The sequence below is a fragment of the Mesoplodon mirus genome (assembly GCF_964341445.2).
Source record: "Mesoplodon mirus genome assembly, chromosome: 15".
Taxonomy (NCBI): domain Eukaryota; kingdom Metazoa; phylum Chordata; class Mammalia; order Artiodactyla; family Ziphiidae; genus Mesoplodon; species Mesoplodon mirus.
Genome location: NC_138991.1, coordinates 56,983,676 through 57,209,241, shown reverse-complemented (window position 1 = coordinate 57,209,241; position 225,566 = coordinate 56,983,676). Strand labels below are relative to the sequence as shown.

Below are 225,566 nucleotides of genomic sequence, written 5' to 3'. Positions count from 1 at the left end.
CCTACAAGACCTGAACGAACAGTTTGGAAAATTGGCCACCAGGTGGCGGTAATGCCCCTTCTCCACCTTTCTGAAATTGAAAATAAACCTGCTTTTTGTCATGTTTGGTGTTGAAACCAATCGATTGTCACAAAACTACCAAACAACATATTTGAAATATGGTGCCAGCGTAGCGAGACTTTGGCTAATATTTAGGTACAGCACAGTCCTTTCTTCCCAGACCTCCACATTGATTCTCAGTTGATTTTGTGTCTTGAGTCAAAATTTTTAATTGGAATTGCTTCTCTAAACTTAGAGTCAGAAGCTCTTCCTTGACCGTGTTCTCCACTCCAGAACTTCAGTTCCATTTAGAAACAAAAGCCCTTGCAGGTGGATTTTATCATCCTCACTTCATTTCATCAAATTGGAATTGATGTAGATTAGAGGCAGTTAGTTTAAGCTGAAAATCCAATGCAAGTCAAAAAAGACTCAGATCTCAATGAGACTCTGGAAGCAACTTACCCTTAGTTGTCTGTGATGAAAATGTAAAGCTTTTCTGAGGGACTGGATTGAAAGTGGCAAAATGTATAGCATAGAAACGACTCACATTACCGCCTCATCTCTGCTCCTCCCCTCTCCCCATGACAAGTCAAAACAGGACAAAGCTTTCCAGAACTCTGCAGCAGCACGCGGACATAGATTAAGAGAGAGCCTGGGACTTCCCTGGTGGCGCAGTGGTTAAGAATCCACCTGCCAATTCAGGGGACGTGGGTTTGAGCCCTGGTCCGGGAAGATCCCACATGCTGCGAAGCAACTAAGCCCATGTGCCACAACTACTGAGCCTGCAATCTAGAGCCCGTGAGGCACAACTACTGAAGCCCACGCGCCTAGAGCTCGTGCTCCGCAACAAGCGAAGCCACCGCAATGAGAAGCCCGCACACCGCAACGAGGAGTAGCCCCTGCTCGCCGCAACTAGAGAAAGCCTGTGCACAGCAACGAAGACCCAATGCAGCCAAAAATAATTTAAAAAGAAAAGAAGGCAAAATATTAGCATCTGTTTAAAAGAGAGAGAGAGAGAGAGAGAGAACCTTAGTTCCCAGAGTTGTCTAGTGGACCAGAATTTCAGCAGCAGAGGGGTTTATGGCAGGGGCCTGGGATAGCCCACAGAATTGTGTTGTAGGCTAGAGAAGGCTCAGAAAGGGGCACAGAGAATAATCAAAGGGACAGGAGCTAATGGAGAGAAAAAGATGCAGCTGCTTGAGGGCTGGGTTTTCCACCCTCACAAGCCTAGGAGAGAAATGTTGATTGACTTGACTTGGGTCACATGCCACCAGACACCCTGATGGATCGACCTGCCCACCCACTGGGAGGGAGAGATGATTCCAAAAGGAATTTGGGGTGTTGCTACCAAAGCAAGGGGAACTGCATGTTAGATGACCAGAAAGAAAGCAATCCGTGTCAACATGATTCACAGGTATTTTGAAAACCCGTAGACCATGAAGTGAGATTTCCTTTCTTTTTAAAATTTATCATTTTTGATTGGACTGCAGGTCACTGCATTTCCAAACCACCTCTGAGGTCTGTTTATCCTGCTGAGACAAAGAAGAGAACCAGCAGAGAAGAAAGGAAGTTCAGGTTGGATGGGCCACGACCACCTCTTAATTTGGGCTCCCAGCTGTGATCCACCAAAAACGCTTGGTTCAAATACCTGGAGAGCTCGATAAGGTGGCCGATTCCAGGGTCCCACCCCTTGAGGGTCCCACTCCACAAGTCTGGGGTGTGACCCAGGAATCTGTAGTCTCAACATGCTCCCCAGGGAATTCCAAGGCAGCAAGTCCTTGGACTAGACTTTAAGAATCAACCCCCTACCCCACCCCTTCCCTACCAGCAAATTATAAAGACTCTTTCACGTACAAGGAGACAGAAATTTAGGCTGAATTTGAAATCAGTTGAGCTGCTGGCAAAATCTGGCAAATCACACATTTTGCTCACTGGCTCTCTGCCTCCTTTGCCAGAAAACAAGCCAAGCAAGACGTAGGCTGGAACTGGAGGCTGAGTCATCCATCCTTTAAATAAGCACTCTGGTTACTGAGTCAGCTCAGCCAGGGGCAGGGAGGCTGCAAGCCACACCTTGCTAACAAGCGGAGGCAATTCTCTGAGGCTGGCTGTCTGCAGTTCACATTGAAGGCTCCAGATCCCGGCTTGGAACTCCTAGCAGCCCGTCTCTCCCATTAATCCCTTGGGAAAGCCTTCCGCTCCAGCAGCTGCTCCACACGTTGGGTCCACATTTTCCGCCTCTTCCTGGAAGAGCCTGGAGGCTCCTCATCCAGGAAGCCCTTCTGATTCAGTCCCCCTGTTTTCAGCCTCTGCCCACCCTGGAGCCTTCAGCACTTCCCTGAACCACCCGTTTGAGCCTGTCTTTTTTTTTTTTTTTAAGTTGTGGTAAAAAAATTTATTTTTTTCATAACATAACATGAGATTACCCTCTTAACAAAGTTTAAGTTTATGGAACTATACCGTTACTTATAAGGACTATGTTGCATAGCCTCTCTAGAACTTTCCCCTCTTGCAGACTGAAACGCTGTACCCATTGAACAGCAACTCCCCATCCCCCCTCCCCAAGCCCCTGGCAACCATCCTTCAACTTTCTGTTCGTATGAATTTGACCACTTTAAATACCTCATGTAAGCAGTATCAGATGATGTGGAGAAAGAAATGACAGATGAGTGGAGAAAGAAAACATGATATGCACATAGGATGGGATATTATTCAGGCACGAAGAAGAAGGAGATCCTGTCACACGCTACAATGTGGAGGAACCTGGAGCACATTATACTCAGTGAGATAAGCCAGACCTGGGAGGTCAGATTCTGCCTGAGCCTGAGCGTCGTTCACCTGAGTTATAAGGCAGCACATTAGAATCACCTGGAGACCCTCAACAATCTCCACACCTGGCTGCTCCCCAGACCAAGGAGATGGCAACCTCTGCAGGATCCAGCCTTCAGAAGCCTCCCAAGTGATTCCAGCATGTGGCAAGGTTGCGAACCCAAGATTTGGAGTCAGAAAATCTAATTTTAACCCTCAAGTCTGCCGCTTACTTGGTAGTTGGGCTTGGCCCAGTGACTTGATGATAATAAAAGATGAATAGCCCTCACTGAGTGCTGGGTGTAGGCCCCCTGCTGTTGCTGTCACAGCTGTTCCCATTCTACAGGCAGCAGAGGCCCAGAGAAATCAAGCAGCTTGCCTGAGGTCATACAGCAGGAAAATGCTGAGACCTGGTTTGAAGGCAGGCAACCAGCTCACCGGGAAGAGTTAGCCCTGGCGTGCAGGTCTCATTGGTCCTAGTGAGATATTTCCAGACATCACACCTTATTCTGAGAACGTCTGGGGACCTTTCAGGGTCCTTTTTCTCAGGAAAAAAGACCATCCACCCCAGGAGACAGAGGGTGACAAAGAGGGAAAGCGGGCTTCAGGAAAATGCAAACCTAAGCACAACTAAGAGGACAGAGGCATGGCGGCCACCTTGTTACACCCCGTTCCCCATCACCAACTCAGCGTCAGACTAGGGATGTGGATGCTTTCCTGGCCAGGCTCTCCTCTCCAGCAGCATTCATCTCTGGACAAGGCAGCAGCACGTCATGGCAATTTAACTTCCCCTTCTGGCAAAAGAGAAAAAAAAGAAAAAAGAAAGCTGTTATTTAAGGGAACCCTGTGCCAAGGTCAAGCAAGTCAAGTCACACCTCTCTTTCCTCACATGTGTCCAAGTCCCCCGTGAAATTACACTGTTGTCTTTCTACAAACACAGAGAGGCAAGTCTTTCCTGGTTCCTCCGGTCTCTAGTTTGTTCTAGTTGATGACAAATATTGAGCTAATATGCAGTTTAAGCTTTGCGACCAGGAACATGCTGTGCTGTTCAGAGACGGGCCAGGGGCCACGGTGGGGGGGGGGCTGTCACTGGCTTCTCCGTTTCCTCTCCCAGTGGCATGACCTGCTGTGGACCCTGGTGGCCTCCTCATGGTTGCCAATCACTGTATTTCCTGGTATATAAAGCCCTACAAGTGGAGGTTCCCAGCTGGGGGCCATTTTGCCTCCCCTCCCCAGGGGACACCTGGCAATGTCTGGAGACATTTGGGGTTGTCACACTCGAGGGGTGTAGTTGGCATCTAGTGGGTGGAGGCCAGGCTGCTGCTAAACATCCTACAGTGCACAGGAGGGGCCCCCACAGCTGAAAACTATCTGCCCCCCCAATGTCGATTGTGGCAGTGTTGAGAAACCCTGACAGATAATATGAAGCTCTTTCAAGGAAAAATTTTGAGAAAAAACGTTCACAAGTACTTTTCATGATACAATTATTCAAAATGGCTTCAAAGTGGTTTTGCACTTAAAATACATTCTTCTTCTCATGCAAGAATCGTAAATTCTACACTGACATCCAGCTGCAAACTGTAAATCCCTCTCAATGTAATATTCTACTAGCTGAAAACAAGAGTACAAATTCTAAAACTGAGCTGAAAATTAATAAATTGAGCTCAATGAAAATAGCTACATAGCCATGTCTGGTAGTAATAGATTAAACTGTAAAGCAGTGAGGAATAACTCACATTAGCTTTTATCAGCTGTCTTGTATTTAGCTGAATTGTATGTGAAAGAAAAAAATCTTTGCTACGGTGCTTATTGCTCTGTTGTGTTGCCAGGCACCACCACTAGGAGGTGGTAGTATTACCTTCTATTTCACTCCCTGGCCACTTGGCCTTTCGATGCCCATAAAGCAAATGCATTGGAAGCAGGATAATTTTTGGACACATATGTTTTGGAGGGAGGAGTAGAGATTCATATTCATGTCTATACATAATATACTTCTTGTTCCAGTGTTTACCTCCAAATGTAAAATGAAAACCCATCTGTACATAGGTCTGATCCCTTAAAATGATGGTTTGCAAACTTTTGTGATCATCAGAATAAACTGAAAGGCTTATAAAATTCAGATTCTGGGTCATGCCCTTAGAGATTTAACAGGTTTAAAATCTGCACTTTCACAAGTATTCCATCTGTGCCCTAAATGGTTCAACTGTTTCACACACACATGTACACACACACAGTATTCTCTATTGCATGGCCCTAATTGGAAGCCTGCAGTAATAGATTACATTAATGGCCCCAATCTGCTCCCACCCTCACCTCCCATCCCCATCCTTGTGTTCCTCTCACTGAAGGAGGGAGTTGATTTCCCCTCCTGTGAACCTGGGTAAGATTTGTAAACTGCTTGGCCAGTAGAAGGCAGAGAAGTAATGGTATCTTAATTGCAAGCCTAGCACTTAAGAGGCCTTATGTTTCCACTTGCTTTCCTGCATCTCTGCCATCACATGAGACTATACCTGAGTCAGTCTGATACAGGACAGGAGACATACGAACAAGGTTGAGTTGCTTCAGCCAAGGGCATTATCAGCCAACACCCAGACCTGTGAGCACATCCAGCCAAGGTCAGCAGGGCTGCCCATCCAAACTCCAGCTGATCCCAAACACATGAACAATGAACACTGATTGTTGTATGCCACCATGCGTTGTGGCTATTTGTTACCCAGCAGTAGCTAACTCACCAGCTGCTGTCTTGCAAGCATCCACTGTCGATCAAAGGAGGTGACTTTGGAGGATCCGAGAGACCAAAGGGAAAGGCTTTGCCACCTTGCTCTACTTAACTGTTCTTCCCATCACTTTCCCACCAATAAACTGGGCACACCAGTGTCTGCCCTATTTGGTGAGTGGTCATGAGAATCAAATTAAATGATACAATTCACATGAAGGTGCTTTGTAAACTGGAGTTCTGGGTATCTCTGGAAGCACAATGTTCCCTACATGGTGCCAGGTCCTGTATGTGCATTACCTTATTTAATCCTTACAGCCGTGTATCCTAACTGGCCCTGCTGCCCAGTCCTTCCTGCCCTCAGCCATCCTGATACAGGTCTTAGCTTAAATGTCGTTTCATCAATGAGTCCGTCCCACATGGCCTATGTTGCTCTCTTTACATGACAGTATTTCCTTCACAGATTATATCCCAATTTGTAATTTTATTTATCTTTTTTCTTGCCTATCGTCTGCTCCTCTCCCCACTATAATGTAAGCTCTGTGAGCGCATGGGACTCTTCTGTCTGATACATCTTTGTGTCTCTGGTGCCTAGCCCAATGTGTGGCACATAGTAGGTGCTCAACAAACATTGGATGAAGGGGAGACCAATGGAGTAAGCATTACCCTGGTTTTGCAGACTAGGACACGAGGTTTAAAGAGTCTAAGTAGCTTACTCAAGCCTCCTGGCTCCTAATTGCAGAGTCGGATTGGAACTGTGGTTTACACTGCCCCCCAGGGAGGGTTTGGTTGGTCACAGAAGTCCTGGGTCACGGCCTTGGGTAGGGGCAAGAAAAGCAGCGATCAGAACAGAAAAAGGCAAATGAAAGCTCCTGCCCCCTGGGCGATGAGTCAGAAACCTCAGCTTCTTAAAGCCAGGCAGGCTCTGTAATTAGCGCGATCCAGACACCTGGCAGAGACGCAGCTCCCGCCGGCCATCTGTGTGGGGTTACACAATGCACCTGATCCAGCCCCTTCCACCTGGGTCCCTGCAAGCCCAGAAGCTCAAGTGGGAATTGTGCTCAGAACGGGGTGAGAGGATGGGGCATGATGGGCTTTCTTGGAAGCTGGAAGCATCTGATGATACACCCAGGTGTGGCTAAACCAAAGTATATATTTCTAATCTCCTGTTGGATTGGGATGCCCTACAAGGTCAGCTTGAGAGAGGAAACCCAGTTCAGAGAGAGGAGACTCAGGAAATCTGACAAGGGAAGAACGAAGCACACATGTGAATTCCCTTGCACCAGTGAGGACATCAGCATTCACGCTTTCCTGTATTACATATATCCTCCGCCAATGCACCCATATAAGAAAGAAAGATTGGCCAGGGTTGTGGTAGGTGGAATCACGGCCCCCCGAGATGTCCATATTCTCATCCCCAGAAGCTGTGATGTGTTACTCTACATGGCAAAAGGACTTTGAAGATGTGATTAAGTTAAGAATCTTGAGATGGGAAGATTATCCTGGATCATCAGGGTGAGCCCAGTGTAATCGCAGGGCCCTTCTAAGAGGGAGGCGGGAAGTCAGAGAGAAGATGCTTTGAAGATGGAAGGAGGGACCATATGCCAAGGAAGTAGGTGGAAAAGGCACATACTCCCAAAGGAAAGAAATGAATTCTTCTCCTGGAGCCTGTAGAAGGAACCAGCCCTGCCAACAGCCAGTGAAACTAATTTGAGACTTCCAACCTGAAGAAATGTGAGATAATAAATTCACATTGTTTTAAGCCACTGAGTTTGTGGTCATCTCTTAAAGCAGCATCAGGAAACTATGACAAGGTTAAAAGTAAACTGCAGGGCAAATACTCCCTGGGGTACCCAACTGATTCACGTGGTACCTGAAGTCATATCACGTAAGAGGAATATTAGCCATAAAAAGGAATTAAATTGGGTCATTTGTAGAGATGTGGATGGACCTAGAGTCTGTCATACAGAGTGAAGTAAGCCAGCAAGAGAAAAACAAATATTGCATATTAACGCATATATGTGGAATCTAGAAAAATGGTACAGATGAACCTATTTGCAGGGCAGGAATAGAGACATAGATGTAGAGAACGGACATGTGGACATGGTGGGGAAGGGGAGGGTGGGACGAATTGGGAGAGTAGGCTTGACATTTATACACTACCATGTGTAAAACAGATAGCTAGTGGGAACCGGCTATAAAGCATAGGAAGCTCAGCTCGGTGCTCTGTGACAACCTAGATGGGTGGGATGGAGGGGGGCGAGGGAGGGAGGTCCAAGAGGGAGGGGATATAGGTATACATAGAGCTGATTCACTTCATTGTACAGCAGAAACTAACACAACATTGTAAAGCAATTATACTTCAATTAAAAAATAAATGGGGAAGTTATTGTCTTCTCCGTTCTCTGACTAGCTTTCTGATTAGGTCAAGTATGTATGGTCCTGATCATTTTTAACACCTACACATCTGCTACTAACCTCCTTTCTTAATTAAGAAAGAGCAGTACTCAGGCTCAAAAAATCCTGCAAACAACCATTTACAATATGCATTTAATAACATTCTTGAATGTCTTTAATCGTATCTCTTTTTTTTTTTTTTTTTTTTTTTTGCGGTACGCGGGCCTCTCACTGTTGTGGCCTCTCCCGTTGCGGAGCACAGGCTCTGGACGCGCAGGCTCAGTGGCCATGGCTCACGGGCCCAGCCGCTCCACAGCATGTGGGATCTTCCCAGACCGGGGCACGAACCCGTGTCCCCTGCATCAGCAGGCGGACTCTCAACCACTGCGCCACCAGGGAAGCCCAATCGTATCTCATTTTTAAACTGGGTCACTAATGACAACGGATGCTAATCTCCAACTTACTCTAGAAATCTGAAATTTCAAAAAATCATAAATTTAGTTTTTCTTCTGAATAAATGTATTTATATAAGAAGAGTTGATTTAAGGAAAAATGTTCAGTGAATAATAGTGTAGTATGTACATACATATGAGCAAAGAGCATGTGGATGGGATATGGATCAATAAAGTTTGGGAAGCACTAGCTTGGCTGTGGGTCAATAGGGAACTGGGCTTCTGATGGGATTTAGCAAGCATTGGCCTTTCTGTTTGCCCAGTATCTGAGTTTCCTTCCTTCGTTTGGGGCATTCCCTTCCTTCTGAGTCTCGGTGGGCTGCAGAACTTACCTCCCACTGTAGAAACTGAAGATGCTTGCTAATCATTTCCCAGCCTCCCTTGCAGTAAAGCTATGGTCACGTGACCCAGCCTTCACCAATCAGATGCACCATGCCCGGCTCCGACTCTAAAGAAGTAGGGGCAGCACAGGTCCTTTCCATAAGATCAAGTTCTTGGTGCAAGAACTTGGTGTCATGTTGTGGTGACAGCAGTGGTTTCCTCAGCAAACTGTGCTCTGTGGGGGGGGATGGCTGCCTGATTTCCTTTTAATGAATTCCTTTTCTATTTAAATCGACCGGTCGCTGTTGCTTGCAACTAAGAACCCTGATTTATACAGAATGTGGGTGCTACAAGCAACAGACACAGGTGGCGGAGCAGAGGGCAACTGTGACCTGCTTCCCATGCTGGGAAGCAGCGGCCCTGACATTGCTATTGCAAAACACTTGGTTTACACCAAGGTTTGGCAAACTTTCTGTAAAGGGCCAGCTAGTAAATGTTTCATGCTTAGGTCATATGGTCTCTTCTGCCGCTACTCAGCTCTGCCTTTGCAAGCAGCCTTGAACAATATGTAAATCAGTGGTTGTGGCTGTGTGCGTGCCAATAAAACTTTGTTTACAAAATCAGGTGGTGGGCTGGATTTGGCCCTTGGGCCATGGTTAACTCTGGTTTAAACTGTCACCTGTTTTACACCAACCATGTACCCACGGATGTTGTAAGCATCAGAAAAACTTGTAGAAACTCATCAGGATGTTGCCACGTTCAGCTTCTTAGAGCCTTGAGTAAGTTCCTACAAGAAAAAAAGTCAATCTTGGGTCAAAGATGGTCCATTTAACAACAAAAATGGAAGAAAACATGGCTTTATTGAGACTCTTTCTGCCTGAGGCCTGCAATCTAAATTGGTGGAGAATCCAATGATTTGGAGATTTGCAGGGATAAGCAAATTCTGAAGCAGGGGCTGATAAACTTTATTTGTAAAGGGCCAGACAGTAAATATTTTAACTGTTACAGGCCACATAAGGTCTTTGTTGCATATTCTTCTTTGCATTTTTAAAAATAACTCTTAAAGAATGAAAAAACATTCTTGGCTTGAGGGCCATAAAAAAGGCAGGGCTTTGGCTAGCAAGCCAGGAGTTTGCTAAGCCCTGCTCTAGACTAAGGGTCCATGGTGTGGAGGCAAAAAGCTTAGCAAAGACATATGGGATGACAGGAAAAGATATGCCAGATCCTCAAGCATTCTTCACCAGACAAAGGACCAGCTTGGGGACAGAGCTTGAAGAGACAGAGTCATAAGACGGGGAGGCAGACAGAGAAAACAGACTTGTGGTTACCAAGGGAGAGGGGTGGACTGGGAGTTTGGGATTAGCAGATGCAAATAGTATATATAGGATGGATAAACAACACGGTCCTACCATGTAGCACATGGAACTATATGCAGTACTCCGTGATAAATCATAATGGAAAAGAATATGAAAAGGAATGTATATATATGTATAACTAAATCACTTTGCTGTACAGCAGGGATTAACACAACATTGTAAATCAACTATACTTCAATAAAATAAATTAAAAAAAAAAAAAGACTGGGAGGCAGGAATTCTCAGGCTCAAAGATGAGGTCCACCTCATTCATATAAGACTGTAAAGCAAAACCACCCTAATACACTGCTACTGGATTCCTGACTGTCAAAAGTCGTGTGATAATAAATGTTTGTTGTTTTAACAAAAATAAAGTCCAGATAAGAGCTCTGGCTGGTTTGGCCTTCCATGGCTAAAGGAACCGAGAAACTCCTGTGACTAGCCAACCCTGAGGTACTTCTGAGACCCTAGGCTTCATGCCCACAGGAAGGAGGGAAGGGCCTCCTCCCCACTGCCCATCTTAGATATAACCCTGGAGGACTGCGGACTAGAGAGATCATCCCTCTGAGCGGAAACAAGGGCCCTGCATTGACCAACCCCTGATCTTACTCCCCACCAGGGAAGGGAGTTCTTGGTATTGGTAACCAGCACAAAATGTGGGCCACTGGGCATTGATGGTCATTCTGCTAATCCGTTTTCCAAAGGGGAACATTTATGGTAGGAATCCTGTTCCTTTTCCTCCATTCTATACTGGGTGCCTTTGGGAGTATATAAAACTTTTACTCATAGGTTGCTGGGCCATGAGGAGACACACTGGGCCTGATGAGAGGATATTAACACATCACCAAGTGACCCTAGAGTGGTTGTGACTTCAGGGTGTGTACCTCCCAGGAAGGGGTTGGTTCATTTCATGAATGTATAAGAATTTTTAAACTTCTTATAAAGTCGTGCATGGATCTAGACAGCAAAGGGATGGACTTGAGCAGATAATTTGGTTGCCCAGCTCACAGTCAATCCCCTCTTTTCTTTCCTAATAGTGTGGTTCATAAGTCTATCCCTCACTGAAGGAATCTGACCCCCAGCTCGGAGGTCAATGCTAAGCGTGGTAATTTAATTACCTCTGCCAGTGACTGGTTTAAGTGTGAAAACTGGAATCCTCAAGCCAGTGACACCAGGGAGAGTTTGCTAAAGGGCTTCTGGGAAATCTCTTCTTGTTCCTAAAAAAAGACCTAGAAAAAAGACAGTTCCTTCTTACCTGATTAAACCAGGGGATGGATGGCAACATTTTCTACTAGCCAGAGAGTACTGAAGGCTTTTCAGGCCATGTGAATTGGGTGGTCACTCTGCCACTATAGCGTGAAGGCATCCATACACAGTATCTAAACAAACAGGCGTGCCTGTGTGCCAACACCTTCTTGATGGACACTGACATTTCAATTGCATATAATTTTCATGTGTCACCAACTACTATTCTTCTTGTCAATTTTTGTGGGGGGGAAGTTGGGACTAAAATAGTCTAGATCAGAGCAGGGACTAAGTTTATCACGATGTACCTGACACCTAGCCCAGTGCTTAGGCCATCATTTATACACAAATATTTGGTGAATAAATATTTACAAAATACTTGTGATGAACTGACCCCTTTATCATTATAAATGTTTATGTACCCAACATCGGAGCACCTATATAAAGCCAATATTAATAGATGTGAAGGGAGAAATTAGCAATACAGTAATAGTAGGGGACTTCTATACCCCACTTTCAACAATGGATAGATCATCTAGACAGAAAATCAATATGGAAACATTGGATTTGAGCTACACTTTAGAGCAAATGGACCTGGTAGAACATTCCATCCCACAGCAGCAGAATACACTTTCTTCTCGAGTGTACATGGAACATTCTCCTGGATAAACCATATGTTACGCCACAAATATTTGGTGAATGAATGATAGGTTAATTTCCTGACTGGAAGAAATATAAAATTGAGTGCTCTGGGGTGAGCACTATCCACTTGCCACATGGAAAAAAAAACAGAAAATCTAGAAACACGAAGAATATGGACAGCAACCCCTGTGTGGAGACAAGGAAATGTGGGTTCCCGAGATAGAGAGCTTTTACTACTTTGGGCATTCCTTAGGTTAAAATGAAAGCTCTCTCTCTCCGGTTGAATTTTCCTTCCTTCCTTCCTTCCTTCCTTCCTTCTTTTCTTCCTTCCTTCCCTCCTTCCTTCCTCCCTCCCTCCCTCCCTCCCTCCCTTCCTCTCTCTCGCTTTTTTTTTTCTGGAGAGTGTGCTATTACAATAGTCTTATTTTCATCATCACCAAACTCTTTAAAGCAAAAGTCTTATACATACAAACTGAAGACCAGGACCGGCTACATAACTTGCGGAGACCATCACAAAATGAAAATGGGGGCTGTTTGTTCAAAGATCATGAAGAATATTAAGACACTTCTAGCAGATCATTAACCAAGCACGGGGCCCTTCAAGGTGTTGGCTCCTGGGCCACTGCCAGGCATTCGTCCAGGAAGCTGGCCCATGAAAGCAGCAGAGGGAGTGGGACATTGTCCTATGACCAACTGTCAGATATCCCTGGCTCACTGTAAAAGCCACATGTTATGACCTTGATGAGAACTCAAATGACCCCTTGCCACTCCAGACAGCAGCTTCTTCCTCTAGACACTGGCACCGCTGGGAACATTAGAGTCTGTTGCTCCGGGCAATTTGGTTTTAAACTTTATTTTTCAATGTACAGTTTCAGATTATACAAAACATAGAAAATGGGCTACTTTAAAGGCACATTAAGTAGAAAGTATCTAACTACCCTAAAATCACATTTGTCCCCCGACCAAGATTCAAACTTAACCTCTACGCCTTTCCCTAGCATCTCCCCATCACCACTGCCCCCCAATATACAAAACTATCCAACTTGCTGTATTGTAAGTAACCTTTCAACTATTAGCAAGTTTAGTAATTCCCACCCAGGCAGATTTTAAATGACGCTACAGCTTCTATTCAAGCTACCGTGTTTAGTGTGCTTACGTATGGGCTTGGGGGTCTAGGTTTCTTCATCACCAGTGAATATGGAGCATCCTATGACTTCAGCCTGATTACGGATGCGCACAGGCACACAACCCATAGCAGAGAGTGTGTGGCAGGGCGGGGGGATGTCTCCAATTTCCCTGTATTCGGGTACGAGCGACATTCATGCACAGCAACAAATCAAGCATTCTCCAAACTCATTTGAACAGAGACCCGAAGTAATTTTAATGCAAGTAACAAAAATGAGTTAGTCTGTCTCCATCCATAGCCCCTCAATGAACGAATTACAGTACTTTATAAAAATGTCCTAAAATATGCAAACTATAGTTCCCTCAAATGCAGCTGTTAGCAGTAATACATTTGGTCCTAATATTCACTTCTTGGATGGCTTAGCTACTTGTCTTTGTTGTTGTCTGTGAATAACTGATCACAAGCACCAAGTGAGGGCTGAACCTACTGACGGGTAAGAAGGCTGGGTATTTTCTCGCTCATGCCATCCCCTCTTTCCCACCTCCCCAGGGCACGTCACACCACAGGGGGAAAGGCAGCACTCCTGTTTCGCAAAAAGCCCCGGCATCACAGATGGATGCGGGCACTGAATGCTAAACGGTAGTGGAGACCAGCCAGGAAAATCCATGGGTCATTTCAGATACCCACTCCTGAAGTTTTTGGGGGATGGAAATTCATGCATTGCTTGGGGATAAGGCTTTCCAGATTTCTGGTTCCAAGGGGTTTTGTTTGTTTCCATTGTGACTACCAGGGAATTATAGAAAAGCCACCTGAGCAGAAAGCTTGGGGCACTTAGACCCACCTTCCTCCACGAGGTATATATAGCATCCTGCCAACTCCAGGGGTGTGACCCGCACTCCTACCCAAAACAAGACTAATGACAGTTTTCCATTGAGGCAAGAAGTGACCATTTGTCCTGCCTCTGGCCCCGCGTCCCCCTGTACTGTGCTGGTGGCCTCTCTGTGGGAGGGGCCCTGTCTCAGGCAAGATGTCTGGATTTGCTTGCCCCTGTGTTTTCAGAGCCTTGCACAGTGCTTGGAACACAGTAAGCATTTACTATTCTGTTGAAGCCGAATGAATGAATGAGTGAATGGGCAGATGGGGAGAAAACCCAATCCTGCACTAAAGAGGCGTCCACGGTGGCCCGAAACGACTCAACAGGCATTTCCCCAGCTCCACTGGAACTGCACTGAGGGCAAACCATTGCCCCACGTAGCAGAAGGTCATTTACATGGTGCCAGTGCTGACATGCGCCGACGGGTCCCAGGCGCACCTCCCAGCAGCAGGCTCACGACACACAAGGGAAAAGACAGTGAGGTGCAAAGAGCTTCTCCCGTAGGCACTTCCCGAGGTCCCCACGTTGCCACACACCTCACAGCACTGAGGACCAGCTCCCCAGAGCCCTATCCCTCAGTACAGTCTCTGAATCCCTGGCAGCACTTACCCAGACCCTAGCAGGCAGCATCCCCCGAGAGATGCTGTACCTACTGTACCCACTTGTACCCACTGAAGTTTGAGAACCACGGCAATCTGGGACCCTCCCAGGGCTTCGTTCGCTGTCAGGACCCTGGGCCCCTCCAGGGAAGGAAGTGTTCTCCGGGTGTAACACACACAGCACCCCCCATCAGTGCCACCTTGCTCGGGCTGAGTGGCGTGATATTTAGGCTGATCTAAATCCTAAATGCTTTTAACAGGTAGGCATAGGGCAGGTTCCCTCCTGCCCACCTCACGGGCCTCCCTTCTGAATCCTTGGTTGTGTTCTCTGCAGCCTTCACTGCTCTTTGTAATTCATTTTCCTAATTGGTTTTTAATCTGTCTCCTCTGCTAGACAATGAGCCCCACAAGGAGAGAGACTGTCTCAACATGGTTTCCCCTGTGCCTGGCATAAGCATCCCATCATTTATGTTGACGGATGAACGAAGGAATGGTGAATGGTCCTCTGAGGCTCCAGAAATGGGGGTTAGTAGAGGCCAGGCAGTGTTGAAGGCAGGCCAGGAAGAGAAGGAAAAGGCCTTCTGAATTCGGGTAGGGAGGAGACTGCACCCCCATCCCCGGGTGTCTGGCTATCGGGATCAAGGCCTGGGACTGGAGTTTGGGTGGTCCAGATGTGAGCAGCTGTGCAAGAGACAGTGAAGAATGAATAGCTGATGGAGGCCAAGGTTTGGGCCTCCAGTAGCGTCTAGACCCATCTCCCCATCTCGACGTGATGAGATCTTTGTTTGTGAGGCAGCTCTGCTCACCTGGCCCTGGGACCGTGGTCCTCAATCTTAAGGCACCTGAGCATCACCAAGGAGCTTGTTAGAAATGCAGGTTCCCCAGCCCCACACCTGAAGACTCTGATTCTGTAGGTCTAGGGAGGGACCCTGATAGCCTGCATTTTACTAGGGGTCACATGTTGAGATTAGGGTGAGCCTAAATCTGAAACCCAGGTTAAAGCTCACCTTCCCTCAGGCAAGCAGGTGACTTTGTCAGCAAATCTGGGTGGCACTTTCTGGACCCAGCCCATTACAGGAGGGTCGGGGCTCTGGTCTGGATGTAGACAGAACACCAGGGGCTATACCTGTTTCTCATGTGGAACTTGGCTAAACATCTGAGGAGGTTTCCTCCCTTACCTGGACCCCCCTCACTCCACCTTCTACCACTAACACAGAGAGATTCAGGAAGAAGAGCTGAGGTGAGGGAGGCTCAGCATAGCCCAAACCTAGGGGAAGATGTTCCCCGAGACCTGGCTTTCTTGGCCTCTTGTCACATCACATTACACCCCCATGGTTAAGAAAGATCCTGCTGAACACTTTGGGATTTGAGCATTGCTGGATTTTTGGCTTTGTTGTGTTGAGTCTTTCGGGTGGGCAGGAGTTCTGAATTCCAGCCTTCATAGTCTATTCTCTGATCTCAAGAATGCAAAAATTCTTCTCTTCTTTTGGCTTTTAAAGGAAACAATGTGTTTGCTAGAAAAACCACAAAAAAAATTGATTATATACAAAAAGGTTATCTGAACGTGGATTCTGTACTGCAGCGAAAGCGACCCAGCTCCTGGGCTCTATTTGCGCTTCCTCAGTATCAGGTACATGAGGCCGCTGATGAAGGTGAAAGCAAATGCCACCCAGGCCAGGATGAAGGAGTAGCCGTAGCTGCCATCCGAGGTCAGGGCGTACAGTCTTGAGTTGTTCCTGTGAATGTCTTCGCGCCGGTCTGTATAAATGGAAGCTGCAATCATGACACACAGGCCTGTCGGAAGAAAGCCAGGGTCCAAATAAATCACAGACCACAGCATGCACCAGGGACCTGAGGGGACTTTGGTCAGAGCTGAAGACAAACTTCAGTTTTTGTTATTAGTACGTATTTATTTTAGTCTCTTGGAAAGATTACAACTAGTATTTTGTAGCAGAATATTGCTGCCTACCCGGTAGCCATTTTGCTTCCCATTCTTGCTAGCTGAACTCAATGTTGTTTGGGCAGCCAGCTACCCAGCCCAAAGGGTCATAATTGGTCCAAGCCATCAGTCAGCCAGGCAGGAGGTAGTCTGCTTTGCAGGCCACGTACGGTCTCTGTTGCAACTACTCAACTTTGCTGTCGCAGCATGAAAGCAGCTATGGATGATACATAAATGAGTAGGCGGGGCTGTGTTCCAATAACATTTTATTTGCAAAAACAGGCAGTGGGCCAGATTTGGCCCATGGGCCATAGTCTGCCAACCCCTCTTGGCAATCCTGTTCCTGTTTACTTGCTATAGTTTATGGTTCCATGTGTCCCAGTTGTGTCCACAGAAAATCCTTCAGTGAAAAATATAATACCCTGAAAAGAGGGAGATGTGGGAGGAGAAAGCATTTTTTTTGTTGCTGTATTTTCCCTTGCTTACTGTTTTAGAAACTGTTAGGCCAGGATGAATGTCTGGAGCTGCAGCAACATTTTGGGGGCCATGAGGTCATCACTGACACTCTGAAGATGACGGCATGGAAGGATGGAAGGAGTGGGGCTTCTTGATGATGCTGCTGAGCTGCCAAACCAACTCTGACACCTTCCGCCTTTAAACGATTTGTTATATAAAAAAAGTAAAGGTTTTTGTGGCCGAAGTCATCGTTAATTGGATTTTTCTCTTACTTGCAGCCAAAAGCATCCTCACTGAATCACCAACACTCACAGATATTAGTGGTAGGATGAGGTTAAGTACCCAGATTTTCCTTGGGGGACCTATTCTCTCCTCTGTACCAAGACAGCAACTCCTACTTACCCTAGAGATCCCAGCTCAGGCTTCATGTATTCAGGACACCTTTCTTGACCCCCTAACTGAATCTGAAGTCTGAAGTATAAAACATCCCACCATGGCACAGCTGCCAACCTCTCCTTTCCAAGTCCTCACCTGCCACACTCCTCCCGGCTTCTACTCATGATTGGCTGGGAAGAGAGTTTACTCCAGAAGTCCATCGTTTTACTTACATGACATGAGCTGGATGATGGAGGTTAAAACAAATCTCTCTCCCTGCTTGAGGCGGAAGAGCTGGAGCACGAAGATCAGAAAGGCAATGCAGCAGAGAACGGTGGACAGGATCATGGTGACCTGGACCGCCTGCACCGTGGAGAATTCTGTGGGGAAAGGGCAAGAGCTCATGACTGAGGACCACAGACCGCCCGGGCCCCTGGGGTGCACAGTGACAGCTCCAGAGCAGGGATGATGGGAAGCAAAAGGACACCAGGCTTTCATCTGCACAGAATGAGCACAAGGGCAGCCAAGGAGTCTTCCTGACACCCCCTCCCTCCAGTGTCCATTTGTGTAATTGACCAGATGATCTCCAACATCCTTATCTGGAAAATGGAGCAAGAACCACCCACTCTGCAGTCTTCCTGGTTTGGGTATTGCCCCCAAGTGCCTGGCTCATGGTCAAGTTTTTTATTTAAAGTACAAATCCTCAGGTTCCAACCTGGCAGATTCTGGATCAAGAGGCTGGAATGGGATGGGTTGTGTCAGGACTGGGGGTCTGCACCGTATAAAGACCTCCAAAGGGATTCTTGGAGATACAGGGCTCACGGGGCTGAGGGACCTTCTGGAAGTGTTCTGTGGACACAAAATACCCTCTAAGAGAGTGAGCCTTGTGATTGCTATTTAGGAAAAGGGAAAGTGAGGGTTTTTTCATATTAGCCTTAGTGAGTGGAGCATGAGAGCTTGGGGCTCAGCACTGGGAATTTTCAGGGAAGAAAGGAGCTGGTCTTGGGTGGAGGGCACTGAGTGTGGGAAGGACACAGGTGAGGCTATGAAGGGGTCAAGTGCAGGGACTGGAGCCACCTGTGTGGGTCTCAGTTTCCTCACCTGTAAAATGGGGATAGTAATAGCTCCCACCTCATCAGTGGGGGAACATGGAATGAACTCAACTATGTAAGGATTTCAGGCGGTGCTAGCAAAAAGGGAGTCCTGTGTAAGGGCTGGATGTTATCACCAGGATGCAGCTAAGACAGGTGAGGGAACAGTGCCCAAAGCTGCAGAGGAAAACCTAAGGACAAATCCTCTTTTTTTTTTTCAATTTTACCTGAAACTGACTGGAGGGAAGCATGATTTGTAAGTACTTAATCCAACATTTACAGCAATGGATCCTGGTCCATTGGATCTCTCAGAGAGCATCTAGCCCCCTCCCCATTCCCTACGGTGAGAACAGAAGCCAGACGCACCCCCCACCCCCACACATACACACCATATGATTTCATATGAAGCCCAAGAGCAGGAGAGAGAAAACCATGGCGACAGAAGTCAGAAACCCTGCTCCTTGGGGCAGGAGGTGGTGGGAAGTGAGTGGAAAAGGGCTCGAGGAAACTTTCTGAGGTGATGGGAATGTTCTCTGTCTTACTTTGGATGATAGTTACATGGGTGTATATATAATTGTCAAAACTTTGAACTGAGCCCTTAAGAAGTGTGCATTTCCTTGTTTGTAAATTATAGCTCCATTAAAAATAAAAATCCTGCAGGCTACCCTGAGGTAAAATAAATCAGAATCTCTGGTGTTGGGATCAGACAAGAAGGGGGGCAGGGCACGTAAAGTCCCCCAGGGAATTCCAACTTGGGGCCAAGGTTGTGACCCTCTGGCTTAGAGAAGAGCTTCCCAACTTTGCCCCATCCCGGGAATCACCTAGGGGCTTCTTAAAATAGATTCCTGGGCCTCTTCCTCTGAGATTATGATACAGTCGCTCTGGGATGGGCACCAGGAATCTGTATTTTTAGCAAGTGCCCCAGGTGATGGGGCAAATATGGAAAACATGGCTGCTGCTGTAGACTGAATGTTTGTATCCCCCCAAAATGCATATGTTGAAATCCTAACCCCAATGGGGTGGTATTAGGAGGTGGGGGCCTTTGGGAGGTGATTAGGTCATGAGGGTGGAGCCTTCATTAATGGGATGAGTGCCCTTATAAGAGACACAATAGCTTGTCTTGCTCTCTGCTCTCTGCATGGTGAGGACACAACAAGAAGGTGGCTGTGTGCAAACCAGGAAGGGAGACCTCACCAGACACTGGATCTGCTGGCACCTTGTGAGAAATAAGTATCTGTTGTTCAAGCCACCACATCTATGGTATTGTCTTAGCAGCCCGAATGGACTAAGACAAAGGCTTTAAAGAAAAAGATGGATTCATTTTTTTTAGAGCAGAGTTTCTCAAAACTGGGGGGGGGGGGGTGCAGCATGTACCACTGTTGGCTGATGAGATGAACGTAGGTGGAACCCAACCAGGTCACTGAACAACCAAACCTCACCTAAAGAGAGGAATGTTCCCTTTGCTCGTGTTTAAATTCGTCCAAGGACCCCAAGGAGGAGGAGGAGCTCTACACCTGGTGCTTTTGCACTTTTGTAACACCTGCCAGTATCTGGGTGTTGGTGGTGGTTTTGGTTTTTAACCAGGAAAGAACCAGAAACAGATTCAAAGCTTTCAAAAGGCAAGTGCATCTGTTCAGAATTTAATAACATCATTTGGTTTTCAATGTAGTTTTTCTTTTTAATGTTTTCTTTCTTTTATGGTAAGTCATACCAGTGTATTACTTACAACAGGCAGATAAAGTTCCCTTTAAAATAAATTTATGTAGGGAAAAAGTGAACTGTTTTAAAGCAGGTGTTGGCATGGTTTTTCTGTAAAGCCCAGACAGTAAATATTCTAGGCTTTGTGGCCATACAGTCCCTTGTTCATTGTTTTTTTTTTTACAATGCTTTAAAAATATAAAAACCGTTCTTAGCTCATTGGACTGAATCTGGCTGGTAGTTTGCCAGCTAGTTATTTTAAAGGAAAATAAGGGAATTTCCCTGGTGGTCCAGTGGTTAGGACTCCATGCTTCCACTGCCGGGGGCCCAGGTTCGACCCCTGGTCAGGGAACTAAGATTCTGCAAGCTGCATGGCGCAGCCAAAAAAAATTTATTTTCAATTTAAAATAATAAAGGGGCTTCCCTGGTGGCGCAGTGGTTGAGAGTCCGCCTGCCGATGCAGGGGACGCGGGTTCGTGCCCCGGTCCGGGAGGATCCCGCATGCCGCGGAGCGGCTGGGCCCGTGAGCCGTGGCCACTGGGCCTGCACGTCCGGAGCCTGTGCTCCACAACGGGAGAGGCCACGGCAGTGAGAGGCCCGCGTACCGCAAAAATAAAGAAAGAAAGAAAGAAAGAAAGAAAGAAAGAAAGAAAGAAAGAAAGAAAAATAAGAGGTAAGAAATGCACACAGGGGATGTTGTATGCAAACGACAGAAGCTTGGAAACATTGCCTCAGAGCACAGCCAGCGCTCCCAGCTGACCAGGCACCTGGCAACGATGGGGCCCCAACAGGGAAGAGTGGCTGTTTCCAGGGTCAAGGGTTAGCATAGCAGAGAAACAGACCCAGAAGGGAGGTGGCGTGGATTGCATTATGTGTTGTAGAATGCAGGCTTCAGAGTTGGTCATGTCTAGACTGGAATCCTAACTGCTTCATTTACTCCTGACTTTGTGAACTTGGGTTTCTTCTCTGTGTCTCAGTTTCCCCATCTTAAAACAGGGCCAACAGTCCTTGCAGACAGGGACAGGAGATCACTTACATAAAGGACTTAGCCCAATGCCTTCCAGTAAACCTTCAATAAATGATGCCTTCTATTGGTATTTTTGCTTTTATTATGAATGTTGACATTGTTATTGCTGGAATAGCGAGACTTTAGGACCCAGTGATCAAGGTCCCTTGCTCTCTAAATAGGATTCCAGGAAAAAAGAAACATAAAAACAGGATGCTCGTTAAATTTGAATATCAGGTAAACGAAAACAATTTTTTTAGTATAAGTTATGTCCCATGTAATATTTGGGACATACTTATACTAAATTATTAGTTGCTTATGTGAGATATCAAATTTAACTGGGCATCCAGTATTTTATCAGGCACTGGGAACCAAAATGCCTCTTCTGTCAACAGAAAACCAGCCCGTTCACTCCACAATGAAGGAGAGGGGTTGGCATGTTTTTACGTGCGATCTTCTGTATTTGCAAAGCCCTTTTGTCTACCGTGGCTCCTGTACATGGGCAGGCACTGCCGTCACCTGCATGTACAGCTGAGGCTACTGAGAGTCTGAGCACTCATGTGACCTGCCCCAGGTAAGGTCACAGAGCTCTTAAAGGAGCCAGCTCTCAGGTTTCTGCCCATTAGGCTGCTCAGATGCAGGGAAGTAACACAGATGTCTCTGAGCCTATTTAGAGGTGTGGGGAGAAGATTCTAGATGAGGGCAGAAGCTGAGAAGGGGTGAGGGAGGGAAGCTCTGCTTGGCCAAGAAAGAGAAAAGGGTGGGGCCCAGCATTCCTGGAGTTAGTGCCCTCTGGCCTCTGGCTTCCCCACCCCCTCCTGTCCCCAGCTTATACTGACCCCTGCTCAGCATGCCCTGAGCAGCAGCCAGGCCCCTCTCTGCACAGGCTGTGATGAAGGAGGGGTGAGGAGTCAGACAACAGGGAAGCCTTTCTCCCGAGGGATCTTTTGTCACTCAGTGCTTTCCCATCAGCTTCATACCCACCTTGAATGGAGTCATCGATTTCTGTACAATTCGTGTTGTTGATGCATACTCTCCAGACATCTGCAAAAAACTCCTCTCCTACCCACCAGGCCTGTAACACAAAATGGAACACAGGGAAAGGCTGTTTGTTCATTATGAAAACACAGGCCCCTAATCAGGTGAGGCACAGGAGTAAATGAAAATTCGGGACTGGTGCTTCTCAACTTGTGGTGTGCACGCAGGTCACCTGGGGATTTGGTTAGAATGCAGATTCTGGTTCAAGAGGTCTGGGGTGGGGCCTGAGAGTCTGCATTTCTAACAGGCTCCCAGGTGACGCCCACTCCACTAGTCTGCTGAAAGGGAAGGTCCAGGCCCTCCCAGGACGTGGGTGAGGAGGTGAGGCTCAGCTGGTGGTGATAAGAGCAGCTGGTGGTGAATTCCAACAGAACTGCAGGGGCAATGTCGGAGGGGAGGAAGGAAAGGATGAGATCTAGCGGGGAGAGCCTGTTACGGATGAAATAATCAGACAAAAGACTCTCCTGCTTTCCATCCAAATGCTTCTGTTTCTCTCTGTGCTCCTGCTGCTCTTTGCCCCCAGATGGGCCTCCTTCTGCTTTCTGTCCACCCGAAGACTGGAATCTCCCCCCCACCCCACCCCCATCCAGGCAACAGTCGGTCACTGAGCTCCCACTACGTGCCTAAGGACAGTGCTGAGCGCAATTCCTAACTCACAATGAAGACTGCATGACTCACCGACTGGCAAAAATGCCCACCTGTGTCTTCTCAGTAAGGGCCATGGTAACAGAGACACCCACAGGATTAGCTGGTGCTGTGGCTGATGGCTTTTCTGCCCTTAATGTTAATCTGTCCCTTTATGTCTGGGACCTTTTCAGAATCCCAAGGGACTAGATGAAAGCAATAGAAAAAGATTCTAAAAGAACATTCAAAACCACTTAGTTCACAGAGAGTGGGTCCTTTGTTTTTTGGGGTTTTTTTTTTGCGGTAGGCAGGCCTCTCACTGTTGTGGCCTCTCCCGTTGCGGAGCACAGGCTCCGGACGCACGGGCTCAGCGGCCATGGCTCACGGGCCCAGCCGCTCTGCGGCATGTGGGATCTTCCTGGACCGGGGCATGAACCCATGTCCCCTGCATCGGCAGGCGGACTCTCAACCACTGCGCCACCAGGGAAGCCCGAGAGTGGGTCCTTTGGATAATGGTAAGTTCCCAGGACTTTAACTCACAGCATCAATGTGGCCCCTGCCCTGGCCACTCATGACAACTCTTCCAGAAACTCCAGGAACCCAGACCCAATCACTGCACTCCTTACAGGATCCTTACAGGATGTAGAGCCAGGAGCCTCTGGAACGCTTCAAATCCCAGCACTGCCACTTTCCTGCCATGTCAATTCCAGCAGGCGCCCTAAATGCCCTGAGGCCCAGTTTCCTCATCATAAAATAGTGCCAGGAGAGGACCTATCTTGTAGACCTGAGGGGAGGATTAGATGAGATGATGCACGTAAAAGGGCCGAGCGTACACGCTGCCAGAGTAAGTACTCCCTAAGTGACAGGTGTTGTCCTGGTCCGTGTTGTTGTTATTTTGATGATTAACTGACAGGAGTCTACATGCAGCCAGACTGGATGGTTGCTTGTAGGTACACTTTTTGGCTTTCTGAGAAGACTTTCTGACTCTAAATGTCTCCACAAATATGATACTATCAGGATTGAAGTCAGGCCTTTGGATCAGGGTGTGGGCCATAGGGCATCTCTGGTAAAAAGCTTCATTTCCTGCCAGGAGGGATGTTAATCTATGCCCATAGGTTATTTATTAAATGCTATACAGCTGTGAGCTGGACACTCAAGGAAAGAACTAAATTTTTCATGGGCTCATGGGCAGAGTGGGGAAAGTTCCAAGCATGAGCTCTGCCGGGAAGGGCATGACCAGGTGGGCTGGCAACAAGAGATCCTGTCAGTAAGATGTCAGAGACAGGAGGGGGCAAAGATCACCTGGGATGGGTCATCTGGGAGATCTAGGGCAATGGTCCTCAACGAAGGGTGATTTTGCCTCCCATGGCACACTTGGTAATATCTGAAGACATTTTTGGGCATTACAACTCGGGGCTAGAGTGCTGCTGGCATCACGTGGGTAGAGACCGAGGATGCTGCTAAACAAACATCCACAAGAAGAATGATCCAGGGGCTTCCCTGGTGGCGCAGTGGTTGAGAGTCCGCCTGCCGATGCAGGGGACGTGAGTTCGTGCCCCGGTCCGGGAGGATCCCACATGCCGCGGAGCGGCTGGGCCCGTGAGCCATGGCCGCTGAGCCTGCGCGTCCGGAGCCTGTGCTCCGCAACGGGAGAGGCCACAACAGTGAAAGGCCTGCGTACCGCAAAAAAAAAAAAAAAAGAATGATCCAGCCCAAAATGACAACCGTGCCACGGTTAAGAAAATGACCTGCAGAGAGCTGAATTTAAGCCACATCCTCAAAGGGCTTCCTACAGCCAAGGCATCTTGCCAGGCTCTGTGGGGGACTCAGGGATGAGAGGACCAAGGTCCCTGCCCATCCAGACATATGTGATGCCTCGAACCACCACACTTAGGCCAAGAGTCCTCGGGCCCGGGCCGAGGAGATGGGTGTGCTTGGGAGGGAGGATAACCCCAAATTATAAACTCCTTGGGGGAGTTCTCAATCCTACTTCTACTGACTCTAGGATCCAGGGGTTCTGGGATGGTCAAAAGGAAAGGGAACTTACGTTGTCAATGGTGGCAATGAAGAGCAACGCCGCAGACGTGATGTGGAAGATGATGATGAAAGCCAGAAGCACCAACATTTTCACAGGGCACGGTGGCGCACAGAGTAGCGTTTAAAGCCCAGAGATGTGCTAAAGAGGGTGAAAGAAATTCAAATTTGTCAGTGACAAAGCACTAGGAAAATGAAAAATAAGCAACTTTTCATGGGGTTTTAGAAAATCTTAAACAGCTCTTCCCATCTTTCCTTTGCCTAGAGACTTTACTGGACAAAGTCTGGCAGGAGAAGCTCTTCTCTGTTGCATCCAGACGCCAGATATTCCTTGTGGAGAAGGGGTGAGGACGAATTAAAATCCCTAATTTAGAAAAGCACTGCAAGTCTTTGAAGCAGCACACCGCGGGCACCAGGGCAGGAAAGAGTAGCTCTGTGTATGCTAAAATGCTGTTCCAGATCCCCCACCCACCAGGCAATGCCATGGGGATTTCACAGCACCAGAGTAAGCTCACTGTCTGAGTATTCATTATCACAGTCCCTGCTGCCCTGCTGCGTAACAAAGCAAAAGTGATCAAATAGGAAAATATTTCCTAATGATTTGACCATTTATAAAATTAATCCCAATGTAAGTTGGTGCAACCACTATGGAAAACAGTATGGAGGTTCCTGAAAAAAACTAAAAATAGAATTGCCATATGATCCAGCAATCCCAGCCCTGGGCATATATCCACAGAAAATTCTAATTTGAAAAGATACATGCACCCCAATGTTCATAGCAGCATTATTCACAATAGCCAAGAAATAGAATCAACCCAAATGTCCACTGACAGATGAACTGATAAAGAAGTTGTGGTATATATGTATATATAATGGAATACTACTCAGCCATAAAAAAGAATGAAATAATGCCATTTGCAGCAACATGGATGGACCTAGAGATTATCATACTGAGTGAAGTAAGTCAAAGACAAATATCATATGATATCACTTACTGTGGAATCTAAAATATGATACAAATGAATTTATTTACTAAACAGAAAGACTCACAGACACAGAAAACAAACTTATGGTTACCAAAGGGGAAAGAGGGTGGGAGAGGGACAAATTAGGAGTTTGAGATTAGCAGATACAAACTACTATATATAAAATAGATAAACAACAAGGTATAGCACAGGGAAATACATTCATTATCCTGTAATAAACCATAGTGGAAAAGAATATGAAAAAGAAAATATATGTATATTTGTATGTGTATATATATATATATATATATATATATATATAACTGAATCACTTTGCTGTACACCAGAAACTAGCACAACACTGTAAATCAACTATACTTCAATAAAAAATTAAAAAATTAATGCCCACTCAAACACCCCTCAATATCTAACCCCATCTGAATAACATCCAACCACAAAAGGCAAACACAATGTGTGGCCGACAGCTGCAGTTTCATTTTCCTCTCTGCACATGAAAAGACTGCATCTTTCTGGATTGGTGGAGCTCAACCATTGAGAGGCCACCTTGCAGGGCTTTTTCTTTGTCCTTCCCCACACCTCCTCCTTAGACGCTGAGTGGGTGTGTCTGTCCCCCAGAGCCCCAATTTCCCTTGGCTTAGGGGTCCAGGGGCTCATGGGGGGCAGGGGTGTGGAGCTAAGAGCCCATCCTCCAACCCAGCTTTTCTCACTTGATGATATCCCTAGAGATCATTCTTTTCCAGCATATGGATCCACCTCATTCTTGCAGTGGTTGCCTGGTGTTCGGTTGGGTGGCTATGCCACAATCTACTCCACTAGCTCCCCACTGATGGCCATTTAAGGCGTTTCCAGACGTTTTGCTACTCCAAACTACACTGCAGTGAACATCCTTGCGCTAATTTCTTTGCATGCTTGTGTTCGTATTTCTGAGGGGCAGATTCCAAGCAGTAGAGGTGCTGGGTCAAAGGATAAGTACATTTAATTTATCTTACTTTTAATTTTTCAATTCAATTCAAACTTAATTTACTACAAAGCATACTTCAGAGGTTTTCAAAGGGTATAAAGTACTGGACCAACTGTTATGTATGGACGGGGTAGGTAGACAAGCCTTGATGTCATGTTTTCTGAGTTAATAACATCCCTTAGTTCCCCCAGAAGTATAATTCTGGCCTATACAGACTAGCCTCTGCCATCCCCGTGGCTCTTCCCAGCGGTGCTCTCTCCATCCCATGTTTTCTCCTGCACTGGGACTCTGTGGACCCTCTCTGGAGATACTGAAGAACAGACAGCTCCCTGGGCTATAGATGTTGGATGAAGGCCAGCCAACAAACCCAGGGTGGCATCAAATTCATCTTTGCCATTCACAGAAATTTATTTTCCCTTCCAAAAATGTCATACTGAATGCTGATCCCTCCTGTCTCCCCTTTTCCTTGTGGGCTTCAGCGCTCTGCCAGCCAGGTCTGGCCTCAGTTCCTTGGAGCTGAGCTTCCGGGAGCACCCTGTCCCTTCCACCCTCAGCTGGCTCTCTCTCTCACGCTGTCCAGGTCTCAACTCAAGCATCCCCTCCTCAGAGAAGCGGCCCTGATCACCCAGTAGCCACGCCCCTCCGGTACTGTGTATCCCATCAGTATCTATCCCATCCCCCTGGCTTATTTTCTTTGGAAGATTTTCACTGTCAGAAAGCATCTTATTTGTTCCCTTGATTGTTATCCATTCCCCCTCTTTCTCTGCTGTGCTGGGTGCACAGAAAGCTATTTGCTGTCATTTCTAGTTCTAGGAATGTAGAACTATAAAGGCTCTGGGAAAACTCAAAGCCCTGATTGTCCAGAGGCAGGAACTGAGGCCAGAAAGGGCCATGACATGCTCAGATCCCAGAGCAAAGCAGGAGCAAGAGAAGGACTGGGGGGGTCTCCTGGCCCCCACTCCATTGCCCTTTTGACCTCAGTGGGAGACCCCTCACAGGGTGCACAGCAATCTTTCAATAGTCAACAACCATTTCACAAAAGCCTCTGTCACCTTCAAGCACAACTTTCAACGAGCAGTCCGAATCACGTTGTTTTTCCTTTGGCGATTTCTTCAGGGGCTGAGCAGGACATTCTGAGAGGCCACCTGGGTTGGGGTGTTTACCTGTCTGAAGGTGGGAAACTGTACTAGATGAGCTTTAAGTTCCTGTCTAGAAATCAAAGTCTTATGATTTGCAGAACTTCTCTTTTAAAAATATGTTTTGGGGCTTCCCTGGTGGTGCAGTGGTTGGGAGTCCGCCTGCTGATGCAGGGGATGCGGGTTCGTGCCCCGGTAAGGGAGGATCCCACATGCCGCGGAGCGGCTGGGCCTGTGAGCCATGGCCGCTGAGCCTGCGCGTCCGGAGCCTGTGCTCCGCAATGGGAGAGGCCACAGCGGTGAGAGGCCCAAGTACCGCAAAAAATAAATAAATAAATAAAAATAAAAATATGTTTTGATCTACATAATACATGTGATGATTAAGAAAACAGAAGGTAATAGAATCAAAGGCATATGATGAAAACCACAGCCTCTGCCCTACCCCAGGCCTGACCCCTGGAAGCGATCTCTTTTAACACTTTCAGCTGTTTATTTTCCCCATAGTTCCATATGTCCAAACAATATTCATATATTTCTCTTTCCTGATTCATCTATTATAAACATGACTGACTTCCTGCCTAAGGAAGAGTTTCTTTCACCATCATCACTGTCCATCTTCCTACTCCCACCATCCCAATATAGTCTTATCACACATAGATAATTCTCACTTACGCTATGACCATGCAAACGTTGCACACTGCAGGGCCAAATAGTGTACTATGGTTGCACTTTTTTCTTAAAAACTCTTCTCTTCCCTAGCATTACTAATTGTCTTTTCCCTGCTCTCTCTGTGGCTCTGTCTATTTTCCCCATTTCTTCAGTTCTTTCCAAACTTCTTATCACTCCAAGACTTCTATTGCAGAACCCCAGATGCAAAGCAATGCACAGTTTCAGTTGCAAGCCTGTAATTAGACTCCTCTAGACTCCTCCTTTGCAGTGCCCTGTCTCAAGCCAGTCCCTCTCTTCTAACTCTGTCCTCCCCTGCTCTCTGCCAGGAGCAGCCTCAGCAACTGCTGCTATCACAGGACAAGCAAGACAAATATTCTTCAGGCAAGACCAGCAAATCTGCTCCTAACTGTGACCAGGGCACAGGATGCCAGCATAACCTCAAGACATGTAGGAGACAAGGCAGATCCCTGGGGAGGGGGTGTGCTCAGAGGGGGTCATCCCACAAGAAATGAGACTCCTCATGATTAAAGGTCGAGTTGCAGTTTACACAGTGTATCTTGTGTTGGATCTTCATGTCAACCCTGTGAAGCTGGCAGGGCAAGGTATCATTATCCCCATTTTACAGATGAAAAACTGAGGCTCACAGAGGCATCACATGATTCCCCAAAGTTCACAGAGTTGGGACTCTAACCTCTGGTTTTCCAACTCCAAATCCAGGATATTTTTATACTACCCACTTTCCTGCTCCCGTGCTTAGAGCTTAATGAAAATCGGGCGAGAGGGCACAGGTATCATCAAGTCATCTTTGTATGCTTCACCTTTGGCTGGATTTCCCTCAAGCTTTGCACCAGGCAGGGGGGATTTGGGAAGGCAGCGTCTCTCTGTCCTGGCCATTAGCTAAAGTTGAGATATGACTGGGCTAATTAAGAGAGGACTTCATTAAAATCTATGTTTTAGTCATCATTTGTACTAAAAATAGAATTTCTTGCATTTTTAATCCTATTAGCTCACCGGCCCAGCTGAAGCATGTGTTGTCTTTATTGATCTACTCTGAGATTGGTTTGGACTTTGGATAGAGATTTTCCTTGATCACTAAAAGGATTTATTCAGTCACAGTAGAAAGGACTCAGTTCTGTTTTCTAAATTTATCACAATGCACCCCCTTTCCACCCAGAAACTCAGGTGGATCTCGTCACCCTGATTTAGGTGCATCGTAGGAATCATGGTAATAGAGAACACAGAATATTAGAACTTAAGATTTCTTTTGAAGGAAGAAGAATCAGCAGCTGGAATAGAAGGAGCAGCAAATGGGTTTCCTTGAGCAGAAGTAAGAATCCTCTGGGGATCAGACCTGGAGCGAGTAGGGGAGGGGGGAGGAGGGGGCAAGGCACCAGGAGGTGTAGGCGGGGCTATGGAAATTCTGCACCCAGCATGCAGTTTTCGTGGTTCAGTGAACTTCAAGTTCTAAAGGCTGATGGTTAAAAAAAAAAAAAGGCTGATGGTTTGGGATAAGGGGTGGTACTCCCAGAAATGTCCCTCCAGACCTCCGATGACAAGCAGGATATGCCAAGAACCGGCATCTCCTCGCTGCCCCCTAAGTAGCAGTGCTGTCCTATTACACCTTGGTCCAGTGTTTGCTTGAAATGTGTGTGTGTGCATGTGTGTGTGTGTGTGTGTGTGCGCTGCACATCTAGCACTGGGTGTGGAGAAAGTCCTGCTGGTGACTCACCGGCCCTCCCTCCCCCAGAAGCAACTTTTAATCTGTCGTTGATGGTGGGACATCACCAGCAGGGTCGTACAGGTGAAGAGAAGGCCGAGGGTCCTTCCCACGGGTGATGTGAGTGTCCCCTCCTCTCCTTCCCTTCAGAAAAACACAAATCCCCACCACAGGGAGCCCCGGCCCCTGCCTGCTGTTGGTGAAAGGAAGTTGCTTTGGCCACGTTCCATTACGTGCAGGGGAGCGAGAGTGCGCCAGCAGCTTCCCGCGGCTGTTAGGATGACCGCTCGACCATCTGATTCTAACCCCACCCTCGGGGGTTCTCCCTGCAATTTAAACTACGGCCCATTCTCAGCTGAGTCGGAGCCTTTTCCCAGAATTGTAAGCAAAAGGACAATCCTGAGGTCTAGAACCTTTCAAAAGAGACCTGAGATGTTTGGTGTCTGAGGTTTCCCCAGCCCAGAAGGGCTCCACCCACGGGCCCCACTCCGAAGGCCAGGGAGGCTCTGGGCGTTGAGCCCTGGGGAAGGCCAGCTGGTAAGCAGTCTCCCGGGCCCCACGGCCACAGGGTCTCCAAGGCCCACTCTGGAGCTGGCGGTTCTGCCCCAGGCAGGCTGAGACCCCGCACCTCCACCACATACCACCCACAGCACTCAGAAGGGACAGTGGCTTTGGCCTGTTTTCAGGAAGGCAGAGGTCAGCTCAGCCTCCTTCCTGCCCTGGTATCTGGACACCAACCAGCCCGAATGGCCAGGCGTCCAAGATGCCCTGGGGATGATGGAAGCCCTTCGCCCTGGGTGGCCCAGCTTTGTGCTCACTGGGTCTGAGGCTTCTAGGCACAGAGCCAATGCTTGCCTCTGTCCGGAAATGGACACTGGGATTTGGCAGTGCTCCAGGGCAGAAGCCACTGAGGACAATTCTGCCTGAGTCTTTCAATCCACTGTAATAATAATAACTACTATATCAGCAATAGTGATAGCCAACATTTATTGCCTAGTATGTGCCAGGCACATGTATTAACTTATGCATTCCTCACAAAAACACTATGCTATAATTAGCCTCATTTTATAGGTAAAGAAAATAAGGCTCAGAGAGGTTAAGCAACTTCTCTAAGACCATACAGCTAGTAAAGGCTGGAGCTGGGATTTGAAGTTAGACAATCTGCCATCCGAGAAGCCACCATGTTGCCCACCTTAAATCTGAATTTCTCTTCCCTTTTGGGATCCTGTCATCCTCCGGCCTGATCAGGAGATGGGTCCAAAGTCCTGGGGCCACATGTGGCTTTGGATGCTGGCCATCACTACGTGTCAGGCAACAAGCACTCACTGAGCACCCACCTCTTACCGGTCCCTGGTGGCACACGGGTGAGTAAGGCAGGCTCCACATGCCATGGGGGCTGCCAGGTACATAAAGAACAAGGGCGTGTAAATAACTAAACATGATGTGATGACATGCGTGCTATGAGGACGTCAAGGAAAGTGTGATTGGCCCCATGCTGGGGTCGGGGCAGCATCAGAGGCTTCATGGAGGAAGTGACATCTGGGCTGGGTCTCAAACAATGGGCGGTTTGCCAGGCAGAGCCGTAGGGACACGGTGTTGCAGGCAAAGGGAACGGGATGCTCCGAGGCACAGAAGCATTACCAGTGTGAGCAGGGGGTGAGCTGGACAGGGCCCGGGGCTGAGCCAGAACTCTACGCCAGGTGAGAAGCTCGATGGGGCTTGGAAGTTTGAGTGTTATCCTGGGGGCAGTGGGGAGAGGGGGAAGGCCTTGAAGCAGGAAAGGAATAAGATCTGCCTGTAGAAGAAAAACATCCCAGAATTAGGAGGATGGATTAGAAGGAGACGAATTGGGGGAAGCTGTCAGAGAAGCCCTAGTGAGAAAAGGAGAGGGTCCAGATGAAGGTAAAAACTGGGAGGTGAGCAGAAGGGAGGGATGGAGACTCTTCAGGAGAATCAGCAGGACCCGGGGATGGGTGGGGCATCGGGCAAAGGATTCTGGGGGCTCAGAGTGGCCGCTCGTTCCACTAACGTGCTTGGCTTAGAGCAGGAAGAGCACATTTGAAGGGTGAGGGAAACAGTTCACCGGCGTTAGAAATGTCTGGTTACCAACGGTGGAGATGCTCCCAGGCAACTGGAAATATGGGCGGCACTGTCACCCAGGAGGAGACAGGAGCTGGGCACAGAAATCCCTGAGTCGTGGGTGTGTGGATGTGAGATACAGCCGCTAGTAACTATGAAACAGCACCAGGGAGAAAGGGTTGGGAGAGAGGAAGGGTCGGGGGAAAACCAAGAGTGGATGGTGGGACCCCAAAGCCAAGAGAGAGAGAAACAGAGTAGGAAAAAGGAATCAGGATGGAAAACTAGCTCACTGGCAAACTTGGTAATAACAATTGTAGTGAAGTAAACTAAAGCCCTTCTTTATTTTTCTCCTCTTAGCACCTCTCATGGCCCGATGTTATGTTGTAGTTGTCATTTGGGGGTTAACTTTCCCCCCGGCCACAGTGTCAGGGACCTGGCAGGTTCTGCAGGTCGGTGTTCTCAGCACTTACAACAGTGTCTAGTTTATAGGTGGTACTCAACAAATGTGCTGAATGAATGAAGCAAAGAAGGAAGGGAGGGAGGGAGGGAGGGAGGGAGGAAAGGAGCCAGATTTCAAGGGGCTAAAGTGCTAAGAAGTCAAGAAATGTTAACGAACATTGTAAATCAATTATACTTCATTTTTTTTCAATGTTGAAAAATAAATTAAAAAGGAGTCAAGAAATGGAGCCAGACTTTTCCTCTCAGTTTGGCAATACAAGAAGAAAGAAATATTTATCAAGGCTCTGGAGTCCCTTCCCGAGGAGAGAACTCCAGGCCCAGATGGCCTCACTGGTGAATTCTGCCAAACATTTAAGGAAGAATAATACCAACTCTACACACACTCTTCCAGAAAATCGAAGAGGAGGGAATGGCTCCCAACCCACCCTATAAGGCCTGCATCACCCTGATCCCCAAACCAGGCACGGCATTCCAAAGACAGGAAAAATACAGACCAGTGTTTCTTATATTCATACATGCAAAAGGTTTTAACAAAGTGTCATCAGCAAATTGAATCCTCCTATTAAGAAGTGGAATCGGGCTTCCCTGGTGGCACAGTGGTTGAGAATCTGCCTGCTAATGCAGGGGACACGGGTTTGAGCCTTGGTCTGGGAAGATCCCACATGCCACGGAGCAGCTTGGCCCGTGAGCCACAACTACTGAGCCTGCGCGTCTGGAGACTGTGCTCTGCAACAAGAGGCCGCCATAGTGAGAGGCCCGCGCACCGTGATGAAGAGTGGCCCCCGCTCGCCGCAACTAGAGAGAGCCCTCGCACAGAAACGAAGATGCAACACAGCAAAAATAAATAAATTAAATTAATAAACTCCTACCCCCAACATCTTCTTTAAAAAAAAAGAAGTGGAATCTATTTCCCCACCCACCGAACCTGGCTGCCCTTGTGATTTCTTTTATCAATAGAAGGCAGCAAAAGTGCCAATTCTGAGCCCAGGCCTCAGGAAGGCTCACACACTTCCTGTCTGCACAGCTACCACGCAAATGAGCCCAGCCTGGGCCACTGGATGGTAGATTACATGGAGCATAGATGAGCTTTTCTCCAGCAAGGGCCACCTAAGGCCAGCCAGCCCCCAGCTGACCCACCTGCTGGCCACAGAGATGTGAGAGAGACCAGCTAAGCCCAGCCCATATTGCCCACCTACAGAATGATGAACTAAATGTTTTCTCTTTTAAGCCATTATAGCCCCGGAGATACTGCAGGCTCAGTTCCAGACCACCACAGTAAAGCGAATATCACAATAAAGTGAGTCATGTGACTTTTTTGGTTTCCCAGTGCATATAAAAGTTACATTTACACTACACTGTAGTCTATGAAGTGTGCAGTAGCATTATGTCTAAATAAACAATGTACATACCTTAATTTTAAAATACTTTACTATAAAAATTGCTAACCATCATCTGAGCCTTCAGCGAATTGTAGTAGTAACATCAAAGACCACAGATCACATAACAAATATAAGAATAATGAAAAAGTTTGAAATGTTGTGAGAATTACCAAAATGTGACAGACATAAAGTGAGCAAATGCTGTCAGAAAAATAGTGCCAGTAGCCTTGCTCAATGAAGAGTGGCCACAAACCTTTAATTTGTAAAAAACGCAGTATCTGCAAATTGCAATCAAGAGAAGGGCAATAAAACGAAATGTGCCTGTGCATTTCAGGATGGTTTGTTACACAGCAAGAGCTAACTGATATAGGGGAAACTCTGCGTTGTTAGATTCAGAGTTCCTCAAAGACAGAAACCATGTCTTACTCATCCCCAGTGCCCAAGGTTACTCAGCAAACACTTGGTGAATGTCTGCTAGTTTGCACGGCTTTGGCGGAAGAGCTAATAACCGCCATTCTGCCAATGACTGCTGTCTGACCCCATCAATTAAAGAGCTCCCTGCTGGTTGCTGTCATCCAAGGAGCTCCCTATAATTATGCCACTCACTAAACCCACACCCCAGGCCCAGAGAAGGCTGGGACCTGCAGGCACTCAACATGTCATTCAGATTAGGTGACTGAGGTGAGGCAGGTGTCAGAATCAGGGTGTTTGCTGTCCTCACAGCCATTAGGTTAGGAATGTTCTTATCTTCACAGAGCATCTCGTATCACAGCCATTAGGTTAGGAATGTTCTTATCTTCACAGAGCATCTCGTATTAGTGACTTTCACTTAACCCTCAGGAGATCAGTGGCACTCACTTTAGCAGCCTATTCATCTTTCCTAAACTGTCATTTCTGTGGGTGAATTTTGCCAGCAAGTTAGGGACTGGGAATCACTGCCTACAACTCAGCCAGACCCAAGGAGCCCCAGGACCAGGAAGCCAGGCCTCCACCTCCAGGTAAGTTAACCCATGAAGGGGACAAAGGCGAGAAGACCAGCAGGAATTAATACATGCAAAGCACAGAAGAGTACAGACAGAGCCGGACTGGACCGCAGTTTAGCAGCCTAACAACTCAGTGCCTCAGTTTCCTCATCTGTACAATGGGGATGACAATGGTATGCCCACCTCCTAGGACCATTGGGAGATAACAGAGTGAAAGTGCTTAGAACAGCATCTGGCACAAAGCAAGTGTTTTGTACATGCACCGATCATGACCAGCATCACAGTCAAGGAGTTTCTTAGAACTGCCACCCCCAGACCTTTCCCCTCCCCACAGTTCTCTCCTTATCCACTGCCACTTTCAGGTGGCAGTCATCAAGTGGAAATAAATCACCCAGCTGTCTCCAGAGGGGAAGAAGTGCAAACAGACAACAGGCAGCTCAAGGCATGTGGACAGTTAGGGGATATTTCAGGCACCATCCTCACTGTGCTTGCGTCAATGTTCCCCCAGTCAGCCATTCCTGTGCCACCTGCAGAATCTCAGGTATATCCGTATACCACCTGTGTTACCAGTACCTACTCACTTTGTAAACTTACATGTTTATAAAAAGAAACCTTATATCACAACCGAAATGGAAAGTTAGCAGCTGCCTGCCATAAATAGAGGGTGCTGGGAAGAAAGAAATACAAGGAAAACAGAACAATGTTATTCAATTCCAGCTAGAAACTGTTGCTGCTCAAGACTCTGAGTCCAAGGCCAGCTTCCTTTCCCTTTGCTGAAGCAGGATGTCACGTGTGTTTGGGAAGTTTTATTAAAGACATATTAGCACAAAACTGAGATTTTCTTCTTGGAGGGTTGGGAGGGAATTTAAAAGAGAATGATTTAAAAGGGATTCTATCTTATTTAATGCTGTGTATCTAGTCTACCTGAAGTATCTGTGATCATTAATTTTCTGTGTCAACTTGGCTGGGCCACAGAGTTTCTGTGAGGGTGTCTTTGGATGAGATGAAGATTTAAATCAGTGGGCTTTGAGTAAAGCAGATTGCCCTCCATAATGTGGGTGGGCCTCATCTGATCAGGTGAAGGTCCAAATAGAACAAAACACTGACATCCCCCTCACCCCCGAGCAGCCTTCGGACTTGAATTGCAACATCAGCTCTTCCCTGGGTCCCCAGCCTACCAGCCTACCCTGTTGACTTTGGACTTGCTAGCCTTCGTAACTGCATGAGCCAATTCCTTAAAATAAACCCCTCTCTCTATATATATAACACACACACACACACACACACACACACACACACACACACACCCTATTGGTTCTATTTCTGGGAGAACCCTGCTTAACACAGCGCCTCTCCATTGGGGTACCCAGCCCATACAGACTCACTAACCTGAGAGCTGGCAGGTCATGTCCTTTAACTAGGGGTTTGGGGGCCATAACAGGAAGGGATGCCCTCTATTAAACACCCAAGATCAGGCAGATGCTGAGCCAGCTAGGGAGCCATCCCCATGAACTTGAAATGACACTAACATTTCCCCACCAGCATGACCTGGGGGACTGTAAGGTTGCCCTGCTGGAAAGAAAGGCAGGCCCCCAAACCTCTTGCCCTTCCGACTGGGGAACCTCTGATGACGTGTGTCTGCAGCTATGACACAGTCCGGCCGTGGAATTGGGAAACAGACCCCACACAATGAGAATTGCAGACTCATGCAGTCTTAGCTGAAAGGCGTTGTGTGATCATGCAGAACCACCCCTGCCCCAGCCTCTGCCTGGATTATTTTTATAGCAACCAGTTTCCATTTGTATGGGCCCCAGGAATGGAGACCTCACCACTTCCTGACACAGCACCTGATAATTGGGCCCTAAACATTAGAAGAAGGTTTTCCAAACTTCAGTCACTGGCTTACCTCCTTCCTGAGTACCACTGTGAGATTTTACTTCATATTTGTCATTAAATAAACCCACTCTCTAACAGAAATACATGTATTTCAGGAAGAAATATTTTGCTCCTGGGAATGGAGAATCAGCATGACCTGCCACAGAGATTGATCGTGAAAATTAATAGCCACCCCCCCACAAAAAAGTTCACAAGTTCTGGTTCAATGCTGTTGTCCACCAAAGGGCTGAGTGAAGACCTGCTCTGTCTGGTTAAAGAAGGAAAACTAGAGTCGAAGAGACGTCTTCTCCTTGATGGAATCCCTGGCGGCCAGTGGTTAGGACTCAGTGCTTTCACTGCCATGGACCTGGGTTCGATCCCTGGTCAGGGAACTAAGTTCCCACAAGCCATGTGGTGTGCCCCCGCCCCACCCCCCAAAAAAGGAACAAAAACAACAGAGTGTGACAGCCATAAAATGGAATATTACTCAGCAATGAAAAGGAACAAAAGGAACAACATACTACATGTACAACACCATGGATGATTCACAAACCCTTATGCTGAGTGAAAGACGCCAGACACAAAGAGTGCATACTGCCTGTGACACTGTGACTTATAAAAAATACAGCTTTAAAAAAAAAAAGAAAAAGGAAAACTAGAGTCGAAGAGGTATCTTTCCCTTGATGGAATCACAAGAGCTGAAAGACCATTGAAAAGGGAACCACTTTGTCATTGAGTGATTTAATGTCATTTAATGTCGTAACCAGCAGCACCTAAAATCACTCTAGCATCGTGAAGAAAACAGCCTTACGGAGGGCTCTGCCTTCCACGGATTCCAATTCTCTCTCAGGTGGTCCCCATGTGCCCTTCAGTCCTTCCCACCATCCCCCAGCCTACTCAGGTGGGCCCAGCCTGTCCCAGACCTAGGAGCCTCGCTTAGCCCCAGGGGCCCTGGCCCCCAGCAACCTGCTCTAGATCTATAGGAATTTCACCAGTGGAAGTTTCTTAGGAGCAAGAAACTAGGACAGGACTGGACACTGAATTAAAACCTGGGGAAGCAGAGAAACTGGAGCCCTCGTCCACTGCTGCTGGGAGTGTAAAACGGTGCACCCACTTTGCGAAACAGTCTGGCCAGTCCTCAAACGATTAAACATAGAGTTATCATAGGAGTCAGCAATTCCACTCCTGGGTAAATATCCAGAGAAATGAAAACACTAGCACAGAGAACTATACTATCTTGTAATAACCTATAATGGAAAAGAATCTAAAAAATAATATATATATGTACATATATTTATATACACAATAACTGAATCACTTTGCTATACACCTGAAACTAACACAACATTGTAAATCAACTATATTTCAATAAAAATTATTTAAAAAGGAAATGAAAACACATGAGCAACAGAAATATACAGGAATGTTTACAGCAGCATTATTCACAATAGCCAAAGGGTGGAAACCACCCAAATGTCCATCAACTCATGAATGGATAAACCAAACGGGTTATATCCACACAACAGAGTATTATTAGGCCATAAAAAGAAATGAAGTACTGATAGACTCCACAACATGGATGAACCTTGAAGACATTATGCGAAGTCGAAGAAACCAGACCCAAAAGATCACAGAGTACGATTCCATTTATACAAAGTGTCCAGAATAGGCAAATCAATAGAGACAGAAAGCAGATTTGTGGTTAATTAGGGCTGAGGGGGATGGGAAAATAGGAGGGTGATCTCTAAAGGGTATGGAGGGGTTCTTTTGGCCGTGGTGAAATGTTCCAAAATTGACCGTGGTGATGGTTGCACATATCTGTGGATATACTAATATACACTGAACTGTACACTTTTTAAAACTCATTAAGAGATTTTAAAAAATACAATGAGAGAGCTCTGAGTTCACTGGAGGCTGGTATTTCAACATCCCCAACCCCCGGGTCTGACACAAGGACACCTAAGAGCCCTCTGTGGCCCCTGAGGTGGGAGGGAGGGTAGAAACCATGGGTCAGGACCCAAGGCCTTGAGTTGGTCTGAGCGAGAAGTCCCACCCCACCCACGATGGCACCCAAAGGTGACCATCCCACACCTACAACTGACCACCCACTCCCTAGGGCTGGGACTGAGCCAGCCCCTCACTTTCCAGGACATCCCAAGAGGCAGGGAGCATGTGACCCCATTTCCCAGCCATCTGTTCCGAGCATTCAGTAGGTGCTACTAGAGGACATGAGGACATGGACCACCCACTCAGTCCTGACCCTCACAGAGCGCCCCAAAGGACCAGCGTGAGGAGTCAGGACCCCAGGCTGTGCCCTTCCTTCCCCAAGGCTGGCGCGGGGGAGAAGACTGAGCTTGCTCCCCCCCACCCCACATCCAGGGCACCAGGATGTTTGCACGAGCCGTACCCTGTCTAGAAAGTTCTTAGATCTGGGGGTGAATGGCTCCTTCCCTTCATTCAGCCTCAACTCCAAAGCCCCCTCCTCAGAGAAGCCTTCCCAGACCATCCAAGATAAGTGACCCTGTTTTATTTTCCTTAAATCACTGCACATCATCTGCTGTTTTCTTCTTGATCTCTAGTCCCTTCTTTTGTTCTGTCTCGTCCCTCTAGACTGCAGGCAGGGGCTTATGTCTGTTTTGTCCCTGCTGTGTCCCCAGTGCCCAGGACAGTGCCTGGCACATGGTGGCTCGAGGGATGGTGACCTGTCAGGAGCTCTCCTCCCGACTCAGGCCTCACCCGGAAGGCCCAGAGCGGCGAGGAGGTGACGACCGGGAGAGTGTCCAGTGAGGGGCCCTCACTGGTGATGAAGGCTCAGCATCCTCCTGTCCCTTGGGATTCTCAGGGCCTCTGGCTCACCTCTGAGTGCAGGAGCATGACTATTCCGAGGCTCCTCATGCCCTGCCTGGAAACTGCAGAAAAAGCACCTGGGACAACACAGGTGAGGTTGAGGGGGGCTCAGGCCAGGCTCCGGGGCACACCTGGGGCCATGAGCCCAGGGAATGGGGAGCATAACTTCCCAGACATCTCCAGACTTCTCGAAATTCCTGGGGAGAACGGGAAGCTGCGAGTCCTTAGCAGCCAATACTCACCGCAGCTGGGGGTGGGCACATCATCCAGTAAAGGGGACCTGGATGGGTCACCAATGGTGTCAACACCACCATGATCATTCTGCCCTGTGTCCCACCTGTACTATTCATGACCCACACTGTCTTTAAAACACGAGTCTCGGACTTTCCTGGTGGCACAGTGGTTAAGAATCTGCCTGCCAATGTGGGGGACACAGGTTCGATTCCTGGTCTGGGAAGATCCCATGCGTGGAGCAACTGAGCCCATGTGCCACAACTACTGAAGCCCGTGCACCCTAGAGCCTGCGTGCTGCAACTACTGAAGCTCGAGTGCCTAGAGGCTGTGCCCCGCAACAAGAGAAGCCACCATAATGAGAAACCCACGCACCGCAAGGAAGAGTAGCCCCCGCTCGCCGCAACTAGAGAAAGCCCACACACAGCAACGGAGACCCAACGCAGCCAAAAAAAACCAAACAAACCACGAGACACACTTGATTAATTTTTCAATGTGTATTATACCATAAATGGAAAATCAGTACCACTTGCCAAGCGACTGACATTTTAGTAATACACTTAAAAAAAAATATGAGCGTATTACAGTTTGTAACCTTGCCTGTAGGCTACAGAAATCATCTCCAAATGCCTGTGGGCGTGCAGACCACACTCTGGGCGGGAGGATGATTAAGTCTCTTCTGGGCTCCGGCCTAGAAGAATGTGACCCCGTGTCACGCCGACATAAAGGGACGCTGACCATGCCACTTGGGCCTGATGCCCTCCAGGCAGGACCAACTACAGGAGGGGGAGGGAGCCGCTGCCCAAGCCCCTCCCCCTCCCCTCCCCCACCCCACCCCTGCAGCCTACAGCTGGCTCCTCACCCAAGGTGTGAGGGCCCCCCTTCTGCCACCCCTCCCTGGGGTGGGCTAAAAAGCAGGAAGCCGGGAGGACACCTTCTCTCAGCTATTCATGCAACAGATTTATTGAGCACCTACGGCACCCTTAGCTCTGTGCTGGATGCTGGTGTTACCCCAGGGAACTCAACAGATCTGGTCCCTCAAACAAAGACCATCAGAAGTAATGGAAGTGATTACCGATTAGACAGAGGGTTCCTGTCCAAAGCAGGGTTCCCAGAACACCCTTCTCCATTCCACACACATGTGAAATACAGGAATCAAGATGGTTTTGCCCAGGGGAGGGGTGGGCATGAGTTCTGTTCTCTGTGACCAGGCTGTTAAGGGCAAAGGACCCTCATGTGGTCCAGCACCCTTAGGACTGAGAAAGCTGACTCTGGAGGAAGAACACTGGCATCCAAGACACCCACTGCAGCACATCTGCAGCAAAGGCACTTTCTTGGCCCAAAGGGGCAGGACTGTTTCAAGAGGACGTATATATCTGTATTGAAAAAGAGGGATGTTGATGGGATATATCCATCCAATAGAGCAGGGTCTGTGGGGTCCATGAGACTTGGGTTCAATCCTAACCCAATATTTTTAAGACCCCATTTCTTCATCTATAGGGCAGGGGTAGTCCTTACCTCACATGGTTGTTGTTCATTTTAGATGAGATAGAGGATGTGATGCACGTGGCCCGAGCTGCTCTGCACCCTATAAATGCTGTACTAAGAGCAATGGTAAATTATTGCTATTAAGACTGGCAAAATGTAAGTCATTTCCTCCTATTCTCAAACACCAACCTAAAGCATAGTTCCTGACCCAGGGCTTTATGTGTCTCTCTGAATTTTCTTCAAAGGCCCAGACTCCCATTCTCAATGGTCTCCTCGGTACCTTTCCAGAGATCTCATAATGGCCCTATTAACACACCTTAAATGTACCACGTTGCCCCCTCCCCAAACCGCCCCTTGTCTGTTAACAGCACCCAGACAGGAAACCCATCACACCCGTGAGGGGTCCACAAAGGGGTGTTTCAAGGGGCATGTTCCATGGGGGTGGATGGCACACATCCCGGTTACCCTGCCCCTGAATTACTGCACTGCTGCCAGCTAGTCTGTCCACCATGCCCCCCATCTCCTAAAGTTCCCCACCCCAAAACCTACAAAACTCGCGCTGCTGACTGAATCCAGGGAAGACTATTTCATTATTATCAAACTTCATGTACACACGTGACCCATGAATATATTCTCTCTGTTACAAACAAGACTGGAGTCCCGTGGCCCATTCCTTCCTCTCCCCTCTCCCCACGGCAGCCACACTGATCGATTCTGATGTATCCTTCCAGCCACTTTTCTTGCATACATGTAATAGGTATGCGGCCCTAGGAATGCAGCGACATTTATAAATAGCCTATTTCTCCATATATTGTTTTGCTACTTGCTCTTTTTTCTTTAGTTCAATAGTGTCTTATAGATTTTTCTATATTGGTACACAGAGATGAACCTCGAGGTTGTTTTCTCTGCAATCCAAATTTTAAAAAAAATTTTTATTGAAAATATAGTTGACATACGATATGTTAGTTTCAGGTGTGCTACATAGTGATTTGACATTTGCACACATTTTGAAATAATCTCCATAAGTCTAGTAGTTCAACATATTACATCCCATGGCTTATTTAATAACTGGAGGTTTGTACCTCTTAATCCCCTTCACCTCTTTTGCCCCTCCCACCCACCCTGAACCTTGTTCTTTCTAACTTCTGTAACATGACTGATGGATATTTAGTTGCTTCTAGGTTATTTCCACTTTTTTCCTTTTTCTCTCTTTTTTCCATCCCAACATTGCTGTGTGAGCATCATCATGCCTGCCTCCCTAGCCAGGTTCATTGGGATGTGGAGAGAAGCCCCCTCCACCTTCGCCCTCCCAGCTCTACCCCCAGCCCTGCCCTCCCTTCCCGCACCTTGCACTGCAGGCTAACTGGACGCTCAAGGCTTCTCAAGCAGGGCTCCTGCCTGCAACCTCTGCCTTTTCTTTCCCTCCCTTCTGCAAACCCGGAAACATCCCTGCCCAGGGAAATTCTAGGGACTCTTCCGAGTCCATCTCCAGTCCTACAGCCTTAAGGAAACTCTTGAACACCACGACATGGGCTTCCCTGAAACCCCATCGCGTGACCCCGGTCCTGGCGCTTACATCCTTGGACCCACCAGCCTCTTCGCTGGACTGTAACCTGCTTTGAAGAGAGGGAAATCCCCCTTTGCCTACACAGCTCACTGCCCACAGTCACTTAATAACAGCCATCAAGATGAAAGTGGGCAAGCCAGCCCCTCCCTCGGCTTTCCTTTGGTTCAAGCAAACCACAAACATCTCAAGCCACTTCCATGTATAATACATCAATACACCGACTCCTCCGATCCCTGGAACAACCGTCCAAGGTCACGTCCAGGTGGCACGATGACCCTCATCAAAGATGGGGAGGACTCCCTTGGAAACTGAGTGGCGGGTTTGGTCTGAAGCTGAACATCGGGGCCTCTTTGCAGGAGACGAGCTTGGGTGGGGAGCTTACAGACATTTCAGGTTTAGTCATGTTGTCAAAAGGATGAACATCTCAGCGGCTTCCCTGGTGGCGCAGTGGTTGAGAGTCCGCCTGCCGATGCAGGGGACGCGGGTTCGTGCCCCGGTCCGGGAAGATCCCACATGCCGCGGAGCAGCTGGGCCCGTGAGCCATGGCCGCTGAGCCTGCGCGTCCGGAGCCTGTGCTCCGCAACGGGAGGCCACAACAGTGAGAGGCCCGCGTACCGCAGGGGAAAAAAAAAAAAAAAAAAAAGGATGACCATCTCAGCCCCAGTTATGCGATCTACCAAAAGGCAGTCAGTCACTCCTGCATTAAGATTTGTGCCAAATCCAAGGATCACCTGTGCTTATTAATTATACCCTCCCATTATTTAAACAAATGCTTTAAAGTTTAAAATATCAACTTAAGCTTCGCCCCACACAGTAGTGAAACTATGGGTCTGCGTGCTGTTCGTGTTATTTTCCCAACTACCAACTGAGAAAAAGACGTAATTACTCTTTCTCGTTTCATGTTCAGCTGTGAACTTTTTAAAACGATCTTGGTTACCACCAGTGATAACACGCTTTGGGAAACGTTCATTAGAATAAGATGAATGAGACTTTGGGTCATATTTATTCACTGCAAATTTTTTTTTTTTGAGGTACGCAGGCCTCTCACTGTCGTGGCCTCTCCCGTTGCGGAGCACAGGCTCCGGACGCGCAGGCTCAGCGGCCATGGCTCACGGGCCCAGCCGCTCCGCGGCATGTGGGATCCTCCCAGACCAGGGCACGAACCTGTGTCCCCTGCGTCGGCAGGCGGACTCTCAACCACTGCGCCACCAGGGAAGCCCACTGCAAAAATTTTAAACTCATTTCATTTTAAGGAAAGAGAGCCCTCCAGAGAAGTTTGTGATCAGAAGCGCCGGAAAGAGAAATCTTCAAAGCGACTTCTCTGTCAGGCAAACTTACTTGCTCTTAGGCTACGAGCAATTTTCACTGAGGGACTTAATCTGTTCATCTCTGCATCCTGCAGGGTGATAGATGTTTCACATCCAAATTTCTCACAACAATCTTGACGCCAAATATCACACCGGCGACCGCTCCCTCAGCTCTAGACCCAGGAGTGCTAGGAAGCTTCTAGAAGCTGATGTCATCCAACCTGTCTGAGGAGGGCAGGAAGCTGGGCAATCTCTTCACCCTCAGTTCCCTTTTCGATCAACAGAAACCCAGCTTCCCCAGGAAAGTGAGAGCCCTGGAAATTCAACTATCCAGGTCAACAACTCCTTGTTAAACCCTTGAGATATCATGTGAACAAACCAAGTGTCTTCAGATGGGAAGACGGTCCTCCTCCAGCCTCCGACTTCCTACTCACCCCCACCCCCAGGATGGACGACATCCCCAGAGCCCGACAGCTGTGGCCGGGAGCGACCCAATGCCAGTGGGAAGTGACCCACTGCCTGAGCATGGCTCCTGGCCCACCTTTCTCCGATCAGCATCCCAGACGGATGACACATGCCATAAGGGCCCCTGACCCTGGGAACCTGGCCTGGAAACCCACTGACCACTCCCAGCCATCAAGCTCCTCAGCAGTGAGTCCCCGGACCCAGATCTCGTCCAGGTACTGCCGCCAACTTGCTGAGTGACCTCAGCTGAGTCACTCCAGCTCTCTGAGCATCCTTAGCTGGCAAACTGGGACTTTCTAAGGCCCTTATGTACCTGAACATCTTAGTCCATGGCTGCCCTGAATGCAGGGTGCTCTCAGCCCTCCCACCCTCTGCCCAAGGCTTGGCTGCCTGGAAGAGCCCCAGCGGCTGGAGCAGTGCAGAGCTAGAGCTGCCATGGGTGTTGGGTTACCAGGCCGCACTCTCCCTGGGTAGCAGCTCCGTCTCGGATATTTTTAGACTGCCCCCTCGGCCTGTCCCTAACAAGAGCCAGATACATCTGACAATTTGCCCCATGGGTCACTCCTGCAGGGAGCCAGACTCCATCGCTCCTGGGGTGAGGAAGGGAGCCTCTTCTTCCCACCACCCCTACTCCTACCCCCATCCTTCCCTGGACAGGATGAAGCCAACATCCAAGCGTCAGGCTCCAGTTCTGTCTAAGGTGCCAGCTGCCCTCCCTCCCTGTTCCAGCTGCTGCTGCCAATTGCCTAAGCCCAGTAAGACGTCCCTGGAGCCCATCCTCCTGCACTGGAGTCCTGTTGCCGACCTTTAACTGCCTCTTCTGGAAGGACTCTGCTCCGCAGTCCCAGTGTCTGGGACCGCACCCCACCTTTGGGGGATGGCTGCCACCACCTCGCAGCTGGAGAGCCCACCCCCATCCCGCCTTAGCCCCCGAAGCCCATGTCAGAGGCCTCACTTGTCCACAGAGCTGGGCAGCGGCCGCATGTTGCAACACACACACACACACACACACACACACACACACACACAACTATCTGCACCTCCCCAGGACAGTGGCTGCACTCCTGCCTTCCAGACAAATCCCGCCAAGCAGCCAGCAATCTACCGCCACCCCATCTGGCCTGGAAAAGCATTCATGTATTTTTGTCTCGACAGACTTCCCTTCCTGGTCATGTCTGGCAGAGTTTACTATGACAAAGAGGCGGCCTCAGCTGTGCCCCCGTCAACCAGGAAGGCCACAGAGGGCAGGAGAGTCAGCACGCGCCTGGGGTGAGAAATTAGCCTGTTGAGCCTCCCTGTGAATCACCTGTTGCTGGAAAATGGAGAGTCCGTGCGCACACACTCGTGGTTTCAGCTCCTGCCCTGCAGATATCATGCGCAAGGCACAGAAAGGAAATCTAGGTGAAACACTCACTTCCATTCCAGAAACAAAGGGCCTTAGACATTACTTGTGTGTGCAGGGGAGTGGCGGGGAGGGCTGGATGGTTGTGCCCTGTATTTACAATTAGTGGCCACAGACCCCTCAGCCCCTCAAGAGCTGTGCCCTAAACTGGGGCCGGGAAGCCAGAAGAGGGCTCGGCCCCTCCCCTCTGGGTGGGGCAGTGCAGTGTCAGCCCCACCCGGCTGGCCCTGCCCTCACCCGCCCCCCCACCGTGGGACACCTCTGCGGCTTCCAACATGAACACCTGTCCCCAGATTTCGGGTGAATCTCAGTTTCCCCACTGGAGGGACAGAGGCGGCTACAGGCTATGTGGCCCACACCTGGCCTCCCCTCCCCAATTCCCGGCGGGGCTGGAGGCAGCTGATCCAAAAACCCTCAGTGGGAAAACGGGTGCCGCACCCTCCTACCATCCCCACGCCCCTCCCTCTGCTGTGGCCTTGGTATCCGCCAAGGCCCCCGTGGGTGTCTGGGCCCTGATTTCCCCAGGAAGGTCTCCCCCTGACTCTCCAAAACCCACCAGGGCATCTCCGGGTGGAAAAACGGGAAGGGCTTGTGGGGAAGCGGACGGAGGTTCAAAGTCTGGCTCTTGGCACTTCACTGGCTCAGGGACCTTGAGAAACTGTCTTAAGGCCTCTGACCTGGCTTTCCCCACCTGCAGCCCAGGAGTGGGGATGGGCCGGCGCAGGGGGAGGCTTCCAGGAGTGCTGGAGGGCACGGTGCAGCGCTCCATCAGAGGCTAATGGAGAGTCATCACGGGCCTGGGAAGAGAAATTGGCCAGTTGAGCCTCCCTGTGAATCACCTGTTGCTGGAAAATGGAGAGTCCGTGCGCACACACTCGTGGTTTCAGCTCCTGCCCTGAAGATATCATGCGCAAGGCAGAGAAAGAAAATCTAGGTGAAACACTCACTTCCATTCCAGAAACAAAGGGCCTTAGACATTACTTGTGTGTGCAGGGGAGTGGCGGGGAGGGCTGGACGGTTGTGCCCTGTATTTACAGTTAGCGGCCACAGACCCCTGTGGCAGCTCCACCAGCTGCTCCAACAGCTTCTGTCCCCTTCCTTGTCCCTTCCAGGCTCCTGGGGAAACCCGGCTCGTGTCCCTTCCTCATCCGCCGTCCACTTCCTTACTGAGGCCAAATTCTGGGGACAGGTGGCCAGCAACCGTGAGTGGATTCTGGAATTTCTAACTGAATCAAACTGAAGCACAAGAGGTGGCTGCAGACTCTCTGTTTAATTGTGGTAAAATATACATCACAGAATATTGAGCATTTTAACCACTTTTAAGGGTAGAATCCAGTGGCATTAAATACACTTACAATGTCGTGGAACCATCACCACTCCCTATACCCAAAGTGTTTTCATCCTCCCCAGCTCTGTACCCATTAGCAATACCTCCCCATCCCTCTCTGCCAGGCCCCAGGTATCTCTGCTCCACTTTCTGTCCCTCTGAATTTGCCTATTCTAAGTGCTTCCTGTCAGTGAAATCATACAATATTGGGGCTACCGGCTGCTTAAGACCCTCTCCAAGCCCGTCACCTTACTCCTCACTCTGCCTGTCACTTTTTAGACTGGCCTTTGCATTTCAGACACAACCAAGTTAAAAGATCACCCCACCTCACCCCACATACACATCTTTGCAGCTCGGGAGGGGGCACTGCCCCTTTTCCCAAACCTGAAACTGGGCTGTCATTTTTGTTCCAAAGTAAGAGGTGGGTCCTGTAGTCCGGAGGGAGGGCTTTGCTTTCTGTAGTCTCCCTCAGGCACAGGTGCCCCCAACTAACCCCCATTTATGAGGTTCCCATGTCAGTCCCAAATTAGGGCCTCCCTGGGGTTTATTTAGGACCCTGGATTTGGGGAGAGTGTATAGTCCTCCTGTATACGAGCTCTAGGCTCCCCCTTCTCCGGACCCATGGGTGGGGCCCTCGTAGGCCCCCAAGCCCAACCGGAGTGGAGGGGGGACAGGCGTCACCCAAGCAGTGCCTCCAGCTCCTCCGCTCGTCCAACCTAAGGCAGTTGCTCCCTGCCGCTGGGGGGCGCAACGGAGCCGCCGCCGGGACCGAGAAGGGACCCAGTGACCCAGCCAGGGCGCAGCGGGTCCCGCGCGCTCCGTGAGGCGGGGAACCGTGCGCCAAGGCGCCGGGGGCCTTCACACGACGAGAAGGGGGCTACCCGGGACTCCGAGAACCCTGGGAGTGGAGTTGGCGGGGGCGAGGGGAGTCGCCCTGACTCCTCCCCAAACTTTTCCCGCCCGCCTCGACGCAGAAGGCGAAGGAAGCAGTCCGGGGGTGGGGAGGTGGAATTCGGGGTCCCGAGCGAGCTCGGCGCAGGCGGGAAGTCCGCGCCCTCGCAATCTGGCAGAGGAACAGTAGATTTTCGGCAGGGAGGGGCCTCGGCCCCTCCCTGTCCCCCACCAATTGCAGGGACCTCTCTGGGTCCGGTACGTGCAGGGGCTGGCGACCCCGCGGCCCCGTCGCTCGCAGCCCGGAGCCCCCCGCTACCTGCGCGCGGCTCCCGGGCGAGACCCCGACTCACCGGACGCTGGCGGCTGGACAGACAGTCGGTCTGGGGCGCGAGGCGAGGCCGCCGGACTGTTTTGAAGCTCTGGGCTGGGACTGCGCGCCCTCCCTCCTCCCTCTCCGTGGCGCCGAGCCGCCTCCCCACGTCCCCCCTCCTTCCCCGACCCCGCCTCCCGGGTCGTGATGTCAGGAGCCCGGAGAGCAGAGTGGGAGGGACCGCGGAAAGCGGGTGGGGGACACTGGAGAGAAAGGCCGGAGCCTGGGGAGCTCCCCCAGCCCCAGCCCGCCTCCCTGCGCTACTTTGGCCAAGTTTAGGGCAGAGCTGGTAGCGCAGTTCGGGGGGAAAGAGGGAGAAATCCGAGCTTCCTCGCAGCTGGAAGGCTCTCCGCGCTGCGCTCGCCCTTACGGGTTTCCAGCTCCCCCTCCTCTCCTGCCCTTCTTCTCCCCCGTTCTTCTCTTCCCTTCCGGTAAGGGTTAAGGACGAGTGTTCTGGAATCCGACTCCCTACTTTAGAACCCCTTCCCTGGCACTTTTCTTAACTTAGTGATCTTAATTTTGCCTGCCTCAGTATCCTCTTCTGGAAATGGAAGTCACAATAGGACCTCTTTCCTTGGGTTGTTGTAAGGCCTGAAAGTGGCATACCTGCGCAGTGCCTGGTACATGGTAAGTGCTCAGTTAATCTTAGCTATGGTTATTTTTATTTTCCGACATAGAGTCCCTGGCCTTGGTGGGAGGTGGCAAGGCAACCAGGGACGCAGTCTTAGGACTCCTCCAGGGTCTGACTCACACAAACCACCACCCGTATCTTTTGACCCTGCAGTCCTGGAATTTACTGTCCCTGGCAATGACATCAAAAGACAAGGAAATGTTTTTCTCTCCAGCCTCAGTTTACCCATCTGGGAACTGAGAGGGCTGATCAGCCCTGGAGGTTCTTATGGGATGGGGAAAAAGGCCAGAGGGGCCTGAGCCCCATCCGTGGAGTAAGGAGGGAGGATTTACTGTATTGAAACACTGAAGCAATTTCAAAACAGGACCACAGCATATTACAGTATATTTTAAGCTTTTAATTGAACACATTGATGTTATTTGCACACACCCCAAAATATAAGGCAATGGACTTGTGCCACTAACAAAAGAATTAGAAACGCTTTTAAGAAATGCTAACTTATTATGCAGTAGCTGGTCTGGCTGGGACGCCACGCTTAAACTTTCTGATGCGTCTTTTTTCAATCCTGTTGGGGAAGTCTGCAAGGGGAGAGCCTCCTTGGGTCTAAATTAGAAATCCTTAGGCGATTTGAGGCCCCTTCCAAAGGGCCACCCCACGCCCCATCTTGAGGTTCCCCAGCTGGCCTAGTGTCTGACCTGCCACATCTCTTTTAATTTTGAAATTCTGTGGCTAATCAAGACTTTCATCTCCCAAGCAAGAGATTCTTTGTAGGGCTGGAGAGGGGGTAGGAAGGTGTTCATTTGAACTGAGAGCCCACATAAAAGGGGAGGAGAGTGGGGTCTGGCTGCTGCAGAGGAGGGCCATGCAGGGCCCACCCACCAGCAGGGACAGTGATGCCTGCCTGTCCCATGGCCACCTGGAGGACAGAGAAAACCCAAAAGTCTCTCCCAGAATGGACAGTCCAGGTAGAGGCTGCAGCAGGTGGATTTCTGCCGTTTGCTGAGCCCTCACTCTGTGCCAGTTACTTTACAAATACTGTCATCAATATAACACAACAGTCCATGAAGGAACTAAGGTTCAGAGAGGCTACCTAAGTAACTCGCCCAAAGGCCCTATTCAAGGGATGGAGTGTGGATTCGAAGTCAGACTGACTGTAGCAAACCCCGCTCTCCTCCTCCCACTATATCCCTATTTACAAAATGCTCACCAGGGTCAAGCCATAATTTCTACCATACCCACTAGCCACCTGAACTAGTATTCACTTAATATTTTTCTTTAAATCAACTCTATTTATTTAACTATATTTATTTTTTAAAAGGAAGCCCTATATCATCACGGTAAACAGGAAACCAATTCCAACCACCAAAAATAGAAGACAAACTTACAAATATAAACACTACCCAGAGAAAACAGTGTGAGTACATTCTAACCAGATACTGTTGCTTGAAAGTAGTCCATGAACCTGACGTTTAGGATCTATTAAAAAGGGAGATCAGCAAGAGTAAGATGGGTGTTAGACTCACGCTAGCACAGGAGACTTTCTCCTTCTTCTAATCACAACTATTGCAAGATCATTGGAAAAGGGAATTACGTTCTCACTCCATGATTCCAGGCTGGGCAATGCCTCCTCCAAAAATCACCTCCCATTTGCCTTCTGGTGGGGCATGTCCCACACGAGGAAGAACCTGGCCAGACACCAAGATGCCTCTCTAGGACCCAGAGAAAGGAATGATTGATTGCATCTGTCATTTGTTTCCAAACCTTCTCTGAAGCCCCACCTACCTGTGCAATTCACCTGCTACTTACACCTCTTAGTTTTCTCTCTTCAAATATACACACCTGTCTCTCCAGGAAGATTGGAGGCAGAAACCTGCCTTATACCCACTGTATCCTCACTCCTGGTGTTTCAGTAATAAGTTTGAATCCTCAACATGGTGTGGAGGAAAAGTAAGAGTGTGTTCAACTGAGTTCTGGGTCCCAATTCTTCACCCCGCTATATAGTAGTATATATCCACACTGCAGCTATAATCTCCTGGCTAGGAGAGCATACTTACCCCCTTGGCCTTGAGTTAAGCCATGTGACTGGTTTTGGCCAATGAGATATTAGCAGACTTGACACATGCAAAGGCTGGGAATGTGCTTGAGCAGTAGGGCTTGCCCTCTTGTGCTTTTGCATTTGTATAAGCAGAATAAACCTCCAGTAGTCCATTGGCCCCAGAAAAATGAGGCATGGGAGCAGAGCTTCCCTACACGACCCACGGAACTTCCATATGGGGCTCAGACTGCTCCAGCCAAGCTGCAGACACATGAATGAGAAACGATGTCTATTCTTGCACGTCATTGCGGCATGACGGTTGTCTGTTTCACAGCTGTAGCTGGTTGATAAAAGGATCATCTCATATGGGGAGAGAGAACTGTAAGAAAGGCATCTGAAGGCATAGGAGGCCATGGAGAAGGCTGGGGCGCTCGTTCAGGGTTGGAAAGAGAAGTTGGTTGAGAACTCAGTGGTCTCTTGTGTGTCCTTTCTGGCTTGAACGTTTTAAGGTTCTGCCAATTTCTTGTAACCTATTCCTGTTGATTCTTTTCTGTTCTCAGAAGGAATGACTTGGGATGTCCATGCCTGGGGGCAAATCTGATCCCCAACCTCAAGGCAGCCCAGTAGAACTTGGAGTTGTAGCAGAAGAGCTGATGGAGAAGAATATGTGGTCTCTGGTCAAAAAGGATGGAGATCTAAAGGAAAATGTGACCTAAATTCATAGAGTTGTGATGCGAATGGATCAAATATGAAGGTGATTCAACTAGCGAAAACTGCTTTTGGTTGGTGGGTCAGTTTCACAGATGATAAGGGTTTTACTAACTTCCATTTAATAACCATTTCCTTTGAAAACAAACTGGTAGATAAGATGGCCCCGTGTGATCTGCCACCTGGTGTTCACAGTCCTGTGTACTCTCCTCCCCTTAAGAGTGGGTGGGACGTAATGACTTTTCATGACTAGAATAAAATGAAAAAATGATGGGATGTCACTTCCATGGTTAGGTTATAAAAACTATGACTTCTGTGTCACCAGCACATTCTGTGACCCTCTAGGCTTGCATGCTTTCATGAGGTACACTACCATGTTAGAGAGACCCACATGGCAAAGGACCAAGGGAAATTCTGGCCAACAGCTGGCCAGGTACAGAGACCTTCAGTCCAACAGCCCCCAAGGACCAGAATGCTGCCAACAACCATGTGATCTTGGAAGCAGATCCTTCCCCAGTTGATCCTTCCCCAGCTGTGGCCGACACCTTGATGGCACTGAAGCAGAGGGCCCAGTTAAGCCATGCCCAGCTTCCTGACCCACAAAATCTATGTTAAATGTGTGTTGCTTTTTGCTGCTAAATTTGAGGGGGGTGGGGTTGGGTTCTATTGTAGACTATGTATCAGTCAGGATAGGCTAGGTTATGCCATGATAACAAATGATCCCACAATCTTTGTGGCTTGCAACACAAGTATTGATATATCTTGCTCACAATATATGTCCATTATGGGTTGATTTTGACCATGTGTCCATATCATCTTTACTTCAGGAGGCAGGCTAGTAGAGCAGCCTCTCTATGGACCATTGCTGGTCTCAGGGAATTAGGAAGATAAGATGATGAACCACTCACTGGCTATTAAAAGCTTCTGCATACTCACATTTCATTGGCAAAGCAAGTCATGAAGCCAAGCAGCAAAAAAATCTCCCACTAGCCATGTTATCTTGGCAAGTCACTTCACCTCTCAGGGTCCAACACTATCTTTGCATTTTGCTTACAGTGCTAAGTGCTTCTAGGTGAAGGAATACAGCAAGCACATCTAAAGGCCTGGCAAGCAACATTTTCTCTTGGCTACCCTTCCAGATATGGAGCAGGATCCTCCACACCAAAGGCCCCGCCATCAGCACTTCTAGATGGGGCTTAGCTGGTTTCCCATCTTACCATCGAGAGACAACTGGGGGGAAAGCCCTTAGTGCCTGCTATATGGAGAGTCAAGAAATCTGAATTCCCAGAGTGGGATCTGAGAAATATGCTCTCTTGAGACCATTTCCTCCCTGTCGCCCACCTCCACAGATGGGGTCGGGGGCAGGATGGAGACAATACTTTCCAGCAGAGAAACAAGCCCTCGTGTCCTCCCACTTAATGCTTGGAGCTCTGGGTCTCACCGCTTCTCTTTGTCATAAAATTTCCTGCCAGTGCAAGAAGAATTCACAGCACAAATATTGTCCATTTGACTTTTGACTGATCACCAAAGACAACAGCCACAGAATTTCCAAACCTCTGGAGATTCCAGCCATGACCATGCTGTTTGGGGCTTTCACTTGTCCCCCCACCCCCACCCCAGGTAATGAACACAAGTGTACGGTGAGCAGAACCTGAGGGGTGAGTCTGGGTTTTTCCCATTACAGAAATGTTTGGCACTGAGACCCAAAACATCTGGCTGCTTGACTGCAGTTCTCAGTTTGCATCAGGAGTTTTGGCACCATAGGGACAGAGCTTCAGAGCACTCCCAGATTTGAATCTCCCTGAAATACAGTCAGAAAGAGTAACAGGAAGCAGGGAAGTTTGCTCCTACCACCAATGTCATTACCACCCAAACGTCTGGCGCCCAGGATGGCCCACGGGATGTTCTTGGCAAGTCACAGAAGAAAGTCCCCAGGTGTCTCCCAGCACGCAAGGTGGGTAGAGGCCTGTTCTTTTGGCCCATCTTCTGAAAAGATGGAGTACAGTTTGGCACCGAGGAGGAGAAGGAGAGGAAGAAATTTCTGTTGTTAATAGTGTCCCAGGGTGTGCTCTTGTTTTCCTGGGATCTTAAGTACAATCATAAATATTATTCCTTCAGTCTATGAGAGCATCCTTTGTACTTTTCTAAATATTTTAAAATTTTCAAAGAAATATCCTTTCCTTCCTTCCTTTCTGCCAAACAATTGCTCAGGGAAATAATAATTTTCCAATCATTCACTTAAAGTATACTTACTGTGACTCTTCTGGGTGCCAGGCACGGGGAAAAGAGCAGTGAATGAACTCGTCCAAAAACCTTTGCTCTCTGGAACTTACCAACCACCAATGGTCAGTTCTACTCGTTATCCTGCTTCATACTGATACAGGTTTTGTTTTGCTTTGCTTTCTAAGATTCCTGGATATGTTTGTTTATGTGGGTTGTCTCTTAGGCTATAAAACCATGGAAACGACCCCCTAAGCTGAGTAAACTCTCAGCCCAGCCAGGCAACCCCAGCTTCAGGACTCAGGCCAGACTCACAAACCCTTAGAATCTTTGGGTATAGGGAAATACGGATGTCTTCATTTCCAATGGAAGACACACACACACACACACACACACACACACACATACATACACACACACTACACTCATGGTCTCACAGTTTGAAATTCAAAGAGTGACAGGGCAGGAGGAGACCCAGAAATTCCTGTCTGTTCTGTGCTTCTGGGCAAGAAGGTATTTAAACCATTCTGGGCATTTCTTGATCTTAAAGTCCTTATACCTGAACAGTCTGGAACTCCCTCCTTATATGGGATTAGAATCCTTTTGGACACAGCCCATTTCTGTTTGCTCCACTGCATGACAGCCCCTGAGAGGTGGTAGCCCTGCATAAGGCAGCCTCAGCCTCCAGCGACCAGCACAGAGGAGGTGCTCAGAGGCAGGCCTTTTCTCCCATGGTGTTATTTACAATCTATAATTATATTTGTTAACTTTTTATGTGTGTGCTTTCTCACTCATTGTCTTCACTCCCCAGTAGAACACAAGGTCCCCAAGAGCAGAGGCCGCCTCTGTCTTGCCAGGGCTTTTTTATCCATGTCTGAGCCATAGCAGGTGATCAGTCAGGGTTTCTGTTAGTCTTTAGGGTGCCTTTATGAAAATTAGAAAAAAATACCCCTTCCGAACTTGTCATTCAGAAAAAAAGCATCCTTTTAGTGCATACAGCTTGGTATAAAGATGGCGCCTCCCTGCAAAGGAGAAAAAATGCCCCTTCCTCCAAGCAGACACAACCCCAAGCCAGGTGTATGGCTGGACGTCACCCCTTACCTCTCAGCTAGGAACTCTTGTGCCCAAACTATGTGACAAGAGGCAGGAGTACAGGAATCAATAGATATCTGATGAATGAATTAACGAATGAAATTCAAGTCTTTGAGGATATGTGGTGTTTGTAAGACATGTCTGCAAATTCTTTGATACTCAGCCCACTGAGAGCTTACACTCATCAACTGGTGTCCAGTCGACCAACAGAAAATGGTGGAGGTGCTGCTGTGTCACTTTCAAGGGTAGGTCATCCATAGCCATGCAGGATCAGCCTCGTTCTCTGGAGCCAGCTGCTGGGAACGCAAAGATGAGCAGTGTCCTCGTGGAGTTTACAGTCTGGTGGGGTGGGTTATCATGTGGATGGCCATATAATTTATCATCCAAAGTAAGACATTTTTAAGAGTGAAAGGGGTGCTATTAATAATTGCAGTGGGAAAATAATCATAAATAGGAACTGTCCCAGGGAAACTGGGGTGCCCAGGCACCCTAACAATAGTGAATTAATGAATTAAGTAATCATTCAGCCAAATGTGACAAGCGTGCTATGAAGGACAAGGAAGCCGGTGCTCTCTGAGCCTGCAGTAACGGGATTTGACCCAGGCGGAGACATCAGGGAGGGCTCCCCTGAGGAGGTGGTGCTGAAGGATAGCTAAGAGTTGGCTTGGCAAAAGGGGAGTGTGGAAGCAGCATGTTAAAAGGCCCTGTGGGTGGGAACGTGGAAAGGTTTTCTTGGCTGATGGAGGGCCATCCTATCTTCCCACAGAGGTGGGCTCCAGGAGAGCGTCATTTGAACCACCGTGTCCTGCAGTTGCATCTGTCTGCTGCTAGAGAGCACTTTGTGAGAGTGCTTGGGTGGGTGGGGGACAGATATTGTCACCGAGACAATGTGGAGCACCCACCACTGGAATACCCAGGCCAGGTGTGTTATACTGCTGGGATATACATGGTGAACTTGGCTTTGAGAATGGAGACAAGCTGGTGAGGAAAGGCTTAAGTTTTCCAGCCCTGGAACAGCCTAGCTCCTTGCTGGGAGTGATCCTGGGCAGGCAGAGTGGGACCATCCTTGTCTAGCTCCCCTAGGTCTAGACAAACTGGGTCATGTAGGCTGCAACACCTCTGCGAGCCCAGTGTGCTATGCTCAGCTAAGCTTCTGCAGCATCATTAGTTCTGTGCTTCCTGCGATTTCTCCTACTTCTTTATTAATCCTTTCTTGGGCTTCAGTAGCCCCTTCCAGCTTCTGAAATGTTTGAGACCTCTCCTTGGGTACTGAGCAATGAGGAAGGGGACAGTGGATGGTGGGCTGGTTGGCTGATTAGGACAGACTTTCCCTAGGTCATTGCTACTTAAGGCGTGGTCCACAGACCAGCATTCTCAGCATCCTTACATCTTCTGTGAAAAATGCAGACTCTTAGCTCCCCCCTACCTAGACTTATTGAATCAGAATCTGAATTTTAACAAAATCCCCAGGTGAATCACATGCATGTTAAAGTTCAGAAGTGCTGGTCTCCTTATTTCTTCAACAACTATTTATTGAGGGCCTCCCAAGTGCCAGGATCTATACAGTGCTGGGAGATGAATGAAATACAGATGAATGAAAATGACATGGTCCCCAACCCAGTGGAGGGTACAATTTGGTAGAGGAGGTATGAGATAAATAAGTAAAGAAACAAACATGTAATTACAAGTTTTGGCAATGGCTATTAAGAAAGTGAAAAAATATCAGTGATCACGGTATAAAAAAGTTGTAAAACAGTCTAAAAACAGACTGGGGGAGGGAGTTGTAGCAGACAGAATAGTCACAGGGCTCAAAAGAGGAAGGGCCCTCTGAAGAGGTATCTTTTGAGCTTGGAGGGTAAATGATCCTTGAGGAAGGAGCTGGAAGATTTTAGAATGCCCAAGTCTTGTCCAGAATCACATGGTGAATTGGAGGCTAGAATGTCAGAGCTCAGGTTGTAAGATTCCTGGAGAAGGAGAAGGCATTGACCATTCATCAGTTGGTTCATCTCCTCCCCACGCAGCTATAGGGGACTCCCCAACTTACCCCCATTCCGCATCGCACCGCAGAACCTAAGCCGAGGCTCCAGGGCTTACTCTTTGCTCCAGCATTGTGAAAGTCTACCAGACACTGGTCCGATGGCTTAGAAACAGTTATCCCAGGACCTCCGTCATGGCAGATCCCAGATTTGGAGGCCAGAAAACCGGCAAATGAGCCTTTGGCTAAAGATTAAGTAGGGAGATATTTTGTTTTTTCCTGAAATGGGCCCTGAACATTCCTGCTGTCAAGAAAACTAACCATCTCTCCAGCCACTGGCTTCCTATGCATGGCGGTGACCACAGCGTCTGTCGAAGTCTTCCCCTGAGCCCAGCTCCTGAGTCACCCTCCTTCCCTGCCAGCAACATCAGCATCGCCTGGGAGCTTGTTAGAAATACAGCATCTTAGGCCCAGCCCAGACCTACTGAATCAGAATCTGCATTTTAACAGGATCCCCAGAAGGTGCACATGAACATTAAACTGAGAAGCCTTGCCCTACACCATGAGGTCACATAGGGGTCTGTCCACATGTTGGGCTCCCAGAAGACGAATTAACGGTGGTCAAGTCCACGCACGCAGAGCAGTAGAGCTAATTGCTGGCCTGGAGAATCTGAAGATGCTCAGCTATCCTGCAAAGGTCTGGGAAAGCTGACCGTGGGGCAACTAGGGCCTGTGGGTTGTCAGGGACCCAGGCTGGTCCTAACTGGTCCAGTTTATACTTCCCAAAGTGAGGGACATACACCCTGGCGGTCCTGGAGATGGTTTCAGGGGATACATGGGCATGTAATTAGTAACACTAAATCATGGATTAAGAATGCTCTTCTCTTTCCAAGTTCCATTCAGTCTCTCTGATGAGCACAGGGAGAAAGGCTCATGTGGGTGCTAGGATGCCTTCAGCACCTCTGGACGGAGCTTGGTGATTGATAAGCATTCCAGGCTGCCTGGATCCACATCCAGGCTCTGCACCTCTGTGTTAGTCTGCTCAGGCTGCCATAACAAAGGAACACAGATGGGCAGCTTACACAACAGAAATTGACTGTCTCACAGTTCTGGAAGCTGGAAGTCCAAGACCAAGGTGTCGGCAGTGTTAGTCTCTTGTGAGGCTTTTCTCCTTGGCTTTTAAATGGACATCTTCTCCCGGTGTCCTCATACCATCTTCCCTCTGTATGTGTGTCCTAATCTCTTCTTCTAAGAAACCCGAAAGACCTCATTTTTACTTTAATTACCCCTCTTAAGACCCCATCTCCAAATAGTCACATTCTGAGGTACTGGGGGTTAAGACTTCAACCTAACCTATATGAATTTCGGGGGAATACAATTTAGCTAGTTGTGGAATTTTCACAAATTTCTCAACTTGTCTGTACCTCAGCTTGCCTATAAAAGAGGATGATGGTACCCACCTTATAGGCTATAGAGAGAGTTGAACAAGTTAGTGCACATAAAATGCTTAGAACAATAGTTGGCACCAAGTAGGCCCCACAAGGAAAGATTCAACAATTATCTGTTGCACGAATGCGTCAGGGAAGAGGAAATTTTGCTCTATCCTTCTACATTCTTTTTGCCGGTCTAAGAATTAAACTGACATGAGACAGATTAACAGGGAAAAAAATCAAACAAATGTTTAATAACATGTATACATGGGAGAGACCCAGAAAAACCATGTTACTCCCCAAAATGGCCAAGGCCCTCACTTTAAATACTGTTTTCAGCTAAAGACAAAAGTAGATGCTTAAGGTGGGGAGAGTCAGTGCTGGGAGGTGACCAGGAAAAGCACAGCAGACAAGAGTACGGTTGTTATGCAAATTCAAGTCATTGCTTTCTCCACTGATAAGAGTTTCTAGGGCCTCCCTGGTGGCGCAGTGGTTGAGAGTCCGCCTGCCGATGCAGGGAATGCGGGTTCGTGCCCCGGTCTGGGAGGATCCCATATGCCGCGGAGCGGCTGGGCCCGTGAGCCATGGCTGCTGAGCCTGCGCGTCCGGAGCCTGTGCTCCGCAACGGGAGAGGCCACAACAGTGAGAGGCCCGCATACCACAAAAAAAAAAAAAAAAAAAAAAAAAAAAAAAAGTTTCTAGAGATTTGGTCATCCTCTTCAAGATGCAGAGAGGGAGACACCCTTACAAACGAAAATTCCCCATACAAATATAAACGTTTCTTGCAAAAGGGTAACACTTACTTTTCAGAGTTTCCCCCATGTTTGTGTTTTCACAGAAAATAACCAGCTTAAAATAATTAATACGCCAAAGAGACATATTTTATGGGGGCAAATTCTGGTACCCTACAGATGACAGTGTAATAGCCCTTGGCCCAGCACCTCCCTGGCTCCTGGAAGGATGCCAAGGAATCTTGAGGTTTCTTGAGTTGAGAGTCCCGAACTGAGAGTCAGTGCTGACGTGGTGCTGGAGAGACTGGGAGACGAGCTGTCCCCCTAGAGTGCCTGCCAATCTCCAGTTTACTGGCTGGCACCCTCACCGGCCCACACGCTACCCTCGCCCAACCAGTCAGACCACACCGCCCACATGCCAGCCAATGAGTTAGGAGGGGCACAGGGCAGGACCCAGCCTGTCCGCCTCCTGTCCTCCCATCCTCCCGCCTCCCAGGTGCCTCCAGTCCAGGTGTTCAAAATTTCCTCGGGCCACATGGGGATTCCCTGCTTTCGCTGACTCTGCTTGTAATTGTGGGAAGTGACCTCAAAGCCCAAGGATCGAGGTGGAGAAATTCTGCTCCCACAGGGAAGGAAGAACAAGTTGAGTGAGTTCTGCTGTGGCCACCTCTTCTCCTACTGTGCCCCAGTTTTCCCCTTTGAAAATAGGACAAAGAATTCCCTCTCTGTCTCTCTCCTTGAAGTATTATTCCCTGTGAGGATTCCCTGGGGTTAGACTTAATCCATTGTCCCAATCATTCATTTAAATGTTATTTATTGAGCACCGACCAAGTGCCAGGGGGGAGGCAGTGGGAGGTGAGACACTCAGAGAAGGGCTCTCGTGGGGCTTATGTCAAGTGAGGGGAGGCAGAGAGAAATAAACCAACAAGTAAATCAGCAAAATAACCTGAGCTAGATGATGTGCGTCATGAAGAAAACACAACAGGAGGATGTGGTAGACACTGACCAGCTCTGTGGGTCAGGGTTCAGCCAGGTGTTCTTGGAAGACCTCTCTGAGGACACTTCTGATGGAGGCTGAAATGATGAAAAGAAGCCACTCGTGCAAAGGAAGGTCTGGAGCTGAATGTTCCAAGCAGAGGGAACAGCAAGTGCAAATGTCCTGGGGTGAGAAGGAGTTTGCCTTGTCTGGGGAATAGAAAAGTGATGGTGTTGCAGGAATGTGGCAAGTGTTGCGGAAGTGGCAGGAAATGAGGTCAGATGGACAGGTAGGGGTTTCCGAGGAATATGAGTGTGGCAGGGGCTCCCCAGCCACAGAGAATGTGCACGTTTTAGGTAGAGTCTGGAATGGGCATCGCCTTCCTCCTTCCCTCCTGCTTCCCTGAGCTGCGACTCCCCAGTTTGGAGACAGGATTTGATTGGCTTCAGTTGCATCACATGCCCACCCCATGGCCAGGAGAAGGCCAGGCACCTTGTTGGACAGCCCCCTCCCCCGGGCCAGGGCGGGGTTCCCCAAAGAGAATGGGTGCTGCTAGCAGAGGAAGGGGGCCTGGACACTGCGCAAGCAGAAACTGCAGATGTGCACTGCACTCCACCTCCCAGGTTCTGACCTAGGTCCTCATGCTTGTCCCTGCCTCCTGAGCCCCACTCACTGTCATCTCCCCCGCCTGTCCCATCCTCTTTGCACTTTGGAAATCGGGAAACTGAGTCTGGGGTGGCAGGAAGCAGTGGGGCTTCTGATTTATCCCACTATAGGATTCTTCTGCTTCTTTTAGGGAATCCCTCATCCCTCTGCCCCCTGCCCTCTGCAGCCTGATTACACCCACGTGGGGGTGGCCACATGTAGCGAAATGGATTTTCCTTGTCTTGTGCAACCCATCTAAGCAATTTGCGTCACACCTCATGCTACCCCATAGATGGTAAGCCATAGAGAGCTGGCTATGTGCCTGGGTTTGACCAGCTGTGTGACCTTGGGCACATCACTTAACATCTCTGTGCCTTCATTTTCTCATCTGTAAAATGTGAATAACACTTCTACTACATACCTCATAGAGTTGTTGAAAGATAAGTGAGTTCATATACTTAAAGCATGTAGAACAGTCCTTGGTGTGTATTCCATTTGGGATGGTGATGTATTCATTTCTAAACCACTATGTGCTTTGAAACTCTTTGTCAATTTCTTTCGTTCATTCATTCAGCCAACACTTACTGAGCATTTGCCAGGCCCAGGAACTCACAGCAAACAGACCAGACAAGGTCCCTGTCCTTGAGGAACTTACTTTCTGAGGGCAGAGATAGACCATGACGAAAAAAACCAACTCAATAAAGAAGACACTTTTTTTTTTTTTTTTGCCGTACGCGGGCCTCTCACTGTTGTGGCCTCTCCTGTTGCAGAGCACAGGCTCTGGACGCACAGGCTCAGCAGCCACGACTCACGGGCCCAGCCGCTCCGCGGCATGTGGGATCCTCCCGGACCGGGGCACAAACCCGTATCCCCTGCATCGGCAGGTGGACTCTCAACCACTGCACCACCAGGGAAGCCCCCAAGAAGACACTTTTAATAGTGATATATGTTGGGAAGAAATAAAACAGAGTGACAGAGACAGTGACAGGAGGGCTGTTTTAGGCAGGGTGATCTGGGAAGGTCTCTCTGAAGGGTAACAGGTAGAAGAGAAGAACGACCAGCCACGGGAATAAAGAGCCAGTGCAAAGGCCCCGGGGAGGAAAAAGCTGAGTGTGTCTGAGTAAAGGAGAGGCTGTTGAGACCGGAATGAGCGGGGAGGGGGAGCAGGATCAGAGAGGCAGGCACCACACTGATCAGCTCTCACAGGACATGGTAGGAGTTTGAATTTGCTCTTCGGGGCAACAGGAAACCCATGAAAAGTTTCAGCAGGAGAGTGATGGACCCCACCCATGTTTTTCAAAGATCTAGCCCCTGCGAGGAAGGTAAATTGCAGGGGCCAGGTTGGAAGGGGAGAGACCAGTTGTGAGGCTTTTGTTGAGGGACCCATCCTGAGGTCCCTGCAGAGCATTTAGACAGGTACCTGGGCAGCCACCATCGAAGAGCACGGCTCACCGACCAGCAGGCTTGTCCTTATTTACAAGGCTGCGTTATTCCAAGACTGAAAGAGAACTCCCTACATCCCAGGTGCCCTGAGCAGACAGCTAGACCTACAGCAGCCCTGCCTGGAACTGTGGTCCTGAATCAGCCCAGGGCCAGTCAGCCCTGCAAGGGCCACATACTCTGGACCCTCCCACCTCCAGGGAGTGCCCAGGGCAGAAATCCGGCCCTGCCCACCCTGGACGTGCCCTGATGACCTCTGCGAAGGGGAAGCCCTTTGTTTAGAAGGAAATGGTGCAGAATGAGGCAGTGGCCACCCTGAAAATAGGGTTGGAGCCTGCTTCCAGGGCTGAGCTGAGAGCACGAGGGCTGAGATTCCAGTGGCAGAGGAATTGGGAGGCCTTCCCGGGGCGGGGGAAGTCTGATTCGCTCAGGCACCTGCTCCACCTGGCCCCATGGAGCCCCCAGGAGTTTTCATTATTGCCATTTTTGGAGCAACTGCGCTCAGCAAGCAGGGACATGATGGCTTTTTAACCCTCAATCCTGTGAAGGGGACTCAGGAGGAAATCACGATCCCAAGGAGGGGTCTTCGGTACTGACCCAGAATGCAGGTTCCCCCTCCCTGTCCCTCATTCCACCTTCATGCTGGCGTTTTCTCGCCTCCATCCCATCCAGTGTAAAGGGGGAGAAGACAGGATGTTGGAAATTACAATCGCATGCCTGCACTTGGCAACCCCTGGGGAGATTTTAAAAGATGCAGCTGCCAGGACCCCACCTCCAACCAATTCAGTTAGGCTCTGGGTTGGGGCCTGGGCACTGGGGATCCTAATGTGTCACCAGGGTTGAGAACCTCCACTTTAGAAAGTTTCCAATTCTGTGCTTCTCAGCACTGGCTGAGTCCTGACCCTCACAACCAGGCTTCCCCCAAAGCACCAGGAACACAGGAAGCTCCAAGAAGAGAGCGAGGGTGAGGTTGGAGGCCTGTTGCCCAAGAGGCCAGGCAGACAGAGCAGCCATGGAGATGGTGCAACAGGTGGGCAGGGAGCGCAGTCCTGCCAGCCCATCCCCGGTTCAGCGCATCTCAGAACTCAACGTGGGCACGCGCTCAGGAATGCCATGATCTGCAGGTAGGAGGGGATGGCGTGGGGTTTGGGTCAGATCAATACCATACCATAGAACCCCCCCCCAAGGCCTTGGAGAAATCTGGGGACCCTGGAAATGTAACCCCCTTCGGGCAGGACATCGCCTCCTCTTGCACTTCGAAGGTGGGAGCGGGTAGAGGGGATGCTTGCTTGCCCTGCCTGCAGCCCTCCTGACACAGGCGGCTGGGCCCCTCCAGCCTGTGAGCAAGCCGAGAGGCCAGGCTGACCTTGAACTTGGGCAGGGCAAAGCCCCCAGCACTCAGCTCCTCCCTTCTGTCCTTCTCTCTTTCCTTGAGGGTTTCTAGGATGACTCCTTGTCAGGGAGGCTTGGTTAAGCTGTCTACAATCTCACCACCTGTCGGTGGTGTATTGTTCTCCCATCCACTCCCTATCACATCGCCCTGTTTTATTTCCACCTGAAATTGCCTGGTTTATCTACTGGCTGGTTTGTTCACTGTCAGTGGCACCAATACCTCCTGCAGCTGTGAGGGCTGGGGCCTCATCAGTCTGGTGCCTGATGCAGCTCCTGGGGCAAAGCTGTGAGGCTGAATGATGGCGTTACAGGGAGAGCCCCCACGAGGCTCCGGAAGGCGGGGAAGGGGCTATTGGTAAAGAGGAGACCCCCATAGCTAACTGCCTTCCTGGACGTCCCCTCTGCATCCTGCCCCAGGCCCCCAGAGCTCAGCCTGGGTCCCCCAGACTTTAGCCGAGCCCTGCCCACTCCCTGCCCCATGGGGGAAGCTCTGATGGTCCCGATACTCTCAGGGATCTGAGCTCAGAGAGACAAAGGGAAGGAGTGTGACGCTCATGGTCCGGCCGGCTCCCGGTGAGGCTTTCTCCTGCTCTGCAGTTCCCAGAACTGGGTACTTGTCAAATTTGTGGCGAGGGACCCGTTGGATGGCTTATGTTGGACTGCAGATTCATCACGGACCAATACATACTTTCATAACATGAGACAATAATCATCACGTGCCTGCAGACTGCAGCAGCGTCTGGAAAGATTTCTAAACCCTCACTCCCCGTGCTGGGCTCAGCTCTTCAAGGGCGGTGGGAACACTTTCTGGACCACACTCTGAGCTGCGTAGCTCTGGACGCACTGAGGATGGGATGGGTGGGTGGCTGGTGGCTGTTCTAAGGCCCCGGAGACCCACCAGGGACTGGGTGTTAGGGTGCTGGGGGGCCAGCCAGGTGAGACCCTGGCATACACAGTCTGTCCCCGACAGAAGAGAACCAGGGTGGGAACCAGGAGAAAACCTCAGCAGCAAGGAGGGCAGGGGCGGGGAGGACTCCCCCAGGCCAGAATCTATCTCCTGGGCCCTCCCACAATTCAAGGGAACTTTCTGCAGGGGGAAAGAACAGTTTTGCCCAGCTCTGCGCTTGTCATCACCACACCACCTTGGTCTGGGGTCCTTACAGTTCTCTCGAGATACTCGTTTTATACCTTCTAGCTCAGATTCCAGCCCGAGAGGAATGCACAGTAACAATAGGGCCCAGGGACAACTGGCTCCAGTCCACAGGCGGCAGGCCCTGCTGCCAGGGTGGGGTGCCAGGAGATGCAGTCCCGGCCCAGCCTCCGAGGAGATGGCAGCTCTGACGGCCCCACCCTGCCGCTCTCCGAGCTCTCCAGGAGCCGGAGACGCAGAGGAGAGGCCAGATCGAAACTCTCCCCACTCCTTCGAGAAGAGGCTGACCCTGCACCCGCGGGCCGGCTGCCACGGTTTCTGGGCAGGGAGCTCAGGAATGCCGCTCCCCCCAGGGCTTGCACACAGTAGGCACTTGGAGTATTTGCGAAGGCCACTGCAGCTGGGCCTGGATGGAACCCTGCCCGGTACCCGTCACCTCCCTGCTCTCAGCCGCTGGTGACACATTGTTACGATTCCTCCAGGTTTGGAATGTCTCTGTTTACCATCAATGTCAACCTGGCTGGGAGAACATCCAGCTCTGAGAGGCCTGCTGGCTCTAGGGGAGGGGGAGGGGGGCGGGGACGGGGCGGGGGACATGGGGCTGAGTGATGGGAGCAGGCCACACATGGAGCCCCAGGCCCGCTTCACAGTCCCCTGTGTTGGAGACCTGAACACAGGCATGTGGCCACTCTGGGCCCTGGAATCAAGTAACTTGATAGGTGCCAGGCAGCGGGAGTTCCATGGGTCCTCAGAGCTCTCTACCTAGACTCCCAGCCCCTCTCTCTGTGCCCTTTTCAGCAGGATATGACGAACGATGGGTCCTCCTCCAAGGGGCAACCCTCTCCTCTGTGCCTTTGATCACACAGGTCTCTGCACCGGACGTGACCTCTCCCACCTCCCATCTTCACCTGTCCAAACCCTCCCTGTCCGTATGAGAGCTCAGCCCTGTAGTTAGACAGCTTGGATTTGAATCGGACCTCTACAATTTCTTAGCTGTGTTACCTTGGGGGAGTCACTCAACTTCTCTGTGCCTCTGTTTTCTCATCTATAAGTGGAGTATTGGGGGCATTTTTCACATCTGTGGCTGCCTGTCATCTTCCAATTACCTTGTATTTGGAGAAGTACACATGGTATGAGCCACACTTGTTAATGTAGAAACAGAACTCAGTTTTGCAAACAAACAAACAAACAAACCCCCCGAAAAACTCAGTTTTGCAGCCCCTTGTATCTAGGACCCAAGCCCTGGATCATAAACCAGATGCAGCCATGTAAGATTTCCATGTAAATGGGGGTGTTCAACGGGGGCACTGTCTGCTTTTGATGCTCATGGTGGCAATGGCACTGGATCTTTGGAGATGCATTGGCAGGGCTCGTGTGTCTGCGGAAGTTCTGGTATCAAGGCAGTTGCGTGTTTGTTAAAGCACGTCTCCCTCCATAGTATGTGTTATCTATAGCCATCTACCGTACAAACCCGGTTTTGTTTCCCACCCTGAATGTAGGGAACAACCTAATATTTTTTTTGTCAACACTTTATTGATTTAACCATACAGATTCTGTACATTTTATTGAAGTATAGTTGATTTACAATGTGTTAGTTTCAGGCGTATGGCACAATGATTCAGTTATACATATACATATATATATATATATATATATATATATATATATATATATATATTCTTTTTCAAATTCTTTTTCCTTACAGGTTATTACAAAATATTGAGTATAGTTCCCTGTGCTATACAGTAGGTCCTTGTTGTTTATCTACCTAATATTTTTTTAAGGAAAAGATTTTCTAGTTAAGTTAGCCAGAGTAGATTCTGTTTTATGCAACCAAGACCTTTAATAAGTTCATGGGGTAATATTAACAGCTACCTCACAGGGTTGCTGTGAGGATTAAGTACCCCTGCAGCCTTGGTGGGAAATCCAGAGGAAGCCAGCTCAGCAACTTGAGTGTCTTCCTTGTATCTGGAGTGTCCAGCTCCATGGTTTGGGGACAGTGTGCTATGCCTGTGTCCCCAAGCACACCTCCCTCACAGACGAGCTGGTTTCCCCAGGCTGAGCCTTCCTTCTCCCTTCAGAAACCCAAGAAACACACCAGGTTCCAGGGTCATTCTGAGCTACACTCACCTCCCAGAGATAAAACCTGGATGTCTGACCCACACGCCCCAGGGTCCCACTCTGAGTCCAGCATTGAAATATGACAGGTCTACCACAGGGGCAATGGGACTCCTGCAGCCGGGAGCAACCCCTGTCCCCGTGGGGAGTTTGATGGAAGTTGGGCGGCATGGAGGCTCCTGACCCAGGGGCATGTCCCTAGCCCCTGAAACAGTTGACTAGTAGTACTGGAGTAGACCTGGGATCCCTGGCTCCCAGCTAGTTAGTGACTCAGCCAGTCCTAGCTATGGTTCCCATGCCCTGGGTCACTTCCCCGGGTCAGCGAGCTCAGCCGTTGGGGGATTGGTGGGGGTAGGTCTCAGAACCCACTGCCTTGCAGTCCCAGAACTAATGTCTCCCAACTTTCCACTCATGGGGAGCTGCCCCCACCCAGCCACACTGGGGCATCCTGAGATTAACCTATTGGTCACTCAAAGAATTGATACAAACCCACAACAGGGGCTGTGCCCATGATGCCGCTTCATTTGCCCCCCTTTTTGCCTATTTTAGTCATCAAAACAGGTCACCTTGAAGAAGACCTCTTTTGCCCAATCGAGTAGGTCCCTGTACTGGAATGAACAGCACCCACACCTCCAATTCAGGTCTACCTGGAGCCTCAGAATGTAATCTTATTAGGAAATAGGGTCTTTGCAGTTATAAGTAGTTAGTATTTAAGACGAGGTCACTCTGAAGTAAGGTGAGCCCCAATCCAATGGCTGGTGTCCTTATAAGAAAAGGGAAAGTTTGGACACGCACACAGAAGGGGGAAGGCCATGTGATGATGAAAGCAGATTGGAGTGATGCAGCTGCAAGCTGAGGAATGCCAAGGAAGCTGGCCACCCCCAGAGGCTGGGAACAGATTCTCCCTCAGAGCCTCAAAGGAAACCAACCCTGCAGACACCTTGATTTCTGACTTCCACTTTTATTCTCCTCTTATGGGACAATAAATTGCTGTAGCTTTAAGCCACCCAGATTGTGGTAACTTGTTATGGCAGACTTAGGAGACTAATACGGTTCCTTTTTTATTAATATGGTTATGAGCAGAAAAGAGGGGTTGAGAGAGAGTGCTAGTGATATTTTTCAGACTTGGGCTCAGTAGGCAAATGAAGATGTCACCCATTTCTTCCTTCCGTGGTGATTGTAATTGAAAGGTGGCTAGGATACAGTTAGGAAATTTTGATAAGAGACACAGGGGCCTTCTGAACGGGAAACAATTGAGACACTGTCCAGTGAAAATAAAACGGGAGTCATATATATACTTTTATATTGTTTAGTAGCCACATTTTTAAAAAATGGAGAAACGGATGAGTGTAATCTTAATAATATTTTCTTTAACCTAGTATTTCAAATATTATCATTGCAGCATGCAGTCAAGATAAAACAGATGAATAAAGATATTTTACACACACCCCCTTTTGTATTACATCTTCCAAACCTGGTGTGTAATGTATGGACACCAAGGGGGGAAAGCAGGGGTGCGGGGAGGGGGGAGGGATGAACTGGGAGATTGGGATTGACATATATACACTAATATGTATAACACAGATAACTAATAAGAACCTGCTGTATATCACAGGGAACTGCACTTCACTGTACAGTAGAAACTAACACAACGTTGTAAAACAACTAGACCACAATTTTAAAAAATAAATAAAAAATAAAAAACAACCTGGTGTGTATTTTACACTTAGAGCCCATCTCAATTCGCACCAGCCACATTTCAGGTGCTCAGTGGCCACCTGTGGCCTGTAGCCCTGTATTGGACAGTGCAGCTACCATCTTGTTAAGTTCAAAGTTACTCACACCTGCTGAGACATACAGGGTGGTTTGACCAATTCTGGGTGTCCAGGAGGAGAATAAGTCTCACTGAGACATAAAAGAGTCATCATTCCTTTAATTAAAGATCCAGCGCCACCCCCTGCGGGGCCTCTGATGAGCTCTGAGCCTCCACTTCCTCGTCATGAGATGAGGCTAATTTACTATCTCAGGATGTTTACGTGGGGATTAGGATTAGGTGAAACTTGGGTATTGAGCACTGAAGAGCAGAACAAATGTAGTTTATCTGTGGTGGGATTTATGCCTGATCATGCAGAGCAGCCAGAGCAAGAGAAGCGTTAAGGAGAGGTGGCCCTATGATATCGTCATTCTCCTTCGCAGGTGGTGGCCAAAACACATGCCCGGGAGAGCACCTCCTCAGCCACAGAGGCTTTTCTCTTGGTGACGCATGGTGATCGCATGCCGGGACTTTGATGCCGAGGGCTGATTTGGACCTTTAGGGAGCACATTGTGTGTGAGAGCCCTGCCCAACCTCTCAGGGAGTTGGCAGTACGCGATCCCCTGGCTCACATGCCCAGTTTGATTCCTTGTTGTAAACGCAGTGTGTTTTGTCCCAGGGTGAATGGGACAATTCCCTTACCCATTGCTTGTCTACGTGATCACCCCAGCTGCCAGGGGGGCAGGCTGGTAAGTGTGAGTGCTTATCTGCAAGCCTTTGTACATGATCACACACCAGCCCTTTGTGTCGTTAGATGTTGGAGCGCTCTGTAGCCAGGCCCCCTCCTCTAAAACCCATCCCACCCCAAAGCCTGTTTCATCCAAACCTGCACAGTGAGAAGGGGAACAGGATCCACACGGACTTGGCACTTTCAGCTGTAGGTGGGAAGTGGAGCAGGGAGGGGCTGAGGAGTCCTTAAAGCCTGAAAATGCAAGTGTGTGAGCCTGGACGAGATGGTCCACGGAGAAAAGCCCCATGTACTGCCTTGGTGTTAGAAGACATTTTTCATTGAGTAAGCTGAAAGTGGATTTGTCCATGGTCACTCAGGATAAAACCTGAGCCTTTGGACTCCTGTATGCTAGCGTGCCATCCAGTAATTCCGAGTGCCCAGGGACTAAAGCAACGTTTCTCTAAGTATGGTCCCAGGATCACCAGTGAGGGAATCCCTGCAGTGTGTGGCAGGGGTGGGGTGGGTGATGCTTGTTAGAATGTAGATTCCTGGACCTCATGGAAGGCTTAATGAATCACAACCTCTGGGGAAGCGGCTGAGGAGGAATCTGCATTTTAATACTTCCCCAAGTGATTTTTATCGACACTGACATTTCACATACGAAAATGCATAGATTCTGTGCCATTTTTTTTCTTTTTTTTTACAATATGCAGGCCTCTCACTGTTGTGGCCTCTCCCGTTGTGGCGCACAGGCTCCGGATGCGCAGGCTCAGCGGCCATGGCTCACGGGCCCAGCCGCTCCACGGCATGTGGGATCCTCCTGAACCGGGGCCCGAACCCACGTCCCCTGCATCAGCAGGCGGACTCTCAACCACTGCGCCACCAGGGAAGCCCCCATTTTTTTAAAATGAAGTATAGTTGATGTACAATATTATATTAGTTTCAGGTGTAAAACATAGTAATTTGATATTTTTATAGAATATACTCCATACAAAGTTATTACAAAATATTGACTTCATTCCCTGTTGCTGTACACTACATCCTTGTCACTTATTTTATACCCAGGAGTTTGTACCTCTTAACTCCTTTCACCTATTGTGCCCCTCCTCCACCTCTCTCCCATCTGGTAACCACTAGTTTGTTCTCTGTACCTGTGGGTCTATTTCTGTTTTGTTATATTAATTTGTTTTGGTTTTTTAGATTCCACATGTAAGTGAAAGCATACAGTATTTACCTTTCTCTGTCTGACTTATATGACTAAGCATAATATCCTCCAGGTTGATTCTAGTTGTCACAAATGGCAAAACTTTGTTCTTTTTTATGACTGAGTAATATTCCATTGTGCATATAAACCGTATCTTCTTTATCCATTCATCTGCTGTTGTTTCCATATCTTGACTATTGTAAATAATGCTGTTATGACCATTGGGGTGCATATATCTTTAAGAATTAGTATTTTCATTTTCTTCAGATAAATAACCAGGAGTGGGATTGCTGGGTCATATGGTAGTTCTAGTTTTAATATTTTGAGAAACCTCCATACTGTTTTCCATAGTGGCTGCACCAATTTACATTCCCACCAACAATGTACGAGGGTTCCCTTTTCTCCACATCATCACTAACACTTATTATTTCTTGTTTTTTTGATAACAGCCATTCTGAAGGTGTGAGGTGATATCTCATTGTGGTTTTGATTTGCATTTCCCTGATGATTAGGAATGTTGAGCATCTTTTCACATGCCTGTTGGCCATCTGTATGTCTTCTAGATTCTGTGTAATCTGCTATGTGACCATGGGTGGTTGCCTTCCAGCAATTCAGTTTCCATGTATGTAAAACAAAGGTGTTGAAGGCAATTTCTGAAGGTCTTTCTAATACTACTATTTTTTTTTTTTTTTTTTCAGTATGCGGGCCTCTCACTGCTGTGGCCTCTCCCGTTGCGGAGCACAGGCTCCGGATGCGTAGGCTCAGTGGCCATGGCTCACGGGCCCAGCCGCTCCATGGCATGTGGGATCTTCCCGGACCGGGGCACGAACCCGTGTCCCCTGCATCGGCAGGTGGACTCTCAACCACTCTGCCAGCAGGGAAGCCCTAATACTACTTTTTAATGGCTACATTTGTTGCGGGGGTGAGGAGGGAAACTCAACGCCCCGCCCCAGGGTAGGCAGCCACCCTGAGTATGGGACCAGGCAGTGTGTAGCCAGTGGGGGAAGACCTTTCCAGCAGCTGTTCTGCCTGACAACAGCTGCCATGCGGGAATGTGGGCCCAGGGTGCCAGCACTTCCGATTTTCCAAGAGGGAGCCAGGAGTCAGATTTTTCTAGAAATCTCTCCATTGTAATACTGCATCCAATTTCTAAATTTTAAAGCTTAGTGTGGAAAAACTGGAGATGCTAGTTTGCACTCTCGAATTTTTAGGAAGCATTTGGCCCCAAATTGATGGTATGACTGTTTCCAAGCCGTAGGGAGCTTTCCTCATCTGTACCGAGCAAAAGGCCCCCTTTCTCTTTTATTTGAGCAGAGTTCCACCTGTGACCTTGGGCAAGTGACTTAGCCGCTTTGTGCCTCAGTTTCCTCATCTGTAAAACAGAGATAATAGTTCCTAGCTCCAGGGTTGCTGTGAACATTGAATGAATGAATTTTGTAAAGTGTGCATGGAGCAAAGCACTTCGTAAATACTTGCTCTATTATTATCGTTGTTGCTGTTAGCAGCTTGAAGGAGGGGACGTCTGTGTCTCCGGATGTGGCCAATTTAGCCCACTCTGAGTCCCTGGGTTTTCCTCCACCCCCCCACCCCCCCACCCCCCGTCTGGAGGCTCAGCCAGAGGAGACCCTTCTTCCTGACCCACCGCCACAGTTGCATTTGTGGGGAACCCAGCAAGGCATGTGCAGTCCTTGTAAAGACAGAGATTACATCCAGCTTTCAGTGTGGTCAGGACACAGCCTTCCCAGACTCTGTGCCCAAAAGTCGTGTTTGCAAAGCGATTGTTCAAGACTAATGATTGGGAGGCTGAACTGTTCAGAGTGGTTCAGGCTAAACAATAGATGAGAGGGCCCCTGGCTTCCTAGAGGAAGGGAAGAAAGGACTGTGAGTGAGTTAGAGGCATGGCAGGGACCAGAGAGTGGGCTTGGCCTGGAGCCCACTGGCCATTGTGGTGAATACAGTAAAACCATCCTTCCGCTCCCTTGCTTGACATCATTCAGTAACTCCTGGAGCACTCAGGTTAAGTCCACATTCCTTAGCATTCAGGGCCTTCCTGGACTGCTGTCTCCTTTCTCTTGTCACTTCTGTCCCCTGGCTTTGAACTTGACACTTAGAGCCCCCATCACAAGACGCCCCATCTCATGATGCCCACCAGCTTGCACCTCCCGTTCTCTCTGCTTGGAAAGCTCTTCCCCAAGCCTCTCCACCTGGCTAGGATTCTTGTCCTCCTTACCATGCCTCCTCCAGGAAACCTTCCTGACCCTCCCCAGTGAGGTCAGCCCTCTTCTATGATGAGGAGACAGTTTCTGTTCACATGGCCATTTCCCCCATCTAGGCCATCAGCACTACATGGGGTACTGTCAGGGTGGACCTGGAGGGCCCTGAGGGGCATCTTCCATCTCCCCAGTCATCTCCCTTTACCAGAGGTTATCTGAGGATCTCTGTGGTGAGCCAAGCCTGTGAGAGGTATGGGGGAAAGAGGCTCTTCCTGCCTTTGAGGGGTGTTATGAGCTGAATTGTGGCCCCCCAAATTCCTAACCCCCAGTACCTCAAAATGTGACTGTATTTGGAGATGGGGTCTTTGAAGAGGTGATTACGTTAAAATGAGGTCATATGGGTGGGTCCTAATTCCAATATGACTAGTGTCTTTATGAGAAGAGGAAGTTAGGACACAGACACATACAGAGGGAAGACCATGTGAAGACACAGGGAGAAGACAGCCACCTGCAAGTCAAGGAGAGAGGCCTCAGAAGAAACCAACCCTGATGACCCCTTGATCTTGCACTTCCAGCCTCCAGAACTTGAGAAGATAAATTTCTCTTCTTTAAGCCTCCCAGCCTGTGATAGTTTGTTGCGGCAGCTCGAACAGACTAATACAGGGGCGTATAGTTCTGCTCCTGCCTTCATAAGATGGAGATAATAATGGTCCCTACCTCATAAGGTAGTTGGGAGGACTGAATGAGTTAAATGCATGTGAAGCAGAAATCGACAAATGCTAGCTTGTTTCTTGCTGCTATCACCATCATCATCCAGTTGGGACAGACAGGACTTAGCAGTGAGAAACAGGAGGATGCCACAGCCATGGAGAACCAAAGCATCCCTGAATTTAAAAATCTGGAAAGGCCACTTGGTGTCCCCCTCCCTTGTTTGATGAATAAGGAAACCCCAAAGAGAGAAGGAACTTGCCCAAGGTTTCATGTTAATGGGAAAACATCATGACTAGAACAGAGCCTCCAGGCTACACTGTCCTGCTGGTTGTAGGTTTCAATTATTAAGCAAAATTCATGCCAGTTCTTGGTTGCCGGGTTTGCATCAGGCAAACCCACTCTGGGGTACAGGGTTGACCCTTCCCCGATGAGACACGAACCTTGAGGAGGAAGCTGTCTGGCCACTGGCGCAAAGGAAACAACTGCTCCCAGCTTCGCATCTGCTAAGGTACTTACTCCAAGGGCCTCTCCATGCATCCAGGAACCAAGAGCTCCCGCTCACATGGGAGCTTTGCCCAGGATCTGGGGCTGAGCTGAGAGCCTGAGGGGGCCTCCCTCTAGACAGTGTCTGGGAGCAGGGAGAAAAGGGGACCTCATGGGCTGACCTTGAGCTGGTCCAAGCCACAAGGATGCAGAAGGCAGGCAGGGCCCAGTCCTTCCTCCGGCCAGTGGCTGCCCCTGAGCCAACAGAGTGTCCTGCTGGCCTCCTGTTTGCAAGAGCTGAGCCCTGCAGTGTGGGAGTGACGGCTGCTTTCCAGGCCACCTCCAGACAGACGGTCAGCTGCCTGCCAGCCAGGCGCCAAGCTGCAGCCCCAGAAGCCCCTCGATGACTAGGAGACTCAGGCTGCAGAAACCCTCAAGTCCCCAACTCTGAAGTTGTGGTGTGCCGCCCCTACTTCCCCATCACCCATCCTCAGCTTGAATCCCTCTTAGGATGGGAAACTCACTACTCGACCAAGCATTGTATCCCACTGTTGCAGAGTTCTAAATCAGTGCTATCCAACAGAAATATAACATGAGCACATTCATATTATTTTAAAAAGCAAAAATAATAATAATAATTTTAATCATATATTTCCTTTAACTCAATACATCCAAATATGATATCAGCATGTAATCAACATTAAACAGTTTAGTGAGATGTTTTATATTCTTTTTTTTTTTGCACTAAGTCCTGGAAACCCAGTGTGTATTTTACACTTCACCATTTATCGGTCAGACTAGCTACTTCCATGCTCCATGGCCACGTGGGGCTAGTGGCTATAGGATTAGACAGTGAAGCTCTCAACCCTGGAGTTTTTTCTTATGCTGAATTCAAATCCAACACCCTGCCATTTTTTATTTATTTATTTATTACTATTTTATTTATTTATTTATTTATTTTGGTCTGTGTTGGGTCTTCATTGCAGTGCGCAGGCTTCTCATTATGGTGGCTTCTCTTTTTGCAGGGCATGGGCTGTAGGCCCGTGGGCTTCAGTAGTTGTGGCTCGTGGGCTCTAGAGCACAGGGTCAGTAGTTGTGGCGCATGGGCTTAGTTGCTCCGAGACCTGTGGGGACTTCCCAGCCCAGGGCTCGAACCAGTGTCCCCTGCCTTGGCAGGCGAATTCTTAACCACTGCACCACCAGGGAAGTCCCCACCCTGCCATTTTTACACACTGGCTTTTGTTTTGTCCACCGTGCTTACAGACTTATCAGCTGTTGGTTAATAATTAGTAACTACAAGGGAGCCGCAAGAGGGCGGAGATAATGGGGATATATATAAATGTATAGCTGACTCACTATGTTATAAAGCAGAAACTAACACACCATTGTAAAGCAGTTATACTCCAATAAAGACGTTAAAAAAAAAAGAAAGGGGGCTTCCCTGGTGGCGCAGTGGTTGAGAGTCCGCCTGCCAATGCAGAGGACACGGGTTCGTGCCCCGGTCCGGGAGGATCCCACATGCTGCGGAGCAGCTGGGCCCGTGAGCCATGACCGCTGAGCCTGCGCGTCCGGAGCCTGTGCTCAGCAACAGGAGAGGCCACAACAGTGAGAGGCCCGCGTACCGCAAAAAAAAAATAAGAAAAGAAAAAGAAAAAGAAAAAAATAATTAGTAACTACAAATAAACAACTTTGTTATGCTCTTAACTCTGTGCCAGCCAGTGAGCCGAATGCCTTATGTGGATTCCGTTTAAAACCCACACAGCCCGTAGTGCCATTCTTCAAATGAAGACAGAGGAGATCAAAAAGTTCACACAGCTAGCAAATGAGAAAACCAGGACGTGGCCCGAAGCCTGCGGCCCACTGTCTCAGCCTCTAACACTGTGCTGTTCAATATGATAGCTGCCAACCATTTGTAACTATTGAGCACTTGAAATGTGGCTGGCTGGAGCACAGGTGCACTGCACAAGCATCCCTCAGAGATGTGGCAGGTTCAGTTCCAGGTCATCACAATAAAGCGAGTCACACAAATGTTTGGTTTCCTAGTGCATGTAAAAATTATATTTACACAACACTGTACTCTATGAAGTGTGCAATGGCATATGCCTAAAAACGCAATTTAATACCTTAGTTTAAAACACACTTTATTGCTAAAAAAAATGTTAACCATCATCTGAGCGTTCAGTGAATTGTGGGAGTAACATCAAAGATCATCCATCACAGATCACCATAACAAATAAAATTGTAATGAAAAAGTTTGAAGCACTGTAAGAATTACCAAAATGTGACAAAGAGACAAAAAGTGAGCAAAAGCTGTTGGAAAAGTGGCACCAAATTTGCTTACCGCAGAGTGGCCCCAAACCTTCAATCTGTTAAACACACACACACACACACACGCACACACACACACGCACACACACACACACAATAACTGCAAAGCACAATAAAATGAGGTATGCCTATAAGTGTAAAATACATACCAGATTTCTAAGACTTAGTACCAAAAATCAATAAATAATTTTTATCTTGATTACATGTTGAAATGACACTATTTTGGTTAAGTAAAATACATTATTAAAGTAATTTCACCTGTTTCTTTTTGCTTTTTTAAAAGTGGCTATCGAAAATTTTAAATTTCATATGCAGCTGGCATTATATTTTATTGGACAGTGCTGCTCTCACCTATTTCCTTCGGGGCTGAATACTCTCCCTGCCTTCAGCTGTTCACACATGACGTCATTTCTAACCCCTTGCAGGAGGTGCTCCTTTCGATCAGAGCTTCTAGGACTGAACACTGTCTGGCTGACTGTTCTTCTGTGATTTGCTTGTTCGTGTCCTTTGCCCGGTTTGGGTTTGAGTGGTTTTTCCTTTTGTCCCACTGTCAGACCTCTTTGTAATCAGAGGTATTTACATATATTTGTTGCAATGTTGCAAATATTTTCTCTCCATCATTGTCAGTCTTTCAACTTTTTCTGTTGTATCTTTGACTATACAGGCTCTGTTTTCATGCAGCCAATCCACAAACAGTTTCCTTTTGGGGTTTCTGGATTTTGTGTCACGCTAAGGAAGATTTTGCCCACTCCCAAATGTCTGAAAAAGTATTATCTTGCATTTTCTTCCACTACATTCACTTTTTAATACCTTCTTATTTCATCCAACTGGCATCTGTTTCTATCTGTGATATGCGGAAAGGACCTGATTTAATTTTCCCCGAAATGTGTAGCCAATTGTCCCATTTAGTGAACAATTCATTCTTTCCGCACCACTTTGAAATGCCATTTAAAAAATCATCTTTAGGCTCTGTTTTCCCTCTGTTGGCTGGCAACTCAGCCACCAGCAGGTCCAAACTTGCATCTGACCAGCTCAAGAAGCTCAGTATTGGGCGATTGGGATGGACATGTATACACTGATGTGTATAAAATTGATGACTAATAAGAATCTGAGGTATAAAAAAATAAGGAAAATAAAATTTAACAATTAAAAAAAAAAGAAGCTCAGTATATAGGGGTCTCCCCTTCTCCACCTGTCCCAGGAAAACCCCAGGGCTGACTCTCAATGGACAGCTTGAACCAGCATGGCAGCAGGGAGTATGCTGACTGGCCAGGGCTGACCCACTTGTCTCCTTCTGGAAGAGAGGGGTACGGTCACTTGAGAAAGTGGGGAGGGTGTTTCCTCAAAGGGAAATTGGAATGCTGGTCAGACAAACAGTTGTCTACCATAGTGTATACCCTCCTAGCCTATCCCTGGGTGACCCACAGCTCCAGCTCTGTAGGTATTTGGGAAGAGGGGTCCTCAATCCCCTCTGTTCTAGCCTGCTTCCCCCTCAAAAGACCAGCTAGGGTTGTGTCTGCCCCAGGAATTCAGATCTGACTCCAGATCTGACTCAGATCTGCCCTTGTAGGGGGATTCCCTGTGGCCTGGAAAATCAGCCCAGCAAGGTTGGGGAGGACTGTCCTGCCCACTCCTACCCCAGGACCCTTGGCCAGATTTCACCTCCCTGCCAAAGGAGGGAGAGCTGGGGGGCGGGGTTGGAGGAGGAAGGAAGGATGCCCGCAGGGCGTAGCTGCTGTTTACAAACAGAAAGTGCTCCTTCCTGCCTGTCCCTGAGAATGGGGCTATCTGGGCTGGCTCGGACAATGGAGCTCCTTCAGGGAGGGTCCCCAAAATGCCTCTTCTGGCCTCCCTCTGAAGGCCACCAGGGAACAGCCTGAGAATCCAGAGACTAGGCTCTTCTGTGAAGAGGTTTTGCAACACAAACCAGAATATTGACCTTGGGGAGCTGATGCCCATGTTTCTACATAAGGTGCCCCAGCCCTCGCACCTCACTCCACAAGGCGGCACTGCAAGCCCCTCCCTCTCGCTCTAAGCCTGCGGGGACCGGGGTGAGATTTGTGGTGGAGTCAACGGATGAGGCCTGAACCCCAGTTCTCTTTTGGTGGCTCCCCATCTCCATCAGCCCTTCCAAAGCCCCCCATGATATAATACACTGACCAGAACAATAGTAAATGAAAACACCATAGCAAACAAGAATAAATGTCTCTTTAGAAAACTTGGCTCCATTGTTTGACATGGAATAGAACAACTAAAGGAAAGCAGGCTGCTTGCCACATACAGCGAGGATGGCTGTATTCAAAGCTCAGCTCTGCCGCTCACTGGCTGTGACCTGGGCAACTTTAAACATTTGTGCCTTTGTCAACGCCTCTGTATAATGTGGCTGAGGACACTCCTCACCACACCTTACAAAGTCATTATGAGGATTCAAGGAACAAATAACTGCAATAAATGCCCAATAACAGCAGCAACGTGTTCAGTGATTGTAGCACGTGGATCAGGGAAATGAGTGACAGCCACATTGTAAAGGAGAGGAGGGAGAAATTGGGAAAACTCTCTGAAGTAGTGTAGTGCTATTTGAAAGTGGACTTAGATTAGTTGTGATGGATACTGTAAAGCCTCAAGGGCAACCACTAAATTTTTTAAAAATATAATTGATTGACTAATAGAGGAGAAGAAATAGAATCATATAAAACATTTAAAAGCAGAAGGCATAAAGAGAGGGGAAGATTTTTTTTAAAAAGGAACAAGTATGCTGAATACAGTTATAAACATGGTAGATATCAATGCAACTATACCATTATATTAAATGTGAATGGTATAAATACACCAATGAAAAAACAGAGACTGTCAGAGTAGATTGAAAAAACAAGACTCAACCACATGTCTACAAGAAACCCACTTTAAATATGAATAAGTGGGAGCTCTAGCAGAAGGTGAAAGGCTGTGGAGCCAAACTGCCCAGGACTGATTGGGCTGCTGCTTTAACCTTGCTGAGACTCAGTTTTTTCTTCTGTAAACTAGGGACAGTATTAGTTATGACTGTGTGGAGGTGGTGTAAGAATTCAACGCGCTAATTCATATAAAGCATTTAGCATAGTGAGTGGCACCCAGCAAGCACTATAAGAGCATGCTGGGTTTGTTGTTGCTATTATTATCAAGTGTAGCTTCAGGACAAGTTGCTCAGCTCTTACTTCCAACCAGCCTTTCACTTCTAAGCTTCCCCTAAATAGAACCTCTAGAACCACCACTTTCTCCTTGAGTTTTAAGCCAAGATCACCTACATAATTTTCAAGGTCCAGTGCAAAATGAAAGTGCAGGACCCCCTATTCAAAATATTTAAGAACTCCAAGTAAGTCCTGGCAGAGCATGAAATCAAAGGCAGGGCACTTCTCTGTGACCGCACAGGCCTCATGCCCATGGAGCTGGCTCTGCCGAAGATCCACAGATCGAGAGGGCTAGGTCAGAATCCAGGAGGCCAACCATGCCGCCCCACCCCCTCCCCTGCCCCAGTCTGCTCCACCTGACAGGTCAGAAACACTGTGACCTCCTGGCTGTGAGCACACCTCACTCCTCCAGACCGATGGAACCCTGGCCCAGATGTGCTCCTTGACAAAGAAACACTTTGCTGCCTGCTTTCTTTTGAAATCCTAAACCCAGGATTCCTAAGGGGCCTCCTTCCTAGACCCACCCGAGCAGAGCTGGGGCCCAGGTTTGGGAAGGGGGATGGGGGAACTAATACTGATTCTGGGAAGCCTTGCTCAGGGGTGGGCTGAGTATTCCTGGTTTCAGGGGGACGCCTGCTCCAGGGAGCCCTGGGAAGGAACAAGTCCTGGCCTGTCCATGCACTCCCCCCCCCCCAACCCAGTCACCCAGTTGGACATGCACAGCCCCCTGCCCTCTCCAGGGGGGTGAGGCTGGTGGAGACTTCGGAGATTTTTGCCTCTCAGAGGCTCTGTTTACCAGGCCCGGTAAAGTTCATGGGCTCCAGCTCACTCTGGTCCTTGCCTATCCTGCCCCCAGGGTCACCACCCAGAGGCCCTTGCCCTCTGGGGCGCTTGGAGCTGCCCCCAGAGATGCAGGGGTTCAGGCAGGGCAGGGGAGGGGGAGCCACTGGGTGCCCAGTCATGCAGGCGATTCCCAGCCAGTGTGGGCAGCAGGCAAACAAGCCTTCAGTGTCAGCGCAGCCCACCCAGCTCTGAAACATGTCTTTCTGTCTTCTGGGGGTGGGGCCTGATAGTAACCCCTCAGGGCCCAGTGACTGGAGGGTACCCGCCACCTCCCACCCCTATTTTACATACCCATCCATCCTCTCCTTCATCAAGGGGGAGGGACTCCCCGCAGGCCTGGGTGCAGGCCAGCTGGTTCTTTATCTCATAGATCCTGTCCATCCCAGCTTGGGCAGGGCCTGGGGAAAGCCTCTGGCTCCTCCCACCCTCTCTTTCCATTTCCTGCCCCCTCAGAAATGAACCTCGCAGGAGTCCTGCCAAACTCAAAATCTTGAAATGAAAGCCGCTGCCTCGTGGGTGCCCAGCTTCTGGATGGGAAGAGCTGGGGTGGGGCTGGCTCCCTCTACGGCCCCCAATCCCTCCTCCCCTAACCCCTACACTTTCCACTCTTGCATCTCTCCCCAGCACGACGCACACCCCGACTCTAGGGCGGTGGCGATGTTTTCAGAACCCAAAAGCAAGAGCATGGTGTAAGAGGCAGTCATGCTTGCATGGAAGGATGGGGGTGGGGGAGGGGGGCTGTTTGAAATCCAGGATCTGGCAGGGTGGAAGGAGGGATGATGGATCTCTTCCAATTCAGAGCTTAACACTTGGTGGCAGTTGAGGGGGAGGAAAGGGAGAGGAAGAGGGTGCAGGGCGGGAAATCAAGGTACTATCTCTGCCCAAACAGCTACCAGATTGCATGAGCTAACTTGTGTAGTCTCAGAGCAGGGCTAGCATTACAGGGATGCCAAAAATGCGTGTCTTACTCATTATTATTATTATTGCTGCTGTTCTTGTTGTCACCCTGTCCTCTCTCTGGAGCCTCAGTTCCCCACAGGTGTACACAGTGTCTCTGCCTCCACCTGTATTGGGGGGACGTTGCCTTCCCAGAGAAGGGGGTGGGTTTAGCTGCCTTAGGATGGTCTCCAGGACACTTCTGTCCTCGGCTCAGGGCTCACAGCACAGGCAGGGTCCCCAGCTTGGGTTTATTCTTATCCTGTTCACTCAGTTCAGGGACCTGTCAATCCATCTTGGGATTCTCCTAGTGTGCTGGTCTTGTGTAGGCAGGGAAATAAATACACTTGGAATTGAATTAAAGTTAGTCACTGAAACTAATTCTGTTCATTCTATAGTCATCCATTCATTTAACAAATATTTCTTGAGGCCTATCGTGTGCCAGATGCCGTGCTGGGGGTAGGGCTGCAAGAGTGAAGAGGATGGTGCCCCCTTCCAGGCACTCAGAGCTGAGCAGGGGTGGGTGCACATCTATCAGCCAGCCACCCACCCATGGTGAGGGAAGAATCACCTGAGGGGCTCATTAAACAGCGCCCAGCCCCCCCTCCTGAGGTTTCTGACTCTAAGGCTGGGAAGTGCCCAGGAACCTGCATTTTTAAAAAGAACTTCACAAGGTTCTTATTATCAAGGGAGTTTGGAAACATTGCCCTAAGGAATAGGATTTATACCCAGAGCTGGGAAGGAAAGGAAGCTGATAGGACCCTTCAGAGAGATCAGGTAAGGCCTTCCTAGGGAACTGACTGAGAGCTGTGAACTGAAGCACAAGGCTGTTAACTGGGTGCAGAAGGGATTCATGTTCCTGGAACAAGAACAGCACGTGCAACGGTCCTGCAGTGGGAAGTGAAAGTCCAGTGTGGCTGGAGCACAGGAGGGAAGGGAGCTGGAGACGTGGGACAGAGTTAAAGTCGGGGTTGAGGCTGCCCTAGGAGCCAGGGCCCTGGGGAGCCCTGGAAGGGTTTTGTGCAAGAGGGGCTGTCCTCTTGCTGCTTTGAAAAGATTTTTCATTCTTCAGATACACACACTGAGCCTTACAGGTCCATCCAGCTTCTGGCAGAAACAGGCTTCTCACCCAGCTGCCTCCTTCCTGGGGCCCTGGCAGAGGGAGGAGAGGGACACAGGTAGCCTGGAGGCCCACCTCGGCAGACAGGAGGCTCTGGACTTGCTTTCTGCTCTCATGAGCTGTGCCCACCTCTGCATCCCCTAGGGCCCAGCAGCCAGGGGCGGCTCCGGAGTGAGGGAAGCTGTTTTCCAGTCCCACTGCCAAGATCCACCTCTGGCTTCCTTGCCCCTCAGAATGCGGTACCAGGACCAATTCTTCCCCCCTCCCCACCATTCCACCTACCTCCTCTGCCCTCGGGGGTCACCTGCCAAGGTGCTAAGAGATGGGAGCAAGAGAGCCCAGAAGAGCAGACATTCAGGCCCTCAGGGGGCTCTCCTCCCCTCGCCAGCACCTGAGTGAGCCGTTCTCCCACCACCCACACGCCCTGAAGTCTGGCTAGCAGAGGAGAGGAGGGTTCTCAGCCTCTCCTCAGTCCTGCAGAGGTTGTGGGTAGGAGGCAGTGGGGGAAGGTAGGCAGTGCCCACAGGGGTTGAGCTGCCCATCACGCTTGGCACAGAGTTGGCCTGGTACCCTGACATCAGCTCAGGGGCTTGGGGGGTGGGGCATGGCTCATGGGGCGGGGCTACAAACTGGGCCTTATTTGCATACAACCATGAGGGGTGGGGCCAGGCAGCTGGCATAATTCTTGATGCCATCTCCCCACCTCCACAGTGGCCAAGCCCACCGCCCCCATAACCTGGGGGACACTGTCACCCACCCACCCAATGTCTTTATCTCCTCTTAGACTGGATTTAAAGCTCCTGGACTAGTTCCTGGAATCCAGGGAGGGTGGAGGGGAGAAAAGACGCACATTCTTCAAACTGATGAAAATGCTCCTGGGAAGACTTCTGCGGAAAATTGAGCCCACTGGGGTTTATGAGAAACCGGGATGGGGAGGCGGGGTGAGGCTGAACCAGCCTTTTCTGCATCCTTCCACTCCAAGGGTGATGCATCCCCTTCATTTCCCTCCTGGGGGCCTCAAACTCTCTCCCCCTCCTTTGTTCTGGGGCAGCGTGAGGACCGCAGTCACCAAGCTCACTTCACGATTTACTAAGTTGGTGTGTGGATCAGCGAGTCCTAGGCTAGCCAGGCCTCTGAAGGGTCTCCCTGGCCTGCAGCTCTCTGCCTGGCTGAGGTCCCTAACAGATACTGGGCAAGCAGGACCCCCTTAACAATCCCCACCAGCTAGGTGTCCCTGCTGTGCTCCAGTCTCTGTGGCCTGCATTTCAAAGACGTTACCCCAGATAACTCACTAAGCCCCCTGTAAGTAGAAACTATTATTGTTGTTCCCATTTTACAGATGAGGAAACCGAGGCTCAGAACAGTTAAGTGAATTGTCCACAGTCACCTAGAGAGTGAGCTGCAGTGCCTGGATTTAAACCCCTGCAGAGGGGCTTCAGACCCCTCACAATGGGTGATTTTAACCCTCAGGCTGACCCACAAAGAAGGTGAAAGTTGTCCTCCTCACCTGTACCCAAAGGGAAAAGTGGTGATAGGGGACAGAAGCCCAGAGCACCTCAGGAAGTGACTGGGGGTGGGACCAGGACAGGTAAGGCAAGCGAGGAGCAAACATGAGGAAGCCCTTGGGCCCCTGGGAGTGTGGGCCTTGTACTTGCAGGCACCTGAGTGGGAGGGTCCCCTTACATGCCTGTGTATTGATTTATTCTGTAAGATTTCAAGATATTTTCCAATTTTTCAATTAATATGTTTTCTTGTATATAAAGGGAATGTTCCAGAGTCCACACAAATATTTACTTAGGTACGAGAATAAGGTTGGAAGAAGGAGGGAATGGGTTGGGCCATGCCAGTTGTAGCTGATTTGCTTTTTCTTTCCTTTTCTTTTCCTTTTTTAAATTGAGGTGAAATTCACCTAACATAAAATTAACCATTTAAAGGTGTACAATTCAGTGGTGTTTAGTACATTTACAATGTTGTGCAGCCATCACTTTTCTAGTTTCAAAAAGGAGAACATATACCCATTAAGCACTCACTCACTCCGCATCCCCTCCTCCCCCCGGACCCTTAAAAAGTAAGGTGAACCTGAGCGGGTACACCTCCTTGTAGCCCTGTCCTGCTAGGGCACGAGGGCTCACTGGCCTGCTTGCGGTTCCCTATCAGGATGGCCCCTTATCAGGACAGGAGGCCAGACACCCCTTGGAAAGGCCAGTTCTCTGACTCACATCCTCCGCTGATGGGTCTCCCTCATCTCCTGAGACCACCAACAGCCTGGGGCTGAGCTGTGGGCGCTGCAGAGACCCCCTCCCAAGACACACACATGCACACACACACACACACACACACGCACGCACACACACACTGCCAGGCTCAAACCCACTAGGCATGTGGCAGGGGAGAGGCCATGCCAGCAGCCTCTCGGACACCCCCAACCCAGGCTATCCTGGGCTCTACTGCCCATGGGTGCCCACACCCGGGCCTGCCCGCGGAGGAGCGCCAGGAATCCCAAGCAGCATAGTTGGGCGGGGAGGAGGGAAGGACCAGCTGTCTCTGGGACACAGAGAATTCCTCCACGGAGCCTCTCTGCAGTCACAAGGGACCAAAGAAGGTGCAGCAAAAGGCTCAAAGCCCAGCCCCCAGCCCAATATAGAGACCAAGAATGTTTTTTGTGTTTTCAGGGGAGGAATAGAAGGACTCTTCATAGTTCTTTAGGAATTTGAATTGTATGCCTTGAACCTGCCTCCCATTCCTGCCCCGCCCCCCTCAGCCTGTGTGAGGGGACACTTGTCAAGAGCGCCCGGGAACCACAGGAGCAAACAGCCAGGACTTTGTGTGATGGTGACGCACTGACATTTCTGGGCAAGGCAAAAAATGCAGCCGCCTCCCTCCCAGCGCCTTGTGGCCTGACACTGGCTGGGGGAGAGTGGGGGATGGGGGGAGCCCCCTGGGGGTCAATGCCAGCTCATCCTAGTTGTGCCACTGTGGACACCCCATAACAACGTGGTTGAAAGCGTGAACTCTGAGCCTACTGCCTGGGTGTGAATCCTGGTTCCACCATCTCTGTAACCTCCGACAACCTGCTAAGCCTCCCCGTGCCTCAGTTTCCTCATCTGTAAAATGGAGATAGGCACAGCAGCTACTTCAGAAGAGGAGTGTGGGATCACCTGAGAAAGAGGGCAAAGCACTTGGCATCTCACAAGCTTTCAAGATGTTATCTCCTGTTATTATTATTATTATTATTATTGCCATTTGTTAGCAGAGAACAGAGAAATGCTGTCCCCCCAGGTCAGCTGCTTGGTGAGTAAGGCTTTGGGGTCCTCTGTTCTTTTAGACTACCCTGAGGGCGGGGACTTGCTGATGGATTAAATGTAGGGTGTGAGAGAGGAGGAGCCAAAGATGACCCCCAGGTTGGGGACAGTGAGTGGGGGTGGTTTACTTAGAGAAGGACCGGTGGTGGCACTATTTCTGGACAAATGAACCTGGAGATGTTGTCAGGCAGGGACACAGGAGTCTGGGGTTGGGAGACAGGAATCTGGGGGTCAGTAGGGGGTGAATGGAATTAAAGGAGGGATGTAGGTGAGACTGCCACAGAAAAGGTGCGTAAGAGGGAGGAGATGGCAGCCCCAGGGCCTGCTGCTGTCAGAGCTGGGAAAGTGTCTGAAGAGACTCTAAATATCTGGGGTCCCTGTTCCCCAAGTGGTTGGCTTCGGCCCCCAGAGTGGGAAGTGAGTCTTTTCACGTTGATTGACACCTGTGTGGGCCATGAGGTGGATCAAGCCTACAACTGAAGGAGAGTTGGGGGGTTGAGGGTCCAAGGAAATGGATCCTGGGGGCACAAGGGTCACATTTCTGGGATCATCTCAATGGAATGAAGCCAGGCCTTTTGAGTATAAGACGGCTAGCAGTGGGAGTGAATAAAGCCCTAGAGCTGGGTTTGAGTCTGAGGAGGGTTCTGCTCTTTAGTTATTGCTTCCTGAAGTGGGAATTAAATGTACTACCTGGCTCAAGCCTGGACATATAAGTAGATGTTCTCAGGTTTCTTCAACTCTGTAGTTGATGGATAATTTCGTCTTTGTCTGGAGTTTTTATCCTACACCTAAGCATCATGGCAGAAATGGGTTGTTTATAGTTTCATTCATTCATTCATCCTGCTCTTATGGATTTCAGGTGGTGATAAGTTTTGTGAAGTATGTAAAACAAGGTAATGGGACAGTCACAGGGATGGGAGGTGAGGTAGAGTAGTCGTGGCAGGCTTCACAGAGGAGGTTGTATTTAGGTTCAGACCTGAACGACAAGCTGGAGCCACACACACACAGAGTATTCCAGGAAGTGGGGACAGTGAGTGCAAAGGCCCTGGGGCAGGCAGAACTTGGTGTGTTGAGGAATGGAGAAAAATAGAGGACGGTCAGCACATAGTTGGAGAAATGAGGAGGAGCTGAGGCTGTGGAGGGGAGCAGAGGGTAGACGGTGCAGGTTTGTGGAACGCCAGTCAGAGGCCTGGGTTTTATTCAGATCACAATGGGAAAGACAGTGGACTACTCAACAATAAAAAGGAACCAACTATTGATGCATGCAGCAACATGGATGAGTCTCAAAACAAATATGCTGAGTGTAAGAAGCAAGACAAAAAAAGGGGTACATGGTGTATGATTCCATTTATATGAAATTCTAGAAATCATGAACTAATCAGTGTTTGCTTGGTTGAGGGACGGATGACCAAGAAGGCGAGGAAATTTGGGGGGTGATGGATTCATTCACTATCTTGATTAGTGGTTGTGGTTTCTTGGGTGGACACAAATGTTAAACTGATCAAATATGTCGTTTACATGTCAATGAAGCTGGGAAAGATTGCGTGGGAAGCCGCTAGTGGATTTCAGCGGTGAGGAGACATGATGTGGTTCAGCGAACAGACCTGGGGCAGAAGGCTGGGTTGCAGCAGGGCCTGGGGATGCTGCTCAGGCAGAGAGGAGGGTGGAGGGGTCCCCGTGGAGCAGGCGGAGCTCAGCTTCAAGGAATTCAGACCCAGGTGCCCCTTCTGATCCAGTTGTTGAGTAAAAGAAGACCTTGCAAATTCACCTTTTCAAGAGATGAGTAAACATTTGAAGCCCATTTTAAAAAATCTCATTTGACTCCTCAGTGAAACAGAATTGTTTCCCCTGGGTTGTTTGACAGACAGCTGTGGCTGTGAGTTCTGTGAAGGCAGGACTCAGTCAGGCAGAGTCCCTGCTGGGGCCACAGTGCCCAGCACAGGTGTTGGCATGTGCCAGGTGCTCGGTGAATATTTCAAATGAAGACATGAATGAATGAATAAATGAATGAATGAAAGCTTGTATCTAGTAAGGCAGCTTCAAAGGGCAACCCTCCTGTGTGTCCTAATCCATAGCCGCCTTCATTCTCAGACCAGATGGTACAACTCTCAGTCCTTCAAAGTCATCGACAGCAAAGACAGTCTCAGTGTGACCCCTCAGCTCTCCTTAACCAGGGGGAGAAAGTGGGCTGAGGGTTTCCTGCAACAGGTCTGGAAGTTCTGAAGAGAACAGGGTACCGGCTCCACCTCTAACTTGCTGTGTGACTGTGAGCAAGTCACTGTGCCTCTCTGGGCTTTCTCTTCTGAAAAAATGGGGGGTTGAAAGTATCACCTCCTGAGGCCCTCATGAGCTCCATCTATTCCTTCATCCATTCACTCAAGAAACATCCTGTGATTATAAAGGTTAAAACCAAAAAAAAAAAAGGACCTCCAGATCACCCTTCTTAACCCGAAAGTAAAAAATCCCCAATGCTTTCGCAGTCCTAGAGCATTGCTGTTGAAGTTTTACTATACTTTTCCTGGACTCAGTTTTGCTGAATTTGTGAAATGGAATTGGGAAAGAGAATACAATAGCATTCAAATTAATAAGTGTCCTGGCCCCCAATGGCTCCAGCCTTTATGTCTCAGACCCTATGCCTCTTCTTTTATTTTTAAATTTTTAATTTTTTGTTTTTGCCCCTTGTTTTAGTGCACCCCTACTGGGGAGTAGACTGACAGCAAGGTCAGAGAGTCACTTTTGGTGTTAGGCATGATAATAAATTCTGAACAATTCATACAAGGAGAAGCCTGGGGTCATAGGAAGTCAACCGGACAGGAGCCAAGCAAACTGGTCCCCACCCCAAATCTGCCTGCTCTGTAGTCGTGTGACCCCACTTGAAATGCAACCCCTTCTCCTCCGCAACCCCTGGGCCTCAATTTTCTAGGCTGAATCTTCTAGAGGGTCTTTCAGGAGCCCAAGGCAGAGTGACAAAATCAGCTGCCTAAAGGGTCAGCACGCATTATTTGTGAATGAAGCAGGACTAGTGTGAGACAATAGGGAGTGGTGGGGACTGTGGCAAAATGAATGCTGCAAGCTCAGTATAACAGCTACAGGGGGAGTGTGCACCCAGGGTAGCCAGATAATCCCATCTTTAAGAGAAGCCAAATGTGTGTGTGTGTGTGTGTGTGTGTGCGCGCAGAATGTATTATTTAGTTGTCAGCAATTAATTCAATTCAATACATTTTTGAAGGCTTCCTACTAATCAAGACTCAGGTCCATGCCCATCAGCCTTACATTTTCAACTCTATCTCCTTTCTTGTGGTTTCTCACTTTGTCTCCAAAGCCTGCTGGATTTCTAGCACAGGTCTGGTCTTCTGAGAAATGCTAAAATGCTGGGTGAGGCCATGGAGGCAGGAAAGGATACAAGTGTGAGCACATGCTTGCGCATGCACACACACACATGCACACCCTGCTTAGGGAGTGGTGTGTTCCCTGGAGCCAGCTGGACAGCATCCCTCGTGAGCCCACAGGGAAAGCAAGTCAGCTGGGAGATCCTCCAACTTCTCCCAATTTGTTCTCAGGCCTGGCAGGGAACCAGCACTTGGGGTTGTCTCTAGGATTTCCTGCCTGGGCTGCCACAGGGGAGACATCCTGTAAGGCTGTGGTCAGCGTGCCAGCTTCTGAGAGCCACAGTGGGAATCACACACTGGTCCCTCAGTTGTAAACAGCAGATAGGAGGCTTACCTTCCCCACATCTAATGCAACTACACCCTTTTCCTCCTAAAACTCAGAAATCATCCCTCCTGTCCAAGATGGATATACATGCATTTGTATATATTTGTTTGCCTATTTACTATGTGCCCAATAAAGTGTTTATGGGACACCCACTGTGTACAGGGACCGAGAGTACAGAGCTGACTAAAATCTCAGGGCATCCCCATTCCCTCCACTTTGCTTTCTTCCCCCATCACTCTGCCAAAACCTATTCTTACAGTTCATCCAAAGCCTCCTGGGGACTAAACCCAATAATCTGTTTTTCTTATTAAAATTTTTTCTTAACAATGAGCACATCCAATATCATTAGGGAAATGCAAATCAAAACTACCATCTCACAGACACCATCTCACACCCATTAGGATGGCTACTATAAAAAAGAAAAACAGAAAATAACAAGTTTTGACAAGCATATAAAGAAATAGGACCCCTTTTTGGTAGGAATAGTATGGTGGTTCCTCAAAAACTTACAAACAGAATTATCGTATTATCTAGCAATTCCTCTTCTGGGTATATGCTCAAAATATTTGAAAGGAGGGTCTCAAAGAGATATTTGTATGCCTGTGTTCATTGTAGCATTATTCATAATAGCTAAAATGTGGAAGCGAACTGAATGCCCATTGATAGGTGAATGAATAAGCAAAATGCAGTACAATGGAATATTATTCAGCTTTAAAAAGGGAAAGAGTTTTGCAACATGGATGAGCCTTGAGGACATTATGCTAAGTGAAATAAGCCAGTCACAAAGAGAAGAGGCAAATACTGTGTGATTCCACTTATATGAGGTACTTAGAATACTCAAAAATCATAGAGACAGAAAGTAGAATGGAGTTGGCATGGGGAAAAATGGGGAGTTATTGTTTAATGGATACAGACTTTTAGTTTTATAAGATGAAAAGAATTATGGTGATGGATGGTGGTGATGGCTGCACAATATTATGAATGTATTTATTACCAATGAACTGTACACCTAAAAATGGTTAAGATGATAAATTTTACATTACATGGATTTTACCACAATAAGAAAAACTGAAAAAAAAATCTTAATAATGAGCACCCCCAGCACCCAGACTTCGGTTTCTAAATACTATTCTCCAATAAAAGGAAACAGTGCTCCTTGGAGAAATGGCTGATTCTAAGGCTAGAGCAGAAGAAAATTCAACATGAGGCCTGAATTTTATCTGGCATCTTATAGGGCCAGAAAGTAAGGAAGTACTCAAAAAACAAAAGGATGGGGGGTGTCAAAGAGACACAGGAACCAACCCAAAAGAGCTCCCAATGCCCAAAGCTGGAACAATTTGAGCAGCACAAGAAATAATGTAGTATTGGATTATAATCCAAAGTATAAAATATATATCCATGAGTAATATTGATGCAAATAAATGATAGAATAAATAAGGGCAAAGAGACATATTTTTCTTAGAGAAGAATTACAAAATACTCCCCTTCTAAGAGGTGGAGCTTAATCCCCCCATCCTTGAGTGTGGGCTGGACTAATGACTCACTTCTAAAGAATGGAGTATGGAAAGGGAAGAGCAATAACTGTACAAGGGAGAAGCCTGGCAGATGCCACCTTAACCACGTGATCAGTTTTACATCAGCAGGGATGTCATGCAGACATCATGAATGCCCTCATAGGAAGGGACCAGAAGGGTACTGCACCTCCGGTCTTCTCTGCCAAAACTGTAACCCCAGACTAGTCATGAGAAAAACATCAGACAAACCCAAGTTCAGGGACATTTAACAAACACCAACAAATACAGGGACTCTTCAAAACTGTCAAGGTCATGAAAAACAAGGAAAGATGGAGAAATGGTCATAGACAGAGGAGGCTGATATCTAAGTGCAGCATGGTACCCTTGATTGGATCTTAGAACAGATAAAGGTAAACAGGAAAAACAAACAAATTCTGGAGTGTAGTTCATAGTAATGCACAAATGTTAATTTCTTAGTTTTGACAAATGCACCATAACAAACAGTTATATAAGATGTTCACACTAGGGGGAGGTGGGTGAAGGGTACGTGGGAACTCTCCGTGTTGTCTCTGCAGCTTTTCTGTGAATCTAAACCTATCGCACAATAAAAAGTCTATTTAAAAAAACATTTCCTCCTGATTAAAAAGGAACACAGGTTCACTGTAGATAATTCATAATATAAACAAATAAGAATCCAGCAGTTACTTACCATCAACTCTGTTAACATTCCAGTGTATTTCAATGCAATCTTTTTTCCTGTGCACAATTTTGTTCTCTGCACTTTTTTTTAATTGAAGTATAGTTGATTTACAATGTGGTGCTAATTTCTGTTGTACAGCAAAGTGATTCAGTTATACATGTACGTACATTCTTTTTAATATTCTTTTCCATTATGGTTTATTACAGGATATGGAATATACAGCAGGACCTTGTTGTTTATCCATTCTATATATACTAGTTTGCACCTGCTAACGCCAAACTCCCACTCCATCCCTCCTCCATCCCCCTACCCCTTGGCAACCACAGGTCTGTTCTCTATGTGAGTCTGTTTCTGTTTTGTAGATAAGTTCACTTGTGCCATATTTTAGATTCCACATATAAGTGATATCACATGGTATTTGTCTTTCTCTTTCTGACTTACTTCACATAGTATGATAATCTCTACTTCCATCCATGTTGCTGCAAATGGCATTACTTCGTTCTCTTTTATGCCTGATGTACTCTGCACTTTTAGCCTTACAAGCATATTCCTTCAGCACTCAAGTATTTGGCGAGCATCATTTTGGTAGCTACTTAATATTCCATGACTTGGTTGTGCTATATTTTACTTAGCTGCTCTCTCTGCTGTTGGACATAACTTTCAGAGGTTTTCTATGATAACTAACTCTTTAGTGCTTAATCTGAGTCTGCATTTGGGATAGTTTTCTAATGATAGAGTCTTAAGGAAGACATTTATAAGTTGAAGGGTGCGGATTTTTTTTTTTTTTTTTTTTTTTTTTGTGGTACGCGGGCCTCTCACTGTTGTGGCCTCTTCCGTTGCGGAGCACAGGCTCCGGACGCGCAGGCTCAGCGGCCATGGCTCATGGGCCCAGCCACTCCGTGGCATGTGGGATCTTCCTGGACCGGGGCACGAACCCGTGTCCCCTGCATCGGCAGGCGGACTCTTAACCACTGCGGCACCAGGGAAGCCTGGGTGTGGATATTTTTAAGACTATGACACTTATTGCCAATTTGCTTTCCAAAAGTGTACACCCACGGGTACCCAGGTCCATGGTGTGTTTAGGATGCCTGCTTCCAAAGGGCTTTCCTTATTCTTCATCTGAATATCCTCACTCTTGCGCCTCTTTCTGCAGTCTCCTTGACGTTGCTTCTTCTGGGCTGTTTGCCTCTCTCTGTGCTCTCTCTGTTCCCTCCTTGATCCTCTGTTCACCCCAGCATCACATTCCTCCAGTGAACCTCTTTCATGCCTCAGCATCTCCTGCACCAGTCCATCTATCCCTGAGGCTTCGGATATCTCCTGCATCCCCAGGCACAGCCTCACTAGCCTCTCTCTTGAGCTCTAAGTTTACACTTCCACTCTCCTTTCAGATGGTTACACCAGGACATCCCTTAGGCGATGATTCAAACTCCACGCATGAAAAGGAAGTTGTCTACATTTTCTCTGCCTCTATCCATCACCCCACTCACTCCACCGCTCAAGGGCACAGCATCCCCAAGAATCAGCTACTCAAGCCAGCCATCTCTGCCCCATCCCAGTCTCCCACTTGCCCTTTTCAGTCCATACTCTAAGGATTTGGGCCTCAACCACATGAGTGTTCCTCACGCACCTGTCCTGATCCAGAACCTCTGCCTCTTGTGCCTGAAATTCTAACAGCTTGGTCTCCCCACCTCCCTCCAGCATCCCTCTGCTCCTCATGAGGAATTATTTCTGAAACACTAATCTGGTCATTTTCACATCCCCACTTTAAAGATCCTATGGGCTCCCTACTGCCCATCAGCACGACTCCTTGGGTGCAATGCATTCAAGTCACCCAATAGCATTGCCACTCATTTGTAGGAAAACTGACTCTTCTATCCTTTTTCAAGCGAAATTTCCTCAAGCACAGAGTTTCTATTGGATACTAAGTAGCCTTTAACACCTCTTTAAGACTCTCTGATCTCCCTTTTGAACCAAAGAAGACTTCAGACAATATTACCTTGGGCAGACAATATTACCTAAACAGACACCATTAGCAATATTTTGTTTTTTCAACTCCTGGCAAAGCAGGTTTCCTGTTTGCAGTCATGCTATAAATCTGCCTTTTAAAATAAATTTGTCTTTTTTTAAAGTGCAACAATCTAAAAGATTGAGTGAATAATAGTAAAGATGGTACAGACATACCTCAGAGATACCATGGGTTCAGTTCCAGACCATTGCAATAAAGCCAATATCGCAATAAAGCGAGTCATATGAATTTTTTGGTTTCCCAGTGCATATCAAAGTTATGTTCACATTATACTGTAGTTTATTAAGTGTGTGAGTGCTATGTATTTTAAAAAGTATATACCTTATTTTAAAAACACCTTATTGCTAAAAAATGCTAACCATCATCTAAGCCTTCAGCAAGTCGTAGTAGTAACGTCAAAGATCACTGATCACAGGTCACCATAACAAATAATGATGAAAAAGTTTGAAGTATTGTGAGAATTACTACAATGTGACACAGAGACACAAAGTGAGCAAATGCTATTGGAAAAATGGCACCAATAGACTTGCTCAATGCAGGGTGGCCACAAAACCTCGATTTATAAAAAAATGTATTATCGGCGAACCACAGTAAAGCAAAGTGTAATAAAACAAGGGATGCCGGTACTTGGTCATGGCAAAAATTGTGGAGGTGTTATTTGCTACTCAGAGTCTGGTCCCTAGACTATCAGCATCGTCAGGGAGCTTGTTAGAAGTTCAGAATCTCAGGCTCCACCTGAGACCTACTGACTCAGAATCTGCATTTTAACAGGATCGCCAGGTGATCCGCACATACTTTTTAAGGGTTGGGAAGCACCTATGTGAATAATAAAGCCTGGGAAACACTGACCTCAGGAAAAAGTCAAAGCTATTTGTCCTTCACGATCTGGCCTCATCCAGTCCTTCTAGATGATTCACAGCCTCTCCAAGGGCTTCTCCATCCAGGGCACAACTTCCTGCCTTAACCCATGCTATTCCTCTCACCGGAAATGCTGCCCTCTTCGGCCTCAACCTTCTCAGCATTCAGGGCTCAGCTCTAATATTAAGTTCTTTCTTCTGTTGTTTGAGATGAATTTCACGTAACATAAAGTTAACCACCTAAAGTGAACCATTCTATGGCATTTAGCCCACTGACAATGTTGTCCAGCCACTTCTACCTAGTCCCAAACGTTTTCGCCACCTCAAAATAAAACTCTGTACCCGCTAAGCAGTCACTTCAATCCCCTCTCCCTGGCAACCATCCATCTGCTATTTCTGTGGAGGTGCGTATTCTGGGCATTTCCTATCAATGGAATCATACGATATGTGGCCTTCTGTGTCTGGTTTCTTTCACTGAGTATGATGTCTTCAGGGTTTATCCGGGTTGCAGCAGGTATCAGTGCTCTGTTCATTTTTAATGGCTGAATAATATTCTACTGTGTGGGTTAGACCACATTTTGTTTATCTATGAACCCACTGATGGACATTTGTGTTGTTTCTACCTTGTAACTATTGTGATTAGTGCTGCTATGAACTTTCGTGGACAAGTATTTATCTGTTTTCAATGCTGTTGGTTGTATAACCAGGAGTAGAATTGCTGGGTCGTATGGTGTTTAACTTTCGGAAGCAATGTCCCTTCTTCACAGAGCTTTCCCTCCACCCTGACCTGCTTCCTCCTGCTCCACTACGGAATCAATTTTGCTGCCCCCTTCTCCCACTGCAATTTCTAAAAATGTCTAGTAAGGCCAGGATCCAAACCCAGGACTTTTGACTCCAAATCCTATTTTTTTTGCACTGCCCCACATGGCTGACAGTCACTTCCACCTGAGACTGACGTCGTTTTATAGAACAAGCTCAGGCTGGGAGCTTGTTCAAGGCCACTCAGCTCCTGAGTGACAGCTGGTCTCTGGACTCTCAGCTCCGATGTCCAATCTTTGGACACCATGGTCTATACTGTGCTCCTAAGACAAACAGGTTTAGAAAAGGTAGCCTCTTCCATTCCTGGCAAGGCTGACAACCTTACAATGCTCTGTCACTGAGAGGGGTCACAGTCTGTCTCCTCCTGGGATCAGCCAGTAAGCTGGTTCTGCAGCAAGGAACGAGTTCCCGGATCTCTGGTATGGCACATTTATTTTAGCTATATATATATATATTTTTTTTTTCCGTGATAGGAGGAAAGGAAGAAAATGACTCTTTTATTTTGTTTTTCTGACTTTGCAAATTCTATGCTGTGTAAGGAACGTGCATGGAGCAGGGCACCAGGGGCACCAGAGGCAGCGGCGCCTCAGGGGCAGATCCCCAGGCAGGGGATGCTGGGGAAGGTCTTCCTCATGCCCGTGCACTTCTTGTCAATGCACAGGGTGTTGGCCTTCATGGCCAGCTCGTGCTCCAGTCGGCACTTGGTCGTGACCAGCAGCTGCTGCGTGTCCTGCATCTCCCGCAGCCTCAGCTTGAGGGTCTGCACAGTGTCGTCGATGGTGAACACCTCGTTCACGAGCCTGGGGAGAGAGCAGAGGGGAAGGCAAGGTTCAGCCAGCCGGGCAGCACAGGTCTCCCTTGTGCCAGGAGCCAGGTGGCAGGTGCTAGGCTGGCAGGGAAGACAGAGGCGGAGCAAGCAGACAGGTGAACACACAGCAGAGCTGCTGAGGGCGATGAGTGCAAAGGGAGAAGTAGATGAAATGTTCAGGAAAACAATCTGGCAGTTCCTCAGTTAAACATAGACTCTCCAAAGGACCCAGCAATTCCACTCCTGGGTATGTACCCACAAGAACTAAAAACAGACACTCAAATACTTGCACAAATACACATGGGGCACTGATAACAAGAGTCAACAGGTAGACACAGCCCAAATGTCCATCGACAGATGAATGGATACACAAAATATGGTCCATCCCCACAGTAGGATATTACTGAGATGTAATGAAAAGGAATGGAGCAGCGGTACGTGCTACAACATGGATGGACCTTGAAGACATGATGTTGAGTGAAAGATACCGACACCAAAGCTTATATATTGTCCGATCCCATTTATATGAAATGTCCAGAATAGGCAAATCTATAAAAAGAGGTAGTAGATTAGGGGTTGCCAGGGGCTGAAGGGAGAGGGATAGGGAGTGACTGCTAATGAGGATAGGACTTCCTTTTGGGTCAAATGAATGAAAATGTTCTGGAGCCTGCTGCACATTGTAAATGTACTAGGTGTCACTAATGGTATGTTATTTTATGTTGTACGTATTTTATCACAATTTTTTTAAAAACCCAGATAACAGGGCCAGCCTCATGTAACTAAGATGGTCAGGTGTGATGTCTGCTCTTGGCATCCATCTCCGGTCCCACCTGTGCCCCAGCTGCCAGGAGTGTTGGCTGTTGATGGCTCCTAGGTCCACAAGTCTCCAGGGAAGCCAATGGCTCACCAAGGGCAGTGGGTACAAAAGGCCATACCCTGCCTCAGGGTGGAACCAGCTCCATGGTGTAATTCACGCTCCAGCGTTCCCCGTGGGATCAGGCTGAAGCAGGGCTCCCCTATCCTGAAGCTTTGCTTCTGTGGGACCTTCCCAAGGCACCAGGAAAAGCCTTTCTGAGGAGGGAACGTTTGAACTGAGAAGAAAGACGTGAATGAGCTGGCTGTGTAAAGATCAAGAGGGAAGCACTCCACAGCCGGTGATCTAGAGAACTCTGTGCGATGCTGGTAATATTCTATATCCGCACTGCTGGATCCGGCGGCCACTAGCCACGCGGAGCTCATGAGTAATTGCAATGCAGCAAGATCAACTGAGGAGCTGGATTTTTCATCGTTTTTCATTTTCAATCATTGAAATGTAAATGGAAGAGCCACACCCAGCTGGTGGCTACTGAATTGGACAGTGTGGTTGTACAGAGAAGAGCACATGCAAAATCGATTGGTCCGGATTTTGTTTTCAGTGCAATGGGAAGGCGCTGGTGAGGCGGTGGGCGCTGAAATGGGGAATGATGTGCTGATTCAGATTTGGGATAACCTCCAGGCTGCTGGGTAAAGATTAGATTGGACGGGGATAAGAGTGGAGGCGGGAGAGAGATTAGGGTTATTTCAATATCCAGACTGAGTGGATTGAATAGTGTCCCCCAAAAGATATGTCCAAGTCTGAACCCCAGTACCTGTGAATGTGATGCTCTTTGGAAGAAGGGGTTTTTGAAGATGTAATTGAGTTAAGGATCTTGAGAAGAAATCATCCTCGATTTAGGATGGGTCCTAAATCCAACGACTGGTCTTGTAAGAGAAAGGAGGGGGAGATTTGAGACACAGAGACACACAGGGACGAAGGCCATGTGAAGACGGAGGCAGATGCAGTGATGCAGCTACAAGCCAAGGACCGCCAGCCACCACCAGAAGCCAGGAGAGGGGTCGGGAAAGGATGCTTTCTCAGAGGCCCCAGAGAGAACCAACCCTGTTGATACCTTGATTTCAGATGCTTGGCCACCGCAAGTTTGAAAGAATAAATTTCTGTTGCTGTAAGCCACCCAGTTTCTGGTAATTGGTCACAGCAGCCCTAAGATAGGAATATACCTGGTGAGCTGTGACGGTGGGTTGGTTTTGGGGCTGTGCCCTGGGACCCACCTGGGGGGTGGTGGGGAGGGACAGTGAAACTGTGCTCACGACTGGAGGACACGCTGTTGGGAGGACTTGGGTTGATATCCCAAGGACGAGCAACCCCATGACAAGCCTGAGCTAGAGAGAGGCGACAGAAGCAGCCTGGAGACCCTTCTTTCCTTGGGGCTCTCTTGAGCAGCGCTGTCCAGCGATGGAAATATTCTGTTCCGTGCCCCCAGCCACACGTGGCTCCTGACCACTTGATATGCAGTTTGTGTGAATTAGGACCTGAATTTTAAATTTTATTTCATTTTAACTAATTTAAATGCAAATCTAAAGGGACTTTCTTTCTGAGGAATGGAGGAATGGACATGGAAGGGACCTGTATGCTCAGAGAGGGTCAGGAGAAGAGGGGCCACCTGTAGGAGGTAGAGGAGAAAGACCCAGAGGTGGTAAGGGAGGGGATGGAGGGACAAAGAACGTAATGCGTGCACGGGGCGATTCAGCTGCTGCAGAAGGCACACAGCTTGAGTGCTGCTGTCAGCTCAGTTCCCGACACACGTACATAGAGTTGTGCACACATACACACACATAGTACACACACATGCGCACACACATACATACACATACACTGCCCAGGACTCTTGAGCCAAACACGCCTCATCCATGTTCTCTGTCTACACCCCTTGGTGGCACAGTTTGTGGACGGGGAGGCAGGGGGCGTGTCCCAGAGCAGTAAATCCCCCGGGACAACAACTGGTCCCTCCCCTTAAAGCTCGATTGTGTGTAAGTCTCCCTGGGGTGGACAAATGGGTGATCAGAGCCTCTGCCCCAGGGTTGCTGGAGCCCAACCTGAGCATCTAAGATGCAGGGGCAGGTGGAGGAGGGGTCAGGAGAGCTTCCCCAACCCCTCACTCAGGACCTGGACCCCACCCAGCCCAGGTGGGGCAGGACCCTGGCCACGCGGCGCCCACTTCTGGGGTGAAGACCTTCCAGGCCAGCAGTGGGCTGAGGAGCAGGTAGTCAGGCCTTCAAGCTCAAAGCCAGGCGTCGCTTTGCACCCCGCCCCCGACACAGCCAGCTTTTCTGTGTCCCACAAGATTATCTCAGGCAGTAACCGAGGCCGTGCAAACCTCAGCGCATGGAACCACCTGGCGTTTTCTCTCCAAATACTTTCCCTCCTCCTTACTTCTCCAGCGCTCTTCTCCACATCTCAGCTCAGAAGGAAGACAAGCCACTGAGTTGTGGGGGCATTTGTTATGCAGCAACAGAGAATGGAGACAGTGCCCCTAGCATGGAGGGAACAGAGCAGCCAAGTGACCAGCCCCAAGTCACACAGCATGTTCCTGGGAAACTAGTCCCCTATGTCCAAGGACCACTTCCTTCCTTACCTGGTCATCATCCCATTCCAAACCCCTCCCCCAGCCTCACAAATCCTGTCTCTGGGGCCTTGTGAGTGTTTTGCCCCTCTCCTGTGAGGAGGCCCTTTGTCAACAGAAGCAGCCCTCCTTAGCTAAGCAGCACAGGCAGGGTTAGGCTATGCCGAGGGCTCTCAGCTGAGAACTTCACAGAAAGGGCGGTGGAGGATGACTGAGGCGTGGGCTGGGCGCCTCTTTCATGGGAGCCTGGAGAGAGAGAGGGTGACGCCCGCAAGGGCAAGGGCCACATCTCTGGGCTGGGCGGCTCCCTCTTGTTGGCTTTTAGGGGACAGCCGAAGGGTTCCCGGAGCAGAACAGAGCTACGAAACCATCCTCACTTAGATGAGAGGGCTGCAGTGCAGGGGGGTGGTCTCCGTGGTGGGGAGGCCATCAAGGGCACCCCCAGAGCCCCAGGCCCCCACCCAGTGCCCTGTGGAGTTGTGGGCCTGGGCGTCCTGATTGGTGGAGGGTCCGTTTTCCAGCCCCAGGCTTCCTGGCAGCTCCAGCACCCCCCCACACCCCGGCCTCCACCACTCACTTGAACTGGGGCATGTCCCTGCACAGCTCCACACTGGGCCGCCGGGTCCGGCACTCCAGCCTTGTCTGCGCCACCTTCAGCGGGCTCTCCTTGGCCACGATGGACCTTTCCAGCAGCATGATGGTGTTCTCCGTCTGGAAGATCTCCTGCAGCGTCTGCAGAGAACATTTGCGGTATCAGAAGGAACCTGATCTTGAACTTAGCCAGCCATAAGTACCCCCAGAACCGAGTGTTCTCAACAGATGTCACCTCACTGTGGGTGAAACATGCGTTCTCCTCCCTATCATCACTGGATGCCCTAGATCTGTGAGCAGTTCTAGTTTTCATGGTGCCCCTCCCCTGCGAGAAGGCTCTTTGTGGGTGGGCTGTGCTAACACCCCTCTCAGACTCAGCAGGGCCCAATGGTGAGGTGACATGTGCTCTGTTCCTGACAAGCCTAGGAGCTGTACCTACCATGGTGCCCCCCCAACATCCTTCCTTTGGCTAATATGTTCGTTTGCTGTTTCCCTCACTAGCATGTAAGCTCCCAGAGGTCAGGGGCTTTGCCTTGTCCATTGCTGTATCCCCCATTGCCAGGAAGAGAGCTTGGTGTAGAGTGAGGGCTATCAGATAAAATACAGGACGCCCAGTTAAATGTGAATTTCGGACTCACAACAAAGCATTTTTTATCATATGTCTCAACTACTGCATGAGACATAGTTACACTAAAAAACCATTTGTCGTTGATTTGAAATTCAAGTTTAACTGGACATTCTGCATTTTTATTTGCTAAATCTGGCAACTCATAGTAGGAGCTCAATAAATATTCATTGAATGAATGAATGAATGAATCACAGTGGGGTCCAGAAGTCTAGATTTTTAGCTAGCTCCTAAATGGTCCTTATGCACACTGAAGTTTGGGAACAGTGTGCCCTGAAATGTATATGGTCCTGTCCATCTCAGATTTTAATATGGGGAGCAGTACTTACACGTGAGTATGCCAGCACTCCTGAATGGAGTGGGGACTGCAAGTCTAAGACCCCGTCTCGCCTTCAGGGACTTTACAGTCATGTTGTTTTTCTCTTTGCCATGAGCTATGAAATATTCACAAATCATAACATGTACTGGGATGACTATTTTAGCTGGGTTGGGCCCATATTCTATGGGCAACAAGAAACTGCTTAAAAGATGCTTTTTTTCCAAAGAATTAAAGTCCTGGCTTCCCTACTACCTTAAGAAAAAAAGCCTACAAGGAGAGCATTTCTCTACTTCAAGAGAACAAAAGGATGTCCTTTTCCTCCTGGGGGTGAGATGGAGGCAGAGTGGGCTGCACTGCCTCTTCTTCCAAAGCCCACTGAGGAGGAAGGCTGACCCCTCACCGGGTCCTCCGTGAGCTGCCCAGACCAGAGCGACGCCAACCACACGCTGGTCAAACATTATCGCATGAGAATGTTCTGTGCCCAACACGTGGGAAGGTAAACACTCCAGTAAAGTGGGGGGAACACCTCTCTTAGAAGCCCTGGGGGTTTCCCTCAGAAACCTGCCCTGTGGGTATGCAGATATGCAGAGCTCAGAAACCACCACCCCAGCGTACTGTGGAAGAAAACTGAGCCTTCTAAACAGGAGAAATGCTTCTCAGCACCACACTGCCCCACGTGGAAACAGCCCCCCGACCTACTACCTAGATGGCCCTATTGGGGGTACCTACTGCTGAGGTGCAGTGAGGGAGACGTTACTGAGGTTTGGGTTGCTGGTGGTGCCCAGCCCGGGATGCTTCTCTCTCGCCAGTAAGGCTGCTGCTGGTGGAACCGAAGCCAGTGGCCTGTGGCTGCGCCTACCTTGGCTTCTCCTGTTTGTTCTCTCCCCTGCCCCTCTGGCCCCCAGCTCGGGGCCTGAAATGTTACAAAAGGCCTATCTCTCTGCTTTTAAAAACAATTTTATTGAAGTACAGTTGATTTACAATGTTGTGTTAGTTTCAGGTCTGCAGCAAAGCGATTTAGTTAAGTATATTCTTTTTCATATTCTTTTCCATTATGGTTTATTATAGGATATTGAATATAGTGTCCTGTGCATACAATAGGACCTTGTTGTTTATCTATTTTACATATAGTAGTGTGTATCTGCTAACCCCAAACTCCTTATTTATCCCTCCCCCACTCCCTTTCCCCTTTGGTAACCATAAGTTTGTTTTCTATGCCTATGAGTCGGTTTCTCTTTTGTAAATAAGTTCATTTGTGTCATATTTTAGATTCCACATATAAGTGATATCACATGGTATTTGTCTTTCTCTGTCTGGCCTACTTCACTTAGTATGATAATCTCTAGGTCCATCCATGTTGCTGCAAATGGCATTATTTCATTCTTTTTTTATGGCTGAGTAGTATTCCACTGAATATATGTACCACATCTTCTTTATCCATTCATTTGATGGACATTTAGGTTGTTTCCCTGTCTTGACTATTGTGAATAGTGCTGCTATGAACATAGGGGTGCATGTATCTTTTTGAATTAGAGTTTTCTCCGGGTATATGCCCAGGAGTGGGATTGCTGGATCATATGCTAACTCCATTTTTAGTTTTTTAAGGAACCTCCATACTGTTCTCCACAGTGACTGCACCAATTTACATTCCCACCAACAGTGCAGGAGGGTTCCCTTTTCTCCACACACTCTCCAGCATGTATTACTTGTTGACTTTTTAATGATGAAAAGGCCTATCTCTTGAGTCTAAAAAAAGGGCTGACATTAATTCACATGTTCAATCACTTCTTCATTCACTCATTAATTTACAGATTCATTGATTCGCTTGTTGACTTAACTGCTGACTAGGCACCTACTGGGTGGTAAACACTGTTCTAGGCAGTGGACACAGCAGTCCACAGAACAGGCAGAAAAACCCATCTTCACAGAGTTACATCCTAGTGGATTATTCACCCATTCCTTTGCTCCTGTATGCAACATTTATTCAGCACCCACAAGCCCTTACTATTGTACAACTGCAACCATCTTTACCATCACAGAAGTTCAAGTTCCTTCCTGTCTGTTAAAAACACATATTGGATGCCTTTAGTGTGCAGGACATTGGTAGGAGATGCCATCACCTAAGAGGCATCCAATACATTTCAGTGTTCCAGGACCTCTTGTGTGAGCACAGCAGAGGGACAGGGACACAGCAACACAAACAAACGGGAGCTCCTGGAGAACTAAAACCTACTAATTATTTTTTCAAACCTACTGACCACCTCCAGGAGCATGAGCACCGCCTCCTAACACCTGCTCATCCCCCTTGATTGGCAAAAAGCAGCTGGGAAATCCAGAGACTTCTGCACGCAGCAGGCTCCAGTTACATTTTAACAAGGCTGCTCTGCCTTCCTTATATGTATCTTTCTAGCTACCCTCTACTTCTGGCAAGTGCTGTTGATTTTCCAGCTGTAGAAGTAATATACATTTTAAATGACTTGATTGAAACAGAAGTATAAAGTAAACAACAGCCCAGGTGGCACGAGGGTAAAATCGGGAAGGCTGCCCAGGAGTGACTGAATTTGGAAAACCCTGTATCATACTGTGTGTCCCCCCTGGGCACCTAGATACAGCAGGTGAGAGAATTGAGAGGGAGCTGCGGAGCTTGGGGCGGTGATGGTGGGAGGAGGGTGGTAAGGGGCAAGGGCCACTGTGCAGCCCCCTGCCCCCCATCTCCTCCTCGGGGCTGGCTTCTGGAGGGGCTGAGGGAGGCGGGGTGGCTGGAACCAACTCTTGGTTTTTCTTCACCACCCCCTGTCCCCACTGGCATTTCCTGAGCGGGCCTGCCTGTGGATTTCCCACAACAGTAGGGGTTTTCCAGAATTAGCTGCTCTAGAACCCACTGATGACTCACACCCAAAGCAAATCTGCCCAGGTGGTCTATACTCTGACATAAAGGTTCTCTGGAACCTCCTGTCCAGCCTCTGTCACTCACTGTCAGGGTCTTCTTCATTGGAAGGGAGAAAACACACACACACACATACGCACACACTCCGTCATGGGGGCAGCCCCTCATGCCCACCCCAGTCCTGCCAGCCTGTGAACCTCCAAAAGCCCTGGGGGCAGTGACTCAGCCTCCAGAGGTTTGAGGAGGGTGACCCCCAAGGGCCAGGAGGCAGAGACCACATGGGCTGACCAGAGGCAGGGGTTGGAGGCAGAATAGCCTTGACCTTCCTGCTCAGGAGGAAGCTAGAGTGCCAACACCGAGCTCTGAGCTCCAGGACAGCCTGGTCCCTAGACCCCAAATTCCATGATAGCCCCTAGGAGAAGAGTCTGAAGTCTAAGAGGGTGATGCACACATCCCAGCATGTCCACTCCTGGTATATACTCTAAGAGCTCAGGACCACTAAGGAATACACGTGTCAAGAAGGTTCAGTGAGCTGGCAGCATCTGGGTGCCCATGACCATGGAGACAGACACATTAAAAAATGGTAAATGAGCAGATGGAGGATTTCGGCAGCCAATAGATGGAGAGCATTAACCTCACATAGGAACAACAGTGGGTCTCTAATATGATGCGAGGTGAGAAAGCCAGGAAACAATGAGCTATTTTATACAATCCCTTTTGAGAAAACTAAAAATCCATGCACATACAACGGTCATCCACATTTTGTGAGAACACATTTCAATCAACAGTCCATATTCATTCAATTAAAGAGGTCATATTCACTCATTCATTCATTAAAATGGTCATCTATGGAAAGTCATCTATGGGAGAAAGGGAGTGACCACAAAGAGTGGGGATAAAAGGGAATAAAGAAACGAGGGGCTTTGTACAAACATATGTGCAAGGAACCAAGGAGTATGATAAGCTCACCTCTCTTCAACAGGGTCAAAAGGGAAAAAAATCCCCACAATCCTACCAGATCTAAGGTTTCCTTTTAAAATAACTTTTTTAGTTTTTTTTAAGGGAGAAATTCAATTAAGGACAAAATACTATCTAATAGTAAAGGGTATTAATTCTTAAATTTGTTTGCGCATTAGCATTACCTTGAGAGTTTTTTAAATTGTGGATGCCTGCCCCCTGCAAAAGGTTCAGATTTCATTGGTCTGGGGTGCAGCCTGGGTGTCAGGATGTTTTAGGAGCTCCCTAAGTATAGCCAGAGTCAAGAACCATTGGTGCAGGTGAAACAGAGATGTGCAAACGTTAAAAAGTCTCAGAGGGAAGGAGATGGATTAAGGACCACAGTTAGGGACTTGGAGTAGCAAATCAAAACTGTCTGTCTTGGCAGGAAACCCCAAATGGGGTCAAGGGAGTAATTTCATCCCTAGGTAGAAGATATTTTTGGAGATATACATGTGGGTGATCTGTTCGCCATGGGCTTGGGTTTCCAGGAAGGGGTCTAGGGAAGGGGTCACTGCCTCATCACAGGGTTTTCAGGTTTCTGGGGGAAGTCCGATGTCAGCAATTTGAAACCGTGGTGCTCCAACCCCAGTCCCAGAGCTGAGCCCTTGTCCCACCATGGCTACCCAGGCAATCCAGACCCCTGCCCAGGCAGGCAGGAAGCTCAGGGCACAGGCAGCCTTCCAAGGTGGGAAGCCCTGGGCAAGTTTGCACATGCGCTGTAACTCAGAATCCCTCAGACCCAGGTGCCTGTTATGTGCATGTGCACACATGAACACACACACACACACACACACACACACACACGATGAGTGTCTCAAACACCTCCACCTCCCTCTGCAGGGGGAAGGAGGTGGAGGTGTTTGAGACACTCATCCACCTACCTGCCCCCAGAGCTGGTGTATCTCACACATCCACATCAAACCCAGCATATTCCCACCACAGGGCCTTTGCACGGACTATCCCCTCTGCCTTCCCCAGATATCCACATGGCTCATTCCCTCACTCCCTTCTGGTTATGGCTAAAATGCTCAGAGGCCTTCCCTGATCATTTCCTTTAAAATTATAACCCCTAGGAATGCCCTGGTGGTCTAGTAGTTAGGACTCCACGCTTTCACTGCCAAGGGCCCGGGTTTAATCCCTGGTCGGGGAAATAAGAGCCCACAAGCATCGTGGCGCAGCCAAAAAAAACCCTAAAATTACAACCCCCAAACCGGCCAGCACTCCCAATTGTCCTAACCCTGCTTTATTTTCTTTATAGTCCTTACACCTTCTGTCATACTGAGCTTTACTCACTAATGTTGTTCATCATCCCCCACCAGAGAGTAAGCTCCACATGGGGAGAGAGTTTTGTTTTACTCACTGCTGAGTCCCCAGTGCCTAAACCTATCAATGCCTGGGACACAGTAATAATAATAATAATAATAATAACAACAACAACAATATCATCTAACACTTAAAATAGTGTTTACTGTGTGCCAGGCATTTTGCTACGGGCTTTGCTTATATCGACCAATTAGTAGGTGCTTAATAAACACTTCCTCCCTGGATGGACCAGTACACACCATGGGGTGTTTGGTTAAGAAGAGAGCACAGACATTGGCACCAGACAGCCTGAGTCTCTCCAAATCCCAGCCCCAGCACATCAAAGCTGGGTGACCTTAGGCAAGTGTCCTAGGCTCTCTGAGCCTTTCTAGTAAAACGGGGATCATAGCCATTCCCACTCCATAGAGTAGAGGTGAGGCCATTAGTGCCAGGCCTGGGAGAAGGAGCTCTTGGAAACCTTAGCAAGTGTATAAACCCCTTCACTGCGGGCACACAAAGCTGGTGACACACTCATTTGCAGTAACTTGAAAAGCATTGGTACCAAGTCCTGCTCTTCCTAAAGCAAGTGTGTACCTGTGTGTGTGTGTTTCTCCCACAAACCCTGGAAAGTGCCACGAGGAAGTCATCCTGCCCCTTCTCCCATCTTTCCTTGGCCAGCTGGAGATCTCTTTCCCTCCTTCCCTCTCTTCCTCTCTCCCCAGTCCCTAAGCTGGGGAAGGGCTGCCCTGAGCCTCAGAAGCCCCCTCTCCCAGAGTCCCCAGGGATGTTAGCCTTTCTGCTCCCACAAAACCAAGGAAGTAGGGGGAAAGCTGCTCCTGGGGCAGGGCGCAGGCTGGCTCACCGGAGCAGCTGGGCGAGCCGCTGTGGGATTGGCCCAGGGGGTCACCCCATGGGAGGAGTCTCATCAGCCTTGGCCAGAAGCTGGAACTCAGCTGGGAAGGAGGGGGTGGGAGTGGAAGGGTCACCTCACTCCCCTCCCCAGGCCCTAGCTCTGGGCCCTGTGTGCTGCAGGCTGCCTGCCAGTCAAGATTGCGAGACTGTTCTGCCTCCCACATACCGTGCATGGGGGGGCGGGGAGGGCAGGTCACTTCAGCTCACTGAGTCCCTCCGTGATCACACAGATCTAGGTTCAAATTCCAGCTCCTGCTTTTCCCCGCTGTGTGACCTTCAATGGGTCACTTAACCTCTCTGTGCCTCATGCAATCATGCATTCGATATCTACTGAGCCCTTCACTCAGTAGCCCCTTCTGTGGGGCCAGACACTGTGCAGGGCGCTTGTTCTCTTGTCTGTAAAGCCAGTACGACAATAACAACTCACCCACCAGGTTGCTGTGCAGATTAAATGAAATAACGTGTATGAAGTGCTCAGTCCAGTGCTGGCATAAGCCATGGGCTGTCCTGCCTACCCACCCTACCCCCAACTCCCATCCTGCAATGTTCAGTCTGTTAGGAGATTTTTCCTCTGTGATCATTGGTCTTTTTTTTTCTTTTTAATGTCAGGCAATCTGAAGAAACTCAGATTCGTTTGACAGAATTTGTCTTTGCAGGCAGCTTCAGTTCCCTCAGACCTCCAGTCCAGGGCTCAGGGTCAACCTCCATCAACCCACTTCTTTGGGCGTAAGGGGTCAAGGCAGGGGTCACCTGCTCAATCGAGAAGGAGCGTCCTCTTTCTCAGCCTCTGGAATGTGGCTCAGAGGGGAGGCAGCTCAAGGCAGAAGGTGGGCCACATCCCCCCTTCCCCCAACCGGCCTGGGGAACCAAAGGTCTTTCTGCTAACAACCCCTACCCGCTCCGCTCCAGGCAGATTCCCAGCCACGGCGGCCTCCATGCAGGCTCTTGGAGGTAAGAGCCCTGGGCGGGAAGTCAGGAGACTAGGGTCCTGTCTAAGCCCCAGTGCAAACCAGCTGTGGCGCTCACACCCCACTCAGAGCCCTGGGCTGTGGGGAGAGGCCCAACTTCCTCATCCAGTGAATGTGGACTCGAGGCCTGTCTTCCTCACTGGCTAGGGTACTGCAAGTGCTCCTGGACCACGTACACGCTCTACCCATCACCCATCAGCCCCGCGTGCCCGGAGCCACTGCCTCTGAGATCCGGCCTGAGAACTGTCAGCTACAGGTATGGCTGTGTGTGTGTGTGTGTGTGTGTGTGTGTGAGATTTTGTTTTTAAGTCTTCAAGTCAACCCCCACTCAGATGGCTGGGAGTTCCAGTCACGCAGCCTTCTGGAGCCTTTTGAATATGCTGTAGACAGTGGACACGTTTTTCTGTAAAGGTCTGGGTGGTAGATATTTTAGGCTTTAGGAGCCATATGGTTTCTGTCACAGCTGCTCAACTTGGCCACTGCAGTGCAGAAGTAGCCCCGGACAATACGTAAATGTATGGGGTATCTGTGTTCCAGTAAAACTTTATTTACAAAAACGGGCGGGGGCGGGGAGCAGATTTGGCCCTGGGGCTGGTAGTGTGAGGCCCCTGCTATAGTCCCTCACAGAGGAAGTCCTGACCCCTCTAAGCAGCCCATCTCACACGAGGCTGCTGCCCCTCCGAGGTTTCCCAGGTTCAGAGAGAACAATCTCTCTAGCTCCTTGCTACTCAAGGTGTGGTCTGTAGACCAGCATCACTGGATTCTGAGCGCTTGGCAGAAATGCAGACTCTCAGGCCCTACCCCAGACCTACGAAGGTACTGTGCCTTTTAACAAAACGCTCAGGTGATCACGGGCACATTAATGTTTTAAAGCAGAAGGACATGGTCATGTTTGTAGTTTGAGGCAAATCTCTCTGGCTGCCATTTGGAGGGTGGACAGAGGGGACAAAGGAGGGAAGAAGATGGCCAGTGAGGAACTGAGAGGCAGGAGGGCCCACACCAAGGCAGGATGGAGAGACACAGAAGGAACGAGTTCACAAGAGTATACAGATGGCAAAATGGGGAGCACTGGTGATGGCTGGAGTGTGCCAGGGGAGGAGGGGCCAGCCCCTAAAATTGGGAGGAGCTTCCTGCCTGGGTTCAAATGCCAGCACCACAGGACTGAGCATGTAGCCTTGGCAAATTGCCAAGCCTCTCTGAGCCTCTGTTTCCCCATCTGTATAATGGAGATGATAACAGTATCTACCTCAGAGGGACTGCAAGGATTGATTTAGGTACCCCATGTTTAGCACACTGGCTGGCACCTAACAGGCACTCTATAGACCTCAGCACTTTCTATCCATCCATCTATCCATCCATCCATCCATCCATCCATCCATCCATCCATCCATCTCTCCATCCATATACCCATCCATCCATCCATGCATCCATGCCTCCATCCATGTACCCATGTATCCATCCATGTATCCATCCATCTACCTATCTTCTACCTTTTATCCTTTCTTTTTTTTTTTAAGTCAAACCTTAATGCCAGGAGACCAAGGCCTCTCAGTCTTGGCACTACTGATATTTGGGGCTGGGTTATTCTCTACTGTGGGGCTGTCCCATGCACTGTGGGATATTTAGCTGCATCCCTGGCCTCTACCCACTAGATGCCAGTAGCACCGCCTACCAAGTTGTAATAACCAAAAATGTCTGTAGACATTATCAGATGTCCTCGGGGTATAAAGCTGCCCGTTGGAAGGCCACCGATCTAGTGGTTATTATTATTGTTGTTGTTGTTCGGCTGTGGTGGTGGGAGTGGGGGAGATGTTCACATTAACTTAAAGAATGAACTCTAGAGCGGAACACCTAGATTCAAATCCTGGCTCTGCCATTTACTTGCTGCGGTGGGTGGGGGTGGGGGGCTTTAGGAAAATACTTGTCTGCAGTTTCCTCATCTGTAAAATGGGGCTAATAGTAATCCCTTCTTCATGGGGTTGTAGGAGGGAAGATGAGTTAATGTTAGAAAAGCACTTAGAACTCTGCCTGCACAAAGTAAGGTTAATATGTCTTTTGTGGTGATGGTGAATTTTTTTTCTCTCTTCTGCTACTTGTAATCGGATGGCAAACTAGATTGTGATCATCCACCCTCAGACCTTGTTGGGGTCCCCAGCGTGGGGAAAGGGTGAGGTCTGAGCTGGAAATGGTCTCTGGTCTTGAATGGGGTGTGAAAAGCACTTGCCAGGTCTGCCTCGGACGAAACCAACCTCAGCTCAGTGGAAAAGGGCGCTGATATTCCTGGCTGCAGTAGAAATCCACCCAAAGCCTTTGAAAGGGGGAATGTGTTTGGCAGAGTTGTCGGCCATGTAAAACTATCTGCCTGCATCTTGTCTTGTGACAGTAGAGAAAGCTTCTAGGCTTTCTCTAGGGCCGGGAAATTATTTTTGATGTGGAGGGAAAAAACAGATTTAGCAGTTCCAGCCGGCTTTGGGCTTCTGGATGCTTTGTGCAACGTTGCAAATTTATTGTTTTCCAAATTGCATGAAGCCAAGGGGTTTCCAAGGAGATGCCTGGCTCAGTGTGGCTCCCCAGCTTAGGAAGGCAGCTTGGAATCCTATTTTTTGGTCAAACGGTGGAAGATTTTCAAGCACAGCCAAGCCCAGGGGCAAGAACTAGTTGAGGAGAGCTCCAGAGGGACTTGGCCAGAAATGCAGGGCATGAGAGTGCCAGATCTTTTTTTTTTTTTTTTTTACCATTCTTATAGTTAATAGTCAAACTTGGCACTCCTGACATTTGGGGCCACAACTTCTTTGTTGCAGGAGGCTGTCTCATGCATTGCAGTGTTTAGCAGCCTCCTTGGACTCTACCCACTATCTATCTGGTAGCAGCACGCTGCCCCCCACCACCCAAGTTGTAACAAACAAAATGTCTCCAGACATTGGCAAATGCCACCAGGGAGTAAATTCAGCCCGGGTGAGGATTACAACTCTGGAGGAGAGATGTTGAGTCAACCCTGCTCGCAGTTTCTGTCCAGAGGCGGCCAGCTGCCTTCAGACAATGCCAGGCCAATACAAATATCAGCTGCTCAGAGGCCATCTGGGGTTAGGGGTCCGGAAAGTCCTGGAGGGCTCTGGAAAGTCCTTGAGGGGTGGGGGCTCCCTGCTAGAGAGGACACTTGTATGATTCTGTGAAAATTCATGGAAATCTACCAGCTCAGGCCCCCGAGGCTCTTCTTCTTAATGCTTATCACAATTTTTAATTAATCATGTATTTACTTATTTTTTTAAAATTGGTCTCTCCCACTAGAACATAAGCCTCCCTGAGAGCAGGGATCATTGTACCCCCAGCTCCTAATTCAGAGTCTAGCACACAGGATGTGCTTAGTAAATACCTCTCAGGGAAGGAGGGAGGAGGGAGGAAACATTTGTTGCACGTCTACACCTGGGAGGCACATCTGGAGAACTGGTTAAAACTCGGATGGCTGGACCCCAGAGTTTCTGATTCAGAAGGTCCAGGATGGGGCCCAAGAATGTGCACTTCTAATGAGTTCCCAGGTGATGCTGATGCTGCTGGTCCAGGGACCACACCTTGAGAACCACTGGTCTGAACTCTGAACCTTTAGTTCTCAACCTTGGCTGGGGAGTTTCAAAGGTTGGATGCCCAGGCCACACCCCAACCAATTAAATCAGAATCCCTAGAGATCGGGGTGATTCCAATGTGCGAGGGTTGAGAACTGCTTAGCTGTACCTTTTCTTTCAGTCCTTGCAGGATTATTCCTCTCTCAGAGATTAGGAAACCGAGAATCAGAGGAGTTACTTTACCAAATTCAACCCTGGTCTTTTGATTCCAGGGGCCATGTTCTTTCAGTCACTTTGCTTGTCCCTCCCCATCAGTAGGTTATAAATCAGACCACAGTTTTGTTTTTTGGGTTGTTGTTGTTGGTTTTGTTTTGTTTTGTTTTTTACCATTTTTATAGTTAATAGTCATTGAGCACTTACAAGGTGACCAGTCCAGTGTGGATGCTCTTATTCTCAGAGCAAATATTTGCCAACCATTATTGATCCCATTTGACAGAGGGAGAAACTGAGGTACAGAGAGGTGGGGCAATCTGATCTTGGTCACATGGCCAGGAAATACTAGAGCCAGAATTGAACCCAGCCATCTGCACTGCACTATGGGGCTCACATGTGGGAGAAGAGTGTCAAGATGGAAGAGGAATCTGGACCAGGATGAGGCAAGCATATGTGAAAGCCAGGAGTATAGGTGAGGCTGGGCAGCAGGTCCTGAGTAAGCAAGGAGCTGAGGACCCAAAAGTGAACAAGTCACAAACTGGAAGAAACTAGGAGACTGCTGGGACACACCCATACCCAGGAGGTGCCAAGGCAACCCTCTGCCTCCGCCAGGCTTGCATCTTATATTCTTCTTGTCTCAGCAGCAACCAATCTCGGTGATTGCCCCACGCAGGGCTTCCAGTCAAAGCATATGATTGGCTAACACCAACTGCAGAGGGCAGTAATAGCTTCCTTGAGTATCAGTGGTCCACAGAGTGAACTCAGAACTACCTCATTTGCACTGTCCTTAGCTCCTACCCGGGCCAGGCTGACCCACGCTCATTTTCGGCCCCCTCTGCTGTCTGGTCCCTCCAGCATCCTGCATTTGTTGGCTGCCTTCCCAGCTCTGGACCTTGGCCCTGTTTCCCTGATCCCAGCCGTTCCTCTCTCATTTGGCACAGTGTCACCGTGGACAGACAGCGGTGACCCAGCACCCCCACCCCATCAACCCGCCATTTCACAGCCCTCAGAACTGCCCGTATCTGAGCTCTCGTGGACCCCTCAACCGGGTGTCCCCAGGCCCATACCTCCCAAGTACAGTGATGAGACCTGAGCCTACATGACACCAGGGAGCCTTTGATTCCTCTTGGTACTAAGGTGAGCATCAGGCAGAGAGACCTACTGAACTCAGCCCCAAGGCCTTTCCTGAGGGTTACCTTGGAAACCCTCACATACCCACATACCCAAGCATGTCTGAACAATTATTTAGTCTACTTCTTCAAAGCAGCTCCTTTTTCAGCCTTGAACAAATGTATTTGAAATGGCATCTTTATATCATTGCCACACGTGGGAAATGAGTATCTCTTGCCATTGATAGAAAGTACCATCACAGTAGAGAAGATGGAAAGAAAGACCTTGATTCTAAGTTCTGTTGTCTTTCAAAGGTTCAGTGCCAGCTTGAGGCTTGAGGCCTGGCTGGAAAGGGGGATTCCCACACAAAAGAGAGATGGCAAAGACAGATTAGCGTCACATCAAGTCTTGTTCCTCGACCCTATTGGAAGGATTGACGGAGGGAACTTGAAACGAGAACTTTCTCACTAGGATGCAATGGTGTTTAAGGCCTGGCCCGGCCCCTCCTCACCAGAGGCAGGCGGGCCGGCTCCACATCCCCTGGGCTGGGCTGGTTTTAGAAACGAGCCGTCAGAGCTTGTCTGCGGGCACTGGTGCTGGAAGGGATCCGACTGCTTGCAAAGCACAAAAGCTTTTCCCACTCCACCACGGGTTCCAGGCCTCGTTGGACAAACAGAGGGGCTGGCGGCAGGCGCTGGGGCCCTCAGATGGCGACTGCAGGCCCTCACCCCACAGACACGCGCCTTCCTGCCCTGACGCTGCCTCGTGGGGCAGGAGAGGTTCTGCTGGTGTTAATGACCAATTGGAAGTTGAAACCCCAAAGAAACTTCAGAGTAAAAGCAAAACCTTTCAAGGGGCAAACTCAGAGTCCCTCTGGGTTCTCTACAATCCTTTCCAGGCCTGGCTGCTTTCTTGCATTTCCTCCGATGCACAGAGCAGAACGTGCCAAGGTACAAGCCTGCTGGGATCAGGCAGGTGATGCAAATGCGCAAAGGGGGCCGTGAGAGAAGACGTGGGGACTGAGCCAGTCGGAGAGCCCGGGCCCTGTCCAACGAGGGGCTGTGGCCATTCAACTCCTGTTGGTTGCTCCCCTGTAGGAAAGTGGGCTCGGAGTTGCTAGAGCCACCCAGTTTTCCAGAGATTCTAGAAATCTGAACTTCTACATAAAATCTCCATTTTTTACCAAGATATTAAAAAAAAAAAAAAACAGAGAATGGGGGCTTCCCTGGTGGCGCAGTGGTTGAGAGTCCACCTGATGATGTAGGGGACACGGGTTCGTGCCCAGGTCCGGGAAGATCCCACATGCCACGGAGCGGCTGGGCCCGTGAGCCATGGCCGCTGAGCCTGCGCGTCTGGAGCCTGTGCTCCGCAACGGGAGAGGCCACAACAGTGAGAGGCCCACGTACCGAAAAAAAAAAAAAAAAAAAAAAAAAAAAAATATATATATATATATATATATAATAAAAACCTGAGAATGCATAGAAAGGTATGTATGTGAATGTTCATAGTAGCTTTATTGGTAACAGCCCCAAACTGGAAACAACCCTAATGTCCATCGACAAGTGAATGGATAAACAAATTGTGGTGTATGGATACGATACATACCAGGGGTGTATACATACAATACGGTATCCATACAAGACATACAAGACACAGGAATAAGAAGGAACAAACTAGGAATCTCGACTACGCTGAGTGAAAGAAGACTAATGAAAAAAGAATGGGTAGGGTATGGTGCCCTTTATGTAATTATTCTAGAAAATGCAAACTAATCTGCAGTGACAGCAGATCAGTGGTTGTGTTGGAAAGGAGGGAGGGAGAGATGACAAAAGACATAAGGAAACCTTTTCATATGTTCACTACCTTGATTGCGGTGGTGGCTTCATGACATATACGTGTTAAAGCTTCTCAGATTCTACACTTGAAATATGTACAGTTAATTATGTGTCAAGTAAAAACAGAGCTGTTAAAAGAAAAATGTGAGAGGCCAAATAATATGTGGGTCGGGCCTCCCTGGTGGCGCAGTGGTTGAGAGTCCGCCTGCCGATGCAGGGGATACGGGTTCGTGCCCCGGTCTGGGAGGATCCCATATGCCGCGGAGCGGCTGGGCCCGTGAGCCATGGCCGCTGGGCCTGTGCGTCCGGAGCCTGTGCTCCGCAACGGGAGAGGCCACAACAGTGAGAGGCCCGCGTACAGCAAAAAAAAAAAAAAAAAAAAAAAAAATATGTGGGTCAAGTTTAACCCCTGGACTACAAGTGTTTATCCCCTGATTTAAAAACCAGTCCGTCTGCATTACCTTAGACTGCACTGAGCACCATGCATTTCTGGAGGCGCTGCCATTGCAAAGGTGAGGGGTGCTGAGAAATTCTCATGACAGCAGTGGTGCAGACAGGCCTGGCCACGGTGAAGATGGTGACCCGGGGACACCAGCAGAGAGAGTCTGTCACCTGCATTCTCCAGCTAAACTCTCAAGGTTTTCTGAAAAATCTAAAGCAATTGAACTTTTTCTCTCAGTCAGTCTAGTCGGCCTATTCAAGTATCGAATGGCCTCTCAACAAGCTGCCAGCTAAACAGTTGGCTGTATCAAAAGCAAACAGAGCCATTAGGAGAACCCAGCAATGGTCCAGGCAAGAGATGGTAGAGGCCTGGGGCAGGGCAGAAGCAGAGGAGGGAATGGGGAGTGAGGAGATTCTGAAAGTAGAACCAACAGGATTTGCTGGTGGAGGGGATGTGAGGTGGTGGAGAAAGAGGAGCGTGCAAGTGGACTCCAGAATTTGGGATTGAGCCCCTGGAAGCTTGTGGAAGCATCTGGAAGTGAGAGCCACCAACTGAGATGGTTGGAGCTCCAGGTGGAGGAGGCCGTAGGGTGAACGTTGGCTCCCGTTTGCGACAAGAAAGCCTACAGCTTGCAGGGGGCGCTGTGCTGTGGAGAGGAAGCAGAGAAATCCGACTCATCTCTCCGACAGCCCAGTCGAGGCCGCGCTTCTGGCTTATCTCCCCCAGCTCCTAACGTCATTTGCCCCGACCACATTAATAACCAAGATGGAAAAATGAGATTTTGATTCAAGGGCATGCATCCGGGAGGGGCGGCAGAAATCCCAGAAGGGTGTTTGCATCTGCGAAGTCGGGTGGCGAAGATCTATGTGATGGGCCGAGCGGGCCTGATCCCTCGAGGGAGGAATGGCTGGGCTTGGCTGGGAAGCTTGGATGCAAAATGCAATTAAAGAAAATCTGGTTAGAATTGGATGTCTGTGGCTTGCCTTTTGGAAGGATTTGGTTCCCCCAATATTTTGAGTTTGGAAGAGAGAGGCAGGAAGAAGGAGGGAAAGAAGAGAAGGAGACAGCTTCTCTGTCAAAGCCAACTTGCTTTACAACCTGCACTCGGCCTTACCCCCCACCGGTGGTACTGGCAACTTCCTGAGGCTGTTCAACATGCATATGCTCAGGCCCAACCCCAGACCTGCTCAATCAGAATCTGCATTTCGATGCAATCTCCAGGTAACACGGGTGGTTACTGCACACAGTGTAATATTTGAGATGCACAGGTCTACTTTGCTTTTCTCCAACAGTCAGGTTTTCACCTACCGTCCTTACCATTATGGCCATATCCCCTCACACCATTTGTGACATGATTAACAATCTTTTCAAGTCAATTGGTTTTTTAAAAAAATAACAAAAAACAAAAAAACTTTAAATGCATTTGTTTAAAAATAAAACTTTAGGGCCTCCCTGGTGGCACAGTGGTTGAGAGTCCGCCTGCCGATGCGGGGGATACGGGTTCGTGCCCCGGTCTGGGAGGATCCCATATGCCGCGGAGCGGCTGGGCCCGTGAGCCATGGCCGCTGGGCCTGCGCATCCGGAGCCTGTGCTCCGCAACTGGAGAGGCCACAACAGTGAGAGGCCCGCGTACCGCAAAAAAAAAAAAAAAAAAAGAAAAGAAAAAAAAAAAAAAAACCTTTATATCACTATTATCAGTGGACAATCAGCATCATTTGCCATAATGGAAGTAACCATAAAAATGCACGAACAAGATGAAAGTAAAACCATGTGATTGAAACTCTGGCTGGATACAGCTGCCTGCCCAAAGCTCTCAGCCTGAGGCCAGCGCTGTCTGTTTAAAAGGGAGATCAGACGGGGTTAAAGGGGTGAGGGAGGCAGTCTAGTATCCGATCAAGACTTTCCTCTTGAGAGCATCGCAAAGATTGAAAAAGGACTGAAGAAGGAATAACTTTCTCACTGTGTGATTCGGTGATATTAAGGCTGAGTCCGTGTAACACACCTACTGTCATTTTCCCTGCTGGGGCCTCGTTCCTGCAAGCGTTGAATAAGCGCTGTGCTGTAGCAGCGTCCCTGCCCCCATGCCCCCTCCCCCCAGGTCCTTGCACATTGCCCTCCACATTGAGTCTTCCGCTAAAAGGCACCTTGGACTGGGCCATTGGATGCAGGGTACTTATGCTTATCTGGAGACACGCCCCTCCCCCACCTCCCACCCCACACTGGGCCCCTGGTTCTCAGGAGCCACCCACTCTGTGGCTATCAACTGTTTCAGCCCAAAGAGGTCACCAGCCCTTCTTTAAGCAGTGGTCAGTATGACTGGTCGATACCCCAAGGCCCCAAAGTGTGAGGACCCCGGACAAGTTACAAGGCTTGGGCTATGGCCTTGGGGATAGAACCCCAGGATCATGGGGAACATGACCAAGACAGCCAAGGCTGTCTACGCAGCCCTAAACTACTGGGGCATTCAAAGTCTGCATGGGGAACTGTGGAGACCTGGCCTTCCAAAGTGGATTCCTATGACCACCTGGGCCATAATTGCTTTGCAGCACAGGTAGGGATGGGGGCCTAGAATTTCCCAGAAATGCCTCTTGCCAAGGGGAATCGGGCCAAGCTCAACAATTAACAGTTGAAATTTTAAAGAGAGCATTTCAAGTCCTCCAGCTAAAGCAAACTGCTGAAAGGTGAGATGGTTGCTATCTATTTATTTTCATTATATCAACTCTTTCCTTTACTATCTTAGAAAAACACTCTGTGAGATGGTCACCAACCGGAAGACAAGTGAAATGTCAGTCGTGTCATGTTGGGGTCTGGTGTATTTCAAATGGGTGCTCACTTATTTGCAAAACAGCTGGTTATTAAATAATGACTATTAATAAAAATCCACGTGGTAGCAAAAACTCTGATCAGCGGTGATGAAGCTGCTAGTAATAATTCAAAACTTCCGTGGAGAAACGTGGATAGGGAAAAGGGTATGTACCCCACCCCACCCAGAAGATCCGTTTTCTCTCCATCAGTAATATTAATACTTACAGTTACCTTTTACTGAGTGTTTACTGTGTGCCGAGCACTAACAGCTCCGCAGAGACCAACTCACTAATCCTTACACTATCGTCACCAAGTAGGAATTCTTACTCCTTGTTTCACAGATGAGAAACCAGCCACCAAGTCCCACCAAAGGACTTGCAAAGGAGTTCCCAAGTCACCTCCAGGCCTCAGACTCATGTGGTAAAACTTGACAATGAACTGTATTTGATCGACTATAGGAAATGCCTCATTAAAAGAAAACACTTGCACAACAGCCAAAAGGCGAAAGCAATCCAAGCGTCCATGGAGGAATGAATGGATACACGGTATATACATCCATGGAATATCCTTCAGCCTTACAAAGGAAGGACATTCTGATGCAATCTACAACATGGATGAACCTTAAAGACATTGTGCTAAGTAAAATAAGCCAGACACAAAAGGACAAATACTGTATGCTTCCACTTATATGAGGTACCTAGTCAATTCATAGAGACAGAAAGTAGAACTGGTGGTTGCCAGGGGAGAGGGGAATGGTGAGTCATTGTTTAATGAGTACAAAGTTTAAACACAGGGTTCTTTTCACTTTGGGAAGATGAAAAATTGTTCTAGAGATGGATGGTGTTGACATTTGCGCCACATGTGAAGATACGTAACACAGAACTCTACACTTAATAATGCTTGCTATGGACTGAATGTCTGTGTCCCCCCAAATTCAGATACTGACACCCAATCCCCATTGTGACAGTATTAGGAGGTGGGGGTCTATGGGAGGTGATGAGGTCATCAACTCATCCATGGGATTAGTGCCCTTATGAAAGAGACCGCAGAGAGCTCCCGCAGCTCTCTGCCACGTGAGGACACAGGAGAGGACAGCATCCGTGAACCAAGAAGCGGGTTCTCACCAGACACCACATCTCCCAGTATCTCGATCCTGGACTTCCCAGTCCTCAGAAGTGTGAGAAATAAATTTCTGTTGTTTATAAGTCACCCAGTCTATGGTATTTTTGTTATAGCAGCGCAAACAGACTAAGAAATGGCAAATGTTTTGTTATGTATATTTTATCACAATAATAGAATGATTTTTCAAGGAAAGGAAGAAAGAAAGAAGGAAGGAAAGGGAAGGAGGGAAGGGAAGGGAGGAAAGGAAGGAAGGAAGAGAGGGAGAGAGAGAGAGAGAAAGAAAGAAAGAATCCGCAGGAGGTCCCTGTGCCTGCTCCCTCCTCCAGCCTCATCCCACATTCATCCTCTTGGGAACACTAGCCCCACCCCATCCTTTGGCTGCCTAACTCCTTATCCTCTGCTCTTAATGTAAATGTCACCTGCCTGTCTGATCTACCTGGTGTAAGAACTCCAGGAGAATCTCTGGCGAATCTCCTTGCTTCCTCTCTCATTAACACTTATCACAGCTTTGCAATTATTTTAGAGAAACTTCTGTTTTATCTGTTTCTCCATACCCCAGGCCAAAGGGTGCCCTATGTGGGTGGGCTTAGACTGCCCCTGTAAATTCCATGAAACCCTGCCTGCAGCCCACTAAACCTCCCCAAATATATATACAGTAAAAAGGGGTACTGTTTTGCAAGTTCAGGTTCAAGACTAGTCCCCTGTCTCCCCACCCCCTTCCAACCAGATTGTCATCCCTAAGTCCTTCCTGCGTATAAATTTTGCAGCCACCACTGCTCCCTGACCAGAATATAAATCCCCTGAGGACAGGGACCAGGGGACTGTTTGTGTGACTCCTCTTTTCATTCCAGTCCCTAGCACAGCATCTGGCACCCAGTAGGTGCTCTAAATTGAGCAGAGAATAAATTCCATGCAGAGAGGACTCCCCCAGGGGTGGGAAACAGCATGACGCGTTCAAATACAGGAGCAGGAAAAGGGCATGTCAGTGTGGGAACAGCAGGAGATGGTGGCAGGATTAGGCTGTCCTTCCCGCTCCTCAAATTCAAAAAGCACCCCACCCCTCCTGATGCTCTTGAAGCCTTTGAAGGTCAAGAGGTTACATTTCCAAAGATGCTGATGTGGGCGCAAAAGACCCGCTCAGACCCGTTTCCCGGGGCTCCGATATTGGCACCCACCCTCGTTGGTCACGCTTGGCCACATGGGCTCAGATGGAGAAAAGAGACCTGGGGGCCATCGGCAACACCTTTGGGTGTTGCTGTGACAGCCAGGCCAAGCTCCAAGCTCCATCATCCAGTGAGCAAAGAAGATTTACCCCCAAGACGCTGGAATCCCCCAAAGGAAGCTCACAGCCTCTGCCCCCTTTTGGGTGGACAGGCTCATAGACCATGGGTTGCTGGGACCATTTCAGCAGCAGCAGCGGGGCGGGCAGCTTGACCAAAAGCTGCTGAGACCCAAGGGCGAGGGCCAGGGGCCTGGCGTCATGGACGGTGGTGCTCACAGGCATCTCGCTTACCTTAGCCAGCTGCATCTGCAGCTTGTTCTTCACATCTGTCACCTCGGCGATGCGGGCATTGAAGGCCAGATTGGTGCTGGTAAACTGCTTCCACGTCTGACCCAACAACACATCGAGGAGGTTCTGGGCCTCCTCCCGCAGCTGGACAGAGTTGGCCCGCATGTTCTGCGAGTGTCTGATATTGTCGTTAGTGAACTTGGCCCATGTCTCGGGCACGGAGATCCTGCAAGAGGCATGAGAGCGACCTTAGCAGGCGAGGAGTCGGGGCTCTCCAGCAGGCTTGGAGATCGCTGAATCCAGAGTTTCCCAACCTTGGCACTTCTGACATTTGGGTCAGGATAATTCTCTGTTGGAGGGGGCTGTCCTGTGCACTGTAGGATGTTTAACAGCATCCCTGGCCTCTACCCACTAGATGCCAGTAGTAACGCTTCTCCAGTTGTGACAATCAAAAAAGTCTCTAGACATTACCAAATGTCCCTTGGGGGAGGAGGCACAATTGCCCCCAGTTGAGAGCCACTGAGCTGATCCAAACACCTCATTTATAGATGAGGCAAGTGCAGACTAGCTGGTTTCCCGAAAGGGCACTTGGTGAGTTATAGGAGAGGAGAGATTCCCCAAAAGAGCTTTTTTCTCTAACACTCCCTCCACCATCACCAAAAACACAGAGACAGGCCAAGAAGTGGGCATGGGGCATGAGGCTGGCTGCAGGGCTGCTTCAATTCAGGGATGAGCCTGTGGCCATGCTACTTGCACTGACTTATTCATTCAACAAATGTTCTTTGAACACCTACCACATGCCAAGCCTTGTTCTAGGCACTTGGGATAGAGCCAGCAACATCCCTGACCTCATAGTGATAAATTTCCAGGGGAGGCGGGGGAGATAGACAATAAATAAAGAAGATGTTCACACATTGTGTTATGTTCTATGAAAGAATTTAGAAGCAGGATGATGGAAGAGAGACAAATGGAGTGGGTCATTACGTGTCAGTCAGGGCCATAAAAGGAAATAAATGGAATTTATTCTCAGATAGCGCTGAGGTGCTCATAGATTAGCAAATGCACGAAGTTGTCACCACCCCAGGTGTGAAAGGCAAGAGAGAGACCATGTAGAATAAATCCCCAGCACCTTTCTCCTCCATCTCATGTTGGTGACCCTCCTATTGGCTGAACCCAACTGGGAACCAGATGGCAAAGACCCAGGAGAGGCAGTTTGTAGAGGGCAGGCTCCTCTATAGGACTCACAGCAAGGCAGCTAGAGAATGGATCTGGGAGGACAAATGGAGCTCAGGCTATATTGGAAAGGGCAAACTAGGGAAAGGGCAGACTGGGAAGGCTTCTTGGAGGCAGTGACACATAAGGGATTCAGTTTAGGGAACAGAAAGTTCTTCCTGGCCGAGTATATAAATTCAGGCAATAAGCAATCAACTATTGTACAGGAGTTTTCTCCTCTGGGAACCCTTTGAGAAACAGAGACACATGCTTCTTTGAGCTGACTTCAGTCTCCGGATAAACCAGATTAAATAACTTTGCAAGGTCTTTTCTAGCCGGGAAGTCTCCAGTTCTTAAAATAAAGCAGATTTTTATTCTCAGGCAGTAGGAAAAAAAGAGATTCAATCATCTGAAATAGAAGTCTCTTTCAGGACATTTTAAAGCACACTTAGATTGCATAGTGAATGTGGTTGTTTTGTCTGGCTTTTGCAGGAGTTAAAATCAAGCCTCTGGAGAGGTCTTGGGCTTCTAAAGATGTGAGAGGACACTGAGTCTGATCCAGAGCTTTCACCCAACGAAGACCTGAGGCTCAGGGAGGTGAAGTGTCTTCTTTTCCAAGGTCACACAGCCACTCACCATCAATAGAGGAATGACGAGGCGCCAAGGACAGCAGAGAGTGACCTGCGGATTTATTCTGAGGGTACCTCCCACTGCTCAGTGGGACACTGTCAGGGTCAAGGGCAGCAGCCGCTAAGCCCTCCCCTGGAGCAGACAGCCGAGCTCCCCAGGGAAAACAACCCGCTTCATCACACTGTCCCTGGGGGAATTTGCCGAGGCAGCCTGTCTCCTCACAGGTGATGTGCTTCAGCAGGGGCAACGTGTTTTCTGGAGCCTGTGTCCTCTAAAAACATAGGACCCAGCAGGCTTTGCTGGGGAGGCAGGAAGGCGCTATGGTAAAACACAGGCCCAGTGTCCAACGTGGGCTCAGACCGTGGCTCTGCCACTCACTGTGTGAGCTTGGACCAGTCACTGCACCTCTCTGAGTCTTAGTCTCCTCTGTAAAATGGGGATAAAAATGGTACCTACCCCCAGGGTTGCTGACCAACTGTGAAACCCCTATCACGGCACCTGACAATAGTAAGCACTTGATAAATGTTTATTATTCACGAGACCGTGGAAGCGCTCGGCACAGTGTCCAACCTATAGCAAACAGCAGGTAAGAGGCATCAGCTCTCATCCTCATCTTCATCATCAGTGGTTAATTCGTGGCAATGAGACCTTCGGTGAACAGAGATACGGCAACGCAGAGTCTCCAAACGTCCTGTTACCTGCCCAGACATGGCCCCGCTTTAAGAAAACCTCACATACAAAGCCCTGAGCTAATACATCCGGGGAGAAATGAGTCACAAATGGCAGCTCTGGCTTTCCAGCTGGAGTCGCTGGATGGAGGACTTTAAACAGCAGACCCCTCCTGGGCACGGAAATCGGAGTCTCTGCCAGCCAGCCTGGCTGCCCAGCTTTCAGGGAGGCATCTGTTTGGGAAGGGAAACTTCCAGACTCCCTGTCCAGGTGGGCAGCTGTGGCTGAGAGGACTAGGCCCCGTGGAGGTCTTGCTCACTTTGCCAGCGCCGTGGGCAGTCAACCTTGTCAGGAGGAGGAGAAGGGTCCCCAGGAGCTGTCATCGCAGGAAACCCCAAAGGGTCCTTTCAACACCTGCATATTTACTACGATCTAGAAAGTGACCCTGGTGTGGGCCAAGAAGACCTTCCCTTTCCTTCTCTCCTCTCCCTCCCTTCCCCCTTTTATTCATTCTTTCATTCAACAAATATTTATTGCACACCTACTATGTACCAAGCACAATGCTATGTGCTGGAGATTTTTTTTAAAGGGACCAAGATAGACCCCACCCTCTGCATGTACCCAGAGCATCTCTCTTCAGCCCTCATTATCCCAGACCTTGGACTGCCGATGGGGAAAGCGTGCCTTCGTTCTGCACGCAATTCCGTGATGCAAGGACGTGCCCATGGCAGTGCCAGGCAGACAGGAGGCGCCACCCTCATAGCTGTTGTGACGAGAAAATGAGGTCGCCCACCAAGCACTCAATAAATGTTAGCCGTCGTCATTCCCCGACACGAGGCTCTGTGCCTAGCACTTCACACGCCCACCTTTCCACACTCACAGCAACTCTGGGAGGTGGGTGCTATTTTTATCCCAGTGGTAGAGGTGATGAAACGGGGCCCAGAGAAATGAAGTCCTTTGTCCCGAGGGTTAATGTGGAGGCTGGATTTGAAGGCAGACAACCTGGCTCCAGAATCCACTCTTAAGCCACTGCCAGCATGGGCAGGCATCAGTTGGCTCTGCCAGCCAAACTTGAATTCTTCCTCCAGAAGGAGGAGAAATTCCTCCTCCTCCTGGAAATTCCTCCTGGAATTTGTTTGGTGGACTTGCCAATCCAGGTGCCTCAGCAGCAGCAGCTGTGGGACCCTCACAAGCCAATATCTTGCCCTCTCTTGCTGGAATTTGGATCTTGGGTGAAGTGGGGCAAGCGTGGAAAGACAGTGGTGCTCCAACAACAAGGCCGATTAGCTCTCTCTCACTGGCTCCTTCAGGCTGCCAGAACCTCCCCTCCAGCCTTCCCCTGGAGTCTGTGGCTGCCCAACAGCCTTCCAGTAAATTCCATCTTAAGTTAGCCAGAATCGGATTCTGTAGCTTGTAACTCAGGATCCTCACTCAACCACACGGCCTCACACTTGACTGGTGCACGATGCCCCTTTACGTTTCCTTAGCAGGATCAGACCCAGAAACCCCTGCTGTCCTCGGGCACGGCCAGGTGAGGACTGACTGCCCGGTACTTACGTGCCATCAATTTTCTCCACGCCGTGGAAGAAGCTGATGCAATCTGATGTGTTCCGTAGGTTAAGGCACTTCTCATCGATGAACTCGGCTGAGCTTTTGTCCTCGAGGTCCCTCTCCAGGGCATGCTGAGCATCCCGGTTATCCCTGTGGGGGCAAGGACATGTCCCCAAATTGTGCACTCACCCAGCGTCCCTCACCCAAGGTCACAGGGGAGGTCGGTGCAGAGCCACTGCTGGAAGCCAAGTCTCTGGACCCCCAGGAGGGTCCACCCCCAGTGGCTTCCAGCCCTCTTCCCACCTTGATGCCCCCACACACACCCAGGGCCTCCCTGCACTCCCCCACCCTCCCCCTAATCCAAGCAGACCTGTTGTCACTTAGAAAACATTTACTGTAAAGGGTCAAATACTACATATTTTAGGTTTTGTGGGTCATATGGTCTCTCTTGCAACTACTCAACTACGTAGGAAAACAGGCATAGATAATGTGTATGGTTACACATTATGGTTACACAGATAATGTGTATGTGAATGGTTGTGGCTGTGTTCCAATAAAACTTTATTTACAAAAACAGGTGGTGGGCCAGATTTGGCCCTCCAGCTGTAGTTTGCTGACCTAATATAGAAGATATGAATTCACACTTTAGACAAAGCCAGGTTTCAATTTAAATTGGTCCACAAATCCTTGTGTCTGATGCTATGCCAGGCACAGAGGGAAAAGACATGAATAAGCCTCAGTCACTACCTTCAAGTTGCTCACGGATTTGTGTAAATAAATACAGTAAAAAATAAAGAAAGAATGAAAAGAGCAACAGTGCAGGTTCAAAAAGGATACATAGAGGAGGAAGCCATTAACTCTGGAGGAGGGGTGGTCAGGGAAGGCTTCCCCAGAGAGTGTCTGAGCTGGGTTTTCATAACAGTAGGAGCAGATATTATGGACAAAGTTGGGTTCCAAGCTGAGGATACCACATGTGCAAAAGCAGAGAAGCTAGAGACATCCAGGTATTTAGGGACCCATAAGCAGCTCAAAAGGCTGGCAGAATCAGGGACTGGGTGGAGTCAGGGACTGGGCAGAGTCATGGCCTGGGCAGGGTCAGGAGTGGGTGGAGTCAGGGAGTGGGTGGAGTCTGGGACTGAGCCAGGTGAGGAGAACACAATGGGGTGGGGACAGGACTTGAGCCTGAAGGGCTGGTATCTTGGCTAAGTTTAGACTTAAATGTCACTGTTTGCCAAGACTCCAGACATTGGAGACCCACTTTCATGATTCTTGCCATATTCCCAAAGTACCTGTACTATTATTTACCTGCTAACTTTCTTTTTTCAATCATAAATAAATAAAATACATAAATAAATGCATTTCTAATTCAAAAAGAGTCATGTACCACAATGCTCATTGCAGCTCTATTTACAATAGCCAGGACATGGAAGCAACCTAAGTGTCCATCGACAGATGAATGGATAAAGAAGATGTGGCACATATATACAATGGAATGTTACTCAGACATAAAAAGAAACGAAATTGAGTTATTTGTAGTGAGGTGGATGGACCTAGAGTCTGTCATACAGAGTGAAGTAAATCAGAAAGAGAAAAACAAATACCGTATTCCACATATATGTGGAATCTAAAAAAATAAATGGTTCTGAAGAACCTAGGGACAAGACAGGAATAAAGATACAGATGTAGAGAATGGACTTGAGGACATGGGGAGGGGAAAGGGTAAGCTGGGACAAAGTGAGAGAGTGGCATGGACATATATACACTATCAAACGTAAAATAGATAGCTAGTGGGAAGCAGCTGCATAGCACAGGGAGATCAGCGCAGTGCTTTGTGACCATCTAGAGGGGTGGGATAGGGAGGGAGGGAGGGAGGGAGACACAAGAGGGAGGAGATATGGGGATATACGTATATGTATGGCTGATTCACTTTGTTATAAAGCAGAAACACACCATTGTAAAGCAATTATACTCCAATAAAGATGTTTTAAAAATAAATAAATAAATAAATGTATTTCAAAAGGAAAAATCTACATCACTGTCTTTAAAAGAAAACCAGTAACTGTTTCCAAACCTAAATGCAAAGTAAACACTAACAGAATGCTAGCTAGAATCTGTTGTCTCCAGTAGGTTCTAAGCCTGAAACCTTTTCTGTTTCTTTTTTGGTTGAAAAAAGGAAATTAAAGACGCATAAGCATTGATTGGGAGTTTTGCCTTGATGTCTTTTTTTTTTAATTAATTATTTTAAAAAATTTTTATTGAAGTGTAGATGATTTACAATGTTGTATTAGTTTCTGCTATACAGCAAAGTGAATCAGTTACACATATAGATATATCCACTCTTTTTTAGATTCTTTTCCCATATAGGTCATTACAGAGTATTGAGAAGAGTTCCCTGTGCTATACAGTAGGTCCTTATTAATTATCTATTTTAGATATAGTAGTGTGTATATGTCAGTCCCACTCTCCCAATTTATCCCTCCCTCCCTTTCCCCCGTGGTAACCATAAGTTTGTTTTTCATCTGCGACTCTATTTCTGTTTTGTAAATAAGTTCATTTGTACCATTTACTTATTTATTTATTTTTATTAGGCTGTGGTTTCTCTCTTTCTTTTTTTTAAATTTTTAAATTTTTAAATTTATTTTATTTTTGGCTGCATTGGGTCTTCATTGCTACGCGCAAGCTTTCTCTAGTTGTGGCAAGCGGGGGCTACTCTTCGTTGCAGTGTGCGGGCTTCTCATCCCAGGGGTTTCTCTTGTTGCAGAGCATGGGCTGTAGGCGCGGGGGTTTCCATAGTTGTGGTACGCAGGCTCAGTAGTTGTGGCACTTGGGCTTAGTTGCTCTGAGGCATGTGGGATCTTCCTGGACCAGGGCTTGAACCCATGTCCCTTGCATTGGCAGGAGGATTCCTTTTTTTTTTTTTTTTTTTTTTGAGGTACGCGGGCCTCTCACTGTTGTGGCCTCTCCCGTTGTGGAGCACAGGCTCCAGATGCACAGGCTCAGTGGCCATGGCTCACGGGCCTAGCCGCTCCGCGGCACTTGGGATCCTCCCGGACCCGGGCATGAACCCGTGACCCCTGCATCGCCAGGCGGACTCTCAACCACTGCACCACCAGGGAAGCCCGGCAGGAGGATTCTTAACCATTGCGCCACCAGGGAAGTCCTGTACCAGTTTTTTTTTTAGATTCCCTTGATGTCTTAAAGGAATTAAAAGAGACTGGAGAAGGGAATAACTTTGAGCAGTTTGATGTCCAGAGGCAACTAAAGTGCTTGGTGCGCGTCTCGCATCGGTGTCTCTCTTTCCCCTCCTGCACCTAATTTTCTCCCTCCCTTCCTCTCCCTTCCTTTCCCTTCCTCTCCCTGTCTCTGTCCCTCTGTCTCTCTCATCTTTATCTCCTTCTGCCTCCTCTTGCTTGGTTTCTCTCTGTCTCGGGGCCTCAGTGTGTGTCCCTCTCTACCTCTCCCCTGCCTGTCTCTATCTTTCTGCCACGTTTTTTTTCTGCTATGAATACTGAAAGCTGGTGAGAGGTTTCAAACAGGCCAGGAACAAAGAACTTAAACCCTCATGCTGGGTCTGCACCCATCAGGATGCAGAGAGGGTCATGTTGGAGCAAGGAGAGCCATCCTGGGGCCCTTATGGCCTTTGGAATTGGCAGAGCCATGGGGAAATGGGGCCCCATCCTGCCTCATGAGGTGGAGCGTGAAGAAAGACCAGAATGTAGAAGAGAAATGTGCCAGAGCATCAGAGGGGAACCTGGGGCCTCAGAATCCCAGGTCATCTGGTCCAGCCTCCTGGCCCTGGCTAATGAGGCCTGGGGAGGGAGACGACAGCCCCATCTCCCCCAGATGGAGAGCCTGGCCAGTGCCAAGACTCACCCTGCTGTCAGCCCACAAGGAAAAGCCTGAACCTGGCTCCTGCCCAGTCAGGAAAGCCTTTTCTGCTTTGCTGGGGCACCTGGTGAGGTGAGGACACAGCTCTGAGCAGATGCAGGCCTCAGGCCTCGCCTAGAAAACCATGAGTCAACAGCCCATCACCTGCCCGGGGCCAGGGCGGCCACCCTAGCAGGTCATCAGCAGAGCTTCCCCAAGGGCAAGGTCACACTGAGTTCTGCCCTGTTGATGAGGCTCTGGCCACTTCTAGGTTAATTAGGCTGCCCCGGCAGCAAGAGCTTCCTCCCGGCAAGATGACAGGTGTCCTCTGAAAAGGGGCCGCTGCCCAAGGTCAAAGGGCCTCTCTCCAGGGTGACTGGGCCTCTGGTCCTGGCAAAGAGGAGAGTCCCTTCCACCCGCTCTCATCCCCTCCCCACCCACACTGCCTCCACTGCTTTCCTCCCAGCCTCTCCTGCTCTCTTTTCCTCTTTCTCTGTGTCTGTCCCTTTCCATCTCTTCATCTCTCTCACCACTTGATTTCTCTCTCTGTCTGGCATGTCTGTGTCCCTCTCTGTCCCTCTGTCTCTCTGCTCATCTCTCTGTTTACAGCTTCAGGTCTTTCTCTTTCTGTCTATTTTCCCCTCTGACATCAGAGTTCACTGTGTCTCTCATTCTGTGTCTCCCAGTCGACGAGACCGTCTTCATCTTTCTACTTTTCCTGCATAAGCAGCGCTCCACCCACCCCAGTTTCAAGATTTCCCTTCTGGGGTCCAGCTCCCCAGTTTCAAGTCTGGGCTTTTGTTCACTCTTCCGGCTCAAACTGTCCCATTTCCCAAACCTCAGCCCTCCCGTCACTCTAACACCAAGTTTTGTCACAGCCCCATGTCAACCACAAATGGAAAACCATGCTCTTTTGCCAAAAAATAGGTGATTGTAAACATAGGGCAAGAAAAATACAATAAAGGCATTTGCTTGCCCAAAGAACTCCCTTTGTTAAAATGTTCCTGTTTAAGTACAAGTATCGAAGGGTTTTTTTAAAGTGGATTAACGTATAGACGAATATTAGGCAAACATAAGTCCAAGTGGTAGGTCAAAATGTCAGAAGTCAAGACAGAGGCCCATAATGATGGAATTCAACAGTGCTTTCATCCATTCAACTGTCACCTCAGTCACTGCTGTATTTGCATCTCATTTCGACTTTTCTCCACCTCTGATGTCTCCCTGGGTTTTCCCAACTCATCTGCCCCTGACCACACCCTTAGATCTGCAGGCAGCTTTTCAACACTGTCCTGGATGCTATTTATTTTATTTTTACAGGATAATTCTCTCCTACCTCTGCCACCCATTCTTACAGCCTCAGTGGAGTTGAGGGGCTGCTGTGTGTGTGTGTGTGTGTGTGTGTGTGTGAGGTAGGGGCGACTGCTGTTTCTGGGGAAGAACAAACCAGGGCACCAAGCTCCCAGAGCCTATCTGCAAGCTTCCTTACCCCTTAGCATCCCATGCAAGCTGCCTACGTCCTCCACACAGCGGGAAGGGGCAGCCCTGGCCAGGTTGCCAGCCCATCTCTTGTTAGCTGTATCTGAGTAAACAAGAAGGAGAAACCAGCAGAGCAGCCTGCCTGCAAGTGTTAAAGGCAAGTGCCCAGCTCAAGGGCCGGGTGGAAAGGCTGCTGCCTCTGGGGAGCTGGGTGCCAAGGGCTCATTTATGGGTCCCAAGCCCGGTAAAACTCAAGCCTCCCTTTAATTATGGGGGAGCCTCCTGCCTTGTCATGATACCAGTCACATAATCTTCCAAGAACAAAAAGCTGATTCCTTTGAAGACTAAAAGGAACAGTGGCCCAAGGTGTCCACCAGCTCCCCTCTGGAGAGGCCCGGGCCCCTCACCTTGATGCCCAGTGCCACCCACTCTCTGCCATGTCCCAAAGTTCAGGACTCGCATGGGGAAGCCACAGGCTAAGAGGAGCCTCAGTGAGGCCAATTTCTTTTGCCAAGGTTCTCACTGCAAACAAGGACCACCAAGGCTCTGCTGACTCATGAAAATCAATAGTGTGCATCTCAGTAACATCATATTGATAGACTGAGATCAGCCATGTTGGTAGCACTTACATCGCTGAAACTGACAAATGCGACAGATCAGGACGTTTTTCTCTTCCTGAAGAGCTGGTTGTTAAAAGCTTACCAGCACACCACTGATCAAAAGAACCGCTTGGAGATGTGGGACCCCTGAAACCTGGGAGACCCAAAACAAACTCCGAGAAAAGGGAGAGAAAGCAGCTCTTACCGCATCTGGATGTCAATCCTTTGAGCTAGTTTTCTCATCTGTTCTTGGCAACGTTTTAGCAAATCTACTTCCTGCAATGAAAGATGTCAGAAAGAGCGCGGCTCCTTAGAAACTCACAGCCTCCTGTCTCCCAGGCCAGTGCTCCACCCCTCACCTCTCACTGCCCACCCTCCATCCCACAAGGTGAAATGTCAGGGTGGGGTCCATTTCCTGCCTCGACCAGCATGATCCCCGGGCCAGGCACCTGAGGGTCGACTGTGGAAGCTGCACATTCTTTGCCCTACTGTCCTTTCTTTTTATATACTTCCAGAGTAAAAGAAAATGCAGCACCTACTATGCACCAAGGGTTCATTCATAGACCCTTTATTTATCATAAAATATGATACATTCATATTTTATCATTGAATTAAATAATGCATATGAAGTGATACAGTGTGTGGCATATAACAGGTGCTCAGTAAACACTGGCTGTTACTTTTGTTATTTATTGGTATTACTATTATGATGCCCATTTTGGAGAGGAAAAGACTGAGGGTCAAATGACCTCCTTTCTCACTGTGTCTAAATTGCAACCTAGGCCCCCACCCACGCTTTCTGAGCCCTAATTTTGCATGGGGTGACACATGTGGCTTCTGCTCCTGACAGGCAGCTCAGAAACGTCTCTGACCAGCTGGCCTTCCCTCCTCCCTCACGGGGCTGGCCAGACCCAGGGGGGCATCTTACCTGGATAAGATTTTTCTCCACGTTGTCATGGACCAAGTCAATCCCCGTCCTTTTCTCTCGCTGGTACAGACACTCCAGGGCCACCTGTAGGGGGCGTGGGGAATCATGTATTCTCCCTGCAGCTGTATGTAGACCCTGAGCAGAATTGACTCACATCTACCTTTGCCGTGGTCTGTTTCATTCCTGGGAAACCTGGATGCTTCATGTGGCCCCATCACTGTGCGTTTGGGTGGGCTTCTGCCTCCCCATCTCCATCAGTGAGGGATGCTGAGATGGTAGATGGGTGCAAAATCAGTGCACATCTCAAGCTGGCCATGCTGGTTAAGTTAGTTTGACAAATGTAAAGCGCTTAGAGTACTGTCAATAAGAATTACCTGTGAATATATATGAACACCCTTTTTTGGAGATCTCTAAATGGGGGAAGAGCTTTGGAAAGTGACATAGGCCAAGTAAGACCCAGGGAACCCTGCCACATAGACCTTATAACCGTCATGGGGACATGAACAGAGCAGAACAGAAGCCAGGGGAGTGGCTGCTCAGTGGAGCTCCTGCAGCAGCAGACTGTCAAAGAATTGTGATGGGTCACTGGTCTGTGATGTCACAAAGAGCAGCGGCAGTGAGAAGGAGGCAGGGGAGCACGGCATCTGGTGTTGGGATGCAAATGTATCTGGGAACTCAGAAAGGAGGGGGAGCACTTGATGCCACAAGAATTTACTGTCCCCTTCTCTGTGTCACACTCCATCAAGGTACTGGGGACACTGCAGTGAACTAAACAGTCCCTGTTCTTATGGAGTTCTAACAGAAGAGAGAGAACACACACAAATGACCATAGAAAGAAACTCAATCGTTTCTGACTGTGATAAGGGCTGTGATGAAAACAGGGAGCTGTGGGTGGGTGGGGAATAACCAGCAGGGTGGTCAGGGAGGACTTCTCTAAGGAGGTGGCAGACTGAGGCCTGAATTACGAGAAGCAGCAGAAATGAATGGGAATAATGCACCAGGAAGAGGGAACAGCCAGTGCAAAGGCCCTGGGGTAGGAGGAGCAGCAGACAGGAAGCCATTGGGCCTGTGACAAGGAATTCAGATGTTAACTAGGATGCATTAGGAAGCCACTGAGGGGGTTTTAGCGGGGAGGTGCAGAGATCTAGTTTAATATTTAAAACCATCCCTCTGGCTGCTGTCTGGAAAATGCGTTGGAGGGGCCAGAGGTCAGGAGGCCAGGAAGGAGGCCGTCACCATTGTCCATTGAGAGGCACCTGGAATGAGGTGGTAACCTTGGAGTTGGAGACAAGTGGACGGAAGTGAGATGCCTCTGGTCCCTGTGCCCCCATGTGATGGTCACAGGGGGCCACGTGATGGGGCAGAGCTGGGCTTTCCAGACAGGCTGGGGGAGTGAGGAGAGAGTCGGGGAGAGGGGAGGAGTGCTAGATTTCAGATTCTGCCTTGGGTCTCTGAGCAGCAGCCCTGCCCACTGTCCTTCCAGGGGGGAACCTGGGGGCATAGGGAAACAGTAGGGACCCCCATCCCATAGTGGTCAGAACCTGTGCCTTGTCTCCAGGGGAAACATGGAGGTAGGGCCTCTCCTACAGAAGCCCCCACGCCTGACACAGAGCAGGCACGGCTACAGGAGGTTTGCAGGCAGGGGTTCTGCATTCGCACACACTCCAGGGAGCAGCAGAACATCATCTTGTGTGATCACAATGATCTCCCATAGCAAAGGCAGATAATGCCAGTTCCTCACCCAGTGTCCACTCCAGGACCCAGTGAAAAATGCTCACTTACCCAGACTCCTCTGCACCCAGGGAGCCCACGTGAGTTCTGGCAAATGGGCTAAAAATGGACTCACATAACGGACCTTCAGGAAAAGTGATATTCCCTGGTAAAAAGGGACAGACACAGTTGGCATTTTGCCCCTTCCCTACCCATCCTCCTGCCTCGACTGAGAATTTCCAAATGCTCCTGGCAAGTGGGAGTTTGCAATATGAGATCTGAAACGTCCTTGAAAGTAGTAGGACAAAAGCCCCGTGTTAAGGATGGCCAAGCAGACAGGAGGCTGGGTCCCTTCTGGTATCACGTGGAGGCTGCAGCACCCTCCTCTCTTTTCCTCTGGAATTCTCATAACAGAAAATGAAATTCCTATTTGGCTGAGCTGCTGTACTCAAATAGCTGTTTACATGCAGCCTAAAGCTATCCTAACTGCTCCAGGATATGGCTGGAGACTGGGAAACCAAAGTGTGGAGGATGTCCGCATTCAGATATTTATTCATTTATTCAACAAATTCTTCTTGAGTGCCTGATGTGTGCCACACACTGTGCCAGGATGGGAAGACATTCAGAACATTGGTCTAGATGACAGGCAATCAGCACAGACACTGCTCATTGAGGACCAGCATAAACATACTGGTCCCCCACAGCTGAAGAGCAGCCCTTGGTGAAAAAGCAGACAAATCCCTGCCCTCATGGTGCCTATATAATAGTGTGTAGAGCAAAACAATAAGTAAATTGTACAGTATGTTCACAGGTCTTAAGGGCTACAGAGAAAAATAGAGCAGTTATTTGAAGCACATCTTCTAAAGACCATCACATACACACACACGTTTGTGATGTCTTTATGAAATCCCTGTGATTTTGATGTAACCCCAAGGAGAAAAGGAAATTCCATTCAGTCTGAGGAACCCTGATTGGACTGGGATTATTGTCAATTGACTAAGTTATATATATATATATATATATATATATATATATATATATATATATTTTTTTTTTTTTTTAAGCTTAAAGCTGATTATAGATGATGATGCAGCTCAAACTGAGCTGCATGGCGCCCATCACCTTGATCTTCACTCAAGGGGAGTGTGGGGGGCTGCATTGCAGGGGTGGTATCCCAGCGGCCGTCAGGCCCCCCCGCCCCGCACCCCACACTCACCTGCAGTGGACATTTCAGTTCCTCGGCCGCGCACTCCAGCCGCCTCTTGACTGCATCCAGGCTGTGGTTCTCGTTCAGAAGCCTCTCCAGCTCATAGCTCAGCTCCGACTTCCAGAAGCCGATATCTGACAGCCTCTGGCTCAGGTTCCGGCAGGTCCCCTCCTGCATCTGGCGCGTCAGCTGGTCCTTATCCTGCATGAGCTGCATGGAGTCGCCCATCAACTGGCCAGCCCGCAGCCGGGAGGCCTCGGCCGCGCGTATCTGCAGCTGGTTGGACTGGTCCCAGTCATGGGGGCTGTAGCGACAGAGGAGCGCTGAGCGGCCAGCCGGCAGGATGGTGGGCAGCTGCAGGGCGCTGCGGCACGTGGCTCCCTCGTCCAGGCAGGTCTGGGTGTTGGTGTAGAAGAGGCTGGGTCTCCATGAGTTCAGGTAGCGGTACCCAGGCAGGTAATAGGGCTGGTAACACCCCTGGATCACCGGGGCCGGCGCAACTGGGGGCAGCGCACTGATGCCACAGGCTTTCTTGGGGCCACAGTAACTGGCAGTCTGAGTGGTTCCAAGAAACTCCATCTTCCCCCTTCAGCTCCGCTAGGGCAAAACTGTGCCTAAGGAGGCCAAGGCACCACAGGAAGGCACCCAGCTGGGGCAAGTGAGCAGGGGTCCCAGTAAGGCCCCACTCCCCCGGGCTTTATGACAACAGTGCCGAGTCATAGAGGTCCTGCCCATCCCGGGCCATAGCATCACAATCAAAACACAGACCAGAGCTTCCCTGGTGGTGCAGTGGTTGAGAGTCTGCCTGCCGATGCACGGGACGCGGGTTCGTGCCCCGGTCTGGGAAGTTCCCACATGCTGTGGAGCGAGTGGCTGGGCCTGTGAGCCATGACCGCTGAGCCTGCACATCCGGAGCCTGTGCTCCGCAGCAGGAGAGGCCACAATAGTGAGAGGCCCGCGTACCACTGCAAAAAAAAAAATTCTTTGCCGAAAATTTTCGGAGAGCTCGGGGGTTTTTTTGGGCCTGAGCCACCTGTCTCCTTGCATGGCCCTGCAATAAACCTTTCTCTGCTCCAAACTCCAACATTTCGGTTTGTTTGGCCTCACTGTACATGGGGCACACAAACTTGTGCTAAGAGGTGTGGAGAGTAGGGGAGAGGCTTGATCAGATCTGCAGATCACTGCCTTGGCCTCCACTCCAACCCACTTACGAAATGTCAGTCACTGAGTCAGTGACAGCGGTTGAGGGGCTCCCATGGCCAGGAAGTTCGCATGTGGGGAAATCAGCTCAGTGCTCTCCGGGCAGAAGAGGCCTTTCCCTCGAGTGGAATCCCAGCTCCGTCCCCTCTCCCAGCCTGGAAAATGCCCAGGATTGTGTCTCCCTCGGACGCTGTGAGAATCAAGTAAAGGCAGAACAAGGTACTTAGCACCTAGTGGGTGATCAGCAGCTGTTATTGGTGTTACTATTATTCTTAGACTGCACTTTGCCACATCATTTCATGTAATCCTTTTGCTCACGCCTGGAGGTGGGCGTTATTCGAGCCCTCATTTTACAGGGGGGCAAACTGAGGCTCAGAGAGGTGCATTTGTTTGCCCAAGGGCACACAGCTAGTCTTGGGAAATGGCTCAGGTAGCGCTGCTTCCCCTGAGGATAAGGAGAGCCATATAAAAGCCGTAGATGTGCTTTGCAGTGGGCCTGGCAGGGAGCTCAGAGAACATCTCAGTGACGTCGAGTTTCTATTTTTCTGCCAACATTTTATTATAAACATTTTTTAAAAATGCAGTGGTTTTAAAACACTCTAATATGGAAGGTTGTCTTCAGATAAACTCTTGCACAGAGGCAGGGCACATGACACAGAGCCCTAAGGTGCTCTGGCTGGAGGGAGCCGGAGGTGGGGGAGGGGTCCCTTCCCCCTGAGTCCCTAGGGCTCCACAGAGCACAGTGGGAAGACCGTGATTCAGCCCACCCCCCTCCCCATTTCACAAGAGAAGAGGCATGAAGGTCACCTACCAGGAAGTGGAAAAGCCAGACTCCACGTCCACGTTTTCTGAACTCACACTAATTACCTAGAGAAACGTTATGATTGTTATGATCATCAAAAAGCGTTCTGTTGGGCTTCCCTAGTGGCCCAGTGGTTGAGAGTCCGCCTGCCGATGCAGGGGACACGGGTTCGTGCCCCGGTCCGGGAGGATCCCACATGCCGCGGAGCGGCTGGGCCCGTGAGCCATGGCCGCTGAGCCTGCGCGTCCGAAGCCTGTGCTCCGCAACGGGAGAGGCCACAACAGTGAGAGGCCCACGTACCGCAAAAAAAAAAAAAAAAAAAAAGCGTTCTGTTAAATTTGGAAGCGTGTAACTAGACTTACTGTGATCACTTTGTAATGCAGACAAATATTGAATTATTAGGTTGTACACCTGAAACTAATATAACGTTATATACCGATGTTTCCTCAGAAAAAAGAAACTGGAATCATGCCGTAGGTGAGTGTGGTGTCTTGGTTTCCTATGGCTGCTGTCACAAATCACCACCAAGTTAGTGACTTGACGCTACACAGATGTATTCTCTTACAGCTCTGGAGGTCAGAATTCCAAAATGAGCCTCAAGGGGCTCAAATCAAGGTGTGAGGAGGGCTGGTTCCTTCTGGAGGCTCCAGGAAGAATCCGATTCCTTGCCCTTTCCAGCTTCCAGAAGCTGCCTGCATCCTTTGGCTTGTAGCCTCTCCCCACATCTTCAAAGCCGGCAGCTAGCATCTTCTCTCCCCCTCCCTCAACCCTCCTGCTTCCTTCTTACAGGACACTTCTAATCACATCAGACCCACCCAGATAATCTATGGTAATCTCCCCATTGGAGATCCTTAATTTAGTCATACCTGCAAAGGCCCCTTTACCATGTAAGGTAACATATCCACAGGTTTCCTGGCATTAGAATATGGACATCTTTGGGGGGCTATTATTCTGTCCACCACAGTGAGCAATGTAAAAGAATACCGGGTGATAAGAAAGGCAAACAAAAATACCATGCTGTGGATTGTCCAAATGTGAAGACTCAGGGTTAAGGGGGTGAATCAGAGCATCTCCTGAACCATTGCTTTTCCCAAGGTCTTGTTTATTTATGATGCATTTGTTTTAAGTTCTAAAAACAATACTGTGTGTGTCTCACCTGGACTCTAGTCCCCATCTAGTCCTTTCAATTTGCATCTCTCACACGTGAATGTGTCCACAGATCACCTGAGGATTGGATTAAAATGCATATTCTCATTGAGTAGAGCTGGGGGCAGGGCAGGAGGTGCTGCATTTCCTACAAGCTCCCAGGTGAGGCTGGTCCACAGACCACACCTGGGGTAGTGGGGCCCTGAAATAAGTTCTATGAGGGAAAGGACCTTATTTGATTTTGCTCATATTTGTACCCACAGCACTTAGAATAATACCTGGAATATAGTAGGTGCAAAATTTGGGTTTGTTAAATGAATAAAGAAATGGATAGGGCTTCCCTGGTGGCGCAGTGGTTGAGAGTCCGCCTGCTGATGCAGGGGACACGGGTTCATGCCCCAGTCTGGGAAGAGCCCACATGCCGCGGAGCGGCTAGGCCCGTGAGCCATGGCCACTGAGCCTGCGCGTCCGGAGCCTGTGCTCCGCAACAGGAGAGGCCACAACAGTGGGAGGCCCGCATACCGCAAAAAAAAAAAAAAAAAAAAAGAAAGAAATGGATGGATAGATGGATACGTGGATGGGTGTATGGCTAGGTGGGTAGATGGATGGATGGATGGATGGTTAGATGAAGTGACAGAATTTCAGATGCCATTAAATGAGAAAGGTAAATTCAAAACAGTTAGCCATGGATCAACCAAAACTCAGCAAAAAGGAATAGTAAAACCTGACAACTCAGTCCAAAAGACTCAAGGAATCACCTTCTAAAAGTTTAGAAAGTGAAAATACTCAAATACTTTGTGTGTGACTGTTAGGGAACTCCTGAGCAGTGACTTCCAAAGCATGGGCAGTGGAGTTTTTAGGGTTCATCCATGGTGAAGCATGTGTCAGTACTTTGTTCCCTTTCATGGCTGAATACTACCCCAATCACATGTCTAGACCACATTTCGTTTAGGCATTCATCCGTTGATGAACATTTGGGTTGCTTCCACTTTTTGGCTATTATGAATAATATTGCTGTGAACATTTCTGTACAAGTTTTTGTGTGGACATAAGTTTTCAATTTTCTTGAATAGTTACCAAAGAGTGGAATTGCTGGGCCCTATGGTAATTCTGTTTTGATTACTGTTGAGTTTTAATAAAATGTAAATCAGCACATTTTATTACTTAGCTTTTAAATAAATATTGTATTATTCATAGAAGTTAATTCAAGGAACTCCCAACTACACAGTCAGCCACCACACACACAGGCTGGGCCACACATGTTTGGTTGGACAGTAAGTTCTTAACGCCTGGGAATTGTTGACTCTCTCTTTGGGCTCATTTAGTGTCTCCAAGCCCTTGGGGTGCTTTGCACTCCTGCATCCAGACCGTAGACTTAACACACACAAGGTTAGCCATGATGGAAAAATGAAACCGGAACACAGACTGCTTCCATTCTGTCATTCTATGTGACACTGGGAGTTTTTATTTGTGTCTAGGATGTAAAACAGTGAAACAGAGTGGGATCTGCAAGGTGTAATATTTTTGTTTGGAACGTGGACATTTTAGTTCATGCATGAAATCTTTTACTGAACTCAGTATCTTTAAAATTGAAATGTAATCTTTGTATCTGTCAACTGTATCAAAACTAAGAAAGTAACCAGGAATATAATTATTACTGGGAATATTATTGTATAGAGGAGGAAGGTGTTAAAAAAAATTGTCTACTCTGGGTGTTGAATATACTACGCACGCCACTGCTTAGAGGTCCCTCATCCACCACTAAAAGATGTTTTTTTCAATCTCTTGTAAAAGAGATTCTTTCAGTCTCTTTCTGGCTGATGGAAAACTCATTCAATTTCTGAAATCCCTATGGGAAGTGGACTAGGAGAGACTGGGGAGATGGGGAGAGGAGACCCGACTGACCCCCGGAATGGGGTTCGCAATCCTCCACCCCAGCTCCGCCTCCCGATCATTGGGTACCCCTGGTCCAGGATCGCACTAACTATTTTATTGCCATCTCTGCCTGCAGCTGCGCCATTGAGATGGCTGCCTGACTTTTTTTAGATGTTGGGGGTAGGAGTTTAATTAATTTATTTATTTTTGCTGTGTTGGGTCTTCGTTTCTGTGCGAGGGCTTTCTCTAGTTGCGGCGAGCGGGGGCCACTCTTCATCGCGGTGCGCGGGCCTCTCACTATCGCGGCCTCTCTTGTTGCGGAGCACAGTCTCCAGACGCGCAGGCTCAGTAGCTGTGTGGCTGCCTGACTTTCACAAGCTGTGAAGGGATAGCTCCACGTCTGTGAATTTAATGTGAAATCCACCTGCCTGCAGAAGAAAGGCACGGAGAGACTGTATTAGGTGAAGGCTGGAGCAGCACTGTCCAGTGATAGAACTTTCTGCAGCGATCAACTCAACAAGTCAGCAAGCGTTCCTTGGGCGCCCCCTGCAGGTAGATAGCAATCTGTCACTTGTCCTTCCCCGCAGCCAAAATCTGTGACTGGAGGTGACTCCAAGCAGTGCTTAGAAAACTGGAAAAATAGGGTCACACACAGGAAAGAGAGAAAAAAATCCAGGAATAAGCTGCCTTCAATTCAACACCCGTGTCAGTTTGTATCATTCAAAAACTGAAGTTATATTTTACAATATAGCTTTTTTTTTTCACTTTGAATTTCGGAAGATACCTTTTTGGAGCTTAGAGCACTGGCCCTGGCTGGTGTCCAACAACTCAGCAATCTTTCTTGAAATCTACCTGCGGATACACACATACATGTGTGCTAAAACACACACGTATATGTGCTCACTGCTGCATTGATTGTAGCAGGGAAAAAGTGCAGCTAACCAAATGGCCCTCAGTACAGGATGGCTAAATAAAATATACAACACCTATTCTATGGAGAACTCTGCAGCATAAAAAGAAGTTAGGCCTGTATTTGCCGATATGAAAAGATTTCTGAGATATCAGTGTAAGTGAAGAAAGCAAAATATAGAAGATTATATACCCTATGGTACCCCTTGAGCAGATACGTAGGTAATTGTATATGAACAAACACTTCTGGAAAGATACACAGGAACCAGTGCCTGAGTGATTACCTTTGGACAAGGACAGGAGTGGAACCGGAGGCACAGGGGGAGACTTTTATTTTTTGATTAAGCCTTCCATACTGCTATATATACACAGTCAACCCTGGAACAACGCGGTGGGTAGGGGCGCTGACCCTCAACACGGCCGAAAATCCGACTATAATTTATAGTCGGCCCTCCTTATGCACCATTCCACATCTCAACCAACTGTAGATTGTGTAGAAATGTTGTATTTATTATTGAGAAAAATCCAGGTATAAGTGGACATGTGCAGTTTAAACCCATGTTGTTCAAGGGTCAACTGTAATTTTTCTTAGTATATATGTAATATATGCAATATATGTAGTATAAGTAGTATACTATATATGTAATATATTCACATACATAACCTAATAGGACATCTACTTCCCGCCAAGATTGAGTAATAGGGATTAGCTGTACCCTCCCATCTGAAACTACTCAGAAAACACTCAAAATATATGAAATGATGATTTTCAAGACACTGGACATCAGGCATGAAGGACAGTCCTCCCTGTGAGATGAGAAACAAATGAGGTGAGTCCTCCAACCACCACAGCTCACTGCCTGGACAGAGCTTCCAGGCCATGGTGCAGGGAGGGGGACTGCCTCCAGTTAAGGGAGCCGGGCAGGTGGGACACCAATGTGTCTAGAGTCTGAAGGACAGAGCTCAAAGGAGGAGGGAGCTGCCCAGAGAGAGCTCTGTAGACTTGCAGCTGGTTCCCTTGGTGTCCAGCTGAGCAGGATCAGTGCACGCCTGTGAGGAAATGACCCCGGACTGGGGAAGAACCACCCCAAAGCATCAGAGGGAACAATCCCAGAGCTCCCCCAGGCTGGGAATAGTTCCCCATCCCACCAACCACAGTAGATTTCATCATCTGTGCAGCATCAAGTCAAATAGACAGAGGGTTTTACCTAAGTATTAGGGCAAAATTAGTCCCAGACTCATTGCCACTCTGGTCCTGCCTAACAAAGCTTAAAAGCAGTACCCCAAAGATTAAAATGTTTTCAGTCTGTTTGCTGGTGTCCCAGAAAAAAATCGAGAATATTTGTAAAAATACAAACATTTTCAGCACTCAGTAAGGTAAAATTCACAATATCTGGCATCCAATAAAAAATTGGATCGCAATTGAAAAAACTGCAAAGAAGTAGGAAACTAAGACCCATAATGGGGGGTGGGGGGTGGGTGGATCAATCTAATGAACCCAAACCAGAAATGATACAGATAATAGAATTAGTAGACAAGAACATTTAAAAAGTTATCATAACTACATCAGTGTGTTCAAGAAGAGAGAGGAAAAATTGGCCACATTAAGTGGAGACTTGGACGATATTAAAAAACAAAACAAAATACCTGAATTGAACTTCTAGAGAGGAAAAGCACAATGTCTGAGATGAAAAATATGCAAGATGAGATTAAAGGTATGTTTTAGTCGACCAAGGCTGCCATACAAAATACCATAAACTGACACAAAATACTCTAAGTACCAGAAATTTATGTCTCACAGTTCTGGAAGCTGGAAGTCTGAGCTCGGGGCCAGCACAGTTGGGTTCTGGTGAGGTCTCTCTAGTTGGCTTACAGACAGCTGCCTTCTCACTCACTGTGTTCCCACATGGCCTTTCCTTGTGTGGAGAGGGAGCAAGCTACGTGTCTCCTCTTATAAAGACACTAATCCCATCATGAGGACTCCCTCTCCTCTCCATGACCTCATCACCTCCCAAAGGCCCACCTTCCAATACCATCACATTGGGAGTTAGGGCTTCAACCTATGAATTGGGGTGTGCAGAGTGGGGCAACACAAACATTCAGTCTATAATAAGGCAGATTAAATACTGCAGAAGAAAAGATTAGTGAAGTTGAAGAGAGAGCAACAGAGACTACCCAAAATGAAACAGAGGAAAAAAAAAAGACCAAGAAACAGAACTATAGAATAGTGCTGAGAGAAATCTAGAAGGACCTAAATAGAGAGATAAATCATGTGTGTGGACTAGGAGACTCAATATTGTTAAGAGGTCAGTTCTTCCCAAACTGAAGGTTAGATTCAATGCAAATCCAACCAAAATCCCAGCAGGCTTTTGGGGGTAGAAATTAATTAACTGATTCTAAAATTCAAAGGACCTAAATAGCCAAAACAACTTTGAAAAGAAAAACAAAGTTGGAGGATTTGAGGTCTCTGACTTCAAGGCTTATTATAAAGCTACAGTATGGTATTGGCACAAAGACAGAAAAAGATCTTATTCTGAATAAAGAATACAGAAATATATCCACATATTCATGCTCAGTTGACTTTCAGCAAAGGTATAAAGTTAATTGTGTGGAGAAAAAATAGTATTTTCAATAAAAGATGCCGGAACAATTAGAGATATATATGTGTGTGTATATATATACACATATCTATATCTATATCTATATATCTCAACCCGTACCTTGCACTATATACAAAAATTACATACAAAAAAAATTAGCTCCAAATGAGTCATAGACCTAAATATAAGGTCTAAAACTATAAAAATTCTAGAAAGAAACATAGGAGAAAATATTTGTGACCTTGTGTAAGGCAGATTTCTTAGGTATGTTTTCTAAAACACAGTACATAAAAGAAAAAATTTGATAAACTGGACCTCATCAAAATTAAGAACAGCTCTTCAAAAGACATTCGTAAGAGAATTTTCAATCTCAAGCCACAGACTAGGAGAAATATTTGCCAAACATAACTGATAAGGAACCTGTATCCAGAACATATACAGTATTCTCAAAACTCAATACTTAAGCAACCAAAATTTTTTTAAACGGGCTTAAAATTTGAACACTTTGGCAAAGAAGATATGCTGATGGCAAATGAACACCTGAAAAGATGGCAACATAATTTCTCACTAGGGAAATGCAAATTAAAACCACAAGCAGCTTTATTTGTAACACCCGCAGGCTGGAAGCAATCCAAATGTCCATCCACAGGTAAATGGATTAACAAGCTGTGGTGTACTCATACAATGAAATACTTCACTGAAGCCAGAAGAAATGAACTTCACACACTCAACAACATGGATGAACCTGAAATAAACATGCTGAAAGAAGCCAGATGAAAAGGAGCACACACCATATGATTCCACTGATAAAAAATTCTAGAAAACCCACACTCATCTATGCAGGCAGGAAACAGGGCAGTGACTGCCGGCAGGGATCAGGGGCAGGTTTGCAAAGGTCATGAGGAAACTTTGGGGGATGATCTGTGTGTTCACTATCTTGATTGCGGTGATGGTTTCACAGGTACAGTATATGTAAGTCAAAACTTATCAACTGTACGCTTTAAATATGTGCAGTCTGTTTATCAGTTGCCCGTCAATAAAGCTGTTTGTTTAAGAAATTAACAATTGCTAACACCTATATACTGCACAAATGTGTAAAGAATTTTTTAAGAACGTGTTTTACTCATATTAACTTATTTAATCCTTCCAACGATAATTCTCTGAAGGAGTTGATATTATCGTTGCCATTTTACAGGGGAGGAAACTAAGGCATGAAGAAAAGATTTGAAAGCTGGTAAATGGGGAGCTGGAATTTGAACGCAGATGGCTGGCATTCAAAAATCCACGTTCTTAACCAGCAAACGAGTCAACTTCTCCGTATATAATGGATCTGAACCTTATTTTTCGACTCAGTTATATATCAAGTGCCTGTATACACTGCAGGCGCTTGATATATAACTGATATTAGATATCTAATATCTTCGTTAGATATTTTTGCTGGATCCAAGGGAAGAGGTAGGAAATTCTCTACTCCAGAACTTAAAATTTTTTCCACGTCCTGACTTTGGTCATAGATGGGGTAGGAGTGCCACCTGGTGGTACAGTGTGGAACGGCACGCATCTCCTGTGCATTTCACAGGGCAGCGTTTTCACCACCTGCAGTGTGTTTAAGATGCTTCAGTCCTGCTAGATCACCATCTAAATTCTTAACCTGTTTGACCCAGGTGCTAGTCTTGTTTCATTCACTAACCTGCTATGTGATTAGGGACAATTTTCTCTGTCTAGGCCTCAGTTCCCCCATCTGTAAACAAGGGTGCAGGATCTCACCTCTGCAACTCTCACCTACAACCCCAAGTTTACTTAAACACAACTGTGTATTGGACCTTTGCTCTGTGCTTGGTGCTTTGCATGAATGAAATTATTTTATCCCCACAGCAACATCATTGGGCAATTGCTCTTTTTTTTTAGCCCTGCCTCGCGACTTGTGGGCTCTTAATTCCCTGACCAGGGATGGAACCTGGGCCACGGCATTGAAAGTGCCGTGTCCTAACCACTGGACCGCCAGGGAATTGCTGGCTCTTATTATCCCCATTTTACAGATGAGCAGGCTGAGGGTGGAGACCAGAAGGGACGTGCCCAGTGTTATTCAGCTCATTAGAATCAGGATTTAAACACATGTCATCTGACTTCAGAACACGAGCTGTAAACCCCTGTGTCATCTGCCCTCACCCATCTCACCCATCCCAACCATGGACGTCTGTAGTGCCATCGCTAGAAACCCTGAGGAGTTTTGGGTTTTTTGTTGTTGTTGTTGTTTTGTTTTTGCGGTACGCTGGCCTCTCACTGTTGTGGCCTCTCCCGTTGCAGAGCACAGGCTCCGGATGCGTAGGCTCAGCGGCCATGGCTCACGGGCCCAGCCACTCTGCGGCATGTGGGATCTTCCCGGACCGGGGCACGAACCCGTGTCCCCTGCATCGGCAAGCGGACTCTCAACCATTGCGCCACTAGGGAAGCCCCCTGAGGAGTTTTTTAAACATTCTGTGATATTATGATTTATAATAAGAAACATATATTTGGTCTTTTTTCCCATGTCTGGCACAGAGCTCCTAAAATCCTTGGAATTTCCTAAGGGCAGAGAGCAATAAAGGTGTCTCTTGTTATGTTAATAGACCTCACTTAAGGATGGGGGCTGGTTGCCAGGGGAACCAACCTAGCGATTGGAGGGTTGGAACTTTCAGTCCCACCTCCCCAGCTTGGGGCTGAACCAATCGCTGATGACTTACTCAATCGTGACTTAATCGTCATCGTAATGAAGCCTCCATTAAAAGGACAGGTTTTGGTGAAAACGGAGATTTGTGGGGAGAGGTGCCCCTGGGAGGGGCTTGGACTCTCTGAGCTCTTTCCTCATACCTTACCCTGTGCATCTCTTCCATCTGGCTGTTCCTGAGTTATACTCTTTTAGGATAAACCGGTATCTAGTAAGTAAAATGTTTTCTCTGATTTCTGTGAGCTACTCTAGCAAATTAATTGACTCCAAAGCGGGAGGAGGTCATGGGTACCTCTGATTTATAGTCAGTCAAAAGCACAGGTAACAACCTGGGCTTGCAGCTGGCATCTTGGGGAGGAGGGCAGTCTTCTAAGATTGAGCCCTTAACCTGTGGAATCTGACGCTAACTCCAATAGCTTCAAAATTGTTGAATTGTAGGACACCCATCTGGCGTCCAGGGCATTTTTCGTTGGCATGGGGAACCCCCCACACACACCTCCCACCCACATTGGAAACTGGGTTCAGAACCTCTTTATAGGCCCAGGCCCCATGCACAAGTTTCTGATTTAATTGATGTGGAGGAGGAGAACCGGCGCATAAAATACCCCAGGTGATTATAATGTGTAGCCAGGCTGAGAAACCTTGCTGTCGAAATAATATACCCAGTGTCCCACCAGTCTCAGTGCAGATTTAAGCTCTAATAATTTCAGAAGTATAAACAAATTTTGTTTCTAGAGCAGTTTTAGGTGTACAGAAAAAAACCTTTCAGGAAGTTCAGAGAGTTCTGATATATTCCCCCCACCCCGTTGCCCCCGTTATTATTAACATCTTGCACTGGTGTGGTATATTTGTTGTCATTGGTGAACCAATACTGATACATTATTATTAACTAAAGTCCATAGTTTAAGTTAGGGTTCACTCTTAATGTTGTACCTTCTATGAGATTTAATAAATGCATAATGTAATGTCCTGTGGCCACCATTACAGTATCCCACAGAATAGTTTTACTGCCCTGAAGTCGCCTGTGCTCTTCATCCCTCCCACTCCTAACCCCTCCCCGAAATCCTGGCAATCACTAATCTTTTCACTGTCTCTGGTTTTACAAACTTTTTTTTTTTTTTTTTTTTTTGCGGTACGCGGGCCTCTCACTGTTGTGGCCTCTCCTGTTGCAGAGCACAGGGTCCGGACGCGCAGGCTCAGCGGCCATGGCTCACGGGCCCAGCCGCTCCGCGGCATGTGGAATCCTCCTGGACCGGGGCACGAACCCGCGTCCCCTGCATCGGCAGGCGGACTCCCAACCACTGTGCCACCAGGGAATCCCCTACAAACTTATTTTTTTAATCATTTAAAAACTTAGCTATTTGAATCTACAACAGCACGTTTTTCAACTTTAATTTTGGTGTTTCTTTTTGGCCATGCCACACAGCTTGCAGGATCTCAGTTCCCCGAACGGGGAATGAACCCAGGCCCCGGCAGCGAGAGCCCAGAATCCTAACTACTCGGCCACCAGGGAACTCCCTAAATTTTCATTTTGTTGTTTTAGTCATCATGGCCATCTGCCATCAGAGGGACTGAAATAAAAATTTAAAGTCTATTGTTTCAAACTCAGGAGGCGAAATAAATGTGAAGGAAATGTAAACTTTCAAATGCCAGTTTTTGTAATTTTGTTCATGCTTCAAAAGTTCCTAAAGGAGAAAACTTGGCTCAGACTTTTGGAACACGCTGTACTCGAGAAAGGAGAACCAGTTGCTTCCACAGGCCAGGAACAGCATCTGTGAGAAAAGGGTGCTCAGAGGTCTCTCACGGGGGATTGGGTAATGGCCGGACAGGCAAGGGCTGGGGGAGGGGCGGGCAGCGGGGACATTCCTGGCGGAAGGACCTCTGTGAGCAACAGAGTAATGGGCTGGGGTCCCCGGGGAAGTGCTAGCTGTTCAGTGGTTAGTGCCCAGCCTTCACACTGGCCCAGGGCAAGAAATGAGCCTGGATGGGGATATATGTTTATGTATAACTGATTCACTTTGTTGTACAGCAGATACTAGCACACCATTGTAAAGCAGTTATACTCCAATAAAGATATTTTTTTTAAAAAAAGAAAAGAAAGAAATGAGCCTGGAGTGGTCAGATGGTCTCCAAGACCACTGAAAACCATGCGAAGATTGGATGTTAGCCTGTGGGCCATAGGGAGCCATTGAAGGTTTAAGAGCAGCAGAGCAACACCGTGTGATCTGCGTGGGGAAAGGTCAGGAGCAGAGAAACCCTGTGAGGAACTACAGGGGACAGTCCAGGGCCCACTCCCTATGCCTCTCTGGGTATGACCATGGGACTCAATCTTGCCAGGGGAAAGTGAGCAAATAGGTGTCACGTCTGGGGGGACGCATTTAAGCAGCAGCGTACAATTCACACTTTCCACCTTTGAAGGCTAGTGTTCAGATGGCTGCAACGTAAGATGACAGTGCCTCTGTCTGTATCCCTGAGCTACAGTGAGCAGGGGCCTCTGCCGATGAAGCTGTATATGAACAGGAGCAAAAAATAAACCTTGCTGGGCTTTCCTGGTGGCGCAGTGGTTGGGAGTCCGCCTGCCGATGCAGGGGACATGGGTTCGTGCCCTGGTCCGGGAGGATCCCACATGCTGCGGAGTGGCTGGGCCCATAAGCCATGGCCGCTGAGCCTGCATGTCCGGAGCCTGTGCTCTGCAACGGGAGAGGCCACAACAGTGAGAGGCCCGCGTACCGCAAAAAATAAAAATTAAAAAAAACAAATAAAATAAACTTTGCTGCTTTGAGCCTGTGCAGCCTGGGGGATGTTTGTCTGGCAGCATAGCCTGGCCTGATACAGAAACTATTGCAGGCCCAGGAGGACAAAGGCCTGAGCCAAGCAGTAGGGATGATGGAAGTCGTGGCCTGGGGCTTGTATGTCACCACCCCAAACACAGTGGTTTAGAGCAGTGTTTATTTAGCTCATGAGTCTTTGGGTTGGCTGGGTGGCTCTTGTGGACTCAGCTGGACTCACTCATACATCTGTTGTCGTCTGTGGGTCTACAGTTCTTGGTCCTGTGTGTCCCAGGGTCACTGGTTTGGGATGGCCTTGGCTGGGACCACTGGGGAGGGGGTGCTCGGCTCATCTCCATGTCTTACCTTTATCAGGCTAGGCCAGAGATATCCTCACAGCCATGGCAGAGGGGCAGGAGAGGGAAGTGAAAACAGGCAAGGGCTTTTATGAGGTTTTTCTTAGATCCCGTTTGCTAACATCTCATTAGCAAACTAAGTCACATGCCTGAGCCCAGAGTCAAGGGTAGAACAGAATGTACTGCGAAGCTAGATAGCAAAGGGCACAGATAAAGGGGGGGCAAAGAATCAAGCCACTTGTGCAGCCAGGCCACCACAGCCCCCCACTGGGGAAGCTACAGGACTTGATGATTGGCTGTAAAGGGAGATACCACGGATGTCTCCAACAGTGGCCGCCAATACTTACCCCCATCTCTGTACCCGCCTGCCACTCCACCCATCAAGACATGGTGTCTGTTTCCCCACCCCTTGAACCTGGGCTGCTCTTGTGACTTGCTCTGACCAACAGAATGAGAGAGTGACCCTGTGCCAGTTCTCAGCCGTGCCCAGCTGCAATGGAAAGGTGCTCAGGGTGGACCACTGAATGATGAGAGGCCACATGGTGGGGAAATCCAGGCAGACACAAGTGAGAGTCTTAGATTTTCTAGTCAACTCCTGCCTGAATGAAGCCACATGAGTGATCCTGGATAAAACCAGAGGAGTCATGAGAAATAATAAACCATTGTCGTCTTAACTACTAGGTATTGGGGTAATTTGTTACACAGCAATTGATAACTGATACAGGGGAGATGGAGACAACTAAGCAAGGCTGGTGCTCAGATTGATGACTTGAGTTCTTCAGCAGTGGTGGTGTCAGTCTCTGAGATGAGAACTCCAGAGGTAGGAACCGGTTTGAGGAGAAAGTTGTGGACATGAGTTTTATGTTCATAGGACATCAGTGCAGTAAAATCCAATAAGCATCCACTGAGATACATGTGTCTGAACTTAGGGAGAAATAGGGGCTGGAGACTGGGGAATGTTTCATATGGAATAACGGGGGATGCTGTGGACATAAAGCTGCTCATGGTGGGGAGGATGTGGAAAGTGTGACTAAAAGTGGGCCAAGAACAGTCTAGAGGAGTGCTCGTCGTAAGAAGTGGTTCTCAGACTTTAGTGGATGTAATTACTATCCTGTGGGAATGTGAAGATACAGATTCCCTGGCCCAGCCCTCCAGTTTCTGAGTCAGGAGGTCAGGGATGGGCCTGGGAATCTGATTTGCCACCTGGCTCCCACCCTTCTGCTCCCAAATACAACAGGTGGAAAGTTCCATCCCAGGTGAGACAGGAGTTTGGCTGGGAGAGTAGGAGAGAGACCTGGAGCAAAGCTGAGAGGTTTGTTTGATTTCACCATCATGCTTACAGCCTTGTGGATAGGAGTGAGTAGAGAGGGGAAGGCTGAAGAGCAGTAGGCTTTTTCCTCCCTGCCACTGAGCAAAGACCCACTGAGTGCTGAGTGGGAGAGCCCTGTGTAGTTAGGGACAAAAGAGCTCTGAAGTGGCCCTGCCGCTGAAAACAGCTAGGGGGAACGTGCAGGAAATGTCTTAGGGGACATCAGGAAGGAACACCTGAAGTGGGCTGGCCTGAGGCTTCTGCAGTGTGACTGGGAGAAAAAGAGCCTGTGCTCAGAAGAATTCAGTGGAGCCTGCTGGCTGTGAGACCCTGGGCAAGGCTCTCTGAGCCTCAGTGAAAGGAGCATAACTTGCATCCTGCCTCCCAGTGTACAGCAGAGTGCTTAAAAGCCCAGGCCCTATACCAGACTTTGTTGGAGTCCCAGCTCTGCCACTTACTGGCCCTAAGACCCTGGGCAAGTCATTCTCTGTGACCCAGTCTTCTGACCTGCAAAACAGAAATCACAATACTCCCTGCCTCATTAGGGAACTCCTCTGACCTCCAGGCTTTGCTCAGGCTGTTTGCTCAGTTTGAAACACTACTTGCCTCCACCCTACCCTGCCCCAATCTGGGAGTCTCCTACTCAGGAATTCTTTCCTGACCCCTATCACTCTGATCCTCTTCTGTCGTAGCACTTATCACATTACAGTTACGGGCTTCAGTATCTGTTGTCCCAACCAAGTTGGGCTCCAGGAAGACAGGAACTAGATCAGTTTGGTATCGCTAGCTGATCTAGCGATATGTTATGGATGAGAGTTCAGGCTCCGGGGCCAGACAGCCGAAGTTCATCAGTCTGACTCCCTCGCTATTATCTGTGTGACCTTGGGAAAGTAGTTTAATCATTGTGAAAGGCAGTTTTCTCATCCAAAAATAGAGATAGTAGGACCTAGAGGACAGGATTGATGAAGAGCATAAATTAGGTAATTCACATAAAAGCACCAGGTAATAGCTGGCAAATAGTAAGCATTCCACAAATGCTAGCTATAATCGGTGGCAGGGATAGGCAACTGATACATTATTGTTAATGAGTTTCTATATCCTTAGTGTCTGAGGCTGGGGAAAGTTTGTTCACTCATTAAAATTTGTCCCAAACCTGTAAGCAATGATACTCCAGTAACAATGAGTAAATAGCATCCACATCTTGGATGGTATCTAAAGACAATTCTCCAGGAAAAGCAACCAGGGGTCCTTGGAGAAATAGCTGTAGCAAAGAAAATAGGAGAGCGTGGAACATCTTATTGTCAGAAAGCAAGAAAAGTGCTCAGAGGGGTTTGATTAATGTCCAAGAAACAGAAGCTTGACGAGGCTTCACTGGCCACATTTTGGGGAAAAATTGACCATAAGGAATAATGATAATTTATTATGAAATACAGAATTTTTTAAAAACCCATGAGTCCATAGTGATTCTCAAAAAAAGGGCGGGAGGGAAACTTATTTACTGAGGAATGCCAATTAATTAATTGAGATAAGGATAAGGACTGGGGAAAAGCACAATTTTGCAAACACCTATGTAACTGATCCAGGCAAGAAGGATGTTAAAACCACTGAGTGAAGGCTGATCGAGAACAGGATATTCATATGATCTCAGTGTGTCTCCCCAGAGAGTCTGTATTAATTACAAATGGAAAATGGTGCCATTCCCTGGAGAAACAGGACACACGCCACCTTTATCAAGTGATCAAGCCCTCACATCACCAATAATGGAACCAACTGGCATTACGTGCTTCCTGCTGTGACACAACTGTAAGTGCATTCTGCTAAAAACTTTAATCTGGGGACTTCCCTGGTGACGCAGTGGTTAAGAATCTGCCTGCCACTGAAGGGGACACGGGTTCGAGCCCTGGTCCGGGAAGATCCCACATCTTCCCGGACCAGGGCAGATCTTCCCGGACCAGGGCTTAGGCACGGAGCAACTAAGCCCATGTGCCACAACTACTGAAGGCCGCGCACCTAGAGCCCAGGCTCTGCAACAAGAGAAGCCACTGAAATGAGAAGCCCGCACATCACAACGAAGAGTAGCCCCTGCTCACCGCAACTAGAGAAAGCCCGTGCACAGCAACGAAGACCCAAGGGGGCCCAAAATAAAATTAATTAATTAATTAATTTTTAAAAAATCCTTGACTCTAATCAAGGGGGGTTGGGGGAGCAGGGGGCTCTTCCTTAATCTGAATACAAAGTGAATATTAGCTAACAGTTTTGCATTAATGTTAAATCTCGGATATGAAAATGGTATTGAAGTCATGTAGGACAAAGTGTTTGATCCTAGGAGATACATGCTGAAGTATTTATGATAGATATCTGCAACTCAGTTTTAAAATGAACAGAAAGAGAACAGCCCCAAACTACCATTAGAAGGTTCGCGCGTGCGCACAGCCCTCTTTCGAGACACGATTTCGCGCAGCTAGAGGGTCAGATTGGGCGCCACTAGGCGGAAATACGTAACGGCGGTTTCCGGTGACCGCGTACGCGTCCAAGGCAGCGGGATGGAGGAGGTGCCTCACGGTGAGCGCGCGGAGGGGGCGTGGGGGGCGGGCCTGAAAGGACAGGAGTCACTCTAACTGTGATCTTGTCTCCGTGCAGACTGTCCCGGGGTCGGCAGCGCCCAAGCAGGTCGAGGGGCCTCATGTCAGGGGTGCCCCAACCAGGGACTCTGCGCTTCTGGAGCTGGTGCCGCTCCGGACCCGGGTGAGGAAGGGGCAAGGCTTCAACGGGAAGTGAGAAGCGCTGTCCTGGAAGAGGCGGGACGTGGGCGGGGTGTGGATGGTGTTGGGATAGGGGCCTTAAGGATGAGGGGCAGGGGCCCAGAGGAGGCGGGTCGTGGAGTTGTCTTCAGGATAAGGGGCAGGACTTGAGGGATGAGTGACAGGAGCGGGGCCCAGAGGGTCAGGGCTTTTAAAAGGCTAGGAGAGGAGAAAATTGGCGGGGTGGGGCGGAGCCTGAACCCGTGACTGGCGTGCTGTCAAAAGGGGTCTCAGGAGGGGCGGGGCATGGAAGAAAGTCGTGGGAGGTGAGGGGTGGGACCAGCGGTTTGAGTGACAGTAACTGGAAGTGGTTGGGAGGAGGCCGGCACCAGAGGAAATAGGATATGAACTTTGATGACAGGAGCTTAGGCTTAAATCCTAGCTCCGCCAGCTGTTTTCTTTGGACAAAATTTCCTTCCTTTTGAGGAGCGATTCTCCCAGTAATTCAACAGAAGTATTTATTGATCACTTGCAGGCACAGTGCTCTGTGCTGGGGATACAGCTATGAATGAGACAGATGAGGTGATTAAAAAGCCTTAACCTCTCTGAGCCTCTGTTTCCTCATCAAAAATGGGGGAGAAATAGTTACAGTGTTGTTTTAGGGATTTGAACTAGGATGAAATATTGAAAGCATAGTAAATGTGTAATAGTGATAGTTATCAGTGACAGGTAACTAAGTGCCTGCAATTTGTCCGTTTCTCACTCTTGGCACTACTGACCCTCAGGGTTGGATAATTCTTTGTGGTGGGGATGTCTGCCCTGTTTCTCTGCCCTGAACATTTAGCAGCATCCCTGGCCTCTACCCACTACATGCCAGCAACACTCCTTCCTGTGACAATCAAAAATATCCCGAGACATTGCCAGATGTGCCCTGGTGGGGTTTGCCCGCAGATTGGGAATCATTGCTGTATTGAAAGCTCTGTTCTGGAACTGGGAATATAGTGTGAACACTTCAGAGTTCCCCCCTTCATGGACTTTATTATTCTAGTAGGTGAGACAAACAAACCGATAAATACGGAAATGTCAGATGTACTCGTAGCCTTGGGTTTTGTTTTGTTTGGTTTTGGTTTGGGGTTTTTTGGTAGCACTTATTACTACCATTGATGAGGTGCTGTTTCACTCACGATCCCTTGAAATAGCCCAAGGACTTAGCTCCTTCCAGCCCGTTGGAAGAGTGACATTCAGAGAGGCACAAATATCATATGATATCGCTTATATGTAGAATCTAAAAACATGGTACAAATGAACTTATTTACAAAACAGAAATAGAGTCACAAATGAGAAATAGAGAAAACAAACTTATGGTTACCGTGGGGGAAAGGAAGGGGAGGGATAAATTGGGAGATTGGGATTGACATATACACACTACTATATATAAAATAGATGACTAATAAGGACCCACTGTATAGCACAGAGAACTCTACTCAATACTCTGTAATGGCCTATGTGGGAAAAGAATCTAAAAAAGAGTGGATATATATATAACTGATTCACTTTGCTGTACACCTGAAACTAACACAACATTGTAAATCAACTATACTCCAATAAATATTTTTAAAAAATAAAAAAAGATTGAGTCAGGGGCTTGGTCATCTGAATTGCTTTCTTTGCAGCCATAGAGGAAATCAAAGAAAAAATGAAGACCGTGAAACACAAGATCTTGGTGTTGTCTGGGAAAGGCGGCGTTGGGAAAAGCACATTCAGTGCCCACCTGGCCCACAGCCTAGCGGAAGATGAAAACACACAGGTGGGACCTTAAGGGAAAACTGGGAGAGGCTCGTGTCTTAGGGCTCATGATGGCTCCTAGGGAGCTGATTCGTTAGTGTCAGTTTATCTGGCCTCTTTGGAATCTAGATCCCTCCAGAGAGAATGAGGAAATGCAAGGCAGTCGAGCAATGAAATGAATATTTCATTGGATTCTCTAGCCATGAACATGGCTAGCAGGTGTACTCTCTCTCTTGGCTTGCTGATTATTTATTATGTTAAGTTCAGGCTTCTTTCTCTTTATGAACCCCTTCTGCCTTTTTCTAGGTCAGGGGTCTACCAACGATAGCCTGTGGTCAAATCCAGCCCATCTCCTGTCTTTTTATGGCCTGTGAGCTATGAATGGTTTTTACATTTATAAATGGTTGCTTTTACAGTGTTACATTAGTACTTCTGAATCCTTGATTTTGCCCACAAAGCCTAAAATACTTTCCATTTGGCCCTTGAAGAAAACGCTTGCCAACCCCTGCACTAGGCCATTCACTTACACCCACGTACACAGAGGAGCTTGAAAACTCAAATTCCCCAGTACTGCTCTCAGGATTTCAGCTTTAATAAAAGGTGTGGTAGGGTGAGGAAGAAAAAAATTACTTTTACCAAAAAGATCAAATGGAAATTTGCAGTACCTGTGATTTAAAAAACACAGGTTATTCATTGGGACTCATGATGGTTTTGCACTGATCTTAGGAAATGATCCCAATATTCACTTCGATTACAATTTTATACCTAATGAAACCATGAATGCTGTGGGGTTGTTTTGTTTTGTTTTTTTTAACACAGAACACGTTCTACCATTTGGTTTTGCCAAAATGAAATTATGTTCACAATTCTAATTGAAAAACAATACATATATACATACCAGAACTGCTAGAGAATCGTCGGTGTCCCTTAGACGCCACTGCCCAGCACGTTGCGCCCTGAAATACAAGCCGTGGTGAGGACTTGTGTGTTGGTACTGTGTGTACACCGGGTGAGAGAGCCCACCACGCGCTCTGTGTGGATCACGAGCTCTGCTGTTTTTCCGTCAGAGTGCTGTTTGGGGCCTGCAGAGGAGTTCCGTGTAACGTGGAAACAATTTCATTGTGTTCATGTTGAAAGCCATTCCCAACCACTCCAGTTCTTTTCTTGGTCTTGATGCGTGCCTTCTTTCCATACACTGATATGTTTTTGAAAATTAGGTTTTGTCTTTGTGCATTTTGAATGTTGAAATTTATTTTTATATAAATAAGGGCTAACTTTCAGTTCACATGTATAACTGGCAAATGACCTTTCACTTTTGTTTGGCTTTTTTTTTTTTTAAGATAGTGCTAGTGGGGAGTGTAAAGGTATGTTTAATTTAATATTGACATTTCAAAACTGCCACATATTGCCAGTTATTCTTTTTTAAACTCTAATAACTGGATAAATTTCATATTTTCTACTTGTGTGAGATAAACCGTTCTATTCCAGTGTGAAATAGCACCCTAAATTCTTAATAAAATAAAGGCTTTATTTCCTCCACAAAAAAACCCAGTAAAGGTAGCTACCGTGGGCAGGGGGATCAAGCCCACCATTCCGACCTGCCCTCAATATGCTTGAGCGTTTGAGCGTGTGTGTGCGTGCGCACCCCCCCCCAACACACACACAGATAAACAGTGGCCTCTCAGATACCTCACCAAAGGCTCCAGGAATATATTTTTTTTAAATCGTTGGGTTAAGAAAGTAGAGTTTACTTCAGGGGTCAGCAGACTTTTTATATAAAGAACAGATGGTAAATATTTTAGGCTTTGTATGCTATACAGTTTCTGTAGCAACTATTCAGTTCTTCCCTTGAACATGAAAGCAGCCATAGACAACCTGTGAACAAATGAGTGTGGCTGTGTTCTAATAAAACTTTGAATTTCACATAATTTGAATTTCATAATTTTCATGCTGTCGTGAAATAAATGTATTCTTTTGGTTTTTTTTTCCCCCAACTCTAAAAATGTAATAGCCATTCTTAGCTATGGGCTGTACAGAAACAGGTGGCTTCTGGGTTTGGCCCCTGGGTTGTAGTTTGCCGGCCCCTGGTTTGGTTTGTAGCTCCAGAAACACTAGTGCTGGCTGGGGAAGAACTTCTTTGGGGGAGGATTGAAACCTTGGGGAGGCCGTGGCCTTCTTGGGACAGTGCAGAGGCTGGGCTAGGAGACCTGTAAAGCTTGGTGTTTCTCTCACTAGGGCTCTGAACCCTGCTTATTACTCATTTCTCTTCGGATCATTTTATGACGTGTGGAGCTGCTTTTGTTGGCCTACATGACTGACGTGGGCTTCTCTGGAATCTGGTATCTGTTACCCAAGATGTGCTCTAGGCATCTGGGGAAAGGGAGAAGTGACTGGCAGGGGACAGCTGGGCAGGCTCGTGGGAGAAGGCGGCCTTGGACTCTGATGGTGGCTGATGGGATGTGGCGGGAGGAGGTGGAGGCAGAGGCGCAGAGCTGGGACCGCCGGGGCCGCCGGGGCAGACAGGGCTGGGCAGGCAGGGCTGCTGCTGCTGCAGCAGAGGGGCCGAGGGTGAGGCTCAGCCTGAGGCAGACCTGGGAGGCTTTAACACCCTGGGAAGATGTTCCAGCGGGAAAGAGGCATGGTTTGAGGGTTGCTATAGCAGCAGCCAAGTGTGTGATCGAGTGTCGTCAGAGGGTGACGGTAAACCAGCGGGAGTTGTTGCTCTTGTCTCCATGAGAGGCCACGAGGACACAACCAGGGCAGTGCTGGAACCAACGGCAGGAACAAATGGAGCAGCAGGGCCTCCAACTCTTGGAGCAGAGGGAGGGTCAGAAGTCTAGCTGAGCGTTTGGGGCAGGAGGTGGGTGCAGTCTAGCGTGGTGGCCAAGAACACAGGCTCTGGAGTCGGTCTGCCCACGATCACATCCCAGTGCCGCCGATACCACTGCTGTGACCTTGGGCAGGTTATCAGACTGTCTCTGCCTCAGTTTTCTCATCTGTAAAATGGGACTCAGGACCGAGTGAGATGATGCAGGTAACTGTAAAATGCTTAACACGATGCCGGATGAATAGGAAGTGCTCAATAAATGTCCCTGATAGAATATGGAGGGGTGAAGACTGTTTCTGCTTTGGTGATAATGAGTTTATAGCCCACCCAGAGTCCAGTGCCCAGCAGGTTCAAATATACTTGCCCATCTGTTTTTCTGTTAGTCAACAATCTTTTGCAGTCTGAGGGTCAAGTTTGTATTGGCCAGTTGGTCAGCCAAGAAATCTGTTTTCTGCGATGATCCATGTTACCCAGAATAATCTTTGCTTTCAGAAGCTGTCAGGCATTTTCTTAAACAGCTGTCTGGAGATGTGCTTTAACCAGGCCAGCTACAAGGAACCACTTTTGAATAGACAGCTGTTTACATAGAATCACGCTTCTGTGTTGTTACGTTCTGAAGTCCCACTGTGCACACGTTGAAACTTTGCAGTAGACTGAAGGGAAGCTCACCAGCTGTGTGGAAACATGGCTAGATGAGCTGGATTTTTTTTCTTGCAGTGGTGCTTAAAAACAAAAAGGGCTTCCCTGGTGGCGCAGTGGTTGAGAGTCCGCCTGTCGATTCAGGGGACACGGGTTCGTGTCCCGGTCCAGGAGGATCCCACATGCCGCGGAGCGGCTGGGCCCGAGAGCCATGGCCGCTGAGCCTGCGCATCCGGAGCCTGTGCTCCGCAACGGGAGAGGCCACAACAGTGAGAGGCCCGCGTATCGCCAAAAAAAAAAAAAAGTCAGCACTTAAGAAAGTCTGTCTCCCCTCAGGCAGACCTACTGGTGACAGAAAACATCACTGTCTCCAAAGGGTGCCTGGCATGGGCACAGAGTACACACCGAGTGTCTTGTTGACTAAAGTCAAGCAGCTCACACCCCTCCCTGCCCTAAATTCAGCAGGATGGTGAGGACCGCCCTGTCCTTTTCTGCCTGCCGCCTGGTGGCAGCTCATTACTGACTGCAAGCAAGGCTGTTCCATGATAGCACTTGGTTAGGCAGGTGTCTGGTGGTTTGCAGAGGGCCTGATTCGCAGGGTAGCCCCTGACTAATCACAGGTAGGCTGGGGAATGTGCAGGTTGGGGCGAAGGGAGGAGGAGGAGCCTCTATGGCGCAGACCTGAGCTGTGAGACATCCAAGAATCACGTGCCTTCTTCCCACCGCAAGAGTCAGCAGCTCCCGTCAGGTCCCAGCTTATCATCCTGCCCTGTGAGCTGAAAGGCAAGCTGTGTCATTAAAAGGTCCAGGCTATAGTGTCTGAGGCCCTCTCGGGGGCTTGTAGACTCGAGGGCTGGAAGGAGCCTAATGATCTCCTGAAACACTGATTTCGCAGATCAGAAGCTCAGACAGATCGGGGAGGAGAAGCAGCTTGTGCGAGGTGACACAGCCTCAGAGTGCCAGGCGTTAGTACTGAGCCCGCTTCCCGTGACCTCTTCTTAAGTGGCGCTGGATAGGGAATGCTGTGGATCCTGACAGCCCTGCAGCACCCACTCCACCACTTTCTAGCTGGGAGAGGGTGTGGCAAAGCCTCCTCTTCCCATCAGTCTTCTAGCACCTTCCACAGACCCTGTGAGGATTAATGCAGGCGTGTTTCTTCCAGCTGGGGTTCTCTGGTGTAACTGGGGCAGAAAGGGAATTAATTGGATGGATATGGGGGTAGCGGCAGGATCAGCAGAATGTCTGAAGGGGGCAGGACACGGCCGCTGGAGAGCTGGGTAGCAGGAATGTGCCACAGCCCTTTCAGGTTCCACCGCAGACCGAGTGCATGTGATCTCTTTCTTGTATCATTTCACTCAAGATACCCACTTGGTTGTGTGGAAGAGGGGGTGTAATTCCTCAAAAGGAAACTGATTAAACTGTTCCCAAAAGAGAGCGAGATTTTCTAGACCAAGTGGCTAGAAACTCGAGATTATTGACGAAAGTCTCCGTTAGGGTCGTAGCGATGGTATAATTTCCCAGGTTGTGAGGCTCTGATGTAAAACGTCTGGATCATTAACCACACATCAGCCTGAAGCATCAAGAAGGCCAAGGAAGTCAGGTCTTCAGGATGAGGTCTTCACCCTGATGGGTCTTCAGGGTGAGCGTTGTTCTGTTGCATTCTTCTTGAGGTCCAGCAGAGGGCGCGTGAGGCAAACGACTATCCAGTGTATGAAGGAACCGCTTTCCTGACCTGGTGTGAAGTCATGTGAGGATCATAGGAGGTTGTCTAGAGGATTGAAGAGGAAAGCAAGAAACTAACTTGGGGCAAGTTAGAAGTTACCCAGAGGTGCTCTACTTTGGATCTAAGATGTGAGAGCTTTCAAGATGAACACGGCCCTGCTCCTTAGAAGGTTTCTGAAGGCTGTTTCAGACCTTTTCACGAACCAGATGGGGAAAGCAGGGCGTTGGGGGTAGGAGGAGTCATCCAAAGCTGCACGTATCACTAGCAAAGAACTTCTGTAGATTTCCTTATTTTCACGTTCTTTTTTAGAAGTTGAGCCTAAGCCATCATTAACCTTCAGCATCACAGGAAAACGGCTTGGTCAGAGCTCAGCTAGAGGGTCCACTCTGGCCCTCCTCGCCAGGCCCCCGGGGTAGTGGGAAGAGCCCTGGCGTTGGAGTCCAGAGACCTCAGTTCATGTCCCAGCTCTGCTTCTTGCTCGTTGAACAAGTCTCTGGGCCTCTCTGAACCTCAGTTTCCTCTTCTGTAAAGCAGAGATAATGATCCCAAACACACAGACAGGCGCGCGTGCGCGCGCGCACACACACACACACACACACACACACACACACACACACACACACACACACCCCACCCCCCCCCAATACATGGTAAGGGCCACGTAAACAGTGGCTGGGCCTGAATCGTCAAGCGACCTGATACCCTGGATCAGCCTGAAAATAGGCCATACTGAGGGTGGCTGGGGTGCAGCAGGGGCGTGGGCGGAGCGCCGGGGGTGTTGGTGTACTTTGCAGGTTCTTTTTTTTTTTTTTTTTTTTTTTTTTTTTTGCGGTCCGCGGGCCTCTCACTGTTGTGGCCTCTCCCGTTGCGGAGCACAGGCTCCGGACACGCAGGCTCAGGGGTCATGGCTCACGGGCGCAGCCACTCTGCGGCATGTGGGATCTTCCCGGACCGGGGCGCGAACCCGTGTCCCCTGCATCGGCAGGCGGACTCTCAACCACTGCGCCACCAGGGAAGTCCACTTTGCAGGTTCTTGTTAGGAGTTTCGTCTGTGTCTCTGTGGCCCAGAAGATAAATGCTGTAACTCTCCCTCATGAGATTCCGCTCGGTCCAAGTTCAACCCAGTTTTTCTTCACCTTCTCCCCTCCCTCCTTTTCCTGGAACCCCGTCCCCTCCCGATTGTGCACATCTGGAGGATTGTACATCTGCTGATATCACGTCTCCTCTTTTCCTCAGGTGGCTCTTCTAGACATTGATATATGCGGGCCGTCGATTCCCAAGATCATGGGATTGGAAGGAGAACAGGTAATAGTGACAAGAAAAAACGCAGGGAAGTATTTTCTTACGGTAAACTATAGCGCCAAGCCTCTAACCCTAAGCCAGGGGGTCAGCGGAGCCCATGCCTTTTTACCTGGACGTGACGAGATCAGGTAAATGTTCACTAGACCACCTGTCTCCTTTTAACAACAGCCGTGAGTTTGGGGGCGGTGTGGATTATAGTTAAGTTCATCCAAACCTTCTGAGAATTGTTAGTTTCAATGCCTTCTTAGAAGGGAAGGGAAACAATACGTCAAATGCAGAAGTCAGACACAGAAACTTAGCCCTGGCTAGACCAGGGCTGGCTAGGGTTCTGTACTCTGGAAGCAAGGGAATATTTCTGCTCCTGTGGTCACCAGAGGGGAAGTGAGACTGCGAGGCAGGCGAAGAATGCGGGCGGGGGTGGAGCAGCACGTGCTCTCCCTCCCTTCTAGGTGGCACAGAGCCATCTGAGAAAGGGTTCCCCTGCGGGGTGCATTGAAGCCCGGCTGGAGGACTAGGCTTTTCCTGGGGTGTTGGGATCCATACATTCTTTACTGAAACGCTGGGTGCTGAGGTTCAGAGGAGAACAAGGCAGATAAAGACCCTACCCTTGTGGGAGGGGCAGGTGGTAATAGGACACTAAGCAGGGTAAGGGGACGGACGGCAGGGCAGGGCGGCCAGGGGAGCTGCTCTTCGGGAGGGGGTGGTCAAGGGCACCCTGCTCAGAGAACCCAGAGAAGGGTGCGCTGGGATGGGGAGCGCGTGCAGGAGTGTCCTCGTGTCCTCAGCAAAGCGGCCCACGGGGACGGGGCAGAGTGACGGGGTGGCAGAGAGTAGCCAGAGGCAGATGGAGCCAGTCCTTGGGGACCCTGCTCAGGGCTTGGGACTTGCTTCTGCCGCGCTGGGAAGCAGCAGGAATCACAGTTCTGAGCACGTACTGGCGAGCAGCGAGCTCTGGAGCACGTGCCCCCAGCACAGGGGTCCGTTACCGTGAGTCACGTGCGTGTACTACTCACTGGGCCAGGACACAGGTAGTTGTAAACATGGAAACTTTTAAATGGTGACAGAAAACAGAAGTTCTACTGTTTTCTCCTCCTGTGCTTTTGGAACATCGTGTTTACCCCTCTTTCAAAACCAGTGACTTCGAGAGTTAGTAGTAATAGGAATCAATGGGTGTTTTCTTTAAGTATGACTTCAAAGCCGGTGACAAAGGACCCCATGTTATCTGATTGCAATTCTGTGAAATGTCGGCAGCAGGCACATCTGTAGACACAGTAGATCCGTGGTCACCTAGGACTGGGGGGAAGTGTGGGGATCGGGGGTGACACTTAGGGGGTGCAGGGTCTCTTCTAAGAGTAACGAAAGTGTTCTAAGGTTGATTGTGGCGATGGATGTACAATTCTGTGAATATCCTGAAGCCATTTAATTGTACGGTTTAAATGGGTGAGTTGTGTGGTATGTGAATTATATCTCAAAAGACTGTTTAAAAAAGTAAGAATTCATCAGGAAAAATGGGCTTTCTGTTTTGGGTCCAGCGTTACTTGAACTGTAAATCTAAGGTTGATGTGTGGTTGGAAGTTGCGTAAGTTCCTGTTTCATAGTAAAGCGTCGATGCGGACTTGAACCCTGGCAGTTAGTGAACACCTACTGCGAGGAAAGGGTCTGGGGTCTTGAAGTAGCCCAAGCTTCCCGCTGACACCACTTCCCCAGTCGTTGTCCCCCGGGGGCAGCAGCTCAGCCCTGAAGTTCACACCACTGATGGGAGGGTTCTGTGTCTCCGGTTTCACTAAAGGTCATCCCTCCACTCCTGGACTTGTACAGAGACCGCCTCGCTGCTCCAGTTACCTGCATCTTCTCAGCAACCCCCAACTGATTTCTGTCACACTTTTAAAATATCCCAAATTATATTCGGACTCCGGTAACATCGGTCCCCTGACCAGATAGATATCTAAGCAGTTGCCAAATAACCCAACCTGGGAGGGAAAAAGCAAATGAATTCTATCATCCATAACCCAGCCCCTGACCCCGCTCTGTTCACCCCCTATTAAGAATTTAGTGGTAGCATTTAAGACAATGAATTGTAATTTATAAAACTGCCTTCTTACTGCGTAAACTTTGTCTGCGAGAGAAGCGTGACCAGGGCGTATAATTTCTCACAAATAAGTGTGGGCTTCTGTTCCTGCAGGTTCACCAGAGTGGCTCGGGCTGGTCTCCAGTGGTGAGTGCTGACCCCCTTTTCTTCAGGATCTCTTGTCGTATGTGTACATAAAGGGTTGTAACTCTTTATCGTCAACAGATATTTATTGAGGCACTTTCCTAGGCACAGGGAATCCAGTTCCAACCTGGGATTGGCACACTTTTTCTGTAAAGGCTCAGAGAGTAAATATTTCCAGTTTGTGGGCCATACAGTTGCCACCGTCATGGCTGGAAAGTAGTGATAAGCAAATGAATGACCGTGGCCGTTTTCCAATAAAACTTTATACAAAACCAGAAGTGGGGCCATAGTTTGCCAACCCAGGTTAAGATAGTAAAGGAGACGAGGTTTGTTTATTTCAGCTGAGTTCACCATCATTGCCGCATAGGGCTGTATGGTGACTCTTTCAATCCCCCCCAATATGGTAACCTTTTTTTAAATGATTTTTTTCGAAAAAAGAAAAGATTTAAGGATTCAGAGAGTGAATATACTCACAGATCACACAGTAATTTTGTCCCCCCCAATTTTTCTCAGCCAGAGCTCAGACAAAAGACAGGGAAGTGCCTTGCACTGTGGTTTTAAGTAAAATCTTTCTTGCGTCATCCTTTCTAGTTCCTGGAAGACAACTTGGGGGTGATGTCGGTGGGTTTCTTGCTCAGCAGCCCCGATGATGCCGTTATCTGGAGGGGACCAAAGAAAAATGGTTTGCCACTCTGCTTTCTGTCTCTTATCACGTCCTTCCAAGGGCAGAATTGCATCCCGTCCTGTCAGGATGGCCTCAGGCTCATCCTGCTGGGCTTCATAGAGTATTATTTTTATGCATCTGGTTGCCTCTTCACTGGTTGAAGAGAGCCAACAGAAATACCAATTTTATTTAATAAAATGTTATAATTTTAAAAATCTATTAGGGTTTTTCTCTCCTGAAAATCTACCTAACCCTGAAATTATTCCTAAGGTGGTTTGTGTTCTTATTTGTGTCAAAGAGAGAAGTATGTGAGGTGACATCAGTAGCGGGTTGACTAGGCATTGAGGCTGCAGGTGATGATGCGAAAGCGCCCATCTGGGCAAGCTTCCTCAGCCTCGGTGCTGTTGGCGTTCTGAGCCAGATAATTCCTTGTTTGGGGAGGGTGGGCTGTCCTCCACGTCACCGGGGCTTAGTAGTACCCTGGCCTCTGTGTGCCAGAGGCGAGTAGAACTCCCACCCTAGTCACTGACAGGCAGACGTGTCCCAGACGTTACCAAACACCACTGATTGAGAGCACAGGTGATCCGTACATAAAGGTCACGAGCTGTGCTTCTGTAAAGAGAGTCAGAGGACGGGAGAGAGGAGGCATCCCCGCGGCTTCTCCCTGCAGGCATGATCAAGCAATTCCTCCGAGACGTGGACTGGGGCGAGGTGGACTATCTCATCGTGGACACCCCACCCGGGACGTCGGACGAACACCTCTCGGCTGTGCAGTACCTGGCCGCCGCGCACATCGATGGGGCGGTCATCATCACCACGCCGCAGGTGTGCCAGGGCCCCCCACCCCGGAAGGTCTCTTTCTCCGATGGCCCGAGACCCTGGGCTCTTCAGCACACCCTGACTGGGATCCGCAGAAACCTTACGTTTCTCTTCGGTCCAGCCACTGTCAGCGGACAGGGAGGCATTAGGTGGCAGGGGCGGGGGTGGGGGTCAGGGGCGCCTGGCCCGAGGATGGCGCTGGAGAGAAGACGAATTTGTCGTTAGGAATGTTTCCTACTGAATTTTTAAAGAGAGGCTGGGGCCCACCCTTAGACCAGCAGTGCTCTCAAGAGTAGGTCCCAAAGAAATGACCTATGAGAACAGTGGAGTGGGGACGTCCGCTCTGATGCGGGTGCTGACAGTGGGCAGGGCTTTCCACATGGGGCAGGGGCACATGGGAACTCTGTGCTTTCTATGAACCTAAAACCGCTCCAAAAGTCAAGTCTAAAGCAACAGCAACAATCGAGTTGACACAAGGATGGCCTCTCTGATACCATGTTTACTGTGAAAGGAAAGAGAGTCCCCTTGGGTTCAGGAGGAGGGGAGCGGACCGAGCAGATGCCGGCCCTTCTCCAGGAAGCCTGGGGGGACGCCCCATGTTTGTGCACCTCTGTATGTAACTTCTCTAGAAAACGTGACTTCAGGCTGGGGATGCCCACTTTCTCGGAGCCCTGCACATCCAGCAGCTGGCTTTCTTTAGGGGTCATTTTTCTTTTTCTTTTTTTGTGAGAACTGCATTTTTTTTAAATTATAACATCTTTATTGGAGTATAATTGCTTTACAGTAGTGTGTTAGTTTCTGGGGGGTCATTTTTGACAAAGCAGGGCTTGTAGAGGATACCAGGGAGAGAATCACAGCTGCACTGAGGTGAGACGCTTAGTAACAGCCATTTACTTTCTAGCTAAATGCCCTTCCGTCTGTACCCCAGCCTCAAAGGGGGCCAAACGTGGGCCTCAGGAGAATAGAGGACTCAAAGCCAGGACCCTTTGAAGGCCTGTGACCGTTAAAGCCACAAATGTTAAGGAGTAGCCATATTTGACAGCAGACAACCCTTGGACACGTGTCTGCAGTAAAATTAAATGGGGGACTGGGGTGGATACTAAGCCCTGATTATCCACAGTCCTCACGCTGTAAGATACACATTCAGAGTCCAGAAGTGAACTTGAAGGGATCCAAACCTGGTAATAGTCCTTACTTTCTTTTTGTGCATAAAGTTGCTTGGGTTCATGATAACCAGGATCAGAGGTTGGTGTACTTTTTCTGTGAAGGACTGGAGAGTAACTGTTTCAGGCTTTTCGGGTCACACGGTCTCTGTCACGGCCCTTTAGCTGTACCATTGTGGGGCGAAAGCGGCCCGAGATACTACGCAGAAGAGTGGGCCGGGCTGTGTTCCAGAAGAACTTTACTTATGAAAATAGGCAGCCAGGCGAGCCCACAGGCTGTCCGTGACCTGGAAAGCTGGGCCCACTCGGGCTCAGCCCAGTACACTGACGGGAAAGTGGAACACGGAGGTGTGTTAAAGGGTCACTTTCCTGTAGATTCGTTGTACATTGGACACTTGCCTGTTCAGGTTTATCCTTTGAGGTTTGTGGGAAGTAAGTAGCACCTGGAACAGGGCTCACACGTGGTCGGCACGAGACAAATACGGAACACGGGGCATGGTCTCTAACACTTCACGGTGGTGATGCCACGGCCCTGCAGCCATCCCTCCACCACATGGATGTTCTCTTTTTATGCTTTGACTTTGACATAACTGGACTTCTTGAACCTTGACAGGAGGTGTCGCTCCAGGACGTCCGGAAAGAGATCAACTTCTGCCACAAGGTGAAGCTGCCCATCATCGGGGTGGTGGAGAACATGAGCGGCTTCATCTGCCCCAAGTGCCAGGTGAGAGTACGGCCAACCAGGTCCTGTCCTCCACGCCTGAGGAAATCGTAGGGGTGGGTCTCTGGGAAACCGTTTCTATTTTCCCCATCGCGTTGGGAAGCGGAATCAGTTAAAACCCTCTGTTGCTGATTTAATGAAAATTCTTTTCACATTCAAAATAGCCATTTTTTTTAAGTTGCTTTAAAATGTGGTCCATTCGTATGATTCTGAAATGAAATCAGGATTCCTCCCCCTTTAATTTGCCTCCCAGAAGGAGTCTCAGATATTCCCGCCCACGACTGGGGGTGCGGAGGTCATGTGCCAGGACCTGAAGGTCCCGCTTCTCGGCAAAGTGCCTCTGGATCCGCGCATAGGTGGGTGAGTCCCCGGTGGAGGCTGCACACCCTCCAGCTGAGAGGAGTAGTGAGACGCGTGGCGGCGCGTAGCCGAGGGAGCAGGAGAACTTTGGGGCGGCGGGAGGGGCCTGCAGAGGAGAGGAGAGACTGGTTAGGGAGACTCCGGTGCAGGGAGGCAGGAGGAAAGGAAGTCACTAAGGGGCCGGGCCGGGCTGGGGGTGACCTGGGGAGGTGGCAAGGGGCGTGCCTTCAAGTCTTCTCTTACACAGGACTTAGGTTCTGACTGAAAGTCGGGTACAGAATTAGCCTTGGAGACTCCCGAGGAAGGTGCCCCGCATGTCCAGTGTACAGGGAAGCCCAGCGCAGCCCTCCTTGTGCCCGGCTTCCCTCGGTGAGCGTGAGGGGAAGTCGCTGGCCTGCCTCTGGGGGTCACGTTCCTCTCTTGAGTGCCAGAGTCCTCCGGGGACCCCACCTCCACCCCACACTCACTGCGGGGCGTCGGCTCGCTGAGTGGAGCGGTGAGGACACCCACCGCCAGATTTGTTTCCCCACAGTAGCAGGAGTTGACCTTGCTGAGGTTAGGTGTGACCCACACCCCATGAGGAAGTGGGACAGTGAGGTTACACAGGTGCCCAGGCTTGAGGGAAGCCGACAGAGACTGACGGGGCTTGGGCCCCGGTTGTTAGGAAGTGAGAGCCTCGGGAGCACGGGCGCCGTGGGCACCTGAGGCCGAGGCCGAGGCCGTGGCAGCGGCGCTGCAGGAGAACGGAGAGGAGGTCAGGGCTGGACTGGGGCCTGCGCATTGCCAGGGAGAGGGCGACACAGAGAGGGAAAGTGCCAGGATTTGAGGGGTGACACGGACGTCCGTGCTGCCCAGTGGGAGCCACCGGGGAGACGGGGACGGCACCGAGGACTGGCCCGCTCCCTCCTGGGGCTGTGTGGAGGCGGGCGAGGCCTCGGCTTGGTCAGTGGGCTGGGGAGAGAGGTCAGGAGTGGAGGGGGACGTGCCTGCGACGGGGGGTGGGAGGTGCAGAGAGGAGGGGCTGAGAGCGCAGCTTGGAGGAGGCCTGCCTTGAGGAGGTGGACGGGAAGAGCCCCCGAGAAGCCCAGGGGTCCTGGGGGGCAGCTCCGGAGAGCGCACCTCGCTTGTTTCCATGCCCAGCAGCGCTTCTGGTATGTGGTTTCCCCGAGAAACAGAGAACTCGGCTGCTTTTCCAGCCTTCCCCACTGCTGTAAACTGTCTTCGCATTGACCAGAGCTTCCCTCTGGGGCGTAGGAGCAGGTACCTCCCCTCACAGGCCTCCGGAGGCGGGCGGCCCACGTGAGCTTGTCGGGGACGGTGAGCGGAGGCAGCCTGAGCGGTCACCGCCATCCGCTCCAGGCGGTGCTGCCGCCTTAGTCCTTAGAGCAGCTTACAGGAGAGGCGGCCTGGCGCAGCCTCTGATTCAGTGCCGTCTGGCAGGCACAGTCCCGTGTGACAAGGTACATGTCCCCAGACCTCACCTCTGGTTGTAGCTGCAGAGAGCTGGGCCGGCGTCGGAAAGGACAGGCAGTTAATGCCGTGACATGCTACGGCGAGGCGGGCAGGGCCAAGTGAGGCCGCTGTGACCTTCCGGAGCCGCTTTTGTCCAGTGAGGGAACAGCCATGTTACCAGGAACAGACAAGAGGCCGCGAAGGACGCGCTCAGCCCCTGTGGGAACGTGCGGCAGAGGAGCGGCTGGGCTCTGGCGCCGTGATCCTCGGCCTCCCCAGCCCCGCACGCCTGAGGGTCACACGGAAGCACGTCTGGGGCCAGGTGCCCTGGCCTAGATCTGCACTGCCCCAGTGCTGGCTGTGGGCTCCGGCGGGTCCTTGCCAGGCGCTGAACCTCAGGCCGCACCTGCGAGGTGGGGATGGTGATGGAGCCACTGCCGGGGGCTACACGAATGGAAGGAGGGCCACGAGGGGAGCCTTGGACAGGGCTGTGCCCAAGGGGTGCCGCCTGCAGGCGACAGGCAGGAGAGGGGGAGGTTTGTGGAGATGGGGAACCGACCAGAGCGCATTTGTAAGGGGACAGGCAGGTCCTCTGGGGAAGGGAGGACGAGGAGTGAGAGGACGCTGGATGAAAATCAGAAGGAAGTGGCCCCACGAGCCTGTTGTGGGACCTGTGACTTCCCAGACCCGGTCCAGCGACCGTGAACTCGGAGGCTTCCCTAGCTGCTTCCGCCACAGTTCACGGTGCCCGGGCCACATGGGGGCCCACTCTGCCCCCCATCTCGGGTGTCCCTGTCCCACCGGGCAACATTCTGGGGAGCTGAGGCAACGACTGCTCCACGGTTGGCCTGGCCAGGATCCCCCCAGGAGGCTGGGGAGCGGCTGTGGGTCGTGGAATCACTGATCCTGCTTCTCCAGCAGGGGGGCCGGGGGCAGAGGAGCCGGCAGCAGGGTCTCCCCAGGACCAGACGGTAGGGGAGCACGCCGTGTGCCCAGGGTCCCGCCCCACGCTCACCTGGATGCGAGACCACCTGTGTGTCCCGAGGAGGCACTGCCGTACACAGAGCAGATGGATTGATGCCAACCTTGAGTGACCTTCGAGATAAAATTACATGTGGAGAAAGCAATGGGCAGAATATGTGTGTCATACACTCCCAAGCATTTTTTTTAAATACACGAGTGTGTATATGTATATATATGCATATATTTCTAGAAGGATACTTGAAACACTGGTAGCCTCCTTTGAACTCATTCTTCACGGTATAACCTTTTGTATTCCATACTCTTACCGTGTGCCTTCATTATCTTTTTACTGAAAGAACGAATTGGTCTTTTAAATGCAGGTTCCTGGGCCTGCCTAGGAGCTGCTGTATCTGATCACGATGGGGGCCCCGGAACCTGCATTTGCTGCGCATGACCCAGATGACTCGCAGGCACACACACTAAACACCATCAGCCAGGTACAGGTCAGAGCTGCAAGGAAACGCTAGCCAGGGTCCCTGCTGGATGGAGGGGGGGCAGGTGAGGTCCTCGAGACCCCAACATTCTGTCTCAGCTTTGATCTTCATTACAAGTGAGGTGGGCTCGATCTTCAGTGTCACGGGCACACAAAGAGCCCCAGGTTCACATCACCACTGTGCTTTCTTCATGGATTTTCTTTCCTTTGTTTTTTTAAGGTAAGAGTTGCGACAAAGGACAGTCTTTTTTGGTTGAAGCACCGGATTCACCAGCCACTTTAGCCTACAGAAGTATAGTTCAGAGTAAGTGTTTCAGTGAATCTTGTGAATCCAGATGGCACGGGGCCAGGAAGTGACATAAATGAGCAGAGTGGGCTAGGTGTGAGAAGGTCCCATTCAGGTCATAAATGTCACTGCAGCCATAAGTGGCCACACAGCTTTGGTGGGGACACGGGGGTAGTGAGGTCTGGGATGACTCCATCAGCCCAGGAAGCCAGGAGTCTTGAAAAATCTTCCGGTACATCAGTGTTGTGAACTAAGTCATAGTTTAAAAAACATGGTGAAGTTTATGGTATAGGAAATACACCTCAATAAAGCTATAAAAAGAAATAAAGAAGAAAAAAAAAGCATAGTGAGCCACACCAAACCCATGTGCAGGCCTGATTCAGTCAACAACAGGCAGCCGTCAGAGGCGTTGAATTTAAGGCAGAGGTGTTGGCAGTAGTTAAAGCTTTAGGCTCCCGGTTTGTGGCTGAGTTCTTTTGACCTAGTGAAATGGTGTTTAGGGTAAATCACATCATTTCCGGGATTGTGGTTATAACCACAGATGGGCAGTGGGCAGTATTGGGCTCACTTTCAGAGATTCAGGGCATCAGCCGAAATGGGACTATTGGGAGAATTAAGCCACCTGGGGACTCCACCCCATCTAGACGCGGCCTCGCCAGCACAGGGCAGGGCCACCAAGAGCCGCCACTGCTTCCTCGCCTGCTGTCTTGTTTTCCAGGAATCCAGGAGTTCTGTAGTCTGCGTCAGCCAAAAGGGGAGAACCTCGTAGGCTCCTGAAACAGGAGGACGTTAGGAACACAAGCAGCACGTCCCATCGCACCTGACCAGCTGGGTGACAGAGCAGGGGTCACAGGCAGAGAGGGACCAGCCCCAGGCATGGTGTGAAGCCACTTTTTCAGAGACACTTTAATCATCTAACATTTGTACACTTTTCTTTAGAACATATGTAAAGGGCATTCTTTACAGATGTGCCGTTTTAAAAATAAAAACATCTCAAACCTCTGCCCCAAGGCCTTCTTCATGTAAAAAACCAGCGGCTTGTGGGTCATGGAATTTTCTTCTCTGTCAGAAGCTGTTCCATTACAGAACTTCTCACTTGAGCCTTTGCTGCCTCGGAAGATAAGCCTGAAAAAGAACCAAAGGGACAAAGGGGTGAATGTGTGGCTTCGCTGCAGATACACAGTCACAGTTTCAGACAGCATAGTGCAAATGCTGTTCCTTAGGTGGAGAAAAAATTAAAGCAGTGATAGATCCTCCTGCTGGGGCTTGTCCTGAGGTCAGTGCACACCTCATGGCTGGGCACAGTCAAAAAACCCTCGAGTCACCCACATGAGAACAGATTTGGGGGTCAGTGTCGACACCCTGTATAGGAATGTGTGTTCACTATATCCAGCAATTTCCAGTGTCGTCAGACGACTTACAGGGTTTTTAAACATTACATAAAAAGGAGAGAGATGCAAACTCCAAGAAGATCCTCATTGCCATGAGACGCTCACTCTGAAAGACACACAGGATCTGAGAGCAGCTGAGGGAAGAGTAAATTCCCAATTCCCATCTTACTCCAGGCATGGAAGTGGAAGGCGGGCAAATCCCTTGCCCTCCCCTTCTCTCGTCGCCCACCCCACTTGCCCACATAGGGTCAAATCTGCACCTGTTCAAGGTGAGGAAGGTGAGACCCCTCTAAAGGGCCCACCCAGACCACAGGCCCAGCTGAACCCAGGGGAGCTGCGCTTCCACGGGAGCCCCCGGCCCTGCACCGTCCAGGCCGCCACCTCGATCCCACCTCTTACCTAATATTTGTGAATCTCCAGCCCCTCAAGGCCAGGCTTCTGGAAGTCTCTTGGACAGGCCTGCAAGGGGAAGAGGCTGCCCTGGCTTTCTGTCTCACATGTGTGTGGCCTGATCCTGCTGATTCAAGGCCAGAGCAAACCCACAGTGAACTGAAAGCCTGTAGGGCTGGTTGCTCAAGGTCTTGGTGTGAAGCTGCACTGTTCACATTTAAGATGGTTGAGACCATTTCAGGAAGAGCCTGGTCAAATTTAGAAGATCTATTTCTCTCCTAGAACTAAGGCTAGGTTTAAAAAAAAAAAAAAAGTTATGGTTCTTAATTCTGTCGTTTAAAGAAATCACTCAAAACCGACAATGGCAGTCACAAAAAGACAAGCGCTGTATGATTCCACTTAGGTGAGGTCCCTAGAGTCGTCAGATGCATGGGGACAGGAAGTAGGTGGTTACCAGGAGCTTGCTGGTGGGGGGGGAGGGTGGGGAATGGGGAGTTAAAACATTCGGTGGGTACAGTTTCGGTTTGTGAAGATCAGAGTTGTGACATGATGTGGATATACTGAACTGTACACTTTTTTTTAAAGGACTCTGCCATCTTTTTGTGTTTTTTTTTGGCTGCCTTGGGTCTTCGTTGCTGCGCGTAGGTTTTCTCTAGTTGCGGCGAGTGGGGGCTGCTCTTCATTGCGGCGCGCAGGCTTCTCATTGTGGTGGCCTCTCTTGTTGCAAAGCACAAGCTCTAGGCACGCGGGCTTCAGTAGTTGTGGCTCGCGGGCTCTAGAGCACAGGCTCAGTAGCTGTGGCGCACGGGCTTAGTTGCTCCGCGGCATGTGGGATCTTCCTGGACCAGGGCTCGAACCCGTGTCCCCTGCATTGGCAGGTGGATTCTTAACCACTGCGCCACCAGGGAAGCCCTGAACTGTACACTTAAAAATGGTTAAAAGGGTAAGTTTTGTTGGGTATATTTTAACCACACACACAAAAAAGCAACTAACCATGGAGGCCTGGCTGATATGGAAAACATCAAAACCTGCCATTGCCAACAGGCCTCCTTGACTTTTAAGTGTCTGGAGATCAGGGGTCCAGGAATCAGACTTCAGTAACTCACCGTCTGGAACACCGTCTGGGACAGAAAACTGGCTGTGATTTTGCTGATGTCACTCTCGCCTCCCATCTTACAAAGGACGTAGCCGTACAGGTTAGCGGCTTGGAGAGAAATCCCAGCTATGACGAGGGCCTGCGCTCAGACAAAGCAAATGTAATTCTCCTAAGAGCACGTATTGAAATGTTCCTCCCAAAGCAAGTAGGAGTGGCTCCGGCTCACACCTAGTAATAGCCAACCTCTATGGAGTGCTTACAAATACTCACAGACCCCTTTTAATCACCAGGAACCCGAGAGGTTGGGGCCATTATCATCCCATTTTACAGGGAGGACATGGAAGCTCAGGGAAGCTAAATTAGCCTGAGGTCACAGAGCTGGAGTGAGGCTGAGCCGTGATCCAGACTCCAGAGCCCACACTTTTTTATGCTGTTGCTCAGACTGTCCATAGATATTCTGTTTCCTCATTGAATGGATCAGATCATGGCAATGCAATATGATAAAATCTGAAATGAAACTGCAGAACCCTGAGGCTAGCTTATTCCTGCTGAGGAAGGGTTCCCTATCCAAGGTAGGATGTCATGCACTTTTTCTAAAAACTCCTCTCTCAGCAGCATTATTCAGAGCCAAAAGCTGGAAACAAATAACCATTGATTATCTCACTGATGGATAAATGGATAAACAAAATGTGGTCTAATACCATGGAATAGTATTCATCCAGAAGAAAGAAAGCAGTACTGACACCTGCTACAACAGGGATGAACCCTGAAAACAATACCAAGTGAAAGGGCTCAGTCACACAAGACTACATATTATATGATTCTTTTACAGAAAATGTCCAGAATAGCCAAATCTGTAGAAACAGAGAAATCAGTGGGTGGCAGGGGCGGGGGGGACAGGTGTATGGGGAGGGTGGTGGCTGAAGGGCTCAAGGTTTCCTTCTGGGGTGATGAAAATACCCTAAAACTGATTGTGGTGATGGTGGCACAACCCTGTGAATAGACTAGAAGCCCCTGAATTGTACACACTGACGGGTGCACTGCCTGGTATGTGAATTCTATCTCAAAGTTGTTTCGATTGATGGGTTGATCAATAGCAAAAACCCACTCCTGCAACCACCGGTTCTATACAGATATTTCAGCAAATGTTGCCTTACCAGCCACTTGAGCTTCAAGGAAAATAAGGAGCTAAAAAAGAACACGATCCAAATCATGGGGCAGATGATGAGGCCGAGCCAGAAGACCCGAGCTTCCGCCTCTGTGGCAGCCACGGTATTTGGAGAGGCCTGTGGCGGGAAAGTGATTCGGTTTCAATACTAGTGAAAATGGTTGCAAAGGAGTGTGCTATGATTTTTGTTCACGTCACACGTGCTTCTGCCACATGTGACTTTGAACGGAGCGCCAGCATCAGTGGGCTTTGTGTACGGCGGGGATCAGACCCCACAAAGCTCAAAAGGAACCCATGGGAACTTTCCACGGCCGTTTTCCCGGTTCTAGCTTGACACATATTGGAGAATATCTTTCTGGCTTCAAAAATCCAGTGGCTTTTCCCATCTTCGTCGATCTGGTTCCACCAGCGAAGGCCCACCATGAGTCGTCCGGTTACATTCTGAAGAAAGTGGACAGAATGTCTCCAAGCAGGCCACGGGTCATTCATTGATGAATAAAAGTCACCAATTCATGCCAAACTTGCACCGTGAGAAGGAGGAGAGGGGAACTGAACTGTGGAGCTTTCTCAAAATCAGTTTTGAGGCCTCTAATTCTTAACTAAGCTTACCTTAAAAAGCAACCTAAATGTCCATCGACAGAAGAATGGACAAAGAAGATGTGTTACATATATAAAATGGCATATTACTCAGCCATAAAAAAGAATGAAATAATGCCATTTGCAGCAACATGGATGGACCTAGAGATTGTCATACTGAGTGAAGTAAGTCAGAAAGAGAAGGACAAATATCATATGATATTGCTTATATGTGGAATCTAAAAATGTGGTACAAATGAACTTATTAATGAAACAGAAATAGAGTCACAGATGTAGAAAACAATCTTATGGTTACCAGTGGGGAAGGGGAGGGAGGGATAAATTGGGAGATTGGGATTGACATATACACACTACTATATATAAACTAGATAACTAGTAAAGACCTACTGTATAGCACAGGGAACTCTACTCAACACTCTGTAATGACCTATATGGGAGAAGAATCTAAAAAAGAGTGGATATACGTATATGTATAACTGACTCACTTTGCTGTACAGCAGAAAAGTAACACAACGTTGTACATCAACTCTACTCCAATAAAAATTTTAAAAACAAAGTTTCATTCATGAAAAAAGGACTCCCCAGACACACACATGTATATTCATATTATATAGAATTTTAAAATATATTATTTATAATATTATGTCATATGTAAAATTTACAAAAAATCCAAAGCCCTATGGAGTTGTCACCCTCATATACTACATGTTTGCAAGCATGACAGAAGCCATTTATTCAACTAAGCAATGTATTTTTTTCTCTAATTTTAAGTGACAGTATTCAGCTCAGTATTCTTAAGTGCATATCAGCAGTTTAAACCAAAGTGCCTCTGAGCCCCAATCAGCCACATGCATCAGAACTGTGAGCATCTGGAAACGTAGCCACGTGTTTCAGGAGCGAGGCTGTCACAGGTGAGGGGGCCTTACCTTCACAGACCAGAAGTCAAAGGACAGGAGAAGAAGCACGGTGACAAAACAGCCCACAAAGCTTCTGCTGAACCAGTCACAGCCCACGTAGGTGATGATGGCACTTACTCGGAAAAACAGGTGGAAAAACGTGGCCACCGGGTGCCTAGGAAAGAACCCAGAGCCCCCTCACTCCAGGGCCCAAAGGGCAGTGGCTGAACTCACTCTGTGGTTTCCACGTCCCACGTGTTCCCCATGCATTTAAACCCGAACTCATTCAGGCTAGAAGGCTAACCTAGAAGGCTCGAAACAATCCTCATCACACCAGCATTTTTCCCCCACCCTCTTGAAGAAACCAGTACTTTCCCCTAATTTGACTCCAAATATCACTTGCCCTCTTTGAAAATGGGTCACCTTTGACGTGAACTGTATCAGGGACAGTGATCACCACCTTCCCACCTAGCAGCGACAGTGACCAGTTCCCCAAAGGGAAATGTTGGGTTATTCCGCCAGTAACTGAACAGCGCGGCCATGTGCAGCCCACGGGTGCAGAAGCCTCACATCAGCGGGGGCCTCGTGTTCCTGATGGAGGGAATCGAGCATGACATGCACAAGTCGGCGCCAACTCCCAGCCGCTTGTGATGAGCTGCATTTCAGCGCTGGAGCCAGAAAGCAGCTGTGCACAAGGAAGAGGGGGTGGGGGAGGGATGGACTGGGAGTTGGAGACTAGCAGATGCAAACTCTTATATATAGGATGGATCAACAAGTCCTACTGTAGAGCACAGGGAACTATATTCAATATCCTGTGATAAACAATAATGGAAAACAATATGAAAAAGAATGTATATAGGGACTTCCCTGGTGGTCCAGTGGTTAAGAATCTGCCTTCCAACGCAGAGGACACTGGTTCCATCCCTGGTTGGGGAACTAAGATCCCACATGCCACGGGGCAACTAAGCCCGTGTGCCCAACTACTGACCCTCGCGCCTCAACTAGAGAGAAGCCCACGCACCACAACGAAGAGCCCGAGCACCGCAACTAAGACCCGATGCAGCCAAAAAATAAAAATAATAAGAATTTTTAAAAATCATTATTAAAAATAATGTTTATATATGTATAACTGAGTCACTGCTGTACAGCAGTAATTAACACAACATTGTAAATCAACTATACTCTAATAAAATTTTTTTTAACTTCTATACAATTAAAAAGAGACTATCTTTAAAAAAATAAAAAGCAACCCTGCGAGCCCCATGACGGGTGGCAGTTCATCGCTGGATGGGGAGGGCAGGCGACTCTACTCAGCAAACCTCACCTAGTAGTGCCAGATCCGATATCTTCACTGGAAGCCAGAAACCCAGACTTTTCATGGGAAATCGGATTTTTACACAAAGGTCACTAATTATGTTAACAAAATGCCACAGGCTGTGTTGCACACTGGCCTGTGAGCCGCCGGCTTGCCACATCGTGGGGAGCAAAGGTAGCCAGCAGGCCTGTGGGGGACGAGCCTGCTTGACCTTCCGAGAAGGAAGGTGGTCAGGGTAAGCACCCAGGAGGCTCCTATAGAACCGTGCGTTTCTGACGCCCAAGGGAGCGTCAGCTAAGATTCAGAGGCAGGATGTGTAATGACATCTGCATTTACTCCTCACGTTCTAAAGGAAGAAGGGGCTGTGCTGGAACCCCAGCTGTCCTCCAGAACGTTCTCACCTGTGCCTTTCAGATGCTGAGCTCTCCTGGCGACCGTACCTGGCATTTAAGAATTAGACATGATCACGTAGCACTTCCAAACCTGGAATGTTCCAGAAGATAAGACTCTTGGGAGTCTCTTATACCCCTTTCGCCTTAAACCTTATTGAGGATCTTTCAACTAATTGTCTTAGTACAATTTTGCCCCCTTCACTCCAAGATAAATGAGTCCTCTTCCAATAACTGAACATCCTTCGAGGACAGAGATAATTTTCAATAATTTTGTATCCCCAAGAGCACCTGGCATTAAGATTCTCGGCAAATATTTGTTGTGTTGAACCTTATAATCCAGTCCCTTCAGGCTCACTGGGGACATCTGTCCTTTTTGCAGAACAGCAGTCCCCAACCTTTGTGGCACCAGGGACAGATTTGATGGAAGACAATCTTTCCGTGGACGAGGCGGGGGCGGGGTGTGCTGGGTGGGGGAATGGTTCGGGCGGTAATGCGAGCGATGGGACGCGAGCAGCAGACGAAGCTTTGCTCGCTCACCTGCTGCTGTGCGGCCTGGTCACGGACTGGTACCGGTCTGTGGCCTGGGGGTTGGGGACCTCTGCTGTAGAACAATACAGACTTAAAACGCTTACAAGAGACCCAAGTGTGCACTGATCCAGGATGAAACCTGTAAGTTATGCATTCAAATAAATCCCCTGCCCACCCACTGTTTTTCTTCCTTTTTTTTTTTTTTTTTTTTTTGCCGTACACGGGCCTCTCACTTTTGTGGCCTCTCCCGCTGCGGAGCACAGGCTCCAGACGCGCAGGCTCAGCGGCCATGGCTCACGGGTCCAGCCGCTCCGCGGCATGTGGGATCTTCCCGGACCGGGGCACGAACCCGTGTCCCCTGCATCGGCAGGCGGACTCTCAACCACTGCGCCACCAGGGAAGCCCTGTTTTTCTATTTTTGACTGTGGTTTCCTGAAATAAAATGCAGGAAAAATTCCATTTGTTGGAAGGTTCTGTTTATTCAGTTGAGTCCTGGTTGACTGTTTCCCTAACTTGAATGGAAGGTATTATTATGGTGGTTGTGGCTGTTGTAATAATCCAAAGCAAGTAGAAAAGGATGCCCATTGTACTTCCAGACATCGTTCTGATCCTGTTTTATGCGGGTTGTTCTCTGGGCAACCCTCCAAACCCTCACTCCGTCCACCTCTGCAGTTTGCCCAGCCTGTGCCCCACCGCTAACATGGATGTGGTCTCAGACCAGCTTTCTAGTTTGGAGAGTTTTGAAGGCCATGGCTTGAGCCTGCCCACCCTTCCCTGACATGGGGTCCTCCATCCCCCCAGCCTTTTCTCCTGCCACCTCCGCAGCCACGGAGCACACACGCGCCGACAGTCGCCTCCACCTCTCAATGCCACCGGCTTCCAACTCCCCCCTCCCAGGCACCCACCTGGTCACCCCCTTGAGAGGCAAACAGTACAGAGGTGCCTGACTGCCAGGGTCCAAATCCCGGCTCCAACCTCTGAGTAGCTCCTCAGCTGTCCCTAAGCTACGGAACCTCTCACCGCCTCAGTCTCCACTTCTGTAAAATGGGAATGCCCACAGGAGCCACTGCTGAGGGTATTCGATTAAAAAGGTCAAGTGAAGGTAGCAGGTATATAGTCCCTGAAACACACACGACACTCAGTCACTGTGAACAGCTGACAGTCTCACTGTCACTCAAAACTGTTCCAAGGAGCCAAACTGTAACATTCCCCCTCTGACCACAACTTTCTCTCTCTCACTCCCCAGGGGCTGACTTTTCATCTGTGCAGGGATCCCTCAAGACTCCTGATCTCCCCATATTCCCCCAGCTCCTCCACTTTCACCAAGGAAACTTCCTTATCCTCAACGGGAGTATTTTCTGGTCAGTATCCATCACGCTCCCTCCACCCGCCAGACAGAAGCCTGTTACCTCAAGAGGAGGAGGAGGGAATGACTGATGGTGAAAGGAGAAATGAGATGACCTGAGTCAAGGTGGGGAGGGTCTAGCTGGGCTTTTGTTTACATTTAAATCCACTTTCACAGTTCTGGGCCCAACACATGCCTTGTCCCCCACCCCCTTGGAGGGAAACCCAGTAGGTTCTCATGGAATGTGCTTGAAAGTTACCCGAGGAGGCCTTAAAACGCACGCAACACTGCCTGGTCCCGGGACACACGGATTCAGATTTGGAGTGGGGCCTGGACATGGACTTTGCAAAGGAAAAGCACTGTTCTACCCTGGATTCACAAACTCCAGCCCAAGGGCCAAATCTGGCCCACTTCCTATTTCTGTAAATAAAGTTTTATTAGAACGCAGCCATGCTCACTCAATGGCTGGCAAAGCCGAAAATATTTACCCAGAACTTGTGCCAATCCCTGCTCTAGATGGGCAAGAAGAATTTGGTGAGAAAATTAGGCTCCATTCAAAACAAACCAAAATGAAGCAAACTGTCACTAACGGCCTCTTCTCTCCACCCGCACCCCCCAAAAATCCCCTTTCCAAAGCTGCAGGGTGGGAGCTGCCCGACTGGCAGAAACAATGGATTGTGCTAGAGGTCAGAGCAGTGTTATCTCTGGGGATGGTAGAGGGCCAGCCACTGGGAAGGCACACAAGGGGGCTTCCAGTGCTGGAGATGCTCCGCATCTTGACCTGTGTGGGCATGTGTATAAAAATTCATCCAACTGTACATTTAGGATTAGTGCACTTTACTGTATGTATGCTACACCTCAATAAAAATTCTGATTGTAGCCATTGACCAAAGAAGAACCTCTGCAAGTCACCCTAAAATTTCTACATGAGCTACAGCCCAGCAACTGCACTCCTATTTACCCAAATGAGTTGAAAACTTACGTCCACACAAAAACCAGCACACAGATGTTTCTAGCATCTTTAGTCATAATTGCCCCAGATTGGAACCAACCAAGATGTCCTTCAGTAGGTGAATGGATACATCATAGCACATCCACACAATGGAACATTATTCAGCACGAAAAAGTAATGAGCTCCCAAGCCATGAAAAGACATGGAGGAACCTTAATGCATATTACACAGTAAGAGAAGCCAGGCTGAAAAGACTACATACTGCATGATTCTAACTCTATGACATTTTGGAAAAGACTTAGCTATCTATAGAGATAGTAAAAAGGTCAGTGGTTGCCAGGGGTTAGGGGAGAGGGAGGATGAATAGTTGGAGCCCAGGGGATGTTTAGGGCAGTGAAACTACTCTGTATGATACTGTAATGGTGGATACATGTCATTATACATTTGTCAAAGTCTGTGGAAGGTACAATACCAAGAGTGAACCCTGATGGAAACTATGGACTTTAGTTAATAATAATGTACTACTGGTCATCATAACAAATGGATGACACTAATGCAAGATGTTAATAATAGGGGGAACTTTGTGGTGGGGAGGGGCTTGTGGGAATTCTCTGTACTTTTTGCTCAGTTCTTCTGTAAACCTAAAACCGCTCTAAAAAATGGACACAGGTTGGGGGCGGTGCTCTATCTAGACAGAGTAAAGTCGGTGGTGGGCGTGGGGAGGACTGCATCCCACAGGCACCATACGCATCCCCCTTCCCACAAACTTCTAAAGCACGTTTGATTTGCGGCCGGGTGGGGGAAGGTTGATTTAATCCTCAATTCAGCAGTGATCTAACAGTCTCTTTAAAAGCTGCCCTTTATTGGTTTCAAATACTTTGAAGACTGAATTCCTCATCAGACGTCCTATTTTAAATTCTCTTTCAGACACTCTGCAAAGCCTTCTGCTTTTCACTGTGGCAAACGTCTGAGGAAAGATGGTATCTTTTCTCCTTGCTTCACTTTGCTACGAAAAGAGCATCTGAGATGATGTCTAGAATTTGTTTCAAGATAATCCGGGGGCGGGGAGTGGATGGGGGTGAAGAAGAAACAGGCTGGCCACGAGCTGATCATGACTGAGCAGGGCAAAGGGAATACCAGGGTCATTGTTCTCTGTACTTTTATGTAAAGTTGAATTTAAAAATAGAAAAACAAAGAAATGATCAGAGGCAGCCTCAACTTTGCATTGAGGCAAGACACGTTTCAGAAAAAAACAAGCCCATTGATATTCTGGGGGCCATCTGTGGTCCAAATAAAAAAAAAATTCAGACCTAAAAATCCCCAGTTGAGTAATTGGCCATTACAGTTGAATGTGTGAGAAAATTCCAGAAAGCAGGTCCTTTCGTCTGGTATTACCAGTCCCTATGCAAAAAAAAGGGCCACCACTCTCTGTGGAGTAAAAATGCCCACTCTGGCCCCTACCTGGACAGTGGGTACAGTGAAAGCCAGAGAACCCTGATCCACACTCATGCTCCATCCTTGTTGCATACATGGTCCTGGACAGGGCACTAAACCACTCAGAGCCTCAGTTTACTCATCTGTAAAATGGGAGAGTAACATTTAACCTCAGACGTCCAAGGCTTCTGGGATGAAAAATACCTACAATGCCGGACCAGAGGGGGCCTTAGGTCGCTGTGGTTAATATCACTATTTATTGTTTGACTCATTCATGGTCGAGATTTTTGAGAACAGGAGAAAGTGAGAAAAAGCCTCCGCAGGTGATGATCTTTTTCGATGTCTTCCGTTAGATGTTTTTCCCTGTTGTTGAAAAGAAGTAGGATGCTGCTATTTATTTCTTCACCACCGACACCCACTTAGAGTCAGGTGGTTCTTCTGCTAACAGCAGCGTAACACCAGGAAGACGTGGGAGGAAGGGGACCCTGAGGTGTGACAGAGAGACAGCTAAGACCACATCTGCCCAGCCCTCGGCCCATCCACCTGCTCCCCACGTGCCCTGGAGCTTGTTAGAAATGCAGGATCAGCAGCCCCACCCCAGGCCCCCTGAGCCCGAATCTTCATTTTAACAAGACCCCAGGTGATCTGTATGCTCACTGCCATCCAGGAGCCCTCCTTTGTTCCATTTTCAAGGCAAACTCAGTTCGGGGAACAAAGCAGGAAGGAAGGAAACCACACCTAAAAAAGCAGAGGACCCTATGAGCCCCTCAGAAACCGTGTGAGCCTGGCTAACTCAGGGCGTGCGTCATGGGGGCTGGACTGTTCTTCTCTAGAATGCTCCAGATGCAACAACAGCTCCATCATCTTTCAGACTCCAACTTCTTGCTTCAAATGACAGCACATCCTCCTCCTCCCCTGACATCTGGGCCTGGGACGGGCAGGTTTAAGGCTGTTGGGATGTCTGAGCAGATGCTGATTGCTAAGTCCTCATAGCTTTGATTCAAAGGTAAGCACAATAGAGGTTTGAGTGTGGAAGCAAATAAAAGAACAGACTTCCCTCTGGTCGTTAAGTCTTCCCTCTAGTTTCTGTTCTTTATTTCTTTTTAGAGAGACATCCCAACTTTATTGGCTGGGTATGCGTGGCAGCAAAATGCCAGCAAAATGTCAGCGGGCCCATGGCCGCTCGGCCCTGGATGGGTCCTGTGCAAGGACCCTCACCTCTCCCCTGGGGGCACCCAGGCCAATTCCCCTACCTCCACCCCAGCTACTGCTCACTGCCCCCTTCCGCTGCTGCTGGAACCACGGACCAAATTCCTTAAAGACCCAGAGTTTTCAAAAGAAATGGGAAAACAAAAGAGCTGAAAACAAGCCTTCAAATAAAAACGTGTACACGCATGTCCACGGCAGCAACATTCACCATCACCAAAAGGTGGAAACCACCCAAATGTCCATCAGCGGACAAGGAGATGAGCAAAACGTGGCCTGTCCATGCAATGGGATGTCACTCAGCCATAAAAAGGAATGAAGCACTGATACCTGCTACAATGTGGGCGAACCTGGAAAACCTTAGGCTCAGGGAAAGAAGCCAGACACAAAAGCACAGATGCTGTATGATTCCACTTAACCTAAGCTACCCAGAAAAGGCAAATTCATAGAGACAGAAAGTAGAATAGAGGCTACTGGGGGCTGGTGGGAGGAGGAAATGGGGAGTGATTGCTCCATGGACACAAGCTCTCAGTTTAGGGTGACGAAGGGGTTCTAGAGATGGATGGTGGTGATGGTGACACAACAGTGTGAATGGACTTATTGCCACTGAGTTGAAAATGGTTAAAATGGTAGATTTTTTTTGCTATGTATATTTAACCACAACTAAAAAAAAAACATGAAAAAAAATATTGGAGTACTGATGCATGCGACAACATGGAGGAACCTTGAAAACATACTAAGTGAAAGAACCCAAACATAAAAAGTCCCATATTGTAGGATTCCATTCTTGAAATATCCAGAATAGGCCAGTTCATAGAGACAGAAAGCAGATTAGTCGTTGCCAGGGGCTTGGGGGAACAGGGAGTGACTGCTTAATAGCTATGGGGTTTCCTTTTGGGGTGATAAAAATATTCTGGAATGGAATAGTGATGATGGTTGCATAACATTGTGAATGTCCTAAATGCCATTGAATCGTTCACTTTAAAATGGTTAAGGAACTTCCCAGCGGTCCAGTGTTTAGGACTCAGCACTTTCACTGCCAAGGGCCCAGGTTTGATCCCTGGTCGGGGAACTAGGATCCCACAAGCCGCGCGACACAGCCAAAAAAATAAATTAATTAAATAAAATGGTTAAAAACGTCACTTTGACGCTATGTGTATTTTACAATTTAAAAGAGAGAAAATGGCGGGAGAAAATACGCTGCCTTCACTGGCTCTCCTTTAGAGAGAGGGGCTGTGCGGTGAGTAAAAGGTCCCGGGTACAAGTTCAGAGACAAAATTAGCAGATTCAAATCCCAGCTCCACCACTGAGGACCTGTGTGACCTTGAGCAAGTGACTTAGCCTCGCTGTGTGTCCCAGTTTCCTCATCTATAAAATGGGATAATAAGAGTCAGGGCTGCTGAGTTGCACAACACCAGGGGGCGTCATTCAATCATAGTCAGTGTGAATCGTGTTCCCTAGAGTGCAGTGCACACGTCGGGAAGTACCGAGTGCACGGAGCTGCCAGGAAGATTACATGAGAATCATAATGTACATAAAGGGCTTGGGATACTGCCTGGTGGGCAGTGAGAGTTCAATACCAACTATGAACAGAAATCATTGTGCATTTGCCCTAGGGGCTAATCATTCCGCCACCTTCCTATTATATAATGCAGTGCTTCTCCACATACAAACCACCTGGCTCTCTTGTTAAATGCAGACACTGATTCAGGAGGCCTGGGATGGGGCCTGAGAGTGCATTTTAATAAGCACCCAGGTGATGCTGATGCTGCTGGTCCATGGACCACCCTCGGAGTAGCAGGGAACAGGGGAAAGCAGTCACTGCTGTATCCATTTCCCAGGGCTGTTGTACAATGCACAGCAAACTGGGCAACTTAAAACACCAAAATCACGCTGTCTTAAAACCTGCCTTTTCACTGTGCTCAAAAAAACAAAGCAAAACAAAACAAACACCAAAATCTCTGTCTGCAGGATTGGTTCCTTCTGGGGGATAATCTATCCCAGGACTCTCTCCTACCTTCTGATGACAGCTGGCACCCTTGGCCTTCCTTGGCTTGTAGTTGCATCACTCCAACCTCTGCCTGTGTTGTCACATGGCCTTCTGCAAGTGTTTGTCTTCACAGGGCCATCTTTTTATATGGACACTAGTCATATAGGACTAGGGGCCCGCCCTACTCCAGGATGACCTCATCTTAACTAATTACATCTGCAAAAACCCTATTTCCAAATGAAGTCACGTTTTGAGGTACTGCAGGTTAGGACGTCCATATATCTCTTTTGGGGAGGATACAAGTCAACCCATAACACCCGCCTGGGGACAAATGAGCCCAGAGAAAATAAGCGAGGTTGGAAAGGGAGAGAGAGCCATTTTGCAGATGAGGAGTCGGGAGCTCAGGGAGGTGAAGTGAACTGCCCCAGGGTCAGAGCAAAGAAGCAATTGCCCAGGTGATGCGCTGCTGGAATCAGGTGCATGCTCTGCTCTCCAGCTGCAGGCCCTGGAGGGAACTGTCTGCCCGTGGAAGGGCCATCTTTTCTGATTTGCATGGAGGCGCCCTATGGGCTAGTAGCTGCTCTGAATGGCAGAATCAGCCACACTCAATCTCAGCCCAGAGTTTCATAGCTGCCCCTCCTGTCGGCTGCCCTGATGAACTGCAGATCAACTGAAAGGGACACGTGCTTGGAGACAACAGTGAATCCCCAAAATACGTCCACTAAGAGATGCTATCAGCCCTGCTTGATGCACTTCCTAGCCACAGAGCCAGAGAGCTGGCACAGGAGACGAACCCAGACTGTGGCTTCTAAACTCCATTCTCCAAAGGAGCCAGGGCTGCTTGGAGAAATGGCGATTCCAGGCCATCCCAGCTTGATGAGGCTGGGACATCGGAACATCCCAGGCTGCAAGGAAGCTGTCAAAGACCATGAGAGCCAGGTCAAAAGACTCAGAGGCCAATGGGTAGAGCCTCCCACTGGCCAAAGATGGAACAACTTGAGCAGCAATAAGAATGTTGTAGTCCATGAATCATGTGATACTTAATCAAAACCCTCAGTGGTCACTTAGGAGGGATGCTGGGGAACAAACTCTTCACTTGAAAGCGGAAAAATGAAGAGCAAGCATCAAACATTTATTATGTCTTTTCTCTGTAAAGTGTATCTTGCAATGACTAAATATTTGAAGAGGGGGAGTTTCTCGTTCCGGATTCCTTCGGCTTACAAACGGAGACAGAATGATAGCGTTACAATGCCACCATGCTGAAGCCCCTAATGCATTCAAGAGAAGCAGCTGAGGACAACCAGGCATTGGGAGCCCCTGATGGAAGAACTCACCCCCTCCTTTGAAGTCAGCTGTGCCCCCAAAATATCACACCTGAATCTCATCAAGCTCAAGAAACATAGGGAACAAAGGCAAAGATTAAAAGACACATTAGGGTTGCAATCAGCAATTTTCCAGACTGTGAGAAGCTCTACAGAACAATAAATCAATTGCAAAGGGGGAAAAAAAATGAGAGAGAGCAAGGAGAGGACTGGGAAATCTACAGATGAAAAGGGACCTAAGGGGGCTTCCCTGGTGGCGCAGTGGTTGAGAGTCCGCCTGCTGATGCAGGGGACTCGGGTTCGTGCCCCGGTCCGGGAGGATCCCACATGCCGCAGAGCGGCTGGGCCTGTGAGCCATGGCTGCTGAGCCTGCGTGTCCGGAGCCTGTGCTCCGCAACAGGAGAGGCCACAGCAGTGAGAGGCCACAGCAGTGAGAGGCCCGCGTACCGCAAAAAAAAAAAAAAAGAGAGAGAAAAAAAGAAAAGGGACCTAAGAAATCCAGCCACCAATTGCAAAATGTGGAAGATATTCAATTGTGGTTCCAACAAATAATAAAGTTATGAGACAATCAAGGGAATTTGGACCCTGGATATTTCTTGATTGAAATATCATGGGAATTGTTAACCATTTTTAAAGTGAGAAAATGCTATTGTGGTTTTGCTTTTAAAAACAAATTCTTGTCTTTTAGAGATAACATCACAATATTTATGTTTGAAGTGATGTAATGTCTGGGGTTTGTTTCAAAATAATCAGAGGGAGGGGGAGAGGCAGGGTATAAATGAAAGAAGATTGTTCAGGAGTTGATCATTTCTGAAGCTGTGTGATGGCCACATGGGGCTCATTTATATTATTCTATTTGGTATACATTTGGAACTCTTTAATAATTGTTTTTTAAGGAAGCAGACTACTGCCTTTCAAATTCCAGTTCTGTCATTTACTGTGTGACCTTAGACCAGTGACTCAACCTTTCTTGTTCAGTTTCCTCACCTGTAAAATGGGGATAATCACATATACCTAATATCAGGGCCTGGAGTACAGTGGGCACTCTGTAGACACACATGCATTTGTTCCTTTTTTGGGCTGGGATCTGTAAGTAGCCAGCCTCTGAATTGGCCCCCATGACCCCAACCTCCTGGTATTTATACCCTTGTACAGTCCCCTCCAACAATGAATCACCGTGGCTGGCCTGCATGACTGATAGGACACATTAGAAGTAATTGTATATCATAACTGATATTAGGTCATAAAAGACACTGTGGCTTCTGTCTTGGTCACTCTCTTTTGCTCTCTCCCTTGCTTTCCCTGGGGGAAACCAGCTGCCACGTTGGGAGCAGCCGTACAGAGAGGTCCACATGTCTAAGAAACTGAGGCCTCCAGCCAACAGCCACATGAGGGAGCCCTCTTGGAAGCAGCTCCTCCTGCCCCAGTCAAGCCTTAATATTACGGCAGCCTCATGAGACCCTGAGACAGAACTACCCAGCTAAGCTGCCCCAGTTTCCTGAGCTTCAGGCACAGTGTGAGATCATAAATGTTTGTTGTCTGAAGCTGCTAAGTTTGGGGTAACTTGTTATACAGCAGTAGCTAACGCATACAGGCTCTAATGTTGAAGAGTTTAAACTCTGTATAATCCACATTATGTTTTGTCCGGTGGTTTCAAAGGGCAGAAAGGGCAAGGAGAGTCAGCTTCCTCCAAGAATCCGGGTGATAAAATGAAGAGTTGCAGTCTTACTTGAAGACAGCTGGTGGTGGGGGGAGATCACGAGGGCAGCTGCAGTTACATGCACCTCTTTTAAACAGGAGGCTCAGAGTTATTAACTGAGGGCGAGAAAAAAGCAGAGAGGCCAAGGACTGATTTTTCCAGAAGGTCAGAGCAGAAGCCAGCCAGCAGGAAGGCACTTAGAGCAGGTGGTACCTCGGGGAGGTTGAAGGAGGTAAGAAACCTGTATTCCTGTTTGTCGTCACCCTCACTCTGAGTGAGATACTTTTTTTTTTTTTTTGCACTGGAAGCAGAGAGTAGAATTCACCTATTTAATGTGCTTTAGCTACTAGATTCTGCTCAACAGCGGGCAGGATCTGAAGTCATCAAATACTGACCCTTAAGTGAGGTTGGGTCTGTAATCTGGCTCTTGGGAGCACTGGTTTCCTCATCTGCAAAATAGAATCCTGTCTTTCCCTGCACTTTTATTTTCGACCATTTAAAAAAATTTTTTAATATTTATTTATTTATTTTCCTTATTTTTTTGGCTGCGTCGGTTCTTAGTTGCAGCACATGAGATCTTCGTTGAGGCGCCGGGCTCCAGGGCACATGGGCTCTGTAGTTGTGGCACGTGGGCTCCAGAGCACGTGGGCTCTGTAGTTTGCAGCACACAGGCTCTCTCGTTGAGGTGCGTGAGCTCAACAGTTGTGGCATACGGGCTTAGTTGCCCAGCGGCATGTGGGATCTTGGTTCCCTGACCAGGGATCTAACCCACGTCCCATGAATTGGAAGGCGGATTCTTTACCACTGGACCACCAGGGAAGTCCCTTTTTTGACCATTTTAATGTGTCTGGAATCAGGATGGATCCACTAAAGGATGCAAATATTAATATGGTATTTATTCCCCACCCCCAAGAGCTATAACTGAACCAGTGTACCTTCAAATGATAGCATCTTATGCAAACTATTATACATAGAATAGATAAACAATAAGGTCCTACTGTATAGCACAGGGAACTATATTCAATATTATCCTGTGATAAACTATAATGGAAAAGAATATGAAAAAGAATGTGTATATATATACACATACATGTATAACTGAATCACTTTGCTATACAACAGAAATTAACACAATGTTGTAAATCAACTATATGTCAATAAAATAATTTTTTTTTAATGATAGCATCTTAGAAACAAAGAGCCTTACAGGTTATTTAATGAGAGAACTGAATAAAATCATATTAATTCATTTAGCAAACACTGTGGGAGCCTCATTAAACTAGTTTTTCTTCTTTAGAACAGCCTGTGACACTTTAAAAAATATCTGTGTTTGCTGGCAACAAAAGGATGTTCCAGATGCAGTCTGACTGGTTTCTGCCTCAAGATTTGGAAGTGGCTCCACTCTAAGGAGCCTGGGTTCTTTGAGCAGCAAAATGCAGGTAAGATGTGGTGGAGGGCAAAAAAGTGCCAAATCTGGGCCACCTTTAGTAGTGACAGAGCTTGAAAAAAAGGCCTTTTAGAACACAACATCATTTCTGCAGCATTTATGCCAAAAATCATGACCTGGATCTAATCGAGTAATATCAGATAGACCCAAGTTCAGGTACATTCCTCAAAATAGCAACCTTTACTCCTCAAAACAGTCCATGTCACAAAAGACAGAAAAAGGCTGAGAAAAGTTCAAGAATAACTAACTGCAGGGACTTCTCTGGCAGTCCAGTGGTTAAGACACCACGCTTCCACTGCAGGGGGCGTGGGTTCAATCCCTGGTCAGGGAACTAAGATACCACACGCCATGCAGTGTGGCCAAAAAAAAAAAAAAAAAAAGAATAACTAAATGCAATGGGTGATCCCAATTGGATCTTGAACTGGGAAAAAAAAAAGTTAGTATAAAAGACATGGGAATATGGACTGAAGATTAGGTAAGTATCTCATTTTGAATCATTGTCCTCTGTTTATGTAAGAGAATATCCTGTTCGTAGAATACACATTGAAGGATTCAGGAGGAAGGGAGCATTATACGTTCATTTTACTCTTAAACACTTCATAAAATAAGCACACACACAGCAAAGTGTTAACAATAGCTGAATCAAGGTAAAGGACATGTCTCAGTTCTTTGTACTATTCTTGCTACTTTCCTGTTTGAAATTATTTCAAAGTAAAAAGTTTTTTAAGTCGTTTTAAGGACATTGCTTCCAAACATTATTTTCCAATTTAACATATTTTGTTGCTATATTTTACAATTCTTTCATCTGGGGTCTCATCAACCACTAAAATTCCTCATCAACCACTAAAATTCCCCATCACCCTGAAAGCAGTAAGTTTTGTAATTGCCGTGCACGTGTATTTATTGTTTGCAGGATAATTTGATATTCAAAATGATGACTAAAATGGAAATTGCAGTTTAAATTGTCCAACAACATAAAATTAAGTTCATAGTCAACTTAATTATAGATGCTTTAAACTGATTTTCAAAATTGCTTAAGAAATAAAACAGTTTGAGAAATTGGGCCTAGAGCAACGGCACCGCGTTTATTGAACACCTATTATTTACCAAGCACCATGCCAGATCCAAGCGAAGTACAGTGAACCAAATGCACCAAGTCCTGCCCTCATGAACATCACTGGGGTGGGGGGCATGCGGGGGAGGGAAGCAAAGAAGCAAATGGGAAATATCTTTTTTTTTCCCCCAACATCTTTACTGGAGTATAATTGCTTTACAATGATGCGTTAGTTTCTGCTGTATCACAAAGTGAATCAGCTATGCATATACATATATTCCCATATCCCCTCCCTCTTGCGTTTCCACCCTCCCTATCCCATCCCTCTAGGTGGACACAAAGCACCGAGCTGATCTCCCTGTGCTATATGGCTGCTTCCCACTAGCTATCTATTTTACATTTGGTAGTGTATATATGTCCATGCCACTCTCTCACTTCGTCCCGGCTTACCCTTCCCCCTCCCCGTGTCCTCAAGTCCATTCACTACGTCTGCCTCTTTATTCCTGTCCTGCAACTAGGTTCGTCAGAACCTTTTTTTTTTTTTTAGATTCCATATATATGTGTTAGCATACGGTATTTGTTTTTCTCTTTCTGACTTACTTCACTCTGTATGACAGACTCTAGGTCCATCCGCCTCACTACAAATAACTCACTTTCGTTTCTTTTTATGGCTGAGTAATATTCCATTGTATATATGTGCAAATGGGCAATTTCAACTCAGTCTGAAAGGTGTCATTAATGGGGTAAGCAGAGTCATGATCAAAATATTCAACATGGCATGGCCACTATCCAGTCAGAATGGACAGTGGTGCAGGGTGCCCCCAGCTGCCCCTACTATCCCAGGTGCTAATCCTTTAGTTATGAGGGCAGGGTATCTTGGCTATTTAGTGACATTTTAGCAAACCCAAGAGGTGGACACAACAGCTGGCCACCAGGCTGGGGTAGACACGCGGGCACTTGGGGCTGAGAGGAGGGGCACCTAGCTGAGAGTAGGGGAGGGGTCTTAGTGATGAGGATGAAGATCTAAAGGACATGGGGTTTCTTTTGCAGGCGATGAAAACGTTCTGGAATTAGACAGTAATGATGGTTGCACAACCTTTGGAATATACCAAAGGCCACTGAGTTGTAGCCTTTAAAGGGGTGAATGCTATGGTATATGAATTATTATACCTCAATTAAAAATAAATGAATTTTTAAAAAATATTTTAAGCTCAGGGTTAAATTAGGAGTTTGGGATTAACATATACACGCTACTATATATAAAATAGATAACTAATAAGGACCTACTGTATAGCACAGGGAACTGTACTCAATATTTTGTAATAACCTATAAGGGAAAAAAATCTGAAAAAGAATATACAAATATATATATACCCACACACATATACACACAACACACATATATATAGTATAACTGAATCACTTTGCTGTACACCTGAAACTAACACAACATTGTAAACCAACTATACTTCAATAAAAAATTTTTTTAATTTTTTAAAAAGATAATAGGGATTTGGACACAAAAAAAATATTTTAAGATCTAAAGGACAAATTTAGGCAGCAGAGAGTGAAGCATATAAAAGGCCAGGGGATGAGCAGGAACACGGGGGCTCAGGGTAAGTGGGCTAGGATGGCCATGTACAGCCTGACCCCCAAGGCCGGGCTACTGCAAACAGGCCCCTCAATCAGCTTTAAGAGGTTTGCAGAGAAAACTACAGCATTAGAAATTCCAACTCAAAGCTTCTTGCACCTCTGGAAAGCGTAGTAGAAATGCTATTGTTGGAGTATTGTTGTTTCTTCCCCATTGTCCTTGAGGGGTGGCGATGGGGGTGCTGCAAACTCAGGTACTTAGAGGGCTGAGCTGGGGTAGGAAATAAGTCAGCTCGTTGGGTGAGACCTGGGGCTCACCCTGAAGGAAGAGGTCCACCCTTCCAAATCTAACAGCCATTCACAAGAAGTCAGCAATCCAAAGTTAAAAAAAAAAGATTCAATTGCATATTACTAAGTGAAAGAAGCCACTCTGAAAAAGCTGCATACTGTATGATTCCATCTATATGCCATTCTAGAAAAGGCAAAACTATGGTGGCAGTAAAAAGATCAGGGATTAGGGTGGAGGGAGGGAGTGAACAGGTTTTTGGGGGGCAGTGAAACTATTCTGTATGATACTGTGATGGTGGATACATGTCATTATATTTGTCCAAACCTATAGAAGGTACACCACAAAGAGTGCACCACCAAGAGTGAACCCTAATGTAAACTATGGACTTTGGGTGATGGTGACGTGTCAATGTAGGTTCATCAATTGTAGCAAATGTTTCCTCTGGCAGGGGATGTTGATAATGGGGGAGGCTATTTGTGGGGGGGGGGGGAGGGGGGTATATGAGAAATCTCTGTACCTTCCCCTTAATTTTGCTGTGAACTTAAAACTGTTCCAAAAAAATAAGGTCTGAAGTATTTTTTTAATACTTTAAAATATTTAAAAATATCTAAAAATTTTAATTTAATATGTTAAATATTTAAATGTAATACTTAAAAATAATACAGCAAAAAATGTACTGAGGTGAAATTCACATCCCAGAAAATGAACCATTTTAAAGTGAAGAATTCAGTGGCATTTAATACTTCACACTGTTGTTCCAAAACATTTCCATCATTCCAAAGTAAAACTCCATACCAGTTGGGCAGTTTCTCCCCATTTTCTCCTCGCCACAGCCCCTGGCAACCACCGATCTGCCTTCTGTCTCTGTGGCTCATCTCCTCTGAGCAAGTCAGATTGTTAATGTGACCTGTTCCAATATTTAAATATAAATTCACATTCATTTAAAATACCTCCATGGCCCAAGAGAGTATGTCTGAGGCTTGGAGTCAGTCGGCTGACTGTCCCTTTGCACTTTCTATGCTAAACTATTTTACGATCTGGGTGGGGATACATCTGTACTGTAATGCCAGAAAAACATAAGGATCCATTAACACGATCTCTGGCTGCTTCTGAGTCATTCTGGAAGCCTCCTTACTCCTGTAATGAGTGAGGAGTGAGTCATTGGCCGTGGAACACCCAAGGCTGAGCCCCTGTGTGAAGAGAATTTCCTTAGGGCCGGAGTAGGGCCAGACCCAGGCCTTTCCCCTTGGATTCCAAACCGAATTTATTAGCTGGTCTTTACTGAGGAAACGTCATTGGCATCACTTGCCAGAATATATAGCTGAGCCTTGTATCAACACCAAACCCCACTCCAATGAAGGTGAATGAACACACACACACACACTCCCTACTTAATCCAGAAATAGACAACCTAGAAAAATTCGCCAAGTCACTCGGAGCAGAATCACATTGCAGGACCCTTTCACACCCATCTCAACACCTACTGAGTCAAATCTTCAGGGATGGAGACCCTAAAGTTTTGGCCCTTTGTTTGCTGAGTTCCTGAGGGATGCTGATGAAGTTGAGATCTCCTGGGAATGTACGTCCCACAACCTGCATCTGGAACCCACTGCCTTCAACCATCTCTGTGCAATCTCAGAAGTCCCAGCAGCTGGCAGAATTTGGACAAAGACCGATTTGAGCCAAGTTCCCATGTGTGTCCCTGGAGTCCAGCTAGTCCAGGCCACCAGCATCTTTCACCCTGACCCCTCCACCAGCCCGTAACAGATCTCCCTGCTGCTGTTCTTCCCCTACAGGCCACCTGGCAGTCACGGACAGCTTTCTCAAGTGTCAATCAGATCATACCTCTCCCCTGCTCAAATCTCTCCAAAGATTGCCCATCAAAGCAGACAAAATTCCAAATTCCCATCAGAATTTTCAAAGTCCCCACATCCTTTCCCTAACAAATCTCCAAATGTCTCCTCCTCCTACTATCCCACTTTCTACACCCTAGCCTGGTTCCAACAATCCCTAGAATATACTCCCACCTCAGGGCCTTTGCACTTGCTGTTTCCTCTGCCAGAAGTCTCTTCCTGTGCATCTTCCCATGCCTGGCTCCTCCTCCATATTTGGGTCTCAGCCCAAATAATGCACCTCCTCAGGCCTCCTCTGACCCCCCCTAGAATCTAAAGGGGCCCCCAGCCCTGGCCTCCTTTTTCATGGCACTTACCACTCTCTGATGTCACTTTGTTTAGATATTTGCTTATGTGTTCACTGTCTCTCCGTGACAGGAGAAAGTCAGCTCCATGAAGGCAAGGACCAGGCCTGTATGGTTTTCTCTGTGGCCCTTAGAACAGTGTTTGGCACGCAAAGGTCTTTGAAAGGTTTTGTTGACTTAATGAATAAATGAATGAGTGAAAGAATAAATCAGTGCTTCTCAAATGGAAGTGGTTCAGGGTTCCCCACCAGCAGTGTCTGGAAACATTTTTGGTTGTCACACCTAGGGGGCTGCTACTGGCATCTAGTGGGTAGAGGCCAGGATGCTGCGAAACATCCTACAGTGCACAGGACAGGCCTCCACAGCAAAGAATGTCCAGCCCCAAATGTCAATAGCCTCAACCCTGGAATAAATGAATGAGTGAGTTAAATACTCCAGGTCCACACAGTCCAGCTGTTCTCTAATACTGAACATCAAGGAACCAACTTCTGACCAAAGTCTTCTGGTCCCAACTGCCTTCCCCAATTGTGTGGGTCATAGTTTTTTTTTATTTTTTTTATTTTTTTTCTTTTTGCGGTACGCAGGCCTCTCACGTGGCCTCTCCCGTTGCGGAGCACAGGCTCTGGACACGCAGGCCCAGCGGCCATGGCTCACGGGCCCAGCCGCTCCGCGGCATATGGGATCCTCCCGGACCGGGGCACGAACCCGTGTCCCCTGCATCGGCAGGCGGACTCTCAACCACTGCGCCACCAGGGAAGCCCCTGGGTCATAGTTTAGAATCTCCTTTTGGTGACTTCACTGTTGGCACTGCTTATGCACCAATTTCATGTTAACAAGAAACATAAATAAGGGGAAGTAAAGCAGCTGGAGATGTAAGGGGTTAATTTCAAAACATGTAATCCCTCACCCTAATCAAAGAGAACTGAAATCTGTCTAGTTCCTTGATTTTGTGGATTATTTTCCTTGGTAATCATGAACCTTCCTTAAATTTAAACCATCAGCCATTGGTGAGACCTGCTTATGTGTCATTATTTCTATATTTTAAAAATAGATTTTAGAGTGGGAACAGGGGCAGCGTGACTTGTCACCCAAAGTCACCGGGGACAGGGGTCTGGGCGAGGGATCCAGAGGCCATCAGACTTCTCAAGGCAATCAGACTTCCTAACAACAAAGAAAACCCAAAATTATTCTTATCTGTGTGTTGTAGCACAATGTGTATGTGTGTGTGTGTGTGTGTGTGTGTGTAGCAATTAGAGATGTGCCTGTGTTGACTTCTGGGAATAATGGACGGCCACCAAGGTGCATCTGTACCATCACCTGACCCCCTCCTTCCTTGGCCCCCGCCCCACCAGCTTCTCTTGGGTCAAACACAGAGGGCTCAGACCTCTGAGTTCCCTCAAATGCAAATTTAATTTCTCCAAATCCAAACCCCAGAGAGAGCAAGAGAATAATCTAAACCAGGGTCCTCAACCGGGGGCAATTTTGCCCCTAGGGGACTTGACTTGGCAATGTCTGGAGTCTTCTTTGGTTGTCACGACTGTAGAAGGCAGTGTCACTGGCATCTAATAGGTGAAGTCCTACAATACACAGGACAGTCCCCACAAAGAACTACCCAGCGCCAAGTGTCACAGTGCCAAGGGTTGAGAAAGCCTGATCTAAAGAGTGGGCAATTCCACATTCTCACGTACACAAGGAAAATATAAAGTACTCCCCAGAGGAAGCACAGGATGGAAGGCCTGAGAATGCCGTTCCCAGGGCAGTGCCTGTCCCCGAGCATCCCTCCCTGCGTAAGCATCTGTGCCCCTAAGCACAGCATAACCTACAATGCAACTCCAGAGCCGGATCTAAGGGTTCAAATCCCCACCCCACAATTTCACAGCTGTGTGACGTCGGGCAAATCCCTCAACTCGTTCCCTCAATTTCTTTCATCCTGAAATTGATAAAAATCATAGTATCGACTTCATAGGTTTGTAATACAGCTTAAATGAATTTTATAAGTAAAACACTGAGAACAGTGCCTGCGTATAGTAAGTGCTAGGTAAGTAAGTGTTTGCTATTGTTTTTCATTCAATCTAACTTCCCCTAAAAAGCAGCCAACAATTTCATCTGCAGCTCGTTTTGAGGAACAGCGCTGTATCCAACATGGGGAGATAAATGGACGGTGGGAGACTTCCTGAAAGACAAAATGTTATTCTACTTGACAGGCTAGATGGGGATTTGCAGGGGCAGTTTTGATTCTATGTGATTTCTGCCTTGGGTCCTGGCCCCACTAACATGTGACTCCCAGTGGCACCTGACACCAGAGAGTGGGATTCCCCTCAATTTAATGCCCACTGTGCTGAATGAGGACCAACCACGGAACACTGACCAAACCCTGCCAATAAGCCAGCCCTGACAACTGAGACCAAAATCAGATCCAATAACTCTGCCTGGGGCAAGAGGACATCATCCTACTTTGGGTGGGAATCCATTGGAAACCACGACCTTTGGGTCCAAATGAATTTTGTGAAGACAGTGCCTTGAAAGCATAAACCAACCTTTCCATATGAGGGACAGTGTCCAGCTCCAGGGACAACCCCAGTGTGATGTCCTGTTGCAGCTGAGGACATGCCTCTGCCCCAGCCCCGCCCACACAGTCAAGACACTGAAGTACACTTATGATAGCAAGTACCATTTATGAAGGACATACGAGGTGTCAGGGGCCCCGCTGGATTCGTTGCATACATTCATCACCCAATTGAGTCCTCTTACACAACCCTATGATGGAGCTAACATCATTCACATTTTACAGATGAGAAAATGGGGGATCCAGAGGTGCCCTGATTTGTTCAAGGCCACTGTGAGTGAAGGGTTAACATCAGGACTGCCCGCCTGGGAATGACCTGGGTCTCCCATGGCAGTGTCCTATGTGCCTGCTTGTGGCGTGGAACTGCCCCTGGGTTGGAGGATCTGTGAGCTGGCAAGCAGGCCTTGGACCTCGGTGAACAGAATCCTAGAAAAGGTTGGCAGGAAACAGAACTGAAGCTTTTATGCCTCACGGTGACCCACAGTCTCTGGCTCTTGTCCCTGATAGCCCAACAGAGCCCCCGTAGGGACAGAGCAGAAGCAGCTGTGTGTGTGGGTAGCAGCTGAGTCCCTCGATGAGATGAAGATGCTGTGTCTCTGCCTCGTATCCTTCTAGAGAGCCAAGTAAACAGGTTTATATGAAAGCCTGTTTGTGCCTGGTGAGGCTGTCTGCCAATCTAACCCACAACTGCTGTTAGTTGGCTGGGGAATGGCGGAACAAGATCCAAACCTGGGTCTGTCTGACCTCGAGTCCAGGCTTCTCCTGCTCCTCAAGGCAGCTGGAAGCCCAGAGTACTCACTAACACAGCATGTAACAGCTGTGTTACAGCATGGCTAAAACACAGAGTTACCATTTGGCCAAGCAGTTTTGCTTCTAGGTTGATGCCCAAGAGAACTGAAAACATATGTTCATACATAAACTTGTACGTGGATGTTCACAGCAGCGTTATTCACAAGAACAAAAAGCAGAAACAACTCAAATGCCCATCAACTTACGAAGGATAAGAAAAATGTACTCTATCCATACAATGAAATATTATTCAGCAGTAAAAAGTAATGAAGTACATGCCCAAACATGGATGAACCTTGAAAACATTATGCTCAGTGAAAAAAACCAGATAAAAGGCCACATACTGTATGATCCCATTTACATGAAATGTCCAGAATAGGCCAATTCAAAGGAACAGAAAGTAGACTAGTGGTTTCCAGGGGCTGGGGGAGGGGAGAAATGGGAAATGACAGCTTAATGGGTACAGGGCTTCCATCCGGGGTGATCAAAAATTCTGGAACTAGATAGTGATGATGATTGCACAACCTTGTGAATAGACTAAAAACCACATTGAATTGTATATTTTAAAGTGTGAATTTATGATATGTGAATTATATTTCAGTAAAAACATACACTCACACATACAATAGGACACCAAAAGCAAAGACAACAAAAGTAAAAATAGATAAATGGAACTATATAAAATTTAAAAACTTCTGTGCATCAAAGGACACCATCAACAGGGTGGAAAGGCAACCCATGAAATGGGAGAAAATACTTGCAAATCATACATTTCATAAGGGCTTAATATCCAGAATATATAAAGGACTTCTACAACTGAACAACAAAAAATCCAATAACCTGATTAAAAACTAGGCAAAGGACTTTGGATAGACATTTCTCCTAAGATGATACACAAATGGCAAACATGCACATGAAAAGATGCTCAGCATCACTAATCACTCGGGAAATGCAATCAAGTCCACAATGAGACACTACCTCACATCCAACAAGATGGATACTCCGAAAAAAACAGAAAGTAACAATTGTTGGTGAGGATGTAGAGAAACTGGAACCCTGTGCATTGCTTTTGGGATTGTAAAATGGTTCAATTGTTAAGGAAAATAGTATGAAAATTCCTCAAAAAATTAAAACTAGGGACCTCCCTGGTGGTCAAAGACTCTGCGCTCCCACTGCAGGGGGTGTGGGTTCAATCCCTGGTCAGGGAACGAGGATCCCACATGCCACGTGGTGCAGCCAAAAAGTAAAAAAAAGAAAAATTAATTAGAACTAGAATTATCATATGACCCAACAGTTCCACTTCTGGGTATATATCAAGAATTGAAAGCAGGGTCTTGAAGAGATAATTGCATATCTATGTTCATTGCAGTACTATTTGCAAGGGCTAAAATGTGGAAGCAACCCAAGTGTCCATTAACAGATGGATTGATGAACAAAGTGTGGTCTATACACACAATGGAATATTTTTCAGTCTTTAAAAGGAAGAAAATTCTGATACATGATACAACATGAGGAACCTTGAGGATATTATGTTAAGTGGAAAAATGCCAGTCACAAAAAGACATATTCTCTATGATTCCATTTACATGAAGTATCTAAAGTTGTCAAGTTTAGAGAGACAGAAAGAAGAATGATGGTTGCCAGGGGCTGAGGTGGGAGGGATGGAGAGCTGGTGTTTAATGGGGACAGAGGTTCAGATTTGCAAGATGAAAAGCTTCTGGAGATCTGTTTTACAACAACATGAATATATTTAACACTACTGAACACTTAAAAATGGTTAAAATGATAAATTTTATGTTGTGGGGATTTTTTTTTCCACAATAAGAAAAGGTAAAAAAGAAGAAAAAGTAGCACACTGGGGAAAAACACACGCAGCATACCTAACATTTCCTCTACCTGCTATGGAGTCACATCCTTCACTGATTCTGCAAGGTGTTCTCCCCACCACACTGCACTTCACTGACCTGGAACCAGGGACAGGAAGGGAAGGGACCAGGTCTCTATCCCCAGGGCTTAGCTAGCACCTGTACACAGATGCTGGGTAAATATGTACTGAACAAATTGTATAGCCACCACGTGGTGAGGTCAGGATGGTACAAGTACCCCCATTTTACAGATGGGTCAAGGCTCAACAAGGCAAGGGGGACACTGTCCAAAATCACAAAGCCAGCAAGTGGTAAAGGAAGAAGTGGCCCTGAAATCCCAGACTCCTGTTATAGGGCCCCTTCCATCACTTCACCTCCCTTCAAAGTCAACCTGGAGGGCTTCCCTGGTGGCGCAGTGGTTGAGAATCTGCCTGCTAATGCAGGGGACACGGGTTCGAGCCCTGCTCTGGGAGGATCCCACATGCCGCGGAGCAACTAGGCCCGTGAGCTACAACTACTGAGCCTGCGTGTCTGGAGCCTGTGCTCTGCAACAAGAGAGGCCGCGATAGTGAGAAGCCCGCGCACCGCGATGAAGAGTGGCCCCTGCTTGCCAGAACTAGAGAAAGCCCTCGCACAGAAACGAAGACCCGGGGCTTCCCTGGTGGTGCAGTGCTTGAGAGTCCGCCTGCCGATGCAGGGGACACGGGTTCGTGCCCCGGTCCGGAAGGATCCCACATGCTGCGGAGCGGCTGGGCCCGTGAGCCATGGCTGCTGAGCCTGCGCATCCGAAGCCTGTGCTCCGCAACGGGAGAGGCCACAACAGTGAGAGGCCCGCGTACCGCAAAAAAAAAAAAAAAAAAAAAAAGAAAAAAAAAAGAAACAAAGACCCAACACAGCAAATTAATTAATTAATTAATTAATTAATTAATTAATTAATTAACTCCTACCCCCAACATCTTCAGAAAAAAAACAAAGTCAACCTGGAATCCATTTCAACATGGAATTGACAAATAACAATTCTCACCTGATACTAGTGATTCTTGTTTGGATCATGGATCCATTTGACAATGTAATTAAAGTTTGAGTCCTTTTCCTAAAGCAGCACACATGTGAAACTTAGAAAATAGTTTACACAGGGTTCCTGAACCCTGTTAGGTCCATATATAGACCCCAGTCAAGAACCTCCTTTCCATCCTGCTATCTGGGTGACTTCATCTATGCTCAGGATTTAGAGCCATCTCTACATTCTTCTTGAGCATCAAAATCAACTAGAGATGCCCATCCCCTGTGAAGCTGGTTACGTAGGTCCAGGCCTGGACCAGAAATCTGCATTAGGCACAGAGGATTCTGGGATGGGTAGCTCTCAAACACACACATAGCCATGAGCTGCTGCCTCCCCGGTCTCTGCACGCAGCCCAGATAACGCCCCCAGAGCTCCCAGCCTCTCTTCCCTGCTGCCCATCACACCTGGCCGTTCGAACATTCTACCACAACCCAACGAAGATGACCCTGGGCTCAATGTCTTTCCCCCATAAGTGCTCCTTCACCTGGGTCACTAGGCCCAGGTGATGCCCAGGTGATGCCTGGGCATCACCCTTGACTATTCCCATCCACAGCCCACATCTTGATCATCACCGAGGCTGGCTGATTCTGCCTCTTCTGTGCCTCTGGGCCCCTCCACTTCCCTCCATCACCCCTGCCCGCGCCCTGGCCCAAGCTCCCAGCTTCTGCTTCGTGATTCCTTCCGCTCTTACAATCCACTGTCTATTGTGTAATTCTGATCATGTCACTGCATTGTGAAAATTCCAACTCTAGAATTGCACTGTCCAATATGGTAGCCACATGTGGCTATTAAAATTAAAATTAAATATCCAAACCTCTGTCCCTCAGTCACACTAGTCACATATCAAGTGTTCACCAGCCACAGTGGCTGGTGGCTACCACACCAGAGAGCACAGACGTAGTACCTTCCCATATGTTCCAGTGGACAGTGCAGCTCCAGAACTTCCCTCGTAAGCCCTACCGGTGTGGCCCCAGCCTCTGCTCAGACTACTCTTCACTAAAGCGGTCTCAGATCCCTAAACTCATGACCTCACCTCTAAGCCTTTGCATGTGTCCCCCCCTCGCTCCTCCCCCGCTTAGTTAACTCCTACCCATCCTTCAGGTCTCAGCTTAGCTGTCACTTCCTCCCCTGACCAGCATAAGTGCCCAAGCTTTTGCCAATCACAGCATTTAAAACACTGAATCAGGGCTTCCCTGGTGGCGCAGTGGTTGAGAGTCCGCCTGCCGATGCAGGGGACACGGGTTCGTGCCCCGGTCCGGGAAGATCCCACATGCCGCAGAGCGGCTGGGCCCGTGAGCCATGGCCGCTGAGCCTGCGCGTCCGGAGCCTGTGCTCCGCAACGGGAGAGGCCACGACAGTGAGAGGCTCGCGTACCACAACAACAAAAAAAAAAACAAAAAAACATTGAATCATAACAGCCATGGGCGTGCATACACACCCTACATCCCCACACCGACAGTTTTCAACCCGGGGCGAGTTTGCCTCCCAGGGAACATGTGGCAGTGTCTGCAGACTCTACTGGTGGGATACTACTGGGCATCTGGTCAGTAAAGGCCACGGCTTTACTGCTAAATATCCTACAACGCACAGGACAGCCCCTACAGCAAAGAGGTATCTGGCCCCAAATGTCAGCAGTGTCGAGGGTGACCATCCCTGCTCTAGACCAGGCGACTCCACAGAGGCAGGGGGTGTGTCCTGTATACTGTATATCCCCAGCCACCAGCCCAGGTGGGCATACAGAAGGAGCTCAGTAAAGATGGAACATATAATGCATTTAGATGTTCTAGAAGATTCCCCAGCATTTCGGTTCTCTTACTGTGTCTTTTCTTAAAAACAATCGTTGGCCATTAATGATAATCTCAATAATGGCCCCTCAATCCAGGGTCCTAATCCCTGGAAGCTGTGAATGTTACCACATACTGAAAAAGAGCTTTGCAGGTGTGATTAAATTAAGGCTCTTCAGACGGGAAGATTACCCTGGATTATCCAGGTGGGCTGTAAATGCAATCACAAGTAACCCTGTAAGAGGAAGGCAGAGGGAGATTTCACACAGAGGAAAAGGCGATATGAAATGGAACAGAGAAAGACTGGAAGATGCTACACTGCTGGCCTTGAGGGGCAGAGGAAGGGGCCACCAGCCAGCAGCCACCAGAAGCTGGACAAGGCAAAGAACAGATTTTCCCCTAGAACCTCCAGAAGGAGTGTTGTCCTGCAGACACTTTGGTCTCAGCCCAGTGAAACTAATTTTGGACTTCTAGCTTCCAGAACTGTGAGAGAATAAATCTCTGTTGTTTTAAGCCAACACTATGTCTGGCTGGCTGGAGCTGAAGCAGGGATAAGAATAAAAATTCAAGCCCTTGTCCACCTCTCCAGCCTCCTGCCAACCCCTGTCTTCTCCCCCACTACCCTCCAGACACAGTGGCTTTTCTCTGACCTTCCAAACACAGCCTGGGGCCCTTGAACCTGCTGTTCCTTCTACGTGGAAGGCTTCCTGCAGAGTCTCCCATGCATGGCTGGCTGCCTCTCATCATTCAGGTCTCCGCCGAAACATCACCTCCTCAGAGAGGCCCTCCCTGGCTGCACTAAGGCAACTGGCCTCCCCCAATTACTTTCTCTTTCATCATCCGGTTGATTTTCTTCCCAGCTCTTCTCACAATAATTACCTTGTTAATATCTTTGTTTGCCCGTTCAGTGTTAGTTCCCTCCCCCCAAGACTGCAGGCTCCAGGACGGCAGGACCTTGTCTGATCTGTCCAGGGTGTGTCCCTTGCCCCATCTCTGGCACACACCAGGTGCTCAATACATTCTGAATGGATGAACGAATGAATGTGAATGAATGCATTTGCAGCTCTGGGGGACGCTTGCCCAATGCCCAGTCCCAGCATACCTGATCTTGGCTTTCCGAAACGCCAGCTCCTCTTCGTTGCCAAAATCCAGGGACACATCCTCAGTATCGTCCACCAGGGCCTGGGGGACACCAAAGGCGGGTGAAAGCCCCTTACGCGGTTCACAGGCCCTTTGGTGCCAACCCTCTCTGCGTGCGGGACCCCTCCCCTTCTCCACCTTCGGCCCATTTGGGGTCCAGAGCAGGCCCAAGCCCGGGCTCCCGCATCCCTCCTCCTCCTCCCCGCTTCTCCCAGCGCTCCCGCAGGCTCCTCGCCACCACCCTCCCATCCCCAGATCCCCGTGGCCCTACCTGCTTCATCCCTCCCAGAGCCCACCTGGAGCCCACAACCCAGCCTCCGGCTCCACCTCTCGCTGCGGAAGGGCTGGGATGCCCGGCGGGCAGCTGCGGCTAGAGGCGCGGTGGGGTCGGAACCTGAGGCCCTCGGTGCAGCCTCCGCTCAGGTCTCAGGTGGGGGAGGGGCGCGCGGGGCCCAGAGCGCAGTCGCGGGCTGGGGAGGTGGGCTCTGCTGCCCAGGCGGGGGCGGGGCTTGGGAGGGTCCGTCGGCCCCGGGCTCTCTGGGGACAGCGCCTAGGAAAGAAAGAGCTGGCGCTCAGTGGAAGGATGGAGGGTGAAGACAGAGCGGAGGCAGGGAGGGGACGATACGGGCTCAGAGGAGGACTTGAGAACCGAGACCAGTGATCCAGGGAGGAATAGAGCGGGTGGGTCAGTGAATGAGGTGGATGGTCCATAGGTGTCGAATGAGCCAGAGAGAGGGTGAATGAATGAATGTCAGTGTTGGACAGCCTCTTTCAGGGTTTGGAGAAAGTCAGTGTTTCTCAAAACTCTCGGATCCCGAGAATTCCCTAGGGCCATTATTAAAAGCAGTTTCCCAGGCCCAACCCTTCAGATTCGTAAGGCCTGGAGTGGAGCCCGGGATTCTGCCTTTTAACAGGCGAATCTGCTGCAGCCACGGCTTGGGTACCACTGCTGCCCGCAGTTGACATCTGCATGCATCGTGGTACCAGACACATATTGTGCACAAAATATTTTTTTTGTTTTTTTGAGGTATGCGGGTCTCTCACTGTTGTGGCCTCTCCCGTTGTGGAGCACAGGCTCCGGATGCGCAGGCTCAGCGGCCATGGCTCACGGGCCCAGCTGCTCCGCGGTATGTGGGATCTTCCCGGACTGGGGCACGAACCCGTGTCCCCTGCATTGGCAGGCGGACTCTCAACCACTGCACCACCAGGGAAGCCCCCAAAATAATTTTTATTAGCATTAATAATAGTGTTTCTGGATGTAAAGGCCTTCCCAGAAAAGAAGGCTTGCCACCTGAAACTTTTTCCTGGCCCAGGACAAGTTCACTCCTCTCCTTTCTGCCCTCTCCTCCTCCTGGCCACTTACCCAGGGACAGAGGGCCTAGAGTCTAGATGCCAAGGCCCCTAGTCCTGCCCTTTGCCCTCCTGCCACGGACAACAAGTACCTGTCCCCCATCCCTGGTGACCCAGAAAAGGACTAGTGGTCCACAAGCTCCTGACACAATTAACCCACTGCTGGTCCCCACAGGGGTGGCCGCCTGGGGTGTGCCCTGGAGGAGGGGCAGGGATCAGAGCTGCAAGGATGTACCTAAGCTCTGAGCCCTGGTCAGGCACCCCACTCACTGCCCTAACCTGAACCCATGAAGGGTCTGCCAGGTATTGTGGAGGGAAAGTATTTTCTCCTGGGAATGCCATCTTCAGGAGTCAGGGGATCTGGGAGGAGCCTCAGAGGCTGCAGCTCTAACAAGTGCTCAGGTGATGCTGATGATGCAGGCCTCTGGACCACCCTTTGAACTGTAAGGATCTAAACCACCAAAGCCTGGCTTTCTAGAAAAGCCTATTGGCTCTTCCATCTCAAAGTCGGCTCCAGGCACAAAAGAGTGTCACACTGAGAGACTGGGGTGCCCTAAGCTCCCCTCCCCCTCTGGGCCCCAGCTGCCCATGAGGGATAATAGGGGAGGGGTGAAAAGGGGCCACAGCAGAGGGCAGGTGGAGGTGAGAAACCGTTACAGAACATTTAGGGGCTTTTCCTCTCTGAGAATCACCAACTGTTGGTATCTGTCAAGTTGGGGCTTAGAGAGTCCCCAAGGGGGAGGGGAGGTAGGAAAGCCCCCTTGGAAGCCCCATTTGGGGACAAACTGTCATTCTCAGTCATGGGGTTGGGGGTACCTTCAGAAGAGCCTCAGCTCCCACCATGTGGAGGTCACATGCTCCTGAGCTGTCCTCAGGGGGGCACAGGCTGAGGGTGCAGATGTTGGAGCCCAAAGTGGGGCCTCCAGGGGAAAGCGCCCTCCCTCCCCCACACACCTGGATGACCCTCTGTGGGGTCAGCCTGTGGAATTTGAGAGTGGGCAGAGAACCCGAGGATTCTGCAGGGAATTCATCATTGGCTTCGAAACCAGCTGCAGTGGTTTCACCTGGGGCTGCTGGTTAAATGCAGATTCCAGGGCCCCACTCTGGGCCTTCTGAAGCTCCAGGGCCAGGTCTGGGCATCTGCTTTTAATAAGGGCCCTGGGGAATCCTTGGGTTCAGAGACTTCCAGGAAACACTGACCTTCTCCCTTCACACTGGTGCCACTGAACATGGCCACTGAAACCTGCCTCAAGTCACCTCTGCTCGTCTTGGCCCAGGAGGGGCTTGGGGAACAGAGCTTTGAGAAGCAGCCCCATCTCTGATCCCTGCAGTGTGGCTTCCAGCCCTGAAGCCAGAACAACCCAAGGGCAGGGTCTCCAGGCTCAGGCAGCCACTGGCCTCTAGACGGCCCTCGGAGGTCAACTCTGGAGTCAGGCAGCCCCAGCTGCGAATGAGGCTCCACCATTCCCTGGCTGGATGGCCTTGGGCAGGGGGCTTCACCTCTCTGGTCTCATCTCCACACCTGTAAAATGGGACTGCACCTCCCCTCACCTGGCAAGGATGATGCAAGGACTAGAGAAAACACATGTGAAAAGCTTGCCTCAGAGTAGGGGCTCAGAAATAGTGGCCCTGGTGACACTGGCTGTGGTCATCAGCAGAGGGGCTCGAGGTCCAAGGAACCCCTGTGGGCTGGGCAGCACACAGGACCTGAGCTTCAGGCCACAGTCATTCCTTCTGCTGAGGGACATCCACCTTCATGGGGGAACAGGAGCTGCACATTCAGCTCTGTTGACCATTTCCCATCTGTGTGTACCCGGCACTCATGGCAGCTGGAATAGAGGACCGTGCATGGCCCTCTCCCCCAGACAGGACCCCAGGAACCCTGAACCAGAAGGCAGAGACTTGGATTGGACTAACGTGGCTGAACACGGGAGCCCGGAGCATGGCTGGGGGTGGGTGGGAGGAGTCAGCCTGGCTGGACCATGCTGGCTTTCTGCACGCAGACTTTCTGCTCTTTATCCTGCGGGACAAGGGCAGCTAGCACAGATGAAGTAGTAAGTAGGGGGAGGGTGTGTAGGGACTGCCCTCGGGATCCCCATCCACCTCGCCAGGGGGGAGGCAGTGCACGTGGTGAGCCCTGGATTTCTACCCAGATGGACCTCAGCTGTGCCTGGGCCTCTGATTCCCCATCTGTGAAATGGGTAGAGATTCACTGCCCTGAACACTCCCAGGTCCTTCACTCACTCAGCCCTCACCTGCTCTGTGCTTGATATGCTGGTCTAGACACAGGGACACAGCACTTGGTGAGACACATAAGGTGCTTGCCCTCTTTGGGCCGACATCCCAGTTGTAGATGGATAAAAACAACCAAGTAGGGCTTCCCTGGTGGCGCAGTGGTTGAGAGTCCGCCTGCTGATGCAGGGGACACGGGTTCGTGCCCCAGTCCGGGAGGATCCCACATGCCGCGGAGCGGCTGGGCCCGTGAGCCATGGCCGCTGAGCCTGCGCGTCTGGAGCCTGTGCTCCGCAACGGGAGAGGCCACAACAGTGAGAGGCTCACGTACCGCAATTAAAAAAAAAAAAAAAAAACAAGTAAAAAAAAAAAGTCACAAGAGCTTTTTGAAAAGTGCATTAAGTGCCCCAAACAAAGCTGCCCTCTCCAATCTGGGAGCCAGGAGTCACTATGGAGCCACTGAAAGGGGGCGAGACTGATGGCGGTGTTCTGTCAGCATAAAATACACGAGGTTTGAAGACTTAGCAGGAAAGAAGGATGTAAAATATCTTCTCATAATTTTAAAATTGCTCACATGTTACAGTGATCCTGTTTTGGCTCTATTGGGTTAAAGTACAATTAAAATCAACTTGCCCTGTTTTTACTTTTTTAAACATGGCTACCAGCACATTTACTATGATACGTGTGGCTCGCATTACATTTCTATTCTAGAGAGTGATTGGGAATTCAAAAGGAGGACAGGGAAGCCACTCTGAACTGAGCCTTGATATTAAAAAGAATTTTTATGCCCAAATTGAAACAAATATAAAGTAAATAGCATAATAAACCCTCATGCACTTGTCTTGATTCAAAATTCTCAACTCATACAGCCCATCTTTTTGCATTGATCCATTCCCTCTTTCCTTCTTCTGTATGATTTTGAAGCAAACCCCAGCACCTTATCATTTCACTGTAATATTTTGGTACATAGCTCTAAGAATGGACTCTTGAAAAAAACGAAGCCACAGCAATTCCATTCCTAGGTACGTTCCCAAGAGAACTGAAAACATGTTCACAAAAAACCTTGTACAGGAATGTTCATAGCAACATAATTCATAGTAACCCGAAGATAGAAACAGCCCAAATGCCTGTCAGCTGATGAAGGAATAAACAAAATGTACCCTATCCATACAATGAATAATCTTCACAATAAAAAGGAGTGAAGTGCCCATACCTGCTACACCTGGATGAATCTTGCACACATTATGCTCAGTGAAAGAAGCTGTATGCACACATTGCCTGATTCCATTTATATGAAATGTCCAGAACTGGCAAATCCATAGAGACAGAAAGGAGATTAATGGTTACCAGGGGTTAGGGGATGACTGCTAATTAGTACTAAATTTCTTTTGCGGGTGATGAAAGTGTTCTGGAATTAGATAGTGGTGACGATTGCACAGCTTTGGGAATATCCTAAAAATCACCACGTTACACTTTAAAAGGGTGACCTTTATGGTATTTGAATTATATGCCCATTTTTAAAAGTTGCAATCTCATCACCACGCCTAACACAATGAATAATAACCCCTAGTGTTAGAGATCTTATCCAAAATCCCGTCAGGCTTCATTTCCCAAGTGTTTCATAAATATTTTTATTTCCCATGGTTTGTTCCAGTCACATACCAACCAGGGCCACACCCTGCAAGTGACTAACGCGCAGATAAATCTCTCAAAACCAGAAGGTTCCTCTCCCGAGCTCTTCTCTTGCAATGTGTCTGTAAAGGACCCAGACCGTTTGTCTTCTGCATCTTCCCACAGTCTGTGTTCTATTGCCTCCCTGGGCTGGGGAACCCCACATTCTCAGCCTGTTAAATAGGGCACTCCACCCTGGCCCACCCCTATGGCAGCTGACTTGACAAAGAAATACTGCTGCAAGGTAGGGGTTGGGACAGAGCCTGGGTGCCAGGTAAATAACAAGGGCTAGGCCTTGCCTGCAAACTGCTACAAGAACATTGTCAGAGAGACCAGGACTTCCCCAACGAACAGGACTTTTCCTGGGTTCTCTTATCTTTCCACTTAGCACAGATTGCACAGGGCACTCCACCCCTCCCACCTCTGCTGCCAGAGCTGTATCCTGCCCTGTGCAGAGGTGGGAGCAGGAAACCTGGGTCTCCATCCTCAGCTGAGAGGCTTCCACCTTCCCCCTCCCATCAGGTGGACCCCAAACTCCCACCCTGGCTCATAAGGCTTTGCAGGGCCGAACCAGCTACCCTCTGCCAGCTGGCTCAGAGACTCACTCTGCTACTGTACGCCGGCCAGACCCCACCTGTCATCAGAACACCCACGTGGGTCTTTCCTTCCTCGGGGCCTTCGCACGTGCTGTTTCTTCTGCATCAATGCTTCCCAGCACACACGCTGATTTTTCACAGGGCTGATAACATAGAGGCTCCAAGCCACCCTTCCTGACCTCCCGCCTACTGTCCCACCCAACCACTGTCTCTACGCCTTTGCTCTCTCTGTTTTGAGTTCTTGAGAGACCTCTCATGTCCCTCCTAACTCTTTCCTTTTGCTTGCTGTGTTTGGTCATTCGTATTCTCTCTGAACTAGAATCTTAGCTCCGTGAGGGTAGGGCCCTGTGTCTAGATTTGAGCACAGAGGAGATGGATGAGCAGGTAAATGAAGGACGCAGGAGTGTGCAGGGCAGCGATTCTCTGCCCATCTCACAGATGGGGAAATAGAGGCCCAGGCACAGCTGAGGTCCATCTGGATAGAAATCGAGGGCTCACCCTGTGCACCACCTGCCCTTGGGGAGATGGATGGGTGCTCCACGGGCAGCCCACAGGAGGGACCCACTTTTCCCCCTCGGCCATCTGTTCTGCCTTCCTGGGCACCTGCCGTGGCTGCCAGCGTGGAGAAGGACAGGGCCCAGTTCAGGTGGGAGGAGCCCTGTGAAGTGAGCGCAGCTTCTGTGGGGAAGCAGGAAGGTGAGAGGCATAGGGGCAGCTGGGCAGGCTTGTGGGCCTGGATGCACCCTGGCCTGGAATCATAGGTTTATCAGATGCAATAGAGGATACCAGGTAAACCTGAAGTTGAGATGAACAACTGATAATGTTTTAGTATAACTATGTCCCAAATAGTGCATGGGACATACTTATACTAAAAAGTGGTTTACGTCAAGTTCACTTTCACCGGGCCCCCTTATTTTTTTTTTTTTTTTTTTTTTTGCTGTACGCGGGCCTCTCACTGCTGTGGCCTCTCCCGTTGCGGAGCACAGGCTCCGGACACACAGGCTCCGCGGCCATGGCTCGCGGGCCCAGCCGCTCCGCGGCATCCCCTTATTTTTACTTGCTAAATCTGGCAACCCGACTTGGGCAGGACCACTGCCAGGTGCCAGGCAGACAGACCTTAGTCACCAGTGGGAATGCCAGGCTGAGGGTGAGAAGCAGCTGCTGGCCCGGGAATGACAGGCCTGGGGGCTGCTGCTTCCCCCCTGCCTGATGGGGGATCAGGGGCAGCTCAGGGCCTTTCCCAGGCCCAGGTCTGATCACACACACCCTACCCCTACTCACTACTTACCCCTCTGTGCCAGCCGCCCTTGACCGTCAGGATGAAGAACAGAAAGTCAGTATGGCTTAGAGCCCGGCTTGGTCTGCAAGTGACTTATCCGCTGTGTGACTCTGTTTCCCCAAAGGCAGTGCCCACATGATATGGGCCCCTCCCTGGTAGGGTGGTGTGAGGATTAACAGATTGATCCGGGTTGAGTGCCTGGCACAGAGCAGCTTGACAGTCACCATCCTTCCTGCAGCTGCCAATCTGCATCCCCTCATGTGACCCCCGCTGGCCGCCCATCTTTGCTGAGGCCTCCTTCTCTGAAGTCCTGTGACGCTGCCTCTCTGTGCCGGAAGCTTGCTCCTTGCTCTGGTCTGCCCTTCGCTGGGGGGCGGGCTGTGGGGAGCTGGCCTAGCGAAGCCACACGCTCTGACCCCAGTGCCAGCACAGGCCCATACAAACACTCAGATGAACACTGATATCTAGACTCAGGAGCATGCAGCCGTATGTGTAGACACATGTGTCTGTGGACAGTGCCAACCCCACACTCACAGGCCCCTCCACACAGGCATGTGTGTGGATGTAGATGCACATTTCCACCAATGAAGGCCAGTCACTTGTGTCATTTGTGCAGTGCATGGACTGTGAAAACAGCCCCTCCCCAGGGGAAGCCACCTTCTTCAGGGATGGGGCTGAGGAGGGACTCCACTCTGCCCCCCAACTCAGGGATCCCTGACCCTGTGTAGAGTGACAGATCAAAGACACCCTCCAGCAAGCAGCAAGTGTAGTGAAGAGGCCATCAGGATGAAGTAGTGATTCTTTTTTTTTTTTTGCTGTACGCGGGCGTCTCACTGTCGTGGCCTCTCCTGTCGCGGAGCACAGGCTCCGGACACGCAGGCTCAGCAGCCATGGCTCACGGGCCCAGCCGCTCCGGCATGTGGGATCCTCCCGGACCGGGGCACGAACCCGTGTCCCCTGCATCAGCAGGCGGACTCTCAACCACTGCGCCACCAGGGAAGCCCGAAGTAGTGATTCTGATGGGGTCCTAAGGGTCCCTCGGAAGGAAGTTTTTCTCTAAAAAAAAAAAGGCTGGCCGGCCACTCCCCCGAGAAGGGAAATTCCAGACCAGGGGACAAAAGGGACAGCCAAGCTTTGATGCGTCCGGCCTGGCCTCTCAAGCCATCTGACATCTCGCCAGGCTGTGGAGGAGTCGGCAAACAGTCCAGAGAAGGCCTCTTATCACTCAAGGGCTGGGACAAGGGCAGAAATGTCAGGTTCATGGCAGGGCTACTTCAGGGAGAGTGGGTGGAAGTTGTTACCCATCTTGAGCTCTGGCCTCCTCTTGGAGCAGTGGGAGCTTGGCAGGTCCCTCCCATAGGCCCAGGGAAGATCATAAGGCTGGTCTCTCCCCCAGCAGCTGGAGGTCCAGTTTGGGTCCTCCCACTGTAGAGAAGATGTCCCCAGTGGGCCCTGCTTGGTGGGGACCTATTGATTTTTCCCACCTCACCCTCCACCACTCATCATGGTAACACTGGCCAGACTCTAAGATTTCCAGCAACCCCATCCGCCTTCCTGCCTCAGGGCCTTTGCACCTGCTGTTTCCCCTGCCAGGAGTGCCCTACCCCTCCAGATTTTCTTAGGACTGAAAATATGAGATCTCTCTCCAAGAGTCCTTCCCTGAGTCCCAGCTCATGTTCCACTCAATCTTTTTCTAGGGTCTGGGATCTGGACATGTTTTGTCCTGTTTCTAACACTTTCCATGATGTTGAACTATCTTGTTTTTTTATTAGTTAAGCAAACTTTCTCCTCCCCATCTCCCCACTAGAATATTATCTCCATAAGAGCAGGTGCCCCTTCTGTCCACCTAGCACAGTGCTGGGCACACTGTGGACATTCGACCAGTGTCTGGTGAGTAAGTGAATGAAGAGATGAATGACCCTGAGGAATGTGCCAGGCGGCGGGTCTCTGCCCATCCCTTTTTTTTTTTTCCATCCCTTTTTTATAGGGATACCAGTCATGTTGGATTGAAGGCCCAACCTACCGCAGTATGACCTCATCTTAAATATTTACATCGGCCATGACTTTGTTTCCAAATAAGGTCACATTGTGATGTACTGGGGGTTAGGACTTTAACATATGAATTTGGGGAGGGGGGCAGCAATGCAGCCCATAATTGAAGGTAACTGTGGCTCACTCACAATCTCCACTTGGGGGGGAATGGAAGTATTTTTACTCCCCCATGCATCAGCTATCGGTTCAGGGCTGCCCCCAGCAGGGACAGGAATTCCCAGGCACTTCCGACTCCGGGCACATACAGGCAAAGCAGGTTCCAGCAGCATGAGGGCTGTCCTCCAGCAAGGAGGAGCAGATGGTGCTGTTGGGAGTGAAAGCTCGCAGGAGGCTGGTGGGCATGAAGGTGGGAAGGGGATCTGAGGGACATGGGCACCTGTTGCGCCCACCATCTGTCGGAAGCACTGAAAGCAGAACCTTCAGCCCACATCTGCCACCCACTTGCTTGGGGTAGATTGGCACCTCCATGCCTTCCTATATCTACATACATACAGTCCACATTTAGCTGGACTGGAGCTGCTGGGGCAGGTGTGGATCACATGCACCAACCCCCAATCCATGAGTACCCTGACCCCACTGGCACGTAAGGATTGTCGGTAGGTGGAGGTGTGCAGAGCCCTCATACCTGCCAGCCTCACCTACAGAGGGGCTGAGGAGCCCTGAGAGAAATGGGACCCCCAGCTCTGAAACCATAGCTCATGAAATGCAGCATCTGTAGGCAGGAAGGGGTGCCAGAAATGAGGATAACAGTGAGGAAATGGGGGTCCTAGAGTGGTGAATTTGACTCAGCACTGCAGGCAGGAGTCAGAGTGGAGTGGTGCTCCAGATGCACGTGAAAAAGTGACAAGATTTGTCCCCACTCCAGCCACCTGGGCACTTAAGTGCTTGTGTGCAGTGTGTCTGGGGGGTCCAGGCAGTTTGCTTTGGATCACCTGCTGGGAGCATAACGCAAAGAAGGAGGCGGCAGTGCTGTCTGGGAGATGCGCACAGACATCGTGCCCAGGGGGGATCTGGTACCCTGGTGGCGTGTGGCAGCCTTGACCTGCGAGAACATCAAGGTTTGAGCTAGAAGTCCCAGCTTGGCCAGCAGCACCAGCAGGGATATCTGTGCCCTGTCCACCTCCATGGATTCATGGTGGCAGCGGTGAACTGGCCTGGGCCCCACCCTCTGTACCCCTGGCTCTAAACCCACTAGCAACTGAGGGTGGTCGAGGCCAGCAGATGTGGGAGAACGAACTGAAGCTGGGCGTGCCAGTGGCATCAGTGCTTGTGGAACAAACCTCATGGCCATACACCAGTGCAAGTCAGAGCTGACACCCCTGGAGTCTGACAATCTGGTTCCAGTCCCAGCTCTGCCACAACTTAGCCCGGGCTAGGTTGCTCTAACAAATAGACCTTACATTTTCTGAGCCTTAACATAATAGAAATTGGTCTCCTGCTCACTTAATGGCCCTGAGTGGTTGTTCAGGCTGGCAGGGCAGTTCTCCACTTGGAAGAATCCAGGCTCTTTCTATCCCATGGCTGCTATGCCCTAGGACCTTGTTGTCTTCCATACCCAGAAAGTGGAAGGGGAAAAGAGGACATGGGGGAGGGAGGTAGATTCGCTCTCTTAAAGGACCCAGAAGAGGCAGAGATGCCACCGGAGTGAACTAGTCACATGACCACACCTAAATGCAAGGGAGGCTGGGAAATGTGGTCCAGTTGTGTGCTTGACTACAATCCTACTTTTATAGAGGATGGAGAAGACAGCTTTTAATGGATATCTATAGCATTTTCTCCAAGGTGAGCTAATGTCTCTGGGGTCCCATCTTCTTGACTGTAAAATGGGAATGACAGTCCTTCCTCACGTAAAGTGCTTAGCACTGTGCCTGGCGCATGGTAAACCCTTGATAAATGGGCATCCAGCATTACCAGATACCTGTAGCCACCCTTGGGGTTCTTGGATATATTTGGGGAAGAGAACCATGGGCAAGACTGGACCTCTGGCTAGGCAGGAGGGGCCAGGCATATTGAGATTTGGGACATGAACTAAAACACGACCAACAACACTTGGACTCCATCCGGGGAAACCCAAGCGTCTACAGTTACACAGCTTTCTCAGAATTCAGTTCAGCACTCTCCACATTCAGGTGTAAACATTGAGTAAGCGCCATGTAGCCAGTTCCAGAGAATAAGCAGCCTTAGCTCCTGCCTTCCAGAGCCCTGAATGAGGTGACCAGCCAACCCCAGGGTTGATTGGACGTGGCTAGGTTACCCCGAAGACTAAGTCTTCATTTCTCAGACTCACTTGGTCTTTGTGCCTCCGGGACACAGCATTCTTAATTCATAACGTTAACTCAGTTCGCTTTTGGAAAAACCCAGCCACCCAGCAGAGACCTTGAGAAAGGACCCACCCTGAACTTGACTGGTCCAGGCGTGACCACTCCTGCCTGAAGGGATGTGTCAAGACCCCTCCTTCTGCTTCCAACACAGGCAGGAGGCCCTCACCCAGCTGTGCTCAGGGTACTTATGCTCCCGGGACCTCAATGGCGTCACCAAACATCCCTCTGGAGCAGACGAGACCCAGCTTGTCGCCCTCACTTTTCTGGTGGGAAGCTCACGCCCAGGAAAGGGAAGGTGTTGGCCTGGCTGAGACAGAGCCGGGCCCTGCATAACTCAGCTTCTCCGCTTCACTCTTCTTGCCCCCCTTCCTGCAGCCCCCGCTCTGGACTTCACTCAAGGTGAGGCTGTTGTCAAACAGTAACTGGATCTTGTTGGACTCCTGCTTCAAACTCTCCAAAGGCTTCCCATTGTCCGCATAAATCAGATCTCAGCTCTGGGCTCTGCGTGATGCACCCAGGAGATCCCCACCCAGCTCCTGCCACCTCCCCTCCCAGGCCTACGGCAGCCACACCACCATCCTTGCTGTTCTCAGAGTGCAGGGAGCTTGCCCCTGCCTCAGGGGTTTTTCTCTTGCTTCTCCTGTGCCTAGCGTGCCCGTCACATGTCCTGACATGCTCCGCACAGACTAACTCTGTCACATCCTTCAGGTGGTTCCTCAAATGTCACTTCCTGGAACAGCCACAGTTGGTGACTCACCAGCATCTCTTGGTTCCCATGCTTGAAAACACCTTCCATTCTTTGCTGGAGGCTTTCTCTGTCATCCAGAAGTCGCCAGGCCCAATGGTGGGGTGGTAAATCCTCAGGGGCTCCCCGCCCCAATGACTTTCAAGTGTTGGTGTCTAAATGCCCCAGTGCCCTTGCACTTTGGGTGGGTGGGTAGCTCTGAGGCTCCGATTCTGAGCAGCATCCTGGAGGTCCCCAGCGGAACAGAGCCCCAGGTACCTGATGCTCAAGGTCTCTCTTCCCTGCTTCCCAGCAGTGCTTCCTGCCACTCCCTACAACCTGGCCTTGGGGTCAGCTTCTGGAATGATTCACACCAAGACACATCCTCAGAGGCCTTCCCTGCCCACTGTACCTGTAGGAGCTTGACTTGTAGCCCCAGAAAAGATATGTCCACATCCGAACCCTTAGAACCTGAGAATGTGACCTTATGTGGAAAGGCATATTTGCAGATGTAATTAAGGATCTAGAAATAAGGTCATCCTGGATTACCAAGGTGGGCCCTAAATCCAGGAACTGGTGTCCTTATAAGAAGAGGAGAGGACACACAGAGAGAGGGAAGAAGGCTATGTGATGACATAGACACAGAGGAAAATGCCATGTGCAATTAGAGGCAGAGAATGGAATGATGCCCCTACAAGCCAAGGAATGCCAGCGGCCCCCAGAATTCAGGAGAGAGGCATGGGACAGATCCTCCCCTAGACCCTCCAGAGGGAACCAATTCTGCAAACACCTTTATCTCAGACTTCTGGCCTCCAGAACTGAAAGAATACATTCCTGTTGTTTTAAGCCACCCAGTTTGTGGTAATCTGTTATGGCAGCTCCAGGAAAATAAAGCAATACCTAAGTAGCTCTGGACCCCAGTTCACTCAACAGACCCCAGTTCACTCAACACATCACTCAGTTGAACATCTTCATCAGAAAGTATGCAGGTGACCTGTTGACTGTCTGTGTCCCTCTCTAGAATGAAAGCAGGTCCTAACTGTCCTCTTTGCCCCACCCTGTATCTCAGCCCCAGGACTGCACCTGACCCATGATAGGTCCTCTGTACAGAACTGATTAATGAATGAGTGAGCCAATGGACCCCTGTCTAGCAGTCCTTGTCCACTCCTCAGCTCCCACCTGATCTAGAAGACAAATATCCATCCCCAACTAACCTTGGCCTCATTCTCTCTAGGCCTGGAGCTCTCAACCTGGTGGCACATTAGAATCCCCTAGAGATTTTTTCACAAACCCCGGGCCCAGCCCCGTTCCTGAGATTCTGAATGAACTGGTCCAAGGTGGGACCCAGGCAGCAGCATTTTTTAAAAAATCCTCCAGGTGATGCCAATGGACAGCCCGGGCTGGGAAGCATTGGTTTAGATGGGGAGTCGGGGTGGGAGTGGGGAACAGCTAGGGTCAGAGTTCTAGAGGGACCCACCAACCCAGTTTACCTGGACTGAGGGAGTTTCAGGGATGTAGGACTTGCAGTGCTAAAGCCACGACCATCGCAGCCAATCAGGATGAGTTGGTATAAGTGTTCCTCAAGCCTGTGAACGATATTCCACCCAGCCAGCCGCACCCCAACCTAGCTGCTTTTAGAGGAAGGAATCCCGTCTATCTAGAGCAGAGGCCCATGGGCGCCTGCTCTAGCCACGTGGACGTCAGAAAAGAGGGACAGAGCCACAGCTGGACAGTGGGGGGAGTGGGGCGTGGGCCTGGGACTCAGGCGGCAGGTGCTGATGACGGATAGCCAGCCCCCCACCCCCCCCAGGCAGGCACGATTCTAACAGAAGAATTTTCTGTTAGATTCTAACAGAAGGATTTTCTGTTAGATTCTAACAGAAGGATTCTCCCATGTGGTTTGTGGGCACTGCAGACTCATTGTGAGAGTCTTTTGGGGTCAGGCTTGGTTTGCTTCCTCCTCAGTGTTCCCTACTAGGGCCTGGCACATAGTAGGCGCTCAGTCAACAGAGATTGCATGAATAAAGGCATGTAAGAGATTGATAATCGTGTCAGCTGGGAACAACCAGGCCATTCCTGAATTCCTCCTGCCTCAGGAGCAGCCCTGCAATGGAGGATCAACGCCCCAGCTCCCTCGCCATGAGGTGGGACTTCCCTTCCTTCCTGGGATCCCTTCCCAAATGAACGATTTCCACCCACATCCTTTTCTCAGTATCCCTTTCTGAGGAGTGTACTGGCTGGGCCCCATTTTGTTTCCACTTCCTGCATTCAAGATATTCAGCCCCGGTTTGTGATCTCAGTCTTCCTGGGCCTGAGAAACCAACAGACCACCCCTGTTTGCCCAATGACTGGGGTCACCTAGTAAGCACCAGTGTAGCCCTGCAGGTGTGCCTGGCTAGTGTTCATTCTGATGGTCTGGTACCCTTTCTAATGCTGATGCCCCACTGAATGGTTAGACCAGCTTTATTGAGATGTAATTCCCATACTATACAATTTATTCATTTAAAGTATACAATTCAATAGCTTTTAGTATATAAACTAGATGTCTAACCATCACTACAGTCAAGTTTAGGACATTTTCATTGGTCCAAGATACCTTGTACATCTAATACACTATTTCCCCAAACCTTCATCCTCCCCAGCCCTAGGCACCCAGTAATCTATTTTACTGTCTCTATGGATTTGCCTATTTGGACATGTCATGTAAATGGAATCATACAATATGTGGTTCTTTGTGTCTGGCTTCTTTCGCTCAGTATGATATTTTCATGGTTCATCCATGTTGTAGCATGTGTCAGTGCTTCACTCCTTTTTAAGGCTGAATAATATTCCATTGTATGGGTAAGTCACACTTGATTTATCCATTTATCCCTGGATGGACATTTGGGTTGTTTTCACTTTTTGACTATTCTGAATAAGCTGCTATGAACATTCCTGTATCAATTTTTGTATGGATAGATTTTTTTTCAATTCTTTTGCTGTGTATATACCTAGGAGTGGGATTGCTAGGTCTATATATCTTTTGAGGAACCGCCAGACTGTTCTCCAAAGCTTTATTGAATTAAAAAAAAATTTAATGGAAGCAGAACATAACATATATACAGACAAGTGCAAAATCATAAATGTACAACTTAATGTGTTTTCACAAACTGAGCAGTCCCATGTCACCAGCTCCCAAAAATCAAGGAGCAGCATGCTTCCAGCCCTCTGGTCCTCTCCCAGTCCCCTCCCCCAAGGGGAACTGTTGTTTTGCCCTGTAATAGCACAAGTTCATGTTCCTTTCTGGATTTAAAATATTCTCCACCCTGGGGAGGGTCGGCAGCCCATGTTCATAACCAGGACTCCGTGTCCCCTTCCAGCATGGAGGACCCTCAACCCTCCAGGTACAGAGGAATCCTTCCCCCTCCCACCAGGTCAGAGCAATGCCTTCTCTGTTCACCAGAGCGGGAAGCGCTTGGCAAGCTTCAAGAAGGAAGCAGATTGCCCCACCTCTCAGGAACGCTTTTTTCTGTTTCCTTGTCTCGCAAGAAGAGGCAGGAAGGCCCAGGAGGCTGGGTGACTTCAAGCTGGGAACATGCCAGGAGGGAAACACACTCCCAAATCTGGAGCCAGGGAGGCTGGCAATGGGGCCTATGGGCCTTCATGCAGCCCCCGGGCCTCCCCGGAGACAGCCTGCTGGAAGTTTTAGGGGCTTTCCCAAAGTTACAGAACCAAGAGACATTTTTCTTGATCTTGGCTTGGCCTCGAGCTCCAACACTCAGCCTGAAACCGAAAGCTGAGGTTGGTCTGAGCTGTGACTTCTCTTGTCTGAGATTAGGGCTCAGGCCAGACACAGTAACTTCAAAGTCATAACTCATGTGGTCTGAGGGTATGGATGAGCATCTTCATCTGTTTGACATCAGAAGTCCCCCGGAGAGCCCAGACGTCTTAGCCTGGCTGAGACACACAGTGGTTGGGAGGGGGATGCGGTACCCGGAGCACAATCTCCTGGGGAGAGGGGGTGGCAGCAGGGCCTGTGCTGAAGTAAAGCCATGACACGACTACAGTTAGGCTGCAATGAGAGGACCCCAGAGGTCGCAGAGTGTGCCCTTCTGTTGCCCTCTGGATGGACCCTCCTGCCTTCATCACCCGCCACACTTGCTCTCTGCACAGGGCTCTGACCCTTAAGCAACACATGAACAGGCAGGCTCCCGAGCCCTCCAGCTTCCACTGGCCCATGGGGGACCCCGACAGAAGGTCAGAATGTAGGGGAGACTGAGCTGCCTCCGTCAAAGATCAACAAACCTGGACACGAGTTAAAGTGGCGAGGACGGGTTTTATTCAGTGATGCTCTTGTAATAAGGAAGAGGGACCAGTGTGAATGGGACTCAACTTCCCTGAAATAAAAGGCTGGAGGCTTTCAAAGGCTGGGTCTGCTAAGGGAAGGGCACTGCAGGGTGGGAAGGGGGTTTGTCCATGGGATTATGTCACCTGGCTTTGTTAACTGACTTTTGTCTGGAGCAAAAAAAACTTCTGCTACCTTTACGACAGGAGGCGGTGGTGCAGAGTGAAGTGAGGTGCCCACAAAGTGAGGTCCTTATCCTCCCATAGGGACTAGGAGAGAAGGTGTGTTTTGTGAAGAGCAGAGTGTGTATGCTTTTTGGCTCAGAAACTATACTCTTGGGACTTCCCTGGAGGTCCAGCGGTTAAGACTCTGTGCTCCTACTGCAAGGGGCCAGGGTTCGATTCCTGGTCAGGGAACTAGATCCCATATACTGCAGCTAAGCCCACGCACCACAACTAGAGAAGACTGTGCACTGCAACGAAGACCCAGCACAGCCAAAATAAATAAATTAATTAATTAAATTTTAAAAAAAAAGAAACTGTACTCTGCAGTGCAAATAAATAAAAGCAGCATTTGGCAATGAAAAAGAAAAAAAAATGTGAGCAGAGGTGAGGCAACCTGCCTCCTTCTTGAAGCGTGCCTGGCTCTTCTTACTCTGACGAACAGAGAAGGCGTTGCTCTAACCTGGGGAGGGGGGCCGAGGGAGGATCCCTCTGTACCTGAATGTTTGCTTTTCAAAGAGAAGGTACCCAGGTCCTGGAGAAAATGGTTTTGGGTGGTAGATTTACATTGCAAAGGGCAGAGAAAGGATTTAGAAACATCTCTCCAGCATTCAAGGAGATCCCAGTGACCCCCTTTAGGCTCCAGCTCTTAGGAATGGTCTCCAATGCCCTCCTCAGTATCACCTGGGAGCTTGATGGAAATGCAGAATCTCAGGCCCCACCCCAGACCCACTGAACTCAAATCAGTGATTCTTAACCACTGCACCACCAGGGAAGTCCCAAGAATTCACCTTCCAACGCAAGGGACACGGGTTCCATTCCTGGTTGGAGAAGGAAGAAGTAAAATTATCTCTGTTCATGGATGATATGATCTGATATGTAGAAAACCCTAAAGAGTCCACACCAAAAAATTTGTTAGACTTAATAAATGAATTCAGCAAAGTAGCAGGTTACGAAACCAATACACAGAAGTCAGTTGCATTTCCATATACTAACAATGCATGACCCAAAAAAGAAATTAAGAATATAATAGCATCAAAATGAATAAAATACTTAGGAATTAATTTGACCAGGGAGGTGAACGACTCGTACAATCAAAAGTTCAAAACATTGCTGAAAGAAATCAGAGCGTAAATAAATGGAAATACAACCCATGTTCATAGACTGGAAGACAATATTGTTAAGCTGTCAATATTACCCAAATCAATCTACAGAGTCAATGCAATCCCTATCAAAATCCCAATGGTCTTTTTTGTAGAAACAGAAAAATCCATACTAAAATTCATATGGAATCTCAAGGGATCCCAAATAGCCAAGACAATCTTGAAAAAGAACAAAGCTGGAGGATTCGCACTTCTTGATTCCAAAACTTCCTACAAAGCTACAGAAATCAAAAGTGTGGTACTAGCATACGGACAGATATATAGGTCAGTAGAAAAGAATAAAGCACCTAGAAATAAACCCTCATATATATGGTCAAGTGATTTTGACAAGGGTGCCAAGATCATTCAATGGGGAAAAGACAGTCTTTTCAACAGATGGTGCTGGAAAAAGTGAATATCCACATGCCAAAGAATGAAGTTGGACCCTTACCTAACACCATATATAAAAATTAACTCAAAATGTGTCAAGGACCTGAAACAAGTTTTAACTCTCGGAAGAAAACATAGGGCAAAACTTCACAACCCTGCATTTGGCAATGATTTCTTGGATATGACACAAAGGCACAGGCAACAACAACCAAAAAATAGACAAATTGAACTTAATGAAAAAAGTTTAAATTGTACATCAAAAGGCACTGTCAACAGAGTAAAAAGCAACCCACAGAATGGAAAAAAATGTGCAAATCGTGTATCTGTTAAGGGATTAATATCCAGATTATTTGCAAATCATGTATCTGATAAGGAATTAATATCCAGATTATATTGAAAATTCCTAAAACTCAACAACCCAATCCAAAATGGGCAAAGAACTTAGCCATTTCTCCGAAGAGTATATGCAAATGGCCAATTCACACATGAAAAGGAACTCAACATTACCAACCATTAAGGAAGTGCAAATCAAGACTACAATGAGATATCAACTCAGACCCACTGGATGGCTACTACTAAAAAAAAAATAACTGTTGCTGATGATGTGGAGAAATTAAAACCCTTAAGAATTGTTGATGGGAATGTAAAATGGTACAGCCACTGTGGAAAACAGTATGGCAGTTCCTCAAAAAATTAAAAATAGAACTACCACATGATCCAGCAATTCCACTTCTGGTTATACACCCAAAAGAACTGAAAGTAAGGTCTCAAAGACACATTTGTACACCCATATTCACAGCAGCATTATTCACAGTAGCTAAAACATGGAAGCAACCTGTGTCCATCAACGAATGAGTAAATGAGCAAAATGTGATACATACCTACAGCAGAATATTATTCAGTCTTAAAGAGGAAGGAAATTCTGACACTTGTTACCATATGGATGAACCTTGAGGACATTATTCTAAGACAAATACTGTATGACTCCACTTATGTAAAGTATTTAGAATAGTCAAATTCATAGAGATGGAAAGTAGAACGGTGGTTGCCGGGGGCTGGGGGTAAGTGGGGGATGGGGAGTTATTGTTTAATGTGTGTAGAGTTTTAGGTTTACAAGGTGAAAAGAGTTCTGAGATGGATGGCGGTGATGGTAGCACAAGATTATGAATGTATTTAATACCACTGAACAGTATACTTAAAAATGGTAAAGATGGTAAGTTTTAGGTTGTGTGTATTTTACCACAATAAAAAAATTGGGGGGGGGGGAAACGTATCTACTTTTTTTTACTTTCCACAAGTAGCCTTTTTGTAGGTATAACTCAGACACCACCAGGAGAAAAGAGGCAACGTAAATGAGTAAAGCAGGTGGGTGTCATGCATGAGGGAGTGGTGGAGATTGTGTCTAACTAAGAAGGACATTGCCCCTGTATTAGTTTGCTACAGCTGCCATAACAAAGTACCATAGACTGGGTGGCTTAAATAACAAAAAATGATTTTCTCACAATTCCAGGCTTAGAAGTCTGAGATCAAGGTGTCAGCAGGATTAGTTTCTCCTGAGTCCTCTCTCCTCGGCTTGTAGATGGCTGCCTTCTCCCTGTGTCTTCACTCTGTACATTCTTATAGGGCCCCCAATCACATTGGATTAGGGCCCCACCCCAATGACCTCATGTTAACCTAATTACCTCTTTAAAGATCCCATCTCCAATGTAGTCACATTCTGAGGTACTGAGGGTCAAGACTTCAATATATGAATTTGGGGAGGGGGCCCAATTCAGCACACAACATTCTCCATGAGAATATTCCGTTTCACATTAAAAAAAAATTCATTTCGCATGCCAATCGCTTTCACCCCCTGCCTGTTTGCAGTCTTTGCTGCAGCACATTTGTTGACTGAAGAACGGTGGGCATTTCTTCCTAGATGGGAGAAACCCAGACTTTGATGGAATTGGGGTGATCTTTGTTCCCTGCACTGTCCAGATTTGGAGAAGTAGATTCATGCATTTATTTGGAAAGGAGAACTCACCCCTGTGGTTTCTCCATCTTGGGAGGAAGTTCCATGAAAACAAAACAAAACAAAACTTGTTTTTGAACACTTTCTCCCAAAATATGTTGGATACTTAGAATTACCGCCCTCCTTCCCCAATGATGCCTGGAGGAACCCGGCCAGGCCTGGCTTGGGGACGAGGAATTTTGGGTTGAATGAGTCTAAGGCAGCTCCTCACACTCACCCGCCTTCTCAGTGTCTCTGTAGCTGGTCATCACGCACGTTTCTTAACACCCACACTGGATGTGGCAGCTTCAGAGAAACACTAATTGAGTGCCTGATGAATGCAGAACCTTTTGGTGGTAGGGGAGAGGAGAAATGAGATGGTATGTGTTTTGTGAAGGGTGCGTGCCGAGCTAGTTCTAATGATGACATTTTTACTTTTTTGCTGTGAGATCATAAGCAAGTGGCTTTGCCTCTCTGAGCCTGAGTTTTCCTGTCCTCAGAATGAGGATGAGCCTCACCCACCTTGTAGGGTTGCCAGGGGACTCAAGTGTGAAAACCTAGATGAGTGTGCTTTCAAAAGTCATGAAGGCCTGGGAAGTATGGGCATTGTCATCACAGTTGGGGGAAACTCAAAATCAGAATGAGACGCACGTCAGTGAAATATCAGAAACGGAGTCCCTAAAAGGATGTGGTGAAGTAGAGCAGAAAGGCAA

The 225,566-nt window shown here is 48.6% G+C and overlaps 4 protein-coding genes and 2 long non-coding RNA genes across 9 annotated transcripts; 3 read left to right on the top strand and 3 right to left on the bottom strand.

Moving 5' to 3' along the window:
• Positions 1-12,809: 12,809 nt before the first annotated feature.
• EMP2 (epithelial membrane protein 2) lies at positions 12,810-49,083 on the bottom strand. 2 transcript variants are annotated; one of them, XM_082644406.1, is made up of 5 exons: positions 48,955-49,083; positions 24,846-24,974; positions 22,121-22,211; positions 17,575-17,721; positions 12,810-16,365 (listed from the first exon to the last, which is right to left on the bottom strand). In XM_082644406.1, exons 2-5 carry the CDS (start codon positions 24,921-24,923, stop codon positions 16,178-16,180), a joined length of 504 nt encoding a protein of 167 aa, XP_082500532.1. In that variant the 5' UTR covers positions 24,924-24,974; positions 48,955-49,083; the 3' UTR covers positions 12,810-16,177. The 2 variants fall into 2 exon arrangements, with proteins under 2 accessions (XP_082500532.1, XP_082500531.1); XM_082644405.1 differs by having other exon boundaries at positions 48,951-49,069.
• Positions 30,326-38,397, top strand: LOC309816826. Its single transcript, XR_014296063.1, has 3 exons — positions 30,326-30,421; positions 31,550-31,665; positions 37,193-38,397. It is a non-coding gene; the product is annotated as an uncharacterized lncRNA (long non-coding RNA).
• A 93-nt stretch (positions 49,084-49,176) lies between the features above and the next one.
• LOC309816682 lies at positions 49,177-119,206 on the top strand. Of its 2 annotated transcripts, XR_014296059.1 has the most exons (7): positions 49,177-49,405; positions 49,507-49,601; positions 50,924-51,019; positions 52,201-52,394; positions 53,405-54,302; positions 108,936-109,044; positions 119,095-119,206. It is a non-coding gene; the product is annotated as an uncharacterized lncRNA (long non-coding RNA). The 2 variants fall into 2 exon arrangements; XR_014296058.1 differs by lacking the exon at positions 50,924-51,019.
• On the bottom strand, positions 96,296-135,813 carry TEKT5 (tektin 5; the record flags this gene model as incomplete). Its single annotated transcript, XM_082644466.1, has 7 exons — positions 96,296-96,737; positions 100,763-100,917; positions 121,389-121,611; positions 125,454-125,597; positions 131,595-131,665; positions 132,318-132,401; positions 135,244-135,813. The coding sequence occupies 7 exons, from the start codon at positions 135,811-135,813 to the stop codon at positions 96,524-96,526; spliced, it is 1,461 nt and encodes a 486-aa protein (XP_082500592.1). The 3' UTR covers positions 96,296-96,523.
• A 17,572-nt stretch (positions 135,814-153,385) lies between these two features.
• NUBP1 (NUBP iron-sulfur cluster assembly factor 1, cytosolic) lies at positions 153,386-172,061 on the top strand. 2 transcript variants are annotated; one of them, XM_082645650.1, is made up of 11 exons: positions 153,386-153,468; positions 153,547-153,651; positions 155,321-155,454; positions 161,858-161,926; positions 164,106-164,138; positions 164,727-164,817; positions 165,470-165,624; positions 167,395-167,505; positions 167,759-167,858; positions 170,991-171,074; positions 171,775-172,061. In XM_082645650.1, the coding sequence occupies exons 1-11, from the start codon at positions 153,450-153,452 to the stop codon at positions 171,831-171,833; spliced, it is 960 nt and encodes a 319-aa protein (XP_082501776.1). In that variant the 5' UTR covers positions 153,386-153,449; the 3' UTR covers positions 171,834-172,061. The 2 variants fall into 2 exon arrangements, with proteins under 2 accessions (XP_082501776.1, XP_082501775.1); XM_082645649.1 differs by having other exon boundaries at positions 167,756-167,858.
• A 103-nt stretch (positions 172,062-172,164) lies between these two features.
• TVP23A (trans-golgi network vesicle protein 23 homolog A) lies at positions 172,165-204,841 on the bottom strand (the record flags this gene model as incomplete). Its single annotated transcript, XM_082644531.1, has 8 exons — positions 172,165-172,181; positions 172,847-172,906; positions 173,944-174,072; positions 175,091-175,219; positions 175,453-175,542; positions 176,625-176,769; positions 204,524-204,603; positions 204,833-204,841. The coding sequence occupies 7 exons, from the start codon at positions 204,839-204,841 to the stop codon at positions 172,847-172,849; spliced, it is 642 nt and encodes a 213-aa protein (XP_082500657.1). The 3' UTR covers positions 172,165-172,181.
• Positions 204,842-225,566: the final 20,725 nt, after the last annotated feature.

Bases quoted from the DNA above. Each gene is read 5' to 3' on its own strand.
- EMP2 (XM_082644406.1), bottom strand. From the start codon at position 24,923: ATGTTGGTGCTTCTGGCTTTCATCATCATCTTCCACATCACGTCTGCG. The intron at 22,212-24,845 runs GTAAGTTCCCTT...TTTGTGTTACAG, and splicing joins TCATTGCCACCATTGACAAC to GCCTGGTGGGTAGGAGAGGA. The intron at 17,722-22,120 runs GTGGGTATGAAG...CTTTCCCCACAG, and splicing joins AATCGATGACTCCATTCAAG to AATTCTCCACGGTGCAGGCG.
- NUBP1 (XM_082645649.1), top strand. The intron at 155,455-161,857 runs GTGGGACCTTAA...TCTTTTCCTCAG, and splicing joins CGGAAGATGAAAACACACAG to GTGGCTCTTCTAGACATTGA. The intron at 171,075-171,774 runs GTAAGTGTTTCA...CTTGTTTTCCAG, and splicing joins CTACAGAAGTATAGTTCAGA to GAATCCAGGAGTTCTGTAGT.